The sequence below is a fragment of the Drosophila subobscura genome, chromosome O, assembly GCF_008121235.1.
Source record: "Drosophila subobscura isolate 14011-0131.10 chromosome O, UCBerk_Dsub_1.0, whole genome shotgun sequence".
In the NCBI taxonomy this organism is placed as follows: Eukaryota; Metazoa; Arthropoda; class Insecta; order Diptera; family Drosophilidae; genus Drosophila; species Drosophila subobscura.
The window spans coordinates 22,328,249-22,609,933 of record NC_048533.1 but is presented as its reverse complement, the minus strand read 5'-3'; the positions used below and the strand labels follow the sequence as shown (position 1 = coordinate 22,609,933).

General features: G+C 47.4%; 19 protein-coding genes and 1 long non-coding RNA gene across 37 annotated transcripts in view; 13 read left to right on the top strand and 7 right to left on the bottom strand.

The window, feature by feature from the left end:
* Positions 1 to 854, top strand: part of LOC117898553 — a 14,668-nt gene extending 13,814 nt beyond the window's left edge. The window contains exon 3 of the long non-coding RNA XR_004649152.1: positions 426 to 854. This is a non-coding gene — a long non-coding RNA (uncharacterized LOC117898553). The remainder of the gene's footprint in view (positions 1 to 425) is intronic.
* Positions 855 to 2,758: 1,904 nt separating this feature from the next.
* Positions 2,759 to 4,311, top strand: LOC117898552 (solute carrier family 25 member 45). 2 transcript variants are annotated; one of them, XM_034808037.1, is made up of 5 exons: positions 2,759 to 2,909; positions 3,238 to 3,350; positions 3,418 to 3,641; positions 3,701 to 3,815; positions 3,870 to 4,311. In XM_034808037.1, the coding sequence occupies exons 2-5, from the start codon at positions 3,346 to 3,348 to the stop codon at positions 4,276 to 4,278; spliced, it is 753 nt and encodes a 250-aa protein (XP_034663928.1). In that variant the 5' UTR covers positions 2,759 to 2,909; positions 3,238 to 3,345; the 3' UTR covers positions 4,279 to 4,311. The 2 variants fall into 2 exon arrangements, with proteins under 2 accessions (XP_034663928.1, XP_034663927.1); XM_034808036.1 differs by having other exon boundaries at positions 3,401 to 3,641; positions 3,870 to 4,310.
* Positions 4,312 to 5,129: 818 nt separating this feature from the next.
* Positions 5,130 to 16,536, top strand: LOC117898548 (kinesin-like protein Klp98A). Of its 4 annotated transcripts, none has more exons than XM_034808027.1 (12): positions 5,132 to 5,906; positions 8,749 to 8,972; positions 11,150 to 11,463; positions 11,532 to 11,701; positions 11,780 to 12,209; positions 12,262 to 12,993; positions 13,054 to 13,227; positions 13,394 to 13,516; positions 13,641 to 13,754; positions 13,811 to 14,864; positions 14,938 to 15,113; positions 15,177 to 16,535. In XM_034808027.1, exons 1-12 carry the CDS (start codon positions 5,860 to 5,862, stop codon positions 15,417 to 15,419), a joined length of 3,801 nt encoding a protein of 1,266 aa, XP_034663918.1. In that variant the 5' UTR covers positions 5,132 to 5,859; the 3' UTR covers positions 15,420 to 16,535. The 4 variants fall into 4 exon arrangements, with proteins under 4 accessions (XP_034663920.1, XP_034663919.1, XP_034663918.1 ...); XM_034808026.1 differs by having other exon boundaries at positions 5,133 to 5,906; positions 14,935 to 15,113; XM_034808029.1 differs by lacking the exon at positions 13,394 to 13,516 and having other exon boundaries at positions 5,130 to 5,906; positions 15,177 to 16,536.
* Positions 16,537 to 16,621: 85 nt separating this feature from the next.
* On the bottom strand, positions 16,622 to 18,640 carry LOC117899258 (putative gustatory receptor 98b). The gene is made up of 5 exons (XM_034809145.1): positions 18,604 to 18,640; positions 17,159 to 18,046; positions 17,024 to 17,100; positions 16,797 to 16,964; positions 16,622 to 16,738 (listed from the first exon to the last, which is right to left on the bottom strand). Exons 1-5 carry the CDS (start codon positions 18,638 to 18,640, stop codon positions 16,622 to 16,624), a joined length of 1,287 nt encoding a protein of 428 aa, XP_034665036.1.
* Positions 18,641 to 26,726: 8,086 nt separating this feature from the next.
* LOC117898549 (AF4/FMR2 family member lilli) lies at positions 26,727 to 30,213 on the bottom strand. Its single transcript, XM_034808030.1, has 3 exons — positions 30,187 to 30,213; positions 29,923 to 30,085; positions 26,727 to 29,835 (listed from the first exon to the last, which is right to left on the bottom strand). The coding sequence occupies exons 2-3, from the start codon at positions 29,989 to 29,991 to the stop codon at positions 27,151 to 27,153; spliced, it is 2,754 nt and encodes a 917-aa protein (XP_034663921.1). The 5' UTR covers positions 29,992 to 30,085; positions 30,187 to 30,213; the 3' UTR covers positions 26,727 to 27,150.
* Positions 30,214 to 33,746: 3,533 nt separating this feature from the next.
* LOC117899257 (dynein regulatory complex protein 9) lies at positions 33,747 to 34,882 on the top strand. Its single transcript, XM_034809144.1, has one exon. It carries the CDS (start codon positions 33,747 to 33,749, stop codon positions 34,866 to 34,868), a length of 1,122 nt encoding a protein of 373 aa, XP_034665035.1. The 3' UTR covers positions 34,869 to 34,882.
* Positions 34,883 to 47,942: 13,060 nt separating this feature from the next.
* On the top strand, positions 47,943 to 48,767 carry LOC117896644 (mucin-5AC). Its single transcript, XM_034805090.1, has 2 exons — positions 47,943 to 48,286; positions 48,358 to 48,767. The coding sequence occupies exons 1-2, from the start codon at positions 47,990 to 47,992 to the stop codon at positions 48,649 to 48,651; spliced, it is 591 nt and encodes a 196-aa protein (XP_034660981.1). The 5' UTR covers positions 47,943 to 47,989; the 3' UTR covers positions 48,652 to 48,767.
* Positions 48,768 to 48,850: 83 nt separating this feature from the next.
* Positions 48,851 to 49,430, top strand: LOC117896645. The gene is made up of 2 exons (XM_034805091.1): positions 48,851 to 49,107; positions 49,162 to 49,430. The coding sequence occupies exons 1-2, from the start codon at positions 48,912 to 48,914 to the stop codon at positions 49,296 to 49,298; spliced, it is 333 nt and encodes a 110-aa protein (XP_034660982.1). The 5' UTR covers positions 48,851 to 48,911; the 3' UTR covers positions 49,299 to 49,430.
* Positions 49,431 to 61,009: 11,579 nt separating this feature from the next.
* On the bottom strand, positions 61,010 to 62,287 carry LOC117899256 (putative gustatory receptor 98a). The gene is made up of 3 exons (XM_034809143.1): positions 61,471 to 62,287; positions 61,174 to 61,409; positions 61,010 to 61,120 (listed from the first exon to the last, which is right to left on the bottom strand). Exons 1-3 carry the CDS (start codon positions 62,285 to 62,287, stop codon positions 61,010 to 61,012), a joined length of 1,164 nt encoding a protein of 387 aa, XP_034665034.1.
* A 14,228-nt stretch (positions 62,288 to 76,515) lies between these two features.
* LOC117899255 (kelch-like protein 7) lies at positions 76,516 to 77,613 on the bottom strand. Its single transcript, XM_034809142.1, has one exon. The coding sequence runs from the start codon at positions 77,611 to 77,613 to the stop codon at positions 76,516 to 76,518; it is 1,098 nt and encodes a 365-aa protein (XP_034665033.1).
* Positions 77,614 to 82,469: 4,856 nt separating this feature from the next.
* LOC117898111 (GPI ethanolamine phosphate transferase 1) lies at positions 82,470 to 85,403 on the bottom strand. The gene is made up of 2 exons (XM_034807297.1): positions 84,574 to 85,403; positions 82,470 to 84,515 (listed from the first exon to the last, which is right to left on the bottom strand). The coding sequence occupies exons 1-2, from the start codon at positions 85,346 to 85,348 to the stop codon at positions 82,513 to 82,515; spliced, it is 2,778 nt and encodes a 925-aa protein (XP_034663188.1). The 5' UTR covers positions 85,349 to 85,403; the 3' UTR covers positions 82,470 to 82,512.
* Positions 85,404 to 114,939: 29,536 nt separating this feature from the next.
* On the top strand, positions 114,940 to 179,513 carry LOC117897560 (neural cell adhesion molecule 1). 4 transcript variants are annotated; one of them, XM_034806495.1, is made up of 18 exons: positions 114,940 to 115,908; positions 134,962 to 135,886; positions 154,091 to 154,223; positions 155,383 to 155,597; positions 155,687 to 155,797; positions 155,986 to 156,198; positions 156,267 to 156,436; positions 157,633 to 157,768; positions 159,170 to 159,306; positions 161,256 to 161,394; positions 163,118 to 163,266; positions 164,182 to 164,332; positions 164,982 to 165,211; positions 166,604 to 166,778; positions 169,701 to 169,971; positions 171,898 to 172,148; positions 173,609 to 173,788; positions 178,119 to 179,513. In XM_034806495.1, the coding sequence occupies exons 2-18, from the start codon at positions 135,538 to 135,540 to the stop codon at positions 178,181 to 178,183; spliced, it is 3,075 nt and encodes a 1,024-aa protein (XP_034662386.1). In that variant the 5' UTR covers positions 114,940 to 115,908; positions 134,962 to 135,537; the 3' UTR covers positions 178,184 to 179,513. The 4 variants fall into 4 exon arrangements, with proteins under 4 accessions (XP_034662386.1, XP_034662385.1, XP_034662384.1 ...); XM_034806494.1 differs by lacking the exon at positions 173,609 to 173,788; XM_034806493.1 differs by lacking the exon at positions 173,609 to 173,788 and having other exon boundaries at positions 178,107 to 179,513.
* A 2,246-nt stretch (positions 179,514 to 181,759) lies between these two features.
* LOC117897558 (ankyrin repeat and KH domain-containing protein mask) lies at positions 181,760 to 250,797 on the bottom strand. Of its 3 annotated transcripts, none has more exons than XM_034806489.1 (7): positions 205,571 to 206,023; positions 193,729 to 194,002; positions 193,355 to 193,670; positions 190,381 to 193,290; positions 184,727 to 185,006; positions 184,548 to 184,668; positions 181,760 to 183,575 (listed from the first exon to the last, which is right to left on the bottom strand). In XM_034806489.1, the coding sequence occupies exons 1-7, from the start codon at positions 206,006 to 206,008 to the stop codon at positions 183,208 to 183,210; spliced, it is 4,707 nt and encodes a 1,568-aa protein (XP_034662380.1). In that variant the 5' UTR covers positions 206,009 to 206,023; the 3' UTR covers positions 181,760 to 183,207. The 3 variants fall into 3 exon arrangements, with proteins under 3 accessions (XP_034662380.1, XP_034662382.1, XP_034662381.1); XM_034806491.1 differs by lacking the exon at positions 205,571 to 206,023 and adding an exon at positions 250,384 to 250,797 and having other exon boundaries at positions 181,761 to 183,575; XM_034806490.1 differs by lacking the exon at positions 205,571 to 206,023 and adding an exon at positions 212,896 to 213,105 and having other exon boundaries at positions 181,761 to 183,575.
* LOC117897563 lies at positions 216,367 to 217,562 on the top strand. The gene is made up of 2 exons (XM_034806505.1): positions 216,367 to 216,467; positions 216,541 to 217,562. Exons 1-2 carry the CDS (start codon positions 216,459 to 216,461, stop codon positions 217,540 to 217,542), a joined length of 1,011 nt encoding a protein of 336 aa, XP_034662396.1. The 5' UTR covers positions 216,367 to 216,458; the 3' UTR covers positions 217,543 to 217,562.
* LOC117897557 (dynein beta chain, ciliary) lies at positions 217,694 to 247,512 on the top strand. 2 transcript variants are annotated; one of them, XM_034806488.1, is made up of 20 exons: positions 217,694 to 217,822; positions 217,889 to 217,987; positions 220,068 to 220,241; positions 220,301 to 220,560; positions 220,627 to 220,966; positions 221,030 to 221,295; positions 221,357 to 221,924; positions 221,987 to 222,099; positions 222,154 to 222,445; positions 222,509 to 222,662; positions 222,724 to 223,554; positions 223,611 to 226,870; positions 227,701 to 229,373; positions 229,431 to 229,650; positions 229,745 to 231,783; positions 231,842 to 232,147; positions 232,197 to 234,959; positions 235,019 to 235,213; positions 237,097 to 237,216; positions 247,495 to 247,512. In XM_034806488.1, the coding sequence occupies exons 1-19, from the start codon at positions 217,787 to 217,789 to the stop codon at positions 237,194 to 237,196; spliced, it is 13,689 nt and encodes a 4,562-aa protein (XP_034662379.1). In that variant the 5' UTR covers positions 217,694 to 217,786; the 3' UTR covers positions 237,197 to 237,216; positions 247,495 to 247,512. The 2 variants fall into 2 exon arrangements, with proteins under 2 accessions (XP_034662379.1, XP_034662378.1); XM_034806487.1 differs by lacking the exon at positions 247,495 to 247,512 and having other exon boundaries at positions 237,097 to 237,313.
* LOC117897556 (dynein beta chain, ciliary) lies at positions 238,794 to 265,101 on the top strand. Its single transcript, XM_034806486.1, has 30 exons — positions 238,794 to 239,003; positions 239,070 to 239,615; positions 239,863 to 239,951; positions 240,813 to 241,454; positions 241,513 to 241,792; positions 241,852 to 242,330; positions 242,395 to 242,894; positions 242,948 to 243,261; positions 243,314 to 243,417; positions 243,930 to 244,444; positions 244,512 to 244,726; positions 246,033 to 246,209; positions 246,264 to 246,638; positions 246,703 to 246,876; positions 246,984 to 247,256; positions 248,434 to 249,891; positions 251,716 to 251,982; positions 252,187 to 253,232; positions 253,288 to 253,822; positions 253,888 to 254,417; positions 254,481 to 255,236; positions 255,295 to 255,883; positions 256,027 to 256,275; positions 257,134 to 257,610; positions 257,661 to 258,025; positions 261,048 to 261,186; positions 261,245 to 261,411; positions 261,465 to 264,239; positions 264,297 to 264,491; positions 264,543 to 265,101. Exons 1-30 carry the CDS (start codon positions 238,833 to 238,835, stop codon positions 264,640 to 264,642), a joined length of 14,502 nt encoding a protein of 4,833 aa, XP_034662377.1. The 5' UTR covers positions 238,794 to 238,832; the 3' UTR covers positions 264,643 to 265,101.
* A 1,609-nt stretch (positions 265,102 to 266,710) lies between these two features.
* Positions 266,711 to 267,416, top strand: LOC117897566. The gene is made up of 2 exons (XM_034806507.1): positions 266,711 to 266,862; positions 266,997 to 267,416. The coding sequence occupies exon 2, from the start codon at positions 267,005 to 267,007 to the stop codon at positions 267,311 to 267,313; it is 309 nt and encodes a 102-aa protein (XP_034662398.1). The 5' UTR covers positions 266,711 to 266,862; positions 266,997 to 267,004; the 3' UTR covers positions 267,314 to 267,416.
* Positions 267,417 to 267,480: 64 nt separating this feature from the next.
* LOC117897562 (adipocyte plasma membrane-associated protein) lies at positions 267,481 to 269,907 on the bottom strand. 2 transcript variants are annotated; one of them, XM_034806504.1, is made up of 5 exons: positions 269,681 to 269,906; positions 269,409 to 269,614; positions 269,049 to 269,346; positions 268,238 to 268,952; positions 267,481 to 268,150 (listed from the first exon to the last, which is right to left on the bottom strand). In XM_034806504.1, exons 1-5 carry the CDS (start codon positions 269,794 to 269,796, stop codon positions 267,923 to 267,925), a joined length of 1,563 nt encoding a protein of 520 aa, XP_034662395.1. In that variant the 5' UTR covers positions 269,797 to 269,906; the 3' UTR covers positions 267,481 to 267,922. The 2 variants fall into 2 exon arrangements, with proteins under 2 accessions (XP_034662395.1, XP_034662394.1); XM_034806503.1 differs by having other exon boundaries at positions 267,481 to 268,952; positions 269,681 to 269,907.
* Positions 269,908 to 270,224: 317 nt separating this feature from the next.
* LOC117897565 (max-like protein X) lies at positions 270,225 to 271,322 on the top strand. The gene is made up of 3 exons (XM_034806506.1): positions 270,225 to 270,390; positions 270,556 to 270,959; positions 271,018 to 271,322. The coding sequence occupies exons 1-3, from the start codon at positions 270,261 to 270,263 to the stop codon at positions 271,249 to 271,251; spliced, it is 768 nt and encodes a 255-aa protein (XP_034662397.1). The 5' UTR covers positions 270,225 to 270,260; the 3' UTR covers positions 271,252 to 271,322.
* Positions 271,323 to 272,128: 806 nt separating this feature from the next.
* LOC117897561 (RING finger protein unkempt) lies at positions 272,129 to 278,804 on the top strand. Of its 7 annotated transcripts, none has more exons than XM_034806497.1 (9): positions 272,130 to 272,231; positions 272,299 to 272,508; positions 273,547 to 273,966; positions 274,028 to 274,230; positions 274,520 to 274,632; positions 274,903 to 275,014; positions 275,189 to 275,314; positions 275,399 to 275,973; positions 276,043 to 278,804. In XM_034806497.1, the coding sequence occupies exons 1-9, from the start codon at positions 272,170 to 272,172 to the stop codon at positions 276,238 to 276,240; spliced, it is 2,019 nt and encodes a 672-aa protein (XP_034662388.1). In that variant the 5' UTR covers positions 272,130 to 272,169; the 3' UTR covers positions 276,241 to 278,804. The 7 variants fall into 7 exon arrangements, 6 of the variants coding, with proteins under 6 accessions (XP_034662393.1, XP_034662388.1, XP_034662389.1 ...); XM_034806498.1 differs by having other exon boundaries at positions 275,192 to 275,314; positions 276,043 to 277,810; XR_004649099.1 differs by lacking the exons at positions 274,903 to 275,014; positions 276,043 to 278,804 and having other exon boundaries at positions 272,129 to 272,231; positions 275,192 to 275,314; positions 275,399 to 275,540.
* Positions 278,805 to 281,685: the final 2,881 nt, after the last annotated feature.

Here is a 281,685-nt window from a genome sequence, read left to right as displayed (position 1 = left end):
TTAACAAGAAATATACTATGCATAATGTATGTTTGTTCATTCAACTCTCACGCCCATTACAAAGTATAGAAGCATGCATTATAGTACATATAGGAAAGGAAACTAGGAGAGACGACGAGTTCTACTACTGAAGGGTGGACGGAATTGCTCTCAAGCGCGAAAGAAAACGTTCATATAATATTAAAGATAATTGTGTCTGTGAATCGTGAGTTAATATACACCATATACTGTATACATATACATATATATATCTATAATGCAAAAGCAGAGGAAAAACTAAGAAAAACATACAGCGTTAGCGTTATTATTATGGAAAATATGTTTGTAAAACGTCACGGAATATGATAGCAGCATCAGAGAGAGCGGGGAGGCAGACAGGCAGGCATCTACTACAGGAGCAGGAGGAGTCGAAGGGAATACAAAAGAAAAGAATGGAAATTGAGGAAGAACCTATATGGCCTAAATACTAAGCAACGTATGTAAGAAGGTTTTGCATCTTTATATTAGCGTGTAATTAAACGAAATTAAAGCCGAAAGCTAAAGATTTAACAGCCAAGGATAGTAATTGCCATTGGATAAGCAATAGACAGACACACACAGATGTTAGGTCTTAACTGCCTCTAAAGACACAAGCCACAAAGAAAAACCAAACACCAAGGAACAGGACCGCAGAGAGAGTCGAAGCAACACAGAAATATCTCGTAAAATTCCTAAACCATAAATCACTCCAGTTCACTCGCCACAGATACTAGCACTAGACCCTCCCTCCTCACCCCCCCTACAACATCCATCTCTAGTTAATGTTTGAAGAAGCTCACATAGGATGCCAATCAGAATTTAAACAACAAAAAAAACAGCATTATTATGTAGAGGGAATGATGATGAAAATGTAAAAAAAAAAACAAATGTTGAAAAGAAGAAAAAATGAACACAAAAATGGATGATATATAGTAGGTATACATTACATACTCGTTAAAGTCGAGCATAAGTGTCCCTTCAAATACGAGTATATATAGGTTACACACACATACAAACAAACAAACAAACATTTATATAATTTGCGTTCCGTTTTTGTATTCTTGTGATCGTCGTTTTCCGTTGCACCCTGAGTTAATCAATCGGTTTTAGTGTCTGCTTTCAAGAACTTGTATGGGTAAACTTAACTATAGTTTCTATTATTGTATTTATATGTACTATGTATAAACTATAAAACGAGCATGTTAAAATGTAGTAGCCAGTAGCTATGCTTAGGATCCGGGCTAAGCGACAGATGATGAATGATTATGATTATGATTATGATAATGATGATGGCGTAAGCAAAAATGCTAAAGCAAAACTCGTTAAGTACTTTTAGAGACAAACAACAAACAACCCTGTACTAAAGAAGTGTACTAAAAGAATAAAGTCGCATTAACAACGTTGCAAAAAGTAAATAAATAAATACATTAAACAAAAACTTAAAGAAGATACAAACAAAACAAACAGAATCACAACCACAATAAGAGCAAAAAAAAAAAAAGTATAGTTAAAGCGCTTAAAAACAATTTAAAGAAAAAATACTATGGATACTAATGAGGATAATGATGAGAGAGAGAGAGGAAGCATAAAGGATAATGGAAGAAATATATGTGAAGTGAATTATGTATTTTCTTATGTTCTAGACTTGTATAAAAGAAAAGCAAACCTATCGTATATGATGATGATGATGATGACACATGCTATTATTATTAAACTTTTAGTTCTGTTCTCCAGGACAGTGTTGTGCGAGAGAGGATATTTCGATATGTTTTCATGGATTGAAGGCACACTGTACTACACATACACACACACACACATACACTCACACACCCAAACACAGACACACATCAAAGTCACTCAATCACACAACTAAACAAAATCTTATGCTGAGAGTAAATATAAAGAAGTAAATTATAATTACACACGAAAATCAATGGGAATAAATATATATAAAATATATATATATAGGTATATATACATAAATATATATAAAACAAAAAGTATATATACAAAAGAGCATTCGAAAAAGAAAAACACAAAACAAAGGTTTTTAGTTGATGATTTGCTTTCGTAACTCCAGAAAACAGAATGAACGGCGAATGAAGAATGAAAAAGGAAGAAGGAAAAACAAACCTAAGGGCAAAATAAAAGCGCAGCAGAAGAGCAGCAAAAAAGAAAAAAAACAATTGCAAAAACAAATATTTAGCTGCAAGCAGAATTAACCAAAAAATAAAAGGAATAAAACGTAAAATATAATATGAGAAAAAAAAACAAAAAACACACAAAATGCATGAGGATGAAAGGGCATGAACGCGGAGAGAAAAGAAGCAAAGAGATCAATCAACAATAAAAAAATTAATAAATAAAAAATATAACAAAATTTTCGTTTTATTTTGAAATCCAAGCAGAGTGCTGATATGGTTGTGTGGCGTTCAGCTTTTGTGTTAAGGCCTGAAAGCTTTTTTATACCCTGTACTATTTGTGCAGAGAAAAGGGTATAACGCAGCAGCGTAAGATGAAGATTTGTCATATCCATTACAGCTTTTTAAAATTACCATACTTTAAATTTTATATTTTCCTGATCGGATAGCAACAGGAAAATCGTTTTAGAAATGTTTTAGAAATCACTTAAGGCCTGTGTTATCCGCAGTGGTTGTGTAATAGGTATCCCCAGTCAAGTCCCTTTTTCTGTTGCATTTCGCTTCTCACAGCTTTTGAGCTTTGGCAACATCGACACAAAAGCTACCGAATGCAGTTGGTCGCTGCCGTCGCCAAGTGCAGTCGAACGCAAAGCGAGAAAAATCAATTTTCAAAAGTTGCCACCAGCCTCCTGGCATCATCCTTGATGAAGTGGGAAAACTATTGTGATTTCGTGGCTGGATGTTTTGGTGGTAAGTAAAAAAAGGTAAACAATATTTAAATTCCAAAGAGTTGGTAGAGCTGCAAGTTACACTGGGGAACGGATGACGCAATTGCTGTTTGCCATCTGTGTGCCACTTGTTGGGGAGAGCAGCCGCAGCCGCCGACGGGCGCCATGGTCAAGTTCACGTGCGGCGCCCCTGATCTTCGAGGCTTATTTCAGTGTGCGGTAGTCTAATTATTTGGCACTCGGCAACATGCAACATGTGTTGATAGCCCTCTCCCCCTGTATCCCATGTGCGCTGGTCATGTGCTCGGCATGATGGGAATGTTAAATGACATTTAATCTGATCCGCACAGGTGCCTGCGGCGTGTTGGTGGCTCATCCGCTAGACACAATCAAGGTATGGCAGCAGGCATCCAACTCCTCCGTCCAGACGGCCATCCATCAGATCTACAGGCGCAACAATGGGGTAAGTAGCTGGGTGCGCAGTGGACTGGCCGGTCAGCAATCCTTTTTAAGATCAACGGTTTCTACAGGGGTATGTTCTTCCCGTTCATCTCGACGGGCGCCATCAATTCGCTGCTATTTGGGATCTATGGCAACCATTTGCGGCAGCTGCGAAAGGTGTGCCACAGCGACTACCAGCGTGAGCAGCTGGAGTACCACAATATGTTCCTCGCCGGCTCAGTGGCCGGATTCGTGCAGTCCTTCATCGCATGTCCCATGGAGCTGATAAAGGTTCGACTGCAGACGCAATGCTGTGAGTGGAGAAGTTCTTCCCATGCCGAAAGAGTTGGATTAATCTTTTTGCTTCAACAGATTATAATGACTACCTTTATGGCCAGCGACGCACAGCCTTTGGCACATTCAAGAGGATAATCAAGGCTGACGGCCTCTCCGGTCTCTATCGCGGTCTCCTGCCCATGATGTGTCGGTAAGTGGGCAGAGTCGTGCGAAAGTTCTCCATAAAATTCGAGTCTCTCCACAGCGATGTCCTGCCTTATGGCATCTATATGCTGGCCTACCGCCAGGGCGTCGACTACCTGAACAAACGGGACTTTGTGCGCAAGCGGCGCAGTCATCCGGATGGCTCGAATGTGAATCTGCTGATCACCACATTGGCCGGCGCCTGGGCTGGGGTTATCTCTTGGGTTTGTGTCATTCCATTCGATGTCGTGAAGACGCTGATGCAGGCCGACGAGAATCACAAATTCCGCGGCATCTTCCACTGTGTGAAGGTCAACTACAGAGCCTACGGCTGGAGGAGCATCTTCCGCGGCAGCTGGATGCTGGTGGCTCGGGCGGTGCCCTTTAATGCGGCCACCTTCTTGGGGTACGAATACGCGCTGGAGTGGTGTCAGATGTATGATAAAGGGACCTTAGTTGCAAGTGATTAAGAGCTTTAACTAGTTTTTATACTTATAATCATATATTTATTGTATATTTATTAATAAAACAATTTGAACCGCAACGAGAAAATGGATGACGATATGCTGCCGATATATTGGAATGGAATTAACCCACTAAGGACCAGTAGGATATTAAACACAACTTCCAGTTCACAATGGGATATCCTCGAATTGTGGAAATATTTGAAATCTCTTGCTCTAATCTATGCAAAAACAAGTCAATCTTTGTTTGTGAGCCACTTAACGAAATATTGCAGACTATAGAAACCGAGAATGTATCTACATTGGTGGATAGAAATCATATGAAAAGATTAAAAGCATGTCAGTCCAAGATAAAGTCATTTTATATGTTTAAAAGCAGCTGGTAGAATGGAATATTAATATTAATTATAGCAAATAGGGTAAACAAGTGCCCATACTTTGGTTCGGTTTGACAGTAGCACACGTAACGCTTTATGCTATTTTTCTTGGTTGACCTTTTTAGTTTTAGACCTAATTTGTAAATATTCCAACAAAAGAAAGTCGTGAAAACTAATCAATATTGTGGAGAATTGGTTGATAAATCGGATAAAATTAAAGTTCTAGCGCTAAGACTCTTAACCAGCTAGTAATATCAAATAGAACATAAAAATCGTGGAATATGATTTTAGAGGACAGTATATTTTCAAAATGAGAAGGTATATTTTGGTATATTTTAGCGATAGTTCCACTGGAATCTAGGGCTGGGAAACCATCAGTGGTGAAAAACCACGATAGTTTTCGCTAATTTTTTAACCCTCGATAGTATCGATGGCACTGTCGATTTTTCTCCCAGCCCTAGTGTTAAGAAATAACAATAAACAACAGAATACAATAAATTTTCAACTCAATAACATCGGTTGTACGCGCATTTAACATTTAAAGATTGTGGAAAAAGTATATGCGAATGTGTAAATAGTGGTTCGTTCTTTTTTGCGCTGCAATGGACGCGTGTGCTTTATATGATGTGTGCTAAGGCATTTAAAACGCAATTTGCATATGCTGGTGTGTGTGTGCCCATCCAAAATGTAACACCAATACAAGCAGATTTTAAACGAAATTAACCAAATAATGATGACTGCTGCTTAAGGTGCCAGTGCAAGTGAATTGAAATTAAATTGCGCACAATCTTCATTATTAGTACGAGTATTATGTGCAGTTGTCTGTGCAGGCGCGCAAAGTTCGGCCAAGTCGTGGACAGCGGAGCACTGCTGCTGTTGCTCGATATAAGGCATAACGGTGGTGCGGCGGTGCACAAGAAAACGAAAAGAAAAACAAACTAAAACAAGGCCAAGAAGTGTACGAGCGGAAAAGAAAACACAAATATACACAGTGTTGACAATTATCGAAGTGCTTCTCATAGCCCCCCCGCCAGCACATTCTCCCCTCTCGAATCAAATTACGTGGCTCGTGGCAGTGAACAAACCTGCTGCTGCAACCGTCTGAATCTGAATCTGGGTCTACTGTACCGTGAGCCACCCCCAGTTGACGGCGCATAACTTCAGATCCAATAGGAAAAGGACTACAAGAATCCCAGGAACAACCACCGAAATGTCATCGCTCAAGGTTGCTGTGCGGGTTCGCCCCTTTAACACGCGGTAAGCGTTGGGATTTATGGATTAAGAATGGGAATGGAAGTGGAAATATTTAGAGTAGAGTGTTTGTCCAGACCAGCGATAAAGTGGATGTTTATAAACGCCCCTTAATGCGGGGGCGAGCTGTTGCATTTCCTTAGATTAAATTTGGATTTACATATTGCTATAGAACGGAAAACGAGTGGAACACCCCTCCATGGAAGCGCCTTTCAGATCTGCAAGGCCAGCGACTGCTTCGTCGGGATTGCCTTAGTAGAACTTGGAAGGTCTTGATTTTATTTATTTTTTGGTTAGCCAACCAACCAACTAACTGGCGTGTCTGGCTGGGGCCGGGGCTTGCCCAATGTGGCTGTCTATCTGTCTATCTACTGGAAGCCACATTATAGTACCTCTTTTTTTTATTTGTTCGAGCCGCCAGCGAGCTTTAACATTTGAACATTTACCTTTATTTGTTGTTGTATTTTCTTGTGTGTCTTGTCTTTATCTTGTCCATCAGCGGTCATTGCTTTTGGCACAGTTACTTGCGCACAAAGCGAAAGAAAGAAAGAAAAGAAAGACAGGCAAAGGCGGAGAGGCAGCGGCAAAAAGAGAACTGCTGCCAAACAAAGAAAGATGGAACCTGGGTAATGATGTCATTCATCTCCTCGCACATTCGATAAAATAAAATATAAGCTGCATAATTTTTTATAGGTTTCCTCTACGTGTTGTGTGTTAATTGTGCCTGAAACAAAAACTGTAATTATTAAAGCAACAAAAACTGGAGCTACAACTCCCTGCGGGGGCTCGCTATGAAGTTGTGACATCATCACCATCATTATCGCAGTAGACTTATGCAAAGCACTTCAGCATGCTTGGTTTTGGCCACAAAAAATCCGTTCATTGGGTACATCTGTTTTTGTTAGCCTCCAAATAGACAGAGTTTTAGCACACATATTTTCCTTGGCTCTCCACTCCATCATCATCATCGTAGTCATGCAAGAGTGCTGCCCGAATGTACGAAAAACAAAAGGAAAAACCTACAATAATTATCCACAAGTATGAGTATGTTTATTGCACCCAAAAAGGTGGAAAAAAAAACGATTCAATTTGATTCGTAAAAACACTCACACATCAACGAATGTTTGAGCGAATATTTAGCACGAATCCGAAACCAAAACAAGTTCCCACATCTCTCTCATAATGGATTGTACGAGTCTTTGCTGCCGCTGCTGCTGCCACATGACTCACGGCTCAGGCAAACAAATTTTTGTTCGTTTTTAGTGGCTGGCTGCATGAATGTTTAATTTGAGACATGAATCAACGCAGACTCTCGGAATTGTCAGGGCAACCACAGCAAAAAGAGAATGAACGAATGAATGCTGCTCATCCCCAAATCCCGCTCAAGCAGCAGCACTCATTCATGTAATCTGTGGCTCTGGTTGTGGATGTAGTTCTGGCTGTGAATGTCTGCTCTCAACAACAGGCCAAAGATTAACGAATTAAAACCACTCAAACTCAAAACGCACTGAGAACCCAGAGGAGCTCTGTAGCCAGAGCAGGGCAGTGCAGAGAACTGCCAAGTGGAGCAGCGTATAATCATGCCACGCTATGGGGAGAAGAGAGGAATGACCTAAAACTATCGCTTGAAATGGGACAAGACATTGCAGTAACTTCTGCGGAGAAATGGGTGCAAACCGATACCCAAATACCCTTGCTAAGAGTAGAGAATGGAAAGTAGCTTTTGTTGTGTTTTGTTTTGAATTGAATTGGCGGAGCAGGCAGGCAGCAGTACCACGCCCTCCGCTTAGGAGGAAATACTTGGATCATTAATTTTAAATGCCAGTTATTTTGGTTTTCTCTGCAATTAGTAATTAAAGAGCTCTCACGTCTCTCGAGAGATGCTTGCCTAAGATAAATGATCTTGGGAGTAAAGAGATTATTTGTTTGCAAACATAAATGAATAAAAATAAAATAAATTTGAAATCTTGCACCAGTAGATACTCTTCTTTTTCCCATAGTTTTTCCCTCTTTTATCTGATAGATATGACCCCTATAGATAGAGTTCCAAACAGCATTCAGAGACATCTCCCTGGCTATCATTCCACTGAATTTTCTTGTGTGGCATTTGTGGATGATGATGGGCTCTTCTGTTTATTTTCTTTAATGCACGAGTATATGTATACTGTACATGTGTGTGTGTGTGTGGGTGTGTGTGTGTGTGTGGGTGCCCCTATGAACTCAAGTCAACCGGTTCCCCAATTCCCCGTTTTCCCGGTTCCCCTCTCTCTACCCATCTTTAAACGAACAAATGTTCTATGCCTTGTTTTTGCGTCTCTTTCATTTGCGTCGCTTTTCCTTTTGATGTTGCAATCAAGTTTTCCAGCATTTTATTATGCCCTGCAAACCGGATTTTCATTTATAATTTGTAGTTGTAGTTGTAGCTGTCGCCTGATCACAGAGAGCCGTATTTGGAGCTGTGTTTTTGCTGCTGCTGCTGCTGCCTGTGGAATATGTCAATTGGATTGCATGGCATGGCACCAGCTGGGAAAAAGGGGCTGCGCGGGGTGTGGTGGGTTGTCGTAATTTTTTCCCATTTGGTCGGGGCATGCAAAAATCGTTATTAGGAATATTTATGAGCTAAAGCTGGAATAAAAATAGCATTATTTCGACACGAAAACTCGTTAACTGAGAGGAGATGGGAGCTGGGAACAGGGAGCCGGCCTGACAGTTATATAAATCCTAACAATGGGCCATAGGGTTTATCGACGTCAGCCAATCTCCCAAGCCAAGGCCGACAATTATTTTCGACAGCTAATAAATGAAAATGTAATTTGCTCATCAACAATCTTTTTTCTCGTATTTACAGTGAGAATGACATGGACGCGCAGCTCATCATAGAGATGGAGGGCAAGAAGACGCGACTGAGTAAGCCACGATTGCAGTCGATACGCGATGCCGGCAGGGACAATCATCATGACTTCACCTTCGACTACTCGTATTGGTCATTCGATGCCGAGGATCCGCACTTTGCCACCCAGGAGCAGGTGTACAGCGATCTGGGCAACGATGTCGTCGATTGTGCCTACGAAGGTAAGATTCAGAGCTCAATTTTTTGGGGTCACGGCGCACCCGATCCACACCGCGATGGCTATTACCCAACACCCATTCGGGTGACTGTCGGTCGTGACGCATTAACCTCTTTCCCCCCACCCAACTAATTGCCCATCTTTTTTCACGGGCTCTGTGCCACATGACAGCTAGATTTTCCCATTAGCCACACACAGAGACACCCACAACGGCCGCCAGGCATACAACATCCCACCGGTTCGAGAGTTTTCTCTTTTTCGTTTTTCCATTTCTGCTGTTTGCCTGCACTTCCATTTGTTTTGTTTACATTTTCGATATTACGGGGGGGCTTTTCCACCAAAAATCTTTCCTGATTGTAAACAACATTTGCGTCTAAAAATAGAAGCTTCACTGTACACCCAAACCCAAAACTTCGACTCGAATGAACCGACTTGATATAATCATGCAAATTTCCGGCTGTCTGGAGGAGCCATCATCAGTGGTCCTCTCCGGTGGCCTTGGTGGCACTGATGTCACTGGGGGGTTAGATTTGATCGATTGCTTGCCACCGCCAAAGGGGCCTCTGTGTGGCTGGCTGTCACGTGCCTTGCGAAGATTTTCCCTGCAATTAATGCGTAGATTTTTTTTTACGCGCTTTCACTTGAGCTTGAGCGTCAGTGGGCGATGGAAAGATGGGGAAAAGCAAGCAGAAACTAATTTATTATTTCATTGCAAAATCACAGAAAAGTTAGGCAGACTTTTGATACCCTTGAAACGGTTGTCAGAGTATGAGCAAGCTGTAATAAATTCAGAATAAATTCAGCTGTAAAAATACGTTTTATACGAAGCGATCGTGATGCACATAAGGAAATGGCTTCAAACACCTTACATCTAAATGATTAGACCCCCGACTTCAAGGGTATCGAAACTAAGCAACAAATAAAACTTAAAACAAAACAAACCAACAGCAACAAAAACTTTCGCCCACAACAGCGAAAATGGCAAGCGAAATGGAACAGCTGTCGGCTGCCTGGCGTCTACTCTGCTGTTTGGCACGCTTTCAATATTGAATTACAACAAGCAGAGGCCGCCAGATTGGCCAACTGGGAAGTGGATGAGGCATGAGGCTTGGGAATGACAAACATTTGAATGAATTATGCAGTTAGGAAAACAAGCCAAGAAAAACGAGCCATAAACAAAAAAAAAACAACTGCAAGTGCCGTCCCACTGGCTCCGATGACTCGTCTCTAAGTGGATTCACTGCATGAGTCTTTGCCATGTGGAACGAGGGGGGATTGGGACTGGCCTAAACGCTGGACAGATGGCCAATTGTTGTTGCGCCACTTGTGCGGTCTCCGATGACAAGATGGAAAAGAAAAGTTAAGGCAAATCTAATCTTACCCACACCTGCTGGAGGCTAGTCACAACGATCTGTTGAAGTGTTTAAACCGCCCACTGGGCGTGACATCTGTCTGTCTATGCCGCGACTCATGCCACTCGCTATTCCACTCTCCATTTTACTTGACGGACATTTGATGCTGTTGCAGCAAGAAATGAGAGGGGGAGCCGCTTAGGCGCCACAGATTTTGTCACGACTTTTTGAATGCAACATCTTTGATGGTTTAGTAACATTTGCAGCCATGATTCATGAGTATTATGACATCTACCACCTACCTAATTATGATGCTGCTTAAAGTACTTTCATGCACACAAATTGCCAAGTTTATTGCTTCATTAGGTGGATAATTATACTTGAGGCGCCTCCTAGAATAGTGTTTGTCTGTCTGACGACACCGAATGTTATATCTTAAATACTCGCGTCATAAAAATGACACTAAATTGTTATGGGATCAATGTCAATGCAGATAATTCACACTTGACAGCCAGGCAAAGCGCTACACAAATAGGGAAATTCGCTTATCTGCCATTTCCACCTTGTTCAAGTTCATTCCTGCTATTACTAGTTGCAGCTGAGATGCAAATATCGATCTATCTGGAAGATTTATACTCTAGAGCAGCTACAGAGCTCTCTCCCACATGACTCGAGGCGCACAAGTGAACGCTGCAAAAGAGAATGCCTGCGAAATGCTTGCAACAGAGCTTGACATGCGCTGACAGACTTAATTCCCATTCCCCTTTCCATTGACACGCTCGAATGCATGGGGCAACCTTTTAACATTTGCTGCTTTACCTCTTTGCAGGCTACAATGCATGTGTGTTCGCCTACGGACAGACGGGCTCTGGCAAAACCTTCACGATGATGGGCACACCAAACAATCCGGGCTTGATACCGCGCATCTGCGAGGAGTTGTTCAATCGAATGCGCGTGGGCCAGGAATCGGGAACGGGCTACCGCACACATGCCAGCTACCTGGAGATCTACAATGAACGGGTGAAGGATCTGCTGGCAGCACAGAGCACTGGCCACGGGCTGAGAGTGCGCGAGCATCGGAGCTTGGGTCCCTACGTGGAGAATCTGTCGCAGCATGCAGTGTCCGATTTCGATGAGATTCAGGTGAGTGGAATGCCTGAATGAATCTTTTAATTATACTAATTATTTACCATTGTGTTATCCCTTTGCAGGAGTGCATCGCTCGAGGGAATGCGCAACGCACCACGGCCAGCACAAACATGAACGATACGAGCAGTCGCAGTCACGCAATCTTCACGATCACATTTGTGCAGGCGGTCTTCATGAATGACATGCCAAGCGAGACAGTCTCGAAGATCCATTTGGTCGATTTGGCGGGCAGGTGCGTAACCGGAGCATGAAGCTCAAGCTAGAAAGCGCAAATTGGACTTCCACTAACATGTCTTTTCTCTGCCTTTAGTGAGCGTGCGAATGCAACGGGTGCAACGGGTCAGCGTCTGAAGGAGGGTGCGCACATCAACAAGTCCCTGGTGACGCTGGGCAGCGTCATATCCGCTTTGGCGGAGCAAACGAGTGCCGCACACAACAATTCCACGCTGGCCACAACCCCGAATAGTGCCAGCAAGCGTGTGCTGTACATACCCTATCGCGACTCCATACTCACGTGGCTGCTGAAGGACAGTTTGGGTGGCAACAGCAAGACAATCATGATTGCTGCACTCTCGCCAGCGGACTGCAACTACAGCGAAACGCTGAGCACACTGCGCTATGCCAATCGAGCGAAGAATATCATCAATAAGCCCACAGTCAATGAGGATACCAATGTGAAGCTGATACGAGAGCTCAGGGAGGAGATCAACAAGCTGAAATCCATGCTAACGGGTGACATTGTAAGTCGGAGAATGAATTTTCCTACTGGTTCTAATTCCTCTTTTATTGCAGCAATCATTGCAGCCATCGCTGAAGGTTTTGGCTGATCTGCAGAAGAAGGAGGCACAGGAGAAAGTGCTCACCGAAGAGTGGACGGAGAAATGGAAGGTGGCACAGTCAATTCTGCAGGAGCAAAAGAGTCTCGGGCTGCGTAAATCCGGCGTGGGAGTGGTCCTCGACTCAGAGATGCCGCATTTGATTGGCATCCACAATGATATGACCACCGGCGTGACCCTTTACAGTCTCAAAGAGGGAGAGACACGCATTGGCACAGAGGATGCGGAGCTGGCGCAGGACATTGAGCTGGCTGGCGATGGTATACGCGCACAGCACTGCAGCATTGTGCTGAAGGGTGGCGTGGTTACGCTGCATCCCTGGCCGCTGGCCCAGTGCTGGGTGAATGCCCATTTGATTGACGAACCCAAACAGATCTCGCAGGGCGACATCATACTGCTGGGACGCACGAATATCTTTCGGTTCAACAATCCCGCGGAGGCGGCCAAGCTGCGCAAGGACTTGAGTCGTTCACAGCTGGATATGTCGCGCCTGTCGCTGATTACCTCGTCGAAGGAGAATCTGCTGACGTGCAGCATTTACTCGGACGAGGATGGTGCTTCGCCCTATAAGCGCCCCGAACGGCAGTATTATCCACAGCGTCCCATGTCGCGGGACGATCCAGAGTTGCAGGATGAGAATCGCAAGATACTGGACACCATTGAGAATGCTCTGAAGCAGTTGAATGTGGTAAGTGGGGAGGGAGAATGTGGTGTAACAAAGAGACTTATCACTGTTCTATCTTCATAGGAACGCGTACAGATGCACGACCAATACAAGACGAAGGTGAGGAAGCTGACGGAGGAGCTCATACGCCTGGAAGAGGAGGAAATGGATGGTTTGCAGATACTAAACTGCCGAGAGCAGGAGCTGGTAGCCCGCAAGGATATGCTGCTGTGGGAGAAGACCAACGAGAAGGTTCAGGTGCGTCTCACGGCTGCTCGCTACTGTTTGCATGGATTGAGACTCCTTTGTGTGCTTGTTATGTGCCTGTCTCTCTACTCTTTTTTCTCTCTCTCTCTATTTATAATTTCCTATGTTCTGGCTTGTGTTTCTTATGATTTTTACGTACGTTCCATTTTCGTTTTAGATCGACATTGTGTGTAGACAAATTTCAGCGTTTCAGACGCAGCTCGACTCTAAGAAACGCGATTTCTCAGAGTATGTAGCTAAAGAATTGCAGGAACTGCAAGATTGTGGCAAACTGGATGAGGTTTGTTCTTTTTTTTTGTTTTAGAATTCGTTTGCCTAGCACTCACAGTAGTTTAGTCGTAAAAAAAGTAGAATTAAGATAGTCAAAAATGTTAATTTAAATGTTTTTATTGCACCTTTCATAGATGGGCATGAAGATCGAGGAAGGCACTCCTCTTAATGATGAGCTGCTGTTGCAGGTCTCTGACTCATTGGATCTGTTTGCCGCTCAATTCATCAAGGACACTGTACGGAGAAATGTAAGTTGCCAAAATCCATTTATTATCATTTATAATAATTTGTAACGCCTCCACAGAACGAGGAAATCCGCAAGTTGGATGAGGAAATAGCCGAAAAGGAGCGCATACTCAATGCCAGCACCAGCAAAATAGCCAAAGTGGATGAATCCATGTTGGAAATTCAAGCTCAATTGGAAAGATTGCGTGTGGAACGCGCCGAGAGCGAGGCAGAGGCGCAGGCGATGCGTGAGAGGAAGCAAACGATGAAGCTGCAACTCGGCAACAAGTCCATGTCCATGTCCACCTCCACCAGCACAAATGAAGCAGACGATGTGTCCAAGTCGGACACTTATGAAACCTGTGATACCTTCCATACCGCCCAATCCAATTTCTCGCTTGTCTCATCGCCAACCATCACGGAGGGCCAACAGACGCCGCTGAGCAACTGTTCCTGCGAGGCAGAGGATGAGGCGGAGGACACACGCAAGGATGATGACATTTCAGGCAGCAGCGAAGATGCCTCTCGCACCTGCACTGCCGGCCCAAGCAGCGGCAGTGGAAGTGGTAGTGGCAGTGTTAGCACCGGAATTGGTGCACCCACAGCAACGCCCAGCTCGCAGGCTATCATGAGCGACAGTGGCGTGTGCTTGGACAGTCGAACTCAGGCGCTGCTCCAGAATGGACACCTCAACAATTACAAACAAAGCGTGCGCACCAGTGATGAGGATACGGGCTCCTGTTCCTCGTGTGAACTGGGCCGACATTCGGATATTTCGCGTCCCTACTGTCCGCTGCACTCGTTGCGCCGCAAGATTGCCGCCCAGAAGGCATTGATCATGAAGAACCTCGAGTCGGACCTGAACAAGACGCAGTTGGATGAGCAAATTGCCGATCTGCAGGATCTGCAGCGACGCTACATTCAAATGGAGCAGGAAATGCTCCAAACTGTGCAGGATCTGGAGGCGCACGCTCAGTGCTGTGCCGATGAGCGATCTGGCATGGAACGCCAGTACGAGCTGGCCAGTTCCATTATGCGATCCAGCGTGATGAGTCCCACCAGCATGGAGGAGTCAACATCGCAAATTTATCCACCCAGCATGACAAGATCCTGCCCATCCATGCGGGAGTTTCGTAAGTAGCTAAAGTCTGACTCTCCTCTGACGTTTGGTCTTTATTTTGCTCTTCCTTTTCTTCCATTCAGCAGCTGAGGGTGATCATTTCATTACGATACCCTCCTTTGTGATGCGTGGAGCTGGCAAGCAGACGCACTACGAGTACGAGGTACGCATCGCCCTGCCCGATGGCAAACTCAACATTCTTCGTCGCTACAGTCGCTTCCGTGAACTGCATTTATGCATGAAGCACTGCTATGGAGCCAAGGTAACGTATCATAAAATAAACACTCAAACAATTTACTTATTTTATTCCCTATTTCCACTGCAGATCTCTGCATTACCATTTCCACGCCGTGAGCTGTTTGCGTCGAACAGCGAGCCAGTGGCCAAGCATCGTCGACGCCTGTTGGAGCTCTATTTACGTAGGCTGTTTGTGGTTTGCTCAAAGATACCACAATGCCCGATATATGAGGGACCAGGGGGGCCGGGCCTCACGCGTGCCTCCCTCGTACAGCTGTCGTCTTTTTTCAAGAAGGGCCTGTTCGAGAACGGGAAGCATGGGACGGGATAATAGTTAACCTACTGCTGAATTATCTCCTGCCTACAGTGTGTCTTTTTATTTATTTGTACTATCTGTTAAGCTATATGAACGACAACATGGACCTGTTTTGAGTAGCTAGCTAGCCCCCAAGTGTGTACTAAATAGAGTAATTCTCGAGAGAGCGATTAGTGTGTAAGCCCTTAGCTATGTAAGACCACCAGTGTCCTTCCTCACACATACACATGTTTTTTTATATACACACACATATACCAATCGTTATTATGAACTGTAACTGTAATGGAGCTTTATATTAATCAAACACAAACACAAACAATTGAAACTCGAAATGTAACTGCCAGTGGCAATGTGTTGCAATCACTGAGATAATTACTAGAACTAAGTGCAAAATATGTCTGTTAAAATAATCGCGTTGAGAATTGTTTAGATTGGTTTGTTGGCAAAAGGACTATGTATGGTATGAGATGTTTATGGTTATGGCATTGTATTTTGAGTGGCCCAAGCACCCTTTTCTGCTGGGGCAATTTTAATTAGTTAATTATATTCCTCAATGATAGTTAAATATACAAAATACTTCCGAAAGTTATTCCAGTTATTTAGTCTGTGATTATATCAATTGAAAGTTATTATCAACACTGAAGCTGAATCTGAATTTGAATCTGTGTCGCATCCAAGCGAACATTTCACAACTACACACAAATCCAACAACAACTGACAAAACTCTATACAATCTATTAGTACTAAGACTTAATTGTACAAAACGGAGAGCACTGTAGACGGGTCTAGGTGGGCAGATATTTGGCAGTAGGTTTACAGGATTATAGCATGTAAGAGCATTTACTCCTAAGTTGATGATTGTCGCAATTATATAAGCTAAGTAAACTAAACTAATTATGAGTACAACTTCTCGATGAATGATGAAACAAAACATGAAATGTTCAATGTAAAGAAACGCGTTTAGATATACATACCTACTGTACTTTATATACACACAATTTATGATATTATGATGATTGCAATAAGTGAAACAATAATGGCATACGTAATCCCCCCCTCTCGGTCAGGCCAATCAATAACGATTTACCGATTATGACAGTGGGGTGATGTGTGCTGGCCCCCCAAATATACGTAAATTATACAACAAAAGGCTAAAAACTGTTCATGTTACAATGTATCGTACATTTACTTGACATGTAGTCTACATGGTCGAAGCTTTAAGCGTAATTGGTAGAGCTTTTGTTATTCGGAATGAAGAGAACGCTTTGCTCCGCAACGGCCTGAAATTTGAATTGTACGAGAATAATTGTATAGCCCAGAATGGTGACAATTAGCTGTAAGAAAATTGATTAGAAATGTGCTCCAAATAGCATTTAATTTCAGGTGTAATACCCCTCCAAAGTTCTTCAGGTTGATGTCAAAGAAACCGCCACAAGTGAAGAGCAATCGGAGGTGTTGCAGCTGCAAGCAGTATTCCCGCAAGCCCATGGATAGTATGGGGTAGTTGCTGGCCACAGGCAGGCAACGAATGTGATGAAGAGTGCGTGGAAAGCTATTGTACTGCAAAGGGAAAATATATTTAATGATGTTAGGGTCAGATTAAGGTGGGAAATACTCACAGCATTGATGCAACGCTGGCTGAGGGAGCAGGCCATGAGAGGATTGATTAGCAGCAGCATGCAGTTGCCGATTCTGACTATAGAAAGGAGAGGTATGTGCATACAGCTAAAGACAGAGCTTAGACAGAGTGTTACCATAGCGACAACAATCATCCGGATTGAATTGGTTGATGTAAGCCCAGTTAAGTACGTGCAGAATGGTGAGACCGTTGAAGAGGAACAGAAACATCATGGGCAGCGTAAAGTATATCTCCAGTTCACCCACCAGTCGCCAGACACGGCCGAGTAGCTGCTGATTGCGTCGCAAAGCCACGCACAGAGCCTGCAGCATGTCGCGCTGATTGCAGTCGACCAGCTCCACCTGCAGCTGCCGCAGCGTGTGTCGCAGGCGGAGTACCAGCTCATAAACCATCACCACAAACACGCAATACTCCAAGCACTTGAGCTGCAACATTATTAGAATGAGCTCAGAGAGAATTTTGTTGGGAAAGGTCACCCAGGGCCCCATGGCCTGGATCGTGAATCGAGGCATCAAGGCGACCAGCACGACGAGCCACAGGCCGCAGCTGATGGCCAAACGGTAACGAAAACTGTTCGCCCCCGGCTGTCCGCCAAAGCACTGCGAGGCTTCATTTATTTCCATTTCCAGATCTGCAATATCCTCATAGATGTGGCCCAATCGTCGGAAGTTCAGCAGCATGTTCAGGTGGTTGGCAATTCCCATGGTGGCGAGCACAAACTTTTGCACTCTGCCCATGGCCTTGGTGAAATCTTCCAGGTGGAACTCTCTGATTTCCTCGTTCAAGGCCACCACATTCACATAGGACATGAGTATGACAATGCCAAGAATTAAGAGTGAATAGAGCGCATAACCCACTATCAAGTACCGCCTCATACATCGCCTGTATCCCGTTCGGTCAAAGAAGTTGGGCGGCGGCGTCAGCGCGAACACGGAAAATATTTGCAAATAAGGCCGAGCGGCGGACAACAGACAGCGACGACCCTCCATGGCTAAGAACTGAACTAAAACTAAAGTTGATTGGCCAATCAGGTAATGTGTGGAACATTTCTTTAATTAGTCAGATAATACTGCTGAAGATCGAGTGCTGGTTTGTGGCTACAGAAGATCTTTATCATCGCAGCAGTGTCTGTTCCATTTCCACATCATAACGCTGGTAATTTCCATTTTCTTTTCAATGCAAATGTGGGTTAAATTGCTCAGCATTGTGTGTGTGTAGGAGTCCCCCTCCTTAGCTATACTTTTGCATTTGCAATTGCATCTGCATTTCAATCTTCAGTCTGCAGTCCCGAGTCCCAGCTCCACCTCTTGCTTGAGCTTCAGCTCCATCTGTCGCTTTCAATTGCTCCACTTTCTTGCTTCATTTTCCATTTTGTGCACATAATTGCACTTCTTGTGAGCTAAAATGGGCAAACATTGCCCTCATGCACCATCCCACCCACACATGGCCCCATTGCTGGGACAAGGCAAATCAAATGAAAACACCCTCAGACCCCATGGCAGGCAGCGGCTAATCCCAGCGCTCGATGGGTCCTCGTTGGGGGTTTGGTATTTCACTTACCATGCGAGGATGCAACGGCGCGGCGGCGGCAAGACATTGACTGGATTAAGTGTCCTTTTTAATTTTTAACTACTTCACTTCACTCTGCACACAGTCAATGTGAGCCGTACTCGTATTCGCTTCGTCCATCTATGGTTTGGGTTGGTGCTGGGGTTGGGGCTGGGGCTGCCCGGTTTTTTGTTTTACTTTGGCTGTGCATGTGGCTCTTTTCGAGTCCTTTTCTTTTAAGCTTGATTAAGCACTTTGTGTAACTCTATGACAGGGACATGCATTTGCATGCTGGACGGCCAGGGCGCCGTGCCAATGGCATTTTTAATTTTCTCCAGCTGCATATTCTGATCCAGCACGAAAGTGCAGAGAGTGGAGAGTGGAGAGCGGGTTGGGGTCGTGGTGTGTCTCATTTCACACACACAAAGACCCTCTGCCTGAAGGACAGTGGAAATAGCTATGCATTAGCATCTGCAGGGTCCAGAATCCACAGAGTCCACACTCCGTAGTGCTCTTTCAATGTGCATGATTCTCATTTATTATGCACTGCAGGCATGTAACAATGACTTTGGATTATTGTTTCCTACCAGCCGCAACAAACAATTCAGCACACAATAAAATTAAATAAAATTAAATAATTTTTAACAAGCCACAGGAAAACGGAAGTCCTTGTCCATGCCACACGCACACACAGCCCGGACCATAATAGGCAATCTCTGCCCGTGGCACACACAGATATTGTAGTCAATATGTGAATAAATATGCGAGTGCGAGTGCACTGCCTTTGAATATATAGTTTTTACCATTGACTTTTATCATTCTTGCTTTAAATGTTGTTGTATATTGTTTAAATTGCATTAAGTCAAATAAAAAAAAGCAATGTACATATATGTGCGCATATCGATATATTTTATTCGCAAAGGTAAATAAATTCAATATAAAGTCAGTGTGTAAGGGCCGCCGTGTCTGTCTGTCTGTGTGTGTTTCTGCGTGCAATAAACAAATACAATTTTATTATTTATGTATTCATGGCCATTAAACGGATATCCGGAAGGCCATTGCGCATTAAATTGCAATGCAAACCCATCCATCGCTGCTCAGACTCCAATCCAGAATATTCCCGACCAGGCGGCACCCTTCCAAGGCAATCATTGTCATCTCTTCAGGCATCCACAAAAGCGGATCCCATGGCTGTTGCCATGGACACCACGTGTAATGCACATATGCCAGCCAGGGATTCAGCTCAGGTTTAAAGCCTGGAAAACAACAATCAACGAATCGAATGCACTTTTAGTTGAGAACTTAAAGTATTTGCACCCAGTAGGATTTTCTGGGGAATACTTATAAAGCTCTCTGTCTGCCTGGTTTGGTGTTGCTAATTAATATACGTATCAATAATCATCTACAAATACAGCTAGCTGAACTCCCGCAAAATAGAAACCCATCTGTGATAAGCTGCCTCCGAGCAATAAACATTTTGTTATCCGTAGGGGAAACACTTGGCCCAAATTCGTTGAAGTTTCAGGAAATATCAATTGACATGGATAAGCAGCACGGTGGAATGGCATCAGCAGAGGTAGCAGCAGAAACATCCTTGTCTGATAGTATTTTCCGAGTGATTCTCAACTCGGATCTTGGCTTGCGGTTGCTGGTTTCACTTGGTTTGACTTGGCGCTGGTGAAGGTTTGAGGTCTCAGCTCTCAGGTCTCAGGTCTTAGTGCCTGCCATCGCTATCAATATGTAATCAATGCTTTCAAATAACTTTGCCATTCGCAACAAGGCTTTGTTCTGTACAAATCAGAAGATGGAGCATCGAAGGAGCGCGCGCACTTGGAAGCCCGAGTTGGGTGTGAAGCGGTGGGGTAATGGCATCGCCAATGCCAGATACCAATGGGAAACAATGCAATACTGGAGTCGAGCGGGGGTGAGTGGAGTTAGGATAGGTGCAGGAATCGAGCGTGTGTAGCGGCGTGTGCGGCATGCTCGAGGCGCACAAAAGGGATTTCAATAATACGCGCACAATCTGTGCTGAAAGCTTAAACAATAAAAGTGAAAATTCCACCCAAAGCCTGTAGATACAGGGATAAGAATATTATCAGCGTAGGAGTCTATCCATCTGGCTGCTGCCTGCAGGAACTCCACCCGTGAGTGGGTTCCATGTCACGAGACCATCTCTGTATCTTCAGAGTTACGCTGCGGCTGAAAGGAGCAGGACAATGCGACATGTGTATCTTCTTCCCTGTTACGAAACGCAGACAATGCAGATTAGCCGGGACACAGATTGAGACTGGGACTGGGACTGGGACCGGGGACCCACTTGAGACCTCTGGGGCGGACCCGATCCACACAGTGCCCGTACCCAGTCTAGGGCTGAGACAAAAGCACTTGGCTCTGATTTTAATGAATAACAACATGAAGAACAAGTGTGGTTCCGGCCAAGTTAGATGCCAGTGAAGACAGAAAGGCAAGCAAGGCATCCACATCAATTACATTGCGGTTGGCTGCCATTGTCAGGGACACTCGACTGCCAGTAGCACACGTTCGCATATGAATATGAAGCACACACACACACACATACAACACACACGGATACACACACAGGGAGCACTCACTAGTGTGGTATCCATGCATATATCGATGAAAATCAATTTCACTGTCATTTTGGAAATTTCTCAATTGGTTGAGGCTGACAACTGAAAGTTCTGTGTTTGTGGCACTGAATTGTCAATATCAGCTCAAGTTGATTTTGTGCCATTATCCCAGGCAAGCAAGCAACCGGTCTACCTTTCTGACCTCTTCGCCTGCGGCTTATTGGGCAAATTAGTTTTGCCCGACTGCAAATTGTATGCCAGCAGCCAGCAGCAGCATGCAGTTGGTGCTCCTTCTACTGGCAGGGCCTAAACGTATAGCGTATCGTATATTATGGCTTCATGCTTTTGACATTTTTAAACCCACCCAGTAAGCAGTGCTCCTACCCGTTCTCTGCTGACTATAATCAGGCCAAACCTCCCCCCGTCTCACATCCTGTTGATTTATGTTTATGGGCTTGGCAAATATTTGCGCCACTTGAAAAGCATTATGATGATTATTAGCATTGTTTGCCATCGTAGTAAAACTGTCATACGTGTCTGGCTGGGTGTTGCCCAACATTTGCTTGCAATTCAACAATAAAAAAAAAAGAGAGCAGTCAGCAGCCAGCAGCCAGCACTGGGGCCAGCTCCTCCAACTGTAGCTCCAACTGTGTAGCTGTTGCCATAGATGTAGCTGTAACGGACCAACGTGAAACGTGACCGACGTGATGTTTATGCGAAAACATTTTTGCCATCATCCGAAATAAGTACGAGAGTCGCCCCAGCAGTGAAAGCCAGCAGCATTAGCATCTGACAAATAAGAGTACATAGAATGAATGTAAAGATGTATGTATGATATGTGCATATGTACATCAAGAGTTCTTGCTTTTGGCAAGACACAAAATTAAATAGTCGCAAAACTTAAGCAAACCAGTTCAATGCGGGACTGCTTAAACAACATTCTGTCATTGCCAGCTGCAGAAGAGATCTGAAAACATTCCCCATTGGGACTCAAACATATAAATATTCTCTGCCACTATACATACATACATTTATCATATACATAGATACTCGTATATCTGAAGAAAGAGTGCCCCAACAACTGCGTGACAATGTCGGCCCACGAGGAGTGGCCTGAAAACTTTTTTAACCTCTACGAACTCAACCTAAAAGGCGGAGGCAGAGGCAACATCAGCCGCCGCATGGAGCAAAACTTGTCGCGCATATGGCGGCTCCAACAGCAATCGCACCCTTGCCGCCGCCATTTTCAATGTAAATATTTAAACAATAATAAGTTGGCGTAAAAACGTTGGTTGAACTCCTATGTTGCCAGCACAGGCAAAAGTGTGGCAAACTTTTGTTATCTTTTCACCATGAAAATAGCACGAAATTGAACAGGCAAGCGCTGCCGCTGCCAGGCAGCCACTCTGACAAGGTGCACAAGGTGCCAGGGGAGTAGATGGAGTCTACGTATGTACATTCGACTGACAGTTGAAAGCATTTGCACGTGCACTAATCAGGAGGGATGGCTGGGATGGAATGCCCATGCCCATGCCCATGCCCATAGGAGCTGGCATATCGCATTTCAGTTTTCAATTAGTGTTAATGTCAAATCAACGAACAAAGAACGGGAACCAAAAGGAACTACAGCCACATACTATGACCGTTGTGGGTGTCTGGACAACGCACCCTTTGCCGCTCAAACAAAGGCTTGTTAGTGCATCAGCAAACAAAGGTGAAACGTGTATAAAGTGATATCGTTGTCTATCCAAACTGTCAGTGCCTAAAAAAACACATGTTCTTTCAAATAAAAAATAGTTTACAGACATTTGATGGACTAATGGATGCATACGTCCATGATAAATATGAATAATGAAATGGTAGAGCGAAGTGTGAGCTAAAAAACTGCAATATGCGACTAGCTTAAGAAGCTTTTAATAGCAAATCATAAGTCGCAAAACCCACAAGAATGACATGTTATTTTTAACAATTTAATTCCACAATAACTCCCATCCATCAGCCACTGTTGTCTGAGCGACCTCTCACCTTCTTTGGTAGTAAGTTAACTGCTTTATTCATACCATAACTGCTCTATAAATATGATCAGAAAATGCTTGCCCTAACCCAAAAAAAGAGAAGTCATTTGCATAAACGTCAATCATACGCCACGGGTTATGGGTGTGTGTGCTCCACCTTGTTTGTTTCTGCTTCACTGAGTGTACACACATACAATGTACAGCACACAGAAACAGCATATAGCAACAGCAACACATATGTAGGACCCTCTGCTGAGGGAGTCCTGCCCCAACATATGCTCAATGGCATTGGAAATTCAGCTTCTCGATTTGCGTTTTATTTCAAAAATTGAATTTCAGCACTGATTATATTTTTCCCTCTTTTCTTCCCTGCTTTGGGTTCTGGAGATTGAGATTCTTTGATCAGGGGGCTCTCTTGTTGTTTGCACTCTCTGGCTGCTGCCTGGATGCCAAGGGGTGCATAAATAAGCGCCACTCAATTATGCAGACTGTGGGTTGAAGCCGAACAGCCATAATCCTTTATACCTCTACGTACGTTCGTTACTGCGATACGTGTCGATTTGATTTGCTTTGCAATTTATTTTTGAATTATGCTGACAGGAACACACCAACCAACCAACCAACCCATCACACATGTGGCCTGGCATGGCATGGCATCCACATAATATTGCCATTGACAAAACGCTTTATGTTTATGCTAATGGAAGTGGAAGCGCGAGTTTTTCGGGTACATAATCGCATGTACTCGTACATCCAACCAATATCGATTTTGATTCGACATTTACCTAGCGACTGACTGCCAATCCAAGTGGCTTGGCTTCAATTTCAAACGGAATCTCTCCTTTTTTTATTTTTGGGTCTTCTTCATTTGCTGTAAGTTGAGCCCTGCAATTAGCTGCTCGATAAGAAATTTGTTTTCCGCTGCGCACTGCTGCTGCTTTCTTTTTTGCCAGGCATCGTCATTAGACGGGAATTTAAAACCTTTTTTCCGATGTCAAACTTTTGGGGTCAATGCAAATATTTCATTTGAAGTGACACGATGCTGGATATTTGTCTGCGTTTCCCCCTTCGGAATGGGACTGGGACTGGTGCGGAGGCGGAGGCTGAGGCTGAGGCTGGTTCGAGTATTTAAACGTGGCCCATTACGTTTTATATTGCCATTTGCCTTTGAGGTTTTGTGTGTTACATTTAATTGCAAATTTCTGTTGAAAAAGTTCCACGCCTGTCCTGTACCGGTTTCCTTTACTCGTTTCCATTTTGCTCCCTCATTTCATTTCATTTCGTTTTGGTTTACATTTTCCGTTTGTGCTGCTTCAAATGTTCAACTCATTAAAAAGTAAAACAAAAACAAAAAATAAACCTGCCTTGGAGAAGAAGTGAGAAGGTATCTCTGCGGCATCCCCCAATTATTGGTTCTCTTTAAATATGGAAAATACCTGTTGGGAAATTCGCAAATAGTTGGCAGAAGCGACTGTCCGTTAAGTAAATAAATATTTAATGCGCCAAACCACAAATATTAATTGACATTTGATTTGCTTGCTCGATGAGCGCCACCCTCACGACAGGCCAATTATGTGTATTAATTACATTTTTATTGTTGTCCTTTCCACACAGAAATTAATTTAAATTAAGCGGGAACGAGACAGACTGAACCGAGCGAACAGTTGAAAAAATTACTTCGAGTGTAATTAAAAAAAAAAAACTCCAAACAATTATTCAAACGAGAAGGGACGTGTGAGACGCTTCTTACGCGTCACAACTTTTATACCCGGCACTCAGTACTACATCTGCACTTTAGCGGTTATTTGTCCAATTTTACATTTTTTCTTCATCTGTCATCTACATCAACAACACTACTCACGCCAACACGCTCCTTTAGCTCGCCACCCTCCCCTAGAAACACACACTGCAGAGTCGCGGCAGAGTCAGCGGCAGAGGCAGCGGCAGAGGCAGCGGCAGAGGCAGAAGCAGTGACGTGTCAGGGGCCAGGCCATAAACAGCGCGAAGCAGAGTGTGAATGCTGCGGGACGGGGTGGGTTTGGCTACTGCAAATTAATTTCTTCATTGTGGCTATAATAATGATCCAATCGGATTCCAATTTGGTGATCTGATAGATAAGGTCATTCCCTACGGAATGGCGTTTTTAGTTTTCTGTTATCTTCAAAATTGTAGATTTGGGAGGTTTTGCCCTTTGCGGGGGCGGAAGGGGCGGGGCTCATTTTGAAATACACTGGTTTCAGTGTGAGCATACAGCAGTCTGGTGCCAAAATTTGGTGGCTCTAGCTCTTATAGTCTCTGAGAACTAGCCGACAAACAAGACGGACGGACGGACAGACGGACAGACGGACAGACGGACAGACAGACATGGCTCAATCGACTCGGCTATTGATGCTGATCAAGAATATATATACTTTATGGGGTCGGAAACGTTTCCTTCTGTGCGTTACATACAACCGTTATGTGCACAAATACAATATACCCTATTTACTCTTCGAGTACCGGGTATAAAAATATGGAGGGAAAACACTTCACTTCAGTGCATGGACAGTGAACAGCGAACAGTGGACTGGACAGCGGAATGGAAATGTCATAAAAAAAAAGGCATGCCAATGGGATTGTCGATCGAAGGCCGCCCTGATGACGCGGGAATTTGCTCGGCAATTGTAAATCGAAAACGAAATTTTCTTCGCCCACTCAAATTGATGGAAAAATGTCAGCAACAGTTGCGCTGCTGATAGTCGAAAATGGAAATTTTTAACGCATTCACTGCCTTAACTGTGCATCAAATTAAAATGGCGCACGAACTGGAAAATATCAAGTGCGCGCACAGTCTGCAGTCTTTACAGATGGGAGTGCTCGTATGTAGGGTACGCACATTGTACTTCTGATGGCATAATTTCAATTAAGTTGGCAATTGTTGGTCAAGTAAGCATCAGCCGGCACTGGCAGCCCAGTCTGCTAGGCATTCTGTGGGCCAGCGTATCAGGAATCAGCATATTTTTGTTGGCCACGGCTTTAACCGCCTGGCCGCACATAATTAGTGTCATTGGCAGCCAGCCTGCCGACCAGGACAGCCATCCAATGCAGCGCAAAGCCAGCGAAAAGGTAATTTGGCTGCTCCGCTGCAAAGACAATTGCACTTTTGATAAATTACGGCGTGGCAGCAACAGCTGCTGATCTTATTACCGATGTCGTTAATGAAATATTTTGCCAGGCCATTGCTTGTGTATATGTGTCAAGCGTTAAACAAGCACAAAAGCTATGGGCGATACCCTGGAAGCGGTGCAAAAAAAAGCAAAACAAAAATCTGAAACTTTGTCGAAGATATTTTTGTTTGAATTCCATTTTCACTTTGCCTCCTTTTTGCCTATAGCATCCGAATTCAATGTGCCCTGTAACTCCACAAATATCATTTTAGATATGCACTTTTCGGATACGCACTGTCAACGCTGTTCTGTTCCTTCCTCGAGCGAATAAATTTTGACTTAATTGACTAAGTATTTATTTTTGTTTTTTATTTATTTTCATTTTTCAAGCATCTAAGATAATTGAATTAAGCAACTGTCGAATATTTTTTTGGGACTTTTCTGCTGCCTCCTGCTGTGCACAGCAGCAACTTTTGTGTTGATTGAGTTTCTTCCATTTCCATTTCCGTTTCCGCTGGCCCACTATTATTTTTTGTTAGCATTTTCGCCCACACCTCACTCGGTTCGCTCTTTTGTTGGCTTTGAAGCTTCTTTCTCTCTCTCTCTCACTCTCTGTCTCGTTTATTTGCAGCTTTTCTCTCTGTGTTTCTTTTTGCTCTTGCGGAAGTGAAGTGAAAAATGCATTGGCTATAAATCGTGGCGAGGCGAGGCGTTCGTTCGTTCACTTTGAATGGGTCGCGCGATTGGGCGCTCATTGGTTAACCCAAATGGCAACAAATTAGAGCTTCAACTGTTTTGCAGCTTGTTCTAATTCTTCGCCTCGCTGCCCGTTGAAAAATCGAAATCACTCTCGCTGCCGCCAGCGGCTGTGGTTGCGGCCATGCCTGCTCCTCCACCAGCTCCAGTTTCTGCTGCTCCTGCCGGAGGTGGTCCAGAAGTTGGGCCCAGAGACAGGGCAGGCGCCGATGCCGAAGCTGCGGCTGCGGCTGGGGATGGTTTCGCGCTTGAGCTATCATCCGTTTCGCTGCTGTCAACGAAATTAACGCGCTTCTTCTTCTTCTGCTGCTGCTGCTGTTGCGCATCATTAGGCGCCGCTTGTTTGTCTGTCGTCGAGAGTATCGACGTGGGTTTGACAGGCTTTGAGGCTGGCACGGGCGTGGTGGCGGCGGCTGGTTCCACTTTCCCCTCGACGGGCGGTGTCGCTGCCAGTGCGGGGCTCTGCTCCACTTCCATCGCATTCTGGCCATTGTCATTGTCCATGGGATACGCTTCCTGTTGCTCCTGTTGTTCCTGTTGTCCCTGCTCCTGTGACTGCATCTGTTGCAGTTCCTCTTGCTGCTGCTGCTGCTGCTGTTGTTCCTGTTCGGCATAAGATCCATAGTCGTAGTTGGCGGCATTGGCATCGTACTCCTGCCCGGCATAGCTGCCATCCGGCGCGTACTGAGCGTCATTGGGATCGGCTATGTACTGGCCAGTGGCCTCATCGTATATGTAGCCCGGATAGGCATTGGGATCATAGCCGGCCGCGTACTGTCCGGCCTCGTAGTTGCCGTAATCAATATTGGAGTACTCCTGTTGCATTGTGCCTCCCGCCTCGGCACCCCCAGTCCCAGCAGCAGCAGCTGCAGTTGCATCAGTTTCTGTCCCTGCTGCAGCTCCAGCTGCGACCTCTGCACTCGCATCCGTTGCATACTGCTGATAGTCTGTGGGATTTCCGATTTCGCTATAAAGCGGCTCTCCCGTTGCCCCTTGTTGTTGCTGGTGTTGCTGCTGCTGGCTGGTGGAATCGATGCTGGCATATATGGGCTCGCTGGCTTCGCCATAGCTGCTGGCATCGTATTGGCCATAATCGGTAACCTCTGGCTCCGGCTGCCGCTCCCTCTGCACCTCCTGTTGGTGCTGTTGGTCCGCCAGCTCCTGCGGATATGTATTGGTTACCGAATTCTCGAAAAATCCCTGCGTTGGTGCTTCTATCGCTGCTGCTGCTGCTGCTGGGGCTAGGACTGGGGCTGCTGCTGTCGCAGTTCCTGTCAAACGTTCGCCGTAAATGGCATTTTCAATATTCTCAATCGACACTCCGGGCCTAGGGTTCCACGAACTGCTGCTGGAGGACGCAGCAGGGGTGGCCGCGTAGCCCCGTTCGTTGTTGCCGCCTGGCGGCGACAATTGATTACCTCTTGCTAGCTGCTCATCAACCGCAGCCGCTGCTTTTGCCAGTGCCGCACGACTGGCTATGACTTCGTCCAGCAAATCGTTGCTGAGGCAAACTTTACCTCCCACGGATATACCCTCACCTTCGCCTGCGTCTCCTTTCGCGCCCTCGCCGGGACGCACGTTTAGTTGGCGTTTGTCTCCGGCCGTGCTGGCTGTTCGTCCCATGGATTGTGACGCTGATGGTGATGGTGATGGTGTTGCTCCTGGCTGCCAGGGCTCATCGATTTTTAGCTCACCAAAGTACGCTTCAAAGTTGTGCTGCTGCTGCTGCTGAGGCTGTCTCTGGCCGGGCTCATTATGGCCAACGACAGTTGGTGATTTTTCATACTCGACTTTAGTCACGCGTGAATTTGTCCAGGCAGCCATTTCAGGCATCTCCTGCTCGTGATCCTGCTCTCGACTCCAGCTCCTACGCAGCTCTTGGCCTCTCTGTGTTGCTGTTGCTGCTCCTCCTGCCATTTGCGGTTGCCCACCAACGTCATCGACAGCAGTGAATGCAGCAGCAGCAGCAGCAGCAGCAGTAGTCGTCAGTGGCTGTGGCGGTGCCAGTGGCATCTCCGTTAACGTCATCGAGGAGGACGTCTTTGGCAATTTATCAAATGTCAACGAGGATGTTGCCAGTGTCGAGGATGTGCTGCTCAGTTGCCGCGCACCTTTGTCTTGGCCTGCCAACGAAATGGATGTTGTCGTGGATGCTACTCCATCGTCTGCACGTCCTCCTCCTGCTGCTCCTCCTCCTCCTCGTGCTGCTGCCGATGCTGAAGCCGGTGTGACTCTGCCACTTGCCTCTGCCTGATAATCACCTGTCAGTGCAGCCTGGCTGGCCGTGGCTGTGGCTGTGGCTGCGTTGAAGTGAGTCATGCGCTCCGGCAAATCGGCATTCTCATTATCAAAGGCGCGCAATGTGGCGCGCAGATCGAACAAGTTTGAGGTGCCAAGTGGAGCGTTACCCGTGGCCCCATAAAGCTCTGGATAGTACAGGCCCTGCGGAGTAGCGGGCATAGGGATCGGACCTGGAGCAACTGGAGCATTTGGTGCTGCAAACTGGGGCGTTAGCAGCATGCCTCCTCCATGTGTGGGTGTGGCCATGGCAAGTGTCCATTGTGGAGGCGCAGCTGCAGCAGCCGCCTGGGGTGGCACCAGCACTTGGATGGGCATGCCCGCACCACCACCCGCTGCCGCAACTCCAGCTCCGCCAGCTGCCTGCCCCGTCTGCTGTTGTATGCAACGCAATGTTTGATTCTGCACCAATTTCGCAAAGTACATTTGATATTGCAGCTGCACATGGACATGTCAAAGGGATGCACAGAGAGGGGGATTATTGATTGACTTTTGCACTGAAGCCCATTGAGGCTTTATGCGTACCTTCATCATCTTAAGCCGTTCGCTGCGTTGCGACATGGCAACGGTTTGCTCATCAATCCGCTCCAGCATGTGGACGAGCTGCTTGTTCCGCTCGTTGCGAATGGTCTGCTCCTCGAGAAACTCCTGGTACTTCTGACGGCTCTTGTGGCGCACAGACTTGTCGCTATGGGAGATGGTAGATGCCAGTTGGCAGATATTAGACGCGGTTCGCTTTGGGTTAGGGTTTTGCCTCAATATCAGGGAGAATGACAAAAGGCTACTTACAGGTCGCTGCGCTTTTGAAGTATTTTGTCCTCACTATGCAAAAGGGGGGAATAGTCAGAGAATATTCAATATACAGAGGGGCATAGTTGAAGGCACACACAAACGAGGCAGCTTAGGGTAAAGCCAAACCTTCTCAAAGGAAGGGTTGCCTGTGACTTTGCTGCAGGACATATTGTATTTCCTCTTTGAGTGGAGTTCTGCTGTAATTACCTGCGTTGCAGCTTCTCTTGGAGCAACTCCACCTGCAGCTTGTAGTTCTCCAGCTCTGCCTGCGGAAACATGGTAATCCTGGATTCTAGATGCAATTATTTGTACACTCTCTGGCCTCGAACCGATACCTTTGGTGGCCACGACGCGACTGTGGCCGTAGCCACACTCTGCCTCATTTGACACAGTTCGTTGGGCATACCATAAATGCGACAGTGTGGATTCTATTTTTATAAGGAGAAAGAACCCTATTTGAATAGCCGCATTACACTCGCACTCACACTCGTGGGTACACCTGTGTTTTCGCTTTGTTGAGGCACGTTGTCATGGCTGCCATCGTTTCTTGTTTCTTGATGGGTTTGCTTCCTTTATTTAGTTTATTTTTGGTGGTTGCTTGGCATTGGCCATAGGTCCCAAGCACTTTCTATTGATTTCCCAGCACCAGAAGGTGGTTCGGGTTCGGGCTTCGCCCAATGTGCGACGCATTGCGAAGGGGGAACTTTCGATTTTTCGCCTCATGAATTCCACATTCCAGCGGGGTGCGGTTCCACTAATTACACAGCCAGCAAGTAGGTCAGTTACAGTTACAATTCTTCACTTTTGGCTGTGCTTTTTTGCTGTTTTTTCCACGTAAAGGAAACGCAGGCATGGCCTGTCATGGCATTTATAATGCATTGCACGAGATTTGCCTGCACGAGCGACCGCAGCTTCCTTCACTTTTTGCAGGAACATCCCTGGCCAACCCCCGCCTGCCCGGATGAGTGTAAACACATGTTGTTGTCGCACCATGCCAGACCAGAGCAGACACTACCAAAATTTGTTCGGCCAAGCGTGCGGCACCTGAATGTGAATTAATGGTAGCGGCGTCTATCACTCCCCCGGCCGCAGACAGCAGCAGCAGCAGCAGGAGCAAGGACTTGCACACTAACACACCACTGGCAGGCATCACCATCTCCTGCACAGCGACAGCACTGACCACTCTCTCTCTGTGCCTGTGCCTGTGCCTGCCACACACACAGGCACACAGTTCCGTGTGTCCTGCTTGACTTGCCCTGCCACTGGCACTGGCTTCACCTCTGGCCCCTGCTCTGGCTTGGCATATGCCGGGCGCTGTCACGGTGTCGTGGTTGCGAGCCGCAATATACAATTTTTGGTTATTTACATGTGCCAGGATAACAAACGTAGGCCGAAAGGGGTTGAGAGACAGGCAAAAAGAGGGATAGAGAGGGTGAGAGGGCGGGACCCGCTATCTCCGCGGTTCCACGTAGCAACGCAGAGTGGCGCAGAGTCGTCGCTGGTGGGGGCTTCAAGCTTAAATCCCAACAATACACGCGTGTCAGCAATTGGGAATTAAATTGATTGATGGATTCATCATTCACAAAATTACCTCTCATTCTGGGAAACATCTTTAGGTTCTCACCTAAGCCCCCGTCCACGTGCTGGCCAACAGCCCTGACCTTCCGCGCGGCGGGAGCGAAGCTTAAAAGGAAAATGAACTTGTTGCCAGGTCGACAAGGCCACAGGGCTCAGGCTCAGTGCTCAGTGCTCTCCACTCCCACTGCACACGCTAAGCGGCGGCTAAAACTACGAAAAATGCATGCAGCGGAAAAAGGTTTTTCCATTTCGCATTTTTGGCGACACCGAGCGATTGATTTTCCATTGGATGGCCCTGCCCATGTTGGCCAATATTTGCATATTTATTATTTAGCGGAAGCAATTTGCGGCAAGGACTCGGAGCTATTAAAAGTGCCCCAAGTTTCGCATAGAGAAGATATTCGAATGGAACGAAAAGTTTGTCATAATGGAACATTTGCGCTGGCATTGGGATTGGGTATGGCTCGGGGCGGCGCAGTGCAAAGTCTAAGTGGAAATTGAACTCTCTTCCATCGGTTCCATTTTTCCAGCTCCAAAATTTATGTGTATGACTTTATGCTGCAACCTCTGGGTACTTGCACATGTGTGGGTATAGTCGAGGGTATGCTTATCAGGCGCTGCACAGCGTCCTCTTTTTTCGGGAGGCACTTAATTTTGGCTGGCATCTTCAGCGAGCGGGACGCAGAAGGACTGAAGCAATGGCTTGGGAATTTCGCGACCCAAGAGCTTCTTCCTTTCCCGATTTGCAGTCAATGAAGTAGAAAACTGAAAACTTTTCTTCTCGAGTCTATTAAAAATAATGGCAGCTAAAGGCAGAAGAAACGCGTTCGCCAAAGTGCGAAATGCGCCCCATGCCGTCGCGACTGCCTCGTCCCATGTGTGCATGACTCTCTCTCTGTCTCTCTTTTACTCTTGCGTGTGTGTGCGAGACAGTGGCGGGCATTAAATTAATGTCGGCCCTGCAATTTCTCACAGCGGCCGGGTCGCAGACCTTGTCGGTGCATTGACCACCACTTGCGGCTGCCTTTAAAATGCTCTATTAGTCATGGGATATATTGGGGCTGTGTGGACTCAAGTCAGCCAATCATTTATAACACAATCTCTTGGGCGAAGATGCTGTTGAACTGATGGACAGATCGACACGCAGCTCAAACTAGGAAAGGGTCGGGGAGAAAATTCGATGCATTTAATGAAACTTCCTCTAACAAGTTGCTTTGCTATCTTCCAGGGTATCCATTGGTCCATACCCTACCTTCCATGCCAAACAGGTCCCTGCTCCTGTACTTGTGAAACAGTCGCTGCGGGCATGCTGTGTAAAAAGAGTCCCGTCCCTGGCCGGAGCACCGATTCGATGAAGCGGCGGCGCGAGCAGTGCCGTCGCGCAGGTTTGTGCGGTTAATGCGATAATTTAATTGTAATGCGGGTCTGGCAGTCCTGTGCGCCAATAATTTAACTTGCAATCAGCGCGGCATTTATTGGGTTAAACATATAAGCCGGCACCCATGGCGGGGTTAAAGCGGGGCCAGGTCAGGACACATACTTACATGTGCCCCGAGAGTGAACGAACCCCAAGACGATTGCAGAGCCAAGGATAACCAAGACAGAGAGCTCGAGAGCAGGAGAATACGAATGAGATGGAGGTGGAGACAGAGCTGGGAAAATAATTCAACGATTTCTGTGCAATAACGGGAACGCAGTCGGTGTGGCATTTTTGCACGTAAGCAACGAGGACGCTGACAGCAATGAAATATGCAAGCCGACGCCTGAGCTCATCCCCCTCCCTGCTGGCATTCTCCCTGGGATCTCCATGAGTCAGGGCTGGCAGAGGGATGGATCCGAATCGAAAGGCAAAAGCAAACACTTACCGAGCATAAACTGCATCTCCTAGCAACAGTTGCCGGGCCAACTGCCGTGAGTGACTCATATTGAGAGGCTCTTTGGAACACACTCATGGATAAAGCATATCCGCTTCAGTTGCAATGCCAAGCGGATGCACCGAGGAGCAAGCGGAGGAGCTGCGGCGACTGCTGCTGCTCTCCAGCTACAAGGACACGCTGGACAAGTTGGTCCTCCAGCAGCGGGCACAGCGTCTGACGGGTGCGAAGCCTCTGTCGTTGCCTGCCTCGCTGCGGAGACGTCGCAGTTCCGCGATGGACCCAAAGCCACCGCCGGAGCGGGTGCTGATCACCGGCAAAACGCTGCCACGCCTGGAGGAGCTGCTGGGCAAGCCGGAGGACGACACTGAGCAGCTGGATGAGAGCCTGCTGGATGCCCTGAAGTTTGAGCGGGATATGGATGCACTTCGAACGGTCTTCGAGGCAGCCATGGATCAGCTGCGGACAGACAAGGAGAAGGTCGAAAGTGGGGAGGAGCCCAGAGAGGAAAAGACTTTGGATAAAGCCATCAGTGCGCTGAGTGGCAACAACAGCGAGGAGTCGCAAGCATCCAAGCAGCTGCAGGAATCCAAGGATGAGCTCAAAGAGCTGAAGGAGGAGCTGGAGAAGCAGAAGAGCGACTGCCAGGCACGGCTGAAGGACATCGAAGAGCGTACCGCCGAGACCAAGTACAATCTGCGCTGTGTGTCGCGGGTCAATGATCTCGAGTACAATCTCGTGCAGCGCTGGGAGGCAGGACGCATCACCCAAGCCACAATCTGGGGCGAGAACGCCGAGCGGGCCTACCTCCGCGACATCCTCGACTACAAGCAGCGCTTGGCACGGGAAGAACGGGTCAGCGGTGAGCTGCGTGCCTTCCGGCAGCAGGAGATCGTGGAACTGCGGCAGCGCATCAAGGATTGGCAGGTGCGCTACACCAGCGACATGCGCCGTGTGGAGCGTGAGGGCGAGGCCTGGGAGCTGCGGATACTCGAGCAGGAGAAGCTGCTGCAGCGGCATCGCGAGATCTACGCGGAGCGAGTGGAGTTCGTGCAGGAGTATCAGGCCAAGAAGGACGAGGAGCAGCGACTGCATGATCTGCAGGTGCATCGCATGGAGTGCGCCATTAAGCTGCAGGCCTGGTGGCGGGGCACGATGGTGCGGCGTGGCCTGGGTCCGTTTAAGAAGAAGCCCAAGCGAGGCAAGCGCGGCAAGGGCAAGAAGTAATAACTACACTGAGAGAAAGCAATGAAATTAATCTAATTAAAATGCACTTTTACTTAATTTGAATGAGGCCCTTTTAATCAATGAATTCTTATGACAAAATATCTTCAGAGAGGCATAAATGTTAACGAATCCCCATGGGCAATGCATCTCATAAAGCACCCAACCCTCATTTCTCTCTGTGCACTTTGAGTGGTACTTTTTGTGCAGCACTTTCTGTACGCTTTATGGAAATTAACTTGTGACTTAAAACCAATTAAAAGTTGGACGCTCTGCAGTTAACACGTCAGCGGTCAGCTACTGACGTCCTCCTTAATGACATGCCGCCATTGTCAACGGTATCTGGGCAGGATCCGGGGTCCCAGTCCAACTACGAGCATTGTTTTCACGCGAAGGCGATAATAATGGTCAGATGGGTGAATGCCGGAATGGGACTGGGGGACACTGGGATGATGTCCGAGAAGTGGCAGAGACGGAGTTGAAGTTGGAGTTGCATCTGGAGCTATTTTGTTTTTCCATTCCCTTTTCCCTTTTATTTCCATTCCTGTTTTCGCTTTCCTTGTCTTCACTCCTGTGTATTTATTTATCTTTTATGCCAGGAAATGGCCAAAGTGGTTTATTTGTTGGGGCCGCTTTCATGGCCAGCGGAATTGTTGTGGGAATTGGGTGGTACACCAGAGGGAGCGGGACAGGGGCAGGAGCAGGGGCAGGGGCAGGGTCGATGGTGCTTGTTTTCCCGGTGCGTACGGAGATAAACTGCGACAATTTGCCCGGTGAATGAGTGGAACTTTTTCGCCATCAGCACAAGAAACAAAAGCAAAACTTTTCCCAGCGGATTTCGCTCGCAGGATTCGCTCTCTCTCTCTCTCTCTGTGTGTGTGTGCGTGTGGACATTGCAATTTAAAATATAATTAATGGTCGTTGCCGTAATTTATTGAATTTGCATGGCACCAAGGCTGCGATGCTGTCATTTCTTGTTTGCCGTTTGCCAGTTGCCGTTTGCCATTTGCAGCTCCAACTCCTCCTGGCTGCTGTCCCCTCCCGGCGAGTGTCTGCACATGCACTCACTTTTGTTTTAATACACACTGGCCGTACAGTGTGCCAGTGCCTGGACCTGGGACAGTGCCTGCAACTGCACCTACTCCGACTCCGACTCCTCCGTATAGCTGTCGCCTGGATGCCTGGGAACGAAACAACAGAAACAACCCAATAATGACTGGGCGAAAGTCCATTTGGTGTGTGGCAAACAATCTTTCTCGCCTTTTTTTCTCCATCATTTTTCTTTTCTCTTATTCCCGGCTATCTCCACCTCTCCCTGTCTTCCCTCCCTGAGATACAGCCGCTTTGTGTGTTGTGGTGGTGGTGCCTGGGCCATCGCCAACTCATTCCTGCTTCCTGCACTTTCCATGTGCCCCACATTGTTCTATTTTGCAAAACTTGAAGAAGGCAACGCTCCATAATGGCTATGGAGCACTTTCCCCCCGTCGACCATTCCGTTGTTGCCACGTCCTGTGTGTCATGTGCGTTACTTAAAACATACAAAATGGCGTTTTGGCCGGGAAATCCTTTAAAAAGCGCCACACAACTGCTTGGCCCTTGGGCTGCCGCGGGGTAAGGTGGATCCGTGCGGAGCGCCAAAAGGGCCAACTGGGGTGCCCAAAAATTTACATACAAATTAGGGTTAATGAGCAGTGAAATTGTTATTTAACTTCAGTTCGCCCGTTAAGCGCTTTAAAGTGCTGCAGCACTCAGCACTCGGCACTTGAGTTCGGGTAGCGACCTGCTTCAAAAATATCTAAATATCGGAGCCACTTTGCGACACGTTTCGGAAATTCTCCTTAGCTGCTGGATAACCAAATGACCTTTCAGTGTGTCTGTCGTGTCGTTCAAAGACACCCACGCAGGGAGCAACAACAACATTTTAATTAATAATTGTGCGCACAATTCATAAATTGAATATTGCGCATACGCCACGCAATGCCACGCCGTGCCACGTGTTCTTAAATTAATTTTCATATTCATTTTTATATTCATTTTGCCTTTTTTTACTGCAGCAATGGGAAAATGAGGCAGCGCTGAACCATTGCGAGTTGTTTTATTTAAAATTTAATCAAACACTTTAATTTGATTAACAACGCACGTCTTTCGATATAAATTTATGGCCGCACGACGCATAATCAGAGGCCAGCAAGAGCACTGGAGTAACCGGAGACGGGAGACCGGACAGCCGGAGAACTGGAGAACCGGAGACCAGAGCCCAGAGACCGAATGCCAGAGTGCTCCACACTGACCAGCAGCCGTAAAAAAGGGTTGACTGTCTGCTACGCTTTTTCCACTTGCCACCCGTGCCACACACACACACACTCGCACTTTTCTACACTCGTTTTCAACTCCCGTCTGGGCTTTCAACACATCAACGCCGTCATTTGATATGCGTGCGTGTGACGGGGAGGGCCATGGGCGCCTCTAATAGCAGCACGTACGTTTGATAAAATATTTTATTGGCATGTATGGAGAGGGTGGGGTGGGGTGGATGGCGCCTCCTGACGGCCTGACGCGTCCAACGATTTTATAGATTTTTCTAATGCCCTGAAGCCGAAGGGGTTGGGTTTCCGTCAGTAGGTCTGCAGCCTGAAAACGAATGAATAGTCTGCGTACAGCCTCCAATCGCCATTCGAGCAGTCAGCAAGAATTTGTTCATTAAAAAATGATTGCAAAATTCGATACCCAAAGGCGGGCAGGCACTGCCTGCTGAGACAGTGTGCAGCCTTCGAGGGTCGAGGTTTCTTCTCAGTTATTGATTATGCTCTTTATTTTTATGCGTCTGCTTTCTGCATTTTTCATGAAATTTGTGCAACACATAAATCATTTTAATACACATCTTCAGCTGTGGAACGATGGCGTTTTTATTTGCCTACGTGTCTTTTGTGCCCCAGAGATCCCAGTCGGGGCTGTTGGTTTTTCCACAAACCTATCTCGTCAGGCGAATCTGAAATAAATCTTCGAATTCATTTCTGGTGCACGGAAGTCACGGCCCCGGTCAGCAAGTTTCGAATTTCGGCTCTCGGCTGGCTGTGGATATGTGTACGACAAATGACAAACAGTTGAATACTTCTGCAGCCGCTTTTCCTTGAGCACATTCTCTCTCGATTTGCTGTCAAAATGCTGCGGACTCTGATCCATCCATTCGTTCCGCATGTCTCGTCTGCTTGGCATAATTCCACAATTAGTTTGAGTCCCGGCAAACATCAAATTTATGCGCATTCGAGGAATCCGTGGGGAATGAGCTCCCGTTCATTGAACCTGTCCGCGGAGCTTCCAGAAATCATCGCACGGCCCACTAAATTGAATTCTTTGTTTTGGCAGAGGCAGTGCCACTGGCAGTGTGGCCCCCTGGCAGAATGGGCGAAAAATAACTTCAAAAAGCAAAGCAAAAGTTTCTAGCAAACGGCAATTTTCTGTTATTTCATTTGTTTGTTTGCTTATATTGCTGCTGCTCTCTGTACACTCTGATAAAAGGAGGGATATATTTTTTTCATAATTAAAAATTAATAATTGAATACGAGTATGTAATGGGATATCCTTTGGATATGTCGATCAACAATTACATAATGTGAAATTAAGTTTTTCTGCTTGCCAAATTGATTTTTGTTTATCTCGAACTGAGTTTTTCTTTTGGTGTAGCTGCCTGATGTTGTTCTTGTTGCTGGGTTGCCCGTTTGGAATTTTAAATATGGCGTCTGTTTTGTTTGAAACCGGAAACGAGTGTCTGTCAGTTTATTTGTTTGCTGCTGCTGCTGCTGCTGCTGATGATGATGTTGTTGTTGTCGTCTCCGTCGTGTCGGCCGCCCCGAAATGAAGTCAAGCAACTTTGCCAAAGGAAATGCCGCCTAATGTGTTCGTTTGTGTGTGTGTTTGTGTTTGCGTAACTGTATTTGCAATTGCCATTTGACAGCGGCGCTGGAAAACGGGGTCTACGGATATTACATTTACAATAGGTTTGATTTTGCTTAAGTGAAACTGCTGCGACACGAAATGCCAAATAATGCCATTCACACACACTATTGCTGTTATGGCTGTATTTTCCCGATGGTAGAATCGTATTGAATGGGATGTTCAGGATAACCTGAAGGATTTTTTGTGTAAACTATTTCATGGACCTTGCTTTCCAGACCATAGCTATCCCCCTCTTAATTTGCTGCCATCCACAGCTCTGTTCGCTTAATGGAACAATGGTGGAGGCCTAAATCCCGGACACACTCAGGCAGTCAGAAATATTTGTACATACAAATGACACAAATTTCCTTGGAGCTAATAAAGTTGTGTTAAAATTCTAAATGGTTCATACTTTTCGGCACTTTAGTTTTAATGCTTATGACGCTGCTGTTTGGCATGCAAAGTGCAGGGAGCAAAATGGGGTACTGAGTGGAGTGACAGCTTCCTGGACACACCCAGTTGGCCGACTTCCTTCCCCTTTTTGGCCAACTACCTGACATGGTTGCCAAAAACTAGATTTGCCACTCATTATGCCAGGCACAATAAATATTTGCCTATCATTTTGGTATTTGCATTTGGCAAACAAAATTGATGAGAATATGGGTTGCCGAGCACTCGGGAGTGCGGCCACAAATTGAATTGGGCCAAGCAGTGGGCCATTAACAAAACGGAATATTGCTTATCGCCATTCGCAATGGGTTTGTGGGCATACACACATCAGGACACGGAGCGAACCCTTCAGGACATGCCACAATACACACACACACATCTACATTTGATATTTATGCAGATTTTTGTTGCTGTGGTAGTTTCAGCTGCTGCTGCCTCGTAATGAGTAGCAGATAAACATGGCGATAAATTACTGCATTTTTGGGCATTCATTATTTACTATGTGCCACACGCACAAGCACACACACGAACACATCGAATGCCATAATGTCATATCTACACTTGGAAAAAATAGAAATCATTTCAAGCTAATAAAGAGGTCTACAATTACACATGTAAATCCATTAAAAAATTTACAAAATGCATATAAAAAATGATCTTTAAAGTAAGATAAGTGCATGGAACATGCCTGTTTTTTATTCTCTGTGTAAATATGTACGCACTTAAATCAGAATCGTCCTTGCTGCTGTCATAGGGCTGCTTTATGGCCGCATTTCCCGGCGATTCTAGCATTGCCTCGGCACAACAAATTTTAATTAAATACAATGTGCAGCAAGCAATGTGCATATGTAAATGCAAATGGCTTGAATGCTTGCGGGGTAGAATGCAAAAACAACAGCAACAACAACAAAACACAATGCAAAGAGCGGGGAAAAACCAGAAAAAGAACGGGGCATAAAAAAGACGTCAAAGTATTTAGCGCACAATGCAACGGAATGTCGACCAGAGCTCTGAAATAAATGAAGAACAAAATTAAACGACATGGCCACACCATTAAGCGGCACTTGCTCTCTTTATGCTCTTCCCCCTCTCTCTCTCTCTCTCTCTCTCTGTGTCTATATTCCACTGCAATTTAATAATTCGCACTGACAATGAATGCACTTGCTCATTTGCCATTTGCTGCGCATTCAAATTTGTTTCTTATTTCTTGCAAAAATGTGTGTGTAAAACATGCCTGGGGGGGTGGGATGGAAAAACGCATTTGACAACCTGCAAACAAACAGAGTAAAACTCTGGGAAAGCGGGAATAAAAACTGCAACTGGAAATCGTACAAATTGCTGCATGTTTGGAGGAGAAAAAAATTAAGTTTTTGAATGCTTGTTGCTGATGCCAGCCCGCCCGCTGGCGTAGAGTTGTTTCTGCCTGCCGTGACAGATGGGTGGACATTTTGTCAGCGTGCATGAGGAAGAGCTGGCGAAAAAAAAATGGCAAGAAACATTAAGTTTAGCAGCCAACACGATGCTCGAATACTCTCTTTAGAAAGATGTGCAAAAAATACAATAAACATGGAAGAAAAATCTCAATCTAAGAGCATACATTGAAAGGTGCCACACGTATAGCTTCGTTTACGGAAAAAACTGAATCTGCCACCTTTAAAACCATTTTTTTATCTGTTTGCAACATGCACAAAGTAGCTTATTTTATTAAATGTCATTCGATAGCTGACAATGTACACCCATAAAGCCCACATAAATGGTTGGTATTCATCTGGATGGCAAACCATATCCCATAGTTAAAAATACTCCGTCATAAGGCTCTTACGAGCAGCACAAAAAACAAATTGTTGACGCCAGATACAAACAATTTGCAATTCAACAGCTAAAGGGATCAGCAGGGACAAGCGCATTTGCAGCTGGGTGTGGATGCTGCTGGATGCTTGGGGATGCATTGCAATGGGTCGGGGGTGCAGCTGGAGTCAGAGGATTTGGCAATCCTACACATGTTAATGTCGAAGAGAGAGTTCTGTTGGGTTTTGGTTGTGTTTGGTTTTGGTTTTGGTTTGGGTTCTGCTTCTGGTTTTGGGTTGGGCTGTCTCTGGGCGTTATCAACAGCTGTCTATCTGTGCGTTCCACTTCAGTTGTTTGCTTGTCTGACGTTCTTTTTTTTCGACTGTCGGTTCTTACAATTTGCATTGCACTTAAAACACATTTGTTTTTGTGTCGATTCATCGATTGGTTGCTGCTGATGCCGGGTCTGCCTCCGTTTTTGCTGAAATTAATGAATTTGTTTGCATGGGAATTTGGGCGAGTCCCGATGCTCACACTCACAGGCTTTGGAGCTTGTCCTTAATGCTAGGGAAAAGCCAGCAGCAACAATTCAGAGGAAACCCGACCAAGCAACCATCTTCATTTAGTCCTAATTAGCCGAAGCCGAAGTGATTGTTTCTTCTGTGTTAATTGGCCCAGACTTTGTGTTCCCTTTGGCCTTGGTCGTTGAGAGCACGCTCAATTAATGCCACATGTGGCAAACACCTGGTCCAATACCCAAGCCCATGTCCATGCCCCCCAGAGGTCATAATTAATTGCTTATTAATTTATATTGTTGCGTTTGCGTAACTTGCGGACTCATTATGGTCAATCAGCAGGCGTCGCCCTGCTCGTGTGTGCTCCTTGGCAACGCCCAGCCATTTAACATTTCATTAACAATTTAGAGTGCTTAAGCAGTGGATGTGAGCAGTGTTTTGAGGACTCAGCGGGGGGAGGAGAACGTGGCCAAAATGACTGAAAAGAAAACACTTAATGAAAATATTACTCGAGTGCGAGTGCGACTGCGAGTAAATTGAAAGCCAAATGCATTTTAATGCCGCATTTTCAACTAAAATGAAGCACAAACATCCACATCCACATCCGCATCCGCATCCTGCAGCCGGAAGCCGCAATGTGCAATAAAGATTGCAAAAGGGGCCACGGCGCGTGAGTGTTGGTGAGCAGTGGGTGGTGGTGCTCCTGCTCCTGCTCCTGCTGCTTGCAGGTCGGATGCTGAACCAGAAACTTTGAGGCAGCAGCACGTAAAGATCGTTGCCATTGATTTATGCGCCGCGTGCCACTGCGAGCGTGAAGCGTGCAACAAGCCCCGCAAGCGGGAGCACGGAGAGACGAACGACAAGAATGGAGTGCGCTGGCACAAAGCGCTGACCATGGTGCTGTGTGCAGTGTTTGTGCTCCAGCTCCTGCTGTGCTGCTTGACGTGTGCTCCGAGGCCAGCTGGTAAATAAGTGTGTCAACGTTGGCCCTGGCCTCTACTTAGCTCGTTTCGCTAGCAGCCAGCCGGCAGCCGGCAGCAAGCAGCAGCCAAATGAAGCGCGCCCCAAAGTATGCAACGATTTTTTGTGCGCTTCTTGTCACAGGAAAACGTGCCCGTGCGCGGAATGCTACTCGCCACTCGCGAAATTTGATTAAGTCCACATTGGCGATGAGTTCATTGCGCGCACAAAATGATTCGCTTTACTCCGAGAATCTGCATAATGGGTGGAACACGGCACATGCCCACAGCGAAAGCCATTGCCATGGCCATGGCGCACCCATCACGAAGCCATCGAAAGCCACGAACATGGTAATTAACGGACAGCTCGAACCTGCTGGAACAGTGCAGTACAGTTCCTGTACCCCCCTAAAAACCTAAACCAATTACAATTGCTGGCCTGCCCAAAGTTGTGTCTGTCAATGGCATCAATGTTCGATTTTTGTCACCCATGACATGCGTTCCAGTTGGCAGTTGGCTCAATGGTGTGGCTGTGGCGCCTCGTGGCCTGGCCATGCCACTCGCACATTGTCAGGAGTGCCACAACTAGAGCGTTGATTGCTGAGCTCACTTATGTATGTCGCTGCATGCGGCACGAACGAGGCACTGGCGAGGCAGCAAAACCAAATATAAAATGCAGCCCGTGTAGTTCCTCGAACTTATACCGAACACATATTGAATGTTGTGGCAGCGAACGTGCCGGATACTTCGGTGTCCTTGTGCCGCGACGAGCTCTTGTAGAGCGGCTTCGAATGTGTTTCAATTAGCCTCGATAGCGAGTGTGCTGCACTTTAATTATTCATATCTGCCGCAGTGGCCTGGTATAAGCTTATAATGAGCACAAATAAATGATAAATTATGCAGAAACGAGTGGTGTGGGGCAGTAACCATGAATGCCAAGACATCTTGTAAGCCAGTCGAGCAATTTGGCCAAGATTTGCAGCTGTTGTCGCCGCTGCATGATTTGCATTAGCCACACCCAGCACCGCCCTCGAGAAGAAAGCAGCTCCTTCGATTTGCTTGCCACACTCTCGCTCTTTTTTTGTGTGGCCCATGTGATGGCGTGGCAATTTTTTGGTGCTGCTGCTGCTGGTGCTGGTGCATGTTGCACGTCATGTTGGCCATGTTGCGGCTGAGCACAGAATGCGCCCACTGATTTATGAGCTCTGAGTGTTTATTTGCTGCCTGTGTCCAAAAGTTGCCTCGCGCAGATTTATGTGCACCGAAAGACAAACCGCATGCAGCATCTTAAGGCAAATAAACTGCACTAATAAGTGGTGGAGTGTCCAGGAACGGAGAGTGGAAAGTGGCAGGACTACAAGGCAATAGACAAAACAAATGTTGGCAAAAGTTCACAAAGTTTCGGGTTGGCCAGTGGCAGCATAAATCGTTTTATTGAGCGCGTCAAGCAAAAACTTGCAACCGACCAACGAGTCAAAGCCAGCAGAAGAAGGGCTCAGGGCTCAACTAACAAGGCCAATAAAGCGTACAACTTTTGCAAAATCCCAGCCCCAAATTGGCAACAGCAGGCACCGCTCAAAAGTGTTGGACAGTCTGGGCCTGGCCAATTGTTAATGGCTAATTATTTGTAGCTAACGCTTTTCCAATGCTGCGCCTATAAAAACCAGAGACAAAAACCAAACATTTCTTGGCAAGCAGTTGAGACATTTCCCAACACATTTCACACACACAGAGAGTAGAGTCCACCGAGTGGACACGCAAAAAGGAGACACCACCGAAAAAAAAGAATGCACATAAATTTTACTTAGCCAAGTTTTGAAAGAGTTTCGGCTGCCAAGTGGCAAGGAAAGAAGTCAAAAGAAGTGCAAAGAGCGATAACAACAATAAGTTGCAAGGATTCCTCCAGTGCACAATGCACAAGTGGCACGATAGTTGGCCATACTTTTTCGCATTGCCAATGCAGCGCAGACAAACACCATCCCAAAATGGGATCCCCCCAAACCATGGCTCTCTGATGAAACGCTCTCAATAGTTGGAGCCCGTTTACTGTCAGCCTCGAAGGGGGTGCGGGGTGGCTGGTGGTGGAAATTTATGCCAGTTTAACAAGCAGCTAGGCAACAGCCAGGTTCCGTTACAGTTTCTTGCAGCAAATAGGCATAAATTTGCATTTAATGTAGTCGACAAAAAGGCCACAAGAGGCCCGGTAGCCCAGAGCTTGGGTAAAGGGTGAAGGGAAAAAATGAGCAGCACAAATGCCAAAAATTATTCTGCTATTTAGTATATAATTTCCTGGAATAGTCTTGGTCTGGTGTTGGCCAGGGGTCGGGTTGGGGTTCGGGGTTTCTGGTGTGGTATGGTTAGGTCCTGTCCGGTCTGGTCCGTTCTGGTTGCAGTCGCCAGGTGCCATTAAAGCCGCATAAATTTTTTAAAATTTTGCAAATTTGCAATGCAAATGCCTTACACAGGCACACACACACACACAAAAACACATGCAAACACAAATCGTTTGTATTTTCGCGTTCTGCATGTGGTGCCCGCAAAAGCGTTTGGGTCAGTCTATTAAAATGCAAAGAGCCGCCACTCTATACCTCTCACTCTCTTTCTCCCTTTCGCTCTTTCTCTCCCTCTCCTACTCTCTATGGCCCACTCTTTCTTGCCGGCCGGAAGTCCATTTTGTCTTGTCGTTCACATCATAAATATAGCCGGGCAAATGGCGGCTCTGTTTATGGCTTAGCCCTGTCCCTGTGTGTGTGTGTGTGTGTGTCTGTGTGTGCTGCCGCTTTTAATGACAATTTGTTGAGTTTTGCATACAGTTTGAACGAATTTCATTTGACACATATTCCCGACTCCTTCCAGTCTTCGTTCGTCGTGTGGTTCTTCGTTTTTACTCAATTTTTCTTCGCATAAATTTAAATAATTTTCCCTTTTGACGCTGAAAGTGGTGTGGAGTGTGCGGTTTATGACACGTTCGCCCGACAGTGGCGTGGCCGCACACAAGAAGGGGGGCAGTGTGTCTGACAGTCCTCCTGCCACGAATGGACAGCATGGCCATGAGTCTGGAGTAGCTTTCAGGGCTTTTGCCCATCACTCAACCATCGAATTTTCAATCAATCTAATCGGTGCGCAGACCCCTCCCACTCAGTGGCCAGGCCAGGCCGCTGTCCTTACATGTCATTTGACGCACCAGCCACGAGCCAGACCAGCCACCAACGCGAATGTCTTATTCATGCGCCAGGCCTGCCGTTATGCAATGATAAATTTATGACCAATCCCCCAGTCTGCCAGTCACCGCAATGGACTTCCTTCCCGCCCGAAAGTATTGCTACATTATATTGAAAATCAAAGTTCGTCCATCAAATATGCTAAAATTGTTGGCTAGTTATAGTTGTAGCAAAATTTAACACACTCAAAAAAACACAAAAATTAACGCACATTTCAACAGAAAGTGGAGAGTTAATTTACATGAATATATAAACGAATTGTGTATGACTATGTTTTATCTTTAAATAGAATATTTAAATGGATTTTTTCAATTGAAAAAATTTAATTTTTTCGCTGCATGCATACTCGCTGACACACTTTCATTTTCATTGTGGTCGTTCTTCTCTTTTTGGTTTATTATTTTCCACACGAATGCTTCGACATGACGAAAGTTTACTAGTCGAAAAAGACACAACAAATAAATAAAAGGAGAAACAAAACAAAAGGACTACGACTAGGACTAGGAAGACATCGACAAAGTTGTCGACGCTTCGCCCTCGCTGCTTGTCACTTAAAGCGAAAAACAATTTTTCTCTAGCTGGAGAGTGTGTGTGTGTGAAAGCTATCTGAAAACCAATTTTCGTTGCTAAATTGATGTTTATAGCTATGTACGATGACGACAACGATGAGAATGAGAATGAGAATGACGATGATGCGCCCGTCGATGGCTATGATGGGCTTGTTGTGGCCACCGTTCGTCGCCCCTGATGAAGACAAAGTGCCAATGCGAGCAAACTAAACGCCAAGGCAAGCCGAAAGCAAGCCAAGTAGCTAGCTGCTGCAAGGCCCCAGTCTGCCTCCCAGAAAGTGGCAATGAAAATCCTTTTCGAAGCGACGCGACGAGACGCGTCTCGAATCAACTCAACTCAACTCTATTCGACGCGAGACGAGCCAAGGCGAGACGAGACAACTCGAGTAGACAATGTCTGGGAGCTCGGTTTGACAGCATTTTGATGCTTCCGCTTGTAATTTATGTGACACTTGCAGTGCCATAGATCAGGCTGCCTGCAGAGGGCGGGGAACGGGGGGCGGAAGGAGCCATGACACTGCTGTTTAGTGTGGTCCTCGTTTTTATGAGGTCCTTTGTGCCAGTGCTTGATTTCCTTGAGCAAATTTGATCAATTGAAATAAGCGATAAGTGAGTGCCAACGACAGGTATTCATGCGCCACTCAATGGACTATTCAGTTAATTAGATGACAAAGGAAATGGCTGCGACACATATACATACATACATATGTATGTATATATGTACATACATACATATGTAATGTATATTCATTTTGTTTGTATGTCTGGCTAATGCTTGCCATGTTCAACAATCACTCTGCTGACGCGTGATGTTGCACTTGCCGCGCACAATTCGAGTTGCATATTAATTGAAGCGCACTCCCCCCACACACACACATTTGATGTGGGTGGTGGTGAGATGAGGGTGCGGTGCGCTGCGGTTAAAGGGGCTAGCTTTTCAAGTCACGCCTCAGCTCCTGCTCGTAACCGACTGAGTCATCAGCTACTTGCCACTCGCCTGCTGCCTCATGCCCGCTGCCACTTTCCACTCTGCATTGTGAGTAATTTAAAACGTTTGGCTGCGCTCTCTTTCACCCTCCATGCACCCTCTACCTCCCCTCTACTACGATTTCCACTTGCCATGAATGCATTTGAAATGCTTTTCTCCTGCTCACAGCCCGATGCGCTCGAGTCGCACCCCAAGTTGAGTGCAGCACTGGCATGGCCATTATCTTGGGCATATGTCTAAGTCAGATCAAAGCCATAATGCTGGCTGTGCTGCGAGTGGGGCATAAGTGCAAATGACAGCGATATTAGGGGGCAATTAGATGTCAGCATCGCCACCGCGGAAGTATATCCTGGGACAAATGAATTCTTTTTATGCGAGATGGCTGGCAAATCTGAATTTTGCGGTGATCAAAGTGGGAAACACCCAATCGAAAAGCCACCTGTTTTGGTATTATTAAAAAGAAAACAATTGAATGCGTCATCAGCAGACATCAAGCTAAAGAATGATGTCAAGACTTTTAGTCTGTCAGCTGCTTAAACAGCCGTTTCTTTCAATTAGATTCAGTGTCACTGACTATTAGAATCAAGAGCACGAGTGAGCTGCCCCCCAGACAAAACCGAAATGTATCCGTCGCTCGTTAGACATTTGATCGGATCCGCTTGCAGCTGGCGGATAGAAGCAAAAGTACGAGTACTTCAATGAATCTGCTAATATTGTCTACGCTGCTGTGCTTGGCTAGCTACGGTTCCATTGCCCCTGTGAGTGGCATGTTCTTTGAGCTGTCGGACAGTAAGGACGATGATTTCATGGGCGGCATAAAGCAATACTTTGGCAGCCTGACGGCAGCGCCTGCCACTCCAGACACGAACGCCAGCCACAACAAAACTGCCGGCCAGCCGGTGGGGGCATCATCATCAGACTTTTACGATGAAGTGGACACGGCACTCGAACATGCAACAGATACCGTGGACGGTCTCTGGCAGCAATTTAGAAAGGTAAATGCAAAAGGCAAGGAGTAGTAGCGTAGTGGATGAGGCACAAACATCGAGCTTTTCGTGCTTTACAGGGTCTGCTTAGCCTAATGGGCAGTTTCAGTGGCGGTGATGATAGCAGCGATGTGCCAACGACTACTCCCAGTTTGCAGCAAATGAAGCCAATTTCGAGTGAAACGTCCGCTATTTCAACAACTACTACAGCGCGGGCTCCAACTATAATAGAAATAGTAACAAATAAAGTAATAACAGATGCAGATATTCCAGCAACAGAGGCAACAACAACAACACCAGGAACTTCATCGACAGTACCCACAACTACAGTTGCTCCACCCTCCACCAGCACCCCCACTTCTGGCCCAATGTGAGTCTAGTCTGGGTTTGGAAATAAATATTCTCTCGCTTGGCCTTCACATCGGATATTGCTCGTCATTGTTTGCTCTCTCCACAAAGGTACGACGAGTATTTGTACATCAGTAGAGTAAATATATGACATTTGTGGAATTAATGCCGCTGCTGTGTTCTTTCTTTCTTTATTTGCGCAAATGTCGCGAGGCTCCCCTCAACGCCAACGCCAACGCCAACGCCAACGCACTGGTCTGTCCGTGTCATCATTCGCTGATCAGTCATGATTCGGTATCGAGGGTGCTGCTTGTCTGCTTTTCTTGTAATGTTTTTCGCTGTGGAGAATGTCCTTTCTGCTCCTATTGGGACACCGCTGGATATGTCCGATCGTTATGTGACCTTTGATTTAGTTTTTGAGTCAAATGATTTACCACTAGAACTGGACCTTCAACTGCTGCAGAAGCTACAGAGTCAGAATGGTGAATTTGTTCGCTTAAATTTTAAAATTCTTACTCACGCAGACTGCTTTTTAGGATTGGATGTGGTCCGCATGCAGCTGCTGCAACTGAATTTGATGAAACTGTTGGTCGTCTTGGATATCTTCATCTTACTTTGTGTTTTTTTCTATGCCAGAGACAGCAGTCACCATCAAATTCAAATTGTAAGCTAAATATCGTAGATTTATGTAGAATTAATCATCAGAAAATCAATGTAAATTACTGTCTGCATTTTGCTCATGTTTTTGTGTCAGTATTTTAGAATATTTTATAAGGAACCTCTAAATACACTGGGAAATCAAATCTAGGATTAAAATAAATATTTTCTAAATAGATTTTTTTGTCTCTCGATACACATATGTACATACATGCACTCAGAGGAATAAACAATGCATTTATTTTCATATTTAGATTCAAATAATTGCCTTATAAATTTAATAAATTATATCCATGGCAATATTTTATATTTTTAAATCAGTTATAATTTTCAAAAATTATGTTATAAATACCAATTTATATTTTCCATTGTTCTCTCTGTGTGGAAAATCGTTCTCGAATTTTATTCGCATTGAAATGTGTTCACATAATCAATGAGGAGGCCATTATGTCCTCTGCCTATTTAAAATAAACAGTTTTTGGATAATTATGGCCCCATTTACAGCTGGTCGGTTGCAGATTGCATAAAACCTGGACAGCCTGCTCCCTACAGCAAAATGCATTGCTAAATATCGACAGCAGTTGGCTCTATTCGTTTGTTTGTTTGTTTGCCATTTGAACTTTTTGGTTCATAAATATTAACGGCTATTAAAACACACTGAAATAGTCGTCGGACGGGCGGCTGGCTGCAGGCCAGGAATTAATTTTAAAATTTAAAACTAACTGCATGCAATTTACGCGCAGTTTTGCCCAGGCTCTGGCGATCGTGCTGGCCAAAAACCGATGGCAATTCCAGCCCAAATCATCAGGTGGTTGGTGGTGGTGGGGGTCCGAGTAAAGGGCCAAGTGTAAGTCGTCTCGGCCTAATGTTCGTTTAATTAAATGCGGAAATTGAGCAAGTGAGCAGGGTGCAGGGAGGGCCGCTAGTACAGGGAGTCAGGAGCCACTGAGTAAGTGGAACACCAGTGACCAGGCAAGCGTCGAGCCGTGTCCAAGTGTCCAGAGTGGACCCGGCAGCAACTTTTTACCAAGTTGTACGAAATATTAAAAACGGAAAACACTTTGGGGCAACTAATTCTCTCTGGCTTGCTTTCGCCTACCCGTTCTTTCAGCACACTCTTTTGCCCTGTATTCCCATTATTTTATATGCGCTTTTTTTCCTTCTTCTTTTTGGCAGCTTTCTTGAGCTCAAGTCGGTGCTGTCTGGGGCACTTTAGGAGTGAAGAGTGGAGTGGCGTGGCATGGTGTGGCGTGGCGTGGCATAGAGTGCCAAAGGAAAAAGGAAGCAAGGCGGCGCAATTAGCAAGTTTACTGCATGAAATTATGAAACGCTTAATAAAAGCATGCTAGAGAGAGTGGAAAAAAAGGGGCAGGAGAAAAAGGTGGCAGGGTATTCGCACAATATATTAAAACACACTTCCCCATACAAGTGCCGGGCAAGTTAATTAAAAGGCTCGCATATTTGAAAAGTTTCCCCCATCATTTGCCATCGCCATCGTTCTGGCCATCAGCATCATCCAGCATCGCCATTGCCATCGTCCTATCCTGGCCTGGCCATCATCATCCCCATCATCAGTGTCAGCATCAACATCAGCATCAGCGATGGCTTCGGGATCGGGGCTGCAATTTAATCATGTAAGTGCTGGCAAATTGTTGGCTAAAATTAGAGCCAGACAAATATGGCGCATACGCCTAGTATCCGCGTTAAAAGGATGTGTAGCTTTGTAGCTTCCGCCTCCGGATTTCGCTCGCTTCCATTCGTGCTTCCATCCGTCCGCTGTGTTGTTGCTGTTGCTGCTGTTGCCAAGTTTTATGCTAATGGTTTTCGTTTAAAGCCAAAAGTAATTTATTGTTGTCAGCGGGCGCCATCAAAAATGTTGCTGCACATTCATTATGGCCAAAATGTACATATGTATGGGTACATACGAGTATCTATGTATTTGCCCCTCTCTGTGTGTATTTTTCGGATGTATCTGAGTGTTTTGCGGCCTGGCATGCATTAAAATTTTAGCCGAGAAACAATGCCTCTGCCGCTGCTGCTGCGAGCCGAAAAACTTGCATAGAAATGAAGTTAGCCAAGGGGAAAAATGCTCACAAAGTGAAACAAAATATTTTGCTGCAAACAGTCTTCCATCCATTGTTTTTTCTCCCATTTGTTATTTGTTGAATACGTTTTTTTTTTAAGACGCAAATAAAGCCTGGCTGGGCATTGTTTTAATCATCCCAAATGCTGATCCAAGTTCCTTGCTTCAAAGGTTACTTTAAATGAATGCTCGGCTTGTTTGTACAGCAACTAAATTTAAATATTCTACTTTTTCCTTTAGTTGAGATTTCCTCATGCGCTGACACTCTCTCTCCACCCTCCAAACTCTACCCACCGTTTCTCTCTATATCCAATGTGACACGTTCTCGACGTTTTTGGCCCGGCTCGCCCAACTGCCCCACAACTATGCCACAAGATAAAACAGCCGCGAACTTTGCAACATGTTTACGGTAAAAACGTGATTTTCGGCACAAAAACCGGCGCGGACCAAGCCGCTTGACCAAATGTGGCCAAGAGGCGAACTCCGGCTCGAACCGAAACCCTTTGCCAACTGTAAATAAGTTGAGTTAAGCGGAGAGGCACGCGCGAGGCACCACCACCATTACCACCACAGCCCCCGGACCAAGGCGAATGCCCAACCACAGCCATAAAAATTAAACATTTGTAGCTTTGTCACGTTTGTGTTGACACTTTCTTATCACTGCGGAGCGGGGGTGGCATAAGGGTCCCGCCCCCGCACAGCACTCGACCCCAGCCTAAATATGTGCGTGTGCGTGTCAGCTTTGACTGCCACAGCGACCCCCACCTGACCCCAGCCGAAAGAAAACTTCAGGTGTGTGAGAGCCCCAAAAACACGCAATCGCATTTGCCACACTGACACACATATAGCACCATATGCTGTGCGATTTCATTAAAATCGGGCAAGTGCGGCAACGTGTCGGCTGCGGCATAATTTGAGTTTTATAATTAAATGGAATGGCAGAACCAGACTCCACATGATCTTTGATTTGAAGTAGGTTTCGTTTGGGGTTTGCCCAGCAAAAGCCGCCTTTCTATTGCCTCTCTATTGAGTGTGATTTTTGCTGTGCTTGCGCTGTCACATTTGGTTGGGAACTCTTGGACGAAGGCAGCTTTGACATTGCCACACCACTGCCATCTCAGTTTTCTGTTCCTCTCCTTTGTGGTACCGCACTTGACACATGCGGCCGAGTGCCTGACCATACGTCCTCGTTTCCTCGTAGTCTGAGGCACAGGCACAGGGCACATGCAGCACTCTATTCTGACCAGCTCTCTCTCTTGGCCAGCATCTAATGCGTTGCTCTTGGCCCAAACTGGGGTTCGATAATTTAATTTGCATTTTGTATCCCGGATACTCTAGTTCGCATGCTGAGATACATTTTGTGGCTTGAATTTATGACATGCCATTTGGGTTTGAGTTTCAGTTTCAGCTTCAGTTTCGAATGAAGGAGGAGCGCCCAAGTGGGAGCTGGAGATGGAGCTGAAGCACCAGGCGGCAAGTTGTTGGCAACTTTGTTGCCATGCAACTTTAATGAGTTGACGCACGAGACCACAGAACTTGACACCCAAAGGCCTTAAATTGAAAAAGTTTAATGAGCATGCGTATTTGATTAAGCCAGAAAGACACTCACTCACTCCAGGAGCCCCAGAAGAGTCTCACATCTCTCGTAGGTGAGAGGCAAGGCATGGTTGCTGTGGCTTCCTTTGTGCCCAGAGGCCATAATGAAAGTTGCAGGGTGCACATTTATTGACAATTCCGGCTTGGATGTGACACCACTGCCTGCCTGCCTTTGACACCTGTGAGCCAATGGAAAAAGTGTCCTGCCCAGAAGAACCAAAAAATCATATATCTTTGCCATATTCTGTGAGGCATGGGCCGATGGTTAAGGCAAGGCAAGGCAAGTCATATTCTCCCTCTTCTCTGCCAGGCAACTTTCCCACTGTGAGTTGGGAAGTTTTTAAAAGTGCCGAGGGAAGCTGCAGGGTGACAAAAGTCCTGTGGCGTGGCATTGCTTATTGCTGGCAATTCAATTAAATGCAGAGCTCCATGAAATACACTTTGAAGGCAATGCAAGGATGAGATGTGTACTTGCCGCCGGCCAGGAAAGTTCCTTTTCCAGGGGATTTTTTCTGGTTACGAATAGGAAATCCATAAAATGCATCACATGCCATCAAAGGCTCAAAAGTTTTTTCACCCTAGCGTAGCATAGGAGTACGAATCGCAGGACGAGTATAGGTGCCAGGACATTTATTATTTGGCAGGCGTAGTGCAGATTTTCGGGTCTCGCACTGTGCCACGAGTATTTGTCTCAATTGCAATCAAACTTTCTGGTTCTTTCCATTTTGTTCAGTTTCGTTTTGCTGTCTTACTGCCGTCTTCTCCTTCTGCTTTATTTTTTGTCACGCAAATTGCACCAAAGTTGGATTGACTTGGGCGGGAAATTAAGTTGATGGTTTCCTCTTTGCCAGTCTCTAGTCTCAAGTGCTGGGACTCGGGACTTGGGACTCGGGGTCCTGTCCTCCCTTTGTCAGTTTGCTTGAGTGTTTGTTTTATCCGTGCAACTGCTGCTGCAGCTGCTCCTCCTGTTGAGTTGCCAGTCAGTTTCGTCGCCTTCCCAGACTTCTCAGCCTCTGCCTCTGCCACTGCCTTGTACTTACTTATTTAACTTGCAATTTTGTCAAAATTTCGCAAGCATATTAAAAAGTTTTCGGATAGCTTGTAAGTGGCGCACTTGCCTGAAATAATAGCAGACTCCTGGCAAGGATGCACTCTTTAATTGTCGAAGCTTAAGGAAATCAAGAGTGCACACAAAACACAGAACACAGAACAGCACAGAACAGCACAGAACAGAGCTGAACAGAACAGGGAAGAATATAATAGAACAGCACAGCACAGAACAGAACACAGATAAAGCTGGGCTACAATGCACTCAAGCGCATTGACTTTCAACCAGCTTTGACTTGTGCCAAGCCAAGCGGAGACAGGGCCAAAGTAGCTCTCGGTTGACAACGCCAAGCCAAAAGGAGGTTCGGTACCGAACCCATTCCCTGAAAATCAATTGGGCAATGTGCAAGATGCCTCTGCATCTGCATCTGCATTCTGCCATTGGGCTTTGGCTCTAGCTCTGGCACTGGCCCTGTCCCTGCTGAGCTGGGCTGAGGTCTCTCAGGGTGGCTGTTTGTCTAAGATGCGGGCCGCAAACCACTCTGAGAGCTGCCTTTCGCATTTTGTTTGGCTCACTCTCTCGCGTGGCATTATGCATATGTTTGTGCCTGCAAATACTCGCCGTAGCATGGGGGGAAAAAACTGCATGCCAACTTTGATTTTCGCTCATGCCTCCGGCAACTGTTTGTTTGTGTTGCGCCCTCTCGTTGCAGCTTAATAATATATTGTATCGACAGGCAGACTAATTGCCAAATGCTGCACGTTGCGTATGCCATTGTCTCATGGAATGCGCCATTTGTGGCGCTCAATGATTGAATGAGTGTGGAGTTCGTGTGTGAGTGTGTTTGTTGTTATAGGGCGATTAAATTACGTTTTGTTTGACTGGAGGCCATTCCCGGTGGGTGGAATCAGTGGCTGTGTGGCTGTGTGGGTGGGCGGAATGTTGCCATAACACACACAATGTAGAGATGAGGTGCGGTGTGCTGTGCTGCGGCTGGTTGGGAGGCGGGAGAGTAAATCTAGTGCATTTACCATTTGCATTTTCCCCGTAACAGTTTGTTAAGCTTTGAACTTTTGCAAATTACATGAGTCCTGCCACAGGATGTATGCTGTTTACTACTGCCTCCCCCCCTTGTTGTTGGCCCATGTTCGTTACGGCTGCCAGTAGGAGTATCTGTGCACCGTGCAGGTGTTTGTCTGTGTTAATGTGTCACAATCTGCATTGGCGTTAAAACCTCAGCCAAAGCCCAGCCTTTGGTCACTCCTGAGGGCAGAGCAGGATCGAGTTTGGGCTGGCCAAATGCATTTGGGATTCGTCTACAGTTTTGGCCCTTTGAAATTGAATTTGTTATCAAATTAGTTGCATCAAATTACCATTAGGTGGCAATTTGATGATGCCACTGCCCCCGGATTCTGGTCCTGTTCTATTTCTGAGGCATACTTAATGTGTGCCTGTGCGGCTGAGGGTAGAAAAAACAAAAAGATTTGCTGAAATAATGCCATGCCATGGCACCATTACTGCGCCACATCGCTCCAGCCAGGCGATGCCAAACATATTGCGGCAGCTGTCCATGGACTCAGCCCATATCCCACTTCCAGTGTAGGGTAAATAGGGTGCGCGCCTGGCGAGACAAGTGCATTACAACATGCTAGGTTATTGATGTATGTTTGCATAATGTTTGCAGACGGAACTATACCAAAAGGAAAGGGCAAGAACTGCTGCTGCTGCTACTAGTGGCCTCGGGGGCCACAAGACCAACCCGGGCCAGGACCAACACAGGACATGACAGAAGGACGGCCTTGTAGACAAGGAGTATGCTAATAATGTTTGTGCTTCAATCACATGGAAAAACAATATTGAAAAATACAACTTGTGTGTGGCATCCACGAGCAATCGTTTAGGGCCAAAGCTCTACTTCCATTGTTTATATTGCCAGACCGCTTGTACTGCTGCCACTGCCGCTGCTTCCTTCCTTCCTTTCGTCCTGCTTTCAGACTTATAAAGAGTTATGACAATGTTGTGTCAAAGTGTTATTTGCCCTATTTTGTCGCGGCCCAAAGTAGCAGAAGTGGCAGGAAACAATATGAGGAGGAGCGCGCTTAGATAGCTGGCAAATGATCCAATTCGTTTGGGGTTAAGCGCCCTTGCGCTGGAAGATGGAGCGGTTTCTGCAAGCTGCGGTTGATTGAGCAGTTGTCAAGGTCCTTGAGAGCACCACGGACAGAATTACCAAAGGGAGAAGATGAAACACGACGTGCTCCATTCCATTTTTTTGTGTAAATGGTTCGCAAAAATTAGTCCGATTTGGCTTTTGGCTTTGCTTGTTGTTGCTTTCATATCCTTGCGGAAAATCTTAATCTTTGGCAAAAGCTCTTTTCAAATTAGTCTCAAAGAAGTTCAAGTCTGCAATTTATTTAGATTTAAGCCAAAACATGCGTGTGTGTGGCAGGAGTCAGTCAAAGACAAATTTCAAACAACTTAAAGTTTCGGAGTGTGCGGGAGGCGGGTCAAAACTATTTGCACTCTTATAATAAATATATATGAACATAAATCTAAGGAAGCCTGCCAATCAGACAGGATATTGTACGGTTCGGGCGTATCTTTTTGTGTGTCTGCTGCTGCTGCTTCATTTGGGTTTCCTGTTCATTTCTGATTGGGGCAAATTCATCAGAAAAAGAGGAAAAACATAAACAAATTGCATGCGAAAATGAATTACTATTCATATCTGTCTATTCATAGATTCAAATCAAATGCAATCGGAATATTGAAATTTAATTGAAAACCCAAAACAATATATTTGATCGCCAAAGAGTTGCCTTCCCTTCCGCATCTTAAATGGGGCTAAAAACTGCTCTCAGGAGCATTTAAGAATATTTTTGGCAGCGGGTGCTGTCTGGAGATTGGCCAAAATTTCTATTTAGTGGTGCTAATGCTAATGGTTCTTGGCCAGCCAACCTCGAAGGAAAAGAAAGGCTAGAAAAACTAGTGCGAAAATTTCATAGTGTTTCGTCGATTCTTCTTCCCATTTTCCATGTCGCATTTCCCATTTTCCCATTACAGCTCAGCACTTGCTGCATTGTGTAATACCCGACCGAGTGGTGGGCGGAGCAGCTGCACTTTACGTGCACCGAACCCCAGCACAAAGATCAGCCAGCGATTTGCCTTCCAAATGCATTTGGGGTGACAAGTTGCTCCGGCTCGGAGCACACAAGCCAAGCCAAAGTCTGGCGAAATGCAGGTGGCTTGATGACAGCACAATGGCAAAGCTGGAGATGGCTAAGAGAAAGCCGAGTGAGTGCCACACAGTGGCAGGACAATGGTCGTCTGCTGTGCGTTGTCCTTTGGCCAGCAGATACTGAAAATGAATTTTTAGCTCTCAAAGCACTAGCTGTATGCCGAGTATTTTGATGCAAACAGAAAGACAACCGAGCACCGAGCACCCAGCACCGAAAATATGGCAATCTCTGTGCTGGTCTGTGTCTTTCTGGCAGCAACAAAATTGCCCAGCAGATAATTAAGTACGTGCAGTGCTCTTCTCGTCTCGACTCGTTGTGTTGAAATTTTTGCATCACTTTGTGGCAAATATTTACACAGCAATTAAATGTTTAGTTCAGGTGTTTGACTGTATGTGTTTGTGTTTGTGTCGAGCAAATACTATGACATTTCAATGGATTGAAATCGACTTTGGATGGGAGATTCGAAAAGCATTTTGTAAGCTTCTTTCAAAGACTGATTGCGGAGCCCATGCGGCGCCACGGGTGCGGCATGTGCGTTGTCGCAAAATGTGTGTGAGAAATGTGTGCCACAAATAAACAAATCAGGTGCCGGACTGCTCTCTCATCTCCGCACGGGCCATTCGCCTGATAATTTATGACAAGCCGGAAGGGTAGGAAAGCCGAAGTAAGCCCCGGAAAAGTCTCTGGGAACTGAAATATTGGTCAACAGATTTTTCCCCTTTCTTTCTGTTTATTATTTTAGTCTCCCAATTTGGCTGGCAGTCGTCCAAGCCGAGCTGCAGGTTCTGGGGAGTTGTTGCAGAGGCAGCAGCAGCAGCAGCAGCACAAATCCCACAAATAAAATGCTGAAAAGCAGGCCCAAGCAGGAGACTCTTGGGGGGCGTACGCCGGGAGTTCTCGTGTATCCAGCATCCATAAATATGCCAAATCACTTGTGTGGCCAATTGGCATGGCTCAATTTGCTGTTGACCTGGTTCGGCCAGTTCCGCTTAGAGCATTGGCTGGATTATTGTTTTAATTACAGCTTATTCCACAAATAAACAGATTATATAAAAAGTTGTGGTCCTTTTTTTATGCTCCTGCTCTTGCCGCGGCTGTTGTTGTTGTTTGCGATAGTTGAGTAAAGTAATTAAAGTTGAATAGCCCGAGGGCTTTGCGCATCATCGAGGGGTTAACTGATATTTGTTTGGCCATTCATCTGCGAGAAATAATTAAATTTTTTTGTTGCGCCATGATTTTATCGTTTGTGGGGGGTAATTCTATTCAAATTACTGAAGCTCGATGCCGGGTAATGCATTACCATAATATAATGTAATGACGATTGATAAAAAATTGACACATCCGCTTTTTGTTTTTGTGAGATTTGTAGATATTATTGTGATTAATTTGATAACTTTGTTATGGCACGAGAGTTTCCATTTGATTCTCCCTTGGTTAATTGTAATGTCAGTCATCGTGAGGGCATTCATTGAATGGGTTGCTGAATGCATATTCATGTCATGTCCTGCAGCTATTATGCCACTTGTCCTCTGCCTCTCACTTGACTGCACCACCTGTCTGTATCTCTCTCTCTCCATCTGTCTACTGTTAGTGTGTGTGTGTTTGTTGTTCGCATAATGAACAAACAGATGCCAGCGGCCAAGCGGGCAAATATTATGGCAACTGCTTTCATTTAATGGCAAAGCTCGGCCACCCATTATACATTGGGATCTATTGAATGTCTCTGATGCTGCTGCTGCTGCTGCTCCGTTATCTATTGCTTATCGGTCACTCCACGGCGCGTGCGGCAATCCATCGAACAGGGAACGAGTTTGCACTGCTGCCAGGTTGGGCTGCCCGGTTGTGGGCTTATTTGTCTTTAATATTCAAACAGTTAAACTGCAGCCGCAACTCATCGTAGAGTCCACCCTGTTTGTGTGGCTTATCGGTGGCCCTGCCCTTTGCCGGGGCTCAATCATAACCGGAAGCGGAAGTTAATTGTGCACATGTTTAATGCAGTCAATGGCGCATGACACTGCCCCTGCTGATGGCTTAAGCGCTTTCCGAATGACAACAACAATTAGCGAATGCAAATACACATCGCTTGCCACACGATTAGTGGCTTACAGTGTGTCCCTGCCCCAAAAAAAAGGAGCCTCCGAGGCATCTCTGCCTTTGGGAGAAGAAGCAAAAACAAAAGTGAAAAAAAAAGTAATTTGTCGCTAACCAAGTGTGTACTAACCTCATTTTACTAAAAGCATTAAAAATAAAATGTAATCACATGCTTCATAAAAGTAATAACTACGCATACAGGCACACAAACACACACACAGGGGTACACACATACCGATACTCTCTCTATCATAGACAGACATGGAGCGCTTCCTGCACTTCGGAACGTGGCAAGCGACTGCCTCACTACGTGTCGCTATAAAAGTGTTCGAGCATGAGCATGTGTGTGTGCTCTACATACGAGCATCTCTGTGGATGTGTGTGAATGTCTGTCACTGCCAAGAAACATGGAAGCCATGCCATTGTCTATGTCAAAGGACTCAGGACAGTGGCAGTGGCACTGGCACTGGCACATCCCATGCATTAATGTGCGTGAGAGCACATCTGATTTTTATGAGACGATTATGAGTTGCTTTTTATTATTTGCCATTCGCTGCAAAGTGTTGTGGCAAGAACATTTGCCGTTAGATTGTGATTCGATCTAGAAGAACACACACACGGAAGCCCCTGGCCCTTGCCTCTGAGTCCCTTCCTGTCTCTGACAAGTCCTTGCAAAATCCTCAAGCATTAATTAGTGTGAAACCCGAAGCTGCCATTGAAGGTGTGTCAACAGAAGGGCTTTTCTTCTGGTGTTGCAGCTGCAAAAGGGAAGGTCCCCCAATGATGCTGCAATCTGTCTGGGAAATGCTGATAAATGCAGATTCGATGAATGCAAGTCCCCGGGGCCAGAAGTACCAAATTTGCCTGATTACCAAAGTGTCAAGTGTCGGAGAGTCAACAGAAAATAGATAGATGAATGCAAAGAGACGACCCTGTCATGTTGCTTATGACAGCCAACAGTTGGCACATACTTCAAGCTCTGGGCGATTGAGAATTCTGTTTTTCTCGATTTAAAAGTAGTCGAAGCCCAGTGAAAAATTGCTACTGATTAATGAAGTGCTCTACTACAAGTGGGGGATTTGCCGCATGACCTGAGTTACGTTTCGTTTCGATTTATCATCATGTTGGGGGACTCGGACTCGGGCTTCAGGCAGGGCCTACTCGTGCGGACATATGAAGAAAGTTGAAGGCATTATGCATGCCCACTTGCGCAGGAATCTGTGCGTGGCAACAATTGCCAGAGGGGCAAACTTCAAACACACACACAAACACACACCCAGCCTCCCACTCATATCGTCTAACTAGGCCCATGACAGATTGTCCATGCGTGGCGAGCAAACCCAAAACATGGACTCGGACTAGGGATAGAAGGACTAGGAACCTTCCCTAAGAGTAGGTTGTGTACTCCTCCATCTTTCGACAACGGTCAGTGGCCGTTGGACGAACTTTATAATAGAATTTTTAAGCATGAATAATTATGTGAAGAAGACTTTTAGCCAGCTGCTGCTGCTGCTTCTGCTCTTGTTCTGACTTTGATTGGCCGTTGTCCTTTTCCTTTTTTGATTATGCACGAGCAGCCATCAAATTTGCTAATTAAGTTAATTGACTTTAATTTAATAAGCACACGGCTAGACTGGCAAACAGTTTGTTGCCCCCTGCCCCCCACAATCGATTCAAACTGGGGCATCCGTTGCCAGAGTTTGCTTTCCTGCCAGTTTGCTGGCATTTAAATTCTGGTTAAACTGAATGCCAATCACAATGTAGCTGATGACGCCAAAAAGGAACTATAAATAGAAGAATTAGCAGATAAAATATGTATAAATAAATCCCTGTTTACCGTTCCCAACATTTCTGTGCTGATGTAAGCAAATCCTCCGGCACTAAACTGATACTTCTCCTGCCCCAGCTGAATGCATATGCGGATGAGTGCGGCATTCAGCTGTCCGTTGCGGCGACCCGTAGACAGACTGTAGAATATGGAGCGGAACTTTCGCTGCATTAGGTCACAGCGGGAGCACAGCCAGCAGGGCACAATGATCTCCATCAGCTTGCAGAACTCCTCAACGGCACAATCTGCAAGAAGCAAAGAAGTTGAAGGCAAAAACGAAGATCTAATACTGATAATGATACCAACAGTATTGGATGGACACCTTTGTGTGCTGAATCTTGCTCAGGTAAAGCCAGTAGGGCAGGGAGGCCGTGTCCACGAAGAACTTCAGCAGCATAATGGACAGACTCCGCTGAAAGTTGCGTTCTATGAGGCGAATCGTTTGCCAGAGGTGGCCGTGAATGCGTTGCAGGCGGGAGAGCTTCTCCAGTGTGAAGCGGCGCAGGGGCCACAGCTCGAAGCGGGTGAGGTGCAGCTCCAGCAGCAGACTGGAGCCAGTTGAGTAAAGCTCCTGGTAGAGCACCAACACCACGCAGCTGTAGAGGCTGAATTCCGAGAAGCGCAGCAGCATTACCAGCTCCGAGTACAGTGCAGAGTAGACCAGGCCCTCGTTGTTGTACACAGCCGCAGCGAAGAGCAGCAGATAGCGGCAGAGCAACGAGCCGTAGATGGCCATCGAGTAGCGGCGTATCCGCTTCAGGTTCACCTCTCTGCCCAGGTGGACTCGCAGGTCGTGCAGGATCTGTTCCATATGCTGCTGGATGTCAGCGCTCCAATTGCCCCAGAGTATCTCCATGACGATGATGAAATGAGCGGACATCAATTCCACAAAGTTGCTCAAATCGATGACGCGGGACATGTGATCGTTGAGGAAGTCGTAGCCGAACTCATACTTGAAGCTAAATCGCCACAGGATGGCAGTGCTGATCACGACCACCATCAGCAGGTTGCACAGAATCTTCAGGTAAAAGTGCTGTCCGAGGGGAACTATTCCCAGGCACTTCATTGCCCGATGCATGTGGCGCAGCGAGCAGGAGTACAGTTCGCCCGACATTTTCCTCATGACTGGGGCTCTAGAGTGTTGAGTTCTGGAGTGCACTCGTCTCGCTGGTCGATTATTTAATTCGCTAATTGATTCACTTTCAATTGGCTGCGAGTATCAGCGACATCTGAGCATTATTTCCATTAAAAATATGAATTTGCTGTATCCGATTATGACATTAATTTAGAAATGTAAATGTTTCGCTTATGTAATTTCTCATTCCCCCTGAACTCTGTTTTGCTTCTTTGAAACTTCCTTCCCTCCCTGCTATGCCGCCTGCCTGTATGTGTGTCTGCTGATAAGCTGCGGTTGTAATCACTTCAAATGACACAATTCCCATTCAAATTAGCATCAAAGCGCTGCCAGAAATAAGTGGAAGCAGATGCCCCTGTGCTCATAAGTGAAATGATTTGTTAATTTCATTACAGAAGGAGTGGGAGCGCCAAGGCACAATTACTCCCCTTGACTGACACACACAAACGCACACAAAATCCCACAAAGGACGATGAAAATTGCTTATCAAAAATATGGCAGGATGGTGTGGGGAGCAGGAGGCGCACATAAATTTGCATGCCTTTATTGCAACCACAACAAAATGCGAGGGCAAAGCTCGGAGAGAGCAGCAGCAGTGAGGCTCAAGCAAACAAAAGGAGAAGCAACACACACACTGGCACACACACACACGTACATTCATGGCATACACTTACATCCGCTTTACTGGTTTTTATGCAACCGCCGCGGCACTTTGTTTGCACACTTGTAAAACACCTGCAAAACGAACGCCTTCAGCTGCCACATATATATGTACATACATTCTCGTATATGAAGTAATGACTTAATTGCCTCGCCCTTGCCACACACAAGCTCCCATCCATCCACCATCCCCCATACGATTGATCCAGCCGCGACTCTTTCGGGACGACTCTCTTTGGCGTAGGAGTGCCAGTGCCCGCCTGCAAGTGGGCTTCATAATTCCGTGCAGGTGTCGAGGGCGCTTTGTCCTTGATTGTTCGTCTCGAGCGACTCTAATCTCTGCCAGCCACAGCCCACCATCATCATCAAAAGCAGCAGCAGAAGCATCAGCTGGGGGAAGGAGTACCATCTTTAGCCTGCCACTTGAGGCAGGATCTATAACTGGAACTGGGACTACGTCTGGGTCTGGGTTCAATTGAAGCAATTGTGCGGCGTTGATTTGTATAATTTCGTAATTTGTATACCAAATTGTGGCCACACATGTGTGTGTGTATCTAGGGGTGTGTGTCGGTGTGCCCAAGAGAAGCCATTTTGAGGGTAAAAATGTATAAATAAATTAAAATGTATATGCAAATAGAACTGCTGCTGCTCTCAGGGGAGTTTCAAAAGTATGCACCACCAGTGCAGAAATTGTTCAATTCCAAATTAAAATATTTCATCATTAATGAGCTGGAGTTTCGCTGCGAAAAACATTAAATTTTCATAAATATTTTTGGCTGAAACTCTTTCGTTTTTCATACTCCTGAAACGCCCCAAAAAACGAAAGCAGTTGCTAAATGTAATTATCGAAATACTTGCCACAAATATGCCATGCCACATATACATATATTTGTGGATGTGTGTAGGTACTTGTGTATACAGGGCAGACCTATGGACCTTGAGTGGCTTGCACGTGGCCACAAGGATGATGCTGACTTGGAGTTTCTACGGAGTAATCGTTTGAGTGTTTCTATGCTTATATAACTCTGGTTTTGTAATGCTGATGGCCAAACATCAGACACGCGCCTCTGGCACAGATGCTGGTGACGACTAACCCTGGCCTGGGTTCTTGCCCTACTTCTAGCTTTCTCCCTCTCTCGTGTGAGTCTCTAATGTAAGTCATTTCGTGTTATCTGATTTTAATTTGGCGCAATTTCCCTTTTCGCACCTGTTGTGACCTGAGTATTCCCTCCCTTCCCCGGCATAGTCCCATTAAAAATATGCAAATATAAATATGCTAATTTGCTGAAAATTGATTTTGCAATTTAATTGAAAATTCCAGAGACTGTGTCTTGTTTTTGTTGCTGTTGCTGTTGTGGTTGTGAATGTATGTGCATGTGCTACATGTGGTAGAGTTGTCGCTGCGGTTGTTCGAGCAGCTGCCACAAATTGCATAAATACGAACAATACTCGAAACGTTTCCATCTTTCGCACATCATTTGCAACTTTTTGATGCTAGGCTGCTCTTAATGGCATTAAAATTGCCAAAATTACAACACGAGCACAGCACACACACACGCACACACACACATGACGAAAGCCCTCTTAAAAATCAATAGGAACAAAGTTCAATAAGAGTCGTTGTTCGAATGGCAATGGCAAATGCCCCAAGTTCGGCAACGGTCCCTTCCTGACAAATGCTGCGCCTGATCTATGGCCCCGGGCCCAGACGGCCTCAATAAATTCCGTTTCGACTTGCAAATGTGTCGTGTGTGCAGGGAGGGGCGGGGCGGGGCTGGCCGGGACGCTGCAAACATGTGTGATAAATGTGCGGCATTTTTTGAGAGCAGTGCAAACATGACACCTTAAACTACAATCAAAAATAATTGCATTTTTCACAATCCTTCCACACATAATCATTATGAGATATATGTCAGCAAAGATGAACGAAAAAAATATTGAAAAAATACACGAAAGGCGACAAGGAAAAGTCAGAAGCCAAAAGTCAGGACAATCCCCGTCCAGACAATTGCAAAAAGTCAGCGGAATGGCAGCTAACATGGTCAGCCAAGTGATAACAACATACAGGCGAACACGAGTATGTCAGTGTAGAGTGTGTGTGTGTGTGGCACAGTTTGGCAACATCATTTATCTTGTCTTGGCCCGGGCACACCCAGAGATTCCGGAGTCAGAGTCGCCTGCAGTCTCCTGCTCGGACCAGGACCTGCTGCTGCTGCTGGATTGCTAGAAAGGAAAAATAACTAAAAAAAATAAACACAGATATTTTCTTTATAGCTATTTATTGCTGAATTCACTTATTTTCGTATGTCCCTCGAAGCCAAGAAGTGGAATGTCTGACTCTATTTCTCACATTAATTGGCATAGGTTAAGCGTGGGAATGTAGTTGGAAGTTCATTGAAATCGTCTGAAAATTCACTTGATAGTTGATCGCAAAGGTCACGGCTACAATTATCGCAACAACATCCAAAATTATCACCATTTTTTATATGCAGCAGACGAAGGCAATAACGTGGGATTTGAAGCGTAATGACAGCTCTTGGGTTCGTGTTTGCGTTTTGCTTTTTGGTTTTTATGTTGGCCAACTGGCAGACGGCGCAATTAGGCCGTCAAATGTGGCGAGCAAAGGACAGCGACTCTTTATGGATGTCGACAAAGGGCAATCCTCTCCTTTCAGCACTCACAAATATGTATATCCCGCACTCAGACACGGAGCCCGGGTGCCTTTTGGGGCGCAAACAATCGAAGATTTATTGTCCCTTGGCGGATTCTTTGGCAGTGTGCGAATTTGCAAAATATACCCACAAATATATTCCTGCCGAAAAGTTATGTGTAGGCGACGCACATAAGTATGCTACACTTTTGCCACAAATCATAATCGATTCAGTGACAGGCGGCCTTTCATTGTCCCATTGCCTCTCTGACCCCGTCCTAGTTCCAGTTCCTGCGGTTTCTTTAAGCCAGGAACATTGTCACAGGGGTTACTAGGCGCTGCCTCCATTGTTCACAAAACTTCCTTTCAATTCATTCCAAAAAACTTATTCATAGATACACAGAAAAGTCCTGTGAAGTCCGGGGCAGATTTCTCGGTAATTACACAATTTGCAGACTTTGCTCGATTTTGCTTTACAAGCACGAAACAATTTACGCAGACAGGATTAGCCGACTTAGGAATTGCCTGCTCAGTGTTTTCGTCAATTGTTCTCCTCGATGTCCTGGGTGTTGATGTTGATGTCGATGTCGATGTCGAGCCCGGCGTTGGTGTTGTCTCGAGGCCAAGGACGAGTCAAGCAAGCTTTTAAGCCGATTTTTATACAGGCTTTATTCTTTCTACCTTTGCCACCTGTCCATAGCTGCCTATACTTGCACGAGAACGTACGAATGTGTCTGAAATTAATACAGAGATACGTTGAGACAACAAACAGCTCAGATGACAGCCAAGGTGATGGCATTATATGTGGGTGCTAAAGATTTTTGCATGAACTCGCATGGACGGATGCAGTGGGAGGGGGCACACACAGAGCATCCCATAACTTCAGTTCATTTCATTTCTGTTCGCTCTTGTTGGAGCAATGCAGAGCAGAGAAGAGCTGCTTATTGCTGTTTACCATATTTGTGCTTATTTGTTTGTCGAATGTGGCAAATATTTGAATTTGAATTCAAACGTGCTTGACACATAATACTCCGCCCGGAGCCTCAGCCTTCGTAGCCCATTTCGCTGTGCAAATATTTTATGAATTTCAATGCGCCACAAGCATTGTGGAGCAATGCAGGATTTACGGGGTGCGGTGCACTCTCTGGCATTGGCAACTGGTACTGATTCAGACACTGAATCTGATTCAGCGTCTGGTTTTGCTGGCTCTGATTCCGATTCTGGGTCTAGGTCTGCCACGGGCAGGTGACACAAATGCGACAGCAAATAAAAGGCAACAAAATGTGAAATTAGTTTGACACGTGTACCAAAAAGAAGCAGAGAAAAACCCGCAAAGAATACAAGTAGAACATCATCTGGGCTCAGACAGCTCCGTGTATTTCTTTGGGCTAGAATCATGTCATGTCTAATACGGAAATGTGCAGATTTTGCGTAAATAATATTTGAAATGCTGACAGAAAAGTCCACTGTAAATCGTACATTACGGTATTGCCCACAGAATTAATTCTGTGGGATCGAAAGACGAAAGAGTCTCTCGCAACTTCATTACTGCAATATATTCCAGGAATCTCCTGTTCGCGAGTTCTCGATTCGATATTTTTGCAGCTTAATTGTTCTTTTACCTTTCGAACTTAAAGGATATTTTCACGTTTATATATGTATATCAGTCTGATTCCATTTAACTTAAGGTGCTTGGCGAAAAGCTCTTTGCCCATCACGAACACACACACACCTATATATGTACATACGTGTGTGAGTATAAGCCTCCGTCTTTGCCTTTGTGTGGGCTGCTGTAGCTGTTTGCAAGGAAATTGCTAGAAGGAAAGTCGAGAGCGTGACGGCCTCGTGCGCTCGAGTTTTCCCCGTGGCCGCTGTTGGTGCCGGAAATGTGTGTGTCTGCTATATGCGGACTGACAATCGTATAGTCTCGTATGTAAACGGATCGTGCATGCATACACATTTCACCACAAATCTACTTAAAACGCAATTAAGTTGAATGCAAATACTGTTGCCGAATGCCGCTCGAGCCAAGGATGGGCAGGGATGGGCAAGGACGGGCCGTGCCGGTTTCCGGACCCAGGCGTTGCTGGCGAAAATGAAACGAAAGCCGGCAGTTAAACAATGAAGGACAGAATAAAGATGCAGTTGCAGTTGAATAAGTCCTGCTCGCACGTTTTCACTCTCCCCTCTGCGCAGCAACCGACTAACGTAATTTTCACAATTTTCACAATGGAAAAAATATTCCCTGCAGAAAAGAAAATAATAGCAAAGAAGCTGTGGCACTTGATAAACAGCGAGGGGTGTTGTATCGTTAAGAGGAGTTGACTTGACTACGGATTGGGTTCGTGGGTCGCCTCGGATGCAAAGTTATCCGTGAAGCATATGGCAGTTTACCTTTACCTGGAGGTATCCGTATCCTTCCACTTTCCATTGCTGTTGCTGCTGGCTGGTGCTCCTGCTGCCACTCGTAGTGCTACTGCTCCTGCTGCTGATGACTTAAAAGTTAAATTTGTTTTTGAATAAACTTGAATCAACTTTTGTTGAGGGAGAGCGAGAAATGAAACAGGATGCAGCATGTGGATGTAGCTAGGTGACTGGTTGGAAGTTTCGGAGAAGCGCAACACTTCAAGGTTGTTTGGCAATTTGAGAAACATGCCCGGTAATTGATACAGCTGTCAAAAAAATAAGCAGAAGCCAGTCTCTCTCTCTGGCAAAATATGGTGGAAATGCATATGGCAAATGGTTTGGCGAGGGCGTGTCTGTGCGTGAGTCTCCAACAAATTAATTGTGCGTGCTCTCAGGCCAGGCCATGCCTCGGCTCCTACCCCCACACCCCAACCTGGCACATGTCAAACTTTTGGCTTTCAATTGCGAAAACTCTAGCACACGTCGTTGTTGGGGCTCATTAGGTCCTCCTTCTCGCACTCACTTCTTCCCAGGGGTCGTTGTGGGAGTGCGAATTTGAGTTGGATATGGAGTGCATTATGCCTGAAGTTTATAAAGCCAAACACAGACAGAACCAAGTGGTTGTAGGTCGAAGAGCCGCAGTTGGAGGCCTGAGGAGTCACAGAACCAAGACATAAACAAACGACCAGCAGTGCAGCCGCCGCCACACTCTTCGAGCGGCAGAAGCGAAAGGAATTTCCTTGCCATAAATTCACTAAAAGCTTTTGCAACGAGAATTTGTTGCTGCCTTCCGCTGACAACATGGCTCACCTGTACAGGTGCCAAAGGGATGCGGTGTGTGGCATGGCACGGGCCATGTGGCAATGGAGCCACAGTATCTTGCCGCCGCGGGGTGCCCGTGCCCGTGCCCGGTTCGTTGCAGTCAGACCATTTTTCTCGCCCCAACAGCCTCCGGTTGGGTCGCTTCCAGCTTTCAGCTTCCAGCCTCCAGCCAAACGCCAAAGCTGAATTTACGCCTCTACCTTCATTATTATTGCACTTTGCCCACAAACAATTGTAGAAGTTGGGTTCTATAGTGGAGGAGGGGCAGTGGGGGACGCTCCTTGGCTGGCTTTTTCGCTACCGCAGACAATTTGGCAAACGTGCAAAAGAAGTTCCTAAATAAAAGTGCAAACTAAATGAGCATTTAGTGTGTGCGCGCGTCGTAAATTCCTGTTTAAATATTTCTGTCGTCTTACAATTTAGCTGCCAGCCGTGCTTCTGTTAGTATTAGAGGACGAGCTCCCCTCCCCACCACTCACCCGAGGCCAAGGCCGGATGGATGGAGGAAGTTGGTTTAAAGCTTTAAGGCTTTTTATGGCCACACGGCGTTGTGTAAGCGTTGTGCGGAGCCATTCCACGGCATGAATATGTTTGCATTTTGCATTAATTATGTGCCGGAGCGAAAGGCTTTGACAATGTTGTGTCCCCCACAACACAGGGACTAGGCACAATAAAATGGGGTAATGAGGCGCAGCTGCCATTGCTAAATGTACACACACTCGCCCACACACACTCTCGTATATTTGTACACCTTTTTATGTGTCTGACAGTCGCTGGTCCCGGGATCTGGACCTCAACTGGTCCACTCACACATCCATATGTATGTGTACATGCCACACAGTGGCGCATGACTTCATTAGTGTAATGAAAACAGAAACTGGCAGCAAAAATGTCAAGGTTGATGCCCCTTCCCCATACCCATACCCATACCCATACCCATCCATCGGCCTGTTTCGTGCAAATCGTCGCCAATCCAACGGCTGGTCCATTTTCGAAGGCTTAACGCCGGCCGGGTCGTGGCAGCGGAGCCGGGCAAAAAGGTTAACACTTGCAAAATGGCTAGCAAGGACGTGCCCGAGTTTCGTTTTGAATAACAAATTTAATTAGAATTAATACATGCGGGCTTGAGCTACAGCCCAGCAAAAAGGAATGCCAGCAAGCTGTACAGGAGTAGTAGAAGGAGGAGATGGAGATGGTTCCAGTAATTGGTAACTGCTGCTGAGCCCAGCAATAAGGAGAAAAATGTTCTTGGAATACGCCATTGCCACTGGGCGGCTGCTTCATTATTTCTGCCCAAAAGCATTCTCGCCCGAGAATCAATAGGAATTTTGCGAAGATTGTGGCATACATTGAAAAAGGGGAATGCCAAACGAATTACGCACTCATCGTTTGATGATGGGACTGCATTTTTGTACGTGTTAATAGGTAATATTTATGGTTAGCATTCCAAGGATGGGTATCCCAATGTCGAGCCGCTTCATTCTTATTAAGTTTCTTCTGAATTTTATGAAATGTTGTGAAATTCAAATGAAAAATACAAAAATCAACTAGTAAAGTGAAACCTCAAACCTCATCTTGTCTTAAATTTAATTGTTGGCTTCTTCGGCTTCAGCTGCTGCTGCTGCTGGCAGCTGCGGACATTTGTCAAAGCAACGCCAACAAGACAAATACACAAAATTAAAGTAAACATGTTAAAACCATAAAAATGCAGCGCCACAGCAGAAGCAGCAGCAGCGGCAGCAGCAACAACAGCAAGCTGCAGTAGAAAAAGTGTGTCTAAGTGCAGCCAAGTCCGACAAAAACTCTGTCCGGGCTTTTGGCTTCGTCTAGATGTGCTCTCTCCCATGGAGACCATACACACACAAACACACATACTCCCATGGAAAAGCAATATTTTTTGTGCTGCCAGCGTCCAACAATGGCGGTCGGTGTGGGTTGTGCGGAGCAAAATATGTGAAATCATGAATAAACTGCCATGTGCACAACATTCAACATTTTCCATGGCTGCCGCTGCTGCCGCACTCACTTCTCCTTTTGCTTTTCGCCTCGCTTTTTGCCTGCATCGCAGGACTTGCTCTTTGTGGCAGCTCCTGCTGATGCGCTCCTCTCCCCTTTGGCTATGCCTTTTGTGCTGGCTCGTCGTTGTCGTGAGGGCGTGTTGCGTGTATGTAAGCAAACGCAGAGTAATCGCAATTGCATAGCAGAGCTGGAGCAGCCCATTGTGCGCGGCAAATGCAGCGTAGAACTTGACTTTGCCGCCGCGGCTGTGGAAGATTCTTGGAAGTCTGACTGCTGCTCTGGGCACTTTGTCTCAGCGCTGGCAAACTCTCTTGCTGCAGGGTACTATAATTGATGGATAACCTTTACATTTCTTTTGTTTAGCCGAATAGAGCGTATCGCACATCCCACACACACACATCAGTATTGATGTCTACTGCCCTCATACAAAAGAAGTTTTTTGGTCTTTCTTATGGTCGAGAACTTATTGACGCCCTGTCGGCTGTCGTCTGTCGGCAACACATGCCACTGCCAAGGCAAGCGGCGTGGCGGTCCCTTTGACAGCCTCATTTCACTTGCAGTTTGACGTTAAATCATCCACACGCTAATACACAAACGCACACACACACACAATCATGCAAATATGTATGTGTTGGGGGGAAAAACATCGCAGAAGCATACACACACACGAACACGCACCCGCCCGAACATAGGGAAGATGCAGTACAGTGCCCGTGCAGCATTTTGCGTTTGTTCAGCAGTCTGCTATTTTCCGGTCCTGACTTTTTCTTTCTCGCTGCTCTTTTTATGGCTTCTCTAGCTGCTTTTCTTTTTGCCTCTGCTGTTGCTGCTCTTGCTTCAGGCTGCTGCTGCTCCTGCTGAGCTTTGGTGATGAAGGGTGCAGCTTAAAAATGAATCATTTGACTTTTTCTTATTAAATAATTTATAAGAATTAGTTGAGATTTGCATTTTTTGCTTCCCTCTTTTCTGGTTGGTATCTGCCGGCTGGCTCCCCATTCTTCCCCTCCTCTGGCATCCTTCCCCTCCCAGCAGTTGACTGTGCAAATTTCTATTTAATTCGAAATTTATTGCATGCAATTTTCTCTGCTTTCTTTTTGCTTTTTGGATGGATTTTTACGCCAGGCCTTAAAGTGGCCTTCGTGCCTTGTGTCTGCAATTGAATTGCACTTTTGTGTCTTTGCCAGTTGAAAGTTGTCGAAACATTTCGGTTGCCTGGTGGCCTGGTTGCCTCCTGCAGCTGGGACTCTGATTTGCTTCATTAGCCATGCGGAGCGTGGCAGGAACAGCAACAGCAACAGCAACAGAAATAACTCTAAGGCAGCACAAGAAACCAGAGCACAAACCCCTCTTAAATTGTATACCCAAATTGTTTTTCATGCTGTTGCATTTTGTGTGAACCTACTCGGGGGTTGGGTGGGGTTGGAGCGACGGATTTTCCATGCAAACGAAATGCGCGTTAATTTTCATCTTCATTTGCATTTCCACGACGGCTGACGAGCTGCTGCTGCTGCGGCATTGTGGGCGACCAGTCATTCGTAGGCGTGGCAGCGACTCCAAAGGGCATCATTTATATTTGATATGCTTGCTATTGTTGCATCTCAAGGCAGCTTAAGTTGCCATTAAGGTCGACACAGAGGTGGGGTGTGCAGTGTGGAGTGAGGAGTAGCAGCATCGTGGAGCACGGAAGTTGTTCCCCCAGTCAGCCAGCCAGCTCTGCTCTGCTCTTTTCTATTGCCGCATCCTTCAGTTGGTTGAGTAAGTTTTCAAGTGAGTTGAAGCGCAAGTACTTAAATCATTGTAATTTCATACCAGACCAAACGCCAGACACCAGGCAGCCAAATAACTATTTATAACCCACTCTCTCTCTCTCTCTCTCTGTCTCTTGGTCTGTCTTGTGCCAAGTCTTTGCTGTAATTAATTAACTTTGCTTGCCTAAGAAATTAAATACAAATAACTTTGATATTTGTTTGCCAAAATGGATTACACATCTCATTTTGCCGTAAATGATGTTTGAAAATTCCTCTTGAACTTTGCACATCAAACCTCTCATATTCTCCACAGAGCCCGGGCCTATCCTTTGATTGTGTGACTTGCCCAGACACTAAGGTAAAGTTTAATTGCACACAAAACTGTCTCAGGGTAAGTAATGCGGCAGGTATCTCTGCAATTTGGATATTCAATATTTTAATGATTGAAAAATATTTGAGCTCGTCTTGAGGGCTTAGCCCCAGCAGCAGCAGCAGCAGCAGCAATAACGCCATCAAGTTCGAGGATCTGATAAATTAAACCTTTGAGCTGTTGGGTTGAGGTCAGTTGATTATGGTTCAAAATTCGGTCAGGAACTTAATATTTGCTGCTGCATTCCATTATTACTTTTGGACTTGCTCCCCAATTTATTGATAAGTCTTTGGGCACACACAACCAATCCGTTCCATTCCTTGAGCTGATCCCTACTTCTGATGCTGCTGCTGCTGCTCCTGCTCCTGCTTTATGCACAACTTTTCGCAAGGCACTTTGCACAACAAAAGGCAACAAAAACTGAAGAGTCTGCTGGCAGATACCAAACTAAGGAGGGATAAGGATGAGGACTTCCTGCTGGACAGAGCATTCTCCTGTTTTTGTTGTTGTTTATGGCTTACTTTCTATTCATTTCATTTCAATATGCATTTTATTTGCTGAAAATGTTTAATCGATTTTATGCAAATCATTTCCATTTCTTTGCTGCCGTTCCTGCTGCTGTTGTGCCACAGCAAACACTCGAAAACCATTACAAAATAATAATAATAAAAATGGTCCTCGTACTGGCCACAAATAAATTATTTCTGATGTAAAGCCAGAGACGCAGAAGCTGGGAGAGCACAGAGAAAGACATGCAAATGTATGCAAACAAAGAAAACTTCCTAATGGAATTTTCCACATGTCGGACATATGCATAAAACCCTCTAAACAAACCCGGTCTGGGCCCACATCAGACCAGGGCTGTCAGGGCTGTGGGCACTTTGCCGTGACCATTTTGTTTGAAAGCACTTCTCACCCGCTTGTCAAAAAGTGTGTCCGAAAAACGCCTCGACTGGGCAGCTCTGCCGAAAGAAATTTGGCCAAAAAGATGGCGTCAAGCTGTGCAATTTGGTCAACGATTCGATTTCATTTTGGGTTTCGGTCAGAAGCGGTTTTAAGGTTTTGCTTCGCTTGGATTCGAGTCGAGTGGCTTTTCATTATGATCCAGAAATCCACTCTCACATCAGCACAGTCGTGCACGATGGGGTATGCTCTCACACTCGCACTCACACACTCGAATGTGTGTAAGTAATTTTCGGTGTTGCTGCTGCTGTTGCTGCTGCTGCTGCTGCTGATGTTGTGGGTTATATGCTGCATTGCGGTTTTGGTGCAACAAGCTAATGAGTTTGTGGTTGCCAGGACACTGAGCATAATTGCTTTTAATTGCAATCAGCAAATTATGCATACTTGTAGCTGGGCTCGACTATGCCACTCAGGTTTACAAAAAAAATACCACCCAAAAATGCCCATGCGCCCGCAATAACTCTCTAATAGAGCTCTGGCTGCTAATCCGTTGGGGATTCTGGTACTTTATAAGCTTGTCTGGGATTAAAAACTGTAGGCTCCCTTCTCTTTTCTCTGCTGGGAGGTAGGTGTATTACACTTTGCCGCATGTCACGTTCCCCAATGTTTGCCTCGTTTCGTCCTTCGTTTTGTAAATGGCATTTCCAGTGATCTTATCGGCAAAGACTTTAATTGAAATCCCGACAAATCAAATTAGACAAACGCAATTAGCTAATCAGACTTAAAGTGTGGCGGGACTTGAGCCTGGGAAGCACTTAAAATTTGACAGTCGGCCAGCGGCGGTATTGGCCAACTTTTTGCCAGCCCGAACAATTGAAACAATGGGCCAGCCATAAAGTTTGCCACCAAATAGTTTGCCAACCCCAACCCAGTCCCCCCATACCACAGTCCCCTTGTCTGCTCTCTTTCATACACCGTTCAGCCGTTCAGCCGTTTAGGGGTTTGAGTAATGGAACTTCAAAAACGCAGCCGCCGCAAAACATGGAAAGTAAAGCCGCTTTTGTTTGTCATGGATGTACATACACATTCTCTAATGTGTGTGTGTGTGCTGGGTGTCTGTGTGTCTGTGAGCTGGTTGTCTGAGGATGGTGTGATGGCAATTAAGGGGGTACAAACACAACCACAATAGGATTATCAGTTTGTTGCAACTGGCAATAAGCGGCAATGAGTAATCAAATGGGATTTCCTGCTCTAATTGTTATGGGGCTGAAGAGGCGAATAGGAGACACAAGGGGCTATGTGGATGCAAAGCTGGAGCTACAGCATTTGATATTAACTTGGGGAATGTTTGGGATGAAACTCAATCCCCGAAGACTTTGTCAGGGATGTGCTTCTGTGTCTCACAGAGGACGTTTTAAATCTAAGAAATGGTTGAATGTGAAGCACTTAAAGCTTTCCCCAGTTCAATATTTCATTGTGGGTGCCCGTCTGGCCTCATTAATCGTCTTTTGATTCTTTTCGCTAAGTTTGTAATTGGCACTCATTCATCATATTCAGCGTCAATTATTCTGCACAGTGCAACTGCCAGATGCATCTATCTTCATTTGCATTTACAGGGCTCCAGTGGCAACGGACGCCGCCCCTTAGGAACCTACAAAAAATACACACAAGAACCTCCTCCATAATCTGAGGCATAATCTACAGTAATTGATTTATCGCATGGCGCCTCAACAGCAGACAATTAAATTACATGCCGAAAAAAATCATGGGAACTTTGTTACTTTCATTTTGGGTTTTCGGAGTGCGGTGCGGTTAAGAGAGCGAGAGGCAAATCAATTGCATTTGTGTTATTGTTTTAATTCACCCGGTCGAAATTTATGAATGCTGGATAATGGTAAAGCAAAGGTACACAAAAAGCCGTACAAACATTTGCATTGAAATCCGGCAAAATCCTCGAATGAGTCCATGAAAAATGCAGTTGAAATAACACACACACACACAACACTCGCACACACACGTAATGCATTCGAATGCATTTTACTTTTTGTTGCTTCCTGATTTCTGCTGTTAATTGTGTTGTATTTTTTAACAAAATATTTTGATTATGGATGTCTGTCTGTCCGTTCGTCTGTTCGTTTCTCTGTGTTGGGTTATGGTGTTGTGTAAACATATTTTTTCATATATTCCCCGTAGATATGTACAATGTATATTTTTTGTTGGTTTGCGCTAAAGGGAGTGCCTGACAGCCCGGGGCATTGATATTTGCATGTGTGATTGTTGTTTGTTTGCTTGTCTTTGCATTGCAATGCGCGAGTGTTGAGCAAACACGTACACCACGGCTAACCACACAGATACAAACACACACTTACACTTGTGTAGGGTGCAAATGCTTAGTTCATAAACGTTGACAATTAATTCCAGCAAAATGGCAGCCATTCAACTAATTGGAAACGCTTAATGCGAATTCGAATGCGAAACCAAAGCCCAAACGGCCGTAGCGAACTAATGAAATTATTTGTAGCAATTATATGGGACCCCAGGGTGTGTTTCATACACCAAAATACACACAAACACAGGCTCGAGAATGTATAAGAGGAGGCCCCTTGTGTGCCTCTTGAATGTGCTCCGATTTATTTTCTCAAGATTTTCTTAGCAATGCACTTCGACAGCAGGGCATCGTGTAGCCGCCTCGCAAGTACCTTAGAGACTGGGAATAGTTCGGTCCAGCGGCTATGATTAGCTCCAAATATTGGTCGAACCCCGCCAGGTCAAGGCACCGCCACTTGGGACAGACGCAGCTGTGATGGTGGGGGATTTGACTATCGTAAACCCATTGACGCAGACTCGCTGCCCGCCGGGTTTTTTCTCTAGCAAGTGCGTCATTGATCAGTCTCTGAACTTCGGGAATGTTGTGCAGCTCCGGCAGCTCCTCTCTGATCGAATTGATGCACTGAAAGGGCAGTAGGTGCAAGTGGACCACTCCCATGATCCGCGGGGCATGCGTCTTGCGCTGTGGCCAATCGTGATGAAGCCATCGCACGGCACTGTAGTAGATCTCCAGCTCAGAGTTGACACACATGTTGCTGTGGCTCAGCATTTCGGAGACATTTTTAAGCTCCAGCTGCAGGTACTCCTCTGTGGTGACTGCCATGAGGAAAAAGCGATGCACGCGGCGCAGCATCAAGTCCTGCAACATGCTCCTCCTGTGGGGCAGGCACTCCAGGTAAATCTGGAAGGCCATGGCATCATTGACAAGTTTCTTCTCGTTGAAAAGATGCCACACATGATCCAACAGATCCGGCACATTCATGTACTCCGCTGCCAAGTACAGCTCGACAATATCTTTGCGTTTTAGCGTAGAATCCTTGTGGATCATCCATTCGTAGGCCAGCTGGAAACCCGTGGGTGTGACATCCTCATGAGCTATAATCAAACTATTAGGAAAGTGCAGATTCTTAGCAAATTCCGTGCAGGTCTTAAGCACGCAAAGGTGGCAGACGAATTTGTATCCCCGAACATAGACCGCGATGTCCGTTTTCTGTTGCTGGCTAATTATCCGATTCATGCCACGAATTATGTGCTCTTTGTACTCATTTCTGGAACACAATTTCTGGTCAATTCCCTCTTTTGGTTCACGGTAGCCCATGTCCCTCAGCGAAAAAGCGGGAATGGGCGTCGAATCATCAGGTTCCCTTTCCTGCACTGACTCTTCACTCAATTCATTATCTTCATTCATGTTTGGAAGACTTAAAAACAAAACTATTTTGACGTTTGTCAAAGTTGGGGAGTGAAAAATCATGGCACATTTATGTTTGGTCGGCAGTGGATTTGCGGCATTAAAAGGATAATTTGCGGCTGGCAAAAGCCGCAGGTAAACAACACTTAAACTGCATTTAAGGATTGCCCCGGACATGCCGCATTTAGGATTCTAATTCCTGGCAGGCCAACTTTGGGGTTTAAGTGCCCCGAGGCTGAAGCTGTGCGCCGGCTGAAGGGCTTAGTTTGGGCTTCCGAGTGCGGCTGTGTTTATCTATGGAGCGTCCAGGGCCAGCAGCTTGCAGCTTGGAGCCTGGAGTACCCTCGCTCGTCCGCCTGTGCGCTCCTCCCGTCCTCAGAATCCTCAGCACTCCATCACCTTGGCTCATATTGGAGCCACCGCAAATTCCAGTCATTACATGCAACGATTGTGAGCTGGCCAAGATTTTATGTACCAGCAACAAACAAACAAGTCGAGCAGACGGCCCATACATACAGACAGATAGGGCGGACAGGACGGACGGAGCGGGAGAGTGGCAGTGGAACAAGACTTCTGAGGATTGGCAGATGGTTGGGTTTGTGGGGGGTAGCAGGAAAATTGAGCTTAAGTTGCAATTAAGCAATTGCTTGGCCGACTGGACCGATACGAATGCTGATGTTGCTGCTGCTGGTGGAGGTCCTGCCGGCGGTCGGGGCACTCCTGCTGCTGCCACTGAGGAGGGCTAATGGGAGCAAGCAACTCAAGTGGCTGCTAACTCGGCTTTCAATGGATCGCCGACTCCGATTCAGGCCCTTTCTCTTTCTCTCTAAGGGCTGCACTTCCCCTCAGCTGAATATAATGCAAAACTGCAATGAAATGCGGCCAGCTGTTGGGGTTTTTGTGGCATGAGTTGCATGCCTTGCTGCTGGGAATGTTGTTCTTCTCTTTTCTATTTATGTGCAGTTGCTTTCCAATCACCAGCCAGCAAACTTAATACAATATTTAAACCACAAACGTAGCACAATGTAAACCAAAGTAATCTCGAACTCGGCTCCGGCTCCAGCTCCGACTATGGCTTGGCTTTCTCTGTGGCAAGTGGCACGGCTTGCGGCCAACTGAAGAGGGAGAGTGAAAAAAAAGAAGGGAAAACAATTTCAGGATTGAGGCAACTTCGCGTTTTTTAAGTAGAAAACTTTTTCCCTTACATTTGGCCATGGGGCGTGGCCGTGGCTGCAATGAAGCTTAGAGTCGAGTGTGCCTCAAATGCAGCTCAAATGTGTGTCCGGCGGGGAATTGTACAGGGATTGTGTGGCACTGGGACCTGACCTATAATGGAATATCCGCCATATCACACTCGCACATCACAAATCAATTTTGATTGAATTTAAGCTTTAATGCGCTGTCTGCAGTGCCATCAAATGGTGAGGACTGCCGTCCAATGAATTTCAAATTACCATAAACAATTGAATGAGCACCAAAAAATATACTCGCATGAGCATCCTGCCACACACACACGTGCAGCCATGCACCCGCACAAGCACTCACCCTCAAATTCACACACACACGCACAAATGCTAATCAGCGCTGCTCTCTGAGCTTTATGCTCGTCGGTTTATTTGCGTTGCTCGTACGCAGCGTGGGTCGCCGACGCCACCGCCACCGCTGCCGCTGCTGCCGTCGCCTCATCGCTAATCCCGGCACGCAGCATCAATAAGTCAAACACGTCAATGGCAAGCAGTGCAAACGGAGGAATAGCAAGCAGTGAAACAATAAACGGCGAATAACGTGGAGAGCGACAGAGAGAGAGATAGAGAAAAAGAGCGCGTGGTGGGGGTGAGAGACAATAGAAGAGACAAAGGCCAACAATTTATTGTTGCTCAATGTCGCATTTATCATCACTTTATGCCACTTAATCGAGTCCTCTCGGTGCGTCCCATTCGGGGTTTCGGGCTGTTTCCGCTCCACCCCGCCAGAAGATGATTTCAATGTTTACTTTACCCTCATCTCAGTCCGGAGGGAACTCTGCTGTTTGCTTATTGTTTTTCGACACACATCCGCGCACACACAAACACACAGAGACAGACGCACACTCGAGAACTTTTCAGCGTCTTTTTATGGTTTATGGCGCCATTGAATTTTTCGTTTGCTTTCTTATTAAATTATAATTTATATGTGTAGTCGCATCAGACGACAAGGCCCACACAGGAGTACTCACACAGACGTAGACACAGAGACACACACGCACAGGCACTTTGTCAATTGTTTAATAGAAAACAAAAGGAGATCTGTTTGCCCCGAACACGAGGACACATTTTGTTATTTATACATGCGCACGGCGTACTCCATTACGACTTTGAATGTTTGTGTGCAGGTCGGGACTGGATGGAAACTGCGATAGTAATATATTAAAGATGGCAGATATCAAATGTCTGCTGGAATACCATCACTTAAAGTCCTTCAATTCGATGCTGAAATATCGCATGACGCTCTCACGCTCCACCCACAATTGTATTCACAGATAAACTGTTTCAAACAGTTGCACTTTTGCATATCTACATTTTGCTGTATGCAAATTGACTAATGCTGCCGAGAGAATTATTTGCAGATTAGAAGCATTCATTGCTAATCCAGTTTGATAATGCAATTGAATTATACAGCCAGTTCTCTCCGCTCCATGTCACTGGCAACTGCCGAGCTGCTGCTGGTGCTGCTGCTGCTGCTTCCCGTATCGATGATTTGCCCCAAACAATTATTTCATTTTCACTAAATTCAACTAAATGCACACGAATGGAATGGTGCAATTTGCAAAACCAAACTCCACTAAATGGGCACCAGAAATATTCTGATAATAATTAATTGAACAGCAGTTGGTTATGGATTTTATTTTGTCGGTTTTTCAATTCATATTTTATTTAGACCGTTGCAGGGACTTGGCCGTTAAATTGACAAAAAAAAGGCAGACCCAAACACATACAAACACACCCACACACAGAGTATTCGAATTCATTAAATTTGCATATACATTTTAGGCATATTTGATATATATTTTGTACGGCACACACATATGATTCATTGATTTGATAGGCAACATTCTAATAGCAAATTAAATTGCCGTCAGGCAGCGCATAATTTGCGCTCCAAAAAAAAAACAATGGAAGGAAAATGTGTTACCTTTTTTTTATACCCTTACAGTTTCAACGTTTCCCTGGCAGAATAATGCTGTAGGATGCCCGATAAAGAAGCTGTCGTTACTGAAAATTGCATTCAAAGGTGTATACCCTCTGGAAGGGTAAACCAAACCACATCAGCAACAGCTGGCAATTTTCGGTTGGCACTTCGTAGAATTATCGAATATAAACACAATGAATGCAAAATAGAAACCAGATAAAAAACAATTTTCTAAATGGTAAATATTTGTAAATTCTATTCAATTTTTGTTATATTTAACAAAAATATTTTAATTAACTTCTAAAATGTAATAAGTGCGAACGGAGTTCTCTCAACCCAGATTTTACATCTGACAGCACCTGCTGCCGGCGTGTAGCAATGCGGGGATTTTTTATATTTTATTTTAATTAAATCTGTGGCACCGGCGGTCTCGGTAGCGGTAGCGTTGGCGGTATCGGTCGGATCGGTTAACCCACGAAAAATTTAAGACCCAACTGGGGGGCCTGACATTAATCATTTTACCTTTCAAATGCATTTTCATTAGGCGTCGGCCAAATTGAAAGTTGTCTCGGTGCACATGCCCCCGGGAGCCGTGGCTCATTAATAACCGACAAGAAGGCATAATTCTTTGTCTTCATCTGGGTAACATTTTCTTCTTATTTTTTCCTTTTTGCGGTTCCTTTTCCTTGCCGCCTTCGGGCATTTTGTTTCCACGGAAAATGAAGAAGCCAAAACGTTGACAGGCTGCCGAATGCCATGGATGTTCTTAGCTACAGGGGCAGGAGGTGTACATGCAATGTGGAATATTGACCAACTAACGAATTTTGCCCCAACAACTTGCCAAATGGAGTGCCTTAAACTAAGGCCCGCCCGCCCGAACTTTTCCAATTAAATCCGTGGCGAAAGTTGGGGGTTTTCCTCCTTGTGATAGTGCGGAAACAAGAAAAGTTCTAATGAGTTTATTAATCAGCGATAAATTCGGTCTCCATATGCATTTGCGGGGGCATCTCATCGAAACTTTTATTAAAGAAAAACCCTGGCGATAGTTGTCATAATTTCCTGTCGGAGAAGGTCATCAGGCAGCAGTCCATCAGTTGCAGCTCCCACAGCAGATCAGCAGCTGGCTTAGGGCCAAGTCTGTAAGCCAACATTCAGCAAATGGATATTTCAGCCAGCAGATTTCTCACTGAAGTTAATTAATGTGCAAAGTGTCAATTAATCAATCTGGCGGTCGATCAATCCAATCAATGGAAATCCAATGCCAGCCAGAGACCTAAAATGAGACTCTTCTCATTCTCGTACCCTTATCCCACATTGGGTATATTGACAGGATAAACTCAACAAGCTGTCGGAGGCTCAACGGGCAAAAAAAGGCAGAAAATATAAGAAAATTACATCAAAGGGAACGAACGGAACGAGCGGCGCTGCCTAAACGTTTGGGGAAAGCTCATTTAATCAACCGTTACCCTGGCAACCACCCAGCGCAATGAGTAAAAGGAAAATGCCAGCTAATTATTATGACAAACATCAAACATCCGACCCATTGGCCCATTAGCATACGGGCATTATGGCTTAAATACTTAGCAAAATGCAATTGAATCGCTGTCAATGGTATAAAATATGAGACACAAATACACATTTACGGTACCCGCTGGCAAGGAGAAACTCAAGAACATTTAATTTTATTTAACAATAATTTCGTTGCATTATCCAAATTTGAAGAGAGAACCCTTAGGCTTGGCTCTCTTCAGCATCAAGCTGTGGATAAGTGGGGGCAACAGGGTTTCCCTCCATAATCTCCTGCACCACGATGGGTGGCTTTGCTTTAGGGGCCTTGATGGCAATGAGAATGGACTTGATAAAACAGGAACAGATCAGCAGCAAAATCACAATAACGTTGGTCAAGACAACATGATCCATAGAGCGGCGAATGTCCCGCCAGGAGCCTTGGTTCTGCACATAGAAACAGAAATACAAACACATGACATCGCTGATCAGGAACATGCAGATGAAAATGGCACGGCTGTACTTTCGAGCGTATGCGGAGAAAGTGTACACGCCCGACATGATGATAATGGAGGGAATCAGAATCTTGAATATGATGAGAGCGGTCATTACGAATGGGGAATAGTTGGAGATCAGCAGGCGCGAAGTTGTCGGACGGAAGGCGAAACTGAATAGCCAGTGTCCGGATCCGAAAAAGGAGAGGTAAAAGTAGAACAGAATGAAGGCGGCATAGTGATAGGATAGCTTCAGGTGTTCCAATGGAGTTGAGGGCTTTTCTTCAGTCTTCTGTACAGTTTCGTCATGGCTTGCCTCGGGTTCAGGTTCATCCGCTTCTTCTATTGCATTTTCCTTGGGCTTACTGATCTCGGAATGAACTTCCTGGCCCAGCATAAACTCTGCAATCATCATTTGATTGAAGAGCGAGCCCGTTGAGAGGGAGAGCAGAGCATGAACCACAATCAAATTGAAGGAAACCAAATGCAGGCGGCTTAAAGGGGTATTGGCATTGCTGTATGGCACCGACACAAATGCGTAGCACAGGAAGGCCCAGAAGGCGACCTGTAAGTACAGTGTAACCTCCAGGTTGTTTTCGGAGAGATAAATGCCGTAGATTCCAATCAGTAGAATGCTCGAATTGATCAGCCAGACGTGCAGCGGATGCTTGTGTCCCAAGAGCCATGGCAGGAACACGGCCAGACACATGCTGCACCCCAGAGCATATTCGCTGGGTATCAACTGAAATCTAGAGTTTTGTTTGAGCATCAGAAAGCCACTGGGGAGCAGCACGGCGACCAGCCAGATGAACAACTTGAGCGTGGGTCGACGGAATCCGCGCCGATTGTAGGCAATCACAACCCCGGCGTACAGCAGACCGACGTGGCTGTTCATGAACGATGTCGTGACCACCAATCCAGCGGGAATCACTGTCCAGGTCAAGTGTGTCAGTGGGTAGGGAATGGACGGGCCATGCAGCGGGCGTTCGGCCAGAGCCATCGTCCAGATGCCGATGGGCAGCAGCAGATAAAAGGCCGTCATGCAGGGCACCCGCTGCAGGAGCAACACACATCCAAGCACCATTCCCAGCAGGACCATCAGAGCCGTCATCCATGTTCGGAGTCCCATCTTTGGCTGCGGATTCTGGGCTGGGAATTCGCGCATCAGCCACATCGCCAGACAGAAGAGCCAACCCAGAAACGAGGCACACACGGCCACCAGCAAAGGGGTTTGATAGTAGTCCTGGTAGTACTCCAGGCACTGCCGTGCACGCCAGGACGTTTGCTGGAGCAGTTGCATGGCTTTTTGGACATACCCTGCCGCTATTAGTTGCTCCACTTCGGTGGAAAGACTGGCGATCCGTGCCGAGTCCAGTTTCTCATACTTTGGCATCCATTTGTGGAAGAAGCTGCGCTCATGGCGCAGCATCACGCTCTTGGCCTGTGACAGCAGTTGCAGCACATTCAGCAGCAACGCCTGCCGCTCGTACTCTTCGCTGACATCGAGGAAGCCCAGGGGCAGTGGGGCTCGGTTGTTTATGGGTGGCGGCAGGCCAATCAGCGCTGACATGAGCGGCGCCAGTTGAATCTGGTTGAGTTCCTGCAGCGGCAACTGCAGCCCCTGCTCGTTGGCTGTGAAGTTATGCTCGGTGGGGGGTCCCTGGCGCTTGACCCCAGCACCCCATAGGTAGAAGGGCATTTCGATTTCCGAATCAGTTCCTCCGCCATGGTAGCCTGTGGGGAGAACCAGAGAAATGGTCAAATATCCCTTTGATATCTGAATAATTCTTACCCGTATCGGACATGCCGTGATCAGATGTCATCAGATATGCCGTGCGATTGTCGTTGAAGGCGCTCTCGAAGAGCTCGTAAGTCTGTCGAATTTTCTTCTGTGTTTCATGCAGCCTCTCCCGGAACTCTGGCTGCAGCGGCGTGAAAACATGACCCGCCTTGTCCAGATCAAACAAATACACCAGAAACACCAGCTGTGTGGCATTTTGCAGTTGTCGGACATTCTCGTCGTTGGTCAGAAAGTCGCGGGCCTTCTCGTACACCCAGGTATCGGTCATAAATCTTCCAGTGAAATCCGTTGCACGATAAGTTTCGAATCGTGGCGGCTCGCCGCGGGAGCGGGTGAAGTAATCGGCGACCGTTTTGTGCACCCATCCAATGGAAATGCGGCTGCGATTGAATACCGAGTCAAAGGGCGTGGGATTCCACATGAAGTTCGTGATGGCCGCCTGGGGATCCTCATTGAAGCCAGCAAAAATGGCAATATGTCCGGGACGACTCATTGTGGGTGCAATGCCACTGGATATACCGACCACACCTTGCTGCTCGAACAGCTGGCGAATGTGTGGCACCCCGCTGCAGTTACCCTCAAAGAACGACTCTGCACGCAGGCCATCGGCAATGAATACAACCAATCGATCGGCAGGCGGCTTCAGGCCCAACTCTGGCAGTGTCTTCTGCGGCTCCAGATTCTCCACAATTGTTGATTGAAAATAGATGTTCATGATGCAGCCAAGCAGCAAAATGTGCACGACCAAAACCTGAAGTTTCCACATTTTTTTAGCCAGTTATTTAGCTGCTATAATATTTTTGATGTGTTCAGGTCATGATCTCAAACAAGACTCAGTAGAAGCGAAGAGAATTGTGTTGAATTCCAGAGAAACTCCGATTCGGGTTGCTTGATCGGAGCAGAAATGAGAAACAGTCCCCCCCAGTGTGGGCCTCGAATGGGGTTTTATTTGATGAAGCGTCCCTGCCTCGTCCTTGTTGGGCCATTTCAATTTGCCGTTTGATTTGTGAGCTGTCGGCAAATGTGGCATGCCGCTAAATTTGATTTACGCGGCTGCAATTCAAATGAGCTGCAAATTGCAGCACAAAAGCTTTCCAATTTAAGTCTTTAAGACTTTTGTCGATGCCACGGGGCCTGGGCTCGGGCAAATTAAGTGCCAGCCATAAATTTTCAAGCTCCGACACCATCTTCGGCTCTGTCTGCAATTGTCGTTCGCTACCGTTCAGCGCTCACCGTTCAACGTTAAGAGTTTTTTGTGTATTTTGATTAATTCGAACAGCTCACAGACATTCCTCCATTTCAGGTGCTTCTTCAAGTGGGACAACAGCAGCAGCAGCAGCAGCAGGTACTACGCGGGTTTTTTGATGGCCAGACACATAATGTGACAAATTTTGATGTGCGCGTATTTGGCTTTTCGTCGGCAAATGGGCTCTAAAGCTAGTTACACCGAAATGGGTTAAGGTCTTGTCTGCATCGCTTACAGGAGACAAGCGTCTGTGTCTGTGTCTGCCATTTGTCAGTTGAATCCAGGCTAAAGTCTAATGTCTAATGTCTGCTAATGTCTCGGCCCACTGACAGTTGTAAGCCAGTCAACAAATGGCAGGTTGTATGACTGTCTGGCCGACGAACTGTCTGACAGACTGGCTGAGTGACTGACCGACTGACTGAGTGACTGAATAACTGGTTCGTTGGGCAATTAAAGGCCTTGTTCTGTGTCTGGCAATGGGCTCATTTAGCAGCGAACAAGAGTTAGGCGTTTTATGGTCAACAGTCGCGTGTTTGAAGCAATTGAGAATTTCCATTGAGTAATTGAGCAGAGAACTCGCTGCAGCATCGCACCAAAATTTCTCTTCTCCACGGCGCAGGCGCTCTCTCTTGGCCTACTCGTGTCGGTCTCGCTCGCTCTCTCTCTGTGGGTCAGCAACATGTTGTTCTGGACCTGTCCCAATGTGGGTTATCGCGGACAGCAGCACGCTTGCCACAAATTAAACGAGTTGTGGCGCAGCATTGGCAACATTTGTTGCCACAATGACCAGACCAGAGCTGGCAGCTGGAAACGAAACGAAACGAAACCCAAGTGAAACGAATAAAATGCCAAATGTTTGTGGTTTGGGGGCTCTTGAACTGCCGGCTGACTCTCAAACCTAACCAGCTGAGAGATGTTGGCTAAGGACCCACCTACCCAGCCAAAATGGCACTCGACATTGCAACAAGAGCTTGGGGTGGGACTAATCTATGGGAATTCTGATATGTTGTTCGTTTCGAGAACCCCCAAAGAGGAGCTCTTTAAAGGGAGAGGACCAGGGAAAGGACAGAGCAAAAAGTGTAATTGCTTCGTTCTGCACTTCAAAAGCAATATCAAGCAAATCAATTACGGCATCTCGTTTTTCCCCCATAGAGATTTTGTTCTCGTTTTTTGTTAGCTCTATCCCCTCATAGACAGCTGCGTTTTGTGTTGACAGAACTTATCAACAATTCAATTTCAATAAAAACTCGTGCGTTTTCCCGGCTCGCATTTTGTTCGATGCATTTTTTAACACAAAATATTAGGGTCTGTGCGGCGAGCAGGTGCGTGCTCGAAGGGGGGTGCTGGGATCAGCTGGGGGGACCCGTGATGTACGAGCATACAATGTTGGGGGACTACGCCGCTGGCTAGCTGGCTGGTTGCCCTGTGTGTGTGCGTGCTGAATTTTTGGCATTTGAATTGTCACATCTGGTTGGTGGCTTCAAACTCATCCATCAAATGCAGCCCAGCCCGCTCGATGTGCTAGTGCTGCTCCACAAGGACTGCTTCCATCGCCTGTCAGCGCTTGCCAATGCAATCATTTTTATTGTGTGTCTGTGCCCGTGTCCGTGTCTGTGGCGGTGTGTATCTGTGAAATAGCGCGCATAACCACAGCGACAAACCGAACGGGGAACTCCCGTTTCTCGCTTTTTTTCAAACGTTGTGTGTGTTTGCTTAACGAGGCCCTGACAATGTGAATGTGAGTGCGAAGAGTGAGTGCGAAAGCGGCAGTGAATTTGAGTGTGAATGTGAATGCCAGGCCAGGCTTAGCTGTGGCTGTGGCAGCGACTGGGACTGGGACTGCGACTGGGGCTGAGTGCATTGAAAGCCAACACACAATGCGAATATAATTTACGAGTAGTTTGACTCGGCGGCAACGGAGTTTTTAATAGTTGGCTTTTGTCATGCGACCTCTGTCGACCTCTTTCTTGTATTTCAGCGCGCAAATCACATCGAATTAGTTATTTATGGCCAAAATAGCAACTGCCATTGGCCAAAAACTGATTACTGAAACGTCAACGCTAGTCACTCGCAACGCAAAATGAATAAATAAATGGAGGGGAAAATGGTACAAAAGTTTTCCCCACTTTATTGAACAACTTCTGATTCCAGATTTAGCCATTACCAACATTATCCTAACAATCTAACGAGTTGATGGCAAGTCCTTATGTAATCGCCACACCGAAAAAGTCTCCGAAGAAACTTCGGCTGACACTCTGCCAGTCAAGTAGGTCAACAATTCAGTGATGACGATATTTGTGTGCTAGGCCAGGCCAGGCTTTAAAAGGCTCTGCCACATTTGGGCCTGGAAAAAAGGCAACTACGTATGGCAGCACAATGGAACCCCCCGGGGAGCCGGAGCTGAGGTGGCATTCTCTTTTCAATAATGCAGATTTATGTATTGTGTTGTGCGGAATTAAATGCGCTTTTGTTGCAGCAACAGAGAGGGAGATGGAGAGAGTCATAATACAGTTTATTCGACTGAAATTTAGCAGCAGCACAAAAGCATGCAACACTCAATTGGATTTAATTGCAGAAGCGACTGTGGCAGTGGCAGTGGCAACCATCACTAAAAGAACTCTGAACTATGTCGAATATTTTCGGCCATGGCCCATGTCATTTCAGGAATTTATTTGATTATACATCTAACTGAATTAAAAATGAATTTTGTATATGTATGCGCTCATGCTTCATTTGCCCCGGCAGCACTCGCGAATCAAGTTAATTTTGTTGCACACACACTACACACACGCACGTATGAATGTGTGTGTGCATTGTTGAATGAATTTATTGAAAACTATTTTATGGCTAAATAAAATAAATATATCCTGTTAATTAGGACAAGGCGGCGAGTGGCTCTGTTTGGCCCTCTCTGCTGCTGCTGCTGCTGCTGCATTTGTTGCATTTGCTTTCATTTCGTTTCGTTTCGAAATTTAATTGGTTATTTCACATAAACAAGTTGCAAAAGTTTTTGCCTGGTGACTGTATCGTCTCCATGCGCCTCTCCCCTCTCCACCACTCAGCTGGAGGAGCAGCTTGTCAGGCCTTTGAGCGGCAAAATTAAATAGCAAAGCAAAGTGCACTGCTTGCTTTTTATATTCCTTTTCCCTTTTAGTTTTTTGTGCCCACACCCCCTCCTCCATCTGTGTGTGTGTGTGTTTTTTTTGGCAGCAAACAAGCCGTGGCTGGCAGAGCCATAAGGTACAGCTTCCTCTTTGGGGCTGTCAGTGGCATGTGCAGAGACACGCCTCCTGCCCGCCTGCCTGCATGCCTGCCGGTGGTACAGCTCCAGCTCCTGACCCAGACCCAGAGTCAGAGGCAGACCGAGACCTCAGGCCCATCTCCCTTTTGCCGTTCCCACTCCCCTTCGCATCCCATTCAATGCCGTATGGCATGTGCAAAAGTAAAAACGAAGTTGGGCAAAACTTTTTAATATGCTTGCGAAATTTTATCAAAACTACAAAATTGCAGCAAAGTGCCAAGTGCCTGGGAGCTGCAGCAGCAACCTAACGACGTCGACGACGACGACGATGAGGAGCGTAGACTTTGGCGACAGCGACAGCAAAGGGAGCTGCGCAGCCAAGCCCATGGAGTTGGCCAAACAAAACACAGTCAAGCGAAACCTTCAACTCAATTTGGCAATCGCATTTCTTGCTCTACTTCCGCCTATTCAACTTGACTCGATTTGCGTGCCGGCGACCGTCAGCTCCACGATTACATGTGCCTGAGTGTGGCGTGGGGCGGGGAAGGTTGTCCTTCTCCTGTGTGTGGAGCTCTGCCTCCGCGCTCCGCGCTTTGGCTTTATGTGTGTTTAAGTGGCAATGCAAATGGCAACATTTTGGCGAGCTCTTCACTCTTCTCCGACTGACAGTAACACGACATTTTTACTCTACTTTCTTCTTTTTTTTGTAAACTTTTTGTGCCAAATTTAATTGCAATGGAAATGCTCAAAGGCAACCCCAGGAAAATGCTACTCTGACAGTTGCCACTGCTTCGGGGGCAGAACTACTAGCAGTTCCACATTTGGGGGCCAGCCGCCACATAGTCGTACGGTAGATGGATGGTTCGTGGGAGCTGGTTGCTGGAAGCCAGGAGATGGCGTGGCTGATTAATTGTGCAAATTAATTTAGCATTTACATGCCATGAAAAACTTGCATTGCATGGAAAATCGCTGGCCCAGAAGTGTACCCAAGTACCCCAAAAGAATGACAACTCTTGTGGGGCTTTACTGTTGAAACTTTTCCAACAGTAATTTGATTTATGGACTGAAATTTGAAACCTCTTCAATTCTGTGGGTTCGGCTTTAAATTGTTTTCCTGTTTAAAGGGAGGAACTGCTTCCAGCCTTCCCCAAGGCGGAATCGTGGCATGCCAAATTTCAAACATGGCGGTTGTCTAATTAGCCAGCCAGCCAGTCAGTCAGTCCGTCCGTCTGTCAGTCAGTCACTCAATTGTTGCGCTTACCCCACGTTGCACGACCTATAAAGGCCATTTGGCCCACGTCAAATTAACTGTGCTCCATGTACTCTCAGCTTTTGCGATAGTGTCCGCCCAGCCACGTTGTAAATAACAACAGGACATGGGCACAAAGGAGACGAACACCCTAGCGCCCAAACGCCCAACACCCAACGACTGCTGCTGCTGCTGCTGCTGTGTGGCATGTGGCATTCATTGCTGTGTTGCTTGGCGCGCTACGAGCACAAAGCAAATGCCGACGTCAGCCAAGTGTAAATCAAGCGCAAAGTTCACAAGACACGATTGTAAATTATACGAGAATCTCAAGCTAAGCAGAAAATGTGACAAAGAAGACAGGCAACTATGGCCCCAGCTTATTGCCAGCAAGGACGTGCCGGTACATACCAGGGAATGATGCTTCCTCATCATCATAATCATCATATGCCGGCCAGCTGATCAGCTGCAAACTTTTGGACAGCCATCCAGCCAGTCCTGGTCTCACCTTTAAGTTCCAATGACAAGAAAAACTCCTTGTGCCAAGTTTGTGTTTTGTGCTCTTGTGAAAATAATGTAACAAACTTTGCTTAGCCAAAACCAAATGGCAACAACGGCTTGGCGGAGGCGACACAACTTTTCTATACAAATTTCTATCAAAAGATTAAGCAAAGACAAACAAGTGAAAAGAGCCCCCTGCCCGAGAGAACTCGGGACAACTTTCCACAGATAACTTTAAATATTTGCCTGTCCCTGGTCCCTGTTACTGTCCATGTCCCCAGCTTCAGTTTTGTATCCGAGAGAGGGTCCATCTATATCTGCAATTCCATAAGCTTTGGGATTCCTGCCCTGGGGCTCTGGCTCTGGCAGTGTGTCCCTTGCCATGTGTCTCGTGTATCCTCTGGATTTCTGGCTCTCTCTCGCCTTTTTGTTTATGCCCGTTTTATGTTTTGTTAGTTTGACATATCAGTGACACTTTTGCGTTGCAACAATATTTTATTTTATTGCATGGCAAAGTTGTGGGTCGGTCGGGTCGGTCGGGTCTGTCGCTTTGTGCTCGCTCGTCATAAAAATACAATTTTTATTCCTGCCTGCAAGTTGTAAACATAAATTCAGCAAAACCGAACAACAGAAAGGAACAGCAGCAGCAACGTGCTATAAAATTGAAAACCGCTCCAGTATTTTTCTTTCCCATTCGATTTCTCATATTTTCCTCGAAGAAGCTTCGAAACGACTCGGGACTCGGGAGCAAAAGATCTCGTGGCACCGGGGCAACTTTGTCAGCTAAACAGCCAGTCGGCGGTCGGTCGGTGGGGACAGGTGGAAGAAGGACAGGTGCTTGGCAAGTTTCAGCGTTCAGCGTTTCAGCTTTCAGCGAACTTTTGCTGGTAAAACTTTTGCCATACAGGTTGTTAATTTGCCAATGAAAAAGGGCGTTTGACTGTGGCGGCAATTCTCTCTTTGAATGTGCTCTCAGTGCAAGCCACATATTCGCATTATAATTATTTAGAAATGTACAACAAATGTTTTAATGGCAAAAGAAACTGAAATATAATTACACGAATGTCAAATGCACAGCGAGCCGCATAAAATGTAACAAATGAAACAAATTTTAATTTAATTACATTCGTATTTATGACAAAGGGAAAATTGATTTAAAAACTGATAAAAACACACACACAGTCATTAAAGTCAATTTGTATCAGATAAAGCTAATCGGGATGGAAAAAAAGGTGCATAAATCTGTGAGTGGGCGTCAGAGATGGAGACGTGGTCGCATTATCTGTGCCAATTTAAACCACATTTATTATTTTTAAGCATTATGTTTCATTGAATAATTCATCGGTTTGTGTGCTGGCAACTTCAGCCGTCATTCAGGCATATCATATCCCATCCGCGGTCTATATAAATGTACAATCATTATAAATCAATTGTCTGTATAGTTCCCACTTCCCACTTTCCCTCCCCCGGAGGTTGTGGTTGTTCTTGTTGTGGCGCCACGGACCCCTCCAGTGATGGAGTGGGGCGGAATGCTGTCTGTCGGGCGTTGTTGACACAAATCAAAGCAGCTGCGTAAATCTTCATCAAACAATGTTGTCGTGGCGCCTTCCGCCCATCCCCTCAGGCACTGTGGATCACAGGCTCAGGCTCTGGCACCGGCTCTGGCTCTGTCCGTATCTCCATCTCCAGTTCTGAATCGTCGTTGGCGGTGGCGGTGTCGGTGTCGGCAAAAACGAATGAAAAATACGCCAACTCACGGTCAATTGCAATTCAATTAGACGCAATTAGTGCCTGGGCACGCATCGAGGGAAATTCAGTGTGTGTGTGCAGATGGATACTGAGATGGCTAAAGATACAGCTACAGATACAGATACAGACACTGACATGCCATAGATTACATAGTTAGAAGAGCTGTCGGAAGAAGAGTACAATTGGATGCAGCATGCAGGATGAGGGGACCGGGCCAGTCATGATTTGCAGTTGAGCTCTGTGCGTCTGCTAATGGTATACTTGCAGATGAAGATACATCCACGCAGGCAGCGCCCGCAGCGGCAGCAGCAGCAGCAGTAGAAAAAGTATCTCATTAGACGTGCAGCTACATGGCAACGGCCGCTTAACTCATTCATCATCATCAGACAAGGGGCGGGTGTAGGGTATTGGAATCGGAATCGGCTTCACTCTCGGTCTGTGGGTCTGTTGGGCTGGCCATAGACACAGATACACACAGTAGGTTTTGCAGTGTAGAACAGAGCTGGCTGTCCTTCTCGTGCTTCTCCTGCAACATGCGACTGCAGCTTAATTGCAAAATGACCCAATGAGTTCTTGTTGCTGGATGCTGGATGCACGAGCAGTTGCCTCCCGACTAAGCTGCTGTAGAGTGGGACTCCTCCCTCTGCTCGTTCGTGTTTAATTAGTCTGAGCGCTGATTCTGTAAGATACACCAAATACATACATATACATCGTCGTACGTACACATGACGAGGCACATAATTGGCCCATGTTCTGTGCTCCCAAGCTCAATCCCCGTGTTCGCTTGTTCGCTGTTTGATTTTCCTCTTCATTGGCTAAATATTTCATGGCCCAGAGAATGACAGTGGAAAAAACTGCAGGGAGTGCGAGTACGAGTATTATAAAATTACATCTTACACACACACACACACCACACACATATACGCACTCAAAGTCACATTTTTGCTGTGCTCAATCGGGCGTGCCCAAGTGGAGGCACATCAGTCAAAAGGTTGAAGCTGAAGTGCAGCCATCTGACAGAACAGAGAGTCGAGGACAATGGGCTGAGTCAGAGGCAAGAGAGAGAGAGTCGGAGAGTGGCAAGGGGACTGATGGCAGCAGAGATGGGTCCAATAATCACATTACTCGGTATCATTTAATTTCAACAATGCCTCAGCCAGCGAGCGTCTCTGGCGCATTTAATATTTCACGATTTGCCGCACGAACGAAGATACAAATACTTGCTCGAACACACACAAAGATACAAGCGCCAGTCAGCTACTTATGACACTTGAGCCCCTATTTATTGCTCGTTTACAGCTGGCCAAGTTGGCCGCATCATGCTGCCTCCCTGCCTGCCTGCCAGGACTCGACTCATTCTCATTCATTTATGAGGCAGCAGCATCCACTTACAGTTGAAGGCTTCCTACGCCGCAGCTTCTTGTCATTCGAGAAGAGAGTTTCAGTTCCGGAGACGTGGACGTGGACGTGGGCGTGTGTTGGTGGAGGCATTACAATGATTAGCCGTAAGTTTCCGTGACACTGACAGCCTTCGGTAAGCCCTTACCGAAAGCGAAACAATTTGCATTTTGCTGTGAGCCACTCTGGCAGTAATTATTTGTGGAATCTTCCATCAAATTTCCATTCGGCCAGTCTTTCATTTGCCTCTCCACTCGACTCCACTCTCACAACTTGTCTCCCATTTGCCATTCCCCACAGCCATTATCCAACTAAAGTCTCGGATTGCTTTTTAATTGACTTGGTTATCTGCAGTCTGTTTCAATTTAGGCTTTTCGCTCAAAGAACTTTCATTCCATGCCATGCCGATATGTCTATCATTCTATCATTTTGTCTCCAATTTTTCATTTCTGTGCGGATTATTTTCTCTCTTTTCACATTCCTTTTTTTGTGTGTGTTGGAAAGGGTACGGACAGAACTTGCTCTTTGTTTGCTCTTATGACTTGCCGTTTATTTGCCTGTGCACCGATTATTATATGGGAATTTTTGTACATTTGTCACACACACAGAGGCACAGACTGTGTGCAGGCTTGTTTTTTGCCATGACGCTTGGGTCGCCCACCCCTCCTGTCAGGCAACAGATAAAGAGAGCAGCCCAAAGAGGAGTATAGAGGGGTGCAGGGACATGTACAACTTAATTGCAGTTTTACATGCTGCTGCAGCCCTGTGAACGGCAACAGATGGCGTCGCGTCGCCACGAACTGGGTGCTGTGGATTGCGTTCTGGCACTGCGACTGGGGACTCGATTTACCGCCCACGAATCATTTTAAAAATCCTGTAAATATTTATGCTCCCCTCGTGTGCAAGCACTGGGACACCTGCCTCTGCCTGAAATCACCTGAATCGCGACCATTTAAGCGTTGGCAATATTTCAGTGGGGGAATGCTCAGAGCAGGCCACCAACCCACCAGATTGTAAATGCAAATTTTGCATTTAGCGATTTCTCGGCTCCCCACCGTTTTTATGAGTGATTTAATTCGTTTTGGGTCGCTTAAATTTTTCAACTTATTCCACTCGAAAGAGAGAAGTGCCATTGCCATGCCATGTATTATTTCTGCCCTGATTTCGACACTGTCCAACACGGTCGAGTGGCCAGGAACAGAGAGAGAAAGAACGAATACAATGGTAAACGCATGTAGACATAGAACGCCGAAAACTTGTTAACAATAAGCGGGCTGCTGGGTGGCTGGATGGCTGGATGGCTGGCAGCTAGTCGAGTGGGCGCACAAAAGCCCAAAGTAGCTCCGAAATCGGGGGCGTGAGGTCAGGGCCAACGTGATCAAAATTTAGAAAACAAACAGAAGAAGTTGAAGGGAAGGGCGAAATATGTGCCATTGTAATGGGCTGGCAAATGTATGGGTTTCATTCGAGCAGTGTGAAGGCAGTGTGACTACCAAATGGCCAATAGTCGGACTGCTGTCGGTGTCTTGGTTGTTTGCCATGAATATTTTTACGTCAAATACAAAAACCATCGGGAGTAGAATGCTGCTGGTTGGGTTCTGGGGCTTTGGCTTTGGCTTCTGCGGCAAACTAAAACACAATGCGTGCTGTGCAGTTTGCCCGTTCCCCACCAGTTTTCCCCCCAGCTAATGCTGCCTGGCTGCGACACACCACAAAAGGATTGCTCGTGTCTTATTTTTCTCTATTTGTTTGCTACGATTTTTGCTTTACGTTTTTTGGCTACCCTTGCAGAGGGTATAATGATTTTGGTTAGCTGAAAAATATTGAATTTAAATATGAAAATCCAAGTGTAAAAATTATGCAAAATGTCAGTGATTTTTCCACTCGATTGACTCTCAAGTCTGTCTTTGCCTTATGCCGAAACGATCAATCGGCAAGTGTATCTTCAGATTGGTTTCCCCAGGCTTACTTTTCCTTTAGTTCATGTTGTTCTTTTCTTCTAGTTCTTGCTTTTGGCCTCTTGTTGGCCTGATCTACTGCAGGGCATTGGGCAGGCCAGGGGCTTGGGGTGCCAAAAAGCAGCCCAGGGCTACTGCTGGGATCCTGTCATTGTTGTTGGTGGCTGTAACTGCCTGGCATGGCACGCAGCATATTTATGGCCAGTGGGTCAGTCTGTGAGTCTGTGAGTCCGGGCCTGTGAAGAAGATTTGTAGCTGCAGCAGTGAAATTTGAAATTGAAAAATAGTTTGACTTTTATGAGCGGCGACCGACAAACGGCAGCAGACCCGCAAAACCAGCACAGCATTTGGGGCCCCCAGTGCATGTTGTGGGCAGTTTAATGCTGTGGCCTCATGAGGACACTACACTCCCCGTAACCCCCTGCCATTCCCTCTCTCTGTGCCGACTGAATCTTTCTTTCAGTGGATGCGTGCGTGAGTGGAGAGCACAAGAAGCATTGCCCCGATTTGGGCGCCCATCCGCAGTGTTGGAGTGGCCCATACATTCCGCACATCAACTATCCATCTGCCTGGGGCAGGCCACTGCTGTTTGCTTAGCTGCGAAAGGGATTCCGATTGCGATTCCGCATATATTGCGACTGCATCGGTCCCAGGTATGTACATATAATTGGCTCCGACCAGAAGCTGGTATTAACTTTTGCTTAATGCGACACTCAATGCGAATGGCAACCAATGTGGCATAAGCCTTTGGCCCCCGGCAGCGACACAGCCAACGTGCAATCATTGCGCGAGCAGAGCTCATCGTTTGCTCGTCATGGAGCATCATCTAACAGACACAGAAACTGATACAGCTACAGCTACAGCTACAGATATTATACTTATCTGTACCACGGTGTGGTACCGTGGTTTTTGCTGCCTTACAGACAATTCCCTCCCTGGAGGTTGGCACCGGAGGTTGGGCTACGCCGCAGCCGCCGCCCTCGATGTGGAGCAGCGTGTTCCACTTTTCACTTAATCAAAAAAAGGGAAACAAGCCAAGTTAACTCATAAAAATTGTGGGGCCTGTTTGCGGAATAAAACATAAAGTACCACCAAGGAGTATAAAAGTACAACTGAGAGGAACTAAAATAAATAAATAAAAAAAAAACTAATGAAACGAACCGGAGTAGACCCACACTTTCCACCCTGGACTGCAAATCAAATTTTAAACATCGTTGCACAAACAACTGAAATATATTTTAATTTTTGGCATCAAATCTTTTTCCGAAATGACATTTTAATATGCTATGAGCCACATGCTCGTAGATATACTCCCAGAGAAGCCCCAGCTCCACAGGGTACATGCAAATCTCACTGACTTTTGCAATTAATTAGCAACAAAATTCAAACAAACTCGAAAAAAACTTTAAACTCGCGAACGAGCGCGTTGATTTTGCGCAGCCAACTTTTGTTGTTTGCAGTGGCATATACATATATATGTGTATGTGTCTGTGTGTGTGTGTGTGCTATATATATTTTAGCAGCGTATATACATAAATATTTTATGGCAGATTTCGCGCCCACTGTTGCTGTTGATGCTCCTGCCGCCGCCTCGGAGTGCAGCATACTTTCCGGCGCTGTGGCCGCTGCGGTTGCCGCTGACTTCCGGGAGTTGCGCTACAGACGAGTAATTATGTTCCACTAGCTTAAGCGCAACGCTGCACCACACTGCCACCCACCCAGCCACCCAACCGTAACCCATCCCAAAACCCACACCCACCCGTACACACACATTCTCTGGATGCTGGCAAAGTAATTAAAACGCTTGGCCCATTAAAAATTGTACTCCACGGATCTGAACTCGAAAGTTGAGCCTCCGACTCCGACTGGCAGAACTCCCAGCTCTGAGCTACGAGATGAACTAAAATACAAAAAAAAAAAACAGAACAAAACAATACAAAACAAAACAAAAAACAAAAACAACTTTAGACGTCTGCGCAGTGGCATACATTTGACTTTAATTAGCTTGCCACGCCCACCCAGGCCAATAGGCCACCAACCCACCAGACTTCAGGAACGACTTCTGGATTTCTGCATTTGTCAGATTGCTCTCTCCTCCCCACTCTCTGTTTGCGCTGCGATTTGCTCGCAGTTCTTTAACGGTCCACTTATCTGGTCAGTCAGCCTTTTAAATGGCTTATGGAAATGCCAAAGACATTTCCAATATTTCAAGAATTATTGCTGATTTATGAAAAATTCCGCTGCTCCGCATCGTATCGCAAGTTTCTTTTTCGTTGCACTTTTTTAGCTGTGTTTAGCTGCGGGGCAAATCTATTTTTCATGTTGAAGACTTTCAATGCCAGCAGTGGAAAAGTGCGCACAGTAAAGTAGAGAAATATGTGGCAAGGCAGAGCAATGAAAAAAGGAAAAGAGAAACCCATCCAAATGGGGGAGCAGGGCGAATGCAGAGTGGCAGCCAGAGCTCAGCAAAAAACTTTGTATTTCAATCTGTGCAAGAAAGTTTCGGGTGCTCTGTAGCTGCAGAGCTGTGGAGCTACGGAGTGCATGGCAAAAGATTGAATGAGTGTTAATCAATGGTAATGCGTGCTGGCAGGAGGCGAAGGAGTGCAGGTGATGGTGGGACTCCAGGTGGATCTTTCCAAATATAGCCAAAGGGGCACAGATAAAAAAGGTAAGCTGTAAGAGAAGTGTGTGGCGTGGCAAAATAAAAGAAGGAACAACCAAAAAAACAAAAAACACAAACTTGCAATCAACAATTTTTACCATTTTTTTGTTGGCACACACTTTTTGCACAGAGTTTTCCCATTGCTGGCGGGGCAACATTGTGAATGTTTGCTGTACCGTAGAGTGTTTTCGTTCTTATGCCAACTGTCCGCAGGCCTGATCCAAATTTCCATTTCCATTTTCTTTTCTTTCTACTTTTGAGCCTTGGAGTGTGGCACTGGGTAGGGCGATGGGGGATGGGGGGCACTACACTTCTTTAATTACTCCAATATGAAATTTGCATACTTTTTGAACTGGCGCTGGCAATTATGCCGAATGACACATGCATATCCATATCCATATCACAGGCCCATTCCTGCAAACCATTTATCATCATAAAAGGCACCAAAGAGAGTCATTTGGTTCGATTGCGCCAAAGTCAGCCTCCACTCTGCTCGACTCTCGACTCGACTCGACTCTGGAATGATTGCGGTGTCATAAATTGCAAGCGGACCCCGTCTCTGGAGCAACCACCGCATCCGCCACATCTACAGCACATCTCTGGCTCTCCGGCTCTCTGGCTGTCTCTGTCCTTTGCCGCTCTGTGTGGCTCCTTTCGGGTTTCGCTTTCACGGCCAGAGGCCTCAGAGTCTGGCCTCCGGTTGGTTGTCCCTGTTCTCGGATTGCTGCGCCTTATTGAAATTGGATGCCATTTGTGTTCAATTAGGCTGTGCTAATTTGCTGCAACTATCGCATGGAGCCGGCCGCATGGATTGACCATCGCTTTAAGGACTTTAAGAACCCATCACGAATGGCTGACTTCCCTTACACACTTTGCGGTTATTTGATTTAGAATTTAAATGGAAATATTTCACAGCTGACATATTAGCAAATAAATGAAGCGCTCCACTGACCGATGTCCGCACTGACAAGCTGATTGATTGTCCTGCGAAAAACCAAAAAAGAGAGACAAAAAATACTCGCAAAAAATAACTATCGAAAATTTCAATTGCGTTTCGTTTTGTTTGCATTTTGTGGGGGGAAAGAACTACTAAATATTTTCGAATAAATTGCTAAAATCAATTCGCTGCCATTTGGCATTGTTTATTTTGACGCAGATGCCTCCATGATCCGCCTTTCCACTGCCCTGCCAATCATGTAAATATTATTTTTCATCAACAGAATTAAAATTGAATTTGCTATAGCTTCTATTTTTTGGGTAAGTGTGACATTGTGGTTGCAAATTTAATATATCCCGTTAATGTGTTCAGTAGCAGTCGACTAATTATAGAAAATTCACGCAGAGTTTTTATCATTTGACACACATTTTGCGATGGCCTGTCAATCAAATGTGTCAGTTTTGCCGTCGCATTCGAAACATTCGCAAACCGAAACGAAACGAAATCGTTTCCATGCGCTTGATTGCATTTCCTTCTTAATATCATTATCGACACGCTGATGCGTTTACCGGCGATAAATTTGATGACACGGATATCAACGTCGGTGTGCGGATGCTAACGACGAGTTCAATTCGCCTTTTTAATTGCATTAATATTGTGGCCGGGGCCAAGAACCTTCAGCTGCGACATTGCCAACGCCACCGCCAACGACATCTCGCCATCGTCGTGGAAGTCGCTGCCACTGTACTCTCTGCCAATCTGCGCAATTCAATTTGTCGCCACCCAAGTTGCGGCAGAGATGGGGCAACCAGACAGCCCGCCCAAAACTCTCAATATCAATTTCAATTTAAGAACATTTTGCCAGAGTCGAGCAGGGCACACCATGCTCTGATTTCCAAGTTTTTAGGCTCGAATTTCCTTTTGGGGAATTATTTCGAGATATTTGAGATTCCTCTTGAATTTTGCAAAATATGGAAAGAGTTAAATTCCTGGGAAATCCAAGTCGAGTCCAACTAAAAGAAGACTTTCCCCCGGATTGTGCCACTAACAAGATGTTTCTTGTAGGCTTATGAGGGTCGAGCACCCAAGTTTTACTCGAGGGTATTGAAACGGTTGGGTGTAGAGAGCCCCACACACACACAGAATTCGTTGCCCCTTGTCGCCATTAGACCCACGGACTCAATATTCAATTTCAAGCCAAAAACACTTTAATGCGCGAACGTGGCCACGGAGCCCGGTGGCTGTGACTGTGACTGCGACTCTGAGTGGGTAAATGGGCAGTGGAAAAGTGCCGGAGAGAGGAAAAGGGATGAGAAAGGGGCAGCCCACTTTGGCGATTTGGCCGCCTCATAACCGTTTGGCTGTGGCGCCGTTCGCCCCCCTTTTTTGGAAATTTTGTCTCATTTTTGGCAATTTTTAAGCAATTCAATTTAATTTTATTAGTTTTGGCAAAACTCAAACAACTGGGACAACAATAACAAGGTGCCCCTGCCACGGCCACGACATCCACCCCGCCTAAGATCGACCCCATAAAACCTGGGGGTGTGTGCGGCATAGATACACACAGATACAAAGACACCCATGCACAGATACCGATTCAGATACATACATATTTATATGGCATTTGTTATGCTCCTTCATTGGCTGGGTCTATTTTTGACATTTTTTATTTGTCTTGTCCTGTCTCCTGTCTCCGTCTCTGTCATCTTTGTTTGCCATTGACATACTCCTCGATCTCTCTCTCTCTTGGCCGCCACATAAGTTTTCAGTCATAAAAAGTCCATAAAATGCATTCGTAACTTTTTTTCTTAGCTGGTTTTTGTTCTGTTTCGGATTCCACAGACTTACTTTAGTCCAAATGGTCGTCGCTTCTTGTCACACACTGATATTTGATTTTATTGTTACGATTGACGAAAATGATGTGCCAAATGTGGGGCCCAAGGGTCCCCAAAGTCTATCTTGTGTGTGTGGCATGGCATGTCCATCGGTTTATCCCGTTTCGGGGTCCAGCAGGCTCTCACAGTGAATTATGCTCAAAAGTTCGCCACTTAAGCGTCAATTACTTTTACAGCTTAATTATGCGAATGCGATGCGACCCGACCCGACCCGCATGGCGCTTGGTCAGAGAGTCATCTGTAAAGTTATCAGTTTGTTACTTTATTCAGAAACGGTCGGATGCCATGTAAAGGCCACATAAAAATCGCATAAAATTAGGCATTATAATACCCCGCGAGTGGGGGATGAGTGCGGATGAGCTTGGATGAGTTGGGCCGGCTGGGAGGGTGTTCTCTTATGGAAATACTGCGTGAGGGCGACGCATTAAAAACAATTGGAAAGTCTCCGCAATACGAAAGTTGCCAGTGAATGCACAAGCTAGAATGCAATTAATTAATGGCATTTAAACGGTGCTACCCAGAGGGGATCTCTATGGCTCTTCTGTTTGTAGTTCTCTCAACTTGGCCCGTTTCCGGCTTTGGCTTGCGAGAGAGAAATGTTCGCTGGCACACAACGAACAAACGTTTTCAACTTCCGCACGAGAGCTCGCACAAGTTGCTACGAATGCGCTTTTCTTCTGTATAATCCACGTGTAGGTGGAGTTGGGTTTGAGGTTTAGGCAAGAAAAACTTTTACAGTTTCCACTCTCGTAGCAAATCTTTTGGCACACATTTGGAAATCTTTCTATTTTTGGGTATTTCTTTTCTCTCTACGTGACTCACCTTCTGCACAATACACCTTGCTAAGGTCCCTTGTAGGGCCTATTGTTTCAGTGTTTGTGCTGTGCGTATTGATTTCAGGGCAAAAGTTTGCCTAGGCTCAATGGCGCGGCCTCCGGTTACTAATTCAATTGCTTCATAAGCTCGATTGGGGATTTATGTGAAACAGCAGCCTGAAATCGAGCAATCAGCCGGCTAAATATAAATCAAAAGAAGGCCAATATAACGCAGGTGGATAAAAATACAAAACAGCAATTAGCGGACAGCGGATATCGGATATCGGATAGAGGGAACAATTCAATGAGGAATCATTTTCACAGCCTCAGATGGTGAGACCCGCGAATGGCGCATGAAAAATCTCTCACCGGTCAGGACCGACTTTGTTTTGGGTGGAGAGGGGGGCGGATTCAGACACTGGGATTGCCGCATTTCATTTCGCAATAAACTGGACTTTACTCAAAATGAACGAGCGCCAGCCTGCCAACGCAATAAAAATGTGGAAAAAAAGAGAGACAAAGACAGAGACAGAGAGCAGCAGAAAGCAAAGCGAACAAGCAACAACGAATTGTAACGAAACGAATTGAAACGTATACGAGTCTGAAGCACAAGCCAAACCAAACCAAACCGCCAAGCCAAATCAATGCCCACAAATGGCACCAAACAACAAGAGTGTGGTCTAGGAGAACAGAGAGAGAGGATATAGATGCTTAGGACATCGGAATACCCTGCGCTGCACTCATCATGAAGATTGCACAATCAGCAAATACCTGTCAATCGGCAACATTTCATCTGCTAACGCATCAATAAAAAATTACTGGGTAAATGGCGAATATAAAGCGGACATTTCGAAGTAGGAAACCGAACTATTCGGATTGGGGAAGTGCCGCACAGGCAGCATGCAGGTTCGTAAATTCAGAGATAAACATAAATCGAGCGTAATTCGGGCATAAAGCGCTGCTGCAGCTGCCGTTCGACCGTCACACATTGGCGACCCAGACCCCGGCCCCGGCCACGGCACCGTCCAGCAGCTGTCCACACGAAACCGAAGGCCCTGGCTGACTATTTGCACAGATCGATTAAAAATTGAATAGCGGCCATCAGGCGGGTCTGACCCGAACCCTGACTCACACACACAGCCACACACGCGACCCCACTGCCATCCGATCCGGGGCAATCCAGACCTGCAGCCCCCTTGACCGCTGCGAAATAAAAGTGCGAGTACGGAAAGGAAAGGAATCGATTGGGATCGAAAGGGAGATAGGGAATGGTTGGCGGCACAGCACTGCGACATGGCCATGCCCCACTGAGTCTGTCAGAAGTCGCAATGGGAAATGTTACGTGTATGGTCATGGTTACGGCCTGGCTTGGCCTGGACTGGCCTGGCCTGGCTGTGTGCTCGGGCCGAACAACAGGTGTCCGAGTGCCCCCAGTGCCTCCAATCCTTTGATGTACGTGCACCCCTTCAAGACGCACCCAATTCCGCAATCGGCTTAAATTGATTGCTTTCTCTTTTTGGTTGCAGGGTTCCGGGCTGCTTTGTTGTCATGGCCACGCACTAGGAAGTACTTATGATTCCCGCTGGAAGCATCTCAGCAGCGGCAGCACGAGCCGGGGAACACGGAACTCTGGGAATCTGGGACTATGGAGTTTGCATGGGTCGGGAAAGGGCTTTAATTACAAATTCTTGAAATGGTTTTATGCGAAAATTCTGTGCGTGGGCCACAGCTATGCAGGCAATGTTGCAAGAGTGTAGTGCAATGAGTGGCATCCACATGTATGTGGATGGCAAGTCTTTAAAGGCATCGATAAATATCCACTGCTGACCGTTGCAACATCGTTTCCGTTGCACTGGCGGAAGGCCCCATCCAACATCCGCGAAAGCCCATTTCCCACCCCGTTGCAGCTTTAATAAAATGTTTTTAAACAAGGATGTGCCGCTCAGATGGGCCACGACTGGGACTGGGACTCCCGCTGGTGGCACACCTGCTTGAATTTCCCTTTTCGGTTCCTCGGGGATGCGCCTGGCAGGCAGCCTGCTGCCAGCTGCCGCATTGTGTAATTAATTTGGCTGTGATTATAGCGAACAGGCAGCAAAACGATTTGGCATATACGCATAATATAATGAATGTCCATGAAATCGAACTGGCAAACATTGCATTATCATTGTCATGCAGGGCAGGGCAGGGCAGGGCCGAGCAGGGCAGGACTGGGGCTGGGCAGCAAATATTGCAATTAATATTGAGCCGCAGTTGAGTCCCGGTTTGGTCCGGCACGGCACTCTCGGCCGGGACTATCTATCTATCTGTAACTGAGCCCCGAGGGGTTGCGTTTTGTTTGTGTGCCACGCCACTTAATGGTGCAACTGCACGCAGAGCCAGCTGTCGAACAGTGGCTTCCGCCCTCGGACATGCCACCACCCCCCACAAACCCATGCCATTCGCCGTGGCTTACTGCATTTATGAGTTATTTGGAAAGGACAACGACTATAACAAATGAGTGCCTGCCTCCGCCTCCGACTCCGTCTCTTCGCTTGTTCTCGTTGGCTGCGCTTTGTGACAGGAGTCCGTAAAATCGTTTTGGTCCCCTGCTAATTTATCTCCAACATTTGCCTAATTTATGTTATTGCCGAGTTGTTTGTCCCGTCCCCGCCCCGTCCCCATCCACGTCAATGTCCCTATATCCTATTGACGGACAAACCCCCGCTGAGCTGTGCTGAAAACCAGGCCAAAAATCGTGGCCAGCTTTAAAGCGTCGAAGGACAATTAAAATGGCTGCAAGGGACGGCAGTACGTTGGAGGAAAGAAAAAAAATCCAACTGGGAATAAATAAAATTAACTACGAGTTGCGGTTACACATTCCAATTTGCTGTTGTTGCATTTTATGCGGCTGTGAAAGAGGCGGCTATGAAAATAAAGTGGCCGCCCTGAAAGCCCGCAACTGAGCGCCGCTCCCCTCCGCTCCGCTCCACACTCCACTAGCGGTTCATTCACGGCAAAAGCAAAAAACAAAGAAAATATAAAAAAAGAAGCTGGGCAAAAAAAAACACTGGAAAATTCCAACAAATACAATGCGCAATTGCAAAAGCGTTAAAAAGAGCAACAATGTTGTGCCCATGAAGAGGGACGCGGGAGAGGGTTTTGGGATTGGGGCTGGGACTGGTACTGGGAATGGATGCGAAGCGGGTTTCGGGAAACCCAAAGGGCATAAAAGCGTGCACGGGGAGGGGGGTAATATAGGTGAATCTCCTCTTTCACTCTCGCCCTCTCTCTGTTGTCTTTGTTGCCTTTCACAATAGTTTGCGTTTTAAACAAATGGAAAGAGTAGCCAAAAATAAAAGCAGAAACAGTTTTATTGAAGATTGCGAAACGCACACAATCGCATAGAGAGAGAGAGAGAGAGAGAGAGAGGAGAGGAAGAGTGTGTGAGAGAGAGAGCACACACACACGCACGGACATGCAAAATGGAGAAAGGTACGCAAAAATGTTGCCAATCGAAATTCCCTGCCAGGGATACGAGTATTTTTTTTTGTTCAGCCAAACTTTGCATGAGCCATCTCCTAGTGTCCTGGTGACAGGACAGGGGGGTGGACAGGGGGGTGGACAGGGGGGATTAATACGGCCTTGGACCACTGGGCGGAATAGAAAGCAGCAACCGAAACCATCGCGAATGAAGTCCCCACTTTAAACATTTTGAAACATTCCTGCCATAATAAAGTGCGTTTTGGCCAGCATTCAAAGTTTCCATTTTTGTTTGTTGCAGTCTGTGTTGTAGTCGTTCCGAGTATACGAGTACGTAGGTGTAGTTGATTTTGTTGTGGCTGTTCCTGCTGCTGCTGCTGGCAGTGTGCTGGCAGTGTGCTGACAGTGTTTGAGTTATTCCAGCATTTTCGCTGAGCGTGCAACAGACAGGGGAGACGCGCCGTGGCAGCAGCAGCGGCAGCAGCAGTCCAACGATGACTATAAAGTTGCAACCATCCTGAAATTGTTGAGCACACAGCCACGCACTCACACGGCACACACTCTGAGGCACACAGAGTAAATTTATTTTCAGCAAACACCGCCTGAAGCGGAGCTGTTGTGCGCAAAAGGTTTCCCTTTCTGTGGTTTATTTTCAAAAATTTGGATCAAAATTTAACAACAGAGTAAAAACAAAGCCACTGCAGCGATGTGTATGGATAATCATGCGATCATCCTTTGTTCCTACATCTAAGTCGAAGGCTGCTTTAACTTCAATAAATACAAAAACGAAAGTATTCTGAAAAAATTCCTTTATTTTTTTCAAGATTTATTTATTCGAAATGTAATATTTTCTAAACTGTAGGACTTGTCCCATGGGACACAACCACAATGCAATGCAATTTCAGTTGTGCTCACAAGTTGCTCGGCTCCCATCCAAATTCAAATCCAAATCCAAATCCGGAACCGCACGACCAAACACGCAGCTCCAGTTCCCAGTTCCACTTCGATGGCGTGCGGCGTGTGTCTACCCAAACTTTTATTTATGGATGGCGTATGCAAAACTATTTGCGGCCAGCAATTTGCACACTTTAAAAACACACACAAACACACACACGTAGCGGACACACACGCACGCAGGATGCAGAATGAGGCAGGAGGATGAGCAGCGGCGGCGGATCAACAAGGAGTGTAGTGCCTTCATGGCCAGATAAGATCCGAGTGGTCATTAGTGCCATGGTAAACAAAGTGCGAGGCTGTTTTTTTATACACCGCCACGGGAGGCAGAGGCCGGCATCTGGGGCAGGGGTGCGAAAAAAAACAGCAGCAAGAACGAGCCACTTGACCATAAACAAACTTCACACCTCATGCTGCACAGTGTACACTGTACACGCTGTGACGAGAGAGAGAGAGAGAGAGAGAAGGAGACCTGAAGTCCTGAAGTGGACTGAAATAAACACTTGGCAATGCTGGCAGGATGGCGGCGAAGGGTCGTCGTCGCATTGTTGTGTTGTTTGACAAAGGCGCAGGACGACAGCCCACAGCCAGAGGCGTGGCCAGAGCACAGAAAGACAGAGGGGCGGTCAGCCACTCGGATATGAAAAGTCAGACAGGACAGCCGGACAGGCAGAGTGAGGGAAGGCGGAGGCACCGCTGAGCGGCACTAATGGGGCACAGGCACAGGCCAGCAGGACACACGCACGCTCACGCTCAGGAAAGAAAATGATAGGAAAGGAAAGGCTGGTCGAGGTCACTTACTATTTGGACCTGGTTATTAGCCAGCACACCATGCACCCCTCCACCTCTGTCGCTCTCTCTGCCTTTGTTGCCTAAACTGATCAATTATCGGTAATTAGGCGCGCGAGTTTTCAATTAGCCAACTGCATTGCGAGCGTTTTGTGGCTAATGAGCATCACCGCACACACACACGCACCAGGATCCGAGCTCCAGTCACATCCCCGCCTTTGAAAAGTGTGAAATTATCAGCGAGAGGTTTTGACAATTGGCACTGACATTTATAATTACGAACAGAGCAGAGCAGAGCGGAGCGTAGAAGCGGCACAAAGGACACGGCCAAACAATGGCCAAAGCCAAGCCACTCAGACGCACTCGGTGGCAGCTACAGATATCGCTCGATAAAAGTTACCGATTGCTTGCCGCACACACACACACACTCACACTTGATGATCAACGGGGACAGGCACAGGGACACTCCCAAAAGTCTCGAATTATAATGAACAACAGTGTCGAGTGTTTGTGACAGGCAGACGTGGCAGAGCGACCAACACTCGTGGGCAGGGGTGTGGCTAATTATGAGCACATTGAAAATTATAAAATCAATATGGCGATGGGTGAAAAAAGGCGGAAAACAAAGGGGGGCAAAATTTAATGAGTCTGAGGCCCTGCAGGGGATACTCTGACGATTGACCAACCCCAAGAGAACTCTTTTGCCCAACAACTGCCACACAGACATTAATTGTTTCATTCATTTAAATATCAATTTTATGTAATTTATGTGTGCTTTAGCCCCATGGGAACTTGCAACCCCAATCATCATGGGTTGCATTGCATTTAAGCTATAATGAATATCCCAAGATGTTAACATCTTTCATTGGAATATTAATTTTATGTTGTTATAAAAAAAAAACAAAGCAATTATTCCTGCCCAAGATTAAGATCTCTTCAACTGCTTATCAGATTTCCCACTTTCAACACTCTTCTCTTTGTTAGCGTTTCATTCGATCTTCTCTTTGTTTTTGGCCCTCCTTGGGTAAGGGTATGCAGAGTTCAATGATCGCTGCACAATATTTCCGCTTCTTCTCTGTTGTTTTTTGTTGTATAATGTGCAGGCAAATGGTTGCCATATGGCATGGAAGTGCCTGACAACCTTGTTTGTTGCCACTGCTCCCGAGGTTGTAGCTGTTGTCCGCTTTTGACACGCCAACATGACCGCAAATGAGATTCTGTCTACCTCTCTGTATCTTGGCCTCGCGCACAATACACAACACACACAAACACACAGATACTATGCACATAAAGAGCGACTGACTGTTCGTTCTGTTCTGTTCTGTGTTCAGTTTTTGTTGTTGTCGACGCCCCACCACGCACCTATAGAACGTCCTGTTTCCAGAGCATCCTGTCAATGACTTTTCCTAAGGTTCATTTTGTTGACAGCTCATATTACAGATTTTACTTTCCCATGGAGAAGGTGCTCCGTGGAGTGCGTGCAAATTGAATGTTTAGTGGTGGGGGAGGGTGGGGGAGCCTCATCAATAACTTGCAATTAAGGAACCCTCATATCTGCTCAGGGTAGTTGGTAGGTGTGAACCCATTGGCCGATTAGAAAACATTTTGAAAAGGCAAACAAACGAGCACCAAACCAGCAATTTCCTTTTACTTTCTCTCCCTCTAGATATCTTTCACATTGAGAGATTTGGATCTTATATGGGAATCCCCCTGCGGTCTGCCACTGTCCCCTGGTTACCCTGGTGCTGCCTGCTGCTGGCTGTGCTGTATGTAATTTAGATTTATGCGCCCCTCAGCCCCTCATCGAGCTAGTCGCTTATCTCTACATCTTGTATCGGAGTCCATCTATAACAAGTCAGGCAACGCATTTGGCGTTGATTATGTTTGATTTATATGACAGCCACCGCGTCTGTCTCCCAGTTCTAAGCCTCATCCCTATGAGGGTTGCTGATGCCTCTGTGGTCGTTCTCCCTGCAGAAAGAGGGAGCGGTGGGAGAGGCAGAGCGAGAGATGTGTTAATCCATCGGATACTAGGTTGCCAATGGTTTTTGTTTTCCACTTTCATCTCAGTCTCTCTGACGCTGTGACTTTTGACTCTCGGCCGGCCTCTGGTCTCTGGTTTTAATTGAGCGCCAAAGAAGAAAGGCACCAGGCGACACCCACATAAATCAAGCGACTAGTCTGTCATTCAGTCAGTCTACCAGCCAGCCACAAGGTCCAGCCGTCAATCATTTATGTAGTTCGGTGCGTAAAAAAGGAAACGACAATTTAACGGCAGCTATCACAAAATACTGCGAGAATCTTGCGGAGAGAGACAGGGAGCGTGCCTCGATTATGCTACCCTTTTAAAGGCTGCCAGAGAAACTTCATTAGACTTCAGGAAAAAGGCAAAAGCAAAGGCAGAGGCAAAGTAGAGCCCCGGGGCCGAAACGGCAGCCGGTTTTAATGAGCCCTCAACTCAGATTGGATAGGGGATGAGATGCGTTGAGATGAGTGGGTGTGGAATGTGGAATGCGGAATGATGGGGTGGTTATGGGCGCATGGGTTGGTGGGGTTCTTGTTTGGGTTCCAGTTCCAGGCAGGCACGTGACATGACAGTTGGAGATTTTCTTTATTTTCGGCGTCAAGCTGTGAGGAGCCTGCTGCTGCCGCTGCTGTTCCTTGGGTCGGGGTTGGGTGACGATTTTTGGGGCTTGTGAGACATTGGAAGTCGTTGAGTTGAGATCTTGTGATGCATTAAAATTTGCAAGTTTTGACTTTGGCTTTGTGTGGGTGCTGGTCGTATTCCAGTGTGTTTGTGTGAGTGGCAGTTGTGTGTCAGTGGCACGCTTTTGGCTGCTTTTGGGAGCACCACTCTTCACTCCACTCTCCACACTTCCCACAAAACAAACACACACGAAGACACTTTATGCAAATGTCGCTTTTCTGCGTAGCTGCCTCGCGTTTTAATGAGCACACACACACACACACACACGCAGACACACAAAACACACACACTGAGACAGAGATATGCAGGCATGCATACAACCACATAAGTTGGGGCAGCCCACATTGCAATCTCATCTCTCTCTGCCGCACTCTCTCGCTGGCGGGGGCCTGGCCTGCTCTACTATGAGCTGCGACTGTGAAGCAATTAAAACGAAATAAGCAAAGTTTTTCGCCCGGCAAACAATTTTCCAGTGCAACATCCAAGACATATGCACAAATGCCACCAGGCCACACACACACGCACACAGAGAAAGAGGCTCAAAGCAAAAGAGTTAGAGTCAGAGTAAAGTGTGCCATGGCTATGCTTCAATTAGCTGCAACTCCCTCCAGCTGCACTCCACCTCCATCTGCACTCGCACTCCACGCATCTAGTACCAACTCCATTTTAGGTTAAAAGCCCATTTGCCACTCAATCAGTTTGCATCAAGTATTGTTTTAAAAGCATTTTCCTGCATCATTCTTCTCTGTTCATTGACTGCCGCCAGTGCCAGCAGCAGAACCACACTCACACTCCCACTCCCACTCCTACCGTTTTGCTAGCCTTGATCCTATTTGCACTTTTCTTTTGCCGTTCTGTTCTTTCTGCCGCCTTCAAGTGGAAGTGCAACACAAAACACCATGTGATGTGCATAGGTGTGAAGGTTGCCGCATGCCATGCCTCGGGCGTTGCAGCATCTGGAGCAGTAGCAGGAGCAGAGAAACGGAACGCACAAAAGGCTAATGCCCCGGGCAGAGTGGAGACTGAAATGGCGGCAGCTTCGCTTACGAGGTGCAACAGCCTGCCAAGTGAAAGTATTATAGTGGAAGTCAAAATGTACGACATCGTGTTCCCATTTAACGCCAGCGCTCACTTGTTAGAGAACTTGGAGCTGGAGCAGCACCTACTCTTTGCTCTTCAAGCATTTTTTTATATGTTTTCTGCATTTATGGAACAACATTTTGTGCTGTTTGCCACTGGATTTACGGGTCATTGAGAGATGTTTTCGGCGTACAAGAAGTGGAACTGAAAACAAAACAAGAAAGGCTTGCATTGTGCTTGTGATTTCACTTGCAATAACATATCCTCAATTGTGCGTAAACATATGGATGTACATATGTACATATGTAATAACAGTATTGCAGAGGATAAAATATAATTAATTGGGAAGCTTCAATAATTCAAAATGATTCAAAATACATTTTCATTCCTTCCTTCCTTGCTTTAAAGACTGATAGAAAGTTCATAAATTTGTCATCGTTGAAGCACTTTCTGACACTGCTTCTAATTACTCTAATTATGTACTTATCTTCAACAACTGAGAGTACTTATAACAGGTTATGGTAGATATAAGATGACGAAATTGGAGTTTCTTAGAAACTAACATCACATTATTTGGGTTTCGCTTAGGCAAATCTACATATAGGAAATATAAAGCCATTCCCCGAAAATCTGGGAATGACAAAGGTGCTTCTGTATAATTATAGCCACACGCGTAAAGATTAAATGCCATTGAACATGTTTCCTAGATTATTAGAATATCCATCATATGTACATACACTGCCAATCAGACGAATAGACTCACGAGTTTTCAAAGTGAAAAAAGGTTTCTAAAAATCCAGCAGCGAATGATAGTGGAGCAAATTTATTTTTCCATTAATCAAGATTCTTTTCCTTGTTTGAAAAGTAAAGAATTCGACTTCTAAGTGAAAAGGGTTTTTTTTTATGAATTATTTTGTGTAAATACCCCAAAAAAAAGGCCCGTTTTAGCGATCACCGAATAGACTCAATAATGAATATTAGGCAAAATCTTTCAAAAGCTTTGTAATAAATATTTTTTTTATAATGTTTGGAGCTTAACTAATAATGTTTGTGGAAAACTTTTTTGGAATTGCTTTGTAATGTCCTTCAGGACATTAAAATTAAAATTAAGGGATTCAAAGGGTTCAATTAAAGCTCGCTGCAGGCCTGTCTGATGCAATTATGAAATGGTTTAACTTCTTAAAATTGTTGACAGGACTCATATCCTTTACGTAAAAGCTATCCCCATGCGATCCCTGCAAAATTCTGATCAGGAGAGAAAAAAAACTTCCAAATTAGGTAAAAATTTGAGTCTTTCATCCACTTCTTTATCAATTTACCGTTATATTTCGTGGGAGTATCCTGGTGAAAGTAGCACGACCGTGTGACAAAAATGTTGCAGAATCTCACCAAAGGACTTTAAGAGTAGCTTTCCTACTGATTTACTCAACATCCACGAAACAAATCGGGTGTCAAGTGCGCCATAGAAGCAAATGAAACCCAACACCAGTATGGTCCTCAAAGGACTATTGTAACGAGTCAAAAAATTTTCTTTTTTTCTTAGATCATGAAAGAATAATTAAATCGACATATTCTTTTCAAATTAAAACTTTTTTTATAAAAAAAAAACGGATACAAAAAATTCGGTTTCCGGTGTCATGACACGCGCGACAACAATGCAAGAATCCTTGCGAGACCCAGTAAGAGGATAACTTTTGTCTAATTTCAATAATACCACAATGCTAATAACATTTTTGTCACACGGTCGTGCTACTTTCACCAGGATACTCGCACGAAATATAACGGTAAATTGATAAAGAAGTGGATGAAAGACTCAAATTTTTACCTAATTTGGAAGTTTTTTTTCTCTCCTGATCAGAATTTTGCAGGGATCGCATGGGGATAGCTTTTACGTAAAGGATATGAGTCCTGTCAACAATTTTAAGAAGTTAAACCATTTCATAATTGCATCAGACAGGCCTGCAGCGAGCTTTAATTGAACCCTTTGAATCCCCTTAATTTTAATGTCCTGAAGGACATTACAAAGCAATTCCAAAAAAGTTTTCCACAAACATTATTAGTTAAGCTCCAAACATTATAAAAAAAATATTTATTACAAAGCTTTTGAAAGATTTTGCCTAATATTCACTATTGAGTCTATTCGGTGATCGCTAAAACGGGCCTTTTTTTTGGGGTATTTACACAAAATAATTCATAAAAAAAAACCCTTTTCACTTAGAAGTCGAATTCTTTACTTTTCAAACAAGGAAAAGAATCTTGATTAATGGAAAAATAAATTTGCTCCACTATCATTCGCTGCTGGATTTTTAGAAACCTTTTTTCACTTGGAAAACTCGTGAGTCTATTCGTCTGATTGGCAGTGTATGTACATACATACATACATCAGAGAATTTACGTATGTAAGTACATATATTACTTTGCGAATTTTGATAATTGATAATTCTTAAATGGAACAAATGCTGCCAGCCACCACCACTTGTGTGCCGCCACACTTAACGAAGGCTTCATGTTGCTAGAACAGCATGTTGCCACTGCGCTAGCAACTTTGCTTGCCGCAACACCAAACGAAGGCAACATTTGTTGACAATGTCATGTTGCTGGGATTCTGAGGGGACGAGAAATACTTAGTATTTTGTCACAGATATTAGCTCTAATAGGATACTTTCTGACAAGAGGAAATTATGTTTAATATGAAAAATGTTTAATATTTTATATTAGGATACTTTCGAATATCAGGAATCGTTATAGATCAGCCCACTATGCCATGGCAATCCATTCGTCTTAAACCCGTTGATTTGTATTATCTCTGCACTAATTAATTATGCTCATTGTTGCACAGGCAATCCTCTTTGAATCCTAAGCTACTTATCACATGTTCTTGCCTGGCTGGTGCAAAATTAAGCCTATGATTCGATGGACCATGAAAGGAGCTCACCATCAGGTGACAATATATCTCGGAAGGAGTGGGATAACATAGCCCAGAGCGGATAATGGGGGCGCAATAATTCCACTGGTCATAGAACGACTCAATTAGGTCGTTACTTTTGGGTGAATTAGCATTCAGCTGGCATGTCCTCAGGGGGTTTAGTGACCCGACCGACTCCATGGCGTGAGCTTGAGCGTGAGCTTCGACGAAAGGCTTGCGGGCCACTTGGCTGTCAAATTAGTGCCTAGTTCGAGCTCTCTGGGTCACATAATTGGCCTGGCCGAAACTTTTTACACGCAGGCATAAAAGATTTATGGAAATTATGCATGTGTTTTTGTTTATGCGGCTCTGCAGAGGAAGCCGGGATTTATGAGTGGGACCTAATAAATCACACAGATACACACCGACAACTTGGGGACTCGAGGAAGCGCTTCGAGTCGTCGCCCATTAATTGGCTGCAAACAAAACAACATTCTGGCAGTTGCCAAAGGTCACGTCTTCGGGTGGCTGGCTGGGTGGTTGCTGCAACATGTTGCAGGCGCCGGCATTTTCCGACCCGCAAACGAGAGAGCGAGAGAGTCTCGCCGGCCGAATGTTGTGTGAGCAACCCGAAGGGCGGACGACGATGTGAAAAACTGTGAATGATATGGCAAGAAGTCAGCTTTGCCGACCAGCCACAGCCTTCGTACAGCGTACAACACTCTGTGGCAGCAGCAACAACAACAAAGGCACAGCAAGAGCAAGAGGCAGCAGCAGCCGAGCAGCGCAGCAGCGGCAGCCGTGGCAGCTGCGATATTGTTCAGTTCTTATCCGTGGCCCGTTCCGTGTTGTTCGCCGTGCGGGTGTGTCTCCGAGTCTCTGCTCGGCCTTTTCCAGTGCAAGCATCGCTCTCAGTCCGACCGATAATATCAACAGAAATAAACAGGGCATTTTTTTGTCACTTCTACTTGCAATTTATGTCTCTAATTAGAGAGAGCAACAGCAGCAAGAGGGAACAAAGGAGGAGCCAAGACATTAGTGCGTGACACTCGGATCTTGTGGAGTGCTGCGCATCGTACAGGTCGCGTATGACCGGGCCCCACCCCACCCCCCTGAGAGTCCTGGCCCGTGCCGGGTTCTCCACCGATTCCACCGACCATCGGTGGGCGCCTCTTAATTTCGCGAAAAAATAAACATCGCGCCAAGCAAACAAAACACTCGAAAAAGATCCCAAAATCCGGGCACTGTGCCGAGCAGCGTACACAAAAAAAACCAAACAAGAATTGAAATTTAGGCCAAAGCGGATTACCAGACAGCCGACAGTGGAAAAGCGGAAAATAAAGCAAGCCCAAAGCCCAAGTACAAGCCAGTAGCAGGAGGTTCTCCTCCCAAGGCAAGGGAAAAGTGTGCGAAAAACGGGCAAAAAATCACCCAAAAAATAAAATGAGAAAAACAACAATAAGTGTGCGTGGAGAGAGTGAAAAGTGAATTGCGGAAAAGCGTCAAAGACAGATAAACATTGTGTGAGTGCGTGATAGGAGTGAGTGGGCGGGCAGGGCAGTAAATCATATGGAAATTTGAGCCCGTCATGCGGACTCATTAACGTTTTGCAGCGGGAGAGCCGAACCACAGATTCAGCTTCAGCTTCAGCTACAGCACCACTCGAGTTGCGTGTGGGTCATCAATTAATCCACTGCCAGCAGCAGCGGCTACCAACAACCACAGCAGCAACAGCAGCAACAAAACCACAGCTACAGCTACAGCAACAAAAATAAAAAGTGAGTTTTCGCACTTTACGTACCAACAAAAAAAAATCAACAAAAAGCATAACAAAGGGCAGCAGCCTCAAAGCGCAGAAAGAGGCAAAAGATATTAATGACACAATAACACACTGCCGTTTCATTTGTAGTGGCAAAAGTATCTGCAGAGAGTGTGGGCGCAACAGTTCGTCGGGGGGTCAACAGTGAAGCTCTGTCTGTCTGTGTGTCGCGTGGCAGCATAATTTATCACAATTGTCATCGAGTGAAAGTGCAGCAGCAGCAGCAGCAGCATCCACCAGATACAAATTGTTTATGCAGACAATCTCTCCCCTACCCATCTCCCCTCTACACACACTCTACATACATTGTATGTACGGGTCAGTGCATTAGAACAATGCTCATCTCGTTGTACTGGCTATTGAGCGAAAAGTTTTACCCAGTTTTCTATGCTGTAAGGGAAAAACATAAATTAAAGTTAAGGGGGAGGCCTTGAAAGTTCTTCTGCCTTTTGGATTAGCACAAGAAACTCATACATAGACGGGAGAGTGGAGGTCCCCACTGACCTTCCTTTGATTTGTGGCCCTGTAAGCCCTGCAGCTTACAGCTTCTTTCATTTGCAACTTGCTTACACAACTAGAGCATCGTTTGCTTATGTCCAGAGATTTGTTTGTCTTTTAAAATTTGTTGAAAATAATCTCAAAGATATGTAGAAAATACCTTCAAACACGATAAAAGTTGTGTGTGTGGACACTATCTGCTGCATTTAAAATTGAAGATTGATTTTGCCTTACCACTGCCCAGAGGAGGGGCCTCTGGCTCCAATAAATCTCCAACCTCTCTTACCACTGCCAGCCAGAGGTAACCTTGGCCACAATCCGCACAAATCTTTGGATAAATTTCTCTAAGCGCCTCTCGGCGCCTTATGCCTCCTGGCCCAAAAAACACTGTACAGAAAATAGACCCCACACACACACAAAATATAGAGAAGAAAAGAAAAACTGTTGTGGAGCGGTACATATGGCACACATAAAAACCAAATCACAAAATCCAGTGCACCAACCGGCCTGTTTCCCGGCTTCCCTGCTTTCCTTTCACCCATCCCCCCCTGGAACACAAAATGGTATAAACTCATATAAATGCGACCGCCGCAGGATATTTGCAAAAGCCAGTGCCGTGAACCGGCCCCAGTTTTTGTTCCCCAATCCCATGCCCAAGCCAGAACTATAGCCATAGGAAGATTCAGAGAGCTATAGTGAGAGAATCGCGCGAGTTAGGACCAGCAGCAGGACCACGACCAGGCTATGGCACGTATGGTACCCATATACGTATACATATGTGTGCTGGCATGTCCAGAGCGTAGTCTATTAAAGCAAATAGAAATCCAGCCAGCACAGCGAAAGGAATGGATTGAAATGGAAAGGCAAGGAAAGCCAGGAGCCACACACAACATACCCAGCACACCCACTCCTGAGTGTAAAATATGAACAAAGCAACAACGAAAATCCCGAAATGAAACAAAGCGAAACGAAGCGAAGCACACACAAATTTGCGTAAAATTGTGGGTGGGGGGTGACAGCAGTAAGCAACAAAAAATGAAATTTAGTTAAATGCATGAAAAAAAGAATTCAATTTTGTGTGTAAGAGTGTGTCAGTGCGTGTGCCAAAGAGAGAGAGAGAGAGAGAGAGAGGTGGAAATGGAGAGCAGTGGACCAGTTTGAATGAACAATAAAACTTTCAATACATATTTTATTTGACTTTTCTGCTGCAATTTTATGCATAATAAATTCTCCCCAGCCCAGAAGCGGCAGCAATCGCCCCTAGAAAATGGGAAAATACTCCTGTGTGGAAAATGCAATCAAAATCGAGCAGAAAGGAAAACAATCTAGGGAAATACTCCTACACGTACTCCTACTCTCTCGTGTGCGCGACTTGTAAATTTTGAAGAGAATTCATGCAAAATACAGATTGAGGGATAAACGAGAGTTGGATGGCCTTAAGCGTTATCCATTTGCAATTCTATTAAAATCGAATGAAATTAATCCCCCAGCCAGCACATTGATGCATTGCTTTTCTTACCTGGAATAATTGTGATAATATGCAAATTTTCTATCCACATTCTACAAGGTTTAAGTTTCTCTTTCCCTTGTGCGCTCGCTATCCACGCGTGAGGCTATGTATTTTCCGTATAGATGAAAATCTATGCACATTTCCCAATTAACGAAATTTACAAAATGGCATCGTGTTTGCCTCCCCGAACGTGGCTAAGCCGTGCAATTAAAACGGTGGCCATTGAAGGCACGTAGAGAGTGCATTTCAGCTCGGTGTGCAGCACCGTGGAGCCCCAGGTGAATGCTGGCATGAGGACTGCATCCTCACGTCCCATGCAAATTGTTGCAAATTATCGGCGTAAATTGCATTTGGCTTTAATGAGTAGAGAGCGCCTGAAACAGGGCTGTCTTGGCTTGCCTGGGTCCTGGCACTCCCACCAATCCCCCGCTCCATTACTCCGCTGAAACTCAAAGTTCAATTATGCTTCCGCATCGCCACCAGCAAGCATCCACGTCCCGCGACGACCCTGTCGTGAGTCGTCGCTTTTTGCCACTGTTTGCATTTAATTTCACATTTCTGCTGCTGCCTTCTGATTTATGTATTTTTCCTCAGCCGTGGCAGCCGCCTGTGGAGCGGAGCGACTTTGCATATTTATTTTGTATCTATTTCCATGTGGAGGAGGCGTCTCCTCTCCTCGTAGGCTTCGATTTGCGTGTTGTCACGTCGCGGCTTTTCAAGTTTCGTTGCCCTTGTCATATGTGTCTGTGTGCGTGCTGGTTTGTGTGTGTGCAAATACTCTGCCTGAGATATTTGCGATTCTAATGCCTTTAAAGTGCTTCGCGTGATTTGCATACACATCGATGTAGATGAAGGCTCCCGCAGACTTACGTTGACCTTCCCTCTGGGGGGCCAAAGCTGAGGCTGGACCATGTCTCAATTACAATTTCTTGACCTCTGTCTCCCACACCCCTGGGCAGACATCAATCTGTCTCTCTTTATGGAGTGGTCCGGCTCTGTCTGGCCTAAAATTTATTTTGATAATTAGATAATAATGTTATGTACCGCTTATCACATAATGCTAATTGTTTTTCCGAGCTAATTGCCGGCAATTGTTGCAGCCATGCGATGCCATGCCTCCAGACAGTCTCTCAGATACAAGTCTCTCTGGCTGTCTGTCTCTGTCTCATCGGTGAGTCTGGGGCATGGCATCCGTACGTTCGTGGCCGCAACAATAATTTATCAATTTGCGCTCTACGGAGCCCGGTCCGTGTTGTCGGAGCAAATGAAGCGAGCATGGAAAAACGAGCTCATCTCATGTCAAACATACTTAAGCAGGGGGAGGCAAACACACCCAAGAGACAAGGCAGAGACTGGCAAACGCGAGTGCCACATTTTAGTGGCCTTTAATGCAATAGAAAACACAAGCAGCCATTGGAAAATAACCATTTGAATGGGAATTGTGTATTTACGGGTTGCATCCTGTATGGCATGGGTAGAATAAGAAGGCAAAAAAGACCATTGGCCATGGTTAAATGCGATATTTGCAGTCAGCACGGGCACTGCATTTACCAACCAAAAAATTCCCAAATGTGTGGATTCTGTTCTCCATTTGGACAGCAACGATATTCCCACGATATCTGGCAGGAGCTTCGATTAATGTCTGGCGTCGCTTAATTGGCTTTCTGTGTTGCGATTTCACCTGGATTGCTGTTGTCGCTGCTGGCTGGGAGCTCCTCTGGTGCTCCTTTTTGGCGCTCCACTGCTGCGGCGGCGGCACGATGCTCCGCTCAAGGATGGAGGAAAAAAAAGCACACCAAGAGCATTTGCATTTAGATTGAATTCGGCTGGCGTTTGCTCTTCTTTTTTTCGACTCTGTCTCTGTCTCGCCCCCTCTCTCTCCCTCTCTCACTTTGAGTGATGCAAGCTGAGGAAATCAAAATCTCACCCACACCAGCACACACACACCAGAGAACAAACAAGCAAACACACACAGACAGACAGCTGGAACAATGGCGAATCCGCCATCGATGAGAGGAGAGGGATGGGGGAAAAAAGAAACCCACAGCCATAGCAGCCAGAAATGTCCTGCCCCAACCCCAGGCAACTCCACAGAATTCGACAGAACGTGGATTTTTGTGGCAAATCTTAATTAAATGCATAATTCGTATTTATTATTCAAATGTTTTTGATTTATGCAAAGCGCGTCGCCGTACCTCGTCCTCGTCGATGTTCTCTGTGTGTTTCATAAATATTAATTAGAATATTTTTTACCACAAATCTGAAGAGGATTTTGCATTCCATGGATGGGAAACTAAGCAACTATTATGTTGGCAGCTGCAATGCAGGAAAGCGTGGTCATAATTGGAGCACAGTGTAGTGGAATGGAATGAAGTGGTCACAAATATCCGATCTGCTGCCATATAAACTATCTCGTATCTCTCTCGCTTTTGGCATGCAGTTGAAAAGTGCTTGTATCCCTTTTGAATAAATTAATGTCAAAAGTACTTTGGCCTTTGATTTTGATTGATGATTGCGCCTGTATGAGCAGCGGGGACTTAAAGCTGCTTCCACAGCCATCGAAAGAATGGAAGGCAGCAAAGGCCAAAGCCAAAGCCCAGCCCTCACTTGGGGAGGGGAGGGAGCTTCGACTCGCATGCAAGTGAAGTGGCTGCTCTGCTGCCTCCTTGCTTTGGCATTTGCTTCTTGCTCTGCCCTTGCCACCGACGAGAGCTGCAGCTGAAGCCCGAGCCCAAGCTGAAGCCCGACAGCGTGTGTGCATAGAAATTACGCATAAATAACCAGCCATGAGAATGCCTCGCTTCCGCCCATGGTCCATGCTCCATGCTCCATGCTCCATGCAACATGCCCCATGCCCCTATGCTCGGCCATACCCGTGGCTGTCTGTTGCAGCTTTTGAAAGCGGTTGCATCATCATCCTTGTCATCATCCTCGCTGCACCGTTGACAACGCCAATCCGCAGTCAATGACAGCCGGCCCTGGCTCTTGTGCTCTTGGCCTCCTGGTTGTTGCCTTGTTGACATGGCGCTGGCTCTGGCTCTGGCTCTACAGCTGGCTCTGGCTATGTGCCACACGCACGTGCGTGGCAGTAGGATGGGCAGGGGGACTGTGGGAGCCTTTGTCCCAACCACAGACGCATCAATCAGCTGTGCTCCTTAGTGCCTTCGATGATATAAAATCATGCGAGAGGGAGAACCTTTTGCCTCTGGCTTTGCCTTTGTTTTGTGCAACTCGTCCTGGGCGTGGCCGTGTAATCAATTACGTGGCTTCATTAATCATGCAAATACCAAAGGCAGCAAAAGCAGGAAGAACTGAAACAACAGCCGCGCTCTCATTCTCATTATTGATTTTGTCAAGCGTGTCTCTGCTGCTGCTCCTTCTGCTCCTGCTCGTGCTGCTGCTTATCAGCTATAACTGACGTCAAAGTCTGCTCTCTTCAGCCCTGCTCTATGCTTGAAAATTAATAAATTTTTCCAAGAAGACGATGCCACAAAAGAGGCAAAGACATGACTGTCAGCCAGACGCTGAGTGAGTGAGTTAGTCAGTTAAGGAGGTAGCGCCGTATCCTCTGGAGTCCTAGCAGTGGGTTTTGTATGTCTTATCGTAGGACATCCATTGTGGCTGGCTGGCTTCCCTGTTGTCGAGCATATTTGCATAATTTCACCAGAAACGGCGTCGTTTTGACAGGCAATGACGCCTCCTCTCTATGTGGCATATTCAAGGTTAATTTGTTTCGCCAAACAAACTTTCGACTGCGTCCCAAAGTATGCTAATATTTCTCTCCCTCCCTTCGGCTCTCTCTCTCTCTGTGCGATTCGACTCGCATTTTATTTGCTTTTGCCAACATTTTGAGGCCTTCATAATGAAGTTTCAACGGCGTACATCCACATTCACATCCACACACCCGTATGCAGATACGCATTAAGCGCACTCACAGACATTCTACGCGTGTGTGTTTGTGCTTTTGGGGTTGGCCACACTCACACACACACCCCCAACACAGTCACATATATGTACATTTCCATTTGGATTGTGGTTCGTCTCGCTGGGGACACCATATCCAGATCCAGGGACCAGAAACCAGAACCAGAACTCGAACCATGGACCTGGGACCATGGACCAGAGATGTGGGATCAATGTGGGTCTGCGCTGAGCTGCATTAAAAATGAAAGCCTTTGGAATTCGCTTGTTAAATAAAATTTTATGTAAATGATTGAATGAATTGTGGAGGGGAGAGGAGTGTGGGGGAGGAAGAGAGCTCTCTGAATGCTGTCGTTAAAATGCTTTTCAGAGCCCTCCCTCTCTCATCCTCTCTCCCTTCTGGCCAAAAGCCCGTTGTTGTAATTGATTTTGCTTTCAATTGCTCTGCACGAACACTTCCACATTCTGCGCTTTTGAAAAGCCGTTTATCGTGGCCTGTGTATGGCTGTGTAAATCCATCTTGATGCACATTGTGTGACTGCTTTAAGTGTATTACCCTGGGCAGAAGTCCCTTAACCGCTTCCCTGTTCTCTCCCTCTCTCGCTTTTCATCAGAGACTTGCCCAAAGTTTCCGCACTGCCGCCAACTTAAAAGCCTTTGAGTCCTGCGGCTAGTCTTACAGTAGTCCTGTGCCGTGTCCTGTTTCCTGTTGCGCATGCTTTCGTTTATTTTTTGTACTTTCTTTATTCTTTTTTTTTTTGGCTCTTTCGCGGATTATCTGAATGGCGGTGTCTCTGTCTCCTGCTGAGTCTTGTTTATGCGACTTAAAAATGCAAATTTACGTTGACATTTAGCGGCACGAGAAGAAGGTAAATGACTACCACACTTACTACAGGTATGGTGTATGGGTTGGGGCATGGAGAGTGGGTTAGTTGAGTGGCCAACCCAGCGCTAATTACATGCAGCCCTCCAAGTGTTCGCTGAGCCCTCGGTCTTATCTGCCGTCGAGCCACAACTACGGGTACACGCCGTTGAGTGCTGGGTTTTACGACTTGCTAATCTCCAGCTACTAAATTCCCAAATGATGTGAGAGGCAGTACCGAGTCGAGTTGTCATAAATATGCACATACAAATGTACATGGAGCATGGCACATAATATATTATAATACGCGTATGCAGACTCTTTTGGTGGCTAATGCGATTTCTGTAAATTGACAGCTACGTGACAGTCCTTACGACTTTAATGACAAGAACAACATGCGACTGACGGCAACAGCTACATTGATGACAAGTGGGCAATATTTTATGGGCTTGGAGAAAGGGGGTTTGCCAGCGAGACTGCCAGACAGCTTCCCACAGAGATCAGCACAGGCTCAGCTCTGTGTTGGGGTGTGGAAGCCACAACATGTGTGCCTCACATGCAATTTTTTGGGGTTTCAGACAATCAGCATTGACATTTGACATTTGTGAGCTGATGCTGGGGCTTCTCTTGCGTTTGACAGAGTGAAAACCCGAAGCAAATTGAGGATGCTGCAGCCCTCTGCTTGGCTCTGCCCAGACGATTGCAAGCAATTGCAAGGGAGAAAAGAAAAAATGATAAATTGAAAACTCATAAATTATGTCAAATTATAAAAGCAGAAGAAAGCAGTCCAGTCCCAGTCCCAGTCCAAGCCCGCATTGGGCCCCTCGGCCTTCGTTCTCGTTCTCCTCTCCATCTTTCTCCTTCGCTGATGATGACGATGTTGTCTGTGTGGCGGTGGTGGTGGGCAGTCGCAGACGCAGTCGGTGTCAACTTGAAGCTCGTTGCTCATTTTGTCAGTTGAGTGAAAATATTCTTGACATTTATTAACATTTTCCTGCTCGAGTGGGGACGGCAATTAAATATGCCCAGAATGTAACCATTTTTAATGATATTTATTAAAGTAGGTGGTATTCCTACAGCAAACATAAATCATTTTCCTTCCATATCTTTGTTGCTGTTCGTGTTTTTGTTTTTGTTTCGCAACTGTCGGGATGCACGCTTTAAAGAGCATTTAAAAGCGACCTGAATCCGGCTGCTGACCAAAGACTGCCATAACTCAATGTCAATTTGAGAAACGGCCAAAGAACAAGGGCGGGGCTGTGCAGGGGTTTTTGTGGTCGAGGAACCGCAAGGCAGAGGCCGATTGAACGAGAGAAGATGAAGTTGAAGTTGCGTCCGACAGTTGCCAGTGCTTCTCCCTTGACCAGAATGAAATCAAAATATATACGTATATGTTTGGTATTTAAAATGACGAGTCTACAGTGTCTCCACTCCAGTTCCCAATACCCGAGTGTGCTCCAGATACAGATACAATATACACACATGGAGCCGCATCTTGTGGATTTGGGACTCTGGCATTCTGTTTAGCACGTTGCCACGATGATGCCAATGCCGATGCCGATGCCGACAACGTGGTGTGTTTTATTTTCGGTAAATGGAAATGGAAATTCTATTATGTAAAACATACACACAGATGTCTTTCTCTCCCTCTCTCTCTATCTCTGTCTCTATCGGTCTCTGTCCCTGCATCCAGCAGATACATTCTGGTTTGTGCTCTGCGGCTGATGCTAATTTTGATTTATTTAAATATTGTTTCATTTCCTTGAACTGATTTGCCTGAATCTGGTTATTTATTTGGTTTTATTTTTAAAGTGTTTGCATTCCCTCTGATGGTCTGCTGGTCAGTCTCTCTCTCTCTCTTTCTCTTGGCATGTCTCTTCGGGTTTGATTTTAATGTGTTTGTCTGCACTTGAAAGCCTATGCAAATAAATATATTTTACTTCTAGCGGTTGGCATTTGCTTGTACCGTACTGTTGCTGATTTTGATTTCGTTCTCTTCAAAGGCTACAGTAGAACTCCAGCAACCTTGGGGAATAGCCGCAGAAATCTCTTTGGGAGCATATTCCATTTGTAAATTCTGCAGAAATGTCTTCCTTGCCTTTACTTTGGGGCCCTCTTTCCCTCTTTCGCTCTTTCGCTCCCTCGCCACAGCAACATTTGTCTGGCTTTTACGTGTCATGTCACCCCAGAGGGTCTAAATTTATACCAGACGACGCGTCGATTTATGGTGCAGTGTCAATATGAGGACTGCAGATGGATCGGCTCAACGTTCCACAAATCTTTTATGTATACTCCCATTCTAATGGAATTTTACAAATCAGCTTAAAGAGCCCAGGGCTGCTGGCTGGCTGGAATTTATGAGCATTTAAATGCGCCAAAATGTATGCCATAATCATTGTTAATGCACCACGCGCCATCTGATGCATTGTACTGCTGCCACAACAACGTGCAACATTGCCAACGATTGCCATCAGTGGCAAGTGCAACAGCAACAGCGGCAACAGCAGCTCATCCGTGGCTCAGCCAGAATTTAAAATGCGATTTTTTTGAGCGAATGTTGTAATTAATTGGAAACTGTTTATAAAATGCGAGCCATATGGAATTTGTGTGTTGTGTTGTGATGTGTTGTGCACTGTTTTTTTTATGCCTCTGCATAAATTGAACATTTAATTATGCGATGGTGTATGGGTCAGTGCATACACTCAGCGAGAACATCCCCGAGAATTCGGAAAGTGCTCAAAATATTTGGTTAAATTATTTTCCAATAAAATTTATAGTGAATAATATTAAAAAGAAATGCACTTAAATATTTTTTAATTTTTAATTCGCAATTTTTCTCTGAGTGTATGGCTTGGTGTTTGTGTGGGGTTATTATGCAAATTATTTATTGTGTGAATGAAATGTAAATTTTTAATTGATTTAAAAAAAACAACGTTGGCACGTTCCCTCTCACTCGCTCTCTCTCTCCTTCGCTCTTTCACGTTGATAGTGAAACTCGGTCACATGTCGTGGCACGCGATTTGTGCCATTTGTCGCGCGCGCCGTGCCACTCCGTTTGGACAACTCGCTGTATGCCAGCGGCATTTTGGGGCCGGTCTGGGTGGCAGTAACAGTAACTCCAACTGTAACTGCATCCAAACTGTTGACATTCACGCACAAATTGGATTTACTAACGAGTTGGGGGCCGCTCTCCCCAAGGGTGGGGAGGAGCTACTCTACTGACGGTTGCCTGCTGTTTGTCACTTTTGGCACTTTTGTTATCGTGCCCCCACACCCCCAGTCCCCGCCATTGGCCTTCTACTTGGTTGTCAAACACAAAAAAGCCAGGCAAAAAGAGAAAAAATGGCTAAGGAGAGGGCCCGGGAGAACGCGAAGCTTTCGCGCCTGTTATTTATGGCTTCGATTATCCCCGCACACAATGGCCAACAAAGAGGAGCCCGGAAAAGTGTTTGCCCAAAAGCGAAGGCAGCAGGCAAACGGCTTGCCAACGAGTCGGCGGCTCTGGCAATAAAACAAAAACCAAACGCACACGCATACGCTCAGGTCCCATTTGGGGGCTGGGGAGCGCGTGTGGGCATGGTCGCTCTTTGGTTATTTCTGGGCGGGTGCGTCCCAATTTTGGGGGTCAAAGGCAAAGCATCGAAATCACAGAAGCAGCACAAGGACATGCCGCTCTAGTCAGCCAAAGCCCGCCAAACCAGCCAAAAGAGGCTTTACGTATTTTCAATAGTTGCCATTGTGAAAACACACACACATGCAGAACAAACACACACACACACACACACTCGAACCACGAACCGCGCCCGACCACTATACACGAGGGAATACTGCTCAGCGCTGAGTGCCACGACAATGTGATACCTGGTAGTCAGTTGACAAGGGGATAATGGATGTAGCTGAAAGTCTACAAGTGATAGAGGAGGAATGATGCAACGGCAGAGGTTGTTAAAGTACTGGAGACTTCGATATGATTAAGAGTCGATGGAGAATGATCTTCATACTCATGCAAATTGTTATTTTGGATATGTTCTATTCCCGTTCCCACAACTCTTTGCATCTCTCACTGGCACATTCCCTCTGGCTATCACATACATTTGCATAGATTCCATATACCCTTGTGCTCCGCAGATGACTAGCGGGCATAACAATCAGAGCGAGAGGAGAAAACACACACAAATACCCAAAAACACACACATATGTGCCACATGAGGACAGGCAAAATCTGTGTATCCTGATTTCAACGTTTGAATTATGATTTTCATGAGTCGAACTTTTAGTTTGACTTTGGCTTCGGTTTCGTCGCTTTTGTCATTGTCGTTGTTCGCCGTCTGTGTATGCCATTCGATGTTTTCGGGTCTATCCGGGTAAAATTTATACGAGTATATGCCCCACTAATGCGGGCACTTAAACTACACAAGCAAAATGGCTTCGCTGTCGCTGTTGCTGTGTCCTTTTCCTCCCTCTCCCTCTCTCTTGCTCTCGCTCTCTGGAGACTTTTGACCCAGGCCATGTGAAAATGACTGAAATCGTATCGAATGGAAATCAAAGGTCACTTTTGGGATCAATTCAAAAGGAATTGCCGCATTCAAATCGCTCTGAGGCACTTGTGAAAACATCGAACGAGAGGAGGAGCAGGGTAGCTGGTGGCTGGAAAACAAGGGTGGTAGATGCCAGGAGCCACATACATATGTATGTATGTACTTCTATGTATGTAGATGTGGAGGATGTGGCTGCCATAGATTTTCAAACTAAATGGCGTCATCTATAACATGAGAGCACACATGGCTGTGTGGGTGCTTGTCTCTGCTGACTGTCGATAGGAAATGAATTTTAATGATTGCCCGACCAAAAACTTTGGCCATGTCTGATCGGATGGCTTGTTTGTCCCAGCCACGAATACGGTGGCTTCATGGTTGAGACGGGACGGCATACCGACGCCTCGATTGCTTGTTGTTCGGTTCGAGGAAGCCGAAAACTTTGCACATTAAACTGTTTATTTTAAGTAGCCGATAACTGAGAGGCAGCCGCATATAATCTGGCTTCAACTTTGGCCCACGGCTGAGTCGTACAGAGCCGCCCATATGCCTGACACTCCGTCCTGCCTGCCTCCCTCCCTGCCATTTTTGTGGTATGGCAGCGTCGGCGCTCGAGTGTTGTGGAAAATGCAAACAATTTTCCATGAAGCGGCACGTGCTACGCCTCAGCCATTTCGCATCTCAGCTGTTGGCAATCTGTCAAGAATCCGCCAATCCCCCGTTTCTGCCTCTTTTACGGTCTATTTTTGGTCAGGCTAATTAAAAATCTGCACTTTCGACTCTAGAAACTAGAATGCAAAAGGCAAAAGCCAGCAAGCAGAGAGCAGCAAGCAGAATGCAGTATGCCAAATGCAAATGCAAATGCATTTGTGTCATTTCGTATTTATGACTATTAATTAAATAGCCAAGTACATTTTGCTCCTTGGACAGCCGAAGATGCTCTCTGCCTGCCAATTAAGGAGAAGCGTTGCCAGCCCCCTTCTGGCATTGGTAATTGGTTTTGGCTTTTCCGAGAAGAAGGGTCGCCCGTGCACCCCTGCCCAGAGTCCACGCTCAAGCGCTCCCTCCATGCCTTTCAATTTACTTTTAATTTGATTTCACAGCGCTTGGCGCTTTGTATATTTTTCTAATTAATACGGAAAACAAAGTTGCAAGTTGTTTTGGGTTGGCCAGCAGCCAGGTATTCGGCCCGGTCGCACTCCCTACCCAGAGCTGCGTGACACGTATCTTGGAAACACTACCGATTCCCAGTGGTATAAGTGGATTAGCACAGCTCTCACACTCACTCTCACACATATACATTACCCACACATACATGCCCCATGTGGGGGAAAGTTCTGCAGTGCTTTAAGAAGGCATAATTAATTAGTTATGGGAGATGGGTTTTGCCTGATGTACTGTGCTTTTTGCCGGCAACTCTATCACCCCCAACACGACCCTCACCCGATAAGAGAATAAATAATGAAAGATAAACACAACCGAGGCAGTCAAGGCTGAGAGACAAGAGCGACAAAAACAGGCCAAAGGGACATCATCTGGCTACAGATTGCGGGGGAACGTCATGTGTTTCAATGAAATAAGCCTCGTCACGCCTCCTATTTTGGCCTGGCAACACCGATCGCCCTCTTTTGTTCGAGGCAGGTGACAAGCTAAATTCTTAAAGCAGACATCCAACTCGAGGTACTTACTTAACCTCGCCTCCGCCTCCGCCTCCGCCACCGCCACCGCCCGTTTGCCGTAAATTTAATTATTGGCATTGGCAAGTCGGGCGCTTAATTTTAAGGCCCCTGTTGCCGGGTGAAGGAAGTCTTGATAAATTAGATATTTAATTCAGAGAATTCAGGAATATAAAAATGGCAGCCAGCCCTACCCCAAAAGAGGAAGCGTTAAATAATTGTTTCTGACAAAATAACAAAAAAAATTCCAACCACGAAAAGGGTTCGTCCAACAGAAAAAAAGAGAAAAGAAAAAAGATCCAACAAAACTTTGGGCCGCATTTAGCACGTTGTTGCTGTTGCTGCTGTTGTTGTTGCGGGCTGAAAAAAGTTCGGAGCTGAAGATTATTAATTGAAGGATTAAAAGGCGTTCAAAGGGAAACGGAAACGAAATGCTTTGCGGCTTGCTGCCAAACTAACTTCAATTTAAATTCAAATTTTGTGCACTGCCTGGTAGTGGGGAGTGGTGTCCTTTTGGCGGGGGCGGCGTTGACACGTGTAAATATTTTTAGAAAACTCCAATCGTTTAATTTAATTGCAGCAGCTGTTAATTTAAATTGGTAAAAGTTTCCGGCGCTGACAAATGCGTCGACATCAATATTAAGCAGAGTTCACTCCGAACAACGCAGCAGAGGGTACAGAATTAAAGCCACCCCAAGGGAAACTGTATAAATAAGTAAAGCTTTTTCCACTTTGATTGACGGATGAGTCGGGGTGGGGGGCGGAAGGGAAGTCAAGCTCAAGGGGCAAGGTCTGGTCTGGCCTAAATGAAAATCTGCGTCAGCTGCGTCACCTGTGATCCAGGCGCATGTTGTCAAATTTCAGGTAAATTTGGTGGCAACCACAGACCGGGCCACAACGCACCGCCCCATCCCCAGCCACGCCCCGACTGGCAAAAACAACGCCAAGAAGCACCCACCGACACCGCCACCGCCGCCGCCGCCGCCACGCCATCGTGCTCGCCCATTTGTTTTATTTAAATAAAGCTGTCAGGGCGTTGGACAGGATGAGAGCGGAGTCTGGTGCGAGTCCCGGTGCCTCCTCTGTGACTGACAGCACCAGTGGGTGGGGGCCAGGTAAAGAGATACTGGGAGCTGGCAGAGCTTTTTTTGTCCACACCCTTTCCCCCCAGGGCCATGTGCGTGCTCCAAATTAGTCCAATGGAGTAGTTTTTTATGTAATTTTTGCTTTGTGAATTTCGGATTTGCACAGTAGAGCTGCTGCCAGAGGGTCTACCAGTTCGCTTCAGCATTCATTTCCCATCGCTTTATGAATATTGCATTTAAAATTGTAAGTTCATTTTTGGATTAAACAGCACTCTCTATCTCCGTCTCTGCATCTCTCAGTCTCAGTTTCAGTTGCAGTTTTATTGAAATCAAAGCCAGTAATCTTTCAGCAGAAAATGAAAAATGGAAGCACACACAGTGTCATGTGTTTGGAGTACATAAAATATGTACGTATGTACATAGGGAGCAGCACATGAGCTGTACATATACTCGCATGTACATATGTATGTGTGTATGTGCATATAGAATTTTGCTCCTTTGTTTGGCTTGGCCGCCTGCCCAAACATGAGTCAAACATCCGCCCTGGAGGAGTCGAGTGCGTGCGGATCTATAGGGAAAAAAACTGAAAAAGCATGTATACAAAAAAAAAAAAAAAAACTTCAATCAATGCAAAGGACAACGATGCATTGAGGCCAAAAGGTCAGCGCCCGGACAGCAAATATTTATTTAAATAAGAGTCAAGTGAAAAACAACAAAAAATCATATCAAACTCGTAAGAGAAACACAAAATAAACCAAAAAATATATATTAAAAGTGTACTCAGAATTTTGGCCTGCCCTGGGGATTCGATTAAAGCTTTTTTGCATACGCAACGCGCACCTTTGGGCATTAATTTTTAATTTTCATTACAAGGGCCTCCAGCCAAAATGGGGCCCACCGGCTGCTGGGTTGCTTGATGTCGTGGTAATGGCAATTATCTTGCGAAAAATAACAGCAAAAGGCCTTCGCCTCGAGTGGGGTAAATAAATTAGGACAATTACATTGAATTGTCTGATTGATTTGGCTTCCATGCACGAGCCGATTTCCCCTTTTTGCCGGCCTAATTGGCATTTTCTCTGTCCGTTCCACTTGCTGATGCTGATGCTGCTGCTGCTGCTGCTGACGCTTGGGGTGGTGGCCGCTGGCAATGTTCTGCATTAATTTATGTTTTTTCATAAGATGCCGGCTGCTGATGTAATAAACGCATAAAGGATATTAATGAGCTGCTGTTTGCTTATCCTCTACCCATTCTACCCACCCTCCCGCTCACACGCTCTCCCTCTTGTGCGATTTCCTTTTCTTTCAGCTGAAAAGGCAACTAATTGCTTACTTCCTTAACACAGAAGAGGAGCGGGTGGAGGAGTAAAGAGAGCAAAACTTATTGCTCATGCTGCCAGGCACTGTTCTCGCATATTTCACAAACTGCGCATACGACATGTTAAACGTCTCGCACGCACATGCAGGCAAACACACGCTCCAAGTCAGGCCAAAGGAAGTCGCCGAAGAGCGCATTATCAGGCCATAGCTATGGCAGGCAGGCAGGTTGCTGTTGTTATTGTACTCGTGCACTCTATTCCGGGAGGTATTATGCTTATGGTGTGGGAATTGTAACAAGGAAAGGGAAGAAAAATGCGCCTCGATCTTGATCGGTATCGATAGCTGATGGTTTCGACTCCTGCTGCTGAAAGTTACGAAGGGTTAACCTTCACTTAAATATAGCTAAAGTCTCATAAGACTTCCCTTCCTCCGATCCATCGAGAAGAGCATCTAATGCTTCGTTCTTCAGAATATTTCCTGCATGTTGATTTTTGCCTCTCGTACTCTGGTTGCCTGCATGCCTTTGTCATAATTCAACTTTTATTTACACACACACACACACAAACACAGGCACGCACACAATGAAAGTGAAATCTTCCTTTTGAGTGGCGCTAAAAGTATGCCGCGTGGTGTAATAACACGCGTCGACGCCGAGGAGGAGTTGAATGTGAAGCAGCAGAAGACGAAGACAGCGACAGGACTGGTGCTGGTGATGGTGCTGGGTCTGCTGCTGCTGCTGCTTCTGTGACAGTGACAGCAGCGGTGCTTATGCTTGTCAGACGCATGCTTATGATATATCACACGGACACACACACACACAGGCACAGACACACAGAGTGAAAGGGATTGTTGTCGCGCTCTGCTTAAAGCCCTGAAATCGCAGCGGTCCTCCGCAGCATGGTATCCTCCGCCTTCGTGTCGCCTGATAAGAGACTGTCTGTTAAATTCGCACTACGTCTATCTGTCGCCTGCATGCGCTGCGCTGACTGACTGCAGCTGAATTTATACACATACAAACACCACATAATATATATTATTTATATTTTATTTTGAAATTTATGCCAGCTGCCAGCATCCTCGCCATCCCCGCTTACCCGCTCCTTATCCGGCGAGTTATGCGTCTTTGACTTTATTGAGCATGAGAATTGCACAATGCATGAGGACAGGGGCCATGAGCCGTGGCCATGGAATTCCCATTTCCACTCCCATTCCCGTTCTTACTCTCAATCCCAGCAGCAGTCCCATCACCAGTCCCAGTCCCAGTCCCAGTCGCATTCCCCGTTCCATTACCATATGGGAATGTTCTTTGGGTTTTTATGCGGCGTTAAATCTTGAGGAAATTGTGTCACATTATGATGAACATTTATGGCAAAGTTGAGCATTTTGCCCATAAATTTGTGAGCCTTGATGATGCCCCATCCTGAGTGGGTGTCTGGCAGTTTGGTTGGATGGATGGGTGCGGATGTGGCTGTGGATGTGATATGCGTGAAGGCTCCAACATAACGATGATGGAGTGGCTGCAGTAATTTGACAAGACCTCAAATCTTCAGAGACGCTCGTGTCTGGGCCAGGTGATAGGTGGGCCGCCCATTTTCGGCAACACGAAACACCTGACCGAAGAAACCAATCAATAGTCAAATAAGAATAGCCCCCCCTCCGGCTGCCAGCTACCAAAATAGGTTACAGATCAGAGACCATTCCGAACCAAATTCGATTGGGGCAAACAGTTTTATTTTTGGCACAACATTTCCTAATAAATTGGACAACTAATTCCCTGTTTGCCAACACTCCTTACTGGCAGCTTAAAGGCAGCCAGCTCCTCCAGGCCCAGGGCCCCACGTCAATGGTTGTCAATAGTTACATGATACTTTACACACGCACACACACACACACAACCAATGGAACTAACTTTTCTTTGCCACTGGCCTGGTCCTTCTCGTGTTGCTCTTTGACTGCTGCGCTGTGCCGAGGCTCCGACAAACTTTTTTAATTAGCAAATCTTCCACTTGGTGTCATTAAAGTTCAGGTTTGATGCCGGGCAGACTCCTACAGACTTGCTACAGACAATACAAACGCAGTTGCTGCTGCTGCTGCTGGTGCTGGTGCTGCAATCACTACCGAGAACATTCTTCTCTCCCACTTCTTCAAGTTAATTAATCAGCAATAAAATATGCTAACCGAATGACATAAGAAGAGGAAACCCCTTGCTACAGATGTACCTTTTCGTACGTATGTTGCTTGTCTGAAATTTACTAATGAGCAAAGTTTGACTGGCCCTCGCCTCACAGCTCCCAGCTCCCAGCTCCCAGCCCACATCTTGTTAATTTATGTGCAGCCAAGAGAGCCAGAGGGCGGCGAGTGGTGCAAGTCTAGAGAGAAAAAAATGATATGTAGTAATGAATGTGGGTGGGTGGGAGAGTAAAAGATGGAGGCGTGTCGGCAACAGAAACATCAGAAAGAACAACAGCAAGCACACACACACACATCCCATGCCATACCTCACCCCGAAAAGTTATTATCTTTTAATCAAAAAGCATCAAACATGGCTGTTGAAAGTTCATAAAAATTTATGAACTTTTTCTGCGTGAGTTATATTTTATTTATGTGCGAGTATCCTTGCCTACACACACGCGACCGTCTTGCAGTTGCTCATTAAAAACAGGCCGTACACGAGCAGAGGTGGAGGTAGGAGAACTCCCAGAATCGGAGCCCAGTTGTCGCATGGCTGGCGATACAAAATGTTGCATAATTACGAGAGAAGCCGAGCCGCTTTCTGGGTTAAGGGTAACCAGGCATCGGGGAGGAGTCCTCTTCACCCCATTAATGCAACACCATTAGCCCAAAGCCAAACTAACCATGACACACAGAGTGCTGGCCACTCGATGGCATGGCATGGGATGGCCTGGGATGGCCTGGGATGGCCTGGGATGGGATGGATGGATGCGCGTTGCTCTGGTCCGAGTTCGGGGGGTTGGCTTTATCAATTTTGATGCCTTGTTTAATTGTCGACACTCGTGTTGCCGATGACGGGGCCAAAACACGCAATTAAAAGGCGCAGCAGCAGTGGCAACATTTGGTTAGGTGATAAAGCAGGGATCAATGGGAACTGGCTTTTATTGGCCGATACACAGAGCACAGAATGAGGGGATGGAAGAGGTGTTCAGTTGTGTAGGGGGAGGCCAAAGAAAAGGTCATGCCTCAGCTGTGGCTTTGAACATAAATCTACTGCCTTAATTACAAGTCGCCCCTCGAAACGCGCCATTAATCACACTTCATCGATGCGATGGCCACATAAAACAACCAATTTCGAGGAGTGCGTCGTCGGGCCAAGGGCATTCCCCTCTGCGGGATGTAAATGGACGGGATGGACGGGCGCATCGGTTACCCCCTTTATTTACTTTTTTTCCCCGTATTGGGTTACGAGCTCAATTTGCGTCGATGCGCAATGCCAGTCAATGTATAAAAATTTTATTAGCACTTTTCATATTTTTGGCAGTAGCAAAACAACAACAGCCAAAAAGCCAGAAAGAGATTGCCTGGAAATGATTTTACCCGCACAAACAGCAGCATTTACTCATGTTTTTCCATCTTCTTTTTTCTATTTACAGCGGACAACGGACCAGCCTCGAATCCCGCCTAAAAAGAAGCGCCCATAAAAGCGCAAATAAACATGTAAAAGCACATTAAGAATCGGTGTGGGACATTCGCTCGATTTAAGCAACTTTAACTGCCACGAAAGCAACTCCAGCTGATCTAAGTCGACGGACGACGGTCGACAGAGCCGCAAACAGACATGCATACGTGAATGGCAGCTGAAATGTTATTTTTATGGTCCAACTCTGAGCCAAAGAGTACATTGGCGCTTCATTAAAGGCAACGTCGGAAGCGGAAATCGCATTCAGAGCAGCCATAACAACGCAGGACCTGTGTTTATTGGCGCCACGTCATCGCAGACACTGACACAAACACAACGAACAGACCAGGACAGACCACACCGCACATGTAGAACAAGAACAACAATTGCAGTCAATTTGGGTGCTGTTGCTGGTGCTGCGGCAATATACGCCACTCCTACACTCTTTTGCACTCGTTTTGTTTCTTTGACAGTTTGGTCAAATCGAAGTTTGTTTTATAAATGACGAGACGTTCTCGCGTTTGGCACAACGCACCGCAAGCTAAACAAAATGACAGCCATGCAGTTTTTATTAGCAACAGCGACAACTGCTGGAACAACGAGAATACCAGAAATCAGAGCCACACCATCATCAATGGAAACTACTTCAACATATTGCCAGCCGAAAGAACAGCCACACAATTCGCATCGAAAAACACGAACGAGATGCACGTCCATGTCGAGGACATCCATGCTGTGGATGCGGATGAGGATGTTGTGGATGCGAATGCGAAATCAAATGTCGTTGGCGGACAATGGCAGAACGATTTGGGTGGTCGGCTGGATGTTGACACTGTTGATTTGCCTGCAGCTGAACACGGCGCTGGCGGACGAGGAGTCGCAGGATTTTCAAAAGAACAGTGAGTATTCCCATCTTAATAACCATAGCATCAAACGATATCATTTGATTGCGGGGAAGCTTCAAAGGAAATGTAGTTACAGATGCATTGATTTCCGATTCCAATTATCGAGAAGGGACAACCCGAATATCCCTTACCCGAATTCTGTTACCACCTGTTTCCAGCTGTACGTACCATCTGTCCATTTTGAGCATGAGCTGATGGATATCTGACCATCGGAATGTAAATGGGAAAAAGAGAGGGAGGCAGGAGGAAAGAGCATGAAAACTATGCCAAGAGGTCATCACATTTCCGCTCACGATATTCGCCCACGTCTGCACAAAACGTCCATCGACTCGTAGATCTGGGCAGCATTTTGTGCAAACTTGCAAATCATGCGACGACTGCCAAAAAATCCTTATCAATGTGCGTTAGATAAAACGTGCAGAACTTACTCTCGCCTCTTGCCACGCCATTTTTCAAAAGGCGAGCACACAGAACTTGCCAGCCAAGAGCGCGCTAGAGAGAGTCAGCAGTTTTGGCCCAAACAACTTTATAATTTGCGAGGTCGAGTCGAGGATGTGTTTTGGGGTCTGCTCTTGGCCATCCAAGAGTGATGGGATGTGCACGGGTGCTCCGTGTGCCTCGGGTTCTTTCTGGGTGTGCTCTGGAGCTCTGCTGCTCTGGTGCCTTGTGCTTTTTACGAGCCTCTCAACTGGTTGTTGTGAGTAGTTTACGTGTGTGTGTGTCGTCCGCCCCCTCCCCCGCCCAACATGTCCATGTAGCCGGGTAACCTTGAGGGCAAATCTCATTTCCCCAGTGCCTGCCCGTGTCCCCCATCTGTACAGTATATAACTTTGGCTCAGACGACAACGACGAGGACGACTCTTACCCAGTCGACACAAAAACAAATCATAATTCGGCATCGACATCAGCATATTTTCCTTAGGGTTGTTGTCTGGGTGTCTGCCTTTTGTTGATGCTCTGCTCCCTGGGATGTGACTGGCTCTGGCTTTGGGTCTGGAGGGGGCCTGAAATTTATGACAGGATTTGCCCAAATCGAGACACATTTTCCAGTATTTTCTATTTCGCTGGCGCTTGTCGTTTGGGTCGTCCGTCGATGCATGGGATTTTGTAGTAAATTGAATTTCAATGCCTGGATTTAGACATTTTCGGCTTGGCGTCATGCCCATTTGGCTTTTGTCTGAGCATTTTTGGCATTAAATTTAATTACGCCCTACGCCTGCTGCTTTATTAGCGTCGGCGACATCCTCGGATGGCCCTGAAGGGCGCTTTTCCAGAGCCGCTTTTTGCGGCTCTCTGAAGTGCTATTGAACTGCGATCTGCGATTTCATGGATACCCGTGCGCATCCATCGCCCTGGAACAGCATGTATCCAAGGCTTTTCTTGCTGGCTGCCTTGCCAAATACACACTGTGAGTGCGATGTGCGATGTGCGATGACGCTTTAAGTGGAATTCAAATGTGCTGTGTATCGTTGGCACATAAACAACTCACACCAATGCAGATACATACTCTGCTGTGTACGTGTGTGTATGTGTAGGGGAGTCGTTCCATGTTCCATGTTCCAAGTCCCAAGTGCCACTCCTGCTGCTTCTGCTTCTGCTTCTGTGCCAGGAGGGACCTGGCAACGGCTTCCGTTTGTCGCATGAATATTTTCATCATAATCGTCGCTATTTTTATGTTCTGCTGACGCTACAGCCACAACTACAGAAAAAAGAAACCCAAGAGACCGGGAAACGTTTGGCATTAGTAGGGGATTTGCATGTATGGGGTGGGCCATGGGTTGCCCGGGAGTCTCGGGGTGTGCCGTGCCCTATGCAAATCTCTTGCTGTGCTGCTGCTGCCGCTGCTGTTGCTTTGGCCTTGGCTTTGCTTTTTGATGGGCAATCAGCACGCTCGATAGCAGTCACACAACAATATCCAGTGAGCTTCGACAATAAGATACCCGGCACTCGTGCATTGAAGGCCATTTCGGATATGAAACGAGTATGCATGAGCTTCCGAAATTAGCTGTCTATATTGAAACTAAAGTTTCCTACTCTAGATATTTATTGCTTATCGAAATGGTTGATACTTTTTCTTTCACTTATACTGAAAGTACTCCTGCTGCACTCTCTTACTGCTGCCTGGCCATACCCTTGCTCCTTCTTGGAGTACAGGGCATAAATATTCATATGGCCAAAGAATCAACCCTAGTGTTAACCCAAGGGGCAGCAGTAGCAGCAGCATGGGGCGTGGGGCGTGGCGGCTCAGATCAGAGGCACACCATCAATTGCAATGAAAATATTTACAACTGCCTCGAGAGCTCAACGCAGAGTCAGTCCGCACTTGGGCCTCCTCATCAGCGCATCATTTGTGTTGTAAATTGATTTTCTGTTAATTTTTATGAACTTCAAAGGAAAAGGCAGAAGGGGTGCACACAGCAGCGACACATGCTGCATGCTGCATGCTGCCACTGCGAGAGGGCGCTGAAAAATGTCTCAAGCATATTTCCATATATATTTTATTTATAAACACGCGCGCGCGTTCGTAGTGTCAAAACAGCGTCATAAGCGGCGCTGCATGGCGGTCAGAATGGATGGGGGGACACGCCAGGCAGCATGTGGCAGGGACACTGATGGGTTGGCCAGAGGGGAGCGCAGCAGAAGCGCCACAAGTCAAGTGCAGGAGCAGCAGCAGCAGCAGCAGCATCGGCGCTGGAAAATGAAAATTTCGTTGCGAGAGTATCTGTTGGAGCTGTGACGCGACGCAACGCAGCCAAGATGCAAAGTTCAATTTCACATGCTGAAAATGGCAGCTACAGAGGATGGAGGGGCTGGGGATGGGCATGGGACATGCTGCAACGTGGTGGGGCACAAAAATACAACAGAGGAAGCACATGTCACAGTGCAGTACGTGCACGGGTGGAAATGGTGCGGGATGGGGAGCGGGAGCAAGCCGGCGCTGTGCCGTGACAGACGGCAGCGACACGAGAGTGAAAAATAAATGGGATCGAGGAGAGTGCCGGAAAGTAAGAGCCAACCAAGGCAGCAGGCGGCAGGCAGATGGGAGGCAAAAGAATGTCCACCCAAGGTAAAACATGAAAGGTATCCAGGATCCTAACTGAAGGGAAAATATTGGGAAAAAACGAGCACTAAATTCGAAGAAAAACACACACCCCACACCACACACTCGTAGCACAATCCTTGGAGAGCAGAAATGAAATTGTTGTAATCATAAAATGCAACCACCACGGGGAGCGGATCGATGGGAGGCATTTTGAAACAACTTTCAGTTAAAGTTCCATTCAGACAACTTCATTGTTCCGTTTCCATTGTTACAAGGAGGAAAGGGAGGGTGGCAGGGGGGAGACATGTTGTAAGCGAAGACAATGACAATTCCCTGGACAGGGGCACTTTACTCGCTCTCTCCCTCTCCACTCCACTCCACTCCACTTCATGTTTTTCGCACACATTTCGAATTTTCTGTGCTCTTAATTTTCTTTTGCACTTTCCTGCCACATCACCATCACCCCTGCGCCCGCACATCGCACCCACCATTGTACAGAGTGTTCCTCATAAATATTATTGCATTTTCGCATCTTCTGCTTTGTTGTTTATGAACTGCAACTCGCACTGCCACTTGGCCATGTGCTGGCAGCCACCCAATGCTCCTATCGCTCCATCTCCCTCTCTCCCCCCTTTCCACTTGGTGGGAAAAGCTTTCAGCACGAGTTCATTCTACACAACTCGAACAACTTGAACTGGCCGCAACAAAAGCGCTGGAATGGCCACATCCTGTTTAGCGCGAAATTTCAATTATGAACAAACATGACCACGCCTCCACTCCCCCACAGAAAACATCTTTCCACCAAAAGCAAAAAAATAGAATAGATAAAGTAATATTTGCCAGTTTCCTCTTCTCTTTTTTTTATTAAACAGAAAAAATCACTTTTGCTCCATTTTCATGGGCATTGGGGCGTGCAGCCACGCAGCCGTTTTCATTTCTGGTTTGGGAGGGTAGATCGTATCTACATACAGAAAGGATGTGTGTTTGTTTGTGTATTTTGTGGATGGGAGAGTTATAAGTTACTGCACGCCGCCCGCTGACTACTCAAACGTGACTGGCCAAAGTTTTTCAATAAACTTTAACAAGAAAACATTAAAAAGCCACAACGATGGCGCATTTCCATTTCCAGTGGCCCCACCATTTGCCGGTCAGCGAGGGGAGGGGCGTGGGTTGCTGGCAAAAAGTCAAAGCTTCAACTCCATAAAAGCCGGCAAAATAGTTGTGTGAAAAGGCGGAATAGAAAAGGAACCGAACCCATTCCCATTTCCCCTTGGTTCTTCTGATGGTTCTCGGGCTGCCATTCTGCTCTCTCGGGGGTGGTGCAGCTCGAATATAAATTTCAAATAAAAAGCAAATCTACGGAACTTCTGCATCTCCTGCTCTGGTGTCAGCTGCTGATGCTGATGCTGCCACTCCTGCTAGTGTTTCTGCTGTTTGCTGCCACTCCTGCTTCAGCCACTGTTTCTTCATCATCGTCTTAGGGTCTTGCGCTTATGCCACCCGCGAGGCTGCTGATGGTTGCTGCTGCCGCATTACGCGGCAACGAAATGAAATAAATATCATTTTATGACTTTTTAACTTGTTTCTCTCGCTGGCGCGTTTCCCTCTTAGCCGCCTTTAACAAGCGCAATAAATGCAACACTAAGCGCGTCGATGAGGAGAAGGGAGTGCGGAGTGGGGGAGTGGGCGAAAAGATAGGGCTGGCTGCTGGGCGATAAAAACTGGAGCGGGGGCATCAAAGATCTGACACTTGCAGCTGCTATCCGCTTTTATAGTACCGCAGTTTCCCCTTTGTTGGTATTTTTAGCATTTGCATTTTTCACTTGATTGAGTGCTCGTTTCGCTCTCGCGTTGCTTCGCTCTCTTCTCTCTCTCTCCTCTGTTGCTCCTTCGCTTTGCCTTTTCCTATGAGTAATGCTTCCGCTAATCAGCGCGCTCCATCGTAGCGTACCCCTGCCGCGCGACCAAAAGTCAAAAGGTGCAAATCAGTTAACATTCAACATCGTTTTTGTTGCTATATCCTCAACATCGTTTGGCCTTTTGCACTCTGCACTCTCCCTCCCTGTCCCTGTCCCTGTCCCTATTCCTTTCACTCTTTCCTGCTTTCCGCATCACTTCACTCCGAAATTAACCCTTCGGGGCATGGGTTTTGTTACTCATAAAAAATTCAATTTTATGGCGCTTTTATTTGTCCACTCCTTGGTCTGTGTGTCTGCACTGGCAAGGGGCTCTGAATCAGCAATCCTTGGGGTTGAGACATTGTAGTTTGAAGTTCCATTCATTTTGGGGCCAAGACAACCCAAATTTCTGTGCACCTGAAACTGTAATCAGTTCGTGGCTCCCTTTGTCTCTGTGTAATCGTTAAGCGCCCCCACAGGGATATCAACTTCTACTTAGGGTCTAATCCCCGAGCGATTAATGTTGTATGTATCACGCAATTGGACACCCCACAGAGCCGGACAATGCATTGACTAATACACGCTTGGGCGCACACCTAGCCTCTGGGCGTTTGGGGTGTGAGAATTTGTAATTTTTATCGCCACATGGCACGCGGCTTTACGAGATGCGAGAATGGGAACGAGGGATCACTCTCCTCTGTCTGGTCTTTGTTTGAGAGGAGGAACCAAGCAGTTTGACTGGAACGGGGAGGGGAATGGGGGCGACTTCTGTTTATGTTTGGACAACACGCCTTTATGATTTCCCTTTGATTGCCGCCAACCATCGTTGGCCATCGCCATCCCACAAGCGCCATTAGTCACACATGGTGCGGGGGAGGGGTCAGAGGCAGAGTCACAGCCAGAGCCAGGGTCGTGCTTGGGGTTGGGGTCGGCGAGTGTTTGGCGTTCAAGTGGAAAATTGAATTTATCACTTGAACATGCCAAGCAAACGTTTGCTCGCCCTTTCGGCCTTTTGTTTTTTTGTTTTCTGCTTGATTTTTCTTTCCCCTGGCTAATTCGCAACAAAATTCCCCGAATCGCTGGCCAAATCTATCCGAGACACGTAATCAACTCGTTTGTGAATATTTTACCCCCCCAGCCCCTGTCCCTATTGCGCCGTCTGCTCTTTATTTGTTCTTGCAACATTTTCCACTTGGCAGCACGTTCAACCCCTTTTGTGACTTGGACATTTTTGTGTCTAACAGTTAATTGAAAATTAGTCGAATGGGCGGTGTGTCCGTTAACGGAATAGGGCGTGACGTCCGCCTGCAATTTTGAATAATTTGCATTTTTATTAAATTTTAATTTAAAGAACTGCCGACAGTCAGGCCATCACAGAGTTGTGGGCCGTGCGCGGTGATTAGTCGCTGGATTTGCATAAAATACTGCCATAAAATGTTGTAGATTGAAAATGGCAAAAATACGGCAACGAAAGAAGAGGGGGCCATAAATTGCATTGGTCGGAGTAAATAAATTAGAACGAATTACATTTGCTGCATTTTAAGGCTCGAATTTCGCTGCTCCCCCAGAGCCCAGTGCCCAGTGCCCAGAGCCCAGAGCCCCACCAATCTGAATGTCAGTTGTGGTTCAGCCTTTATTTATCGCTTGCGAGGCATAAATTTGTGTAGTTTGTCAGGCAGTGCGTTCGTTTAATTAAAACAAAAATTATCTAAATTATGACCAGAGACCAGAGATCCAGAGAGGAGTTATTTTATTTCAATTCATTTCATCTGCACAAAACTCTGGCATAAATATGCATCGATTTGTGTATGTATGTGTGTGTCTGTTTGTGTCTGTTTGTGTTTGTGTGTGGGTGGGGTTGGGGGACAGACGACAGATAGCTCCTGACCAAGGGCAAGGCAAGTCATTTTGGCTTGCACATGAAATAAACTCTATTGAAATCGCACTTGTAAATCTAAAAGCACACACACACAGGGACACTCACACACACTCAATCTTGATGTGGCCATAAGTATGCAATGCTGCGCATAAAATACAAGCACAAAACTTGTTTGCCACTGCTGCTGTTGCTGCTGCTGCTGCTGCTCTTCCCTGATGCTGCTCCTGGGACTGGAACGGGGACTGCTACTGGGCATGGGTTAGGGTTAGAGTCTGGTCGTAAATTTACATATTTTGCATATAAATAAAACGGATTTTGTCGCCGGGCGCAAGCCAGCGCTGAAATGTCACAGCATAAAATGGCAAAAGAAGCGCCAAATAAATACAAAATAAAATAGCTACAAAATGGCCAAAAGAGAGCGCAATAGTTGGGCGAGCAGCCAAAGGGCAGAGTCGCGTCTGGCCCTGGGTCTGAGGTGTAACCTCCCCCTGGCTCCTGCTTCTGCTTCTGCTCCTGCTCCTGCTTTTCCAGGGTGTTGCCAAGTAAGCAAATTGAGTGCGCCATGTCTGAGTTATGGCAGTCTACCGAAGCTGATACAAAGTAGCAGCAGGAGGAGCGGCAGCACTGATAGCAAAGATCTCAGACGCAGACTCAGACGCTGGCTTCTTGGGCGTGGCCATAAACTAGCGCATATTTGTGATATATGGCCGATAGCAGTTCAGTTTATGGCCCCAAAAGGATGGCAAAAGAGCAGGGAGGTCGCTCGCTCGGTCGTTCGGTCGCCGTGCCCACTTGAGCCTGGAATCGAACTCTCGTTGCTGATTTGGTTTATGGCTTTGGAAATTGAAAGGCGCAAGTGTCAAATGCACACCAGCCAAAGCCAAATGGCTGCAGGGCGAAACGGAGGGCCCTCCTCTCTAATGCTCTAATGTTTGTTTTGCTTTCACAAAACGCTACCAAGGGGCACGGGGCCGGGGCTGCCTCCAAGAGGGTTCCCGGATAGCACTAAATCATCTAATGCTCACTCTCATTAGCAATCAATGCACAGAAACACAAACACAAACAGCAGCAGCAGCAGCGGCAGCAACGGCATCAGCGATGAGAGCAAAAGGCTGCCAGCACTTCACACTCCATTGGATCCACGCTGCCTTTGAGACACAGGAAAATGGCGCTAAGCACATACACACACATATATTCATGGGGATTGTGATTGGGTGGGGGCAGCGGAGTAAACGTTGCAGGGGCTGGGGGAAAGGAACGATTAACAAGCAAATTAGCATGAAATTATTTCAAAACAGGCGCACACAGTAAATAAATCAATTAGGCAAACAACAAACAATAAAGACAGAGAGAGAGAGTAGGTTCTGGGAACGAATTATTATATACACTTATCGAGGGGATCGCTCACGCTTATGACTTGGTGGGGGATGAGGCTCGGGGATTGATTTTGTGACTAAATGTTCCCAGGTGCTCCTCCTCCGATTCGTAGTCATGGTGCCTGTCTGTAAGAGTATCAAATGAGCAATCATCAGCAACAACATTGCCAAGTGGTGACTCTTGCTGTTGCCTGCAAAGGAGGGAGGTCGTGTCCCGCGGATCGCATATCGCGGGCGGACTGCCGACAGCTGGCTCATTGGTAAACAAAAGCAAACAATTAAAAGCTTTTCCAGCATATGCACAACACATTTTGAGGCCTGGGGAAGCGGGCCAAAAATTGGGACAAAGTGCAAGGAAATTTGTTTTGAGTTCCCATGACTTGCCGCTGGCTTTTGGGGGGGCTTTGCATCTGCAGTGCATTTGGGGGACAAAAGCTGAAACTGCTTCTTGGTGGCGTTGCGCTTGATGGCAAACACAGATGCAGATGCAGTTACAGTTACAGCTGCAGATGCCGAAGCCGAAGCCCCCACCCACTCGTCACATTATTTTAATTATTTGTTTACGCAATGCAAACAACAAACTTGCAGGCGGCACTTGTCTTGTCTTCTGTTTTGTTCTGCTCTGCTCTGCTCCGTTCTGTTCTGTTCTGCTCCATGGATCGTCGTAAAAAATTACGAGCTGGAATTCTGGGAAATTGTTCCGAAAACAACGCCAAGGCAGCGGTTGCGGCGCCTAATTAGCCTTCGCTGTTGCAGAGTCGCAGCATGGCAGAGGCTTTGGCGTCATGCGAATTTGTCAAATTAAGCAGCAGCCGAGGCAGCAGCAGCATCATCCAGAGGCGCTACTTCAGCTCCAATGAGTCAGCTGTTTGGCATGCCAGTGTCAGAATTAACGGGCCCGAAAATGTGCAGGCAATTATCATGCCCAGCTGGCAATCCTTGAAATCGGAATGGGGATTGGAGCTTGGACTGCGCCAAAAAACGCGCTGTGGAGGAGAAGCAGGCTTTTTGGCAGGCAGCTGCCAGACATGGAGGCTGAGTGGCGCCAGCAGCAGCAGCAGCAGGAGCAGGTCTATCAGGGAGCTGCAGACGAATGAAATTAAAAGTCAGAGCCAAACATCCAAGGGACAGAGCACGCACTGGGCCAATGCCACCCCGGTGGGCCCTCGGGGGCAGCGCTACTGAAGCGACACTGATTAAAAAATTGTTTGACAAGAAATCAACGCGACATTTGTCCAACGAGAGAGGGAAAGAGAGAGATTGGAGAGAGTGGAGAGTGGAAAGTGAAGGCTGCAGATTGTCGACTGTCTACTGTCGCCTGTTGACTGTCCCTCGCAAATATTCAACAACAAAAAAAGGGAGAAAAAATACAAAAAAAAATGAAACTGAAGTCTCGCTGAAGTGTCGCTGTTAATTCGGCGTAAATTTAATTGTCAGCTATAATTAAATTGATTTTCAGGCCGGTAGCAACTTTGGCTTCCGCTTCGCCATCGGCAGAAGGAAAAGCAGAAGGAAAATCAGCAGCAGCAGCAGAAGGAGGAACAACTGGACTGCTGACTGGAGGCATTACTCGAATGACTGCCACACGGCGCACGGTGATTTTATTTCCAGCCTGAAGTGGCGCCAAATCAGCTTCAATTTTCATTTCATTTTCTTTATTTTTCCTTTTCTTGTTGTTGGCTTTTTTCCATTCGTTCATTTCGGTGTGAAATGTGATTTATTATTTTATGTATTAAAAAAATGCAAATATTCGGCATTACTCGGCTTCCTTTAACAAATATTTACGCATTGCTGTTTCTGAATAATCCGAAAATATATATTTATATGTCCCTGGGCACGCCGCGTTCCGTGGGTATCCCCAGAAGTCTATACATAAGAAACGAAATTAAATTGCATTAAAAACACATAAAAACACATAAAAATATAAATACGAAAATATGTTTGGGGTCCCAGCGTGTGTCAGGGGGAATTTCTCGCGGGCAACAACAAAAGCAATCAAAGTACATATAGATTTGGTGTGTAAATATGTGTATAAGACTTGATTCTATATTTGTTGATGCGCGTACCTAACCCAGGGGCGTACCCAAGAGGGGGTCGTTAGATTACACCCCTAAGATATACTGAAACTGGACCACATTGAGCCCTAAGTAGTTTCTTTAACAGCACTTTGGTTTATTAATCCCCTTTTGGGCTACGCCCCTGACCTTACTGCTGCTGCAGGGCTGCTGGGGCTCGGGCTGGGGCCATGCTGCTAGTTTCTAAAAACTACGAACAAAAACTGGCACAAATTCAAAAATGATTTTTACGCAATTTTACGACAACTTGAAAATGAACAAACTATAAATAAATGGCCCCTTAGTTCGGGCGGACGGTGTGTCCAAGCTATTTGTAGCTGTGTATCTGTAAGATACTTTCTGGTGCTGCCACTGACATGAGTCACAAGAGCCACGGCGAGGCCCACGTTTACCTACGAAAATTTCTGCTCTGCATTTTAATTGAAAATAATAAACACGCGTGTAAATAATGTGCCATGCACCATGTCAGACCCACAATGCAGCCCAGCCCGAACACAGACCCCCCCGAACAGAGATGCTGATGCCGATGCTGCCCCCAGTGGCAGCAGTGTCCTAGTTTCGAGGACGCTGTTCCTGCCACTGTCCTGTCTCCTCTCCTGCTGGCCATCCAGCTGGAGCTGCGGCAGCTACAGCAACGGGTCATGTTGCCCAGCATGTGTTGCATGTTGCAGTGGCAGCAACACCAGCAACAGCAGCAGCCAGCAACGACTGTGCTGCGCTGGCAAAATTATTCTGCAGCAACCCGTTGCCATATTTTACTTTTTAAATGCCGTGTGGCCGCTTTGTTGGCATTGCTGCTGCCATTTTAATTTATTTGCTCATTTTCACCAATTTCCCAGCTTCCCCAGTTTCCAGTTTCCATTTCCATTCACTCCTCTCTGTCACTTCCTTTCACTCTTTCTGCTCTCAAGGGCTGTTAAGTGTTTGCTGCAGTTGATTTTCCATCTGTTGTGTGGCACTTAAAGGAACAACAATCTATTCCACATGCATCTCTCTCTACGATCCATTTGTTATGCTGCCGAAAGTGTATTTGGGCTTCGTGCTGGACCCACTTGCTGTGCCTGTTATTTTTGCATTTGGTTCCAAATTAAAAGCGCATAAATTTGTATAATTCATGGACAAGGGACACATGTCGCAGCTGGTGCTGCCGCATTGCCGGGGGCCAGGGGCGGTGTCACACATTCTTCGCACCCCAAAACACTCGTTGGTGTTTCCAGTAATTGAAATCAAGTAATTTACGCACCATTAGAGGTGCCGACCTGTCGAACCGAACCGAACAGAACCCTTTGCAGGCTGCCCTGCTCCGAACTGCAATTAACATAATATAAAATTGCAATTTGCGAGGATCTGCCCACACATAGTTGTTGTTGCTTACTGTTTGTGTATTTTGCTGTAATTGCGGTTGCTTGTCATTTTAATATGCTTCAAGTGGCATTCAATCAATGGCAATTAAAAAACTGTTTAAGCCCATAAATATTTAAAGATAAATATGCAAAATATTGCACTTGTCCCGCTGCCCTATAAATCAAGTAAAAGAGCCAACAACAAACATTAACCAAAGCCACAACTAATTTGTGCATTAATAATGTAGGCCAATGCATTTCAGCAAATGATTCATAATGGGATTGCTGTTTTAGAGAGCTCTTTGAACCACAGTGGACCACAGTCAGCAGCCATTTTTATTTCGTTTCGAATTTAATGTGCTTAAATGTTGGGGTGTTGCCCTCCCCGACACTCCCGACTCCAGCCTCAGAGGATTGCGGCCCCTCCAAGCAACAGTTGCAAGAAAAAAAGGAATCACACAGCGAACATCGGGAGGGGCGCGAGAAGAGCGAAAAACGAAGAAAGACGGGGCAAAAAACAGCCACGTAATGGCCGACAAGAAGGACAACAAGGAGCGCTGACTGGAATATTTTTCGTATTTTATTATTAAATCACGTAGCCAGTGCAATACGGCGTCCAAAATGACAGCGAACGCATTTTAATTGAAAGCCCAGCCCAGAACAGCCCAGGCACCAGAGAGAAGGTCGAGCAGAATAAAAACGAGAAGGGACGTGTGAGACGCTTCTTACGCGTCACAACTTTTATACCCGGCACTCAGTACTACATCTGCACTTTAGCGGTTATTTGTCCAATTTTACATTTTTTCTTCATCTGTCATCTACATCAACAACACTACTCACGCCAACACGCTCCTTTAGCTCGCCACCCTCCCCTATAGACACACACTGCAGAGTCGCGGCAGAGTCAGCGGCAGAGGAAGCGGCAGAGGCAGCGGCAGAGGCAGAGGCAGTGACGTGTCAGGGGCCAGGCCATAAACAGCGCGAAGCAGATTGTGAATGCTGCGGGACGGGGTGGGTTTGGCTACTGCAAATTAATTTCTTCATTGTGGCTATAATAATGATCCAATCGTATCCCAATTTGGTGATCTGATTGATATGGTCATTCCCTACGGAATGGCGTTTTTAGTTTTCTGCTATCTTCAAAATTGTAGATTTGGGAGGTTTTCGCCTTTTTGCGGAGGCGGAAGGGGCGTGGCTCATTTTGAAATACACTTGTAACAGTGTGAGCATACAGAAGTCTGGATGCAAAGTTTTGTGGCTCTAGCTCTTATAGTCTCTGAGTACTAGGCGCTCATCAGGACGGACAGACGGACAGACGGACAGACGGACAGACAGACAGACAGACAGAGACTCGGCTATTGATGCTGATCAAGAATATATATACTTTATGGGGTCGGAAACGTTTCCTTCTGTGCGTTACATACAACCGGTATGTGCACAAATACAATATACCCTATTTACTCTTCGAGTACCGGGTATAAAAAAGAATGAAAGCTGAAAGGCAACTCTCGGAGTGGAGCCGATGATGCGGCAGAAGCAGGTCCAATGTCCAGGTCCCAGACACAGTCCCAGGCCAGTGATGGAGAGCGGGAGTGGGCGGCGGGGAAACTGCGTTGGGTTTCTGCAAAAGACTTTGGCCAAGAAGTTTTCTAATTGAAAATGGCGTCGCAAAATTTAATTTGAAAACTTTCACTTGCCGGGCTGACCCACAACGACAGCGACAACGACTCGCTGCCAGATTTGTGAAAAATTCACTCACAGAGAGTGGAAAGTGCTCGGACACTTTGTCGCACTGTGCATGGGCCCGGTCGATGCCTGTGTGGCGCCACACACTCACTTGTTATTAATAAGCCTGTGAAAGAATGTTGGGGAACATTTCATGCGCTCTCATTCGTTCCCCTCCTTTATTGGCGGGCCAAATAATATTTCGCCTAATTGAGTCGCGCACATTTGCTTGCTGCGACTGGCTGCCTGCTAGTTGGTGGCGCCTCGCCGCTCTGTGACACTTTAAATTATATTTTTTTGCACATATTTTGTTGGCCTCTTTGGCATCGTGCTTTCTGTGCTGCTCTTTTGGCCCTAACATGGAGTAATGCAAACAAAGAGCGCACAAGAGTCATATTTTGGCAGTCGGGAAGTTGTTAGGTTTATGTGCCCCCCAAAGATGGTGGCAAAAGGAAATACAACACACACACATCAACAGTAAACACAAAGCCAGAGAGTAGATGAAAGTTGGATGGGGAAGAGTAAGAAAGAGCGAGCGGGCAGGAAAGCCAGAAAAAACAAAAGTCAAAGGCTGAACTAAGGAAAACAAAACATTCTGGCATTTCTAATTATAAGTAAATATTCATACTCACATTACCACCATGTACCGTACTGTACATACGTGAGTGTGCAAGTGTGTGTGTGTGAGGAAAGCACTTTGAAAGTTATTTACACGCACACAGACACTCCGAGGGAGGCGGCAGTGGTGGAGGCTGGGCTGAGGCTGAGGCTGAGGCTTTGCCAGCCATGTTAGGCAGCCCGTAATGCATGCTAAAAAGTGTGAGAAAGTACATTAGGGTCACTGACGACTTTGACTACACTACAAAGAGGCGTGGCAAAGGGGCGTGACCCGGCAGAGGCAGAGGAACGATGCCTGTTCAGTTCGGTTCTGTTCTGTCCGCAATGGCAACCACTTTCGCTCTCAACTTGCAACATTTTGTGGCCATGCAGGGTCGAGTGTAAGCGAGTGTGTGTGTGTCTCTCTGTGTGTTTGTGTTTGCCATAATGTACAATTTAAATGTAAACAATTTGCCCCAACGCGGCATCAGTAGTAGTACCAGCAGCAGCAGCAGGGAAGAAAAAAAAGCGAAAGAAAAGTCAGGGAGAGAGTAGAGTCCGGACACAGGCACAGCCTGAACTCGGGCCGAATAAAATATTTAAAAGCCAGCAGTGCCAGCCAGACCCATCGAGCAGCATCAAGTCAGAGGTGGAGTCGAAGCCGTAGCATCTGCTGCTGCTGCTGCCTCTTCAGCTGCCGCTGTGAATAGTGAAACTCAAATATTTATCTTGGCAATTGCCTGTAATTTGGTTAAGTTCCGACTTGCCACCGTTCTAAATAAACTTTTCATTAGCCGGAGCACCTGGGAGTGTTTGTGGGGCTGGGAATGGGTTCTGGGTTCCACTTTTCTGCGGAGCCGGCACTAATTTCGTTTAATTAACCAACTTATGTTTTGCGAAATTGACTTCCATGTGCACATGCGTTTGGCTAATGTTTCAATCAAACTCTAACCAAATAAAAGCCGCAGAAAAGGCCACAAAAAAAACAGAGGACAGAGGGAGAGAAGGAGAGAGGCAGCGAGCGAGCGAGCAATTTTGTTGGCTGCTTCATTCTCATGTTGCAGGCAGCAAAACAACAAAGAAAACAAAACCACAACCACAGAAACATCAAAAACCACAACGCGCAAAAGAGCGTGCGAGTATGTGTGTGTGTGTAATGTGTGTGTGTGTGTGTAATGTGTCAACCTCAATGTCCCACATACACAGCCCACAGTCGATGCGATTGGCGCGAAACTTTCGCTTTAAATATCAATTGAATAGAGAGCAAGTTGGCCAACATATTTAAGCCAGAAAATGCGTAGATACGCATGTAGATTCTCGTTTATTGAAAGATTGCCAACATTTCTGCATGTTTTTCGTGTTAGTTCTATCATCTATTTATTGTCGTTGGTGCTGCTGATGTTTGCAATGACACGGCACGGCACACTTAGTGGACGGACAGGACAGCCTTAGAATTTTTCGTTTATTTAGCGAGCTGCTTTGTTGACTTATTCTATTAGTGTTTTTCCCACTCTCTGACAGTGGGTTGTATTTTGCCTAGAGTACATTGAACTCTTGGACGATAGCCAGAAAATTGCAAAGAATACATAACTTGATTCGATTCTTCTGCTGGTAGCCGGGAAACCTTTAAGGCTGCGCAGCTTTAAGCGGCAGTGGCAGCCGTAGCCACAATAGCCACAAACCGCGTGCAGGGCCCACTGCATAATTAATGAATCGTTGTCTTCAGGCTGTGGCCTCGCTGCTGGGTGGATGCTACATAGAACTGGGGCTCTGTGTGGTGGCTCTGTAGCTGTAGCTGTAGCTGTTGTTTCGCCGTGTTCATGGCCCTAGCCAAATGGGGCACAAAACACTGCTGGTGGGGCGCTCATCAGGGCTCCTGGTTTATGCATGCAAAGTAACACGCTGCGTATGCGCAATGTTCGCAGTAAACTTAAGGCTTTAAGAGGCCTGAATCGAACATGAGAGAGCCCACATGCAGTATGCAGTAGATATGCGCCCGTAGGGGGATTCAAATACCACTTAATTATCTCGAAATGCACTTCCCATTTGCACTCTATTTAAAAATTCATTGGAAAAGTCTCACTCAACATTTCCTGCTCGTCGGCATTGTCTTAATTAGAATTAGAAAACAGCCATAAACACTCAGCGCTCTCAACGCTCGCGATGAAAATTAATTGATCCATGCTGAGGGCCTGTCAGATGCACCGATGCACGATGCCCCGATGCCCCGATGCATGTTACGTGGAAACTCCCTCAGGCAGTAAAAATTCCTATTCCGATTCGGATTTGGATGCGCTTGTCTTGCCCCAACGTTTGTCTTCCCCCGAGCCATCTCTGGGTTAAGTAAATTTCAGGGGGTGGCTAAAAATATCCACAAATAATGCGATGTGTCAAAACAAAACATCAAAAACGCGCAAGGAGGAGCTGCTAGTAGTGGCTCAATGCTCTCTCTCGGGGAAACCTTTATATTTGGGGCCCAGTTGGTTGCGTGGCATACATCAAAGACGTTGTCGCTGGGCTGCCAATAAAAGAATTAAATGTATGCGTAAATCATTAAAAACGAGCACACGATTGCCGCTAACAACTGGGCAAATGCTAGCGACAATTATAAATAGATTGCCGCTCTGGGGAGAGTCTTTGGAGTGTGGCACATCAAACGTGGCCCTAACAGATCTTTATGAGTTACCTAATTGGTCAGGAGAGAGGCATCCATGGACCGGGAAATTGCAGCACAAGGCTTCCCTCCGTTCTATCCCTCTCTCTGTGTTGGAATTGTGTGGCACACTGCCATTTGCCTAGCAGATCCTGTCCCATTCATAAGGATTTACGGCTAGGTGTCGTCTTCTCGCACGGCCACATATTTGCTCTGCTTGCCGCAAGCCAAAGCGTTGACAAATTGCAGCAGCGTCACCAGCAGCAGCAGCGTCGGAAGCATCGCAATGTTTGCCATTTTGCTCAAGTTGTCAACGCGAGTGCACGCCGGAAAGTATGCAACGCAATATAACAAATGGCTTGCGGCTTTGTGGGGCAACGAACACAGCTTAGAGGCAGAAGCAAAGGCAGTGCCAGAGAGTCCACAGAGCGAAAGTTTTGAGCAAAATTTCAATAATTTGCTAATACTTTTTGCAGCTTATGCGGCTGCATACATTCGAGTTTCGCCCGTAATCCTGTCCAGAACTCGCATAGGAGGGGACACTCCATTCCACTCCACACCACTGTTGTGTTTTTTTGTTGTGTGTGGCGCTGCTGTCGAAAACATTTGAACATCAAAGTGCCACGACAACGGCAGGACAACAAAAAGCAAAAAATGCCTTTTAAAATTGTTTGCGAAATGAAAGCGTTGCCGGAACACTGCTGAATGGCATGGGATCGGAGTTTGGTGGGAACCCGCTTAAAATTCAAAGCTGAGTGGATTGAGTGGGTCGCGGGGGGTGCATGGAGATGCGTTCGTCCAAACTTAAATTGCATTAAACAGAGCGGCAAAATATTGCATGGAATATATTTATGAGGACTTTAAGGCTGAGGGCCAGAGCACCCAACAGAGATGATAACTAAATGGGCAGCCCCGAGAAGACAGCCACATTATTGTTTGGCATGGGACTTGCCGCTCGGCAAGGCCGTGGCCGTGCACAGAAGACAGAAATAAAAGAAGCCGTTCAGGCGGAAACAATGTGGAAATTTTACAGGTTGCTCTGTCAAATAAAATAACACAAAACACGGCGCATGGCGCATGGCGAACGGCTCCACGGTACACAAAAAAATTCACCAGAAATCATTTTTCACTAAAAAAAGGAAGAAGAAAATACACAGAAATAACTGAAGGAGGAACCAAAAAAGAAACATCAAATTCAACAACGGCAAACGACGCTGGTGACGACAACCAACCGGCAACCGGAAGCGGGCCACAACGACAAGAACCAACCATTCGGGTTGGAGTGTGGGCGGTGGAGTTTGGGTTGGGTCTGTCTCTGGGTGGGCTTTACTGGGATGGGTCTCTTTGCCATGAATCGCGGGCGGAAGCTTTGTGTTAAAATAACAAACAATCAGCCGAATCAGGCAGGAAGTGCAAATAATAAATAAATATATCGCGCAGAGAGCTATTTCTGCCTCAATATCAACCTGGCTGGCAGTTTCCATTGCTTTTTTACACTCAAGCAAACCGACTCAAGCCACCCAATCAGCTTGCCCTTCTGCTCTTGCCTTGCCTTGCCTTAAATAACACTAAACTTTCATCTTTTGCCATCTTATTCCACGTTTTGCAGTACCCGCCCGATTGGTCTGGGCCGCTCTGGGCAAGACTGTGGAGCTGCCCTGCGACCTGACACCACCCACGCCCCAGGACTCGGTGAAGCTGCTGCTTTGGTTCAAGGACACCACCGGCATACCATTGTACAGGTGAGTTGGAAAACTAGTTGTTCAGCTGCAGGGGGATAAAAGGGGTCAGAGTGGTCCGCTATCATCCACTGCCTGAGCCTGCCAGACAGCCATCCATCAAAAAGCGTAAAATAATCGTCAACATCCCTTTTCTTACACTTTACGTGTGAGTTTTTTCCCTGGCTCTCTCTCTCTCTCTCTCTCTCTGTTGCGCTCCTGCGCGTTTTTGGCTTATTTCCGGCAGCTGCCAGCACCACATGTGTGTGTGTGAGTGTGTTTGTGTGTGTGTGCGTGCGAATGTTTTCGGGGCAAAGGATGCGCCCCGTCATAATCCACTTTGTTATAATAAATGTAAAGCACATCCGATTACAGCTGTCGTTGCTAAAGTGTAGCAAATTTTCACGCATACACGCATCGGCCACGCCCCCAGCTCTCCACTCCCCCCACTCATGGGCGGAGTGGCATACGGATTTTTATAAATTTGCGCTGATAAATTTTCAATATAAATTGTGGCGAGTACGGACGGTGCTGTGTCCTGCATGCCAAGTAGCAAGTGCTGGCAAATGCCTTCGACTTTGCGTGCCACAGCCCCGGGAACACTCATTAGCAGTGGGTGGCACAGGGTGCACTGCACAGGATCTATGTCAGAGCCATGCACGTGAAGCAAAGTGAAGTGACCGGCACTCGATAATCATAAACAGAGTGCAGTGCAGCAGCAGTAGTGGCAGCAGCAGCAGGGCCAACATCAGTGGCCCCTGAAATAAACAGAGTAATTTGCTAAAACAGCAACAAATTACTGCAATTTACGCAAAGCTGCCAAAGTCGCAACGTGGCACGAAGCAGCAGCAAGAGCCAGAGGGTACTGCCAGTAGCGCCCTCAACTGCACACAGACAAACGAACAAACACTCGAGTCGGGAGTCGACTACTGCCAGGATGATGGCTCCTGGCTCCCGGCTCATGGCTCATGGTGTGCAAATTGAGCGTCATTTTTTATGAACGTAAATTATGCCAGAGAGAGAGAAAGCAGCGCCAAATGATGGCTGGGAAGGTGCCGCAACTTATGCTACCCCTGCATATGTTTATTTATGACATCTAATAATCGCTACATGCCCCGCCCTTCCACTTAAACACCCGACTACAAACATATGATTTTGCTCTGCTTTTTGTTTTCGCTCGCAGCCTGGACTCGCGTGGCGGAAATGTGAAATTGGCTCCGCATGCGGCCATAGCTAGCGATCTGGGGCAGCGTCTCTTCTTCAGCATCGGCGATAATCCCAAGGATTCCCGCCTGCAGATAAACGACGTTAAGCCCGAGGATGGTGGCGTCTACCGCTGCCGCATTGATTTCTTCAACTCGCCGACGCGCAACTTCAGGCACAACCTGACCCTAGTGGGTGAGTACCGCCAATGAATTCATGGCACTCTTCGTATGCCAAATTGATTTTCCCCAACTCAACCCACAACCCTTTCCCATCATTTGCAGTGCCGCCCGAGGAGCCGCGCATCTTCGATGCTCAGGGCAAGGAGATAACACAGCTGGCGGGGCCTTTCCGCGAGGGCTACGAGCTCTTTCTCTGCTGCCAAGTGAGGGGAGGTAAGTACACGCCTGCAGCTGACGCACTGCGCTTTGTGTGTGTGGTTTGACCCACTTAACCTGCTCAGCAAGCAGTGTGCATTATTTGCTTTCCACCAAAGACAGGCCCAACAGCAGCTGATTGCCAGCAGCCCGAATTTGCGAGTGTCACTCATAACCATGTACTCATGTGTGTCTTTTCTTTGCAGGTCGTCCTCCGCCCAAGGTTACCTGGTGGCGCGACGACACTGAGCTAATCGGCACCAGCCACACCTCCGTGGAGGAGGGTGCCACCGTGATGGTTAATCAGCTGCTGATTGGCACCACCACCCGCGACTTTTACGGCGCACGCATCGAGTGTCGTGCCCAAGGCACACGACTGGTGGATCCCGTCCGCAAGGATGTCACCGTGCAGGTTCACTGTGAGTCTACAACCCCTTTGGGAAATGGAAGCATGAAATATGTATAATATTTATCCCCCTTCCCCTAGTGAAACCCGTTCGCGTGAAGATCGTCACACCCAATGATCTGCTCACTGCCGGCCATCCTATGCCCATTCGCTGCGAATCCTGGGGCTCGTATCCGGCGGCCAAGATTGCCTGGCTGCTGGACGGCGAGCCCATACGAAATGCCGAGGTTACGGTGCACAGCGACAAGGAGGTAAGTACAGCCGCATGGTGTGTTTGCCACATGCCACATGCCAGTGCCAGTGTCCCAGTCTTAGTGCTTGCTAAATTGGCCCAAATTATCTGGCAATATTGGGAGTAGGGTAAAAGAAAGTTTGCAACTTTGCAGCGTTTGACATTTGATAGTTGGCCGCAGTGCTGCAAACACTTACACTTCCACACACAGCAGAGAGAATCTCAAGTAACTTGTGGGGCAAGTGCGCTTAATAGCATCAGTGGCAGCGCCGGCAGCAGCAACAACAAGAGCCACACAGGCGACCACTGGGTGACCCTAAAAGCAAGGGCAAACTTTTGCAGCAGCCGCAGAGAGACACACAAAGAGGGAGAGAGGGAGGGGGAGAGGGAGAAGTTGGCTGGCTTCTTTGATGAACTGCACTGAACAGAAAGTTGGCTCCAAGCTGCACAAATTTGCACTCCACGAACGGACATTGACTCCGACTAATGTGCGAATTTTTACATGAAATTTATGTGCAAATACCCAAACTATTTGTTTCGAGGATGGGCCCAATTTTTAGCAGTTCTGGTACGCATTTATCAGTTCTGCATGCAACACGAGTCTCAGTTTGTGGCAGCCATTAGTGCGCCACTGCCACAGCCTTTTTCGGACTTCTAATTATGCCATGTAAATGGATATAGACACATCGAAGCTGTAGCTTTTGGGTTGGGGCTGGCAAACGTCGCCAAACATTAGTCAACTCGTGCATAACCGATTCCTGGTGGTGCCACACACAGAGCCGGAGACCACCACTACTCGTTATACTCCAGCTCCATGTCCATGTCCTGCAGTGTCCTGCCCTGTCCCTTCATGTCCTATCTCTGGCTCCAGCTTCGATTGTTGCCAAAACGATGCCTGACTCTGCTCTGCTTCTGCCTCTCTGCTGTCGTAACTTAATACCTCGTTGGGGTTCATGGGCTGCCACTGCCACTGCCCTGCTGCTGATGCACAAGGAGCGACTCTCTCTCGGCTTAGCTCCAAACTGGACTCATTATTTTTGAAAGCCGAGTACTGGAATGCAAGTGGATCCACAGAATCCAAAGATAACGAAACGAAGCTCCTCCCAGGACACACAAGCATTTAAAGGACCCATTTTTGGGGGACAATTTTTATCTTTAATTTGGAGTCATTTTCAGTCAATAATATTTGCATTTTCCTATTCCATTTTGTTGCAGGATGGCAACATCACGACCAGCATTCTGACACTGAAGGTAACGTCGGAGAATGACAACGCCGAGCTGACGTGTCGCGCCACGAATCCTTGGTTCTCCGGTGGCGCCATCGAGGACAAGCGTATCATACGTGTGGCATGTAAGTAGACTGCACCACATATGCATATAGATTTGATGTGCTTCCTGTGCACCGACAGGTGAGCTTGTAGGTGGTGGAGCTGCCTGCCTTGCCCACCTTCAATTATGTCCACAAAGCAGGCACAGAAGGAGTCGAGAGTCTGCTTTGTAACAGCACCTGACTGTGGGCTCGGGCTCTGACTTGGGACGGACTTTGAGGCCATGGCCAGGGCAGGGCCAACGATCAGCTTTGGTGTATCCTTTACACAAACGGCCCAAGGCTCAGTCAGGCTCTCTCCCTCTGCCGCTCCCTGTGTCTGTGTGAAAGCACTCTCCTTGGAGGAAAGTCCAATTAGAAGCATATTAGGGCCAGAGCCAACATAATTTTATTAGGGGAAAAGGAGCCAGAGCTCGAGCTGGAGCTGGAGCTGAGGCCAAGCCGCTTCGGGGCCATGTCCCATCCACCTGTTGGTGGCCCAATGCCATGCCATGCCATGCCATGCCATCATCTTTCCCGCTAAGCTGCTTATAAAATGCAGTCGAGTCCTGCTCCTGACGTCCTGACGGCGACGTCTTCGACTTGCCTTGATTAAATTTTCACTGTTATGTTTCTATTGCTCATTTTTTGTTGCCTGGCCTCCATAATATTTGCAACATCCGCTTCCGGCTTCCGTTTTACATTATTCCAAGCTTCTCTGCTGCTGCCTCTGCCTCTGCTGCTCCTTTTACCATGTAGAGAGTGAGCATGGTGACTGCTCTCTCTCTCTCTCTTCGTATTACCTGCACTCAAATCAGGCCGGAACCGACCTCGTCATCTACAGCCGACTTCATTTGGGTTTTCATTTTGTGCGGCTTTTTAATAATTCACCATAAAAGTCAGCAATTTTTTTGTACATCTTCCTCTGCCCACACCCCATTGCCATTGACATTTGCTCCCCAAAAACTTAAGACGAGGGAATGGTAGCCATAGTTTTGTCCATCCCCCAGTCTACTCATTCCTCTGTCCATAGGGACTGCTTGGGGCCAAGTGGCGCCGACAGTCTCCGACGCGTATTAGATTTTTACAACCGTAACTAATAGTCCCATTTGGCGTGTGGTCAAGAGGCCGTGTAGCGGCGGCAGTGGGATGAGGCCCAAAGGATGTACAAAAGGCGAGTCGAGGCTCCACCCTGCTTACCAGCTGGAGTTAAGTACATTACGCAATGCTGTCTGGATCGGACATAACTGAGATTGAGGGAGGGCAATGGGCAATAGGCAAGGGCTCGGGCTCCGGCTCTGGCTTGGGCGACTGACTGTGTACCGAGTTCACCTTATGAGCCATTGCCGTTTATTATTTTGACTTTTATTCAGCAATTTGTAGCGCTCATTAAGTTGGATGCCCGCACTTACTTATCCACTGCCCCACTCTCATTTCTCTTTACAGATCCACCCACTGTGTCGGTGCACTTGGCCAACGAGGATCCCAGTCGTGTGGTGACGCGCGCCGAGGGCCAGAATGTCACGTTCAAATGCCGTGCGGATGCCAGGCCTCCGGTTACCAGCTACTCCTGGTTCAAGAATGTAAGTACTGCGATGTGGTTCTGCGAATCTGTGCCCCATCTCTCCCCCTGCCACCATCTAACGACCAACAGCTGACGTGTATCAGCAGACACTTTTCTTTTCTTTTTCTTTTTTTTTGGGTAAATTTTATTATCAATTTTCGGTGCCGTGCCGGCCCCGAGGCATCCTCATTCCTGTGGTATCATAAGCACACACTTTTGCGGTTTAATTTCATCTGCCAAGACCGCTGCCACATCGAGCTTTAAGACCTGCCACGAATCACTCGTGGGGTGCGAGTCGAATGTTGAACTCATTTTTCAAATGTCTTATAATTGGCTCATGATGTCCATTGAAGTCCATTCGTGTCGCAAATTATTTAACTATTAATCATGCGACAAATAAACCGAAAGAGATTGAGATTGCCACAATCGTTCAGACTCTCCCACCCGCTTGCTCAGACGGAAGCGGACAAGGGACATTGGACATTGCATGTCGGTTCCTTTGTTGGTTTGGCTTTGACTTTTGTCTTGGGTTTTTATTATTAAACCGCATGATTCTGACATCCTTTGACAGTTTTGTCCACATGGTCACATCATCATTTTTCATAACTAGCAAAAACCATAAAACCCAAGCTCATATTTCGTCTTTCCTCGCTTTCATTTTTACTTTTGCTTTTTCTTTTTTCCTTTTTCATTTTTCTTTTCTTATGTGGCTGCCACCCACGTTCTCTTGTGGGGCATTTAACAAATTGCCAAAATCGTTTTGGCAGTGGACGGCCACAAGAAAAAACTTCTCTTCTCTTTTGCAAAATTTAAGGACAGTTTGATTTTTGATTTTCATCTTTTTTTCCTTTTTCCTGCTTGGCATTAATAGGCAGAAAGAATTATATGAAAAACGAAGCGCCAAATGTGCACAAAAAAAGTTGTGCGAAACTTTGTCACTTCTGCGAGGAGTTCTTTGACGACAGTTGAATTCTCCATATAGATTTTTCTTATCAGCTTCGGTGCTTAAACTTTTCACTTGGTCATCGTTAAAGTTTGCTCAGCTGCACAAAGTGGTCTTAAAATTAATAATAAAAAAAGAGTAGGGAATGCCATAAAGAAATTAAATAACACGACACACTGAGCTTTGTTACGCGACAAAATGGTTCGTTGGACGAGGGCCAATGGCAATGCAATTACGGAACTCCATCAGGCAGCCTTTAATGAATTTTGCAAATAATCAAATGATGCAACATGGCCAATTTGTGGCGTATCCATAACGCGACATGCAACAGGACGTGCCACACTCGATGCTGCTGTCAGAGAGGTTGTTGCATGTTGCATGCTGCATCCTACTTAAGCCATTTAAATTGCATTATTATTATGAATTAATTAAATTCGTGTGCAAATGTCAACCGGCATTCTGCAACTAAATATTTAATCGAATTATTTCGAGAGCCGAGCAGCGTTAATGGAGGGAGTTGAATTTTGCATCCGCCAGGAATCAATGGAATCACATCACTTGTCGGCATCAATTTCCATTAAAATGCTTTACAAACTCGTGTCCGGTCGCGCCGAATGCCAAATGACAAATGCCGAAAACACACACCAACACACGCACAGCATTAATTTGATTTAATAAATTCATTTAAACCCTGCGAGCCCACTAAGTGACCGCATTAGGCCAGGCCAGGCCAGGCCAGGCCAACCGCGGCTGTTGTCCCACTGGACACAAGAGAGAGCTTAGCAATCGGGCTCCATTGTGGTTGGCCATTTTAGTGTTGCAAGTGTCACAGTGCGTATGTGTGGGTGTGTGGTTGGCGGACAATGCAGCTGAAATACCGCAATTTGTGGCAACAGAAAAGCATTTCTTTTCAAGGCATTCTATGGCATGGATTAATATGGATTTGCATGCAAACTCACAATGCAAACTCATAATGATATTCTTGTTCACAACTCTCTTTCTCTTTCTATCTCTTTCTTTTGCAGGGCATGCGTATGTCGGGCGAGAGCACGGACATAATGCACTTGACGCAGCTGGAGCGGGAGAGTGCGGGTGCATATGCGTGTGGGGCGACCAACACGGAGGGCGAGACGCGCAGCTCCAGCCTGACGCTGAGATTGCAATGTAAGTACAGCACTTCTTCAGATACGAAACACACACACAGAGAGAGAGAGAGAGAGAGAGAGATATCCATCCAATAAGATGGAAAAGCAACATGATGAAATAACATGGCGCAGGCCGGAAGCGGAAGTTGCACAGAATAAAATCAACTTGCAGCCAGAGCGCAAATAAAAAGTTACCCAACTTTCGCAGCACAGCAGCACAGAATGGGGAAATTGCTTAGAAATGATGCATGACCAACTCCATTTGTTTATCTGTTACTGTCCGTATCTCTGTCTCTGTCTCTCTCTATGTACCGTTGCGCTGTTTACAATTGTTGAAATTTTTGTGCTGCTGCTGCTGCTGCTGCTGCCGCTGGCCTAAAAGCAACCGCCATTGATTTACTGACTAAAAGTTTTGACTATAAATCCAGCACGCAATTTTTACTCGGCCAACTTTTTCATAAACTCCTTGCCTCGGGGGAGCATAGCCTTTGGCTATTTGCTGCTGTGATTAATGTGGATATCATAAACCCTCGGTACAAGCGATTTGCTTGCATAAATCCAGAGAAACCTTTACCATCGATGCACGAGTAGGTTCATTCAGCTTACACAATGTGAGCCTTAAACACCAAGAACCTGAACATGAAATCGCACAAAAAAGAACCCGAGAACGTCTTGTTCCGCCCATCTCTTTGTGGGGTTCATTCATTCATTCATCGAAGGGAAGACTGTAAGGAGTTTTGCGTAGCCTTTGTTGCCTTTCCTGTCCCAACGTGGGCTTCAGCATTCATTGTGTTGTCAACTTACAGCAATAACAGCAACAAAAAAGATAGTGCCCCACAGAACCGACAAACTGAAATGCATTTCCACCCACTCCATAAGCTATACGACAGTTTAAGTAGTTTATATTTGAAATTATGAAAGTTTCAAGTTTCCGTCGCTTCCAGAGAAACCAAAAGATGGAGAGAGGGAGGGAGCGAGAGAGTCTTTGCATTGAGTTTTTGGCTTAATGTAACTTTTCTCCACATTTGCACACACACAAGCAACAAGTACACACACACACACACACCCTGAGTGGAGATACGGACAGGGGACTTAGACACTGACAGATGGCTTAAGTATTCGACGCTGAAATGCAGTTGACTTGTGATAAAGGAACGTAGTAATAGAGCTTCAAATGCTTATCTGCCACGGCGTGACTTACATTTTAAAAGCGGCTTTCAGCGCCGAGCGAACTGGGAAAATATTCGAGCACACAGACACAAAATGCCTGAGGGCACTGTGTGCCATTGCTGCTGCTGCTGCTGCTTCCGCATATCTGCCCTCATTTCCAGCGAGAAGTGAAAGTAAAAGCAAAGGCAGGAGTATCTCTCTTTGCTCCAATACCACCTGCCTGCTTACCCGCTAAGCAACAACAGCAGCCGGCTCGAACTCCCCACAGCTCGTGAAACGGAAACATGTTAATTACTATGCTCAAGGCTATGTAGCTATGTTGCTGCCTCCCCTCCACTTCCCCCATCGAGGATTCACATTCTCTTCCTTCTTTTTTCATATTTTTGTGTGTATTTTTGCGGCACCCAGCCCCTCCGAGCTGGAGAGACTGTTTGCTCTCCGAGGGGTTGTGGCACAACAAATTTAAAATGGAAACTTTTTGCCTGCCTAACAACTCGAGAGTGAAGCTTACATACATACATTTTCTCGTTTATTTATGATGTTTCTCTCTCTCTCTCTCTCTCACTTTGCAGTCTCTCCACGCTGTAAGCCTGGCACTGAGCAAACATCCATTGGAGCCATCAACATGCACTCGATACAGGTCAAATGCGAGGTGGATGCCGATCCACCGGACTCCGTTCGATTCAGCTGGACATACAACAACACCCGCAACGTGTCCCCGGTAAGTCTCTCCACAAGGGCAGAAGGTAACCCAGTCTCGAACAGAAGTTATTGTGCCTGTAATTATGCCTGGAAACGTGCTGTAAGTCGAGTACTCGGACCCTGGTTGTCGCAATTACCGCCAGGGACTAGTACTGAAGCAGGAACCAAGTTCGAAGTCGGTCCACAACCCCAAGTATTAGCAAAACTTGTGCTAAATACTCGTACTCGAGGGTTTGTCTGGGATTTTCGTTCGACATTTTCTCGTTCATTCATTCGTTCGTTCGTTCGTTCGTTGCCTGCCAAGGACCAAGCGGGAATCGGAATCGTGCACTGTACGTGACTGAATTAAAATTTAATCAAAATGTATAAATTTGTGCAGTCCCAAGCGGGGGACACCCAGCACACAGACACAGCACACCTCTCTCTCCCTCGTTCGAGTACGAGTACATTTAAAATGCAAACCGTTTAGGTGTAAAGCACAAGGACCGAATGCAGGGACTGCATGGTTGGCAGGAAGGCAAATAGATAGGAATACGAGAGGTGGCGGGAGACCCAATCTGAATTGCTGACCAAACGAACCGAAAGACATGCATATGCGACTGGGACAGCTGTGCCCAATAAATAAAGTAATTCATTTAGCCGCAAAAGTTATTTGAAAATCTGCACGAAAATCCATGGAGCCACAGGATGACTTATCCAGTCTCCAACTCGTTCCGTTTGCTTAGCAATAAAAACTTATTTGCCTTCAAATATTTATGCTCGCCTGCCTCCGTGCGCTTTTGGCTTCGAGAACTGCAGCCGATTCCGCCTACGTCTGCACAAAGGTCCTCTAGCTCCCTCCCACCCATGAGAATGAAAGCGAAGACGAGTCGGAGAGCACTCTAATCCTTTGGCTTTGGTGCCTTTGCTCTTCTCTTCCCTTCTCCCCTTGCAGGTGCTCAACTCGAGGATACAATCGAATGGACTGGCCAGCACGGTGACGTATCTGCCGCAAACCGACTCCGAGTTAATAACGCTTGCCTGCTGGGCCAGCAATGCGGTGGGACGCCAGACGACGCCCTGTCTGGTGCACATTCTCCCTGCAAGTAAGTAGAGGAAGTTGTTGCCAGAAGATGCCGCCCGGCATTTACCTCCATCTTCACCGCAATTTAAACAAGACGCCAGCCACCAGCCACCAGCAAGACTCCTCTGTATATGTAGGTGTTGGCCTGCCGGTGTCGGTATCCGTGTCTGTGTCCGTGTCCGTGTCGGTCTGAGTCTATCTCTTATGCACACATAAGGATCTACTTACATAATTGGCGAGTGTATGTGCCGAGTGGTGGGTAGGGGTGCCACTGCCCCCCAGCTGGTGCTCTGACATGGCCAAAATGTTGCCAAATAATCGTCGGGCTGGCGGACTCCCTGCTATTATGGGGGAGTAGTAGTAGTAGCAGATACCACGATTATGCCAAGACTATATACCGAATCTGGCTGTTATTAATGCAAACTGAGGGCGTGGCACTGCATCGGTAACTGCCGCCTGTGCGCGTACTATTTGCAGCCAAAGTGGCGTTTAAAGCCACCAAAAGCAACAGCAAAAGCAAAAGCAAAATTGTGGGAGCTGCTCTTAAATGCAATTACGGGTCTGCGGGCCCATTAAGCCACGGCTTCACCATGACTATGACTAACTGCTATCTATGCTGTCTCTCGCTCTCTCTCTCTCTCTCTCTCTCTCTCTCTCCTCCTCCTCTGTAGATACTCCGGAGGCACCAAAGGCCTGCGAATTGCGCAACGACACCATACTGGAGGTGGTCTGTGTGGCTGGCAGCGACGGCGGACTCTCGCAATACTTCATGCTCGAAGTTGTGGGCGGAGATCTGCTGTACTCCAGCGACTCGGGTGCGACGGGCCCCAACCAGGGACGTGGACAGTTTGCCGAGGCCATTGGCCTGGGCGACAATGAGATATCCACGCTGAACGATCAGGTGAGCCTCCCCAATCGAGTTATCCAAAGTTGATAAGTTCTCTCTCGTAACGAACATAACAGGCATGCAAAACTGCAAAATTGCTCAATTAAATTAAAATTTACTCACAATTCAGCAGACAGCCAGAAGGCAGAACTAGAAAGGAGAACGAGAAACAAGGAGCAAGGAGCACAGCCGAAGAGAGAGCGTTTAAACTAGAGTAGTCCGAGCAATAATTCACTTGAAATCCATATGGTCAATTAGTGTGCATGTCCTTTGACTTTTCTGCTCGAATTATTAATAAATATTTAGGGTCCAGCTTGGACAGGGAGTGGGGCTTTGGCTGCTCAACTCAAGTGTAAAAGGGACAACATAATTAATGACAAGAGTCCCCCATCCAACGCTGCCTCATGTGCAAAGCCAAGCCCCAGATCTGCACTTCCCCCCTGCATGGGCAATACCCTTTGTCCCTTTCTGGTCGAACCAAGCGAGTGCATGCTGAGTTATTAAATTATCTCTGTCACTCGTAAATGAGAATATCATATGAAAATTTCATTTCATTTCGTTTGGTTGCTTTCAACAACTGGAGTCCGGCTCTTGGTCCGTGTCTGAGGGGTTTGACGTGGGGGCTTACTGATGAAGCGCTTGCCGGGGCGAGTTTATTAGCAAAGTAGCCAAGCGCAAAGCTCATCAGGACGATGATCACGATGCTGATGTTGCTGATGATGCTCATGATGATGATGAGAAGTCCCAGCACTCCAACTCTGGACAAAGTATGACCCACGCATTGGTCCGTTGGCTGGCAGCTTTAAAGTTTCATGCTAGATAAAAGGCAAACACACATCAGCATGAACAGACCTAGGGATAAATGTGGCAGAGAGTGGGAGAGCGAGCGAGTGTGGCTGGGTGCGGCAAAAGTGCCGCAAGGACAACATAAATTACTTACGCTTACTTGAGTGGGAATTTGTGCGTAACCAACGGAGCTCACTCGATTGTGTCCCATTACGGCAAACGGATATTCAGTTTAAAATTTCCAGACACTGTCCCATGGACACTGGCTCCTGTTTCGGCTTTTCTGGTTCTGTTTTCTGTTTCGGTCAGCGTATCCTCCCGTGCCGGTACAGTTGTGCCGCTCTCTGCTGTGTTGTGGCTGATTTGCTATTTTTTAGGCATGAATAATTATTTATGCGTTGGGTTCTGCCCCGAAAAGTTAAAAATACATGTCATACTTGGCCGTGCGCGTGCACATGGGGCGCTCCCCAGCTCCAGCTACGAACATCAAGAGAGAGCTTCTAGAGTCCATATGGCGGGTGAATTATATATGCTCCCGTTGTCATACATATCCCAAATAGAAGTCTACATACATACATATGTCTGTATCTGTGCGAGTAAATGTGTTGTATCTCATTTCAGGCGACATCTGCACCCATCTTTCGCATGCAGGAGAACAGTCCACAGTTTCGTTTGAATAATTTAGAGCCGGGACGTGAATATCAATTTTTAGTTTACGCCGTCAACGCCAAAGGACGAAGCGAACCGCCGGTGGTGATTGAGCGCGTACGCGTGGCCGCACAACTGGGACCATATGGTGAGTATACCCCAAAAACAAATACCCAAAAAAACTCAAACAAGAAACGGCACGAGACAACTGAGCAGGAAAAAAGAGGGAGCCACTCGTACTAATCACATAAATAGTGAAAGAAATGTGCACCCGGTTACAAGTTTTGTGGGTCACTTTTTTTGCTCTGGGCCAATAAAATTGCCTGAGAAGGGAAAGCGAGCTGGGAGACTACGAGTTTCTGGGTCTCAGCCTTAACCAGCTGAGGACGGAACTGTCTAATTCAACGCTTGACTGCATTTTCAAATCAACGCAAGTTCGGGGAAATCGTCTTCAATCAGCCGCCGCGAAAACTTCGCACATGGCTACCCAGACACACACACACACAGGCAGAGTAAGAGTAAACCTGGAGGAGCATCTCCTGGATGCCAGAAGTCCTTCTGCCCGTCCTGGCTGGCTGTCAGCCAGGCTGCCTAAAGGATGGGCCGCCCTTTTCTAATCCACTGACTGAGTTATGCAGTGGAGCGTAAAGCATTTCAGCATTTTCCATCAATTCGTTGAGTGGGGCACACGCATATTACGTATACGCAGGGGCGTGCCGCAACAGCCTCTTCATTTTGCTCCAGCCTAACGACATAATGTGACTCGACTCGACTCGCTCTCTGTGTCTCTGTGTGCACACACTCACATGTGTGTGCGAACGTGTGTCAGTGTGTCTCTGTGTGTGTAAGTGAGAGCGAAAAAGCGTAAGCGGAATTGCTTCAATTTTCGTTTTGCTTAACGGCCACCATAGACACTTTTCTTTTATTGTTCCTTTCACGTTCTCCATCCACTCTCGCTCGCTCTCTCGTTCAGTTTCTTTACTTTTCCTTACAGTCTCCCTCAGAAGTGTGCGCACACACCACTACGAGTGCCAGCAACAATGCTGCCATTATTTTCATGCTGATTTTTATTTTTATCTGCATTTCCATTACCATTTCCACTGCCATTTGCTGCTGCCGCTGCTGCAATGGAGAACCGCACGGAAGCTTTTCTGGCCATTTTTGGGGCATTTTCATTTTCGTTTGCTCGCCGTTGCTCGCGCCCCTTAACCATAAATCACTCATATTGGCCCGATTTAATGGCACTAATTGCGTTTGATACGCAAATGTTCGATTCACTGCCGAAACTTAGTTACCGACGAAACAGCTGCCTGGAATCAGAGGCCCCAAAATACAGTTACTCCCGTATGTTAATGCTTACGCTTACACAGTCCTGCACGGACTAGCTCGCTGTCTCTGTCTTTGTTTGTCCGTGCCCGTGAACAACACAATGGCGGCTCGTAAATTCGGCCTCTGAGCAGTGGCTGTGATTACATGGAGCGAGAGAAAGCCGGAGACTGTGGACTCCATGGAGTCCATGGAGGGCGCCTCGGCGTGGAGGAGGCTGCCCCTAATTTATGCGGAATTTTAACAGCTGGCTGTGTGGCCCAGTGCCTGTTTCTATGCCTATTCCTAGTCATGGCCCACGCAGGCGTTTTTATTTAGGTGGGTACACGGTGCCTGGGGATCCATCCCGAATACCGATCCCCCTGCCCCTCGTACATGTGTGGGGCTATAAATTCAAGCAAGGTTGGACGAGCAGTAGCTGCAGCTAACAAGATTCTGCAAATAAATAAGATGAAGGCAAATCAGCTGACGCTGATTTAAATCAGTTTACGCAGAACTCATCAGGAGAATTTATTACGCCACTCGCGGCGAGCCAAGGCGAGCAAAAAGTGAAAAATATCAAGCAAAGTGGCCACTTGAGCTGGGGCAAAGCATCGGGCATCAAAGGAGAGCGCAAAGCAGCCAGCAAATAAATAAGCAAATGCTCTCCGGCTGCTATAATGGGAGTAAGAAAAAAAAAGGTAAACCAAAGACAAGGATGAGGATGAGCATGAGGCTGTGACTGAGACTGAGCCCAGAGCCTTGAGCAGCAGCAAACTGATTAAAAAACAGGCAGAGATGATGACGAAGATGCCGTGAACCATGGCATCGGTGAGCCGCCCAGTGGCAGGGCAAAGGCCAGGCCAAGCCAGGCGAGGCAATAACAAGAGGCAAGAACAAAAATTAAATTGAGCCGCAGGTGTAGGCAATTTCCACTCAAACGCTCACTTCAAAAGCCAAAAGGATAGTCCGTGCCAGGGCCCAGCATCGAGGCGCTGAGGCTGAAGCTGTGGCATGATGTTGGCAATGTTTCAATTCCGAGGCCGTTGCTTTGACGGCCCGCAAATGGAGCGGAAATGTTGCTCTGCCAAGGAGCGAGAGAGCACAACAGAGCCTGGCATTAACGAATGTCTGGCATAAATCTTGCCTGGGGATCATCTTACAATCAGTTGGGCTCCCTGGGAGGCACAGGCCCTCCTGCACACACACGCATTATGTTGCAATTTCCGCCTGCTGGAAATCTAATAAATATAAACAATGGCTGGCTACACCCCGCCTCCCTCCCGCCTTACATGTGCCTCGTAAAATAATTTCCGCAGATTTTCGTGGCAAGTGCCATCAGCTCTAATCGCCGGTAATAAGCGGCCAAGGAGGACTCAGCTGCCATTTCTTTGATTTCCATAATTCCACACGGAATCTGCGATTATTTATTCTCTTCGTAGTTTTTTGGCTAATTTCAATTTTCAATACTGAACCAGAGGCCAAAGGGCATGGAGCAAAGTAAACAAACAGGGCGTGGCACACAGTCAAAGCAATCAGTTAAGCAATGGGAGAACGGAAAGCGGCACAAAACAAATAAATAAATAAACGACGAGTGGAGAGGCAAACACAAATCAGCATCCAAAATAATTTTCGAGCAAATAACAAATCATTGCGAGCGGCAGCCTCCACAAAACTATCTTCCACCCACACCTACACACAATCTACATCCACAATCTACATATGTATGTGTAATCCATCCACTATTTCATCTCTTTTTCCCCAGATGAATCGAGCGACCCCAGGGAGGACCCGACGCCCGCAGAAACAACGCATCATGGCGGCACCGGGCCGGGGGGCAGCAGCAGCGCTGGAGGCGTGGGCACCGGCGCCAGCATAGGCAATGGGCCGGAGAAGCAATCCACGCTCCTGATACTCGCCGCCACCGTTGTGATAGGCGCCGTCATTGTGACGTCAATTATCGTGGCCGGCATCGTCGTCGTCTGCCGGCACAGGCCGCGGCCACCTGAGCCGCAGGAGGTGCGCAAGAGCATGCGGTGAGTCCTGATTCCTGATTCCTGAGTCCTTTCCCTCCTTTGCTCGTTATCTTGCCCGTAGAAAAACTAATAATGAAATTGTTTGCTGCCGGCATCCTGGCTACTGTCTCTCCCACTCTCTCGCTCTTTGTGTGCAGAAATAATTACGAAATTATTTATGTGGAGCACGTGACTGACAGCAGTTCCCAGTGCTTGCCGAGAATTCCACGCTTATGCTTATTACGGTGGAATGTAATGTAATTAAATGACGGCCGGACCCGAGCACAAATGGGCGCTCCTCAATCAATTTTGCCGCAGGCCGGGCCTGTCCTTCTTTAAACTCTGTTGGCCCCGGTCTCACATCAAAGGGCGAAGCGAATCGGGTCCAGGCCCGGCTAATGTCGGGTTCATTAAAGACGATCGTCTTAACAGTTTGAGGGGCCAATCGATTAGCGCGGCTACAGCTAGGCCACCAAAGGGCACGCACCTGCCCAGTAAATTATGCTTAGTCTGTAATTAAATTAATTAAACCTGCACCTGACGACAACGACGACGACCCAAAAGAGGACACACAGTGCCTAGAACTTGTAGGAGAAAACGAGCACCGGAAGCGAAGGCAGCCGCACAAGTGAAAGTTTCCATTTAAGATAGGAAATCAGCGCGGAAGGGTCGCTGGTCCATCCTCCACCATCTCTCTCGTGGGTGGGTAATTAAGCAGCTGCTTAGCTGTGGCTATAGCTTTAGCTGTGCTCCAACTCTGTCAACTGTCTGCCCGGCTAATGAAAGATAAACATGCAGCATACCCCAGTCCAGCCACCGACCTCGTTTCGTATCGATGGTGCAGGTTGATTGCCAGGGCATGGCCCGGATCTGGATCGGAGCCCCAGACACTGTTGGACTGATGACTTTTTTTCTTGAATGTTCCTCTGCTGCTGCGGCTGCTGATTGCTCAATAATGAATTCGGGCGTGCCACTTCAAAGCGAAACAAACCAGCGAAATATTAATTATAGTTTCTGAAAATAGTCAACCCATCGCCGCCGGTCCGCCAGTCCGCCAGTCCCATGCACATCAAAGCGCGACAGCCGCATGCGGGTCATTAAATGGTCATCCCAACTGTCAGACGGCAGCCAGGGCAGGGCCCGCTTCGGGTTGGGTCTCTGTGCATGAATAAAATTTCAGCATCACCTGCTGGCAGGTGAACCGTGTGCCCATGTACCCACCCCACCGATGCCTCTCCTCCGCCGATTCCCATGTGCGTCTGTGCATAAATTTTAATGATTTGCCTTTTGCGGCAAAAGTATTTGTGCAAATATTTGATCCATGTGTGTGTGTGTATCTTTTGCCCAAAGTTCCGACTGATAAGAGAGCGAGTGAGTGTGTGCCGCTGTAATTAGCGCTCCCGGTGGCAATCGGGCTTATATTTAATTTACTACGGACCATCGAGCGGGCTGATTAAAATTAGAAAGTCCCCCAGCGAGAAATGGAATTATGCTGCCAATATTTATTATTGCAATGCGGTGGATGGGCTGCTGCTGGCATGAAATTCATTAAATTCCACTTCGAAGAATTACAAATATTCCGCATACGCAGTCTGCCATGGCCACTAAATAAATTATGTTTTCATTTCCACCCATTTTTTCCACCCCTTTGCGTTGGGGAAAGTTTTGCTGCAGTCGCTCCCCAGGTGACGGTCTCTAATGGCCGGCTCCGAATGTTGCTTTTGTTATTGAAATTTTGAATTTGTGGCTTAGTTCTATTTTTTCCCCTGTTTCGTCCAAAGTTTGTTAAGCTGTTTTTCATGCGGGCTTCTGCCTTGGGAACTATTACCAACTTGCCAGAGAACTGACGCTCTGGGGATAGGCGTGCAAACTTTTAATAGATTTTGCGGTTGCTTTTTTTTATTATTCACTAAATTTCCCCTTTCTTTTTCTCCGAATGGTGTTTAGGCCGGCGCGGAACGATGTGCCCAGCATGTACATCGAGGAGGACGAGCTGAATGAGCTGGAGGAGGGCGGCGGTCGAGCGGCCGAGATACGAGCGCGCGTAACACCCGTTAATTCGCATCTATGCGGTGGGGGTGGCGGCGGAGGAGGCATACCAGGCGTCGGCTCGAGTGGCGGTGCCATTGTGGGCGTGGCCGGACCACATCACTACATCTCGGAGAGCTTCATTCAGTACGCGCAGCCCAGTCTAAACGGTACTATTCCAAAATCTATACTCAACAAGCTGTAGTTCTAGTCAGTCTGTAGTTCAAAATTTAGTTCTAGTTGTAGTTGTAGTCAAGTAGCCATCAATTTATCTTTACATAAACCGATATATGTACATATACATATGTATATGTATTTATGTATATTTGATAATGCATCCCACTTGGTTTGCTCAACGAGTTTTCAGTTTGCAATTGAAGTGCGCACTTAATATTAATTTGTATTCATAGTTTTAGTTGATTGATTTGCCCAATTGAATTTTGCTACCATCTGTACATAGTTCTCTTGCACACACATTTATTGCCTGTATATACACCACGCACACACACACACATTTATAGTAAAAACAATCATGAATCTTTATGTTGTTTGGTAGCCATTATGTAGATTAGCTGAACATCTCCTTTAGTCACATTTCATTCGGAATGCAGCCAAACGAAACGAAACGAAACAAAATGAATAAATTGTGAATGCAATTCGAATGCACAAATATCAATTATTTTTTCTCTATTCTTTTCTGTCTGAATTCTAATATAATTATTATTTATCTGGTTGCTGTTCAAAAATCTAATTTCTCGTCAAGTATTTTGGCATGCATTTTGCGAGGGGCACCATTTCGACGGATTTGCACATAGAACTACATAAATATATCCCCATAATGATACTCAAAGGGGATCTATCATGAAAAATAATTTACATTCTGAATTGTTGGCTTGAGCTGGCGCTAATGATGCGGTAAAACATCGAGTGGGTTTGCCAGTTGCCAGTTGCCAGCCACCAACACACATGTAAAATCCAACAACTAATTGCCCTTTCATTAGGCATCCACAAAAGTAGCATTTGACACACAATTTTCTAATTAGCGCTGATCGAAGTACACAGCATTTCATTACGTTTCATTTAATTTGAGTTGAATTGAATGGACTTGAATTTGAATTGAATTCAAATACGAATTTCACTTCGAATTGGAACGAGTCACACGGCAATTGGCAGCGATTAGTTCAAGTATTTGGAAAGTTATTTCGCATTAGCAAGGCACCTGTTACGAGTACGAGTATGCCCACTCCTCACACACTCCCAAATAGAAGACCCAGCGTCAGTCCCCATGTAGCAAATAGATCTCTCTCTTTCTATCTTCTTCTCTCGCTATGTATGCATCTCCCTCTCTCCTTCTGTCTGTGTCTTTGTATCTTTATAGATATATTGCTCTGTTGCTCCAACCCCCTAGGTAATGAAAAACCCTTTCAACTCACAATCAAACTGTCTTAATCCTCAACTTGAAGTTGTAAATACCTCTCGCCCAGTACTTAAAGCAATGTAGTCCAATCCCCTCCCCCAAAAAATACATATACTCCAGCGTACAGAGTTGAGCCGCAAAGTTGCTGCCCGTTGTAGCTGTTGCGAGACTAACGAGACTCACTGTGTTCCTGTTATCCTGTTATCCACCCAGGCGATGTGCTCCTACCTTTGCTTGTAACGTCCAGCCAGCCGGGCAACAGCGGCTACCGCCTGGCCTCGCCCGTCTCCGCCACCATCTCGAACGTGGTTGTGGCCGTGCCACAGCTTCAGCCAGTTGCCACAGCAGCTACTGCTGCTGCTGCTGGGAGTGACTCTGCCTGGCCGCCCAAATGTATGCAAAGTAAATTTTATGTAACTAAATCTGTGCAGCAGGCTGAAAGGCAACAGCCGCCCCCACTCAAACAGAAACTTGCCCAGAAACAGAAACAGAACCAGACCGAGACCCAGGAACAGGAACAAAAACAGAACCAGAAACAAGTGCAGTTGCAGCTGCAACTTCAGGCCCGAACACAGATGGGCTGCCATGTCTAAGCCAAGCTGCTGTCTGCTGTCCGCTTGGAGCATTGGCTGTCGACAAGAGAGCTGTGGAGCTGAATCCCAAAAATATATTTAATGAACCATTCCAGCAAAACCAATGGCATGGCATTTTTGCTTCATTTCACATTTTAATTTGTCGTCCATTTAGGATCCCAATTTATATTTCTTGTTGCAAATGCTGCTGCTACGAGTAGCTGCTGATGCTGATGCAACATTCATGCATTCACATGTCGCTCATCCAATTTCCTTTATTACCTTTGTGCACCCGAAACTATTTTTGCTAGATTTCTTCACATGGTTTATCTGCAATGCAAATGAAACAAAAATTGCAAGAGAATTTCCTTTTATTTGCTGAATTTGCCATGATTACGGACGGAGCGAGCGCCCTTTTGAAAGCTCTGCAAACCAGAAAATTAGTCAGATGAAGGGATCACGGATATTAAATAAAAGCTAATTGAAGTTTATGAGTTTTTTGACAGCCATTTTGTTTGGCCACAAAATTAGAGGCCAGGGAACAGGCGCACACACACACAGACAGCAACGACAATACGAACACCAGAGAATGCAGCAGCAGCAGTCAAATATTTTGTTTAAAAAGGGATAAATGCTGCAGATCCCAGCTCTGAAACTGGGGGCAAGACAGTGATGACAGTGATGGGCCATGGGAGCAGGGGACTGGGCACTGGGAGTGCGGACTGTTTGCGCAGTCTTTGTTTTTCGTTGACATTTGTGTTTATTTCTCTCTATGCTGTCTGCCTCAACTCTCTCACTGCCCCCACGCTTCCCTACCCTGCAGCAGTGGCAAGCCTTTTAGACGTTTTGCATACATTTTTGAAGCGCAGGACACGCCAGTGCAAACAAACATATGTACACGATTCTGTCTCTCCCCCTCTCCCTCACTCTCTTTGTGTGTGTTTGTGCCTCAGACAGCAACAAATTTAGCAAAATATTCTGACATTCCTCGGCCCCTGTGCCCCGCTCTGCCGTTCTGTTTACTGTGCGAGCTCATGCAGACTTTGTTTTAACTTTGAATTGCATAAATTTTAATTATTTCGAAAGCACTAAATTAAAACGCAAAAATAAGCACAAAGGCACACACACACACACACACTGGCACACTCAGACTCTCGCAAATAGGGAGTCCGGGAGAGGCATGCCGACATGCTGGCAAATGCAAATATTATTTAATGGGCATATGTGTCGTATACGTGATATTATTGCTAACACAACATGGGGCCCGCACCTCGCTTGCGCCCCAGCCTCTGCTCTGCACTGCCCTGCTGGGGCTCAAATGTCACAAATTAGCTAAATTTGATTTTGTCAGCGATTTAATTTTATATTTTCATTACTTTTTCCCCGCCTTCGTTTTGTCTTTTGCTCCTTCCTCTTCCACTTCCGCCCGCCTGTCAGCCGCCTTAATTTATGTGTGTGCTTGGGTGGGTGGGGGGTGCTCTGACACGACCCACGACACACACATACATTTGACTGTCAGGCGGGTGTAGCAGGGTGTGTGCATATTTGTAGTGTCCTCGTGTCCTCCCGTCAGCACATAAACCAAGTCAACTGGCTTACAAGACACTAACAAGTGCCCCAAGTCACTGCTGAAGTGCGCCCAAGGAGCGCTCTGTCCAGACACGCTGTGCGAGTAGCTGTTACACCAAAGACGCAAAACTAAAGGGAACACAGTTTAGGGGCAGGCACTCCTCGATGGGGGATTACACTTACACGGCGCCCCACACAAGCAGCCCCAAAAATGTCGCCTGTCAACGTCGCCTGTCTCTTGAAGCTCAAATAAGAACTTGAAGTTGCAATTCTGCATTCTCCAGCACCCACACGGACACACGGACAGCTCTTCAAGTGTTATGCTATATTTAAATGTGTGTTTTTTTATGTTTCAAATGCAGCTTTACTTAGCTGCAAAGCGAAATTGAAATAAAGAACGCACACATGCAGCACTGTATCTCGGGGGCAGACAAGTGAGCTACTGCGAGCGACTGCGCCATATACTGCCATCTTGGCAGTGGCTGTCATTAGCCAACATTTTTAATTGCATATGCTAGTCCCTCGTGCCCTCGCATTTCTCTGCCGCTCGCTCGCGTTTCAGGTGTCTGCCGGGAGCTGGAGCCAAAGCCAGAGCCGTAGCCCGGCCCCTTGGCGCAGTCAAATTCGTTTGACTTTTTATGCCCCACAGTCATTGCTGCCACGCTCTGTTCTGTGCATGTGTGGGGGGGAGAGGGAGACATTTTTTGTTTCATCGTTTGCTGCTTTTTTTCTGCGTTTCTGTGTGTGTGCACATTTGTTTCATTTCATGCTGCTCCATTCATTTTGCTCGGCATCTCTCTTTTTTTGTGTCTTATTGTTGGTGTTGTTTGTCTTGCCGCTTGTACTGTCTGTCTGTTTGTGTGTGTGCGAGCGAGTCAAGAGTCGCGACGTCGACATGCAGCGTCTGAGCAACATTTGTGTAGCCTTCGTCCTTGTGCCATCTTCAAAGAGTGTGTGTGTGTGTGTGCGCTCGCGTATTTGTGTAGTAAGTAATGTGAGTGGGTTGTAGGTGGTAGGTTTCTTGTGCACTTCAGCGCCACTCGTCTAATTAGACAAAGTTAAGACCCAGCCACACACAGCAGCCACTCGAAATGAGCACACGGTGCCATTTTCTGTGGCCCAACGAGTGCCTAGCATTATCTTAAAGACTCCTTAAAGCATTCATGCCATCCCTACACACGCTTTCTACTCGCACTTTGATGTCGTCGTCCCGCAAAAAATGCCACAGAATTTGCTTGGGCAACATTGTTTATGTGGCCATACGCACCATTCTCACCCACATTCTATGCCACTCCTGCAGGAGCCGCAATGTCAAGCGGCGTTCATTCATTTGTCGCCGCACTTCCGCTTCCTCTCTTCGCATCATCTTCCCAGAGAGTTTCTACATATACCCTGCAAGAAGGTAGCATTCTGTGGTCTAGCAACTCCGAACCCTCTGGAGTATTTCCTTGCCTGGAGAAGTCTGTGCATGGGTTGACCACATATGTAGCTGCCATACAAACGTTCCATCCGCAAGGGTATTAAATGCTACTGTTCTTTGGTCGTTTTTTGTTTGCTTCCCACTTTGTTGGATGAGGCCGTGACATCCAGGCTGGCAACATTTTTGCGACTTTTGACATTTTTTAATGCTGTCAGGCATGGCGTGAAAGTAAACGTGAAGGGCCCACAGCCCACAGGGGCGACATACTCGTACGCAGCATAGTAGAGATGAGAGCCTGCTGCTGCCTTAGTTTGTGCGTCTTTATGACTCAAAGACGCCACACAAATGTGACATAAAAGGCGATAATAATAAAATATCACACAGGGTGTGCTCTCTGTCGCTCTCTCGCCAAATAACAAACTGCAAAATCGTAAAGGACAAGCGGCAAATGAAGGCTGGTGCTGGTGCTGCTGCTGAATGGCGCTCAAGTTTCACTTGTGCCGCGCAGTCGGACCACAATAAAATGTATTCCGGCATAAATTCCAATGAAATGTGCCAATAAAAATTAAGAAATTGTTGAATTATTTTATGTTTACGAGCGTTGACAGAGAGGTACAGGGGGTAGGGCTGGGTCCTAGTAAAGTGAATATTAATATTGAAATGTTATTGTGTTGTTCCGGTTTCTGGTGCTCGTATTTGTTTGTGTGTGTCGTTCGTTCAATGTTTTTCCTGTGCTTTTATTAGTTGTTATTTTCGTTTTGTGTTTCTCTTATCAGCGCACAAATGGTCGTCTGGTCACGCTTTTGATATGTAATCGTATTGTGCTAATGGCTCTCTTTTTCTTTTGCTGCTCAAATAATAATTTGCAACTGTTGTGATGTCATTTTTGCAAGAAATATCAACAAAAACCAAAAACCAAAAACCAAAAACGAAAACGAAACAAGCCCAAAAACTAATCGGTATAAATATTTTGCTTTTGTTTCTCTAAAACACACACGCACACCACACACACTCACACACTCATAAACATTCACTCTACCATTTTTCACTCGCATAAATTTACACACACACACACACACACACGTATACATTCTTACATATGCTTCCGGCATTTGCTGTTGATTTTGTTTTATATACCAACCTACAAAAGTGTATATTGCAGACCCGGATCTGATATTGCCGCGCGGCGAATTGGAATTTACGACCCTGGATCCCACGCTGAAGTAATTGTAAAAAGTAATAATAAATATCCGCCGTAGTGAACAACAACAAGCAGCCACAATAGACACATTACACACACACACACACACATACACACAGAAAGATACACACAGCCGATCCGCGGTGAGAGCTCATAATTCACGGGCATTTCATTAAACATAGCTGTAAATTTTTAGCATAAATTTAAATGCATTAACGCAGGAAAAACGAAAAAAAAAGGGAAGGTAAGACGTGCTACGTACTGGTGGCTATACGTAGGTACACACACACACACACACACATAGTTATAGGTTTAAGCCATTTTGTAATTGTCAGCCATATTTAAGTGTCATACGAAACCAAAAATCAAAAGATTAAACCCGAAATCGAATTACTGCTGCTCTATAAATAGGCTAAAAACCATTTGCAAACTAAAATCAAAAGATACCTAAGCAAAATTGTAAATAAAACATCCAACAACTGGAGGGGATTCGAATGGAAATGGAAACTGCAACGAAAACCGTTGCACCATCATCAAATTGTACATACAGATATATAGAGAGAGAACGGGCAAACATTAATCAAACTGCATTTATATGTTGAATATTAATTGTAATTAATGAACAACTAGTCGATAAGCAATTAGCCAAATAAGCCTTGTGTATTTAAAGTGTAATTAAGACTCCTAGAGCTGGAATTATTGGTAATAATCAAATGTAAATGCCAGAGCGCCAGCTCTCTGCCTCGATGGACGGTGTGTGTGTGTTTGTCGGCCGTTCAATAACGATATAGAAATCCATTAGTCGTTAGTGCCACATCTTGTTAATGGCCAGCTAAAATTAAAATGTTACCAAAATTAAATATTTATTCCGGGGCCTCAGGGTCCACGCCATTCCGCACATCTCTGGCTCATCTGTGGGCCAGTTCCTGTTGCTATTTATACCAACAATTCATGAATATTCTATTACCACAACAAGCCGAATCGAAACGAAGATGAATAATCAAGAGAGCAACCAGCAAAACACACACAAAACAGAGAGAACAAACCCTAAGTGGGCGATGTTCGAGTGCTGTTCGAGTAATGAATAAAATGTTGAATAAACAGTCGCAAAAAAGAAACATGCCAGTTACGAGAGCATCGAACCACAAAAAGGGAACTACAACTACAACTATAAAACTGAATTCATTGTAAATGTTATAAATAACTAAGGTAACCGAGCGAAGAGGAGAGCAAAGCAGAGCGTAGATAATACTCGTTATAAAACTAATAATAATAATTGTAATAATAATACGGCATACCAGTTTACACAATACTCCAATGTAATTCGAATTCTAATTTCAAATATACAACAACAACCATGAATAAAAGCGAAATGGCAGACTAGCAAAAATATACAGTGCGTATGCGTAATAAAAATAAATTGATATACATATAGATATAAATATATATATAATATATGCAGATAAACAGGGTGGAGGTCCACACCACCAACCACCCCGTTCTCTGTCTCTGTCACTCTGAACAAAACCAAACTGATTGTTTTTAAGCAAAAGTTAGTCTTACAAAATGAAGTAATTAATAAACGAAAAGGAAAAGGAAAGAAAAGGAAACCATAAAAAAACACAACTACAAAAGTGAAATACATTAGATGTAAGTCGAAACTACTGAGTGTGTTAATAATAATAATGAATACTGAATAAATAAACGAAAAATTCGAGAAAACTAACCATTGAAATTAATTCCAATTACGGTAACTTCGGTAGGGAACATCAAAGCGAAGATTAATGCTGGAACCCCTACCACTGACTGTACTCCCGCTGGCCAAAATCTTGTTTGCCCAACTTTGGCCAAGGGTTAAGTGTTATTAATGCCGAGCAAATCCTGTAGCTGCATCCCCGTCTGCAGTCCTGATTGCCACTTGAGGCGCGTAATCGAAACACTGCCAAGGCGGTCGGTCAATGGAGACCCGCCTTCATTACTCTGTACAAGCATCGGGCAGCCGCCACGACACACCACTGCTCCAGCTCCTGCTGATCCAATGTAAACCCCACAACCAAGGCAACTCCTCAAAGCCGAGTTAAGGCTAGTCAGCTACACAGAGAGAGAGAGAGAGCTTCAGGGGTAGAATGGAATTGATGCTGAAAGTGGGCGAGTGGGAGTGGCCTGGAAGATTAAAACTGTTCGAGGGAAATTCGGCAGCTCGTGCGAAAGAGCTCCCCAGTGTGAGAGCTGCTGGCTCCCAAGAAGGCAAAGTTTCCAATGAAACTTTTTGCACGACGAATGCAAGTCTGTTTGCCTTAATTTGTTGCACACCTTTTACAGAGCAGAGCAAGCAGATCAGAGAAGAGGAAGTAAAGGCCGGAGGAGGGTTGTACCATTCAACCTGAAATCTATTGGTAATGGAATTTGGACCCGAACTGGAGTATTCGCTGGTCTGTTGCCTCTTAAGAATCGGACATTATGAAGCCGCAGCTTAATTTGGAAAATGTTACATGGAATCTGCATTGTGTGGTCTTTGAATCCCAATCCACTGCGAAAGTGTTCTCTGTAATTTGGGTTGGCACGTGCGGATTTACTTTTCACTCTACTTTTCCAGCTCACCTTCGTTGCTGTTGCCTTTTTTGTTGTCTTTTTTTATGGCTGGCAACTGGCAACTGGCAAATGGCAACCGGCAGTCGCCTTAGCTAGCTGCAACTTTTCTGTGGCAATTGCCAAGGAACTTCAAGTGCCACCCCCCAAAACCCCACCCAATCCTAAACGCACTTTGCAGCATCGAAGCTAAAAATAAAGCCACATAAATCCGAAGATTTGCCCTCAAGTGCGCAAATCGAAATGGAATCCCTGGGTCGCTTGCCCCCTGCCCCTGACATGCCTCAAACCAGCCCCCCCGAGAGTGACTGCTTAGCCCTCAACGTGCTTAAATAAATTAAACGTTGTTCGGTCGACGGGGCCAAATCGTTGGCCATTCATGGTGGGCCCTAGTCGGCCTGTCACTGCTCACGGAGGCATGCTTAGCCCGGACAGGGCTGTTGAAATATTAATGCCACCAGGCTGGCCCAGACACCGACATGGACATGGACATTCTCGATGCCACTTGCGAGATCATAAAAGCCAGTTTGGAATTCAATTAGCAGCCGGACAAAAGGCAATGCTCCTACAGTGTCGATATCTTGGTGGAAAAAATCATAACGCCATCGACTGACTGGCATCGATTGAGTGCAGCGATTATTGCGATCGCTCGCTGACAGCTGCAGTTGTAACTGCCACTCCGAGCAGCAGGCTGTCAGCCACGACGAACGGGGATGGGCTGCAGATATCCGTGGAATGCCGTAAAAATGTTGGGTCCTGCTTCTCGTCGCTGTCGTTGTCGTGGGTCTCTCTAGGCAGATGCTGAAATAATGATACCGGCGCCAGCAAAGCGAGCAATCATATCGAGCGTCGGGCTGTGCGCGCCTACAACGGAATGTATGCCAAGGACATTCAAACCGTAGATTTGTATGTAACTGCCGCTATTGTTTTGGCCACGTTTTGGCGCGGCTGAGTGGTTGTGTGGCTGTGTGTTTGGGTATAGAATTCTTGTTACAATTGAGACATTTTCAACGTTTATTTAGCGACAGCTGCCTTAGACTTAGATCTACTGCGTAAACTCTTTAAATGCGAAATAGTTTGATACATGTAATGAAATCAATTTAAGGCTGCTGCTCCTGTTGCTGCCACTGCGGGAACTCCTCCCTGCCCTGCCCTGCCCTGCTCGATGGTTTATACAATTTAAAAATCGCGACGCTTTTTGTATGCAGTGCAATTATTCTCCATTTACAATGCACTCAGCGCGAAAGTAAGCAAACAGACAAACAACGGCTTCAATGGTTGGCTCCTCCAGCAGAGCGGAGAGCGGAGAGCGGTTGGGGGCAGATAGGTAGGGGCGAGGCAGCGTCAGCACCCCCTGCCGGGTCGCGAAAGCAGACAAGTAAATAAAATTGCAAATAAAGTAAAAATGTTGAAATGCCAAAGAAATGCACGGTACATATTTTACATTTATTCATTCGCTTATTCTGATTCCGAATCTGCTTCAGCGTCAGCTTCTGCTTCTGCTTTTGCTTTTGCTTCTGCTTTTGTTCCGTGTTTGTTTGTGGCTGTTGCTCCTGCTGTTCCTGCTGCTGCTCTGGTCTCTGGTCTCTGGGTTTTCCCCTGCTGCTTTTTGTACTGTTTGACTACAAAAGCGACGATGGGCGGCATGTCCTCACGCCTGTCGCCTAGTCCTGGTAAGCCGAGCGTTAATAACAACGCTTATCTGTGGCATTAGAAGCATCCCAAGCAGCAGCAGCAGCCCTCCCCTCCCCACCCTCCCACACAGCAGCAACGACAAAAAATTATAATGAAAAACTGAAATAAAAGCGCAGCAGCAGCGGCAGACAAACAAACAAGCAAACGGTGGAGGGGGAGAAAAACAGGAAAATGTGAAGAAAAAAACGAAACAAGCCAACAAAACAGAATGGGTGGAGGAGCCGCAGCACTCACACACGGGCACGGGGTGGCAGGAGCACATAATTTAAGCTGCCGTTACTGCTGCTGCATGCAACGCTGCTGGCGTGACAACTTCAACTGACAGCCGCAGAGCAGCGCCATCATCCATTATCAGCAGTTGGCCATCTTAGAGTGCAGCAGGATGCAGGATCAGCACGCGACTCGAATGGGAAATACCCAGGAAGAGCTCAGGGAAGCAGCAGCTCGCCGGGCAGCAACGTCTAATATGCCAGCTGCAAGCTCTGGTTTTTTTCATGGTTTTCCGCCAGCAGCCCGAACAGGAAACAAACGGCAAAAAAATGCTAACGGACAGCGGACAACGGGTGGTCACAACAACAGCAACAGCAGCGACACAAAATGTTGCAATGGCATTGTTTTAATGCATTTGCAGCAGCAGCAGCAGCAACAGCAGGGAACGGTATGCGGGGCCGAGGCCAGTGACGAGGGCTGATGGCAATGGCATTGGAGCGACTGGCTGTACGCACTGCATGCCACCACATTACGTATACGGTGGCGGGGAGTGGGGCTACTTGCCACCGCCTGGTGGCTCGCCCGCAGTATTCCGGCATTGCTTTTGGTATTGTTTGTGCGACTCGATGGCACTGCCATGCCCCGAGGAGTCCTTAACTGTGAACGTCACATAATAGCGTTTATTGCTGTCCAACTTTTCCGCTGGCAGTGAAATTAGTTGCTTGTTCTTGCCATGCGACAGCTCCAGGGCAACCTTGTGGTTGCAGCGGCTGCCAGCGTCGCCGCCACCGAGGCCGCCGACGCGTCCGCTGGAGGCACGACCGCTGGTGAGTATTTTGGGCAGAAAGAAGCTGCTCACGCTGCCGGTCTTCTTGTACGGTCCAAAGCCAAACTTGGGCATCGTGTGGTGATTCATCATGGGAACTGCAATATCAAGATGCAGAGAGACAGACACATTAGATTAATGATCAAGGGCGATCAGTGCAGCCAGGGGGCAGGGACAGGGCCACTTCAATGAATTGCCAGCTGCCAGAGCTGCTGTCAGAGGCGCCTCCCGTCAGGTGGCGTGGACAACACTCTGCTAAATTGCATGCAATCGTAAAAACAAGTAAGAGAATGGGTGCAAGAGTGTGTGCGGGAATGTAGCTTCAATTGCCACAGCTGTAGCTTGCTGCTGGCGCTGACACTCGTCGCTCACAAACCATTTTCGGTGGCCGGATCTCAGAGCGTTCTCAGTTGGGGAGGATTAGTAGCCGACTTGCTGCTACTTTCAACAAAATAACAGCAGCAACAGGAAGTGGCAAGAAGAACAAAACAGAGGGCACAGCCGGGGCACAAATGAATGCGTTTTTAATTTGCCATAAGCCGGACGCATCCTTTTGAAGGCGAAAAGCATCCATCCATCCGTCCATCTATCCACAGAGACTGAGCGAGCGAGCGAGTGAAAGATGTAATAAAAGTTGAAAGCCAGAAAGGCGCTCGGTCTGTCGGTCGGTCTGTCTAGAGGATTTTTTAATTTGCCTCGCACTGAATAAACTGCTCGTAATTAGGATTTATATTTTTATGGCCCCGGGCAACTGGGGCATCTGCTTTGAATTCGAGTGTCCGCCATGTCCGCTGTGCAACCCACCGCTTGACCCACTGCTGGCAGGCGAGGGCAAAGACAAAGGCGAGGGTGAGGGCGAGAGCGAGGAGCTGGCAGTGAAAGTGTTTCAAGCTCCTGGGCCAAGCGATTTGACTTCAGAGTGCCATTCGGAATGCCATTCGGACTGGTGCCATTTTTCACGCTTGCACACAGCCGTTTAAAGCCCTCAGGGTGCGCGCTCTCTCTCTCAAAAGGAAGCGTGTGAAATGAGAAACAGGAAGCGAGAGTCCTTCCCCCTATCCCCGACTTACTGTAGGCGGCACAGGGAATGCCCGTGTAGGCGTGAGCCGCATGCAGGCAGCGATGCGTCTTCGTGGTGCACTGCAGCGCCTTCTCGTAGGCATTGTAGTCCGGACTGAGTCGCCGCTCCGCCTGAAAGAGAGAATACAGCATGAGAGAGAAGCAAAGCGGAAGGTAAATTGTGAGCAACCTCCTCGTAGACATCGTTGATGTTCTGGAAGTTGTTGGTGCCCGGCTTCTGGAGTCCCTTGAGCGTCTCGTACAGGAAGAGTTCAAAGTTCTTGAACGTGTACTCGCTGAAGTTGTAGCGCCGCAGCCTGGTGCCCGTCTCCCCGTTCAGCAGCACACACGACTTGTGGTAGTCATCGACGGCCCGCTTCACCAGCACCGCCTCGTTCAGCTTGCTGGAACGTATCTGCAGCGATTTGAGCTCCAGCAGATGCTGAAAGATCTTGCGCTCCATGTAATATCTGCAAAAGTACACAAACAATAGGAATAAAGGCAATAAAGAACCTCCGAAAGAAAAGCGCAGTCAGTGGCAGGCTCTCGGCCATCCTCATCTTGGAGCTTTGCTAGCGCACAAAATAAATGTTGGCAAATGTACGTAAATTGTCATTTTGATATTTCGCGAGGCAAACAAAGAGACAGCCGCCTGCTGTGTTGTCGAGCAGGAGCAGCATCCGCAGCGTTCCCCCACATTTTGGACCGCCTCAGAGGCCCCGCGCCCAGCCCAGACAATGCGCGAGCGCAATAAAAGGCATCGTGTTATTAAAATTTCTTTCAAAAAATACTAAAGTGCGTACGCGGAAAAAATTCTATTAATAATTGAGCGGGCGAGGCAGAGTTCAAGTCAAAATTAAAGCCAGCAACGCGCAGGGCGCCCCTCTATGCCATAAAATGTTATTAGAAATTATATTAAAAATTAGGCAAATACGAGGGGAAGAGCATGTTAAAGGGGGAGAGACTGAGAGGGAAATGTGCAGCACTTTAAGCACTTGAAAGTTGTTCCTTAAACCTTACTCCATCCGGAGGGCCAACAACTTTTTTCCAAATCAACTGACGGCATCGTCATTCGCATCCTCATCCTCGTGCTCAGCGTCAACCGGTTGGCAGGGAAATGCATTTTACCGAAAAAGCTAAGCAAATTTGTCAAGTGCACTTGGAGGGAGCAGCAGGCAGCAGGCAGGCAGCAGGCAGGCAGGCAGCTGGCAGCCGTTTTGAAAATTGTTTATTGTTATGAGGCGACCGCTTGACACTGCTCGCCACTTGGCTGCACCACTGCGAATTTATGCAAAACAATTTTGACTTTGAAACAAAAGTTCATTGGTCGCACCCAACCCGTGGGGTGGTTGGGTTACCCAGGGATACCGTGAGAGAACCAGCTGAGAGGCAGCTAATAAATAGCAAGAGTGCCCGGCCCTGCTGCCCCTGAGAAAGGTAAGAATGCTTGTGAGCCAAAAACTGCGTAATAAATTGGCCGAGGGCCGTGGCAAAATCCCCGAAGCGGCTTCAAAGCGGCCAGCTCTGAGTCCCGTGCCGCTCTGCTGGCCATCCTTCTTCCGCTTGTTTTGCCACTGCCAATGTGCAGCCTCCGCCCGCTTGCTGCTGCTGCTGCTGCTGCTGCGGTCATCTCATCTTCATCTTCAGCCTCATCCTCATCTTCATCTTCATGCTCAGCGGCAGCTTCGTCTTCATCTTCATCACCATTTTGCCCCATCTTTATCTTTATCTTGGTCGTCAGCGTCAGCGTCATCGTCAGCGCTTCAGCGCTTGTTTGCCGAAGCGCTTTTCAATTTTACGCCTCCCTCGCTATCGGCTCCTCTTTCTCCCCTGCACCCTCCTCCCCCCTTTCGCTCAGTTGCGCTTGAGCTATTTGCAAGTCTTTCTCTTTGTGCCTGCGCCACCGACTGTGCAAATACTTTTTGCCATGCTGTCCTTGGCACATTTTTTGCAGCCGCTTCTTCTTCTTCGCACCTCCTGCCTCCTGTCCCCTGTCCCCTTTGCCACTGCCTTTTCCCTCTGCTGTTGCTGTCGCTGTCGCTGTCGCTGCCACTGCCACTGCTACTGATTTCCGTTTCCGCTTTACGTTCGCTTAGTACAACTTTCATTTCATTTTCTTGTGCGGCGTTGATTTTGTGTGCTACATTTGCAACTGCAAGCGCTTCCAGCGACCGACCAACCCAGCCTGTCCGACCAACCAACCAACCAACCAACCAACCGATTGACACCAGCCCATAGTCCCAGCACCCAGTCGCAGCCCACGTCTTCCTGTTTGTGACACAAATGTGACAGGCAAAAAGTGCACGCACCACCAAAGTGGATGAAGTGGAAGGCCCGCCAGGGGCAAAGTCAGCACAGGCAGAGGCAGAGGCATAGGCACAGTGCTCTGCTCGGCTCTGCTCTGCTGGAGCGCTGACAACGCCAGTGACAACAAAATGCAAAGAAATTAAGCGCTGCACAAGTTGCAACAGGAACAACAGGGGCAAAAAAACAGCCTGGCTGCCGGCAATTTGTGCGGCACAAATAACAAAAGCGAGGCAGAACCTTTTGCCAAGTGTTAATGGTCGGACGAGTGAGAGGGAGAGCGGCGGCTGCTGCACGTGGCCTGCATACAGCAGGTGGGAGGTGGACTTCATTCTCCCATTCCCTAAAAATCGATGACCGCCAAACAGCGAAAAGTCTGCGGCTGATTTGAAAGTCGCTCGCACTGTCGGCTTCTTCAGCTTTGCCCGAAAAACTTTTCCGCTTCATTTTTCATTACGGCTGTGTTCTTGAGCTGCTGCTTCAAACTTTTACCAAGTGCAGACCCACTGAGAGGGAGCTTTATCGTCTGCCGGAATGCCAAGTGGCTGAAGAACACTCCAAAGCCCAGCCAGAGTTGGAAGGAAGTCCAGCAGTAAACTTTAAGCAAAATAACGCATTTGATTTGCCATGTTGCCAGATTAATTAAGTGCTGCATAGTTTTTGCATAATCAAACGTTTAAAATCGGCCCACAAAATATTGCCTAATTGCGTCACGCCCCGAGGGCGAAGGGCGTAACAAAAATGTGTCCAATCCACAAGGACAGGCCGATAAACTCGGCCGTCCCCGAAACCAAATCCAAATATTTAACAATGTCAATTACGTGAGCGCACATTATAAATCCCAAATCTCACCTGTGCTGCTGGGACGCACACCCGACACACTCCCATACACACACACACACACACACACACACACACACACACACACACACGCACCGGCGGTAAGTTATTTGTTTAATTTATGCGTCAGATAAAATTTTAATCTCTTTGGAGCCAAATGCGAGCAGGGAGAATAAAGTTGGCCGAGCAGCAAGCAACAGCAACAGCCACAGCAGCAAGTCCAGGTCCAACTCTAGGTCCCAGGTCCAAGTCTCGGTCCAGGGCAAATGGAAAACAGCAAATGCGAATGCAAAATATATACGAATAAAATGAAAAACAAAATCTCTATTTACACACTTTTCATGGAGTATGCTTCGCACTGGAGTGGGTCCTCTTCTGTGGGCGTATTCTACTGGGAGCTATGGATTCCGGATTCACTTTTTACTTCATTTCAGAGCTCCCTCTACGCTCCGCTCCCCCCACGCGAATTCTATTTTGCATTTTTTTTCTTTTGCTGCTTTCCCCTTCAGATTCCTTCTGTGTGTTTTGCGAGAATTAATTGACTCACTCTGTCGACTTGTTGAGGAAGTTGTTCTGGGAAAGTTGCCGGCTCTGTGTGAGGCTGTGCGAGACACTTGTTTGACTTTCGGTTTGCCCGTGCATTGCCTATACGCCGCATGGTGCGTATTTGCCGAAACCTTAACACGGAGCGCGACTTGGACTTGGTCTTGCGCCTGCTCTTGGCTACAGCTTGTAGCTGTGTTTTTTTGGTCTTCTTCCCGGCTTTTGCAAACAGCCGAGTTAAATATTTTCATTAGTCAAGTGGAAAGAATTATTTATGAAATGCGCTCTCGCTGGCCGAATGTTGCTTTTGCTTTTTGTTTTTGTTTGGCCAGAGCCAGAGCAGAGCTGAGAGCCAGCGCCAGAGTTTCAGTTTCAGTTATTCGCTTTCTTTTTCGGTTTTGAATGTTTGCAAATTTATTCATGGGGGCTGCAAGGCAGATTAGCAAAATTAATAAAAGTCAGCTTACGCTTTTTAATTAAGTTTCCTGTGTGTTTGTTTGTGTATTTGTGTGTGTGGGGGCATAGCTTATGCAAATACCATAAATAAATACAATTGACTTTTAAGTTTGAGGCAGCAGCAACAGCAACAGCAACTCATAGCTCGTGGCATCAGCGCGTGCTATTGATTCGCCTCAAATGAATGACAGAAAATGAAATTACCGAGCAGCAGCACAACGGCTTAAGGCCAGATTTCTGTTCTGTTCTGTTCTGTTTGGTGCCACACACACATCACTAGTTGGCGGCTTATGGCCAATTTCGGGTAACAAAATCCTTGGGGGCACAAAAGGATTTCCGGAACAAGCGGGCAAACGAAGAGCGAACACAAATGGTAATTGCCTCTTGCTGACTGCCGCTTGTGCCGCCTCTTGCCGCTTGTCGCCTCCTCCAAAAATTTCCCCCGCTAATCTGCACTAATTCCATTTACAATTAGCATTAGCGAGTTGTAAACGGAGCAGCCCAGCGACTGCTTTACTCTCTCTTTGGTTTTATCCAAGCACCCAGAACTGTTGCTCTGGTTCCAGGCTCATTTTCATATTTTGTTCAAGTTTCTGCATAAACAAAGCAAACACACCGCAGGTGGGATGCTCCTTGCGGAGGCGTGTGCCCCTCTCTCCGTGTCCGTGTCCGTGCAGCTAATTAAAATGCGCAACTCTTTGCCGGAAATGAGCATTTCGGCTAATGACAAGGGCGGACGAGATTTGGCGGGGGCGTTCTTCGTTAGCATTGAAAATGCCCGTAAATCAGGATGGATATTAGTGAAGTGGGTGGCTGGCTGCTGGCTGGATGCTTGCCCCTTGCCGTTGACCTAATTATGATTTACATTTTACGTTCCTCCCTCTAATCGTTTGACCCCTTCTGCAAAAACATTCAATTTCGGCTAATTATGTCTGCGACAACCAAAAGAAGTCATGCTGAAGCGCAGTCGGGAATTGTTTTAAGCACTTGTCACAACGGCACGAAGAGGCCAATTAATTTGTCACACACCACACCCTGCAGTCACACACACACACACACACACTCCTCTCGTTTGTTTGTGTTCCCACCTGGTACGGTCAAGCCGCGACCCCCCGAACCACTGGGGTCGCATGGTTCATGCTCAAGTACATGGAAAATGAACATTAATGCCGCGTTTATTGCCTTTAACCGCATTATAATAACTTTAAAGCGCACATTTTTATGGCGAACGGAAGCCGGGCAATTTATTTACTGACCAGAGCACAACAATGGACGCCGCGGCTATCCCAGAAACCCAACAAAAAATGAAAGAAAAAAGGCAAGAAATGAGAAATGTTGCCCAGGCTATTAAATCCCTGACTAAATTAACTTTAAGGCGGCATGGACGAGTGGCTAAGGGGAGCGGCTGGAGCCTCCAGGCAGTTTGATTACATTAAAAGGCCACGGAGGCTGTGTGCGCGCGTGATACAATGTGGAGTACGGTGGCCACGGGCCATGGGCGCTGGGACATTCAAGTTGATTAAAATCAAGCATCAAGTAAATAAATCTACAGCCAAAAAGGCAGCAGCGGCAGCAGCAGCAGCGGAGGAGTAGTCGCCACTAACTGCCTGGAGATTAATTTAAATGAATGAATTTCGCCATCAACTCTCACAGCGAATCGACATGGCAAATCTCGGACTCTCCTCCACTTCACTCACTCACCTACGAATGTTGCGCTGAATGGAGCGCGTGACGGCGGCCATGTCGCAGGCGCCCTTATCGCCGGGCTTCCGATTCTCCAGGCGGCTGCTGCACGAACGACCGTCCAGGGTGGCGTAGATGGGGCGTCGCGGCATGGCCGTGTGGGCGGACCGCAGGGTGGGTATCTTGCTGCGCTCTGCCCGCGGACTGGGCTCGAAGCCCGAGTCCTGATCCTTGCTGGTCAGCACGGCAGTGCCGCCGTCGCGGGTCTCCTGGGCATTCTTCCAATTGCTGCGCGTCTTTGCTCCGCTGCGCACGCGCTTCTTGAGGCGTCGCTTGCGGCCATTGGCCATCGCATCGTAGGCTCCAGCGGCTCCCGTGGCGTCACTGGTGGCTGTGGCCGCGTCTGCCGCTGCTCCACCCACGCCATGCCGATTGCCGCTGCTCAGGAAGCGACGCAGCGCACTGTCGTGCTCTGGGTCAATGCCATCGATATCGTCGTCGTCGTACTCCTCAGCGTCGTACTCCTCATAGTCGTAGTCCAACTGCTCCAGCTCTGCGGCGCTGGGCAGCTTGGCCGCTGCCGCGCTGCCTTCGGCCACCACTTGAAAGACTTGATTGCTGGTGCCGCTCCTTGCGGGACGCGCTGCACGCTCCGCGGGCTCCCCCGCGGACTCGTCGCTCTTCAGCACTTGGAAGCTCGATTTGCGCTCAGTGGCCAGTGGCTCATCGGAAGCATTTGCATTCGCATTGCCCCCCGGGGCATCTGCAACTGGGTCATCGTCCGCCGAATCCGAGGGCAGCAGTGTGAACGAACGTCTCGACTCTTGCTCCCGTTGCGGCGGCTGCTGCTCCTGGGACTGCGCCTGGCTGGCAGCTGGAGACGGCACAGGAGCTGGGGCAGTGGCTCGGGCTGGGGCTTGTGTTTCAGGGCGCGGCTGCTGTGCGGTTGGCGGCTTTTTTGGCTCAACCTGCGGCTCTGACGGGGGAGGAGTGCTGGGGCTGGAGCTGGGTGCCGGCTGCTCTCGATTTTTGCCAGCAGATGCTGTTGATGCTTTTGATGGCTCCCCACCAGCCTCTGACTGTGGTTGGGCTTCCGCCTCTGCGGTTGTCTGTGGCTTGGGCGTTTCCCCTTCGCCACCTTCAGCGCTGACTGCTGGCGGTGTGGGCGTGGCAGGTACAGGGGGCGCTGACTCTGGCTGTGGCTGTGGCTCAGGTGTGGGTGTGGGTGGGTTTTCTTTTGCCACTTTTTCGGGTTGCTGCTGCTCCTCCTTCAGCTCTGCCGGTGGCTCTTCGGTGGAGCTCTTGGACTCGCTGCTCAGCGCAGTGGCTGCTATTTTGATAACCTGTTCCACCTCCTTGGACACCAACTGCGTCTCCTCCTCGCTGAGCTGCAGCTTGGGCTCAGGCTCCGACTGCTGCTGCACCTCTGTGGCTGATGGTTGTTCCAATTCCTCCGACGATTTGGATGTCTGCTGCTCGGCATCGTGATGCACATCGACTTGGGTCACCACAGACTTGGCCGCCTCCTGTTCCTCGTCTGTCAGCTCCACGGCATGCGTGTCAACCACCTGCAGGGTCTCCGCTGGCAGGCCGCTCCTTTCGCTCTTGGCGCTCTGCGGCGGCGACTTGATGAAGGTACGCTCCTTGTTGGCTGTGGACGGTGGCGTTTGGAGTTTGCTGGCGGACTGGGGGCGTTCCTTGGCACTGCCCGACTGTTCTTGGTCGCCGTGCACCTCAATCTGCTTCCTGGAACCCTTCACTGCCGATCCATTCGACTTGTTATCCTCACTGGCCGCCTCATCGCTTTCTCGCTGCTCTTTCGAGCGTCGGGAAGATGTGGAACGCTTGCGGGAGACCACACGCTCCTTCCTTCGCTTGTGGTAGCAGCAGTTCTCGCAGGAGTCCTCGTCGTACTCCTCGCCCTCCCACTCGCTGGAGCTGGCATAGCGCTCTCCTCGGCTCCTGCGTCGCCTGATCTCAATGTTGCTCTTGGAGCGGCACAAATCGCTGCACTTTTCGTGCTTGGACTCGCCGCAGCTGCTGGTGCGCCGGCGCAGCTGTCGCCGCTTGTGGCGCCTGCAAATGTGTTTCAGACGCTGCTCCTTGCGGTAGGTTTGCTCCGCACAGCTGCAGTCGGCATCCTCCTGGCCATGGCCGTTGCCACTCCCATTATCCTCATCAGAACGCTTGAGATACACGACATACTTCTTGGAGCTGCGCAGATCCTGCACCTCCTCCTTCTCCACATACTTGAGGGGCCTCACCAGATCCGCAGCATTGGCTTCGTGGAAGGGATTGCCCCGTCGTGTGGTGAGTTTCACCTTGTTCGAGGGCTGTCCACCATTCGCTTGCAGGAACTTGGCCGTCGAGCGATGTCCCCGCTGCAGTGCTCCATCCAGAGGTGTCAGCACGAGGCCTCGGGAGTTGCGATAAACGGCATTCACGTCCCCTCCATAGTCCAGCAGCAGCTTGCACATGTCCGTGTAGTCATTGGCCGCCGCAATGTGCAGCAAACTGCGTCCATCGTTGCTGGTGGTGTTCACCTGCTTGGATCGCTGTGCCAGCAGCCATTCCACGAGCTCTCTGCGCCCGGAGGCAGCTGCCTCATGCAGCGGCAGATCTCCCTTGGCATTCCGCAGCCACAGATTCGCGCCGCGCTCCTTCAACAGCTTCAACGTCTCGAACTGTCCCTTGGCGCAGCCACAATGAGCCGGCGTACGCCCCTTGCGATCCTGTCGATTGGGATCCGCCTCCAGGTCCAGCAGACGGGCAGTGGAATCGGCATGGCCCAGGGTCACGGCATAGTGCAGCGCCGTGCAGCCGTTGGAGTCGATGAGATCGGTTGGAGCGCCGCACAGGCTGATTAGCGTATCAATGCACTCCGTGTGGCCACGTGAGCCAGCGCAGTGTAGGGCTGTGAGGCCATCTCTGGAAGCAGAATAAGAGATTTATTATGAGAGAATATTTTGAGGGAAGAGAACGCGTCACCCACTTATCAGCACTCTCCACACGGGCGCCCGCTTTGACCAAAGCAATCACCGCCTTGGCCGAGCCCGCTGAGGCAGCCCACAGCAGCGGCTGCCGCCCATCCTTGTCCTGCACATCCACACAGCTCTGTGGATGGGAGAGCAGAATGCCGAGTATTTCCAGTGCCAGTTTGCTGGAGTTGCTGGACTGCTGCTTGCTGTCGTAGCTGGCGCCGCACATCTGGCCGGCATAGTGCAACGGAGTGCCGCCATTCACATCCGGCTGGGCGACATTTGCCCCAGCCGAGAGGACAACGCGCAGGGACTCCACCTCGCCGCAAACTAGAGCAAAAGATTGAAGTTAATCAATCATTATGGAGGCGGACTGAGACACACTCACCCGTTGCCCAGTGCACCACCGAGTGACCCTCATTGTCCACCGCATTCACGTCGGCTTTGTTCGCTAGCAGCAAGTTGACCATCGCCAAGTTGCCCTGAATAACAGCCAAGTGAAGCGGCGTGAAGCCATCCTCATCGGCGGACTCCAGCAGCTCGGGGGCTGCGATGGCGATGCTGGCCGCCGCCACGAGGTCTCTTGTCTGCTCCAGATCCTGCGCGGCACAGTAGTGCAGCGCGTTCCGATTGCTGCGGTCCCTTTGCCGCAGCAGCTGGGGCTGCAAATAGCACAAGAGAGAGAGAAATGTAGGTAAGATTACAGCGTTTATTAACAGGTTTTCCGGCTCAAAAATTAATTATTACGGCTCAGCCATTCGCTTGTCGATGGATGATGATGGCAAAGGCAGGAGATTCCACCTGCTGAGCTGCAGCGTGGAGGCTGGCTGCAGCCTGGAGCCACGGCAGCCGCAACCGATTAATAAACTAATTAAAATGTCATTTGCATATTGCATCAATTTATGCCTCCACTCCACTCGACTCCAATGTGGCAGCAGCCGCGACATTTGCCCCCGCGACAGCAGCTCTTCGCTCCCTTCGCTCTCTGCCGCTCTCCCTTCACCGCTTTGGCTGTGGCCGCTGCTATGTTTGATAGATCGCGTAATTGTTGCGGCCCAAAAACCTTAATTGCCAGCAAATATTTGTACAAAAATGCACATACTCGCTCGCTTGTTGTTTATTTAACCAGCCAAGTTGTTGGTGGTTGGCCTGATTGGTTGCCTGTCTGACTGTCTTCCTGCCTCCGCTGGTCGCTCGGTCGGTCGGTTGGTTGGTTGGTGGGTTGTTTGATTGGCAAAACGAAAGCAATTATTTTTTCCAAACATATCACGCCCCTGGCCACACACACACACACACACACACGCGCGCGTTGAGTGCAGAAGTACTTGCCAATTAATTATTAAACCATACATATAGGTGCACGTTAATCATGTGGAAGTTATTACCCAAAAAAGCAGCAAAAATAATGTGCAGCAAGGAGAACGCGGCGTCCGCTGCCCAGCACGTTGGTCAGTAACTAAAGCAACAGTCACGGGCCATGGCAATGGCAACGGCAACGTCAAAAGGTAAACAAAGCGGAAAAAGCGTCGCCTGGAAAGTGCAAGTGTCGGGGACGCCTGGAAACGGTCGAAAATGCATTGGAAGTTCGTTGTCCCTGGCAACGTGGTGAGTTACCGCTGCACTCGAAGAAATGGAAGAGTAATTTCTGCTACTTTGTGTTTTTTGTGTGCGCTCACCAGATTTGTGTTTGCATTTTTGGCGCGCAAAATCACATCAAACTCCAGGGGCAACGAGAACATGTTCGTCGGGCGACCGTTGGAGTCGTCGCCATGTGCCGTGCACTTTGCTGGCGTGTCAAAACATGTCAAGTGCACAAAAAATACTGTCGCCGCCGCCGAAAAGTATGCTAAAACTTTGCCCCGCTGCTGGCAGGAATTCGCAATGCGACGACAGCGACGTCGGCAGTGGAGCAGCAGCAGCGGCAGCGAGCAGCGAGCAGCACGCAAATGTGAAAATGTTGGCAAATCGTCGAGAAAGAGCGGGGTTAGGGCGTGTGGGTAGCGGATAAGGAGCTGGATAAGGAGACCCCTAGAGAGCGAGAGTTTTTGTGCCCCACTGACATGCGGGTGGGTGCGGGTGGTGGCGCTTATTAGGCTTAGGCCCCAACTAACTTTTGATGTGGTCCGGGGCCAAGTTTCTGTGCTAATTTCTCTTTCTCAGTTCTAGTTTTATTTCCTCCATTTTCCCATTTCCTGCCACTGTTTATCTTTCCGGTTTGCGAATGAATGATTGACTGTGTTGCTGTTCTAACCAACAATCAATTTCTACAATCATTTCGGGCACGCCGCATTCTATTTATATCAGGCGCCAACTATCGCGTGACTCTCGTAAAACTGTCCTAAAGACGGCTGATCCCCTCTCCTCCTCGATGGCTGCCCAATTTATTGCACATTTTCTATCGTGGCTCGAACAGGAGGAGCTCGTTCTATGGCTATGAAAAAAGTAAGACGAGAAACTCTTGCGCCAAGAACAAGAAACTAAAAGCGTTAAAAGTTTCGACTCTTAAGACATTTGCGTGTGCTCCGCAGAACAATGGGCAGGGGGTGTGCCATCAAGGACCTTGGAACAACAGGTCCTGATACTCCCTTTTTGGTGTTTTATTGCCTCACATTTCAGCCTTCAGCCTGTCCGATATAACCCAGAGACTGACTTTTGTGTTTGCCCTGCGATCTGGTATTTGACTTTCTTTTCGGGGAGTTTCGAGTTTTGAGAGGGCCAACATCAATATTTAATGTTTCACTTAATTTACAGTTTGCTTGGGACTCGGTTTACCCATTTGGGTATGCCTCTCCTCATATTTATGCCTTTGATTGAATCGAATTTGGTTTTTGGGCCACATTTCCTTTCCTTTTTTTTTGCCTTTTGTTTGCCACAAAAACTTTACGTTGCCTGTTTTGGTTTTTCTCGAAGTAAAAGTACAACAAATATATTTACAATGAATGATTTTTATTTGCTGCTTCCGCTATCTGTTCTTGGCCCTGGCCCCCGGCCCCGGTATTGTCCGGGTCTTCTTCTGTTGTGTTTGTTTCTTATGGCGGACCTACGCTGCTGTTCGGATTATGAATAATTCAAATAAACTGAAATGATACCTAAAAACTTTGACAGCCCGCCAGCTCCTGCCCCTCCCTGTGCCGCCTGTTGTGTTGTGGTGGCACAATGATAAAAAGAGAATGAGACAAGATGGGGGCAGGGGCAGCGTCAAATAAAGTTATCCTGCTGCTGCTGCTGGTGCTGCTTTTGCTATTATTATGATGATGGTTGGTGTGATTGTTGCCGCATTCTCGCTGCTCCATCTCCATCATCATCATCAACATCATCATCGTCGGACTGGACTTCCAACTCCCCCCCTTTGGCCCGCTTCTGTTGGTGTCATGCAAATTTGCATTCAACTTTTCTCTACATTCACCCAAACACAGAGCGAAATGCGATAATCAAATACGACCAACAACCACGGGCTCAAAAGGGAACAGCAACAGCAGAACAGAACAGCAGCTGCTGTCCCCCCCCCGATCCAACCCCAACAGGGTCCATGGCTAGATAAAACTTTGGCATTGCCAGAGATCCAGAGCAGCCTTCATCCGACTCGCCATTCGCCATTCCATTCGCTGTTTATGCCATTTTAATAGTTCTTTAAACAAATAAAACGTGCCCTGGCCGCACAAGCAGCGCGCTAAAAACCAGCAGCAAAAACAGGGCAAAAAATCCCCAGAGGCAATAATACAGATCGAATTGTCATAACCAAATGGGAAATATTACCCTGCCAACGGCCTGCTGAATGAAGCCACATTCTGCTGCTGCTGCTGCTGCTGATGCTGTGTTATCCATTTTGATTTTCAGATAAAATATGTTTAAAAATAGAAGACAAAAACAGGCAAAAAGTGGGTCAGCGCCACGCAGATTTAGTTTCAGCAGATTAGGACCCCAAATGAGCTACAAAAACAACGCACAACAACACACACAAAAGGTGAGCATTAAAGCTCCGTGCCAGGATTTATGATAGCCAACAAATGCAGCAGCAACAGCTAGGCTTGGGACATAAAACTCGAATTTTTACGATTCTCCTCTCCATCGGAACTCGGTTTGGGGCCAATCCTAAGCTGGAATCGGCACGTGTTGTGCTCTGCTGCCTTTAGGACCTTAAAACTTCCTTTGGGCTTTTTATGCGCAGTGGTCGTCCCCTTAGGGGCTTAGGGTGGGGACTCTCATGTGTATGCCGGAGAGTTTATGAATTTAGAAGCAGAGAGAAATAATTTGTACGTCGTATTCGAATGCCAGAAGGAAAAGATATTCAGCTTCGGCATTTGCATAACCGAAGCGACAACTGTCGGACCAACTGCCAGAGAGAACTTCACAACAGATTCTGTGCGAAATCAAAGCCTCTTAAACAGAAAAAGGAGACGGGAAAAAGGTGAGGATGGGGTTCGATGTTCGGGGTTGCCTCTGTGGTCAGTGGTCGCGCTTGTGTCAGAGCTTATTATTCATATATCGTAATCCATTAGCATAACAATGAGATGAAAGCTGCTCACAGAAGTCATAGGAACGACAGTTCAACTCCTTTGCGAGAGAGACACGAGGGCACCCGCTGCCAGACACCGGAACAAAGTGAAAGGCAGGACACGCACGGGAAGGAGAGTGAATTTTATTGTTTACTCGTAGGAAGTGCGTACAAATATAAATAAATATATAAAGCATAAATAATAACGAATGGAGACACAGCCGCCACAACAATAACAGCTGAGAGCGAAGCTCCAGGAGCTCCAGCAGCTCCAGGACTCTGAGGACTACATGATAATGCATAAAAAATAAAATCCATGCATGGCCTGAAAGCCATGAAAGGGCACAAATGGCAACTGGCAAGAACAGAGCGACAGGGAGAGAGAGCAGAGAGCAGAGAATTCGAGTTAACGCTTCGTTGGACAGCACATCCGCCATAATTATGTGTGACGCGACGGCAGAATGGCACATTAAAAGGTTAGAGAAGGCCAGCAGGACACACAGGAGGTGGGAGCAGGGAGGCGATGGAGTCTCTCCACCAAAATACCGGAAACTCTTTTGCAGGCGCCTTGGGGTCGCTTCAGTGTCCTGTCCATGTTCGTGTTCGTGTCCTGCTTAAGATGTCAAGTGACCGCCACTAAAGAGGGCACAGCAGACAGGCACTCAATGGCAAATTTATGCGGACAATGTGCCATTCATATGTTAATCACATTTACCCGGCCACTGAAGATGTCTTTTAATTAATGTAAGCGGCCAAGTGCACACAGGTGGGGGCAGGGGCAGGGGCAACAAAGAAGCACCTGCAACTGGGCGTGGCCGGCAGCGTCTCAAGACGCCAGACCAGCGTCTGCTGGTGGCTCTGCCTCAGCCAGTGTGCATTGCTCCTGCTGCAACTATAATTTGCATGCTCGGCAGACAATGCTCAAGCAACAGCTACAGATACACCGCAGACAGAGACAATGCTGAAGGAGAAAGCAGCTGAGAATGTTGTGCACTCTCTCTCTCTGTGTGTGTGTTCTCTCTAACTGTTGTTGTGGCACCTTTTATACTTCTAATTAGTGCCACGTTGCCGGCTGCCAGCAACAATGGCGGCTCCTGCTGCATGCATTGCCGTTGCCGGTTGCCGTTTGCCGCTGCTTCTGCCTGTGGAATCAGACCCTTTGTTGCGGCTATGCCCCCGCTGCCTGGCTGATCCTTTAGGAAGCGTTTCACGCTGCAGCATTCTTAAGTAGTTTTGGCAATTATTTACAGCTACTTTGGCTCAGAGCTCCCCTTAGTGCCTGCCCGCTTACCTCCCTCCCTCCCGCTCCCTCTTTCATCCGCTTTAACCTGAACTCATCAAAAGGTTTTGCCGCACGGATTATTATTATGCTATGTGCCATGTGGCAGCGGGTTACTGCTACCAGTTTCCGTGTCTCGTGTTCGGGGGATCCATGAGATTCCGTGTGCTCCTACCCCCTCCGCTTCCTCCCTGTGCTCCCTCCTGCTGCTGTGTAGGTAAACTTTTGCATAGTTTTAATGCCGTGCAACGGATTAACAACAACGGCAAACTTTCATTTTGATCTACAAACTTTGTTGGCGGTTCGAGCTGAGCTGGCCCCACCAAGCCGCACGGTACAGTTCACCTCTGCCAGTTGCCAGCTTGCCAGCTCTCCGCCATGCCATCCATTGGCATCTCCATTCCCTGTCCCTCCCGCTCCCGCTCTCTCTCTCTTTCCCTCCCGTCAGCCATTTCAATCTCAGGTGGTAAACTGTTTGCTAAACATCAACAGCAATTTCCATGCTTTAACAGCAATTCAATTCCCGGCGCACATGCCCCATGGCTCATGCCTCATGCCTCATGCCTCATGCATACTTTAAACAGGGCATCGGAATGTGCCGAACATGAACATGGGCTCGATGCCGTGTCCATGTCGCCTGCATAATTCATTGGACAAGTTTTTTTCGGTTGGAGGGGGAGTTGTAAGTCATGGCTCAAGTTTTTGTCTAAATCGAATTAACTTTGCAAAATATTTGAGAAACTTTCACACCGTCCGGGCGGGGCACTCCGTTCGCTCTCTCTCTCTCTCTCTCTCATGTAAACGTGGGTCAATTAAAAATTATGCACAACCCAGCCCCGGATTCAAAGTAATTTCCGCAACAGAGAAACTTTCTCCACTCGGAGTCGGACTCGGACTCGGACTCTGGACCATCCTTAACATTCAACCGCACTGTGCACCGAAGCGCATTAAAATTAGTAACAAGCCATGCTCATTTGTGTCAACTTTGACTGTCATTATGCACTCGGAGCAAATATTGTTGGATGCCAAGAGAGAGGCAAAAGTTTTTGACCTGCCGTCCCGCCCACACCCTGCGCCCCGCCGCTGCTTGTGATTAGCCTGCTGGGCATTTCCTTGAGCAAAAATGTTGCAGGAGCATACAAATTCATATGCGGATATCCTACATGTCCTCTCTAGCCTGTAGTCTGAACGGAGTCTGTACTCCGCTGCCGGCAACTTCGGCCCGAGCCCGGGATAACTTCTGGCAACTGAATGTACTGCCGAGTAGTAACTGGAAACTGGCGGCAACCGGCAGACGGAAGTCATTCCCAAAGCCAAACAACAGTGACAGCAAAAGCCAGGAACCCCCCCTCCGCCACAAACCCATAGAAGCAACCGAGCATCTAAGCAGCCAAGCCAAGGCAGCGGACGCATTGCAAGACAAATTTCTATGATTTCAGTAATTAATTTGCCATTGCAAAGTTTGACGCACAACCGGGCAGGCACCCCAACCAAAACCAGTCTGGCAGCTCGGCAGTTCGGCAGTTTGGCATTCCGGCACTCTGGCAGTCTAGCGTAGAGTCATCCTCGTCATAGTCCGTCTGCTATTTCTGGTGGTTTCTAATTAATTGGACAGCTGTGCGGCTAAGCCGCCGCATATGGATACCACATACTCGTCCAACGTCCAGCGTCCAGCGTCCTGCGTCCACCCACAGCTTCCACCCACATGGCTGAAGGCATAAGTTGGACTCCTCCACCCGATTGGAAATGGGGTTTTGTGCTCAATTAGCCACTGACGCTCATTTGGGCCAACTTTTTGATGATGACTAAAAACCTCAAACCCTTTTGCCCTTAATTTAACTGAATGGCAATGGCAGTGGCAATGGGCAGTGGGCAGTGGGCAGGGAGCAACTGCCGCTGACTTTTATTTCGACATTTGTGTGAGGCCATGGCGTTTAATTAATTGTATTCCGACATGCAAAACTGTCGAAAATTTCGCCCGATCACATGCAAATGTCAGAGAGAGGTCAATGGGTGAAAGAGTGGAGCGCTCAATGAGCCAAAAGAAGTCCGACGCCCAATCAGACTCCGGCACTGATTGCATTCTAGCTCGCGAGTATCTGGGCTGTTGCAGCAATTTGCTTTACCTGGTTGGGCAAACAGCCGAACGATTAATTAAAAATTCAAATGACTGCAACTGAAGTTAAATAGATATTGTGAAATAATCCGACTGTCCAGGGGAGGGGAGAAGCGCGGCAAATCAAATGAATGGCTGGCAACCAAGGAGCGAACGATTGAACGAGGGCAAAAGCTACGCCGCTGAATAAAATGGAGGAGGAGAAATGCAAACTTTTTCGACGTCATTTTTAATGAATTTTCAACAAAATGTGCCAAACGTGTTGAGCGTCGGCAAATGGAGGGCAAGAACGAGAGTAAAAATTGCAATTAAAATTACCAAGCGAATGCCGGAGTCATAGCACACGGCGTGTGCTGCGAGCCAAGCAAAAGACCGAACAGAACGCGAGGCCAAAGGTACAGCAGAGAGAGGGGAGAGACTGCCGGCCAAATTGATAATAATTTGCACATTGATTGAAGCAAAAGCAAACTGCCAAAAGAGAAAGTGCTGCGAGTGGGTGTAATTAAAGAAATTTCACTGCCACCGAAGGTCAATCCAATCAATCGAAACTAAGGAAAAAAACTCTTCAGATACGACGGAATACATTTTCTAAACTGTTGCCATTCTTCAAGCATTCAAAGTTTAAATCGGGGTTGGGGTGGAGGGGGAGTAAAAGTGCGTGCAGAATTTCAAATTAATTTTCCACGACAACTTTTCAACCACTCGAAGAAGTAAAAGCCAGCACAGCAGAGAGCACAGAGCACAGAGCTGCTGCTGCTTTGTGATTTCCACAGAAGACCTCCGCGAAGACCACACAGAATTCCCATTCGCATTTCCCACTGCTCCGACATACCCTGTAGAACTGTGTGCCCGAAAAGGGTATATGGCTGCAGTCTGTCATGAAAATCCCTTGCAGTAGCTAGCAGGGCATGGCATGGGTTCAGCATTCCTTTAGTTGTTTTGCTCTAATATTATTTGCAACAAACAAAAGCCAACCCATGCCTTGGCTGCCATCTCCTGTGGCTCCCAGAGCTAAAATCAACTTCTGCAGCTGACTTTTGAGCGAAAACTTTTACTTAAAGCTGTAAAGGCTGATGGCCAAGCTGCCGGGCTGGCTGGATGCTGGATGGCTGGCTGGCTGACTGAATTTCTGGATAACTGGCCGGCTGCCGGTTGCCGGAGGGGCCGCAAATCTTAAGTGAAAATAAATAATTCACACCTGCAGCAATCTGGGAAGCTTCGGCCCGAAGCCTCGATGGGCTGCGCAGGGCATTGCTGGGGCAGGGCACACATAGATAGACATACAATTACCAACTTGCGGTGTAAAACTTCAGTTTCGAACTCTTGGCTAAATTGCGGTTTAAACTTGAAGCCGGCAAAGGTAACGAGAGACAGAGAGAGCGAGAGAGCCACCAGTGACCGAGCCGACCCTGGCGCGGAGGTGGCACAATTACGCCATTAACATTAACTAAAGGAAGAGGCGGTGGCTCTGACTCTGGCGGTAAAGGAAAGAAAAAAGCTGGGCAAAAACCCTGAGAAAAGCAAGGGAAATACACTTGCACAGAGGCAGCAGCCAACAATGCTAGGAGCCAAAAAGTTTTATTTTCTAAGAAATTAAGACTTAATTGGTAAAAACAGCAACAACAACGAAACAATAAAGACGCAGGACAAGATATTGAAGTCGGAGGGAGTGAAGGGTGGTTGGGCCGTGCCATGAAAAAACCAACATCAATGAAAAGTTTAAGCAAAACAATAGCAGGCAAGTAAACAAAGTCGATGAATGTTGCCTGAGTGCCCTCTCAGACCCACAAGAAGCTGAAAAGCCACCAAAGATGTGTACTACCAGTGGTAAGTACATACACACAAAAGTCAATACACTGAGCCAAAAACTAAAGCTAGTTTTGCATTTTTCCTAAGCCCAATTGGCGGTAAAAATTTAAAGTTTCGAAGAGAAAAAGTTTTAAAATTAATTAAATTTAAAATTATATTTTTTCACCCCCGTTCCTCTCAGTGTTCTTTCTGCAATATATATTTATGCGTTTGTAAGTCTTTTGTGTGATTGTATAAGAAGCTTTTGCTGCTCCGTTAGAAAGTGCTCGGCAATAGTTGTTACTCATACGCCATGTTGAACACAGTAATAATATCGACAGCACAAAAAACCAATAAAGCGAACACAAAGACAAACCCTCGAGTGAAGTCGAGACAATTTAAGAGTGCTCCAGCCATAATTATATCAAAAAATAAATACATATAGACACAAATACATGAATTTCTATCAACGAGAAATAAAAACGCGAGGCAAGCATCAGGCAAGTGAAAAAAGCCAACAGCCAAAACAAATAGACGTTGTTTAATTATTCCAAAGAGCAGAGAAAAAGAGAAAAAAGAAGTGTACACTCGGCAGAGTCCAGAGAGCCAAAGACGGCAAATTAAAGACATTTAAAACTTTTAATAGCTTAGGCGGCCTTATCGAGGCTGACACCAGAGCACCACAGAAATAGAGATAGAGAGAGAGAGAGAGAGAGAGAGGGTGTGGGGGTAAGGACGACAGCCGCAGACATGCAGAGACAAGAGACAAATTAAAACATGTCTTACAGGCACAAAGATATAACAGAATAAACAGCCAGGGCAGCAATAAGCAGAGTAAACAACAATATCACAGCAAAGCGAACATTAATAATATCAGTCAGTTGGCGGCGTAATTACATTCAGATTTACATAAATCTAAAGCTTTTAGCTCGCTTACGTGTATTTAAAAGCAGGATTTAAATAATGGAAACATTTACCTGAGGGAGAAACTGACAGATTGGAGCAGATAGAGCTAGAAAGTGCTTGCAGTTTTTTGTATATTTTCATCATGGCAAAATATAAATACTTTCGCGCTGATTTGAAGAACTTATAGCACACGTAAAGTACCAACTTCATAGGGCAAACGCACCGTTACCCAACAAATAATATTGCAAAAACCAATTCTTTCCGCCTATGGGCTAGGCTTCATTTGCTTTGTCAGCCTGGCAGCCACTGAAACTGCGGTCATGTTGTCGTTGTTTATGGGGCGCACATAAAATAGGCGGCACAAGTAAGTAATAATCGCCAGCATTTGCCATATTTCACAGGCAAATAAACTGGTTTCCAGTGCGTAAAATGGTTGGCCTGGGTTGGAATGGGTGGACACGCGCAAGGTTAGGCAAGCGAAATGTCATTTAGCAATTACATAACCAAGCAAACTGCCGCAGGGCAGGCTGGGTGGGTGGTTGGTCGACAGGCATTTCTCATTTAAGTATTTGCGCAAAAAAAAGTCTCTCGCGAACATTGCGCAATGCTCAACGCTCAGCGCTCAATGCCAATGCCAATGGCCGGGCAATTTCACATCAAATTTGGCGTCAATATCAATTACCAGAACGAAGGCACGTCAACTGTCCGGAAATGAAGGCATTTGTCAGAGCTCACAATTGGGCACTGTCGGAATAATTGCAAAACTAGCAACATCCACGAAATTACAGGGGAGGAGCAGCAAGGAGGAACGTGCCGCAAGACTCTTCCAATGCTCTGCTGCAGAAGGAGGCCTTGAAAATTTATCTGCGTTCAATTAAAAACTTTTCAAATTTCAATTAAATGTGAAATTGGCATATTTAGCCGAGACGCTTGACGAGTGAGAGCGAAGGACCAAGCCGGACGAAATGGAATCAAAATTCTGTAAACGAAAGGGAAAGGAGAGTGGAAGTGGAGAGCCAAAGGACCATTTACCATTCACCATTCACCATTCACTTTCTGGGCATAACTAAGCCTGGGGGATTATTTTGTCAATTTTAAATGTCCTGCCATTTACAGCATTCAAATTCAACTCGCCTTTTGTTATGCCCAGCTTGTTGTAGAAATGTTTATGAAGCAATTAGGGGCTCTGAACTGTGAACAATGCGCCGAAATGACTGCAACGGAAATTTAAAGACACCCAGAACAGCCCTAACCCACAAATTCCAATTGGTTGGGCCAGAGACTGAGACTGAGGCAGGAAGTCGAGCAAAGGCTTCGAAAGGGTTTTCTGTTTTGGCCTTAACCATTGTGCCGGCTCATCGTGACTGCAAAAAGATTAAAATCTTGTTACGCCTTTGCCTGATTTGGGCTTTTGTTGAGGCACAAAGATGACTTGGCTGGCTGGCTGGCTTTTATTTTCGTATCGGAGCACTCTGCTTCTCCCTTCTCCACCCTTTGCTGAAGTTAACTTTCTATGTTTTAGCCATGACTGTTGCCTGGTCTGGCCATTATCTGGCTCAGCTGCCTCTTACACACTTGAAGTTTTTGCTAGTTTTTGCCGCTGAACCTTAACACGTGTTTTAGGGGGGAGGGGACTTTCATCTTACCTTGGCGCGCATCTGGGCTAACACTTGGACAATGTCGCCGCGCTGACACGCATACATAAGACTGCTGCAGCCCTCGGCGAGACGTCTTTTTATGGCCGCCGACTGTGACACTGAATCCTGCCTGAATGCTGCTTCGATCAATGATGGTAGTGGCACTGGTAGTGGCTCTGTTTCTGGCACGTCCACTCGAACTTCCGCTGCCGCATCCGTGTCCGCATCCTGGCTGTTGCTCGGCATAGCAATGACTTTGTCTGGCTGCTGCTGCTGCTGCTGCTTGTGCCTGGCGCGTGTCCGACGTGGCAGTGGACTCTCGAATTGCAAATGCTTTTTCGCGGCCTTCAGACGAGGCGGTTTGACCGGTCCCTGTCCATGTCCCTCTCCCTGTACAATTCCCAAACCCGTCACGCGCTTCACTTCCGTCTTCGGACGCTCCTGCATCCTTTAATGCGGTTTATATTTGTGTTTGTTTCTTTTTCTACACTTTCTGCTCCTCGTATACTCGTCTTTGTGTTGGCTGTCGCTGGTTTTTTCACTCATTTTACGCTGCTTTGATGCATTTTCAGTATCCACTCTTTGCCACTTGGTTAGTTTTTAGCCACACAGCCGCCTCGATGCTGGCTGCTGTCTCCTGCTCCCTCTTCTATGTATAATTAAACACTAATTTGTTTGCTCACAACTGCTTGGTTATGGCTTCCTTGATGCGGGTCCTGCCCTGCCGCCGATAGTTTGCGGTTGACGCTGACAGTTTTGCTAGTTCAAAGTAAATACATTTTGGGCTTTTGAGCGTAAACGGAAGTGGCGGAAGTGCGCGTGCAACTAAAAGTCTCTGTGTGTCGCGTTCCGCGTGTGTGTGCTAATATGCGCACGGCTTTCAGTCGAACGCCTTTTAGATTTTCAACAGAACGCGCGGAGTAGCGCGTGCAGCAAGCCGCGGCAACGGGGCTCGTCAATAATTAATTTCGGTTTTTATCAAAGAGTGAGCAGCGCAAGGGACACACACACACACACACACACACTCATGCTGGCTGACTGGGAATAGCACTGGGAAATAGACAGCGAGGAGAGAGCAGCTCCAGCTACAGCTTCAAATCCCCTCGCACACATTCCCTCTGTGTGTGCTGCGTGACGGGGGCGTTGACAGGAGGCGGCGCAATGTTGCTTACATAAAGTATGCCATGAAAAATTCAATGTCCCCAGCATTTGATTTAAATTTCCCTTTTCCCTTTTCCACACACACCCGCGACTCGGCGCACATTTCACGCGATATCAAAGTGAATTTCTGTCTGTTAAATCGCGCGGAAAATAGTTTTCAAGCAACACTGACAAATTCTTTTGCTTATTTTTGTTTTCTTTGCCACAAACTTTTTAGTAATCATTTGAATGCGTTCAAGGTGCTTAAGCAATGAAGCAGGAGGACCGGCAGCCACAGCCGCTTAATGAAACCGATCAACAAAAAGGAAAGGGGGGAACTCTGCGAAAACCTATCGAACTGATTGCAAAACCAAAATTAAATTATATAAACACAAGAGCGCGAAAGTGAATGGAATTGGAATTGGGGAATGAAAGTGGGAATTGGGGAACGGTTGAATGGGATTCGGATTCGAATTCGAATGCGGATTGGGATTGAGCAGGCGCTGCATTGATGGCATTGGCGATTGCCGCAGATTAAACTGGCAACGGCTGCGGCTTATTCCGAGTCTGTTTCCCCGGCTTCGATTGTTGCCTTTCAAGCGATTTCCTCATCCTCTTGCAGCGCACCACTGGATTTACATTTCATTTGGCAGACAAGGCGGCTGGCCGCTGCTCTGTGCTGCGCCACTTGATGATGATTTTGGTAAGGTTTACGAGGCGTTGAACAGCCACAGCTATGGCGAAGCAGACGAAGGGAGTGCGAGTCGGGCGGGCTTTTAATAAATTAATAATAAAAAAAAATAAATAAAAAAGAAGCAGCAAAGGCAGCAACTCACAGCAGCAGAAGTTTCTCTTGGAAATGCAATAAAATGTAACTTTTTTTTTGCTCTCAACAAAAGGCAGTTTGAAGTTTGAGTCCATTAGCTGGGGGGAAGAAAGGGGAAGGCCAGGCCAAAAAACGATGATAAAGCAATCATCAGAGAAACGAAAGTAACGAAGCAACTTGCTTTCGGTTTTTTTGCTAAGGCAATCGAGTAAATTTGGAAATTGAGTGGCAGCCAAGAAGTGCAAATGGGGCAGAGGCTGGGGCTTGGATTAACATTATTGCAGAATAGCAATTAAACTGCAGCTGGCACACACGCACAAGCAGCAGTCATTACGGATAGTCCTCTGTGTGTTTTGGGCAAACTGTGGAAATGGGCATCTCATAATCATTAAACTATTTTATGGTGTTGCCATAATTATTCTATTATTAAGTACCACAGCATTTGTCATGCACGCAATGCCAAGAATTTCGACAAGCAATGCCCCCGACCCCCCCTGTGGTTGCTGCTGTTGTTACAGTAGTTGTTGCAGCTGTTTATAAATGATTAAACCTGGCCCACGTTGCGCCAGCCAGGAGTCTGAGGAGCCCTGAGGCGGAGGCCTTGGCCATGGGCCCGGCCCCTTGTCGAATGTATCTTTGCGGGCACACACAATGTCTGTGATTGTGTGGCGGCGGCAGCCTCAACTATTCAAGTGTGTTGGTGTGGTTTTCCCTCTGCACCCACTCTGTTTGTGGGTGTAGATATCTGGCTGTGTGCGCTGTGTGTGCGCCGTGTGTGTGTGTGTGTGGATGCTGTTAAACGCAAACTTAGCCGCTTGGCAAATAAACATTTTAGCAAATTTACTACCAAACTGACAGCTGTCAGCTTTATAACCACCATCAAACAATAGCAACAACAAGCAGCAGCAGCAGCAGCAGCAGCATGTGGGGAAATGTGTTGGCAAAGGTGTGCCCACACCGCAGCAGCAGCAGTTAGTAGTGGTATTTGCCCAGAGAAATCGCAGGGAGAGAGAGAGAGAGAACAGCGACAACTAAATACACACACACACACACACACACACGGAGGAAGGTAGCTAAAGTAGCTAAGCACACAACAACACACAACATTACACCCCACACACACACACACATGGACGTTGGGCTACTGCTTCGGCTTCTGCTGCCAGGCAGTTTCACCCACTTAACACTTCATTGAAAAACCACTCAAAAGCCACTCCACCCACACGAGTGCCACGACGTCCGTGAGGCTCTCTCCCCTGTACAGCCGTGCAAATAAACGTTTCCCTGTGTGTATGCGGATTGGATTGTGCTCGACTACACCATGACTATGCGACTATTTTCACCCCTTCCCCCTCTTTATGTGTGTTTGTCACGGGAGTAGCTGCTGCTAGCCGCTGGGAGATGGCGCCACTGGTGCAGCTGCTTTATGATCCGAATGGGAAGAGAGAGAGAGAGAGAGAGAGAGAGAGAGTAACATTCTCCGTGGCAAAGGCATGCCATCCAGCTAATTTTCCCAGAGCTCAAAGCATTCCAGCCAGCTCTTGGCTTAGCTGTGGGAGAGCGCGAGCGAGAGCGCGTTTACTGTCCACCGTTAAAAAAACAACAAAATAAAAATCACACAAAATGTTTGACATTTTCCTGAGAAATTTTGCTGGCTGCTGCGGTGCGTTTGAGTTTCTGTTTTGCCCATTTCCCCTTTGGGGAACGTCAAGTGCAGATCTTTTTCGCGCGCGGTATTTCGGTTTCGGGTTAATTACACAAATGTTGCTCAAAATTTATATTAAATTAAGAAATCTCGAGTCGCTCTTTGGCACTGGACAGGTGGGCAAGCGGGCCACACGGGGAGCACACACAGGCTCTACTGGAATCCACTGCACAACTGGCTGCCGCCGGCGCACAGGTGTGTCCGTGGCGCGGTGTGAGTGCGTTTCGTATGGGGCAACTGGACGGGTGGTTACACTGGTCGTTGTGTGAGTGTGTCTGTTGTGTGTGTGCTGTGTGGTCGGTGCATGCTCCGTGTTATTGTGTTGGACGCCACAGTTGCCATGGCGATGGACAGTGAGCGAAATGGCCACTCGGCGGGACATGCGTCGGTGCTGGCTCAGGTCTGCTCAGCTCGTTGCCGAGTCCTTTGCGTGTCAGGAGTAGTCCAATCAGCGGGGCAAAGTTTACAAAAGTTTGGTGGCATAATTGGGTTAATACCCCTGCCATTTATTGGTTTTCGATTCGATGGAAATCATGGCCAGGCACAGTGTGGAGTGGGCCCCACAGTGCCCCAGTGCTTAATGCAACATTGGTGCACTTGATTTACGTGCTACAAGTTGTAGTGGTGACGCAAATTGAAATGGCAAACTGTCAGCTACATGGAAACGTTGCTGGCCGTTGCTCTGCTGCCAAAACAAAGGACTTAACTGCCCTGACACACTGAGGGTTAAACGTTTAAATTTCAATTAAGTCGAAAGCCCCACACACACACTCCACACTCCACTCAGTCGACTCTCCACTCAGTCGAGACCCCATCAGCTCCATCAGCAACAGCAACAGCAAAACGTTACAGCTCATAAATTTCTTGACTTGTGTCGGGATGTGTTAGTTTGGCCGACATTCTCTGCTGCCACTCGTGGCAATAGCAGCTAAAGCCAAAGCCAAAGCCAGAAAAAAACCTTGCCCCACCACTCGTGGGGGTACGTCAAAGGCAGGAGAGTGCCAGAGCAGAGCAAAGCGGAGTTGAGCTGCTGCCCGAGGGAGCAGAAGCAGCAGTAACCCTGGCTAAGGCGGCCAGTCACTTAAATGCCCCAGAAATAAACTGAAACTGCACACAATGTGCACAAGTTAAGGCAACTTTTGGCAGCTGCATTTGAACACTCACAAAGGGCTCTAGAAATATGTGAGCAAAACGAACATGGAATGCTCTTACTCTAAAGATGATTGGCAGACGATTAAGGGGTACCTTTGGAGGTTCTGCCATGCGCTGATCTTAAGCAATCTTCAATGAATCTTCAGTAATAAAAAAGCTTAAGGTTTATCCTCTGTCTGCGTGGGGCACACGTTTTTTTGGGGCGTAACCACAGCGCTGACATTCTCCGGGCAGCTCGCTGCAGTGCCTTTCATTAAAGTGGAGCACCACTCTGACTGCCATCCCAGCCCTTTGCTTGTGCCCCATGATTATCTGGCTGCCCACCTGCCATCACCCTGCCCACATATGCGTGCTGCGGCTTATGCATTTATGCGACTGAACCTGGCATCTCATTGTGGACTCTTGTACTGGCTCTCCATACCCGTACCTAAGCCCCCGCCCTTTGTCGACTCGTACCCCCGCATTGTCTACTTGTTGATGATGTTCTAGCCAGAGCTGGCACATGGGGAAGCATTTGCATGTTGGTGCCAAGCGAAAAACAACAGACACCCGCATACTAGACACTCGCTCACTCGTACACTCGACTCGACTCGGCCTAGTAAGACACATGCGAGGGACTCGACTCTGTTTGTTTTTGCCTGTCCTACCTAGGTGCTGGGTTTTGCTGCCTTCTTGGGTTGTTCGGGATGTTCGGGGGTGCTGTCAAGTTGTCAGTTGTTGGACTCAGGAACAGAGCCAACTATGACTGCCCGGGTGGATGACTTAAAAGCTCTGACAGGTGCACTCAGGCACGCACTTGCCGCATGCATACCGTCGCTACTTTGTTGTGCTAATCCTATTGGCACGATGTTGGCATACTCCATCAGCAACATTGTACCGTGTATATTCATAGCCCAATTCATGCACAGCACAACCTTTAATCCCCCCAACACCCACACCAGCCAGCCATCTGTCGCTTTGTTGCTCGCTTCATCAGTCACTTTCCCGCAGGACAGAGTCAGAGAGTGGGAGAGTGGCAGAGTTTCCACTGTCTGACAGATGCGCTGTCAGTTTTTCACCTTCATTTAGCCTTCCATAATTGGATCAAAGCATAATAATTACATAGATCATTGGCCCGCATTGCTGTTGCACTTTCCACCGCACAAAGTCCCCCCACAGCGCGCTGACTTAATTGAACCAAAGGACAGGGCAGGGCAGGGCAGGTGGCAAACTAAAAGATTAATTATCCCTTGCATGCAGCACACACACTGGCAGTTCCCACTGGCTGCAAATTCCCCCGTGGGTAACGGCATGCCAAGTGCTGATTTCACTTAATTGCTGACACCTTTCAATGGGGGGTTCAATTGAGACCCGCCGGCGGGTATCTCTTTCTGGCTGTGTATCCCTTGGCGTTGCATCTTTCACTGGCGACACAATTAATTTGCCCTGCCAGAGACATTGCAATTAAATTTTTTCATTAACGCGGAATGCCCACACATCCCACCGATCCACCCACAATCGAAGCCGCAACAAAGGCGACCGACCCATGCATCGCTAAGCGGCTTTGTCTCATTATCTTCAAGGTGCACCACCACCGCACACGTATGTAAAGGGCGAGCAAATTAAGTGTTTCAATTCCGTTGAGATTTTCATTCCATTTCCGCTCACACACACACAAAGTTCCTTTTGGTTTTTGCACTACTCTGGTAGGGGTTTACAGTGCGTATCGCCATCAAAAATAGTTAACAGCATTGAAATGCTTTTAGCTAAAATGCGTTGCGAGCTCTCTCTCTAAAAAGTTCCAGCCAGAAGCCTGAGACAGACTTTGCCATGCCTCTTCCTCGTCTCGTTTAATGCGTGGAAAATAAAATTATTTTGAATTTTATGCTCGGCACACCCATGGCCACAACAGCCCCAAAAACAGGTGATAATATCGCACTAAACGCCTCTGCACACCTTGGCAGCGCTTTAAATTCCCTGCCACACAGCGTGCCACACAGAATTTTGCAACATACTTAGCGGGCATGAAGCGGGCAGCTGGAGGGAGGCAAAAGTTTAAACTGTTCACAATTTTGCTTTGTTTTTTTCGGACCAGGCGTCCGTCCCACTTTTCCCGAAAAAAAAAATGAAAACTTTTATGAGAAATTGCAGCGAGCACAATAAATATTTCGTTTGTGTGTGTTTTTCAAAATATGTATGTCCGAATTTTGTGTGTAAATACACAAGTTTCTTCTGTATTTTTTGTGTCATATATTTTATTAGCATAAAATTCATAAAGCGCTTTTCAAAGATTTTTTCTCTCTGTGTTAGCCCGGCCGCCAGCTAAATTGCTGTGGCACAGAAGCTTAAAGAGAGCACCCGAAAAAGTGAATTAAATGAGGATTGGAGAGTTGCTTAAAGTATTCATCGGATAAAAAAATGTACACTAGACTTAGAGCCATAATTCCTGCTGGTTTTGATTTGGAAAATGTCTTAAGAATATCTAACCCGCTTTTAGTTGTGTATTCAAGCATTTTAATCACTTTTACTTACTCTGGGAAACAGCTTAAAGCTCTCCTTAAAGATCTTCTCGTTTGAAATCTTTCTTCAGTGGCTGCCACACCGCACCACCAGACTCTCGCCGCTCGTCGGTTGTATTCACTGGTAATTGCTTTTCCTTTCAGACATAGTGTGGCAGGATTAACGCTTTCTCTGTCGTGTGGATGGTACGGGCTGTGGATGTGCCACCTGTGTAGCTCCTTCTGTGTAGCTTCTGTGCCGGGAACCAACAAACAAAAAACTCCAAATGAATTTCAGCAACGGAGAGAGAGAGAGCGAGACTGCCGCGAGTGAACGAAAGTCGACCGCAGAACTGGGTGGAAAAATTCGGGAAAAACCGCAGCCCATGCGAGTGGCAGGAAGAATGCAAAGCAAAAGCTGGATGGGATGTAAGAGGAGAAGGGAAGCTCTTCTTTTTGGCCTCCTTTGGGCACTAAGCCTGCAAGCTTGCAGGTAGCAGGTGCGACTACGATGTCGATGCGTCGCGTTGCTGGCCAACTTCGAATCCAAACTGACCGCAAAACATTTGCACTTTGGACTTTATGCCAAAGAAGACGACGACGATGGCTGTGGCGGCGGCGGCGGCGGTAGGGCCCAGACGACGTCGACGGCGACGTCAGCTGATGCCTCAGCGCCAAATAATAACAATAAAAAACCCAACCAGAAGGCAGTTAAAACCAAAAACGCGAATCGAAAGCAGAGCCTACTGCAATGCAAATGTGTGTGTGATGGTGTGTGGGGCAGAGGCGCAGTGTTGCAAAAGGAAATTATGGACGCGTTGTTGGTGCCACCGCTGTCGCTGCCACTGCCGCTGTTGTTGTTGTTGTTGTTGTTGTTGTTGTGCTAATTTGTGTTTGCGGCTTTCGCACATCAAACAACAGCAACAACGAGAACGAGAACGAGAACAAGGAGCGAGCAACCGCCTGTTGTTGCTGCTTCTGTGCTGTTCTGTTCTGTGCTGTTGGCCCCCATCGTTGTGGTTGTCGGTCAGCACGAAAAATGAAGTTGACCTGCTTTCCGACGCTTTCAAATGTGGCACAAAGCAGCCATGCCATGCCCACTCCCCACACAAACACACACACAACGCACGCACACACACACACACACACACACACATGGGCACACTTTTTCGATGGAACACTTCCGAGCAAATTTGCATGCCTCTGTTGATATTGAAATGCCGAGGCAAAGTTGAACTCAAAGCCAGCCACCCACTCGACCAACCGTCAGTCGAGACGGTCGACAGTGGGGCAAAGCCAAGTTGAGGAAAGTTAAGGAGAGCAAAGCCCCCAGGAAAGCCAGAGGCGAGACGGCTCTCACTTTTTCTCCAAAGAATCTCGCCATTTGCAGGCGATAAACACGTAACACGAAAGGCAAACAGAATAAACAAGGCGGGGCCGCAGCGCAGTCGGCGTCGACTTGGACGTCAAAGTCAAATGTTAACGTTAACGAAGACGGCATGCAAATTTCGGCCAAGAAGTCTGTGCAGTGCAGCGACTTGGCGCGGTCAACGCCGCTGCTCAGGAAGTCGTTAGAGCGGGAAAGGACACGGCAAAGCGGCAACCTTTGTGGGTAAAAAGCGGCCCGAAGTGTGCCACAAAAAAAGAGGCAGGAACATGTGGTAAAGCTTTGAATACACTAACAGCTGGACTTTGCATATTTTAATAGCTTAAAATGAAGTCAGAAAATCATAGAAACAGAAGCGATAAAATTATATTTGGTACTTCATTGACTCCTCTCAACTTCGTTGCAGAAATTAGAGCTGCTCCCATATCGCTTCCTTCTCTACATTCGACAATACCCTTTGCAAGAGTACAACAATGGACAAAAACAAACAGCGACAAACGCAAAGCAGTGTCCCGCTTTTGACCACGAATAAATCAGTGAGCCAAACATTGTACGGGCGAGAACTTGGCACAAATCCATTAGCATTAACACTCACATTTTTGCTTTCAGAGTCGCATGCATGGCACGAATACGGAATGGAATAATGGAAATCTATTTACGTAAACTTGGCCAACATACCTGTCCTGGGCAGGGCTGGGCTGGGCTGGGCTGGGTCGAGCGTTTTGCCTTTCACTTTTTCACTTTTGTGGCTGTTGCTTAACAAACTGGGCTTTTAATAAATTCATTACTCTGGCACTTTATGGGTGCACTCTCCAGCAGTGGCAGCAGCACCACCCTTGGTGTGCAGAGAATCCTGCATTGGTTTAGTGCACTGCCCGACATTACGTATACGCCCCGTACATTTATGAACAATCAACTTTATAGCTCCACAACGACTTTGTATGTGCCTGCTGGTTGTGTGTCTGCTTGTGTGCTGCTGCTCCAGCTCCCCAGAGCAGGTCCTGTTTTATTGGCATTTGCACTTGTGTTTGACTTTTCTAAGATATTTTCAATTGAAAGTTGTGTGTCGCAGGGAATTGTCTGTGGAGCTTTGGGCGTTGTCTGCCGCATCCGCATCGTCATCGCCTGGCAAGAAGGAGGACACACACAGCAATTTAATGGATGGCAACTGACGGATGTTCCTCGGTGTACGAGAAAAATGGGATAAAATAGAGACATCCAGCGGAGAGTATTGAATTGTAAACACACATAAATTCCAGCAACGCGGAGTAAAACTTTGATCAATCCAATGGAAATCCACTTAAAGTTTCACCAAAAATATATTCATTTCCGATGGAAATTTTATGGAATAATAAAGAGGTTTCTGGGTTAAGTTTTTGGTATTGATTCAGCGGCAATTGGCATAATAAAATGTATTTAATTTCCCCAACCAAAATGACATCTAATTGCCCATTTGGGCCAGTTCCGCCAGCCACTTACATCACTTGGCTGCAATCAGAGCGCACTTAGGTCCAAGGTCAGCATTTTCCAAGAGGGCATTTAAAAATGTGTTAGCCGGGACAACAGAGAACAGAGAACAAACGACACGACAAACTAAAATTTCGCCCGATTAAATCTTGAAATGAAATAAATTATTGTGTGCACATCGCAGCAGCGTACTGACCCAAATACAACACACAAACACACACACACACACACAACAACACGAAAATGAGAATGGAGAATGGAGCATAGAGAATTGGAATGCGAATGCGAATGAGAGTGGGATTGGGAATGGGATTGGTAAAGGACCAACGACAAAACTCTGGCTGCCATTGCCAGCTGATTATCGCTAATTGTGCCCAAGGAAATATAAATTAAACGAGAACGCTGGGCCAGGACCCAAGCGATACAGGGACAAAGCAGGAAACGGACATCGCCTGGCCACTGGTCGACCCGCGCTTAAATTAATTTGAAACGAGTCTTTAAATATTCACTGCAATTTATTTGATCGATAATTGAGCAGGACAAGGCTGGCGATTTGCGGACAAATTGCCGGGCCTTTGATGAGCAAGAGATTGAGATTAATTGAGCCACCCAAAAAATGGGAGCAGCAACATTTGCTTTCAATGTCAAACTGGCTCAGAAGCAGTCTAGCAACAGCCGAGCGGGACTCATTTAGCATAAATCAAAAAAAAAGTTTACACACTTTGGAAAGCAAACAAAAAGCAATGAGCCAGGTAGGCTATCAGATCAGACTTTCTCTTGGCTTTCCCCACACTAAAAATCATTGTATTTCCCACAACGAAACAGAAACAGTCGAAGCCTCTGAAGGTTAACAAAATTTCGGTGTTACGAAAAATGATAGGTTTGGATAAAAAGAAGACAGCCAAAGACTGCATTGTGCCCAACAATTCTGTGCAGAACATCCAGAAGCCGGGCTACTACGATCCCACAATCAACGCCACGGACCCCAAGCTCAGCGGCATCATGACACACAACTGTCCCTACTGCGAGAACCTCGCCAAGAACTTCCTCTACCTGGAGAGCCTCATACGCAACAACAAGGAGTCCGCGCACAAGTGCAGTGTGTGCCACGCCTCACTTAAGTATCTGGAGCACGTCAATCGCAATGTGCGGCAGGTGTTTGGCAACTCTGAGTCGGTGGTGAAGGCAGATCGTGCCTTGAGCGCCACACCACCCATGCTGCCCAAGTACTCGGTGACGCCAATGGCACAGCGGGCCTCAGGCGGTGCCGTTCTGTCACCGCAAAAGTCACTCAAGACCCTCAAGAAATCAAAGTCAAAGACAAAGTCCGCAAAGGGGCAGAAGTCTGCTAAGCCGCTGAAGTCACTCAAGTCGCTGAAGACAATCAAGACCGCTGGAAAGGCGCTAAGCAAGGCGCTGAAATCCTCCAAGTCCGGCAAGAGCTTGGGCAAGAGCAAGCAGCAGCTGAAGACGGCTTCCACGAGCCAAACCGGCCGAGGGAAGATGGTGCTCAAGCAGAAGTACAGGAAGGCGGCGATCAAGGCACCCGGTCTGGCCGCCGGACGCTCCAAGATTGCTGCCAGTCGCTCCAAGATGGCAGCCAGTCGCTCCAAGATGGCAGCCAGTCGCTCCAAGATGGCAGCCAGTCGCTCAAAGATGTCCGCCAGTCGCTCGAAGATGGCCGCCAGTCACTCCAAACTGGGCCATAAGGCTGGGGCCAAGCAGAAGCAGAAGCTGCCCAAGAAGCGATCGCAGGCAGTGCCCACGAGCATCAACTGGAAGCTGCTGAAGAAGAATCTGCCCAAGCGGATTCCACTCGTCAATTAGGTCTCTACACAATGCTGAACTTCTTTAACAAAATTCTCAGTCAATAAATTAAATCCATGCCAAACTTTCTTTTGGGTTTTTGTGTGTGCTCAAAAATCATTGGGAAAATAAGTCAGCAAGTCAGAGACTGCAAAGACAATTCAGTCATAAATGTACACATGACTCAGTCAACAGATTTTTGAGTTTAGTCAAATTGAATTTTATTTTGTGAACAACAGAACCACAGCCAAATAATTGCTTAAAAATGGCTGACGATGATAAGGACAAGAAAAAGGAAGTGGTGGGTATCCTGACACTGAAAGCTACACCATTTCCTCGATCCCTCATGCTCTTGCTCCTTGCACAGATCGACAACCGGCCCGAGTTCTTCTGGAACTATGTGTCCAAGACTATGCGCCTAAAGCTGGAGAAATGGACCAAGCTGATGTCCACGAACGAGTACAAGGTAAGCGCGCTCCAGAGACTAATTGTAGCTGTGGGGAAAAGCATTCGCCTGGGGCCAAATGTCCAGTCGGTTACACGTCGCTGCGCGTATGAATAGAATTTATGCGCAAATGTTTACCCTTGCAGAGGGTTGGCTTGGGGTGGGTGCAAAAGGTCACGTGCAGCAGATTCTTGCTGCGAATTTGCAGGGCCTTTTCACCGCCTGCGGTTCATTTGACGGCCCCTGCGGCATATTTACTTTGATTTTGGCGCATTTACAGTTTGCATAATTTGGCTCGGCTGTGTCGGAGTTTGTCCCTTTTGGAATTCATAATTTGAAAAATTATGCACCAGGTGCCGGGTGACGTTTGTGGCAAGAACCTTGGGGACCCTTTTGTTTGGGTTACATTTTTGTTGTTTTTTTGTTGGCCCTTCTTTCGTCTTTTGAATTGCTACGAGAATGTTGGCTCTGTTGTTGGCGTTGGCGCGCTTTTAATTGTTGCAAATATTATTTTTATTTCGAGTGTTGACAAGCACGCAATTAGCGTCCACCCACAGCCCCGTTTGACCCCGTTTGTTTAAAGATTTTTACTGCGTGCCACCTGGCAACGGTCAGTCAAATGGCCCAAAAACCTAACTTCAATTTTCATTTAACGACCCACCAGCGAGGCAGTGGCAGAGGCATTCCCACCAGCAGCAGTGTGCACAACGAGCGAGTCCAAATATTTTCACAATTTAAATGCCAGTGCACCACTCGGCCCAGGATGTACCGTGTGGGTTGAGAATGGGTGGACTGATGGCTACGGAAAGCGGCTAAGCAGATTGCCAGCCTAACTGACTTTGGGGCCGCGGCCGGCAGTTTGACAATTTTTCGCCATGCGCGCTCAAATATGCCGCATACGCAGCTGAGGCCCCCAAAATCCTCGCATCGAGCCTACATTTGTTTATGTGCCACCTTCATGGCGGACCTACGTCAGTGCCCGAACATCCCATATCGTATATATTCCACTATAAAGCCCATCCTCAACCATTGTCCGGCCTAAAAACAGCGGCGGCGGCGGCTGAGGGGTACCCTCCTCTCTGTGTTTGTGTGGGTGCGCGCTTCGCTGGCCATTTGGATAAAACTTATTAGACACAAGTGTATTTAGCCCATATGCGTGCGGCCCCCGTCTGTACACTGCCAGCTACCCCCAGTCCCCTCCCTCACTCGCTTTAAGGGTTTATGTAACTAACTGCGGGCCAGTCTCCGGGCGTACTTCGAGCTGCGCACACAACGAGAAACGGCAGAGGATGTTTGCGCCAAGTTTTCACTTTGTTGTGTATATTTTGTTAGGCAATTTTATTAAGTATCTGCGTGGCAGATTTGTTTATATACTTTCTATATTTATTGTGTGTTTTTTTGCTGCCTCTTGTTCTGCTTTTTGCTAAGTGCACGAGGCACGCATCTCCATGCATATATCAAATGGCTGATGCGCGGCAGCATTTGGGGGGGCGGTTGTGCATTTGAACAGAAATAATATTTTGCTGCCAATTTTGCTGCCTGCTCTGGGCTCGTCTCCAGTGGCGACAGTGGAGCAGGCTGGCTAGCTGGCCCGGCACAATTCCTTTGTAATTAGATAACGTAACACAGAGGCGACCGCAGCACTTCCGCTCCCGCTTGCACGCTGCTTGGTAAGGATTCAGTTGGCATCAGCGTGGAGTGGCCGCGCGGGAGGCGTTTACTGGGATGCGCCTAGCTAGGCACTTTTGCCACACCCCAATGACCACCACCACCAAAGCCCGGCCCTGCTCCTCTTCGCCATTGCACGCGTTGCACATTTTGGCCGCGTGTTGCACATTTTCGTTTTACGTTTTACGTAAAATGTTGAGAGCCTTTTCTGATTATTTTGCAAAATCGCAACATTTACCGCCGTGCAGCCTGCTGTGCCCCACCTCCTCACGCTGTTGTTCGTTGGCAGTATAATTAGCCACAGTCCCAGCCTCCCACACACAGACAGGGGAACACACCGGTGTCCCACTCCCTTGCCGTTGTCCAATTTCCCCATTCTGCACACTCGAATGGCTTTTCAAGCGATTGGGATTCGCCAATTCCTCTTCGACAGGATCTGATAATGGAGTTCCTGAACGATCCGAACCAGCATCGCCTGATATTTACCATCAATACGGGCGGACAGCTGTATCCCTCGTTCAATTTTCCCTCAAAGCCGCGCACCAAGACGGCCTACTTCATACGCAATTCAATGCCCCTCACACTGACCGAGGAGAATATGCTAAATGTGAGTATTTCCCTACACTTTCTGGAGCACTAATGCAACCCACTTTCATCGTCTGTTAGTCCCTGATGATTGGCGATCTGCTGCCGAATCCATTGAAAAATCTGTCGGTGCTGCTGGATGAGGTTTTCTTTCCGCTGCTGAACAACCCCGCCAATCAGGTGGGCTGGACGAGTGTGATTGCCAACGACATGAAGACAGAGTCACAGGAGATGCGCAATGGCATTGCCCAGATGATGGGATTGGTTATCAATCGAACCATATTACCCCTGCCCATTTGTATGAACGAGGTCATGGATGCCGCACCGGCCGTAGCCGCAGGGTTCGTGCCACACAAATTGCTCTTTTGATTACGTTTCGTCAGAGTTGTCCCCCACCCGCCTTGCAGGGACACTGCTGTGGTTCATTCCCAGATGAAGCATTCACTCGAATTCATGGTTGTCAAATGGCTCGATGCGGTGGAGGATATGGTTAACATTAAGCCAGACCAAAAGATATACTCCAAGGAGAAGTTCCCCCTGACCGAGGCCATTTTTGCCTTCTGGGAATCACGCCTGGAGAATCTGGAAAACCTCGCCGATCAGCTGGGCGACAAGCGCATCAAGACAATTGGCTTTGTCCTCGAGAAAATTCAATCAATCTTTGAGCAAACATATCGCCGCATAGTGGAACTTGTGCTCGATGCACTGGCCGAGGCCAGGGACATCACAAAATGCCTGTCGGCACTGGTAAGAGAGAGAAACTCAAGCCGTCGTGCAGGGTGTGGGTATGATTACCCTTTCTTATTGCAGAAAAAGAAAATGGATAAGTTCGAGGCGAATGATTTGGATGAAAATAGACCCGAAATTCGTCCACTGATGCTGACGGTGGGCCTGGTGTGGGGACATTCGCGTTACTTTCACACTCTGGATAATATGACGCTGTTTTTTAATGCCTTTCACAACTCACTGATTGAGTGCGCCATTCGCACCATAGAGCCTGACGCTTTGTTTCAGGGCGACATAGACGAGGCCTACAGAAGGATCTCCACGAACATTGAGCACTTGGAGTATTACAAGTGGGTTTCAGTCAGATTAGCACAGAAAGTTCCCTCTACTCCCTTTACTTTAAACCTGCAGAAGCATCTACCAGGAGTGCCGCAACACGTTGAAAAAGTTCAAAATTGGCACCACCTTCAATTCGCAGGACTGGACCTGGCACCCAGAAAAAATCTTTACACGCTTGGATGCATTCATGGAGCGGCTGCACGTACTGAAGGAGGTGTTCAACACGGGCCGCGACTTCATCAAGCTGGAGAAAATTGTAATGGGTGGCCTCAGGGGGCGGCAGATCACAGCCGCACTGGAGAAAATCCTCGAAGACTTCAACAGCACGTATCGCGAGTGGACGAATATTCAGTACAATCCGCTCGATCCCGATGCGGAGAACTCGCACTTCGAAGAGGATCGCTTGAAGTTCCAGGACAAAACGGACATCATGGAGCGCATGATATCGTTTCAGTTCGAGAAGGCTCTCGAGGACACACACGAGCTGCTGCTGGGCGGCTCGCTGCTTATGCGACCCGTCATCAAGGCTCACATGGATCCCTTTATGCATGTCATAGTGGATGACTTCGAGGAGGAGATTATGAATGTAAAAGAGGACTTTAATGAGTTCAAAAGCGCCTATTTGACAAAGGGTGTGGATGTAAGTACAGTAAATTAGAGCTAAAGCTTTGACTATCTTAAGTTTTTCTTTGCTTTTGCCAGGAACTACAAACCGATGATTGTTTCCCCAAAGTTTCGGGCGCTGTGTCGTGGCTCAAGAAGCTCAGATATCGCATAACAGCCATGAATAAAGAGCATGAGATGTACGATTATCCGTAAGTATTCACACTCTATTCAAATACTTCCATTATAAATACTTTTTCCTGCAGCCTCTTCGCCAATGAACACGGTGCGCATGTCATGGACATCTACAATCAAATGCTGAACGAAATTGATGATTTTATTAAGCAAATATTAGACAAGTGGATGGTGGAATGCTGGCAGGGCATTCAAGAGGACATGGCTCTGACGCTGCTGCTCAAGGACGAGGAGGGAAAGATCAGTGTTAATTTTACGGAGCGCCTGAAGATAGCGCTGAAAGACATCAAAGTGCTGCGATTGCTCGGCTGTGAGATGAACCCAAATTTAATGCAATTCTTTAGCCGCGAAGAGGAGCTTTGGGTGGGCTAAACGGAGGAATTTTCGAATGCTTTAATATTCTTTTTTAAACCATTTTCTCCACAGCAAGCACGCATCAAGCTGTTGCGCATTGCCGAGTGGTACAACGACACCAATGAGCGTGCTCATCCCACGGAGAAGGGACTGATTGCCGCTGAAATGTCGCTGATTGAGCAGCACATTGCACCAATGATTAGTTCGATTACCTGGAATGAGTTTAGTAAGTTCAACAGATGATCCCATCCCACCTGTAGCCACCACTCGTACCCCTCCTGCCACAGGTCAACGCTACATTGTGATGATCTTCAAGATGGTCAAGTACTTGCACGATCGTCTGGTTGCTGCCCAGGAGAATCTGCAGGCCATCAAGGACAGCATTCGCAGCTGGGGCAAGGTGACACTCTTCCAGCGTAAGGACTTGAATCCGCGACTGCTGCTGCACACAGATCCACGGGAACCCATCCTGGAGGAGCGTGCAGCTCTGGCAGCCATTTCCCAGCGACTGATTGATCTGCTTATGTACGTCAATCTGAAGCTGTTCTTTGACATTCCACGGCGCTACAGCCTGCCACCGGGGGAGCATGGCGAGGAGGAGGATGAGGGCGATGGCATTTGGCCGCCGTTGGTCAGTCTCTCCGTGATGACCACGGTGCAGGTGAAGAAGAAACACGACGGTGACGACGAGGAGGAGGACGAAGAGGAGATCGAAGAGGAGCAGTCGGAGAGCGAGGAGGAGATCATCACTCCATTCCATCGCTACGAACTGCTCAAGGGAGTGAGCGAAGAGGAGCGTGAGCTCTTCCGCGAATACGAGTTGTACGTGGACAAAATCATTGCGGAGAGTCTGCTGGACGCGGTCATCACCAGCACCACATACCTGCGCATGGAGGTGGAGAATCGCTTCGAGCACAACTCGCCCATCTTTGAGATATTCATGGAGCTGCAGGAGCCGAACGTTGTCTACTTCCTCAACCTCGATGTCAGCTCCCAGACGGGCTTCTCCGTCTTTGTGGACACTTTGCTGAGCAACATAAGCGGACAGATGAGTCTGCTGTATCGTGTGGCACAAGATCCGCCCGAGATCAGCGGGGAAGAGGCAGCAAATTTCATGGGTGGGTCACACATTGAGGGACTCCATTTCACATTAACTTTGTTGACTCTTTCGCAGATGAACTGGAGGCAAAGCCCGACCTGGATAAGCTCACAAATGACATTACGAACAAAGTGAAGATGGCCCTGCAGGCCATTCGTTTGCATGGCAAGGGGTATATGGAGTACTCCTATCTGTGGATCTGGAACAAGCCGAACTATCTCATGGAAGTGAAGAAGTACGGCAGGAGCCTGACGCTGGACGAGCGCGATGCGGAGGCGGAGCTGGAGGGCAGCTCCGGTGTCGCTCCACTGGGCACGGAGTACCCACCGCTATCCGTGTACAAGGATCAGCTGGACAAGTTCATAGAGCTGCAGGAACAGGTGCGCACATGGGACACGTACGAGGACTTCTTTGTGTTCCTGCGCCTCAACATGGGCGGCTTCAAGTTGGCGGTGCTGCATCAGGTGGGCCAGTGGATCAGCCTCTTCAAAATGGATCTGATCAATCGCGTCAAGGACTCGCTAAGCGAACTGCAAGACTTTGTGGACGAGGCCAACATTGTGCTCAAGGTGGAGCTGCAAAAGGATGACTTCGAAGGCCTCATCAAGATCCTCTCCGTGTTGAACCAAATCAATGAGAAGCAATTCATCTACGATTCGATGTTTGAGCCCCTCAAGGAGATCATCGATCTGCTGCGGCTGTACAACTACGAGTTCAAGGACACGGAACTGGCGCAAATCAACGAACTGCCCGATGCCTGGATGAAGGTGAAGCGTCTGGCGGCCACCACGAAGCAGCTGATCGCACCCATCCAGAGCTACCAAGTGGATCTGATCGAGAAGCGAATTATGCTCTGCGACAACATGTCCAACACTTATCGCAAGAAGTTCCTGCGCAAGAAGTTCTTCAATGTGCCATGCCCCAATTGCTATGAGCTGATCGATGAGTCCGACCTGGAGCTTGTCGAACTGGAGGAGCGGCAAAAGAGCCTCGCGGAATCGGCGGTTCTCTTCGAGTTGACGGGCCCGGAAGCCGCCAAGATCGAACTGTGTCGCAGCGATCTGAAGCTGGTGAAGATCATGTGGGACTTTGCCATCACCATACAGTCCACGATCAACGACTGGCAGAAGACGCCCTGGAAGAAGATCGACATCGAGACCATGGACCAGGAGTGCAAAAAGTTTGGCCGCGAGCTGCGTGGCCTGGACAAGACCATGCGCACCTGGGAGCCATTCATCTTCATGGAAGCATCGCTCAAGAATCTGATGACCTCGCTCAGGGCCGTCACGGAGCTGCAGAACCCGGCAATACGCGATCGCCATTGGATCGAGCTGATGCAAACGACGCAGGTGAAGTTCAGCATGGATGACTCCACGACGCTGAAGAATCTCATCGACCTGAACCTGCACGAGTACGAGGAGGAAGTGAAGAACATTGTGGACAAGTCGGTGAAGGAGATGGCCATGGAGAAGCAGCTGCGCGACATTGCCACCGCCTGGGCAACCATGGAGTTTGGCAACGAGATACACGAGCGCACGGGGCTGAAGCTGCTGAAGGCATCCGAGGAGATGATCGAGACGCTGGAGGATCACCAGGGACAGCTGCAGAACATGGCCTCGTCCAAGTACATTGCGTTCTTTGAGACCGAAGTGCGCTCGTGGCAGCAGAAGCTCTCCAATGCGGATCAGATCATTGGCTCGTGGTTCGAGGTGCAGCGCAAGTGGCAGTACCTGGAGAGCATATTCATTGGCTCCGAGGACATACGCTCACAGCTGCCGGAGGACTCCAAGCGCTTCGACTTCATAGACAAGGAGTTCAAGGCGCTGCTGGCCCAAATGAACTCCGATCGGAATGTGGTTCGTTCCACCAATCGTTCCGGCAGCAAACTCTACGAACATCTCGAGGGTCTGCTCAAGATGTTGCTGCTCTGCGAGAAGGCGCTGAATGACTACCTGGAGACGAAGCGTCTGGCCTATCCGCGCTTCTACTTCGTATCCTCTGCCGACTTGCTGGACATTCTGTCGAATGGCAACAATCCCGCCGCCGTGTCCCGCCATCTCACCAAGCTCTACGATTCGCTGGGCAAACTGAATCTCATTTCTGGCTCCAAGAATGCCGCGGGCATGGTGGCCAAGGAGCTGGAGGAGTACGTGCCCTTCCTGGACAACTGCGACTGCAGCGGCAAGGTCGAAGTCTGGCTGAATCGTGTCACGGACAAAATGCGCGACACGCTGCGGGACCAGCTGAAGCGTTCCTTGACCACCTACGACCACAAGCCGCGTCACGTGTGGATCTTCGAGTGGCCCGCCCAACCGGCCCTCGTGGGCACACAAATCATGTGGACAACGGAGACAAACGATGCCTTTGCCAAGGTGCAGCAGCGCTACGAGAATGCCCTCAAGGACTACAACAAGAAGCAAGTGAATCAGTTGAATAATCTAATTATGCTGCTGCTGGGCGACCTCACAGCTGCGGAGCGGCAGAAGGTCATGACTGTGTGCACCATCGATGTGCACAGCCGCGATGTGGTGTCCACCATCATCGCCAAGAAGGTGGAGGTGCAGACAGCCTTCCAGTGGCAGAGTCAGCTGCGTCATCGGTGGGACAACAAAGTCGACGATTGCTTTGCCAACATTTGCGATGCACAATTCCGCTACGACTACGAGTATCTGGGGAATACACCCCGCCTGGTGATCACACCGCTCACGGATCGCTGCTACATCACACTGACGCAGTCGCTGCATCTGGTGATGGGTGGAGCGCCCGCGGGTCCCGCTGGCACGGGCAAGACCGAAACAACCAAGGATCTGGGACGTGCGCTGGGCATGATGGTGTACGTCTTCAATTGCTCGGAGCAAATGGACTACAAATCGATTGGCAACATACACAAGGGACTGGCGCAGACCGGCGCCTGGGGCTGCTTCGATGAGTTCAACCGCATCTCCGTGGAGGTGCTGTCCGTGGTGGCGGTGCAGGTCAAGTGCATACAGGATGCCATCAAGGGCAAGAAGCAGACGTTCAGCTTCCTCGGCGAGCACATTTCGCTGCGCAACACCGTGGGCGTGTTCATAACCATGAATCCCGGCTATGCGGGTCGCGCGGAGCTGCCCGAGAACCTCAAGGCCCTGTATCGACCCTGTGCGATGGTTGTGCCTGATTTTGCACTGATTAGTGAGATAATGCTGGTGGCCGAGGGCTTCCAGGAGGCACGTCTGCTGGCACGCAAATTTATCACCCTCTACACGCTGTGCAAGGAGCTGCTCTCGAAGCAGGACCATTACGATTGGGGTCTGCGTGCCATCAAGTCGGTGCTGGTCGTTGCCGGTGCCCTGCGGGTGAGTTCTAGCCCTAAATCCAGCTCCCACTTGGCTCCCCATAATTAGCTGCGGCGGACTGTTGGACTGTTGGGGAGTGGAATGACCTACAATAAGATTTACTGTCCTCTCATGCAACTAAACTTAATATTTCACGTACATTTAACCTACTGCCGGGGTTTAAATGTCGTAATTTTATCCATTGGCAGCAGCCACTCGCTCCTCTTGCTCCTCTTCTGAATGTTTTACTGTCTGTCCCCCCCACCCGAAAGTTTGTCTCAATTACGTGCGTGCCAGACTGCCAGCCAGGACGCTGTGTTGGCCAAGATCCGAATATTAAGACTGTAGCGCACTGCAAAGCTCTCTCTGTCCCTCTCTCGCTTCACCCCGTTTGTCATTGGCAACTTTTTAATTAAAAGTTTCATCCGAGTAATGGGATATTTGCACTGCGAAATGCCACGAACCACGAACCACGGACCACCGACGACTCCAGCAGATACCTCTACCAGATAGATGGATACTTGTGTGCAATATTTGTGGGTGTCGTTGTCGCCTCTGCCACTGCCTTTTCCTTTCCTTCATTTGCTACAAGTATCTAATTGCCAAAAGGATTTGCAAAACTTCGGCCTGGAACTGGACCTCCAAGCCGCTCCCTCTCCCTTTCCCACTCTTGTTGCTGGCAAAACTTTTTGGCCAGCAATTGCCAGCAAAACTATGCCCAAAACACACACACACACACACAGGGGCTCCTGTAACTACGTGAGTCTCTGGCTAATGAGCTGCAAAAGTCACGCGCACAATTAGCTGTAGCTAAAAGATTTTAATTAAAGGTCACATCGATTTCTCCTTAGCGCGACGATCGCCAGCGACCCGAGGATCAGGTGCTAATGCGAGCTCTGCGAGATTTCAATATACCCAAAATTGTCACCGACGATGTGCCCGTGTTTATGGGTCTGATTGGAGACCTCTTCCCCGCGCTGGATGTGCCGCGGAAGCGGAATATGGAATTTGAGGCTGTGATCAAGCGTTCGGCCATTGATTTGAAACTGCAGCCGGAGGATGGTTTTATCCTGAAGATTGTGCAGCTGGAGGAGCTCTTTGCCGTGCGGCATTCCGTGTTCATAATTGGCTTTGCCGGCACGGGCAAGTCTGAAGTGTGGAAAACGCTAAACAAAACCTACCAGAATCAGAAGCGAAAGCCACACTACAACGACCTCAATCCGAAGGCGGTGACCAATGACGAGCTGTTCGGCATCGTCAATCCGGCGACGCGCGAATGGAAGGACGGACTGTTCTCCATACTGATGCGCGATCAGGCGAATCTCGGTGGCACGGGACCCAAGTGGATTGTGCTCGATGGCGACATTGATCCCATGTGGATCGAGAGTCTCAACACGGTGATGGACGACAACAAAGTGCTGACGCTGGCGAGCAACGAGCGCATTGCCCTGACCAAGGAGATGCGTTTGCTCTTCGAGATTGCATCGCTGCGCACAGCCACGCCGGCCACAGTGTCGCGTGCTGGGATATTGTACATCAATCCCCAGGACTTGGGCTGGACACCGTTCATCCAGTCGTGGCTGGGCACACGCACCAACACCAGCGAGGTGGCCACGCTCAATGTGCTCTTCGACAAGTATGTGCCGCCGCTGCTGGACATATTCCGGAATCGCCTGAAGTCCATTACGCCCATCTCGGACATAGCGCGACTGCAGATGACCTGCTTCCTGCTGGACAGCATGCTGACGCCGCAGAATGTGCCCAACGATTGCCCCAAGGACTGGTACGAGATTTACTTTGTCTTCAGCATTGTGTGGGGCTTTGGCTCCTCGCTGTTCCAGGACCAAATCATCGACTGGCGCAACGAGTTCAGCAAGTGGTTCCTCAACGAGTACAAGTCTGTGAAGTTCCCCTCGTCTGGGAATATATTCTCCTTCTACATTGACAATGAGTCGAAGAAGTTCCTGCCGTGGACCAATCTGGTGCCAGAGTTCGAGCTGGACATGGATCTGCCGCTGCAGTCCAATTTGGTGAACACCAACGAGACGACTCGCCTGCGCTTCTTCATGGACACCCTGATCGAGGCGGACCATCCGCTGATGCTGATCGGCCCACCGGGCTCGGGCAAGACCATTCTCATGAATGCCAAACTGAATGCTCTGCCCACCGAGAAGTATGCGGTGACAAATGTCCCATTTAATTTCTACACCACATCGGAGATGCTGCAGCGCATCCTGGAGAAGCCGCTGGAGAAGAAGGCCGGTCGCAACTACGGGCCCATTGGCAATAAGCGCATGATTTACTTTGTGGATGACATGAACATGCCCGAGGTGGACAAATACTTTACGGTGCAGCCGCACACGTTGATACGACAGTTCATGGACTATCATCATTGGTACGATCGCCAGAAGATGACGCTCAAGGACATACACAAGTGCAATTTTGTGGCCTGCATGAATCCCTCAGCGGGTTCCTTCACCATCGATCCACGACTACAGCGACACTTTTGCTCGTTCGCCGTGAAGTGAGTTAAGAGAATGATTAATCATTCAATTTATTTCATTTCTTTTTTCCCCTACAGTCCACCCAGCCCGGATGCCTTGTTCCACATCCTAAATTCCATACTCTCGCAGCACTTGAATAATCCCGCACAGAAATTCGACAAAACTGTCGTCAGACTGTGCGAGAGCATGGTCACAACGGCCATTACGTTGCATCAAAAGGTGGCAGCCACATTCCTGCCCACAGCCATTAAATTTCACTACAATTTCAATCTGCGCGATATCGCAAATATATTTACGGTGAGTCTTGCAGAGAAATCTGCACGGGAGCACACCAAATTCCTCTCAATTTCCACCTATTAGAACCAATATAAATATCTCTCTGTCCCCCCAGGGCATTCTCTATGCCAACAGCGAGACCTGCCCCAATGCCAACTACATGATACGCCTCTGGGTGCACGAATGCTATCGGGTCTATGGCGACAAGCTCGTGGACTACACGGACATTGGCAGCTTTAAGAAAATCGTTGCCGATGCCGTGCGCAAGGGCATCGAGGGGCTGAGCGAGGATGTGGTCTATGCACAGCCTCACATCTACTGTCACTTTGCCAAGGGGTTGACGGACATCAAGTACATGCCCATACCGGACTGGGAGCGGCTCAAGTCGTTGCTGGAGGAGGCACAGGACCGGTACAATGACTATGTGGGTGCCATGAATCTGGTGCTCTTCGACGATGCCATGTCGCATGTGTGTCGCATAAGTCGCATCTTGGAGTCCTCCAGGGGCTATGCGCTGCTCATTGGCGTCGGCGGCTCGGGCAAACAATCGCTGACTCGCTTGGCATCGTTCATCTCATCGCTGGACGTGTTCCAGGTGCAACTGACAAAGGACTACAGCGTCAACGATCTGAAGGTGAACATAGCGGGGCTCTACTCCAAGGCTGGTGTCAAGAACACAGCCTGCTGCTTCCTCATGACCGACTCGGAGGTGGCACGCGAGCAGTTCCTGGTGCTGGTCAACGATCTGCTGGCCTCTGGCGACATCCACGAACTCTTCCCCGACGATGAGGTGGAGAATATTGTCAATGCCGTGCGGAATGAGGTGAAACAGCTGGGCATAATGGACAGCAAAGAGAACTGCTGGAAGTACTTCATCGAGAAGGTGCGCAGCCTGCTGAAGGTGGTCCTCTGCTTCTCGCCGGTGGGCGCCACGCTACGTGTGCGTTCCCGCAAGTTCCCGGCTCTGGTGAACTGCACGACCATCGATTGGTTCCACGAGTGGCCGCAGCAGGCCCTCGAGTCGGTGTCCATGCGTTTCCTCTCGGAGATTACGGTGCTGCCCCAAGAGCTCGCCTTCCCCGTGTCCAAGTTCATGGCCTACGTGCACAAGACGGTCAACGACATATCGCAGATTTACTTGGCCAATGCCAAGCGCTACAACTACACGACACCCAAGTCATTCCTCGAGCTGATTGCGCTCTACTCGAAGCTGCTGCACGAGAAGGTGAAGGCCAATCTGGATCGACGCATTCGCCTGGAGAACGGACTCATCAAGCTGGCGAGTTGCACTAAGGAAGTGGACGCGCTGCAGGATGTGCTCAAGGTGCAGGAGGTGGAGCTGAAGGTGAAGAACCAGGAGGCCGACAATCTGATTGTGGTCGTGGGCACAGAGAACGAAAAGGTGTCCAAGGAGCGCGCGTTCGCCACCAAGGAGGAGAAGAACGTGCGCCAAATCGAGGAGGATGTCACGGCCAAGGCCAAGCTCTGCGAGGAGGATTTCCTGAAGGCGCAGCCCGCACTGCTGGCCGCCCAGGAGGCGCTCAACACGCTCAACAAGAACAACCTAACGGAATTGAAGTCCTTTGGCTCACCGCCAGATGCTGTGGTCAGTGTCTGTGGCGCTGTCCTCGTGCTGTTTGCCAGCAAGGGAAAGATACCCAAGGACCGCAGCTGGAAGGCTTGCCGCGTCATCATGGGCAATGTGGACAAGTTCCTCGACAACCTCATCAACTACGACAAGAAGCACATTCATCCGGACGTCATCAAGGCGCTGCAGCCGTACATCAACGATCCAGACTTCAGTCCCGAGAAGATCATCTCCAAGTCCTCGGCTGCCGCCGGTCTCTGCTCGTGGGTGATAAACATCAATCGCTTCTACGATGTCTACCTGATAGTGGAGCCCAAGGAGCGCGCTCTGCTGGAGTCGGAGAAGGAGCTGCAGGATGCACGCGACAAGCTGACGGCGCTGAACCAGCGCCTCAACGAACTGGAGGAGGAGCTGAGTGTTCTGCAAATGGAGTACGACGAGGCGCTGGCCCAGAAGCAAAAGTGCCAGGATGAGGCGGACAAAACGGCCTTCACCATCGACATTGCCAATCGACTGATTGGGGGTCTGGCCAATGAGAAGGTGCGCTGGACAGAGTCCGTCAAAAGGTAAGGAAAATTAGCAACAAAATTCGTTCTTTTGCTGATCGTTCCACCTCTCTTACAGCTTAACTTCCGGCATCAGACAACTGCCTGGGGATATTCTAACCATTGCCTGCTTCATTTCCTATGTGGGCTGCTTCACCCGCGCCTATCGCACCGAGTTGCAGGAGAAAATGTGGGCGCCCGCCTTCAAGAAGAGCGAGCCACCCATACCCTCCACGGACGGTGTCGATCCCTTTGACATGATCTGCGACGATGCACAGATAGCCGAGTGGAACAATCAGGGACTGCCCAGCGATCGCATGTCAGCGGAAAATGCCGCAATTCTCGTGCAATCCGAGCGCTATCCGCTCATGATCGATCCACAGCTGTAAGTGGTAGAATTTTGCAGCTAACAAAACTCTAACACTGATCCACAGGCAGGGCATCAAGTGGGTGAAGAACAAGTACGGCGCGGGTCTCGTGGTGCTGCGACTCACGCAGCGGGGCTACCTCGATCAGGTGGAGAAGGCGGTGAGCAATGGCAGTGTTTTGCTCATCGAAAACATTGGCGAGAATGTGGATCCAGTGCTGAATCCACTGCTGGGACGACAACTCATCAAAAAGGGCACCATTCTGAAGATCGGCGATCGTGAGATTGATTTTAATCCCAAGTTCCGACTGATTCTGCACACAAAGCTGGCCAATCCTCACTACAAGCCCGAAATGCAGGCCCAGACGACGCTGATCAACTTCACGGTGACCCGCGATGGACTCGAGGATCAGCTGCTGGCGGAGGTCGTCAAGGTGGAGCGACCCGATCTGGAGTCCATGCGCACACGACTCACCCAGCAGCAGAATCACTTTAAGATTACGCTGAAATTCCTCGAGGATGATCTGCTGGCGCGTCTCTCGTCTGCAGGCGACAATGTGCTGGAGGATGTCACTTTGGTCATGAATCTGGAGAAGACCAAGAAGACAGCGGACGAGATAGAGATCAAGGTGGCCGAGGCAAAGATCACAGGTGTCCAGATCGATTCGGCTCGTGAGGCCTACCGGCCTGCGGCGGAGCGTGCCTCCATTATTTACTTTATCCTCAACGATCTGTTCAAGATCAATCCCATCTACCAGTTCTCGCTGAAGGCCTTCACCGTGGTCTTCAACAATGCAATGCTGAAGGCCACGCCCGCCGAGAAGCTCAAGGATCGTGTGGAGAGTCTCATCGACTCGATAACCTACTGCACCTACATCTACACATCCCGCGGGCTGTTCGAGCAGGATAAGCTCATTTTTCTCACACAAATGTGCATACAGATTCTAGTCACCGCTGGGGAAGTGGAGCCCATTGAGCTGGACTTTCTGCTGCGTTTTCCCTACATGCCGAATCAAACTTCGAACTTTCCCTGGATGACGAATCTCGGCTGGGGCGGCATCCGCGCACTGAGCAATCTGCCCGCGTTCAAGGGTCTGGAGAAGGACATTGAGGGTTCGCACAAGCGCTGGAAGAAATTTGTCGATTCGGAGAGTCCCGAGAACGAGAAGTTCCCCGGCGAATGGAAGGGCAAATCGGCCATCCAGAGATTGTGTATTATGCGCTGCATACGCCCCGATCGCATGTCCTACGCGATGCAAACGTTCATCGACGAGAAACTCGGCTCCAAGTACATCGATGCGCGGTCCGTGGAGTTTGCCAAGACCTTCGAGGAGTCCAGCCCCGAGACGCACATGTTCTTTGTCCTCTCGCCGGGCGTCGATCCCCTAAAGGATGTGGAGAAGCTGGGCAAGACGCTCGGCTTCAGTTTCGATCATGAGAATTTCCACAGCGTTTCTCTCGGGCAGGGCCAGGAGATTGTGGCCGAGAATGCCATTGAAACAGCCTCGCAAAACGGCCACTGGGTGATCCTGCAGAACATTCACTTGGTGGCCCGCTGGCTGCCCAGTTTGGAGAAGAAAATGGAATCCTCACTGAACAATGCCCACGAGAATTATCGACTGTTCCTGAGTGCCGAGCCTGCGGGCGATCCCCTGATGCACATTCTGCCGCAGGGCATTCTGGAGTCGGCCATCAAGATAACCAATGAACCGCCCACGGGCATGATGGCCAACATACACAAGGCCCTGGATAACTTCAGCGATGAGACGCTGGAGATGTGCTCCAAGGAGACCGAGTTCAAGGCCGTTCTCTTCTCGCTGTGCTACTTCCATGCTGTTGTCGCGGAGCGGCGCAAGTTCGGGCCGCAGGGCTGGAATCGCGGCTATCCCTTCAACGTGGGCGATCTCACCATCTCCGTGTATGTGCTGTACAATTATCTGGAGGCCAACACCCGTGTGCCGTGGGAGGATCTGCGCTATCTCTTTGGGGAGATCATGTACGGCGGCCACATCACGGACGACTGGGACAGGCGGCTGTGCCGCACCTACCTGGAGGAGTTCATGCAGCCGGAGCTGATCGATGGCGAGTTGAACTACTGTCCGGGCTTCCCGGCTCCTGGCATCCTCAAATATGCCGGCTACCATCAGTACATCGATGACAATCTGCCCTGGGAGAGTCCTGCTCTCTATGGGCTGCACTCGAACGCGGAAATTGGCTTCCTGACGACCGTCTCGGAGCGTCTTTTCCGCATTGTTTTCGAGCTGCAGCCGCGCATGTCCAGCGGCGGCGGTGGCGGCGGTGAGTCCGTCTCGCAGGAGGACATCACCAAGGGCATCATTGAGGATCTGCTGGACAAGGTACCGACACCGTTCAACATCCTGGAGCTGATGGCACGCGTCGAGGACCGCAACCCGTACATAATTGTCGCCTTTCAGGAGTGCGAACGAATGAACATGCTGATGGCCGAGCTGCGGCGATCCCTCAACGAAATCGATCTGGGGTTGAAAGGTGAACTGACAATCTCCTCGCTGATGGAGGAGCTCATGCTGTGCTTGTACATGGATCAGGTGCCCGAGCAGTGGACAAAGTTGGCCTATCCCAGCATGCTGGGCCTTCAATCCTGGTTCTCCGATCTCATGTTGCGGCTGCGCGAGCTGGAGGGTTGGGTGGCCGACTTCCGGCTGCCCTCGTCCATATGGCTGGCGGGTTTCTTCAATCCGCAGTCCCTGCTGACGGCCATTATGCAGCAGACGGCGCGCAAGAACGAGTGGCCGCTGGATCGCATGTGCCTCAACTGTGATGTGACGAAGAAGTTTAAGGAGGAGTTTACGTAGGGGAAAACTAATCATCGCTTGAGGATTCTACTGATAAATCTCTCCCTGTGTTTAGCTCTGCTCCACGTGAAGGTGCCTATGTGAATGGCCTGTTCATGGAGGGTGCTCGTTGGGACATGAAAATGGGCACCATTACGGATGCCTTCAACAAGGAGCTGTTCCCCGCCATGCCCGTCATTTACATCAAGGCCGTCACACAGGACAAGCAGGAAACGAAGAATATCTACGAGTGTCCAGTCTATAAAATTCGGTATGTACCTCTGACTGACCGACCACAAACGAGGGACAGACACAGACTCCACTCCCAGACCCATTTCAATCCACACTATTCACTGCTCAGAGCTCTGTCCAGCTCTAATCGCCGCCGGATGTCCGCATAGAAATTTGCCTCCCATTGTTTTTGTGCCTCTCGTTATATTTGCCGGGCTGGCTGTGGGCTGAGGGCTGAGGGGTGAGGGTTTATTTTTTGTTCCGAGAGAAGCGCTTTGTTGTTGTCAGCATTCGCTTTCAATTTCCTCATCCACTCGAACTAACATCCTTCCGCTGACTTGTCGTCATGGTTGCTCATTCATGGCCAGTTTTCGCAGTGTCTGGTCCAATCTGCTGCTCCCCTCTGGTCTGACTGTCTGCTTCTCCGGTCAATCGTCAATCGTCAGCAGGGCCGCCTGTCCGTTTGTCAATCAATTGTGAATTGTTTATTGAATGTTGTCGTTGGACTCCGCACACAATGCCACTAACAGTCCAGCCAGTCCTGGACTGGTCCAGTCCAGTTGTCAGGAGTTGTTGGCACTGGCTTTGGCTCTGGCTTCGTTTTGGTTTTTCCTTTGCTGGCTGGCCATCATCATTTCTAGTTCTTTATTTTCTTTTTTGTTTCAACTTTTGGCAGCGGGGGCAGAACGGACTAGCTACTAACATTGTTTACACTGTCAAACGCTCTATTTTCTATTTAGCTTTTTGTGCACACACACAGACGGTGGGGGGCGGGGGGTTTTTTGTCTGCCTTTCTATTTGCGCGCTGATCGATTTGTTGTTCAGCGACGGGGCATGGGTATTGAGTGATTTGGCTGAGAGCAGAGTGTGGAGTGTGTGTCTGTTTTATACCCTTCTTGGCGGGGAGAATCTACTCTACGGTACGGTCCAATCTGGCAGTTTAAACTAATAATATTAAGCTATATTTAACCTGGCAGTGTAGCCCAAAACCTCATCACTTTTAGCCATTATTTCTGTCATGTTTTAAATAGTTACTGCAGGCCCCAATGCTCTCATAAATTTGCTCCAAATGGAAATGTTCTTTGTTCGTAATGAAATAGTGTTGACTTTTCTCATACACACACAGACACAGAGACACACACAGATAGAGACAGAGTCATTGAATCGCGAGTCCTTAACAAATGCACGAGATTGCTTTTAAACGAGAAGGACGCCATGCAGTCTGCTGCCCAGCCTCGCCATGTGATGATTTGTTCTCACATAATGAAACTCATCAGCAGCTGCAGAGCTACAGAGTCCTGGCAGTCGGCAGTCGGGAGTCGAGTCGAGTCGAGAGTCCTGGCAGTCAGTGGGCTAAAGGGTTTATCCATAAAGTACTACACAAGTTGTGCGCCCAGCGATGCAGCCAAGATCGACGCTTGGCATAAATTCAAAAAGTCCCAGCAGCAGCAGAGCCACGGACTGCCACTTGCAGTGGGGAAAAGCATAGTAAAAGCATTTTACAGTTTCATTTCTCATGGCTCAGTGCCGGTGCCCAATGTCCACTGTCCGTTGTCCCGCTGTCCGTTGTCCTGCTGTCCGCTTACTGCCTGCCTTCCGCTGCCGCCTGCCTGCCTGCTGTCCCCAGTTCGGCTTTTGTGCGATTTACTTAATTTGAAGTGTGTGGCGTGGCCGAGGTTGGGGCTTCGGGCTGGGGTTGAAGCTGAAGCCATCGAGCAATGCCTTTTAAAATCAATTTGAGGTTTATTTTTCTTGCGGCTTTCTTCTGGCCTCGCCCTGGCCCTGCCCTGGCCCTGGCCCCACCAACGATTCTCTGCCCGACCATCGATTCCATTTGGCTTCCTTCGCTTTTTCTTTACAATGTTTGACTTGGACTGTCACACTATTTATGCACATCCTTACATCCTTACGCTCTTTCTGCAGACTCCGAGGACCCACTTTCGTTTGGACATTTAATCTGAAGAGCAGAGAGAAGGCCAGCAAATGGACCCTGGCCGGCGTTTGTCTGCTGCTGCAGACCTAAGAGCAGAGCAAAGTCCCACCAACCAGCAGGCCTATTCCCCACAGCCAACCGAGTAAACTATGTAAAATAATCTTCGTTATTGTTAAATTATATTTCTATACATTCAATTGATGGATCTCAAATGTGGGGGAATGTGTGTGACAGCTTTGTTCACGGGTAAGAGCAAGTTTTAAGCTGAGGGCAAACAGCTTGTGCAAATTCATTAACAACAGAGTCCCAGTCCCAGTTCCAGTTCCCAGTTCCAGCCACTGTCCTCAATCCGCCATCACAGATTTACCCCGCCACAGATGGCAGAAGGAAGCCCGCAACTGTTGCGGTTTGCCTGTGCAAAATGAGGGCAATGCATTTGTCCCGGAGGGTTCCAGCGCGTAGTTCCCCAATCCAAAAGCAGCGGGTTGCCAAGCACTTGTTTTTGATGTGACGCTGATATTTAAAAGTGGAGTTCACATCAAAGTTACACAACGCTCATCATGAGTAGCAGGAGGAGCAACAGCAGCAGCAGCCAGTACACCACACAAATGGGTTATACATTCAGCTATTATATTTAGTTTGGTTGACTAATATTAGCCGCATTATAAAGCAGTTTTGAATGAGTTTAGTTTACTTTTCTTTGCAGCATAAGCCACCGAATTATGACAAATTTCGCAGCGGAAAGACTGGCCCAGGCAGTGCATCTTTTGGGTCGGTTCGCGTGACATTTGGGGCAAGTGTTCCCGCCTGTTTCCATGTGGTAGTACTTGCAGTAATTGCGCAGCATTTTAACTGTGCTGCACTCAACAGCCTGCTACTGCCACTGCCACCAGCTTTGTTGTTGCAACTGCAACGAGCTGCTCTTCTTACTTGACACATGTCAGTCAGTCACTCAAAGCGCTTGACTCTCTGGAGAGCGAGTAAAGCCAAGCGGCAGGCAACTGGGATTTGAGATTACGATTGAGAATTGAGCAGAGCAGAGTGTACACTGTACATAGGATGCCATAAATTTAAGTTAATGCACACCAAGAGTGAGGCACTTAAGCTGTCAGTTATGAAACGGCGGCGGGCGCTACTTTCGATCAATGCCGAAGCATTAAGCATACGCCATGCGGGGCCATTGGCCAGGGGCTCATCATTTAGCTACCAACATTTACCTGCCCCCTCAGGTGTCTCGCGTCCGGTCGAATGCTGATGTTGACTTATGAACATAAAACTTTGCAACAGCAGCAGGCAAAAAGCGGAAATTACATTTCGCTCACTTCGTGTGCAATTAAAGTCGAGCTCGGGGCACGAGGAAAACTTTTCCCTGCTGCTGCTGGGACTTTGCATTTGGCATTTGCATTTGAAAACGCCGCGGCACACACTTTAAAGTGTTTCTGTTAATTCGAATTTGAAGTTTGATCGATATGTGGGGCTGGCAGTTGCGGCTGCCGCCCAATGGCCGCCACCTGGCCACCCCACCCCACACTCACACACAGACACACACATGTACCGGCCCGGATTCCAACCCGGCATTAGAGGTCACACGGAGCAGGCTCTGGAGCACCCCTGTCATTTAGACGCCACACGCCGCGGCGAGCTGTTTGATTTTCTACATCCGCACGTTGGGCATTTGCAACTCCAACGAACCGACCAAACGACCAACCAACCGACCAACCGACCAATGTCCGATGCGGCTGGGCTGGTCAGCAGCGATGAGGAAGGCGCTGGACTGCTGCTGCTGCAGCGGGACTACAGCGATGCCCGATTGGAGCGTGTGGCCGGCTACACAACGACCACAATGCGCCTCAAACCGGATAAATGGACCAAAATGATGGCCAGCGATGAGCTGCGGGTGAGCGTTTCCATTCCATTTTTACTCCCCCCACAACTTCCTTTGTGTGCCAATGTGCAACCGCAGCGCACTGTCATGGACTGGCTGGTGGGACCCACACGCGTGCTGGTCATGACGCTCAGTCCGGGCGGTGATCTGGTGCCCAGGAGCTGCCTCAGCGACTTGTACCATCAATACACACTCCATCAGAGTGGCTCACGTGGTGCTGCTGCGCCAGCATCCTCCACCAGCGCCTTGGATCCGCTGGCAGAAGACGCTGCCATGGCCACGGCAACGGCAGCTGTGTCTGCGGTGGTGGCCGTCACACCAGGCGCTCTGCTCGTACCGCTGCCGCCAGCCTCCTCCAGCTTCACCACGCTGGACGGTGTGCCGCGTGGCAAGTGCGCCTACTTTATACGCCGCAACGAGGCGGACGCACCGCTGACAGCGGCTAATTTTGCAGCCAGCGTGCTCTACGGGGACTTTCCGGTGCACAGCAAAATCGAGACAATGTCGCTGCTGTTCGACGAGGTGGTGCAGCCGCTGCTCGAGAAGTCCCAGACCCAGTGGCCAGCGATTGTGTGGAAGGATTTGCAGGCGCGCATCAAGGAAGTTCGCAATACACTCACCGAGGTGCGTACAGAGCAAGTAGAAGTTGCCACAGCTGCTGTGTTATCTCATCAAATTAATCTAATTGAGTGCAGTGGGGCAGAGCAAGAGGGAGGCTCCACTCCCATCCGATGCCCTGTCCCGTGCTTTCATTGTCTTGAAAGTATTTCGCTTAATTGGCAAAACTTTTCATGTGTCTATGGGCGATGGCGATACATACAAATGGGAAGTGCTACTACATACATATATACTTTATTGTTATCCCCCACAGATTAAGGGGAAAACCAACAATCGCACAATTTTATCGTTATTAGTTTCGCCAACAATCGTCGAGGAAGTGTTTGCCCACGTGAACCAAGGGTAAGTTCCACAGCCAGCCATTCAATGGCCATTGTCTTTGTCTACCCCCCCATCTGGAGTCCAGAGTCCTTGTCTTGGAAATGTCGCCCCTACAGCGATGTTTTATTGTTTATGATGGAGAGACAGAGAGAGCGAGAGCGAGACGATGGGAAGCTTTATTGAATTGAATTTCATTGGAATAACTTTTCGCATGAATTGCTGCAAATTTATTTGCTTAGCAATTTTCCAAGAGTTTTCAAGAGCACTAGCATTTAACCCTTTGGCAACCAACACACACACACACACACACACACACACTGTAGAATGCTGTACTGTACTTTTGATTACCCAACGAAGCCCGAATCGGTTTTGCCTTCAGTTTTGCCAAAATGCTTTTAATTAAATTACAATTATTTAAGAGCAAAAGCGAATGTCCAGGAATTTTAGCTCGCATTTTAGTGCAGATTTTTCTCTCAACATGAAGGGGCTATTTAGGGCAGGGATTTGAAAGGCGGCCAATCAATGCGGAGCATCACTAAAAACCCAATAACCAGAAGCCAAGCCAAGAGCCAGGCACTGAATGGAAAATAAACAATAAAATCAAATTGATTGAGATCAAATTTATATTAAAAATTGCACATAAAGAGAGGAAAACTGAGAAGACTAAAAGCAAACCCCATACCCCTCCCCGCCCCTCCCCTTTCAAGCAAATCCAAGTGCAAATTTGTTTTCAATTGAATCAATATATAAATGTTTTTGCTCATTAAAAAAGTTTCCCCCCCATTTGGCCAGAAAGTTGAGCCATTCAATGGCAAACCCCAAATGAAAACTGAAAACTGAAAACTGTGGCAAACTGTCCCATTCCCCAAACCCTTTTTGCAGCAATTTGCAGCCCGCCTTGGAGCCAAAGTTTCGGAATCTGCTGGAGGAGATGTTCATCAATTGGACCACCCAAATGCATGACATTGTCATGGAGCGTTCCGAGTGCCAGGCCATTGGCTCGGCCAACCAAACCCAAGTGCAACCGAAGCACATCACAGTGGTGGCCATGCCTGCCCAGGAGATTGGCTTCTGGACCAACCGGAAGCTCAATCTGCAGAACATTTACGAGCAGCTGCGCGAGGCATCGCACAAGACTCTGGCCGAGATCCTGGAGCGTATCGAGTCCGCGTACCATCAGCCGTATGCCAAGGCATTTCGTCAGCTGGTCGCCGCTTGGGTGGAGGCCCAGGATGTCTCGCTGTGGCTGCAGCCTCTCCTGCGGCAGACATCCGCCTTCAATTCGGTGCAGTTCAGCAATGGCCACGAGCTGATTGCCCCGCTCGTCCATGTGCTGCACTTGGTGTGGAGCAATGCCCGCTACTATCGCAGCACCCAGCGGATGAGTGTCCTGCTGCGTTGCATCTGCAACATGCTGGTGCATCGAGCCGCCGAGGACTTGGAGTTCCCTCTGCTCTTCCAGGGCGACGCAGACGAGGGGCTGCTGCGCATCAATCGCACCAGCGAGGTCTTGGAGTTTTTCAAGTGAGCATTTGTGAGTTTTCACTGCCATTTTCAGTGCCTTCTTTTTCTCTCTCCCCAGGCAACGCATGCTGCAGTACAAGGAGAGGTATGCCAGCAGTCAGGTTCTGTTGCCAGCTCTGCCTGGAGCTGGATCTAGCACCCATTCGCCCCCGCCCGACGACCTGCAGCAGTTGTGGCGCTTCTGCAACGAGGATGTGTTTGGCCAAACACTCGATGGCTTCTTGGCCCAGTTGTTGGAGCTGCGACAGGTGTTCGAGGCTGCGGTTCAGTTTCAGCAATTGGAGAAACTCGAAATTGGCGGACTGCGTGGCAAAATGCTCACCGAGCGCATCCGAGAGGTAAGACAAACCTCTTCAATTACGAGTGGCAGAATCATTTACCCGTTCCCATGTTCAAGCTATTCAACGAGTTCAAAGCGCTCTTCGAGCAATGGAGCAACGTGGACATCGATCTGACGGCAACGGCAGCCAGCAAATGGAAGTGCTTCAAGCGCGAACAGACAATCTTCTTTGGCCGCATGCAACTGCTGGAGCAGAAGCTGGCCACCGTGCTGCTGCAGGCCTTCGAGCAGTGCCACAGTTGGATGCACCTGCTGAAGCTGTCGCTGATGTTCGGCTGCCTGCTGCAGCGCTGTGCCGTGCAGCCGGAATTGGTGCGCCTTCTGCCCCACATTCTCTCCATCTACGACTCGGAGCTGCTGCAGCTGGAGGCGAGTGTGGGCGAGGTGCTGCTCGGCTATGAGTTTCGTGGACTGGCTGCCCTGCCCATGCCCTTTAATTTCCCCCCAATTGCTGGTGCCATGATGTGGCTGGAGCAGCACATCAACTGCTGCCAGGAGCTGGGCGCCAAGGAGTTGAATCAACTCATAGAGAAATTGTAAGCAACTTCCAGGCGACTAAATAGGAGAAACTCTACAGCTGACATCACTCTTTATGTTCAGACTTTTGGAGAAATCAGAGCTACAGCGAATGCCACACAAATGGGAATCGCTGCTCTCCCGTCGCAATATTTTGACCACCAAACTGAGCAATCTGCAAATGAAGATCTGGACCACCTGGCAGGAGGGCATCGATAAGCTCATCCACCAGGGACTCGATGAGGTGGTCATCTCCCAATCGCAAGATGACAGACAACTGCATCTGAACTTCTCGCTGGCTCTGTTCACGCTGCTGAAGGAGACAAAGTATTTGCTGGCCCTGCAGGCGACTGGCTGCTTGTCCGGCGAACTCTTTGAGCTGTCGCAGGAGCTGCTCTCGCTGTATGCCCAGCGGGATGCCTACTGGGAGCGACGCATACGCCTCATCAAGATTGGTGAGTTCTACAATGGCATTCGCACGGGCGAGTGTGCCGCCGCAGAGCTCCAGCTGATACACAACGAACTGTCGGCCATCGATGAGCAGGTGACGATGGCCTGTGACCAATTGACTTGGCGTTGCTATGGTGAGTGCTGCTCCAAGGGAAGTAGCCACAATCAAACGATTCTCTGCCCTCAGATGAGCATCTTATTGCCAGCATTTTCGAGCAGAGTCGCGACCTGTTTGCCCGCCTACAACAATCGCACGAGAATCTGGATGCCATACTGGCCAGCATGCGGCGCTGGAGCCGCGAGCCGCTGCATCAGCGCAGTTTGTATGGCAGGAATCTGTTGGACTTGCGGCACCAGCAGGAACGTGTGCGTCTGCGGCTGCTGCAATGCGATGAGACCAAAATGCTGCTCAATCGCCTGCTGATAGCCAACTTTTGTTTGTTCTTCAACTATGAATCGCAGGAGTTTCAGCTGTACTCGCGGGATTTGAGTGTGCAGGAGGTGGGTCCACTATGCAGTCCTTTCCCTCTTGGTTCATGGTTTTGTCTCCCAGTTCGTCAGGGAATTCCCCGAGGAGCAGCGGCGACAGTACAACAAATATTTGGCCAGCGTTGATGAGTTGATTGCCCGCGAAGTGCGACAGGCAATGAGAATCAGGTTTCAAATATAATATTTCATATAATCATCGCCACTCATTCAACCATCCATTGTTAAGCTCTTGCCACTTGCACCGCCAATAGCCGACCGCCGACAGGCAACAATTTCATTAATTTTCGACACGCTGTCAGCAGCAGCAGCAACAGCAGCAACTCCTTTCATGTCTCATCAAAACTAATCAAGTAAATGAGCACGAAAATCGCACAAAAAGCAGCAAAAAAAAGTAACCGCAAATACGAAAAGACACCTTTGCCGAGGCAACAGCAGCAACCACACAGCAACATGCAACATGCAACATGCTATACATGCAACAACAAATTTTGCCATCGTGGCAGAGCATTCATGCGTCAATTGCATGTTTCACTTAACGGCACTTTTCGTGATTGCATGCAGACGCCAGTCAAGCAGCAGGGGGAGCCGCCACAAGGGGCACAAGGGGCACGCGGGTGTGCAACAAAACAAACTGAAGACTAAATTTAATTTTCGCATTACTCATACGCCGTGTAATTCAGTTTAGAGTATTTGTACAAAGAAATGACAGCAACAGCAACAGCGAAGACTCCGCCGCCGTTGTCTGCGGTGGAGCCAGAGGCCACTTCACCGACTCCGTCTGGGACTCCAACTGCTGGTGTGGCGGGGTTAGTACTACAGCAAATCACAGTGCCACAAGCGACAGCAACAACAACAACAACCACAGTCAACGATGCTCCACTCTTCGAAGTGAAATTGGAACTGACGGAAACGGAAATACACTTTTCGCCAGCCTTTGATGCAAGTGTGGAAAATAATTTTCAACAAATTGTCGAGCAGCTGTTGCTCGATATAAAACAGACATGCGACTGCATGCCAAGAATTGTGCCTGACAATGCGCTGTCAGAGGAGGAGGAGGAGCAGCAGCAGGATGATGATAGCTGTAACGATGATGATGATCCGAGGACCCAAACAATGGCGAATGGCAAGCATCAGACGGTGCAGTTCAACCTGCTGCAGGCAGCCAAGGCTTACAGCCAAAAAATGGAATGCCACGGTACGTACCGCCCCTCCCCGCCAGCTTACATGCTTTTCACATTTCGCCCAACATCAAACACAAGCAGGCGATGACTTGGAGCTGCTGGAAAGGGCCATACGCGATGCTCTGGATGATACGGTTCGAGCCGCATTGACTTATGCTGCCAAATTCCACGCCTATGCATTCCTCTGGACCCAGCAGAGTGGCGATGTCTTGGCTGCCTGCATGCTGGCGGCCAAAGAGCAGACACAGCATGCCAGCGGCGGCGGCTTTGCCATCATGGAGACATTCAAGAAAGAGGTAAGAGGCAAAATCCCCATGGAAATGCCAAAAGACACACAAAATCCCACTCCGCAAAGGAAAGCAAAACATAAGAGGATGTGGGGGTAGGACTTACAGTCGAAAGACAGCGGCCAAGACGTAATACTGGTGACTGAGTGGGCCTCTCAATTGGCAACCACACAATTTACGTTGCGTAACCCCTGAGACCAATAACGCTTGATAAATGTTGACCATTTAGGGTCAAATGTGTTCTGTGTGTGTGTGGCCAAAATCTGTTCCAGAATAAACACCAAAAAAAAAAGGAGAAAAAGATAAGCCTGGGCCACCACATGGCGTCTGCTGACTTATGCAACAGCAGGCAAATCGCCGTTTGCGTTATATTTTCTTTAAACAATTATCAAACGCCCCGAAAAGCAAGCAATAAATAACACAAAAGGCGCACCGCACCACACACGAAGCACAACAGGAACGGGCAGCAGCACAACAAATCATGGTCAAAGTGCATGGACCTGGACACGGACACGGACACGGACATGGAGATGTAGATGAAAGGCAAGGCGTGTGAAATTGGGTGTTGCCCCAATAAAATGAGAGCGAAAAACCAGCCAGCAGCGCAAGAGCGAAGTCTGAATGGCCTAATGGCACAAAAAACATGTTATTTCATTTGATTTTCTTTTTCTAAAAATTAATGCCAAACACGTTTAGCCTTAACGCAGCTAAATGGTTGGGTAAGACTTAGGAGGGATATTAGCTGGAGTGCAAGGGACAAATCTTATAGCTTTATGCTTTTATGGGAATTTGGCAGAATTTTGTAAGTTATTCCCCTTGAAACATGGCAAAGAAAAATCCATAAATCGATACAATTGTACCACAAGCATATTCGTTTATTTAGAGCTGAAATCTTTGAATACCATTCAAGAGCTATCAAAACCCAATCCAAAATTCTCGAGTTTCCTTCAACCAGAACCGTGAAACCTCCCCTAGAACCACTTTCATTCCGTGTCTCTGGTGGCTCTTCTATTCAACCATACCCTAGGCCAAGAATAGAGCACGAAAAATCACTGACCGGCACTTTATTTATGACTGGCCATTGAGTTGCCTCTGGGGCAGCTGGTGCGCTTAATAAACCCACGCCACTAGCAAACAAACAAAAATATATACAAAGTATACTACGAGAGGCAAACAAAGCCCTCCCATTGTACGCACACATATGTGGAAAATTAGCAAATAAATTAGGATTGCTGGGGGGTTTGGGGGCCTAGCCAGGCAAATGAAGTTGTCAACGCCCTGGAGCAATGTTTTTCCCCTTTTCTACTATTCCCAGATCGAGCAGTACAACGAGGTGCATGAGGCAATTGACCAGATGGAGAATCGGGTGTGCATCAATGGCTGGTTGGCACTGGATCTGAAGCCCCTCAAGTATGGTCTGCTGAATCTGGCCTGCAAGTGGTCGCATCTCTGCAAGCAGTGGCTGCTCCGCTATGTTCAGGGTACACTCAAGGTAGGGCGACTACAAAGAGCCGCGAACTGTGATAAGTTTTTCCTCCATTTACAGGAACTAAATGCCTTCATCGCCCGCGGTCATGAGACGCTGCAGTTGCGTATTGCACGGCAGGACTTTAAGGCTCTGCTACGCGTGCTGGCCATCATGGCGGAGATAAGGCAGCGCGAGCCCTACGCTGACAATGTGTTCAAGCCGCTCAAGGACATCATGGCCTTGCTCAAGACCTACAATGTGGAGTATGAGTCGCAGCTGCTGCGCAGCATCGAACAGCTGCCGCTGCTGTGGCAACAGCTGAAGCAGTGCAGCACCGTGAAGCAGGAGGCGCTGCAGGACACACGCTACCATCAGCAGCAAAGAGTCACCGCGCTCATTGGCCTGCACACGTGCCACGTGCAGCACTATGCCAGGCAGTTCCAGCGCATGCCGGTATGTTGTCTTTCCCGACTGTCCCGACTGCCTCTTACAATATCTGATTCGGAATTCCTTGCAGTTCTTTCGAGTGCCCTGTCCACAGGTGTACGATGCCTGCGACGAGGTTTACGTGCGTCTCCATCGCTTCGGCAAACAGCAGCGTCTGTACACGCGCTGGGCGCGACTCCTCGACATTGCGGCACCCGACACGGCCACGCTGCAGCTCTGCCAAGTGGAGCTCAGGCGGGTAAAGGTGAGTATCGATTTGGAAGATAGGATATTAAGCACGCGGCTGATTGAGTCGTAGACATGCTCCTAAATATCTGTGTTTTGATTTCTGCACCTATCCTCTCCCCCCAGCAATTGTGGGACTTTGTTCGTGTCATCGAGTCGTGCATTGTTGATTGGCATGCGACACCCTGGCTGCTCATCGACACGGATGATATGGAGCACGAGTGCAAGAAATTTACGCGCGATTTGCGCACCCTCGACAAATGTATCCGCGACTGGGCGCCCTATGTCCACATTGTGGGTGTACTCCGTGAGCTGGTGGCCTCACTGCGAGCCATTACCGAGCTGCAGAATCCAGCAATTACCGAACGCCATTGGTTGGAGCTGATGCAGCTGACAAAGGTAAGCATAATGGACCAACATCAGTGGGGGGAATGGGAATCCATGCGGTCTATATATGTATGTGTGTGTATTTGTGTGTGTCTTTCCAAATGATTGAGCGACCCAACAATGGAGGAGTAGAGCTTGCAATCTGTCCGACTGACTGCCTGTTCGCTGTTGGCTGCTGCTGCTGCTGGCTCCCAGCTTGATGTCTCTCTTTGTGTGTGTGCCCGGCCAGCAGCAGCAGCAGCAGCAGCGGTAGCAGCAGCAGCAGCAGCAATGGCGCACATTGGGCAAACACATTAGCAGGTGATGTGTTGGCAAACGCGCAAACGGCAGGAGGATGACAGGCAGGAGCTGCAGGCGAACGAACGAACTTGTCACATCGAATGACGCAGCGTTAACCATGTCGTGGAGTCGACATAGACATCATCCATGCCACTCGATTTGTAAAGCCAGCACTCGGAGGATAAAACAACGCAAACAAATTCGGTTGCACGGGGGAAGGAGGTCTGAGAGTATTTGCTCAAGGATATATGTATCTAGATATTTAGTATGCCAACGGCTTAGTCGAATAATTGAAACGAATCACTGGCTAAACTCTAATCAAATCTCTTCTGTCTATTCCATCTTCGGTGCAGCTAAGTGAACAGCATCCGATGGAGGAACTTGTAAGTGTAAATCAGAATCAAAATACTAATCCGTAACCTAAACAGTTGCTTGCTTTCAATAAGTACACACACAGATAAATGAACATATTAGAATGGTCACTAGCTAACAGGCATCTATACGGATTATATGCATTATTTAATTACCCAACTGCCAGTGGAGCGTACGCTTACAATAGGCTTAAGCAGGCTGCTACCACACGATCCTTGGCCTAGGGGCGTCAAAGGAATGCAGCAGTGAGGGAGGCTGCTGCTGCTCCTATTGCTGCTGCCTCTGTTGTATTCCTGTTAATTAAGTCGGTCAGAGAGCAGTCAAAATGCGTAATTATTACGCACACGTTATGTTTGCGTATCGAAATTCATCTGCAACAATTATTATGCATCAAATTAAATGCTTATTAGCAGCACACGCACGCACACAGAGATATGAGTGGGTAATGCACTACTCGGGTTTCCCCTCAAATTAATAAAGCCCTGCAAATGTTTTCAAATTACTGATGAAATAATTAAAATCTCTGCAACCCACACAGCTCTCGTACAAGTGCAACAAGGCGACGAGTCTGGCACAGCTGCTCAAGTTGCAGCTGCAGCATCACGAGGAGGACATCAAGAACACCGTGGATCGTGCCATCAAGGAGCTGACCGTGACCAAAGTGCTCGATGAAATCAAGGCCACGTGGGCGCATCTCGAGTTCGAGCTGGAGCCGCATCAAACACGTCCCAGCATACAGCTGCTCAAGGTGTCGGAGGAGCTCATCGAGACGCTGGACGACAATCAGATGCAGCTGCAGAATATTTCCACTTCGAAGCACATTGAGTATCTGCTGGACAAACTCGGCCACTGGCAACGTGTCCTCAGTGGCATCGACAACCTGATTGTCAATTGGTTGGAGGTGCAGCGCAAGTGGATTTACCTCGAGTGTATTTTCATCGGTTCGGCAGACATACGCGGCCAACTGCCTGAAGAAGCGGCCAACTTTGAGCGCATTGATGCGGACTTCACGGCGCTGCTGGCACGCGTGAGTCAAGTGCGTGTCGTTATGCAGGTAGTGCTACGGCACGAGGATGTTCTGCCCCAACTGCTGCAACTGCAACAGCGTCTGGCCATCTGCGAGAAGGCGTTGAATGACTACCTGGAGACCAAGCGACTGGCCTTTCCCCGCTTCTACTTCATCTCGGCCGCCGACCTGCTGGACATTCTCTCCAATGGCAACAATCCCCAGGTCATCGATCGCCATCTCATCAAGCTGTTCGACTCGATACTGAGGCTCCAGTACGAAACCAACACCACCCATGCCGTGGGCATGCACTCGAAGGAGAACGATGAGTACGTGCCCTTCGTGGCGGAGCAGGATCAGCCCGCCTTCATCGTCTGCGGTGGCCGTGTGGAGCTCTGGCTGCGCGCCATTATCCAGCAAATGCGAAGCACCCTCCACGAGCTCTTTCGACGTGCCCTGCGCGCCTTTGGCGAGAAGCCGCGCGAGCTCTGGCTCTACGATTGGCCAGCCCAAGTGGCGCTCTGCTGCAGCCAGATCAGCTGGACGGCGGATGTGAATCGATCGTTTAGCTGCATGGAGGAGGGCTACGAGGGCGTCATGAAGGAACTCCACAAACGCCAGATGGCGCAACTGAATGCCCTGATTAATCTGCTGCTTGGCGAACTGTCGCCTGGCGATCGCCAGAAAATCATGACCATCTGCACCATTGATGTGCACTCTCGGGATGTCGTGGGCAAGATTATATCCTCCAAAGTCGACAACTCCCTGGCCTTCCAGTGGCAGAGCCAGCTGCGCCATCGCTGGGACGACGACCAAGCGGGCAGCTCCAGCGGCGGCGCAGGCACTGCCATAAGCACAGGCACCGGCGACGAGGATTGCTTTGCCAACATTTGCGATGCCGAGTTCCGTTATGCCTACGAATATCTGGGGAACACATCGCGATTGGTCATTACACCACTCACAGATCGCTGCTACATCACCCTGACGCAGGTAAGTCGCAATCAGAATATTTGCAAAGAAATATTAAAATAAATATGTACACGGTGGAGGGGCGCGTTAATGGGTTTAGCTGCGGAAATCCGCCACGGAGCAAAAATCCATAGTTATCTTTGAATAATTGAAAGGCCCATTGAATATATTAATAGGAAGTCCGCCCAAGACACAAAAACAAAGGAGTGAAAGAGAATGAGAGTGAGAGTAAAAGAGAGCGAGAGTGAGATTAAAAAAGAACGAGAGTTAGAGGGAGCCAGAGCCGAAGTGTGAGAAGCTGCCGGAAATTCAATAAATTGTATGTATTCGCGCGTGAAATTATAGTCCAACTTTTGTCTGAAACAGTTACAAATTTTACACAGAACGAACAATCAGATTTTATCTTTTTCCCACGCATTGAAAATATAGAAAAGAATATCGAACACAAAGCGGGGGCTATAAATCATAACAGTAGATGTGAATGTATGTATGAGTGTATCTTGACTTACATACATATGTATGGATGGAAGTGCAAATTTTTCGATGTTTCGCCTTTTCTCATGTTGCATTTCCAGTAAGCGTAATCGACGTTTCATCCACTTTTTAACTAGATTTATTATATGGATACACAAACACAAAAAACAAAACAAAATAAAAACAACCGATTCTTTCCAATTTGTATTTCGCGTTCACTTTGGCGATTTTCACAATTCCGGCGCGGCTTTCGTGGCTGCTTATTAATTTTCTCATATTCCGCTTGCATTTCCCGTAAACATAATTGCCGGTTTATACACTTGTTAAACAGATTTAAACAATGTATACACAAACACAACACACATTACAAAACACAACCGATTCTTTGCATTTTTATTTCGCGATCAATTTTACGAATTTTACAAGTCCGACCCGAGGCGGCTTTTGTAGCTGCTCTTGCGAGTGTGGCCAGACTGCATGATTTTGGTATTATTGAACAGGTTTATACGGCGAACTTTCCGAACTCTTGAATTTGCCAATTTGATGGCGCACCACCGTTTTGTGATATGTTGACAAGGCTTTCTTTTATTGAAGTAACTTCAGAAATATTTCAATACTACAATTTTTCCGCATAGCCTTTATAGGTATATAGGTTTTTTCCATTAAAATTATCATTTTCGCAGCCTTTGTGCTCCTCGTATAAACATAGTCTTGGCGCTGCCACATGTGCTAAAAAGAATGTTCGCGAAAATCGTCACCGAAAGAGAAACGATATTTAACTGTTGCTGCATGGATATATTTAAGTGAAAGTAATAAATGGAATGACCTAATAATGTAATTAAATAACGCGTATAAGTCCAATTTGTGAAATGGTATTCATAGCCAATACAATTGATAGCTTTTCATTATTATGTGCACTTTGTGTAAAAATGGTCATGGCGCTGCCACACAAGCGAAAAAGTGTGTTTACGAAATTCGAGGCCAAAAGAGAAACGACTTTTTCCTGTTGCTTGCACAGAAATCCAAGTGGATTTCATATATTCGTAAAAATGTGACCCAACAAAGTTTCTACAATTAAGCAATAACTTTAAATTGATTGCCAAATATCCTGGGGCTATGAAAAACAACCCGCAGTGCGAAGGGAGACCAAACCCTAGGAAGCGTCCATTAAAAGCGAACGGGCGCGATCATCAATTTGTTGTGCATAGTTTCAGTGCACCTTACTTCCTTTGCGCGCTGCAAATTAAACAACTCGTTAGTGGAAAATAAATGCGCTCCTTGTAATTTACATATGCCACCTCTCTCTCTCCACTCTCTCCACTATGCAATGCGGCGCATCTTTCCGCGTTCAACGAAATTGCTGGGCGATAGTCGCTGCGACTGCGGCTGGCGGGTGCAACCGCTGGACCTGCTGGCACAGGGAAAACGGAAACGACCAAGGACCTGGGACGAGCACTGGGCGTAATGGTTTATGTCTTCAACTGCTCGGAGCAAATGGACTACAAATCTTGTGGCAACATTTACAAAGGGCTGGCCCAGACGGGGGCCTGGGGCTGCTTTGACGAGTTCAATCGCATCTGCGTGGAGGTGCTGTCCGTGGTGGCCGTTCAGGTGAAGACCATACAGGAGGCGATAAAGGTAACATGGCCACGAGGTGGCGACGAGGAGCGTTTGCAAATTGATTTTACCCACCACCTCCATTCCCGATTCTTTGCCATGCTGCCGCATTGATTACTTTTCCTTGGACCACCTTGTCCTCCTGTTGTGTGTTGTGTGTTGTGGATGCTGCCTCTTCCTGTGATGCTGTTTCTGGTTGCTGCTCGTCCTCTGTTCTGTTTACAGATGCATAAAACCCAATTTATCTTTATGGGCGAGCGCATTTCGCTGGAGCCGTCGGTTGGAATTTTTATCACCATGAATCCGGGCTATGCCGGCCGCACGGAGCTGCCGGAGAACCTGAAAACATTGTTTCGCCCTTGCGCCATGATTGTGCCGGACTTTGCTTTGATTTGTGAGATTATGTTAATGGCCGAGGGCTTCCAGGACGCCCGTCTCCTGGCACGCAAATTTATCACCCTCTACACGCTGTGCAAGGAGCTGCTGTCCAAGCAGGATCACTACGATTGGGGTCTGCGTGCCATCAAATCAGTGCTGGTCGTCGCCGGCACACTCAAGCGCGATGACCACAGCCGCCCCGAGGATCAGGTGCTGATGCGGGCGCTGCGTGACTTCAACATACCCAAGATTGTGACGGAGGATGTGCCCATATTTATGGGCCTGATTGGTGACCTCTTTCCCGCCCTCGACGTGCCCCGCAAGCGCGTCTTTGAGTTCGAGAAAACTATACGGCGTGCAGTGAACGAAATCAAGCTGCAGCCCGAGGAGGGTTTCCTCATGAAGGTGGTGCAGCTGCAGGAGCTCCTCGATGTGCGTCACTCGGTTTTCATTGTGGGCAATGCGGGCACGGGCAAGACCAAGATATGGCAAACCCTCCGCGAGACGTATCGCATACAGAAACTGAAGCCCGTTTGCCATGTGCTCAACCCGAAGGCTCTGTCGAACGATGAGCTCTTCGGGATTGTCAATCCCACGACGCGCGAGTGGAAGGACGGGCTGTTCTCCTCCATTATGAGGGAGCAGGCAAATATGCCGCCCGGCAATCCAAAATGGATTGTGCTCGATGGCGACATTGATCCCATGTGGATCGAGAGTCTCAACACGCTGATGGACGACAACAAGATCCTGACGCTCGCGAGCAACGAGAGGATTTCGCTTAAGCGCGAGATGCGTCTGCTGTTCGAGGTGGGACACCTCAAGGCAGCCACTCCTGCCACAGTCTCGCGTGCGGGTATTTTGTACATCAATCCACAGGATCTGGGGTGGTCGCCGTGAGTATGGGAAGCCCCTCTTTGATTTTTCATTTATCTTTGCTCTGCCCCTCAGCTATGTATCGTCTTGGCTAGAGACTAGAGTGGACATGATTGAGCGTGGCATACTGACGACACTGTTTGAGAAGTACTTTCCCTGCCTGATGCAGCGGCATCGTGACTTTCGTCGCATTACACCCATCACGGACATGGCCATGATACAAATGACCTGCCATCTGCTGGAGTGTCTGCTGGACACCGACGACAGAGGCCGACGGGGCAGTGGTGACACTGCAGCTGTCAATCCGCACAGCCTGCACCATGGCGAGATCTCACACGAGTCCGTTGAGATGGCCCTGGAGACAATATTTGTGTATGCCACAGTCTGGAGCTTTGGCTCGGCCTTGCTGCAGGACATCATCATCGACTGGCACAGGGAGTTTCACAAGTGGTGGACGGGTGAATTTAAGGACGTCAAGCTGCCCAATCAGGGCACTGTGTTCGACTATCAATTGAACGTGCAAACGCTGAAGTTTCAGGCATGGTCCGAGCTGGCCGCCCACGACCAGCAGCTGCTGGATGGTCAAATCGATGCCGAGATGCCATTGCAGGTGCGTGCTTGACCCATTTTGCCAAGGGAGAACTAATCATGCACAGTAAGCCTTCGGGCACACAGAACGTGCTCATTTCAACTGCAGAGACCACACGCCTGGCCTACTTCCTCAAGCTGCTCATCGACCGCAATCTCGCCTGCATGCTGGTCGGCAGCTCTGGCTGCGGCAAGGGCGCCATCTTCCGTGAGCTCTTCAGCAAATATGCCAGTGACCAGGAGCTTCTTGAAATCGCAGTGACTGCTGTCACAGACACTCATCAGCAGCAGCAACAGCAGCAGCAGCAGCATCTGTCCAATCCCCCATTAGGTGGAGGAGCTACAACTGGAGGCAGTGTACGCCGGACGACATCCTCGTCGACACCGCTGCTGACCACAGTGCAGGCGACGCACTTCAACTTCTACACCACATCGGAGATATTCCAGAAAATGCTCGACCGCCCGCTGGAGAAGAAGTCGGGCCGCTGTTATGCACCCAGTGGACCCAAGCGGCGGCTTGTCTACTTTGTCAATGACCTAAACATGCCGGAGGTGGATGCCTATGGCACAGTGCAGCCACACACAATTATGCGACAGTTCATGGACTACAGGCAGTGGTGAGTGTGACGCTGATTAGACGCTCCACCGCGACACTGTCATCTCCCTGCCCTCCGCAACAGGTACGATCGCCAGCGGCTGCAGCTGAAGGACATACGACACTGTCAGTTTGCGGCCTGCATGAATCCAACGGCTGGCTCCTTCACCATTGATCCGCGCCTGCAGCGCCATTTCTGTGTGTTCTCTGTTTCCCCACCGCACGAGGACATGCTGCAGTTCATCTATGGCAGCATTCTGAACGGACACCTCGAGAATCCGGCGCAAGGTTTTAGCAAGGAAATTCGCACAATTGGCAGTCTCCTGGTGCGTGTGGGCATTGCCCTGCACCGACGCGTAGAGTACGCCTTCCTGCCCACGGCCGTCAAGTTCCATTACCTTTTCAACTTGCGCGACCTCACGGGCATCTATCAGGGTCTCATGAACAGTGTGGGAGCGCCGGCATCGGCAGGCGGTGGCACAGCAAATGTCTACGGCGGCACCGTCTGCAGCAGGCCAGCAGAACTCATCCGTCTCTATGTGCATGAGGCATTCCGCGTCTATCACGATCGTCTCGTGGATCCTTATGACATTAAGTCGTTCAAGTCTTCGATACGCGACATATTCAAGAAGGACTTTGAGGACTTTGACGAGGAATTTGTGTTTGCCGAGCCGCTGATCTACAGCCACTTTGCCCAGTCGCTGGTGGACCAGAAGTACATGCCGCTCAAGAGCTGGGACTCGCTTTATCAGCTGCTGCTGGAGGCGCAGGCTAGCTACAATGAGGTTGTGGGCTACATGAATTTAGTGCTGTTCGAGGATGCCATGATACACGTGTGCAGGTAGGTGTAGTGAGTTTCTTCCCTACTTTCCACTCACTCAGCAGCTCTGTATTTCCAGAATCAATCGCATTCTGGAGAGTCCCCGTGGCAATGCTTTACTCATCGGCGTGGGTGGCTCTGGCAAGCAAACCCTCGCTCGCCTCGCTGCCTTCATCTCCTCGCTTAGTGTCTCGCAAATACAGATCAAGCGCGGCTTTGGGCTGCTGGATATGCGTGAGGAGATTGCCAGTCTCTACATGAAGGTGGGCCTGAAGAATTTGGCCTCAGTTTTCCTCATCTCAGATGCCCAAATACCCGACGAGTCCATACTGATGCTCATCAATGACTTGCTGGCCTCTGGGGAGATACCAGAGCTCTTCAACGATGACCAACTGGAGACCATCATCAATGGCATTCGGAATGAAGTGAAGCAGAGCGGCACACTGGACACCAAGGACAATTGTTGGCGCTACTTTGTGGAGAAGGTACGACGATTGCTCAAAGTGGTGCTCTGCTTTTCGCCCGTGGGGCAGACGCTGCGTGTGCGGGCCAGAAAATTTCCGGCCATCATCAGTCGCACGGCCATCGACTGGTTCCACGAGTGGCCCAAGAGCGCTTTGGAGTCCGTTTCCCAGAAGTTTCTCAGCGAAATCAGCAGCATTTTGGAGGTTCGTATTCCGTATTCAGTGTTCAGTCTGCGGGGCGCTTATTTATGCGTCTGTCCTGCGCAATTTACAACTGAAACCTGTCACAGCGGACACTCCCGACCCCACCCGACTGACCCACACCTCCCTTTTGTGCCCACACACAGCCCGCGTTGGTGCCGCCCATCGGTTGCTTTATGGCTTACGTCCATGGTACCGTGAATCAGATATCGAAAATTTATTTGCAAAACGAAAAGCGCTACAACTACACGACCCCGAAAACTTTTCTGGAATACATTTTCCTCTACCGCAAACTGTTGGTGGACAAAAATGGGGAATTTGCTGAGCGCATTGCACGACTCCAGAGCGGCATGGCCAAGCTGGCTGAGTGCGCCCGTCAGGTGGACACGCTGAAGGTGAGTAAATGATGGAAAGGGGGCGAAGGATGGATGAATGAATAGGCAGAAAGGGTTACAGTCTGCCCTCGAACTAGGTATATGCTGGAAACAGCAAGAAAAATTCAATTTGGGAATATTTTGGGAATTTCAAATCATTTTACGAGCCCAAAAGCCAATCATAACTGTGAGATTTTATCTATATTTTTACAGGGTACTCTGTGTATCGATCAAATGTTATGGCGCATCCCTTTTGCTGTCGGGCTCTTCCTGGCACAGCACAATGGCCATCCGATCCCCGTGCCAAGGCGTTGTCGACCATTCAATTAGTGCGCTTAATTGAATTGTTGTTGCAGCAAATCTGCTGTCCATTTGCCACGGCAACATCAATGGGTGTAACCGGAGACGCGGAAGGCTGAACAGAGACAGAACGAGCGCTCTGTTCTCCGTTCTTTTGAGTTTTCAGCGACGTTTCCGGTTACGTTGCGTATACGCAATGGCAAACGAGGAGGTGCCAGTGCGAGAATAGAGCTGGCAGCTCCAAATGTTATTTAAACTAATCGAATTAAATTGAATTTTCTCTTCAATTAAACAAACGCCGGTTCTGTTTTCACCGTGTCCGTCCCTACACCATCAGCCCTACAGACAGACAGATATAGATATACATATAGATATATAGATACTATTTCCTGATTGTATTTGTATGAATGCGCCCGCAATTTGTGCGCAAAGGTTGCGTTTGGTTAAATATTGAGGCATCGTGCCTTGGCTTTAATTATTTCCCCCCAAACAACCGGTGAAAACTTTTCAGCTTTTACTTAACTTTTATTCGCGTTTAGTTGGAGTCTGAATTAAAGTTTTTGTTGTTCCTAATTCTAGCACCAATTGGCCATCCAAGAAGTGCAGCTGGCGGGTAAGAATAACGCCGCGGACAAGCTGATTGTCATCGTGAGTGCCGAGAGCGAGAAGGTGAAGCGGGAGCGCTACATAGCCTCGGAGGAGGAGAAACGTGTGCGCATAATCGAAGAGGATGTCTCCATCAAGACAAAGATGTGCGAGGAGGATCTGCGGCAGGCGGAGCCAGCACTGGTTGCTGCACAGGCAGCACTGAACACGCTCAACAAGAATAATCTCACGGAACTCAAGTCCTTTGGCTCGCCGCCCAAGGGTGTGATCAATGTGTGTGCCGCTGTGATGGTACTGCTGGCCACCAATGGCAAAATACCCCGCGATCGCAGCTGGAAGTCGGCCAAGCTGATGATGGTGCGCGTCGATCAGTTCCTCAACGATTTGCTCAACTACAACAAGGACAACATACACCAGAATATCATTGAAACGCTGCAGGAGTATCTCAAGGTGAGCAGAGCCAATCCTGTTATCAAATACTGAGGATTATGTCCCCCTAGGATCCCGAATTCAATCCCGACAAAGTCGTGCAAAAGTCGGTCGCCGCTGCAGGGCTCTGTGCGTGGGTCATCAATCTGTATCGCTATCACCAGGTCTTCCTGATAGTCGGCCCCAAGCAGCAGGCCCTGCAGGATTCACACCAGGAGCTGCAGGAGGCACGCGAACGCCTGCAGTATCTCAAGTCAAAGATTAACAACCTGGAGGCCAAGCTGGCGGAAATTCAGGCCGAGTTCGAGCACGCGGTGGCCGAGAAGCAAAAGTGTCAGCGCGAGGCGGACAAGACCTCATTCACCATTGATCTGGCACATCGTCTGGTCAACGGGCTGGCCAACGAGAATGTCCGCTGGCGTGAGTCCGTGCAGAGGTGAGTGTCGAGTCCTTCCGTCTGTGCGTCCTCGTGTGCCTGTCCGTGGGCACCGCGAGTGTGTTGCATTTATGCGTAATCAATTATTAAATTTAATTTACATTCTGTGTGCGGCCGCAATCGCAGTAATTGCTTTGCTTGCCAGCTACCCAGTCCCTGCCAACCATCTGTCGAAGGCAGTGGCCAGAATCGCGGCTGTGTCTCCTGCTCCTGTCGCCGACTTGCGGTCCACCGCCGCAACAAAGGGCCGTACATTTTATTTACTTGCGCTCATTTGGGGCACGGGCACTGCAAGGTTCCCCGACCCCAGTCGATTCATTCAGTCGATTGCAGGCACTACTCCAACGGAGGCAATGAACTCCACTCCGAAATTTAATGGATTTACGCTGCAGCAGGCACACACACACAGACATTGTCAACTAATCCCATCTGTTGCCGCGCTTGCAACAGTTTCTGACGTGTGGATACCACAAACGAGCGCAACGGCTGCCTAAATTTCCATCAAATTGCAGTTGACAAGCGTTAAAGTGGGAAGTCCCAAGCCTCAAGCAGCGCCAAGTCCTTTACGATTTCAACGCACGTCAGCAAAGGCCTTGGAAATTCCGGGAAAATGTCAACAAATTGTGAAAGAAAGCAAAGCAATTTCTAATTGCAAATCAAATTATTGTCTTGTCCCATAAGAGGATCAAAAATTATTTTCTTTATTCAATATTTTCTACCTGAGGGCTGGCATTTTTCCTACCGGTAAAAGCTTATAAAAATATGAATTTCCATGGCAGCAAAGCTGTGCACACAATAACATGAAGCAGCGGAGCAGGAGCAAAGCTGGGGCACATGCAATAAGCACTCATATAAAAAAGAAACGTAATCAAATTCATATAGATGTCAATGGCAATAGTTGGACGCGCACACAACACGCACTCCGACACCTTTGGCTGCCCATTGACTGCCTGACTGGCTGCAAATGCACTGAAAGAAAATAAGGAAACTAAGGCAAAGATGAGCATATTTAAATTAAAGTAAAACTACTTCCAATTACCTAACTTTTACCGTAGAGAAAAGCTTAACGGGGATTCATTTTAAATATTTGAATATTTCTTGCATGATGCCCATTCGGCTTTCATTTTTATTTTCTACTATTGACAACAGTCTTTGTCTGCGTAAATTAATATTTATAAAATAGATGTCACATGTCCAGCAGCATATCTGCAATATTTAATTTTCAATAGTTATTTTTTTGCTGTGTGGTTTGGACTGGCTTTCTGGCTGCATTCATTGAAATTCAATTGAGTGCGCGTGCAAGCCAAAAGAAATCCGCAAAAGGGCATTGATGATGATGATGGTGCTGGGCGCTGGGTGCTGGCCATAGGGCTGAGGTGTTGAATTTTTCGCACCTAAATAACTGCAAAAATTGCACACAAACAGAGACCACACAATCGTGCATCGTCAGCAGTTAAATCGGCAGGGGAGCAGCCCAATACGAATGAAAATGGTTAGATGGGTGCATCGGGTGTGGGTTTTCGGTATGCTGTAAATGCACATCAAATACGTATTGAATTATGAAAAATTTTAACAAGTTCCACGCTGGCTGTGCTATGAATTTGTGGCATGTAAACCAACCACAACTGTGTGTGTGAATGTGTGTGCTTTGGCCATACAAAAACGAATGCCCCACTGAGTGTTGCACTGGCAAAGGAGCAATAGCCGGCGTCAGCAGCAGCAGCAGCAGCAGCGGAGACCTTTATATATGTGAGAGAGAATTGTTCAAATATTTATGAAAATATAATTTGACCCCACACAACTGCAGTTTACCTGCTGTATCTGTGTGTGTGTGTGTGTGTAAGCTTTGCTCTGACTTGCATATAAATTTCTGCATATTTGACAATGACATTACACATACGCACAGCACCGGACAGTGCAGGACAGTGCAGGATGTAGGATATACGATATTTGTTAGGCAACTTATTGTTGTTATTTTTGCTAGTGCTGCCTGCTGTTGGCATTGTTTGGTCTGCCTTCGAAAAATACATCTCCTCTCGTGCCGTGTCTTAAATGAGAATGCTCTTATGTCACCCGGACAGGTATTTCAGCCAACAAATTCCATAGAATATCTTTGGGAAAAACAATTATTGCATAGCAAGAGGCTGGCGCAGTAGCGCCGTGGGGCAGGAGTTCGGGAGGGGTTTCAATAACTGTCGGTTGAGGCTCAACTGCATTGGAAATTGAAAGCATTTTCATTGCACGTTTTTATTGTCTAAATTATGACACCCAAAAAAAGGACTACCTCTATGGTCGTGGGGGTGTGTGGCCTGTGCAATTATTAGATTATTCAATTACAAAGCGTTATTTACAAGACACTTTTGCCGCACATGAATGTGCATATAAATGAGCATAAATCATTTCAAGTTGCACGGCTTCTAATGGGGTAACAGGGGCTTCGCTGGCATTGTGGAATACTAATTGAAAATACTTATGCTACAGCCAGCAGCAGCAACAACGACAATCGCTCCTTAAGGGTTCCGTTCGATCCTGGTGCTCCTTTGCCACTTGGCTTGTAATATAATAAGCTGAAATATTTCAATAATAGTTGGCATGCAGCAATTTCTGATAATTTATGCAACCACTTCTGATGGGGGAGAGCGGTCGGTCGGGCGGTCGGGCGGGTGCTGCCATCATCGACATTGTCAGCAACAGAGACGGAGGCAACAAGCTTGCAACAAGCAACCAACAGCCAAGCTCTCCAACATCATTATTTTTTCAATTTCCCCTCATTTCAATTTAAATGCATACCCCCACAGGGGGTGGAGGCGTAGAGGAAGTGAAAGGCAAGTGCCAAAGGCTGCAGCGGATGCTGAGACGCCTGCAACCTTCGGCTTCCTGCTTGGCTCTCGCTCCTTTCCCCCTCCCGTAATTTATACGATTTGTTAGCATCAAACGGAACTACCTCCTCCTCCTGCTGCTCCTGCTCCTTTTTGTACTTGACTTTCCCCCTTTCCGCTTCCCGTTTTCATTGTCTTGCCAGCTTACAAGCCAAGATTGGAACCCTGCCTGGAGATATACTACTAATTTCCTCGTTCCTGTCGTACGTGGGCTGCTTCACGCGCCGCTACCGCGAGGAGCTACAGCACAAAATGTGGCTGCCAAACTTTCGCAAAATCGATGTAAGTATCCGCCGCACAAGATAATCTCTCACAGGTATTAAACTCGTCACGCCTGCAGCCGCACATACCCCACACCGAGGGCGTCGACACTTTGGCGCTGTTCTCGGACGATGCGCAGATAGCCACGTGGAACAATGAGGGTCTGCCCATGGATCGCATGTCCACGGAGAATGCCACAATACTGCAGTATACAACACGTTGGCCGCTAATGATCGATCCGCAGCTGTACGTAGGGAAACCCTTGAGGAACTCCAATTAATCTCCTTTCTTTCTTACAGCCAAGGCATCAAGTGGATCAAAAACCGCTTTGGCACAGCTTTGGTGGTGCTGCGCCTGCGGCAGCGTGGCTTTCTCGAAGCTCTCGAGAAGTGCATCTCGCAGGGCGACACGGTGCTGATTGAACAAATCGAAGAGTCGCTGGACACGGTGCTGGAGCCGCTGCTCAGTCGTGCGCTGATCAAAAAGGGTCGCTATCTGCGCATTGGCGACAAGGAAATCGAGTTTAATGCCAATTTCCGGCTCATACTCCACACCAAGATGGCCAATCCGCACTACAAGCCGGAAATGCAGGCACAGACGACGCTGATTAACTTTACGGTGACACCGGATGGACTCGAGGAGCAGCTGCTCGCGGAAGTGGTCAAAATTGAGCGGCCGGACTTGGAGCAAATGAAAACGGAGGTCACCGTGCAGCAGAACAAGTTCAAAATCTCCCTAAAAGCGCTCGAGGATGAGCTGCTGGCGAGACTCGCCTCCGCTGGCGAGAATGTGCTCGATGATCATGCTTTGGTCCTCAATCTGGAGAACACCAAACGCACCGTGGATGAGATTGAGGCAAAGGTGCGGGAGGCGCGTCTCACAACGCTGCAGATCGATGAGACGCGAAACATCTACCGCTCGGCGGCCAAGCGTGCGGCCATTCTGTACTTTGTGCTCACGGATCTCAATCGCATCAATCCCATTTACAAGTTCTCGCTGAAGTCCTTCATGCACGTCTTCCGGCAGGCCATTGCTTTGGCGCCCGATTGCAAGAGCTACGAGAAGCGAGTGCTGCACCTGGTGGACTCGATCACGCTGCAGACCTATCGCTACACGCTGCGCGGGCTCTTCGAGGCGGACAAGCTGACATTCACCTCGCACATGACGCTGCGCATTCTCATTGCCGCCGATCAGGTGTCCAAGGATGAGACGGACTTCCTGCTGCGCTATCCACACGATCCGAGCACGCTATCGCCGCTGGATTTTGTTGGCCGCAGCGCGTGGGGCGGCATCAAGTCGCTGACGCTCATCGAGCACTTTTACGGCATCGACAAGGACATGGAGAACTACACGAAACGCTGGCGCAAGTTCATGGGCAGTGATGCACCCGAGCGGGAGCAGTTCCCGGGCGAATGGAAGCATCGAACGCCGCTGCAGAAGCTGTGCATTGTCCGCGCACTGCGGCCCGATCGCATGACCTACGCCATGTGCCAGTTCGTGGAGCAGACCATGGGTCGCTCGTATGCGGAGGTGCAAACGCCGCCGTTCAATGCCATCTTCAAGGATCTGAATGCGGCGACGCCAGCGTTCTTTATACTCTCGCCCGGTGTCGATCCCATACGGGATGTGGAGCGCTTTGGCCAGCGGCAGGGCTACCACGCGGATGCCGAAACGCTGGTCAACATATCGCTGGGGCAGGGCCAGGAACTGCTGGCCGAACAGGCCATACACCAAGCCCTGGCCTCGGGCCAGCAGTGGGTCATTCTGCAGAACATTCATCTGGTGGTCAACTGGCTGCCCACGCTGGAGAAGCTCATCGAGCGCATTGTGCTGCAGGCGGAGGGGCAGCAGGGCGAGTCCAATTTTCGTCTCTTCATCAGCGCAGAGCCAGCGCCCGATCCGCAGTATCACATCATACCCCAAGGCATCCTGGAATCGTCGCTGAAAGTGGTCAACGAGCCGCCAGCTGGCATGGCCGCCAATCTGCACAAGGCCTGGGATAACTTCTCGCAGGATGCGCTGGAAACCTGCACCCAGGAGGCAGAGTTCAAGTCCATACTCTTCGCTCTCTGCTACTTCCATGCGGTGGCGGGGGAGCGGCGAAAGTTCGGGCCGCAGGGCTGGAACAAGGTTTATCCCTTCAACATTGGGGATCTGATGATCTCGTCGAATGTGCTCCACAACTACCTGGAGGGCAGCAATCGCATACCGTGGGAGGATCTGCGCTATCTCTTTGGGGAGATCATGTACGGCGGCCACATCACGGATGACTGGGACAGGCGGCTGTGCCGCACCTATCTGGAGGAGCTGCTGCAGCAGGACCTCATCGATGGCGACTTTGAGCTGTGTCCGGGCTTCCCGGCGCCTCCCAATCTCGACTTTGAGGGCTATCACTCGTACATCAACGAAATGCTGCCCGACGAGTCTCCGCTGCTCTACGGCCTGCATCCGAATGCGGAGATTGGCTTCCTCACCACCGCCTCGGAGCAGCTGCTGCGCACGATCTTCGAGCTGCAACCGAGGGAATCGGAGCTGAGCTCGCACTGCGGTGCGCCGCGGGAGGAGCTCGTCAAGATCATGATCGATGACTTTCTGGACAAGCTGCAGGATGAGTTCAACCTGCAGGCGCTGCTCAATCGCGTGGAGCGCAAGACGCCCTTTGTGGTCGTCGCCCTGCAGGAGTGTGAGCGCATGAATGCCCTCATCCGTGAGATCAAACGCTCCCTCCGCGAACTCATGCTGGGCCTCAAGGGAGAGCTGACCATCACGCAGGAAATGGAGCGGCTGGATCATGCCATTTTCTATGACCATGTGCCTGGGGCTTGGGCACAGCTAGCTTATCCCAGCATGCTAGGCCTGCAGGGCTGGTTCGCCGATCTGCTGCATCGCATCAAGGAGCTGGCGGGCTGGCTGAATGACTTTAAGCTGCCCTGCGCCATCTGGCTGGGTGGATTGTTCAATCCGCAGAGCTTCCTCACCGCCATCATGCAGGAGAGTGCGAGGAAGCATGATCTGCCGCTGGATCGCATGCTCATCAGCTGCGATGTCACCAAGAAGCAAAAGGATGATGTCACGTGGGTGTTTGGATCTCTCTTTAAAGGCATAAACTCTATCCCTAATCTTTTGTTTAGTCTGCCACCCATGGAGGGTGCCTTTGTCCATGATTTGTATATGGATGGTGCCAGCTGGGACTGTCAGCTCAACTCGCTTGTGGCGCTGCATCCCAAGGAGATGCTCTGCGCCATGCCCGTCATCTACATCAAGTCCATTGTCCAGGAGAAACAAGAGCTGCAGCGTGTCTACGAGTGTCCCCTGTACAAGACCAGGTGAGTGACCTTTTACCTCACGGAACTTGCTTATATCTGTGGTTTTTCCAGGTCGCGTGGCAACACTTATGTCTGGACATTCAACCTAAAGACCCGCGAGCGTCCCTCGAAATGGATCTTGGGTGGAGTGGCGCTCTTACTGCAGCCATAAAAGGGGTCGCCACGCCACTCATCTACGAGTATCTACGCGTAATCATAGCCTATCGACGTATCAAAGTTCAGGCATCGCAAACCACTCGACATGACGAATCAATTAGCAGATAATTATTTATAACTTTTAGCGCTTGCGGCGCTCTCGTCGCGTCTCGTCTCGCGCAACGCACGTGAAGTTCGCGTAAATATGACGAAACCAAAAATGTATCTTATCTAGCGTTAGTGGAGGAAGTGTATGTATCTGAAATAGTTTCTATCACTAGGGAACACTCCTCGTAATTCGCAGAATTTCTGGGCAAGTTCTATGTACTTTTATGAAATATATTTAGTCAGCGCCCACTGAGTGCGCATGATTAAAGTGCCGCCCATGGAATTTATACTTATAAATAGGGAAACTACTTTTCATGCTACATACAGGGTAATGCCCCTGTATACACTCAGAGAAAAATGGCATAGTGAAAAGAAAACACACACATCTCTAAATTAAATACAAAAAAGTGAAATTTAAACGAAATTACTTTGATTCATAATTCAAAAGTAATTCATAATGAAAATTATTGTTAATCGAGTTATAAAATACTAAAAAATAAGTATAATATATTAAATTTGTAGCAAATATATTGAATTTAGATGAGAACAAATTTCATTTATTTAATTTAAACTCGAAATATATTTATTCTAAATTTTTCCATAATAATTTCGAATTAAAAGTGAACACATTTATTTTTTCACTCTTGGAGCAAATTTAGTGGTAGAAAAAATACTTCAAATAAATATAGTGCATTAAATATGTAGGAAATATATTTAATTTATATCTGCACAAATTTAATTTATTCAATTTAAGCTCGAAATATATTTATTTTAAATGTTTTCATTATAATTTCGAACGAGAAGTGAACACAATTTCTCAGTAAAATTTCCACTCTCTGAGCAAATGTTTTGCTATTGTATTTACCAATCAAATATTTCGCCGCTTTTTTTCTGAGTGTACTAGATCGCAATTTTCATCTTAAAGATAGGCTGAAAACCGTATCACGTGCCTGTGAATGTATTAAGAAATAGTTCAAGGTGAAATATGATCAAACCAAGTAGACACTCGAGCAGTATATGTTTTCCAAAAGCAGCACCTGTTCGAAACGTTTCTATAGAAAATATGCGCGACAATCGTGCTTTGTGACTTTGACCACCAGTTGCCCACGTGTTGCCCAAGTCTACTGACGTAATCGGCAGACAAAATCGCTTCGGTATTTGCCAAAAAGCAGCCAGCCCACTGGACGATCACGTGAAGTGCAAAGCAAAGCAATCAATGAAAGTAAATGTCGGCTCGGCTCTGCTCGGCTGCTTACTTACAATTCTTTGCAAATGTGTCTGCTGATAAGGCGCTAAAAGCTGACACATGCCGTAGAGCTAGTTGGGGGGGAAAAGTACCGAGCGAGCGAGCAAGCAGCCGACTAACTACTTCAAACGAAACGGGGGCTCGTCATCCGAGTCATTCCTTGGCGGCGTGATCTGCTGGAGATTTTGAGTACGTCTGTGCCTCCAGTCCGGGTGGCATTTTTGTTGACATTTTGCTGTCTCTCACGTCATGCCAGTACTTTCATCTTTGAACTTAGTGGCCCCCCTGCAAAGCAATGCCCTGCGCTCTGCCCTTGACCAAGCTCCCACCTGTTCAGCTGAAGCGCGTTCGTTGCCAAGGGCCAAATGTGCTTTTATATTTCTCCAAATATTTGCTCGTTCGTTTTGAAATTCGCAGTCGAAGTGGGTCTGCGGCTGTGTGCATAAGTAACTCGCACCGGGAGTATTCCCCGAACACGACTGCTACGCGTGACACATGAATGTTCGGGATCCAATCCCCCCGCTGCCCAGCCCACTAATGGGACCGCCTTCGAAGATCACGGGCGCAACAGTTTTTCACATTCGCATTCGCTTGGTGGGGTTATAGATAAAAATTGCCCCCTTTGCACGGCGAGACGAACGCCGTCGTCGTTGCCTGTACGTAGAACAGACATTTCTGGTTGAAATCGGAACGGACTCTCACTATCGCACGACGGCGACGACGTTGGCGTCGACGTTGGCTGAGCGGAAAAAGTATTTAAGCGAGAAATGATGCGGTATGACAAATCAGAAGTGAAATAATTGTGAAACAGCAAGCAACAGGCTGTGCGCAACCCACAGACGTGAGATTCTTCATAAAAGACACGACAAAATACCCACAAAGGTGAGTGAGAGAAATGGTCAAGAAAATATCTGGGCCAAGGCACGTAGCCAGCTAGCAGACAAATATGTAAAATATCTAGAGACCATGCCAATTCATCGTGAACTAATGTCGAGTTTCCGGTTTCCCATTTTTAGCTGCTAAAATGCCCACCGCCACAGCTGCCGCACATTTGCCCATTCAGAAGCGGAAATATCATGAGCATAGTGGCGAGCCCGGCTGCCAGGGCCTGGAGGAGATGAATCGCATGTTCCGCAATTTCTGGGATCCCACGGCATACTGGGTGTGCGATAGGCAAGGCACACGTGCCCGCCTGCAGCACTGCCCCAAGTCACAGCTGTACTCCGAGGAGCTGGGACGCTGTGTACACTATGCGAATTGGTCGTGGTCGGACTTCAAAGAGCCACCAAGCCGGCCCAAGGCCACCAGCACACAGTCAGTGTCCACTCAGTAGTGTGCGCTTAGTGCTAGTCCTAGTCCTAGTTCTAATTTTAGTTAAGCCTAAAAACCACAAACATCCTCAGTTAGCCATTACGTTATTTATCTTTACAAAAAAAACCTTTATTTTTTCAATGAAAATAAGAAAAGAAATAAGAAAAAATCAGTACAAAAATCAAAGAATTACTTTTTGCTTGTGTTTCAACAATTTCCAGTGCATTGTTTACTTTAAACTTAATTATCATAGGTAAGATTATATGGGGGAGGGAGGGAGTAGTGTGGAATGCAGTTCCCAAAATGGTAGTAGAATGTTGAGTGGGGGACATTGTAGCAAAACCGAATTATAAACCGTGGCATATAATGAGCTGCCCGAGAGAGTGAGAGAATCATTTGAGCTAAGGCTTCGAGCTAGTTAGAATTTAGCTACATTTCGACTAAAATTAACTGGCATCGCATGAGGCCTCTTGAGTGGAATGTTTCACGAAAAATAAATGTGTGGGGGTGGAGCATAAAGAGAAAGAAACGTAAAGTGAACTTTGATTCTGTCATTGGCTTTGACTACGTGAACAACCGAATCTCTCTCGCTGCTGGGAATATCCTAAACAAACTCCAAAGCGTTGCCTGTTTAGAGCTCCACGTTGACGCCCTGCTTGTTGATGACCTTGAGCTTCTCCTTGGTTGGTGGCTTCGTGTCCGCTGGAATGTGTTCCTCGATGGGCGCTGGTTTCGTGGGCACTGTGCGCTTCGTGGTCGATGCAGCAGGCTTTGGCGTTGTTGTCGTTGTTGTTGGTGGTTTAGTTGTCGGTGGCTTAGTAGGGGGTGCCTTGGTAGTAGTGGGTGGCTTCGTTGTCGTCGTGGTTGTTGTTGTGGTGGTGGTGGTTGTCGTTGGCCTCTTTGTGGTTGTTGTAGCCGGTTTTGGCGTGGTTGTTGTCGTCGTGGTTGTTGCCTTTGGCTTCTGCGTGGTTGTTGTTGGTGGTGCACCGAAGGATGCCTCCAGGCCATCGCCCTCGGTCCTCACATTGCGCACCTTCACTGTTGGCTGCTTGGCCTTGGGCGACTTGACGCGCGCCAGATACTGATTGAGCGGGGAGCCCAGGTAGAGGTACTCCTGGAACTCAAGCACATGCGAAATGGCGCCCACGGACTTGTCAAAGCCATGCAGCGATCCCACAATGTTGCCATTCCAGTCCACACGCACCACAGTGCTGCGCTTGGGCGACAGCAGGGTGATGCTCTCCATGTGGCCCACAAAGTGAACGAAGCGCTGCGAGAACTTGTTCGGGTAGACGCTGTTCAGGTAGCGGAACGGCAACTCAAAGAAGGCCAGCATGCGGGCCAGGAATAGGCGTACGCTGGGGAAGCGTGAAAAGATGTTGAAGCCCGTGGGATGCTCGCTGTCGGCGCTGACCACCAATGGCACCCAGATGCCCTCGCTATCGGGCGTCAGATTATCGGGCAGGCCGGGCAGACCATCGACAAAGACCTCGCTCTCGCCGGTCTTGGCGCCCTGCAGATAATACTTGGTCAGGCGCTGGCCAGCGGTCTCGGCCACCACAACGAAATCCTCGTTGGGGCTCAACGCAATGCCATTGGCGAAGGCCAGCTCGTCCAACAGCACTTCGCTGACATTCTTCGCCCGATTGTATTTGAATAGACTGAAAGACAAAGAGAGAGCAAGCGGAAGAGAGAGCAGAACCATTAGAAACCGGTTTGGACAGCGTTCATTCATTCGCTGCGTGTGGCACACTCACCGGCCCGAGGGATTAGCGAAGCTGGCAAAGACCAGATCTTCGATGGTAAAGTCGGACGAGGAGTCCGTCCAGAAGATGTCTCCCTGCTTGCCGACGGCCACGCTATTGAAAACCTTTGCCGGTCGCTTGACCTTGCCATCCAGCTCCTGTGCCGGCGACACCAGCAGAGTCTTCTTGTTAGTCTTCAAATCGACTTGCCAGAGGCCGTAGTAGGCATCGGCCACGATCAGGTTATTGCCCTGCGTGTCAAAGGCGAGACCCAGTGGGCGGCCACAGCGCGACTCCTCATAGATGTCCTCTGTGGGGAAGAAAGCGAACACTTTAGTTGCAGGTTCGTTCCTTTTTGTTCCTCTAACTTACCGCAGGGCTGTCCTATCTTGGCCACATGGGTGACATGGCTGGCAGATAGCTTGATGATCTCACCGCCATGAATGCCGGTATAGATCTCATTGTTGCGGGCTATAAGACACTCGGGGCCATACACACGCCCCTCCAGCAGACGCTCAGCGCCTTCCAGGTGAAAGTTCGGCTCCAGCGCCCCCTTCAGTTCTTTGGGCGGTGTCACTCTGCATAAATTATGCGTTAGCACCGTTATTAGTTATAGATTGACACCAGTTAATCCTGCAACTTACGTAAATTCCTTGTAGGGGAAAGTGGTGCGAGGCGGCAGGTTGGGCAGGAGTATAACTATAAGGAAGAAAATCATGAAATTCATGATTCTCACACGCAAGGCACGTAGCAGTCCCATGGCTAGTTTGTTGTGCGTCTGCCTTTTTCCACTATAAATTAAATAAACGGCGTTTAAGGCAAGATACCCGAAGAAAAAACGACACGATGGCAAAGTTCAACAAGAAAACACAAAAGTCATCATTGTGGGACCGGTATTGGCAGTATCGATGGCGATAGTATCGAACCATGTAAATACTACATATTTTCGCCAGCGAACTGGTGAACAAAAATTAACCTAATATTGTATAATTAATTAATTTAAATTATTATTAAATAAAAAGTATGATCAAAGGATCATTAAATGTCTCATATTAATAGCTGTGATAATATTTGCGAAGACACTTTTTGTACGATTAATGTTTTGTGACGGTCACATCCCTACATAAAATACTAAATACCAGATAATACCGATATTTCTATCGATACACACTTTTGCTGGTGTTTTTGTTTTGGGTGAAACGTCGCAGTTGAAAAAATTGAAAAATGAGCGACAACACAACCAAGGAGGAAGCTTTCGGAATGGACCACGAGCAAGATCTGAACATCAAACAATACTCCCGCTGCAGCAGTGCAGGGAGCACCCACACACCCAACTCCTCGGCCCACAATTCAGGTAGACATGCGTTCCTTTTGCTTCCGGGGGTGGGGAACTGAGCAGATAATGCCTGGCATTGAATTTCCTCGGGGCTTCTCGCTATCAGCAGTAGCAGCCGTGGCTGGCGTTTTATTACACAGCCTTCTGACACTGTTTCTGTTTCTTACCCCTGTCTACACACAGATGACGACGACGATAGCGGCGGCGATGCCAGACACTCGACGGCGGCCAATTCGTCGCTCAGCTACAAGGAGCGCAGGCGGGAGGCGCACACCCAGGCGGAGCAGAAGCGACGGGATGCCATCAAGAAGGGGTACGACAGTCTGCAGGAGCTGGTGCCACGTTGCCAGCCCAACGACTCCTCGGGTTACAAGCTGAGCAAAGCGCTGATACTGCAAAAGTCCATCGAGTACATTGGCTATCTGAATCAGCAGAAAGTCAAGCAGGAGGACGAGGGTTCGGCACTGCAGAAGGAGGTCACAGCGCTGCGGATCATCAAGAATGGTTACGAGAACATGCTGCAGCATCAACAGGCCAACCCAGGGCCCGAGGAGGCACGCCTTACAGATGAGGCGAAATTTCAAGTGGTTCGTAGAAGGGAAATCCAATCCTATTCATACTATAACTCTTTTCGTCCCCCTGCAGTTCCAGGCCATCTTGGAGGAAATGTTTGACACATTCCAGCACATACCGATGGACAATTTCAAGCAGCTGACCACCGGCATTATACCCTGGCTGGAGGAGCACTGCAAGCCGCACATTCTCCGGAATATCCTAAGTCGCACGTTGCAGCAGATGGCCCAGGAGGCACACGAGAAGCAACAACAGCAGCAGCAGCAGCAGGCCATGGAGCAGGAGACTGGCGAGGGTTTCAGTTGATTGCAGAAATATGTAGTTTTGGTTTAAGATCTGTTTTGTTCATTAAATGCGTCATTTGAATAGTTGTAAAAGCGTTGCAAACTAAACTAATCGAGACCAATGATTACTTTTTGGCTTATCCAGATTAGATAGCGAGAGAGCTGTGTGCCTTGTCTGCTCCAGCAGCAGCTGCCGCACCAGCGCCGCCTTATCCGCACGATCAGTGTGAATGGCTTGAAGCGACGCACTCGCTCGCTGACCTCCAGCGAGGTCACTAGATCAGCATAGAACTTTTCCAGACGCTCACCGCTCCACACGTGATGCTGGGCATACCTCTTCCAGTCTCCTAGTGTAGTCTTTCTCCGAGAATACATAGCACACCTTTTATTTGTTTGTTCCGCTGCAGTGAGCTCCACATTCGAGAAAAACGTTCGTATGTTTCCAGTTGGTCCCAACATGGTCATGATGTATTGGGTTTCAGGTCAGGCGCTGCGGCAAGTCGGCATCTCCATGCTCATCCTTTAGGGCGTACCTGTCCAGAATGTGGTAGTACACAAGAAAATTGATATTCAGGGCTACCTGGCTTGCACCGCACGTGTCGCCCTGCGCAGCCAACACCTCCGCTGAAATTTGTTGGGCCACCTGCCGGGCCGCTTCCTTGGGCTGGACATAGCCGAGTCTATGGAGGGTAAAAAACCATCTAGATTCGCTAATTAGAGACATCCCAACTCACTTTTAAATACGACAGACAGTCGCTGTGGATAATTTTTGTTTTCCCGGCGGATACCAACATTTCGATTGATTTCGATTCACCAGTACAGTGGGTTTAGGTGGGTTAATCTCGGTATATTCACAGTATATTTTGAAATGAGTTGGTATATTGATGGTCTTATCGATATGCTTGCCGTCAAACTGGTCACACCGACACACACTTCAAAGATGGCGAACGATACGAGCAAGCTACTGTTGTCTTCACAACAAGAAAAACCCAATCATTATACGTAAATAAACCACCCAATTATACTCAAAGTGTAGATATTGAGCTAAGCCATTGTTCTACTTGTGCAGCTACCTGAAGGAATTTCGCGTGGAGCAGTGCCAGTCGTTCCTGCAGCACAAGTGCAATCAGCATCGTCCGTTCATATGTTTTAATTGGCATTTTCAAAATCAGCGGCGTCGGCGACCCGTCCGCAAACGCGACGGCACCTTCAACTATAGTGCGGATAATTATTGCACCAAATACGATGAGACTACAGGCATCTGTCCCGAAGGCGATGAGTGAGTATCCTGGGCATTATAAATTGCGTCGCCTCTGGGAACCAGCAGCACCAGAAACTGGGGATGAGACAACGCCAGCGAAACGACGTAGTATTTTTTCGTTTGCTCTTTGTGCTTCTTTCGTGTGTGTGTATCTCTTGTCTTCGTGTTTACAAACAAAAAGTTGGGTGCGGGTGTGTGGGGGGAACGTAGCGTCTAGCAAAAAGTGAAATTCAAATGCGCGTGTGTATCTGTGCGAGCCTGTGTGTGTGTGTGTGTTTGCGAGAAGGGTAGGCGTAACCTACGACGAGGCCACTGTCGCCCACAAAAGTGAAAGTGATTTCAGCAATTTCATTGCTAGCGAAGGGGAAGTTCTAATCCGCCTGTGGGCTGTCTCTCCGCCGGATGCTGCTGCCTTGGACTTGGTGGTGGTGTTGGCAAGGTATATTGTGTGAATGGTGAAGCGCATTTCTGTATGTGTGCGGGAATATGTGCGCGAGAGAGCGTGACTTTGGTCTGCCTTTCCACACTTTTCATATATCTTGGGTGGTGGTTGTTGCTCCGAAACTCACACAGACACCAACACACACTCACACACACACACATGCAGACGCACTGCTACAAGTGTGCGTCATTGTTGTTATTGCGTTTCGCTTTTGCGTGTTTTCTTCGCTTTATTTTGATTTTCCCCGGCAGGCTTCAAAATGTACAGTTATTGTGAAGCTTTGAGAGCGAGACAGAATGATTTGGGTGCAAGGTGTATTCCTATGGGGTGTATGTAACATATTTTCGCAATTTAAAGTGCATTTTCACCTGCCAATGCATCCAATATGGTACCATATGCATTTGATGGGAAGAAACTCCCCTACCCTGTGTTTCTACACTCTGGCAAAGAATAATACGCACTTACTGTTTCTGCGCACAACAACGCATTGTGACCCAGACTTGAAATGTTTGCGCTTTCTTCTGTGCCCACGCACAGGAGGGGAAACAGCTGCGTGGCTATTTTTAGATCTACCCCGAGCGTACGTCACTAAATTCCCCACCTCGTATCCACAGATGCCCCTTCCTGCACCGCACCGCTGGCGATACCGAGCGGCGCTACCACTTGCGCTACTACAAGACATGCATGTGTGTCCATGACACGGACAGCAGGGGTTACTGCGTCAAGAATGGCCTACACTGCGCCTTCGCCCATGGAATGCAGGATCAGCGGCCACCCGTATACGACATCAAGGAGCTGGAGACCTTGCAGAACGCTGAAATTACCCTGGACAGCACCAATGCCCTGAATGCCCTGGACAAGGAGCGCAACCTGATGAACGAGGATCCCAAGTGGCAGGACACCAACTATGTGCTGGCCAACTACAAGACGGAGCCGTGCAAGCGCCCGCCGCGCCTGTGCCGACAGGGCTATGCTTGTCCACAGTACCACAACAGCAAGGACAAGCGTCGTTCGCCCAGGAAGTTCAAATACAGGTGAGACAACCAGAGAAGAGTCCTCCCGGTTTAATCCTTAACTAACATCCTTTTTGTGCAGGTCAACACCTTGCCCCAACGTTAAGCACGGCGAGGAATGGGGTGAGCCGGGCAATTGCGAGGCCGGCGACAATTGCCAGTACTGTCACACACGCACTGAACAACAGTTCCATCCGGAGATATACAAGTCCACCAAATGCAACGATGTACAACAGGCCGGCTACTGTCCACGCAGCGTATTCTGCGCCTTCGCCCATGTAGAACGTAAGTTGCGATCCTCAATGGTTGTTCTGTAGGTTCCTAAGCTTTCGGCGCTGTTCTCCACAACCAGATTCTGTAGGGCCCAGCATAGGGATATATTTTGATACCTTTGAATTAACGTTCTGTTTGTCTTTTACTTGCTTCGCACCATGAATCCGAAAAACCAAAAACTATCTCTGAAACAACTGCTAAAAAAACCCTCAAAATATCAATGCATCAATCAATATATTCGCTTTGCCGCTCTGCTGCTCCGTGTCGCTTCTCCATAACTCCACCTCCCACCCAAAACAAGTTTGTGTAATGGCCGATGAGAAGACGTGGGAGCATGAACTGTCGCTTCGTGATCTCATTTCCAACGCCTTGCCCGACTTACAGCCACGGGATGTGCACCATTTGGGCGATAATGTACGTATTACCAGTAACCAGTTAGTTAAACAAATCCAGTAAACAAATCCATTCATGCATATCCTGTGTAACTATGTGTATGTAATCGTTTAATCCTCCCATACTACCCCCAACATTACCTCTACCAACAAACATTACAATCAGCCGCGCTAATCCAGCTAACGATCATCAGCCTAATTGTCTAACCAATCAATTCCCACAGAAACCTTTGGCGTGCTCTCATATTGTTCTCCTCGATTTTTTTCTCTCTTTGTTTCGTTCTCTTCGTAGTTGTTGAACATTGAACATGGTAATAGTACCAATAAAATGTTGGTAGATGCTTTGGAAAATACAAGAAATTCCAGCAAATTATTAAATTTCTCACGACCCCTGGACAGTCGTTGTGAGTATTTTGGGTGAACCTATAAGAAAATATATATACAAATATATTCAAGAAAATTCCTATTCTAAATGTTGGTTGTGGACAAATTGTCAGAGCTAAAAGCAGCAACGCCGCCTTGTACGCCTAACTGAAACTCAAATTTAAATGTACGTATTTATCTTCACTCTTTGCAAGTAGCTTGCTCACTGGACGATCCACGCGAGAACTCACTGTCGTCGAGTCTGGCCAATACTAGCTTATTAACACGTTCCTCGGCGCCAATTAACATTCCTAATACGACACTAAGTAACTCAATTAATGGTAAGTGAAGCAATCCAAGCCGGCAACGTGTCTAATGTCTCTACAAATAAATGGTTTTGTTTTGTTTTCTTCGATTTTGAACAGATTTTAACTCGGGTGGCTTTGCCGTCAACATTCCCGGCAGCTCGCTCACCTACAGTCCAACCAATCACGCCAATCTCTTCGCCATGGATGCATTCAACTACGGCGGATCCAACAAGCTAAGCAACTCGCTCTCGGCTGCCACACAGAACGACAACAGCCTCTTCTTCCCATCGCGCATCATGTCCCCTGGCTTCGGCGATGGATTGTCCATTAGTCCATCGGTCAGGATATCCGAAATGAATACCATACGTGATGACATCAACAGCAGCTCGGTGGGCAACAGCTTGTTCGAGAATACCTTGAATACGGCCAAGAACGCCTTCAGCTTGCAATCGCTGCAGTCGCAGAACAACAGCAGCATCACCAACGACTTGCTTACGAAGAACGCCCAGATCCACAAGCTGAGCAACCGATATGACGATGTGGTCTGTAAATTGAAGATTGCCGAACTCCACCGTGACAAGGCCAAGCAGGAGGCCTTGGAGTGGAAGGAGCGCTACGATCTGGCTCAGATACAGCTCAACTTGTCGGCAGAGCTGCGAGACTTGTCCATTCAGAAATTGAAGCAATTGCAGGTGATTAACTCAACACTGATATGATCCCCACATGCGTAATTTACTGAACCAATACAATCTTCTTTTCAGTCAAAGCTGCGAACCGATTTGGAGGAGGTCGACAAAGTATTATATTTAGAGAATGCAAAGAAGTGCATGAAGTGTGAGGAGAATAATCGCACCGTCACCCTGGAGCCGTGCAATCACTTGTCCATTTGCAATACATGCGCCGGCTCGGTCACCGAGTGCCCCTACTGCCAGGTGCCGGTAATGACAACGCACACCTAGAACATGTTCAATCAGCAACAGGGGGGCGGCCACAACTGGCCCTTTGGCTGATAGTTCGGATATTAAGACGCGACAACAGCATGACAATGTGCATGACACAAAAAAGTAAACTTTAGTCTGTAAGCGAAATGTTGAAGCTTCTGATCGAAGGCATATGTCAAAACTTTTACATATATATGAGTTATATACTTCAGCTCTATGCAAATTAATCATGAATATTAGCAATTACTAGGCACAAACTATTAATTGAATTAGCTAGCTGCTCTAAACAAATAAGTTATATATTTTACTTTGTGGTATTTTACTATTTTAATATGTATTTAATTTTTTTTTTGCATATCGACTACAGGAATATTTTGAAAAAGGTTTTTAAATTTAAATCTTATTTCTTGCATAATAATATATTTCATATATTTTATTTTTTTTCGTTTTATTCAATTTACTGCACGAATTTGCAATATTTCTCATATAATTTGTATTTAGTATCGTATATCTATCTTTTCTTATTATTTGTATTGAAATATGCCACACTTTCAGTCATATTGTACTCTTCACTAGTATTATCTAAAGAATTATGAAAGTCGGAACCATTACGGAATGTAATTGGTTTACGTTATGATAACTAAATGGTATATTAATTTTTCTAGACACTTTTAGCAATTGACTATTAACAAATTTTATAGAAAACAACAAATTGATCAAGTTAATGAAGATTTAACAATGTAATGTCGCATGCGACAGCAGCAAACAGCAACAAACAAACAAACAAACAAAACAACAAAAAACCACCAGTGATTTTATATAAGCCGATTTTCAAAACTGTATTTTATATGTACTCGTATGTGTGTTTCAATCTTGTGAAAATGACAAAAAAAACAAACAGAAAAACAGAATAACAAAAAAACAAATTTTCAAGCAATAATCAACCCGCCCCAGCCAAGCGTCATAAATTGATGTAACTGACGGATCATAAATCTTAGCCTGTGTACTGAACATTTTTTTCTCCATCTCCCCCTACCCGCTTGTTTAACTGCACAAAAGTAATTATAGAACATAAAATTAATTTGTAACTGAATGCGACAGCGCTTTCCCCTAATGAAATATTCATTTTGTTTTATGAAAACTAAGAGCCTTGGCTTTTTGATGATATGTGGATAGCCGAAGCACACGCAAAAATTACCAACATTCTTTATATACTCGTACTCTTATTAGGTTACTTTGTGATTTTTCTAGTGCTTTAAGTACTTATTTTGCAGCTGACTCAATTTTCCCCATTATTTTATGTAGCCCCCCCAGTGGAAGCTTCCAATTTAGCTTAAATGCAAAAGGAATGCAAAACAAATTGTCAATGTCAGAAAATAGTTGTTAAGATATATGAAATCTAGCATTTGGCAATGGTACAAGAACGAATATGAAATATACCTATATAGATCTATACATATATATTTATGAAGCATTTGGACACAGATTTGTGATGAAGGAAGTATAACAATAAATGTAACTCGATACAGCGAATCGAACACAGTTTAAACACAACATGTTAACCGGAGTTAATGTAACAAACAAAAGATAAGAACCGTCTTCAAAAAACCATTGTATTTTTTTGTGCAGCAATATTGTAGTTATCAAGAGCAATTTACTGGTCGCATACGACAAAGTTGAATGAGCAAATGAAATGTATTGTTAGTTAGTTTGAAAGAACTAAATGGAAAGGAAAGGAAGCTGGAAAATGTGAATTGAAATCGCAGCTGCAAAGGCATTTATGGAAAACAAAAGCAAACGCAAAAGCAAAACTATTACGATATACAAGAATATATACGAACCCTATATACACGAAAAGCAAATATATTATATATATGTATGTATTATTAAACAAAACAAAAAGCTAACTAGAAATGGCAACGCAGCGCAAAGGCTTTTATCTCTGTGTGTGTTTGTACTGTGTTTTTTGTAGGGAAGGAAGGAAGGAAGGATGGCCAAAAACAAACATCTGAAATACAAATTATTAAAAACAAAACAATAAATAAATGTGTGTTAAATGTAAATGCTTTAATAGTTTATGTTATAAGCGTACACAGACCACAGGTGGATAGTTATGAATGTAGAAATGGGTTTTATAATGGAGCTGTTGAGCGTATACCAAACCACTCTCTTTCTCTGTCTGTAGTACCCCTGACTCACATCGATTCCGGCACAGTGTGAACACTTTTGCTATCATACTTTACACACGAATACTCTCCAAGTATATCTAACAACTTGGGGGACGTTCGCTCTATCCTCGAATCGAAAAAGGCAACAAATGCAAATCAATATTTGAACATGTCAATCAATCCATTTTTCACGCGAAACGAAAGATATCTCATAAACTGAGAGGAATCAAACCAGGAATCGGGAACACACAAAATATATATGTATAGTGTGTACACAAATACTTATATATTTATAGACGAAGCATGTATTTTGTATACGCTACTGTAAGAGTGATTTTTATGTGATTTTGAAACTACTTGAATATGTGATCCAGAAATAAATGAAAAACAAAAACAAAAATGAACGAAAAAACCAAAAAACCAAACAAAACGACAAATGCAAATACACAAATATTTATATGTAATGCTCGCATACTCGCGACAGCAAAACAACGCAATAAAACAAATCATATTGTAAAAGAACATAAAACCTCAGAAAAAAGAGAAAAAACTCCAGCTCCAGCTCCATTTTGAAATCAAGAAGAGAGGAAGAGGAGAGAGTAATCGTACGGAACACACACACATTGACAAACACGTAGGAGCAGAACACAGAAAAAAGAAAGAAAAGCAAAAGATTAATGTCTAAAATATCAAATTGTAATATTAGATAGCGTTTTAGGGTTCTACTACCACGATGAGAGCACAATCTAAGAATTAATGTGTGGATCACCAGAATGCAGTCAAATACAAAAAGGCAAAACAATTCACTAAAATTAGATCAATAAGTAAATGTTTGCTACCGAAACTGTTTCATCTATTGTATGTAGTTAATAAATTAACAAACTTAACAAATTGTAGCGAAGTAACTGTAAGCAAAGGGTTTAGCCTGATTAGTTAATCAATGCAATTAGCAGAACAAAGAATACAATTTTGAACACCGAACAGGAATTTTAATGACGAAAACGCAGAGACCGAGCAAAATGCAACCGAAAGTACTGTCTGGGGGGGAATTTTTCATAGATCTACAACAAAAAGGAATTTAGCAGAAACACACACACACACACACACACAAAACAGAAGCAAAAACAATTTAAGGGACACAAATACAATGTGTGTGTTTTTTTTCTAGAATTTACAGACTACCGGCAAATATTTGTCAATATCTACAGAGAACTACAAAGCAGAGAGAAAGAACTTGCAGAACTTTTACTAGAACTAAATGCTGAAACTAGATTTTGAGACCAACACCTCAAGCAGCTGTACAGAAGTTAACCTCTAAAGGTGATAGGCAATAGGTAAACAAACAAATATATAACAAAATATTTATACACAAAAAAATATCCCAGTAGAAATTATTACTTTTTTTGCGGTTCGTGTCTTGGCTAATGCTCGCTTTAGTTTCGATTTAGTTTCGCTCTTTCCGAATGTCGCCTGGCTTTAGTTTATAATTATTTTATATTCCATGATATTACGAGTATTACTCATTTCCTGATATTGGAGTACACATTCTTCTGGTTAGTTCTGACGTGCAAGCAAACCTTATCGGGGGATTTAGTGACGGGAAGTGTGGCCAAAAAGCATTTAATTTTTATCAGACGCCATAAAGTGCATTCTTAAGACATTATGGAATTGGTTATCGCCACCTCAATCGGTTTCCACAATAAACAGAAATACACACATATATTTTACTTTCCTGTGTAGTGGACTCTTTCGCTTTGTTTTGCAAATGTTTAATGTTATTGCAAAAAGTTATTAACTAAAGTGTAGAAGACAGAGAATCAATCCATTTGCGTAGGATATGTGTTAGTATTTGAAAACAAATTGTAACGAAAGACAAAGTAACCAACAATAGAGACTCCGACTACCAATAACCTTCCACAGAGCAAAAACAAATAAAAAATGAAAAGAAATACAAACCCACAAGAGGAAAGAAATCCAATCAAATTAAATGATTACTAGTTATGCCCACAGAGTATGTAATTAAAAAAAATATTTATATATCAACAATATATTATATGATAGCGTTATCAAATTATTATCAAGACAAAAACAACTTGTGTAGCTATTTACTTATGTAGTTATGCATTTCCAATAACAAATGCATCTGCCTCAATCTATATACAAAGATCTGCTATGTGATCCTACTATGTGTACATTGGCAATAATCGAATGTTACCCAATCAACGGATGGGCATTTGCTGTGGAGAGTTACTACCATGTAAACTATGCAATTAACAAATTGATACAAATACAAATTACTATTTAAAAGAATGATTAATAAAAGTGTGTTTAAAGCCAGACAGCCCGCCCCTTCCCTCTGTGTTCGTTTATTATATGTACAAATATACCGCCTCCTAATTTGTTGATGAGAATGCTGCACTTTTTTTTCCATACCCAATATCCTTCCTTTTATTTTACTTTATTATTTTTGTGTGTGTGTGTGTGTTTTTTTGCAGTCCGCAGACAAGACAAAAGCCAAGGCGCTTGGTTCCCATGCGTGATTCCAATCTGGCCCAACAAAGAGCAGGCGCAGCGCAGAGAGAAAAGGGCAAATACGGGTATAAAAGGTAAAGAAGGCAGAAGGCAGAGGCAGAGTAGCAGCAGCAGAGACTCGTAAGAATTTTAAAATGCACGATAATCGTTCAGTGATAGCTAAGCAAGCCGACAATGCCTGCCCCTGCCCACCCTCCCCGACCACTTTAACCTGAGAGCCACAGCCACACAGGCCACAACCGAGGGAACAGAGTCAGAGTTCCAGGCAGGGAGCCAGTTTGAAACAAGGTAGGATCTGGCTGCTTCTGCTGTGGCAGCCACAGCCACTGCCGTTGCCCGTTGCCCGTTTGCCCGTTTGCCGCTGTGGCAGCGATATCGCCGCGTTCGCGCGTTAAACACAAGCGCAACAATTTTTATTCTGTCAGCGAACGCGTGCCTGTATTTGTGTGGTCCCGTCCTCAAACTGGACTGAGGCTCTGGACTGGACCCACGGACTAAGGGCTCCTTGTGGGCCCCGACTGCTGGACCGACTGCCTGCCTGCCTTCTGTCCTTTCCCTCCTTTCTGATGATCTTGCGTGGAGATCTCACGCGCTTGCGCCTGCGACTGCGCCTGCGCCTCTGCGCATTGTGGCCCTGGCACACTGCAATGCAAACGATCGAGCATATTAGTGAATTCGTCTCATTTGTAGCATGGAGTGTGGTGGGGGGGGGAGAGCACCATCTCTTAGGTAGCTGGCTGGCATATAAATAGGTTTTATGAGC

Excerpts from the sequence above, each read along its gene's own strand:
- LOC117898111 (XM_034807297.1), bottom strand. The coding sequence starts at position 85,348 with ATGTGGAAACTTCAGGTTTTGGTCGTGCACATTTTGCTGCTTGGCTGC. Across the intron at positions 84,516-84,573 it reads TCACGGCATGTCCGATACGG|GCTACCATGGCGGAGGAACT; the intron begins GTAAGAATTATT and ends TTCTCCCCACAG.
- LOC117897561 (XM_034806497.1), top strand. The coding sequence starts at position 272,170 with ATGGCGAACGATACGAGCAAGCTACTGTTGTCTTCACAACAAGAAAAA. Across the intron at positions 272,232-272,298 it reads GAAAAACCCAATCATTATAC|CTACCTGAAGGAATTTCGCG; the intron begins GTAAATAAACCA and ends CTACTTGTGCAG. Across the intron at positions 275,974-276,042 it reads AGAAATTGAAGCAATTGCAG|TCAAAGCTGCGAACCGATTT; the intron begins GTGATTAACTCA and ends TCTTCTTTTCAG.
- LOC117898549 (XM_034808030.1), bottom strand. The coding sequence starts at position 29,991 with ATGCTGGAGCGGATTGATGAGCAAACCGTTGCCATGTCGCAACGCAGC. Across the intron at positions 29,836-29,922 it reads AACGGCTTAAGATGATGAAG|CTGCAATATCAAATGTACTT; the intron begins GTACGCATAAAG and ends GTCCATGTGCAG.
- LOC117897556 (XM_034806486.1), top strand. The coding sequence starts at position 238,833 with ATGTCCGATGCGGCTGGGCTGGTCAGCAGCGATGAGGAAGGCGCTGGA. Across the intron at positions 251,983-252,186 it reads CCATACAGGAGGCGATAAAG|ATGCATAAAACCCAATTTAT; the intron begins GTAACATGGCCA and ends TTCTGTTTACAG. Across the intron at positions 264,492-264,542 it reads TGTCCCCTGTACAAGACCAG|GTCGCGTGGCAACACTTATG; the intron begins GTGAGTGACCTT and ends TGGTTTTTCCAG.
- LOC117898552 (XM_034808036.1), top strand. The coding sequence starts at position 2,768 with ATGCAGTTGGTCGCTGCCGTCGCCAAGTGCAGTCGAACGCAAAGCGAG. Across the intron at positions 3,351-3,400 it reads TCTACAGGCGCAACAATGGG|ATCAACGGTTTCTACAGGGG; the intron begins GTAAGTAGCTGG and ends ATCCTTTTTAAG. Across the intron at positions 3,816-3,869 it reads CTCCTGCCCATGATGTGTCG|CGATGTCCTGCCTTATGGCA; the intron begins GTAAGTGGGCAG and ends GTCTCTCCACAG.
- LOC117899256 (XM_034809143.1), bottom strand. The coding sequence starts at position 62,287 with ATGAGGAAAATGTCGGGCGAACTGTACTCCTGCTCGCTGCGCCACATG. Across the intron at positions 61,410-61,470 it reads AAAGGTGTCCATCCAATACT|ATTGTGCCGTTGAGGAGTTC; the intron begins GTTGGTATCATT and ends TGCTTCTTGCAG. Across the intron at positions 61,121-61,173 it reads GCACAGAAATGTTGGGAACG|TTCCTTTTTGGCGTCATCAG; the intron begins GTAAACAGGGAT and ends TTCTATTTATAG.
- LOC117899255 (XM_034809142.1), bottom strand. The coding sequence starts at position 77,613 with ATGAATGAAGATAATGAATTGAGTGAAGAGTCAGTGCAGGAAAGGGAA.
- LOC117897558 (XM_034806489.1), bottom strand. The coding sequence starts at position 206,008 with ATGCAGGAGCGTCCGAAGACGGAAGTGAAGCGCGTGACGGGTTTGGGA. Across the intron at positions 193,291-193,354 it reads CGTGTGGAGAGTGCTGATAA|AGATGGCCTCACAGCCCTAC; the intron begins GTGGGTGACGCG and ends TTCTGCTTCCAG. Across the intron at positions 184,669-184,726 it reads TCAACGATGTCTACGAGGAG|GCGGAGCGGCGACTCAGTCC; the intron begins GTTGCTCACAAT and ends TCTCTCTTTCAG.
- LOC117897565 (XM_034806506.1), top strand. The coding sequence starts at position 270,261 with ATGAGCGACAACACAACCAAGGAGGAAGCTTTCGGAATGGACCACGAG. Across the intron at positions 270,391-270,555 it reads CTCCTCGGCCCACAATTCAG|ATGACGACGACGATAGCGGC; the intron begins GTAGACATGCGT and ends GTCTACACACAG. Across the intron at positions 270,960-271,017 it reads ATGAGGCGAAATTTCAAGTG|TTCCAGGCCATCTTGGAGGA; the intron begins GTTCGTAGAAGG and ends GTCCCCCTGCAG.
- LOC117898548 (XM_034808026.1), top strand. The coding sequence starts at position 5,860 with ATGTCATCGCTCAAGGTTGCTGTGCGGGTTCGCCCCTTTAACACGCG. Across the intron at positions 12,994-13,053 it reads CTCTGAAGCAGTTGAATGTG|GAACGCGTACAGATGCACGA; the intron begins GTAAGTGGGGAG and ends CTATCTTCATAG. Across the intron at positions 13,228-13,393 it reads AGACCAACGAGAAGGTTCAG|ATCGACATTGTGTGTAGACA; the intron begins GTGCGTCTCACG and ends TTTTCGTTTTAG.
- LOC117896645 (XM_034805091.1), top strand. The coding sequence starts at position 48,912 with ATGATTCGGTATCGAGGGTGCTGCTTGTCTGCTTTTCTTGTAATGTTT. Across the intron at positions 49,108-49,161 it reads GAAGCTACAGAGTCAGAATG|GATTGGATGTGGTCCGCATG; the intron begins GTGAATTTGTTC and ends ACTGCTTTTTAG.
- LOC117896644 (XM_034805090.1), top strand. The coding sequence starts at position 47,990 with ATGAATCTGCTAATATTGTCTACGCTGCTGTGCTTGGCTAGCTACGGT. Across the intron at positions 48,287-48,357 it reads TCTGGCAGCAATTTAGAAAG|GGTCTGCTTAGCCTAATGGG; the intron begins GTAAATGCAAAA and ends CGTGCTTTACAG.
- LOC117897560 (XM_034806492.1), top strand. The coding sequence starts at position 135,538 with ATGACAGCCATGCAGTTTTTATTAGCAACAGCGACAACTGCTGGAACA. Across the intron at positions 163,267-164,181 it reads ACACCCGCAACGTGTCCCCG|GTGCTCAACTCGAGGATACA; the intron begins GTAAGTCTCTCC and ends CTCCCCTTGCAG. Across the intron at positions 165,212-166,603 it reads TATCCACGCTGAACGATCAG|GCGACATCTGCACCCATCTT; the intron begins GTGAGCCTCCCC and ends ATCTCATTTCAG.
- LOC117897557 (XM_034806488.1), top strand. The coding sequence starts at position 217,787 with ATGGCTGACGATGATAAGGACAAGAAAAAGGAAGTG. Across the intron at positions 217,823-217,888 it reads AGGACAAGAAAAAGGAAGTG|ATCGACAACCGGCCCGAGTT; the intron begins GTGGGTATCCTG and ends CTCCTTGCACAG. Across the intron at positions 231,784-231,841 it reads TGGACAGAGTCCGTCAAAAG|CTTAACTTCCGGCATCAGAC; the intron begins GTAAGGAAAATT and ends CCTCTCTTACAG.
- LOC117899258 (XM_034809145.1), bottom strand. The coding sequence starts at position 18,640 with ATGTCTTGCCGCCGCCGCGCCGTTGCATCCTCGCATG. Across the intron at positions 17,101-17,158 it reads GGATGATTGTTGTCGCTATG|TCAGAATCGGCAACTGCATG; the intron begins GTAACACTCTGT and ends TCCTTTCTATAG. Across the intron at positions 16,739-16,796 it reads ACCTGAAGAACTTTGGAGGG|CTAATTGTCACCATTCTGGG; the intron begins GTATTACACCTG and ends ATTTTCTTACAG.
- LOC117897562 (XM_034806503.1), bottom strand. The coding sequence starts at position 269,796 with ATGGGACTGCTACGTGCCTTGCGTGTGAGAATCATGAATTTCATGATT. Across the intron at positions 269,615-269,680 it reads TTCCCCTACAAGGAATTTAC|AGTGACACCGCCCAAAGAAC; the intron begins GTAAGTTGCAGG and ends TAATTTATGCAG. Across the intron at positions 269,347-269,408 it reads CAAGATAGGACAGCCCTGCG|AGGACATCTATGAGGAGTCG; the intron begins GTAAGTTAGAGG and ends TCTTCCCCACAG.
- LOC117897566 (XM_034806507.1), top strand. The coding sequence starts at position 267,005 with ATGCCCACCGCCACAGCTGCCGCACATTTGCCCATTCAGAAGCGGAAA.
- LOC117899257 (XM_034809144.1), top strand. The coding sequence starts at position 33,747 with ATGCCAAGCGGATGCACCGAGGAGCAAGCGGAGGAGCTGCGGCGACTG.